General features: G+C 47.2%; 2 protein-coding genes across 4 annotated transcripts; both read left to right on the forward strand.

The window, feature by feature from the left end:
• Positions 1-843: 843 nt before the first annotated feature.
• On the forward strand, positions 844-55,010 carry fbxo31 (F-box protein 31). 3 transcript variants are annotated; one of them, XM_067998233.1, is made up of 10 exons: positions 844-1,166; positions 22,636-22,707; positions 25,001-25,087; positions 28,715-28,791; positions 38,401-38,568; positions 48,036-48,110; positions 49,012-49,121; positions 49,670-49,823; positions 50,639-51,036; positions 53,909-55,010. In XM_067998233.1, the coding sequence occupies exons 1-10, from the start codon at positions 860-862 to the stop codon at positions 54,129-54,131; spliced, it is 1,671 nt and encodes a 556-aa protein (XP_067854334.1). In that variant the 5' UTR covers positions 844-859; the 3' UTR covers positions 54,132-55,010. The 3 variants fall into 3 exon arrangements, with proteins under 3 accessions (XP_067854334.1, XP_067854335.1, XP_067854336.1); XM_067998234.1 differs by lacking the exon at positions 25,001-25,087 and having other exon boundaries at positions 846-1,166; XM_067998235.1 differs by lacking the exons at positions 25,001-25,087; positions 28,715-28,791 and having other exon boundaries at positions 1,076-1,166.
• Positions 55,011-77,582: 22,572 nt separating this feature from the next.
• tango6 (transport and golgi organization 6 homolog (Drosophila)) lies at positions 77,583-229,315 on the forward strand. The gene is made up of 18 exons (XM_067998237.1): positions 77,583-77,656; positions 85,782-86,452; positions 87,836-87,952; positions 88,671-88,818; positions 97,271-97,392; positions 111,348-111,522; positions 115,900-115,982; positions 129,110-129,222; positions 134,731-134,907; positions 142,937-143,063; positions 144,415-144,600; positions 145,899-146,033; positions 148,064-148,561; positions 149,288-149,345; positions 184,510-184,662; positions 187,865-188,016; positions 192,692-192,805; positions 227,118-229,315. Exons 1-18 carry the CDS (start codon positions 77,599-77,601, stop codon positions 227,292-227,294), a joined length of 3,264 nt encoding a protein of 1,087 aa, XP_067854338.1. The 5' UTR covers positions 77,583-77,598; the 3' UTR covers positions 227,295-229,315.
• The last annotated feature ends 59,043 nt before the right edge of the window (positions 229,316-288,358 follow it).

Here is a 288,358-nt window from a genome sequence, read left to right on the forward strand (position 1 = left end):
AGTTTTTGCAACTGCCCGTTGCCAAGGCAATCACCGTGTTCAGACAGAGAGGTGTTACCTACAGAACCCCCGAATACACATTCAACAAAAAAACCAAACAAACAGGAAAAAAAACAGAGAGAGAGGCAGAAACATCCGGAAGGCAGAGAAAGCCAGCAAATGACCCGTTATATTAAAAACAGATAACATTTGTTCGCTGGTGGGGTAACGTGTAGCGTGACATGAACCCAAGATCCCGGTTGAGGCCGTCCTCATGGGTGCGGAACTTGGCTATCAATTTCTGCTCGACGATTTTGCGTTGTCGTGTGTCTCGAAGGCCGCCTTGGAGTACGCTTACCCGAAGATCGGTGGCTGAATGTCCTTGACTGCTGAAGTGTTCCCCGACTGGGAGGGAACCCTCCTGTCTGGCGATTGTTGCGCGGTGTCCGTTCATCCGTTGTCGCAGTGTCTGCATGGTCTCGGCGATGGACCGTGTACAATGTACCACCTCTCTGTCTGAACACGGTGATTGCCGTGGCAACGGGCAGTTGCACAGACTGTCTGTAATCACCAGGTATTGTTCTGTGATTTATAAATGCGTCGGCTTCGAGGAGTTCCTGACATTTACCTGAGGAAGGAGGAAGCCTCCGAAAGCTTGTAAATTTCAAATAAAATCGTTGGACTATAACTTGACCTTGTCAAAAGGCAGAGCGGGCTCGAGGGGCCGAATGGCCTCCTCCTGATCTTAACCTGTACGGACGCTGGGGGCGCTGCTCCCCCGCCTGACGTGCTGCAGACGCGCGCGCGCGCACGCACCGATGATGTAATCGTGCGCGTCCCCGACGATGACGGTGATGTAATGGTGCTTCGCGCGCTCCCGATGAGGATGATTATGGGATGGTGCTGCGGACGCGCGTTCCCGCCAACAGAGCGAGCGATGGAGCGGAGAGTGGCGGCGGCGGGCCCGGGCGCCTCGACATCGGCTTGTGGTGAAAGTCGGCCCGCGGCTCTGGCCTCGGCCCCGAGCCCGAGCAGGCCCCGCAATGTCTTGGACCTGCCTCCCGAGCTGCTGGTTGAAATCTTCTGCTTCCTGCCCGGGGTGAGCCTGCCCGGCCTGGCCGCCGCCTGCAAGAAATTCCACCAAATCCTCAGCACCGACACCATCTGGAGGAGGCGCTGCCGCGTAGGTGAGCGGCCCGGGGGAGGGCCCAGCGGAGGGGGGAGAGGGGAGGGCCCAGCGGGAAGGGGTCCAAGGGGAGGGGGTCCGGGGGTGGAGGAGTGAGGGGCCCGGGGGAGGGCCCAGCGGAGGGGGGACAGGGGAGGGGGTCCGGGGGTGGAGGAGTGAGGGGCCCGGAGGGAGGGGCCCGGGGGCGGAGGGGATGAGGAGCCCGGGGGAAGGGGGGTGTGTGTCAGTGTGACGGGGTTGAGGAGCCCGGGGGTGGAGGGGTTGAGGAGCCCGGGGGTGGAGGGGTTGAGGAGCCCGGGGGTGGAGGGGTTGAGGAGCCCGGGGGTGGAGGGGGTGAGGAGCCCGGGGGTGGAGGGGTTGAGGAGCCCGGGGGTGGAGGGGGTGAGGAGCCCGGGGGAGGGGGGGGGTGTCAGTGTGACGGGGTTGAGGAGCCCGGGGGGAGGGGGGTGAGGAGCCCGGGGGATGAGGTGTGGGTCAGTGTGACGGGGATGAGGAGCCAGGGGGAGAGGAGCCCGAGGGAGGGTGGGTTGAGGAGCCCGGGGGGAGGGGGGTGAGGAGCCCGGGGGATGAGGTGTGGGTCAGTGTGACGGGGATGAGGGGTGCCTGGTGATGGGCTGAGGTTGTTTCCTGGTGTGGAGATGCCGGTGATGGACTGGGGTGGACAAATGTAAGGAGTTGCACAACATCAGGTTATAGTCCAACAGTTTTATTTGAAATCAATTTTAAATAAAGCTGTTGGACTATGACCTGGTGTTGTGCAACTCCTTACAGTTGTTTCCTGGAGGAGAGCAGGTTCTCGGTGACAGTGGATCTGAGACTGCACCATGGGAGAGACCTGGAGGGTAAACCTTGTGATATCATTGAGATGTTACATTGAAACTACAGCACAGAAACAGGCCATTCCCAAATGGTCCATGCCGGTGTTTATGCTCCACACAAGCATCTCCCTCCTTCATCTCACCCTATCAGCATATCCTTCTCTTCCTTTCTCCCTCATGTGTTTATCCAGCTTCCCCTTAAATACATCTCTGCTATTCGCCTCAACTACTCCTGTGGTAGTGAGTTCCACATTCTCACCACTCTCTGGGTAAAGAAGTTTCTCCTGAATTCCCTATTAGTGACTTTTATATTTATGACCTCTAGTTTTGGACTCCCCCACAAGTGGAAACATTTTCTCTACGTCTACGCTATCAAACCCTTTCATTACGTTAGAATCATAGAATGCCTTCTTCACCACCCTATCCACCTGTGATTCCACTTTCAAGGAGCTATGAACCTGTACTCCTTGATCTCTTTGTTCTATAACTCTCCCCACGCCCTACCATTAACGGAGTAGGTCCTGGTCTGATTCGATCTACCAAAATGCATCACCTCACATTTATCTAAATTAAACTCCGTCTGCCATTCATCGGCCCACTGGCCCAATTTATCAAGGTCCCGTTGCAATCCTAGATAACCTTCTTCACTGTCCACAATGCCACCAATCTTGGTGTCATCTGCAAACTTACTAACCATGCCTCCTAAATTCTCATCCAAATCATTAATATAAATAACAAATAACAGCGGACCCAGCACCGATCCCTGAGGCACACCGCTGGTCACAGGCCTCCAGTCTGAAAAACAACCCTCTACAACCACCCTCTGTCTTCTGTCGTCAAGCCAATTTTGTATCCAATTGGCTACCTCACCTTGGATCCCATGAGAGTTAACCTTACGTAACAGCCTACCATGCGGTACCTTGTCAAAGGCTTTGCTAAAGTCCATGTAGACCACGTCTACTGCACAGCCCTCATCTATCTTCTTGGTTACCCCTTCAAAAAACTCAATCAAATTCGTGAGACATGATTTTCCTTTCACAAAACCATGCTGACTGTTCCTAATCAGTCCCTGCCTCTCCAAATGCCCGTAGATCCTGTCTCTCAGAATACCCTCTAACAACTTACCCACTACAGATGTCAGGCTCACCGGTCTGTAGTTCCCAGGCTTTTCCCTGCCGCCCTTCTTAAACAAAGGCACAACATTTGCTACCCTCCAATCTTCAGGCGCCTCACCTGTAGCTGTCGATGATTGAAATATCTCTGCTAGGGGACCCGCAATTTCCTCCCTAACCTCCCATAACGTCCTGGGATACATTTCATCAGGTCCCGGAGATTTATCTACCTTGATGCGCGTTAAGACTTCCAGCACCTCCCTCTCTGTAATATGTACACTCCTCAAGACATCACTATTTATTTCCCCAAGTTCCCTAACATCCATGCCTTTCTCAACCGTAAATACCGATGTGAAATATTCATTCAGGATCTCACCCATCTCTTGTGGTTCCGCACATAGATGACCTTGTTGATCCTTAAGAGGCCCTACTCTCTCCCTAGTTACTCTTTTGCCCTTTATGTACTTGAAGAAGCTTAGAGAACTTTATCAGGTCACCCCTCAGCCTTCTCTTCTCTAGAGAAAAGAGCCCCCAGCCTGTTCAGCCTTTCCTGATAAGTATATCCTCTCAGTTCTGGTATCATCCTTATGAATCTTTTTTTGCACCTTCTCCAATGCCTCTATATCCTTTTTGTAATATGGAGACCAGAACTGTTCACAGTACTCCCAGTGTGGTCTAACCAAGGTTCTATACAAGTTTAACATAACTTCTCCACTTTTCAACTCTAGAAATGGACCCCAGTGCTTGGTTTGCTTTTTTTTTGGTCTTATTAACCTGTGGCACTACTTTTAGTGATTTATGTATCTGTACCCCCAGATCCCTCTGCTCCTCTACCCCATTTAGACTGTTATTATCCAAGCATTATGTGGCCTCCTTATTCTTCCTATCAAAATGCACCACCTCACACTTATCTATATTGAAATTAATTTGCCAATTACACGCCCATTCTGCAAGTTTATTAATGTCGTCTTGTATTTTGCCACATTCTTCCTTTGTATTATCTACACCCAATTTGGTGTCATCCGCAAATTTTAGAGTCATAGAGTTATACAGCACGGATAGAGGCCCTTCGGCCCATCGTGTCCGCGCCGGCCATCAGCCCTGTCTACTCTAATCCCATATTCCAGCATTTGGTCCGTAGCCTTGTATGCTATGGCATTTCAAGTGCTCATCCAAATGCTTCTTGAATGTTGTGAGGGTTCCTGCCTCCACAACCCTTTCAGACAGTGAGTTCCAGACTCCAACCACCCTCTGGGTGAAAAAGTTCTTTCTAAAATCCCCTCTAAACCTCCCGCCTTTTACCTTGAATCTATGTCCCCTTGTTATAGAACTCTCAACGAAGGGAAAAAGCTCCTTAGTATCCATCCTATCTGTGCCCCTCATAATTTTGTACACCTCAATCATGTCCCTCCTCAGCCTCCTCTGCTCCAAGGAAAACAAACCCAATCTTCCCAGTCTCTCTTCATAGCTGAAGCGCTCCAGCCCTGGTAACATCCTGGTGAATCTCCTCTGCACCCTCTCCAAAGCGATCACATCCTTCCTGTAGTGTGGCGACCAGAACTGCACACAGTACTCCAGCTGTGGCCTAACCAGTGTTTTATACAGCTCCATCATAACCTCCTTGCTCTTATATTCTATGCCTCGGCTAATAAAGGCAAGTATCCCATATGCCTTCTTTACCACCTTATCTACCTGTTCCGCCGCCTTCAGGGATCTGTGAACTTGCACACCAAGATCCCTCTGACCCTCTGTCTTGCCTGGGGTCCTCCCATTCATTGTGTATTCCCTTGCCTTGTTAGTCCCTCCAAAGTGCATCACCTCGCACTTTTCCGGGTTAAATTCCATTTGCCACTGTTCCGCCCATCTGACCAACCCATGTATATCGTCCTGCAGACTGAGGCTATCCTCCTCGCTATTTACCACCCTACCAATTTTTGTATCATCAGCGAACTTACTGATCATACCTTTTACATTCATATCCAAGTCATTAATGTAGACCACAAACAGCAAGGGACCCAGCACCGATCCCTGTGGTACCCCACTGGCCACAGGCTTCCAGTCACAAAAACAACCTTCGACCATCACCCTCTGCCTTCTGCCACTAAGCCAGTTTTGTATCCAAAGTGCCAAGGCACCCTGGATTCCATGGGCTCGTACCTTCTTGACCAGTCTCCTGTGGGGGACTTTATCGAAGGCCTTACTGAAATCCATGTATACCACATCCACTGCGTTACCCTCATCCACACGCCTGGTCACCCCCTCAAAAAATTCAATCAAATTAGTCAGACATGATCTTCCCTTGACAAAGCCATGTTGACTATCCCTGATTAATCCTTGCTTCTCCAAGTGGAGACTAATTTTGTCCTTCAGAATTTTTTCCAATAATTTTCCTACCACTGATGTTAGGCTCACTGGCCTGTAGTTCCCCGGTTTTTCCCTACTCCCCTTCTTGAATAATGGTATTACATTAGCGGTTCTCCAGTCCTCTGGCACATCCCCTGTGGCCAGAGAGGTTCTGAATATATGTGTTAGAGCCCCCGCAATCTCCTCCTTTGCCTCACACAGTAGCCTGGGATACATTTCGTCCGGGCCTGGGGATTTATCCATTTTTAGGCCTGCTAAAACCGCCAATACCTCCTCCCGCTCGATGTTAATATGTTCGAGTATATCACAGTCCCCCTGCCGTATTTCTATGTCTACATCGTCCTTCTCCATAGTGAAAACAGATGCAAAAAATTCATTTAGAACCCCTCCTACATTTGCTGGCTCCACACAGATTGCCATTTTTGTCCCTAATGGGCCCTATTTTTTCCCTAGTCATCCTCTTACCCTTAATATACTTATAAAACATCTTAGGATTTTCCTTTATTTTGCTCGCCAGTGTTATTTCATGGCCCCTCCTTGATCTCCTAATTTATTTTTTAAGTATCCCCCTGCACTTTTTGTACTCCTCTAGGGCTTCCTCCGTCTTTAGCCTTTTGTATCTGCCAAAAGCCCTCCTTTTTTTCCTAATCCATTCTCGTATATCCCCTGACATCCAAGGTTCCCTGGAGTTCTTGGAACCACCCTTGACCTTTACGGGAACATGTTGCCATTGTATGGTCTCAATCTCCCTTCTGAAAGACTCCCATTGCTCCGATGCGGATTTTCCTACAAGCAGCTGATCCCAGTCCATTTTGGCCAGATCCTGCCTTATCCTATTAAAATCGGCCTTCCCCCAATTTAGAACCTTTATTTCCGGCCCCTCCCTGTCCGTTTCCATGACCACCTTAAATCTCACCGAATTATGGTCACTGTCACCAAAGTGCTCACCTACTAGCACTTCTTCCACTTGGCCGGCCACATTCCCTAGAATTAGGTCCAGTACCGCCCCCTCTCTTGTAGGACTTTCTACATGCTGGCTCAAAAAGCTCTCCTGGATGCACGTTAAGAATTTTGTACCCTCTAAGCCTTTTACACTCTGAGTATCCCAGTTAATATTGGGGAAGTTGAAATCCCCCACTATTATTACCCTATTATTTGCACAATTTTCTGAGATTTGCCTACATATCTGTTCCTCTATCTCCCCCTGACTGTTTGGGGGCCTATAGTACACTCCCATCAAAGTGCTTGCCCCCTTTTTGTTTTTAAGCTCCACCCATATGGCCTCATTAGAGGAACCTGCTAATATATCATCCCTCCTTATGGCAGTAATTGATTCTTTAATTAATATTGCGACCCCCCCTCCTCTTATACCTCTGTCTCGCCTGAAGATTCTGTACCCCGGAATATTGAGCTGCCAGTCTTGCCCCTCCCTCAACCATGTCTCTGTGACAGCAACAATATCATACTCCCATGTGTTTATCAACACCTTCAGTTCATCCACCTTATTCGCAAGACTCCTTGCATTAAAATAGATGCCATCCAGCCTTGCCCTCACATATTTGCCCTGTCTTCCAAGCTGACTTGTTTTTTTCTCTATATTTGGCTGCACATCACCCCCTATTGTAGCTCCACTCTGTATCCCATCCCCCTGCCAAGTCAGAAATTGTATTTCTGATTCCCAAGTCCAAATCATTAATGTAAATGGTGAACAACAGTGGTCCCAGCACCGATCCCTGTGGAATACCAGTTCCCACCTTTTGCAGCCTGAGGTATCTAACCTTAACCCCGACTCTCTTTTCTGTTTTGTAGCCAGCTTGCTATCCATTCTGCTACTTGTCCTCTGACTCCATCTGCTCTGACCTTAGTCATATGTCTACAATGCAGTACCTTATCGAAGGCCTTTTGAAAATCTAAATATATTACATTTACTACATTACCCTTGTCTACTCTTTCTGTTACTTCTTCAAAGAATTCAATAAGGTTGGTCAAGCATGACCTTCCCTTCTGAAATCCGTGCTGACTATTCTCTATTATAATTTCGGTTTCTAGATGTTTTTCTGTTACATCTTTCAGTAAAGATTCCATTATCTTTCCTACCACCGACGTTAAGCTAACTGGTCTATAGTTCCCTGGACTTGTTCTCTCTCCCTTTTTAAATATAGGAATCACATTAGCTGTCCACCAGTCCTCTGGCACTATTCCCTTTTCTGATGATTTTTTATATATATGTAACAGTGTCTCTGCTACCTCTTCCCTAACTTCTTTTAATACATGTGGATGCAATCCATCCGGACCAGGGGTTTTATTCTCCCTAAGTTTGATTAGTTTATCAATTATCTCCCCCTTTCTAAAATGTCTTTATATCTTTTTTGATCTCTTCTAATGTCGTGCCCACCTTGTTAGTCTCCTTGGTAAATACTGAGGCAAAGTAACTATTCAATATTTCTGCCATTTCCCTGCATTACCAGTGAGTTTGTCTTATGCATTGCTTAATGGCCCTATCATAGGATGATAAAGCACAGAAGGAGGCCATTTGTCCCATTGTGCCCTGTGCCAGCTCTTTGTTGGAGCTATCCAATTAGTCCCACTCCGCTGCACTTTCCCCATAACCCTGTAAATTTATTCCTTTGAAGTTTTTATCCGATTCCCATTTGAAAGTTATTATTGAATCTGCTTCCACCGCCCTTTCAGGCAGTGCATTCCAGATCAGAACGTTTCACTGCGTTAAAAAAAATATTTCCTCATGTTGCCTCTAATTCTATGCTAACTATCCCTCTCCTGATTTTCCTTTTGTTATTTATGTGTGTAGAATACTTTGCAATTTCTTTTTATATTCCTTGATAATTTAATTCCGTAGTTCCTCTGCTTTCCTAATTGTTTTTTTGACTACTTTCCTAATCTCTCTGTATTCCCTTTTGTCATCCTCTCCTTTGTTGACTATGTACTTAATGTATGCCCTTTCCTTTAGTTTCAATTTTACCCTTATCTCTTTATTCATCCATTGTGTTTCATTACTGACTCGTTTGTTCTTGTTTTTTAGAGGAATATATTTCTCCTGAACTCTCGATCACTGTTTTAAATTTTTCCCACTGCTGGTTTATCTCTTTGTCATTTTTTTTCCACTTTACCTTTATTAGTTCCATTCTCATCCCCTCAAAATCAGCTTTTTTCCAATCCATTACTTTGATCTTTGCCTTACTTACGTCATTCTTAAACCTTATTATGTTATGATCACTATTGCCTAGATGTTCTCCTACGCTTACTTCTCTTATCATAGAATCGTAGAAAGTTTACAGCACAGAAGGAGGCCATTCGGCCCATCGTGACCACGTTGGCCAAAAATAAGCCACAAGCCTAATCCCACTTTCCAGCACTTGGTCCGTAGCCCTGTAGGTTACAGCACTTCAGGTGCACATCCAGGGACTTTTTTAAAAAGTTGAGGGTTTCTGCCTTTACCACCCTCTCAGGCCGTGAGTTCCAGACCCCACCACCCTCTGGGTGAAAAATCTTTTCCTCAGCTTCCCTCCAATCCTTCTACCAATCACTTTAAATCTATGCCCCCTGGTTATTGACCTCTCTGCTAAGGGAAATGGGTCCTTCTATCCATTCTATCTAGGCTGCTCATAATTTTGTACACCTCAATTAAATGACCCTCAGCCTCCTCTGTTCCAAGGAAAACAACCCCAGCCTATCCAATCTTTCCTCATAGCTAAAATTCTCCAGTCTTGGAAGCATCCTCGTAAATCTCCTCTGTACCCTTTCTAGTGCAATTACATCTTTCCTGTGATGTGGTGACCAGAACTGTACACAGTACTCAAGCTGTGGCCTAACTAGTGATTTATACAGTTCTAGCATAACCTCCCTGCTCTTATATTCTATGCCTCAGCTAATAAAGGAAAGCATTCCATTGGCCTTCTTAACCACCTTATCTACCTGTCCTGCTACCTTCAGGGATCTGTGGACATGCACTCCAAGGTCCCTCACTTCCTCTACACCTCTCAGTATCCTCCCATTTATTGTGTATTCCCTTGCCTTGTTTGCCCTCCCCAAATGCATTATCTCACACTTCTCTGGATTGAATTCCATTTGCCACTTTTCTGCCCACCTGACCAGTCATAAGAACATAAGAAATAGGAGCAGGAGTAGGCCAATCGGCCCCTCGAGCCTGCTCCGCCATTCAATAAGATCATGGCTGATCTGATCCTCACCTCAAATCTAAATTCATGTCCAATTTCCTGCCCGCTCCCCGTAACCCCTAATTCCCTTTACTTCGAGGAAACTGTCTATTTCTGTTTTAAATTAATTAATGATGTAGCTTCCACAGCTTCCTGGGGCAGCAAATTCCACAGACCGACTACCCTCTGAGTGAAGAAGTTTCTCCTCATCTCAGTTTTGAAAGAGCAGCCCCTTATTCTAAGATTATGCCCCCTAGTTCTAATTTCACCCATCCTTGGGAACATCCTTACCGCATCCACCCGATTAAGCCCCTTCACAATCTTATATGTTTCAATAAGATCGCCTCTCGTTCTTCTGAACTCCAATGAGTAGAGTTCCAATCTACTCAACCTCTCCTCATACGTCCGCCCCCTCATCCCCGGGATTAACCGAGTGAACCTTCTTTGTACTGCCTCGAGAGCAAGTATGTCTTTTCTTGGGTTTGGACACCAAAACTGTATGCAGTATTCCAAGTCCATTGATATCTTCCTGCAGTCTGCAGCTTTCCTCCTCATTATCAACCACATGGTTAATTTTTGTATCATCTGCAAACTTCTTAATGATGCCCCCTGCATTTAAGTCCATATCGTTAATATATACCACAAAAAGCAAGGGACCTGGTACTGAGCCCTGCGGGACCCCACCGGAAACATCCTTCCAGCCACAAAAACACCCATCGAACATTACCCTTTGCTTCCTGCCACTGAGCCAGTTTTGGATCCAACTTGCCGCTCTCCCTTGGATCCCATGGGCTTGGACTTTTTTGACCAGTCTGCTACGTAGGACCTTGTCAAAAGCCTTGCTAAAATCCATGTGCACTACATCAAACGTGCCACCCTCATCGAAACTCCTTGTTTCCTCCTCAAAAAATTAATCTGCTCTGGTTCATTTCCCATTACTGGATCCAGCAGTGATTCCACTCTTGTTGGGCTTCTCACACACTGGGTAAGGAAGGAGTTCAGTGCACACTTTAAAAAAAAAATCTCCCTTCCCCACCTCTTGCCAGTTTATTTGGGGGTAGTTGAAATCTCCCATGATTATCATTCAATGTTTTTTTTACTCATTTCTTAGATTTGTCTCCATATTTCTTCCCCCGCTTCCCTTCCACTATTAGGTGGTTTGTAGAATGTCCCTATTAACGTGATCAATCCTTTCTTATCCTTTGTCTCAATCCATATGGATTCTGTTTTTATCTTATTACTTATGTCCCTTTTTTTATTGCCATTATGTTGTCTCTAAATAGTACAGCTACCCCACCCCCCTTTCTCCCCTATCCTTTCGAAGTACGCCATATATCCTGTAATATTTAATGGCCAGTCCTGTTCTTTATATAGCCATGTTTCAGTTATAGGAACAGGAGTAGACCATTTAGCCCCTCGAGCCTGTTCCGCCATTCAATGAGATCATGGCTGATCTGTGACCTAACTCCATATACCCGCCTTAGCCCCATATCTCCTAAGATTTTTGTTAACCAAAGGTATATCAATCGCGAATTTGCGGAAGAGAGTTCCAAACTTCTACCACCCTTTGCGTGTAGAAGTGTCTCCGAACTTCACTCCTGAAAGTCCTGGCTCTAATTTTTAGACTGTGCCCCCTACTCCTAGAATCCCCAACCAGCGGAAATAGTTTCTCTCTATCCACCCTATCAGTTCCCCTTAATATCTTAAAAACTTCGATCAAATCACCCCTTAATTCCAGGGAATACAACCCTAATTTGTGTAATCTCTCCTTGTAAATTAACCCTTGGAGTCCAGGTATCATTCTAGTAAACCTACGCTGCACTCCCACCAAGGCCAATATATCTTTCCTAAGGTGCGGTGCCCAGAACTGCTCTCAGTACTCCAGGTGCGGTCTAACCAGGGCTTTTAATAACTGTAGTATAACTTCTACCCCCTGTATTCTAGTCCTCTAGATATAAAGGCCAGCATTCCATTAGCCTTTTTGACTATTTTCTATACTTGTCCATGACATTTTAATGATCTATGTTCATTGACCCCTAAGTTTCTTTGGACCTCCACTGTTTCGAGCTTTTCATCATTTAGAAAGTACCCTGTTCTATCCTTTTTAGGTCCAAAGTGGATGACCTCACACTTGCCTACATTGAAATCCATTTGCCACAGTTTTTCCCATTCACTTAATCTATTAATATCTCTGTAATTTTATGCTTCCATCTACACTGCTTACAATGCTGCCTATCTTTGTGTCATCGGCAAACTTGGATATGTGGCTCTCTATCCCGTCATCTAAGTCATTAATAAATACAGTGAATAGTTGAGGCCCCAACACAGATCCCTGTGGGACACCACTAGTCACATCCTGCCAATTTGAGTACCTGTCCATTATCCCGACTCTCTGTCTCCTGCCGCTCAGCCAATTTCCTAACCTGGTCAATAATTTGCCCTCAATTCCATGAGTTTCAACTTTAGCTAACAGTCTCTTATGAGGGACTTTATTGAATGTCTTCTGGAAGTCCATATAAATAACATCCATAGACATTCCCCTGTCCACTATTTTAGTCACATAGAATCATAGAAAGGTTACAGCATGGAAGGAGGCCGTTCGGCCCATCCAGTCTGTGCCAGCTCTATGCAAGAGCAAACCAGCTAGTCCCACTCCCCCACCCTATCCCCGTAGCCCTGCAAATTTTTTCCTTTCAAGTACTTATCCAGTTCCCTTTTGAAGGCCATGATTGAATCTGCCTCCATCACCCCCTCGGGCAGTGCATTCCAGATTCTAACCACTTGCTGTGTAAAATAGTTTTTCCTCATGTCACCTTTGGTTCTTTTGCCAATCACCTTAAATCTATGTCCTCTGGTCCTTGACCCTTCCGCCAATGGGAACAGTGTCTCTCTATCTACTCTGTCTAGACCCTTCGTGATTTTATATACCTCTATCAAATCTCCTCTCAACCGTCTCTGTTCCAAGGAGAACAACCCCAGCTTCTCCAGTCTATCCACATAACTAACGTCCCTCATCCCTTGAATCATTCTAGTAAATCTGTTCTGCACCCTTCACATCTTTCCTAAAGTGCGGTGCCCAGAACTGGATACAATACTCCAGTTGTGGTCGAATCAGTGTTTTATAAAGATTCATGATGTGGAGATGCCGGTGATGGACTGGGGTGGACAAATGTAAGGAGTCGCACAACACCAGGTTATAGTCCAACAGCTTTATTTGAAATCACAAGCTTTCGGAGCTTTGCTCCTTCATCAGGTGAAGTGAAGAGATGCATATAGGCACAGCGTATATAGTCAGAGAACAATGCCTGGTGATTACAGATAATCTTTCTAACTGCCCTTTATCACACCTCGGCAGAGAGATAATCACAGCAATCAAAGGAGTGAATGGTGTTCAGACAGGTTAGTCGGGGAAACATTACATCCAAGAATACTGAGGTGGGGTCACAAGGGGTCAAATCAGAGAGCGAGACACACACACACACACACACACACACAGACCGACCAACCAAAAAGACAGAGAGAGAGAGAATGACCAGTTGTATTAAAAACAGATAACTTTTTTCCCTGGAAATCGCAGCAGGTCCGGCCGCATCTGTGTATGGAGAACAAGCCAACTACGACTTGAGTCTGGATGACTCTACGTCAGGTGGGGTTACGTGTAGCGTGACATGAACCCAAGATCCCGGTTGAGGCCGTCCTCATGGGTGCGGAACTTGGCTATCGATTTCTGCTTTACAATTTTGCGTTGTCGTGTGTCTCGAAGGCCGCCTTGGAGAACGCTCATCTTGCTCTCAACCACTTCAGGATTCACCTGAAGGTTTTAGTAAAGACCGATGCAAAGTGCTTATTAAAAGCTTCCATCAGTTTTTGATCATGACCTATAAATTGAAAGTCCTCTCCTCTCGGGGCTCCCACCTCACTTTTAACAATTCTCTTTTCACTGATATATTTGTAAAACACTTCACTGTGCAAACCTGGAAAACTCTTCCCCCCAAAAAGCTGCTGAGGCTGGGAGTCAATTGAAAATTTCAAAACTGAGATTGACAGATTTCTGTTAGATAAGGGTATTAAGGGTTACGGAACCAAGACGGGTAAATGGAGTTAAGATACAGATCAGCCATGACGATGGCTCCTCCTTTGTCCGCTGGTTTGATGACGATGTTGCGGTTGGTCTTGAGAGCGTCGATGGCGTTGCGTTGTGCTTGGGTGACATTCTGGACTGTCTTGTGAGTGCGGCTGATGACTCTGGCGTTGACGCATCTCCTGACAGCTTGAGCATACATGTCAAGCTTAGGGCAGCGACCCTCCGGAGGAGTCCAATTTGACTCTTTCTTCTTTGGTTGCTGTACCGCGGATCCCTCTGTCTGCTGTTCCGGATCGTTGATTGTCTCATTGGGTTCGCTGCTGAAATCTTGGGGTTTGTGGAAGTATTCCCGGAGCCTCATTCTCCTGATGAATTCCTCTGTGTCCGCCGCGAGACCGATGGGGTCCATTTTGGTGGTGGGGCAGAAATTGAGCCCTTGGCTGAGAACTTCGATTTTGTCTGGTTGAAGGGTGTGGTCGGACAAATTGACGATGGACCTCCCTGTGGTTGCAACCGTGGTACCGGGGAAGGCTTGGTTGTTGCTGGTGGTGATGCCGAGTTTCTCAAGTTTCCTGCTCTTGGTTTTCATGTAGGCAGCGTAGCTCCGTTGCCTCGTCTGTTTGGCGGTGTCTCGTAGCTGGTCTGCTGTGTCCTGAGTACAGGTTGAGAGTATGGACTCTATCTTGGTTTCGAGGTTGCGGCGTCTGCTGTAGAGCTGGTGACGAGGAGGAACGCGATGGACACCTACAGACGCTGAAAGACGCACTTGTAAGAACGCGATATGACGCTCGACTCGTCGATCAACAGTTCCGACGGGCCACAGCGAAAAATCGCATAGACCTCAGAAGACAAACACGGGACACAACCAACAGAGTACCCTTCATCGTCCAGTACTTCCCCGGAGCGGAGAAACTACGCCATGTTCTTCGCAGCCTTCAATATGTCATCGATGTTGACGAACACCTCGCTAAGGCCATCCCCACGCCTCCACTACTCGCCTTCAAACAGCCACCTAACCTCAAACAGTCCATCGTTCGCAGCAAATTACCCAGCTTTCAGGAGAACAGCGTCCACGACACCACACAACCCTGCCACGGCAACCTCTGCACGACATGCCAGATCATCGACACAGATGCCACCATCACACGAGAGGACACCACCCACCAGGTACATACTCCTGTGACTCGGCCAACGTTGTCTACCTCATACGTTGCAGGAAAGGATGCCCCGGAGCATGGTACATCGCCAAGACCATGCAGACACTGTGACAACGGATGAACGGACACCGCACAACAATCGCCAGGCAGGAGGGTTCCCTCCCAGTTGGGGAACACTTCAGCAGTCAAGGACATTCAGCCTCCGATCTTCGGGTAAGCGTTCTCCAAGGCAGCCTTCGAGACACACGACAACGCAGAATCGTCGAGCAGAAATTGATAGCCAAGTTCCGCACCCATGAGGACGGCCTCAACTGGGATCTTGGGTTCATGTCACGCTACACGTAACCCCACCTGACGTAGAGTCATCCAGAGTCCAGTCGTAGTTGGCTTGTTCTCCATACACAGATGCGGCCGGACCTGCTGCGATTTCCAGCAAAAAAAAGTTATCTTTTTAATACAACTAGTCATTCTCTCTCTGTCTTTTTGGTCGGTCTCTCTCTGTCTCTCTCTCTCTCTGTCTCTCTCTGTGTCTCTCTCTGATTTGACCCCATGTGACCCCACCTCAGTATTCTTGGATGTAATGTTTCCCTGACTAACCTGTCTGAACACCATTCACTCCTTTGATTGCTGTGATTATCTCTCTGCCGAGGTGTGATAAAGGGCAGTTAGAAAGATTATCTGTAATCACCAGGCATTGTTCTCTGACTATATATGCTGTGCCTTTATGCAACTCTTCACTCACCTGACGAAGGAGCAAAGCTCCGAAAGCTTGTGATTTCAAATAAAGCTGTTGGACTATAACCTGGTGTTGTGCGACTCCTTACATTTATAAAGATTCATCATGACTTCCTTCCTTTTGTACTCTATGTCTCTATTTATAAAGCCCAGGATCCCGTATGCTTTTTTAATCACTTTCTCCACCTGCCCTGCCACCTTCAATGATTAGAACATAAGAACATAAGAAATTGGAGCAGGAGTAGGCCAATCGGCCCCTCGAGCCTGCTCCGCCATTCAATAAGATCATGGCTGATCTGATCCCAACCACAAATCTAAAGAACACAAGAAGTCGGAGCAGGACCCGGCCACATAGCCCCTGGGCCCTCTCCGCCACCCACAGGGCATTGACCGATCCGAACTCAGCTTCATGTCCAATTTCCTGCCCGCTCCCCATAACCCCTAATTCCCTTTACTTCGAGGAAACTGTCTATTTCTGTTTTAAATTTATCTAATGATGTAGCTTCCACAGCTTCCTGGGGCAGCAAATTCCACAGACCTACCACCCTCTGAGTGAAGAAGTTTCTCCTCATCTCAGTTTTGAAAGAGCAGCCCCTTATTCTAAGATTATGCCCCCTAGTTCTAGTTTCACCCATCTTTGGGAACATCCTTACTGCATCCACCCGATCAAGACCCTTCACAATCTTATATGTTTCAATAAGATCGCCTCTCATTCTTCTGAACTCCAATGAGTAGAGTCCCAATCTACTCAACCTCTCCTCATATGTCCGCCCCCTCATCCCCGGGATTAACCGAGTGAACCTTCTTTGTACTGCCTCGAGAGCAAGTATGTCTTTTCTTAAGTATGGAGACCAAAACTGTATGCAGTATTCCAGGTGCGGTCTCACCAATACCTTATATAACTGCAGCAATACCTCCTTGTTTTTATATTCTATCCCCCTAGCAATAAAAGCCAACATTCCGTTGGCTTTCTTGATCACCTGCTGCACCTGCATACCAACTTTTTGATTTTCTTGCACTAGGACCCCCAGATCCCTTTGTACTGCAGTACTTTCCAGTCTCTCGCCATTAAGAAAATAACTTGCTCTCTGATTTTTCCTGCCAAAGTGCATAACCTCACATTTTCCAATATTATATTGCATCTGCCAAATCTCCGCCCACTCACCCAGCCTGTCTATATCCCCTTGCAGGTTTTTTATGTCCTCCTCACTCTCTACTTTCCCTCCCATCTTTGTATCATCTGCAAATTTTGATATGTTGCACTCGGTCCCCTCCTCCAAATCGTTAATATAGATTGTAAAGAGTTGGGGACCCAGCACCGACCCCTGTGGAACACCACTGGTTACTGGTTGCCAGTCCGAAAATGAACCATTTATCCCAACTCTCTGCTTCCTGTTCGATAACCAATCCTCCACCCATGCCAGAATATTACCCCCAATCCCGTGATTTTTTATCTTAAGTAATAATCTTTTATGTGGCACCTTGTCGAACGCCTTCTGGAAGTCTAAATACACTATGTCCACTGGTTCCCCTTTATCCACCCTATACGTTATATCCTCGAAGAACTCAAGCAAATTTGTCAGACATGACTTCCCCTTCATAAAGCCATGCTGACTTTGTCCTATTAAATTATGCTTATCTAAATGTTCCGTTACTGTCTCCTTAATAATAGACTCCAAAATTTTACCCACCACAGATGTTAAGCTAACTGGCCTATAATTTCCAGCCTTCTGCCTACTACCCTTTTTAAATAACGGTGTTACATTAGCAGTTTTCCAATCTGCCGGGACCTCTCCTGAGTCCAGGGAATTTTGGAAAACTATCACCAAAGCATCCACAATCCCTACTGCCACTTCCCTCAAGACCCTAGGATGGAAGCCATCAGGTCCAGGGGATTTATCCGCCTTGAGTCCCATTATTTTACTGAGTACCATCTCCTGAGTGATTTTAATCGTATTTAGCTCCTCCCCCCCGAGAGTCCCCTGTTTGTCCAGTGTTGGGATATTCTTAGTGTCCTCTACTGTAAAGACTGAAACAAAATATTTGTTCAGCATTTTTGCCATCTCCATGTTTCCCACCATTAATTTCCCGGTCTCATCCTCTAAGGGACCTATGTTTGCCTTAGCCACCCTTTTTCTTTTTATATAACTATAGAAACTCTTGCTATCTGTTTTTATATTTTTTGCTAATTTCTTTTCATAATCTAACTTCCCTTTCTTAATCAATCCTTTCGTTACTTTTTGCTGTCTTTTGAAGAATTCCCAATCTTCTATCCTCCCACTAAGTTTGGCTACCTTATATGTCCTTGTTTTTAGTCGGATACTATCCTTGATTTCTTTACTTAGCCACGGATGGCTGTCATTTCTTTTACACCCTTTTTTCCTCAGTGGAATATATTTATTTTGAAAGTTGTAAAATAACTCCCTAAATGAACACCACTGCTCATGTACCGTCTTACCCTTTAATCTATTTTCCCAGTCCACTTTAATCAATTCCGCTCTCATACCATCATAGTCACATGTACCCCCAGATCTCTGTTCCTGTATCCCTTTTAGAGTTATGCCCTCTAGTTTATATTGCCTCTCCTTGTTCTTCCTACCGAAATGTATCACTTCACATTTTTTATGTTAAATTTCATCTGCCACGTGTCCGTCCATTCCACCAGCCTGTCTATATCCTCTTGAAGTCTATCACTATCCTCCTCACTGTTTACTACCCTTCCAAGTTTTGTGTCGTCTGCAAATTTTGAAATTGTGCCCTGTACACCCAAGTCCAAGTCATTAATATATATCAAGAAAAGCAGTGGTCCCAGCACGGACCCCTGGGGAACACCACTGTACACCTCCCTCCAGTCCGAAAAACAACCGTTCACCACTACTCTCTGTATCCATGTTGCTACTGCCCCCTTTATTCCATGGGCTGCAATCTTGATGATAAGCCTACCGTGCGGCACTTTATCAAACGCCTTTTGAAAGTCCATATACACCACATCAACTGCATTGCTGTCATCAACCCTCTCTGTTACCTCATCAAAAAACTCTATCAGGTTAGTTAAACATGATTTGCCTTTAACAAATCCGTGCTGGCTTTCCCTAATCCATCCTCACTCGTCCAAGTGACTGCTAATTCCGTCCCGGATTATCGTTTCTAAAAGTTTCCCCACCGCTGAGGTTAAACTGACTGGCCTATGGTTGCTGGGTTTATCCTTACACCCTTCTTTGAACAAGGGTGTAACATTTGCAATTCCCCAGTCCCCTGGCACCACCCCCGTATCTAAGGATGTTTGGAAGATTATGGCCAGTACCTCCGCAATTTTCACCCTTACTTCCCTCAACAACCGAGGATGCATCTCATCCGGACCAGGTGACTTATCTACTTTAATTACAGCCAGCCTTTCTAGTACCTCTTATTCATCAATTTTTAGCCCATCCAGTAGCTCAACTATATCTTCCTTTACTGAGACTCTGGCAGCATCTTCTTCTTTGGTAAAGACAGATGCAAAGTACTCATTTAGTACCTCAGCCATCCCCTCTGCCTCCATGAGTAGATCTCCTTTTTGGTCCCTGATCGGCCCCATCCCTCCTCTTACTACCCGTTTACTGTTTACATGCCTGTAGAAGACTTTTGGATTCCCTTTTATGTTGGCCGCCAGTCTATTCTCATACTCTCTCTTTGCCCCTCTTATTTCCTTTTTCACTTCCCCCCTGAACTTTCTATATTCTGCCTGGTTCTCACTTGTGTTATCAGCCTGATATCTGTCATACGCCCCTTTTTTTCAGTTTCATCTTACTCACTATCTCTTTTGTCATCCAGGGAGCTCTGGCTTTGTTTGCCCTACCTTTCTGCCTCATGGGAATGTGCCTAGACTGTACCCGAACCATCCATAAAGGCCACCCACTGTTCAATTACAGTTTTGCCTGCCAATCTTTGATTCCAATTCACCCGGGAAAGATCTGTTCTCATCCGATTGAAATTGGCCCTCCTCCAATTGAGTATTTTTACTCTTCAAAAAATTCAATCAGGTTCGTCAGGCATGACCTACCCTTTACAAATCCATGCTGGCTTATCCCTACTGCATCTGGCTCCTTGCTATGAATTGTTGCCTCCAGTTCCCTCGTTTTGTTTCTGATACAGTGCACATTGCTGTACAGGTAATTTAATTTGTTTTTAACAGTAATTTTGTCCTGCTGTTCTATATCTGTATTTGTTCCCTAACTGTTTACCTGACTATTGTTACTTACCTTGGTCTGCCCTTTACTCTCATCTCCTATTTCTTTTATCTTCAGACTTATGTTATTTTCACCAGATCACTCCCTCTGTTACCATCTGTTGTGACTGGCACTGTGTACAGGGAGAGGGATACACGAGAGAATAATGTACAATCTGATGCCCACACTGGGGCTCACTGCTGCTCCAGTGATCTGATACCCACACTGGGGCTCACTGCTGCTCCAGTGATCTGATACCCACACTGGGGCTCACTGCTGCTACAGGGCTCTGTGAAGTAAAATGTTCACTCACACCTTCCTTGCGTCGGTATCTTTGGTATGGATCCAGTGTTCTGGACGCTGTCACAAGGAAATGGGATCAGATTAGCTTAGCTGACGGGTAACTGTCATGTCCACATGAATTATAGCATCAGTTTGTGGCCCACGTTTATTTAACAGAGTGATGCTACTTGCTGCCTCGGTAACTCAAAATGTTACAGTATTGTAGAGGGAGCTTTAATGACCAGTTCTGCACTGAACCTGGGAGCGTTTGATGCACCAGCGGAGGGAGCTTTAAAGTGTGCCTGACCTGGGATCGTTCCATGCCCTGGATGTAGACTGAAAGGTGTTTCCATTCTCCTGCCCCAGTAGAAAGTAGGAACTTGCATTGATGTGGTGCCTCAGAACATCTCAGTGATTCACAGAGAATGAATTGTTGCTCAGCCAATAATACTGGCCTCTGATAGTCAGCTGTTAGTATATGTTGTAATTGGTTGGTTTATGACTGGTGTTAGTGTAGTGTGGCCTGACGGTTGTGCCGCACTGCTGACTGTTCATGCAGTGACAGATCTTGTGGTTTTACACTGTAGTGAGAATCGAGCCCGTGCCAGGCATGGGACGAGCCTGGCCACTGTTAGTGTGACTACAGCCAGCGCTGTGGAGTAGGTTATGTGTGAGTGCACGTTCTTTAAAAGAGCCATTACTGGGATGTTCTGGTGAATTAAGCTGTCCATTACCCCTGATAATATCCCACATATAGTTATCAATCTGTACATATGATGTCTGATTGTCATTTTGGTGCTTTGACCGTTGTTGAATTTAAAACCATTTTTGGATAATTAACTTATGATTTATGACTGACATTAATCGATCTATTGGGATCAGTCCTGATTGATCGATCACAGTGAGTAGTGATTGGTGACATTCTCGTGCCTGGCGTTGCCTGAGGATGTTCAGTTATAGTGTGCACCTGTTTGAGAATGAGGAGCGTGCTTTCCCACCTGTTTGTAGCCAGAGATTGGCAGATCTGTGATTCAGTACAGGCAGTGTCTCGGTGCTAGTGTTGGTTGAATACCTCAAATTCATGTTATCTCTGATTGTCGGGTTGCTCGGTGTTTGTGGGGCTTTGTATGTGTGAAACATATTGTGGGGGTAAAACAGCCAACCCACGCAGTGTCTAGGATGTGAGTTTGTTGGCGTGCCTTGGTTCAATCCAGTCTGTGACAGTGGGACTGAAGAAGGTTTTAATCTGCCTGTAACTCTGGGATGGGTGCAGCTTGATTGATTGTATCTTTGGTTGTCAGTGCCCTTGTCCTGGGGGGGCTGTTTATTCAGCAGGATGAATGTACCTTCTGTAATTGTATGAAGTGCCTTTATTCAGTTGGGCGAGCATTCCCACCCTAACCTATGAATTTACTGTTTATTCAGCAAAATAAGGATTATTCATATTTCTATTTAATGTTTGATAGACTTCCTGTCAATTAACAAGGTCAGAGTTACTTGCAATGTATCTGTACAGGGGCCTTTATTGGTTGATTTAAGGGTTACACACTGTGTAACTGTTTATTCAGAAGGGTAAGGGTTACTTTGTGTAACTGGAGTCCCCGTTTATTCAAGGTAAGGGTGGAGGCCATTTAGAAAATCACTAAAGTCAGCACATTTGTCCTCTACACTCACCTGGCAAGACATTCCAAACTTTCCTTCCATACGGTCGCAGTGCAATCAGCAGTAACCCAGTGGGATGGACCTCTCACTGGACCCAAGCAATAGTGAGGCAGAATCTAATATTGTGTTAGCATTGGTTGTGTAAAACAATATTTGAATAAATCTCTTCAAAGCAATGCAGCAGTTTCCATTTAAGTATTTATTCCACAATAAATATAATTATTTTAAATAATATTTAATAAATGTATATCTATCTGTATAATATATTAAATTTACATCTGTCCACACTTCCTGTCAACTTTGTCCATGATAAATTCCCATATCCCCATTTACAGTGGAAACTGCCTATGTAAACTTGTCACACTGTAATTACCCCTTCCCACCAGTAGAGGCGTTGCAGTGCCACCTTTGGCAGGAGGGTGTAATTACAGTTATTTATCAAGAATTTTAGACCATGGGTTTGTGGCCTCTGGCAGTAGGTGTATTTATATTTTCAGCTGTCCCCGATAGGTCAGTGGGTAATTGCCCTCCCTGGTGTGGCAGTAAACCTTTAAGGCCAAAAAATGCCAGGTTCCATCCCTGGACTGGTGCAGCAGACGGAGCAACTATAGAATGGAAACATTAGCCAGCTACTGATCACTATTGATGACTCCTGCTGAAAAATGCGGGTGTATGGACACTGGGTGAGGGTGGGATTGGGGTAGGCTGTGATGATCCCCATGGTTGACTATCCTGCTAATCCTTACTCTCTGAGGTCACTATGGACAAGTTACAGGAGGGCAGCCAGTCCCTATGGAGGATGAGGAGGTGAGGAAATAACTGGCCAGCTTTAGACAATTTTGACATCACTTAGTAAAATATTTTTTTTTGTAGAATATGGAGTTTCGGAAAACCTGCGGCGTTTGGAGACGGTGGGGATTGCGTGCCGCGATTTATACATCAAACGTGAGTAGGAATACCTCCGCTTCTTGCAATGATTTCTGTACAAACTCCTCCCGAGTTTGGAGATTCCTGTCCTATCCCACAGGCTGTACCTTTAGATCTGCTCTGAGGGTAGCACCCATGGTGATCTGCCTGTCTGACCCTCCAGAACTGCAGGCATTCTCCAGGGCATGTTGATCCATTCAGCTTAAGCCTGAACCTGCTCGTGCCAGAGATCGATCCAGTGCAGTGGTTTAGAGCAAGCTGCTTTTGGAGGCCAGATGATGAGCCTTTTAAAGTGCATTGAAGTGAGGGGCTGTGATTAGACCCTTCTTGGATCACTCAAGCCCCAGGAGATGGGATTGCCTCCCAGTTGTAACTCCTTTTTGACCAGAGTTTGGGGGCAATCATAATCCCAGTTACTTATGAACGTGATCCTGATGGTTGCTGGGAGCATAGTGAGAATTGTTGAAATTTTAAAAAATTTATTCATTCATGGGATGTGGATGTCACTGGAAAGGCCAGCATTTATTGCCCATCCCTAATTGCCCTTATCCTGGGTATAAACAGGCCAATTCCTAGCAAGGATCAGAAAATACCTAGAATGAAGCACAAAATGGTCAGACTTGCTCACAGAAGTCATAAGGATGGCTGGTGTGGGAAATGGAAAAATTTACACTATTCCATTCATCTGCCTTTTTCCGAGGTTGTGGCTAAGACACCTTGTTATGGTAGTGCAGCGGGAGCTTGAATCTCCATCTGAACCATGTTGTACCTGTAGAGAGATCTTTACTCTGTACCTGCCCTGGGAGTGTTTGATGGAACAGTGTAGAGGGAGCTTTACTCTGTATCTAACCCGTGCTGTACCTGCCCTGGGGGTGTTTGATGGGACAGTGTAGAGGGAGCTTTACTCTGTACCTAACCCGTGCTGTACCTGCCCTGGGAGTGTTTGATGGAACAGTGTTGAGGGAGCTTTACTCTGTATCTAACCCTGTACCTGCCCTGGAATTATTTGATGGGACAGTGTTGAGGGAGCTTTACTCTGTACCTAACCCATGCCGTACCTGCCCTGGGACTGAATGATGGGACAGTGTAGAGGGAGCTTCCCTCTATCTAACCCATGCTGTACCTGGTAGCACTCTCTCTGGGTCGCAGGGTAAAGGTTCTGGAATGTTACAGGTTAATCAGCACCAATAGCTTTGCACCAAGATTTTCTGCAGGCTCTTGACCCTGACCAGTTGGGAACACTATGAAGACTGAGCTGAATGGGTGGAACAGTGCAGGCAAATCCCAGGTCATTTCATCTCCTTTCCAGTCTTACATAGAATGTACAGCACGGAAACAGGCCATTTGGCCCATCTGATCTATGCCGGTGTTTATGCTCCACACGAGCCTCCTCCCTCCCTCCTTCATCTCACCCCATCAGTATACCTTTCTGTTCCTTTCTCTCTCGTGTTTATCCAGCTTCCCCTTAAATGCATCAATGCTATTCGCCTCAACTACTCCTTGTGGTAGCGAGTTCTACATTCTCACCACTCTCTGGGTAAAGAAGTTTCTCCTAAATTCCTTATTGGATTTATTAGTGACTATCTTATATTTATGTCCCCTAGATCTGGACTCCCCCATAAATTAAAACATCCTCTCTACGTCTACCCTATCAAACCCCTTCATAATCTTAAAGCCCTTTATCAGGTCAGCCCTCAGTCTTCACCTTCTCAGTCTTCTAGAGAAAAGAGCCCCAGCCTGTTCAATCTTTCCTGATACATATAACCTCTGGTTTGTGAGTTGACACAGTAACAGCTGTCGAATGGTAGGGGAGTCTATAACGAGGGGGCATAGATTTAAGGTGAGAGGGGAGAGATACAAAAGGGTCCAGAGGGGCAATTTTTTCACTCAAAGGGTGGTGAGTGTCTGGAACGAGCTGCCAGAGGCAGTAGTAGAGGCGGGTACAATTTTGTCTTTTAAAAAGCATTTGGACAGTTACATGGGTAAGATGGGTACAGAGGGATATGGGCCAAGTGCAGGCAATTGGGACTAGCTTAGTGGTATAAACTGGGCGACATGGACATGTTGGGCCGAAGGGCCTGTTTCCATGTTGTAACTTCTATGATTCTATGATTCTATGTGAATATTTGAACTGTGCAACAAACCATCGAGTCAGGGCACATGTTTATTCCCAGCACTTTGAACTGAATCTGTCAGGATGTCTGATGATTGTAATTGTGCTGAATTGATGGATTGCCAGCAGATTGAATGGGGATCTGGGAGCAATGGTGCAACAAACACCAGTCCTGGTCTCACTGACCTGTTTGTTTAGGTATTAATCCTCGGGTCAAATCAGGAAGGTTCGTCAAGTTGCTTCCCGACTATGAAAACATGGAGCACCGGGATGTGTACACGCGCCGTATGTATGACGCTGGTTTGATGTGATAACTAGAGCACTGCATGATGAGAATTAACGGCCCCATCTCTCTGCTCTGTTTACTGCTGCGGTCATAGAAGTTTTGTGTTAGAGACCCATTGAATATTAGGAGAGGATCGTACAATGAGATTCCGCTCCCCCGGAGGAGGTGTCGGCTATGGTGATGTGACGACCTCACGGCCCGCCAGGTTGGCTGTCTTGGTGATGATTGACTGTTTCAGTTGATTTTGGTCTCCTGGGTATTGTTCTTTTCTCCCCCACCCCACCCACCCTTTCCATGAAGGTACTTTCTTACGTAGGTTCACCCCCCACCCCCCACATATCTCTTCCAGTTGACCATTCTTGACATGTCAGGAGGCTGTGCTGCTGCATTAATGCAACAAGTTTGTCCTTTCCTCAACCAACAGCCACACACACAAACTTTCCAACAAGACTTGCTGGATATTGGTCAGGAAGGGGGGCCGTAGCTAATTTCCCCCCCACCCAGTTTGAGGAGGAGGGGGCTGAGGTGGCTTATAGTGACCCTCTCCAATTGAAATCCACTGATGTCGCTGGTCTTGTGTTCTTGATGCATTTGTTGGGGAGGAAGCAAAGATTAAGTTCCTTCCTTGAGGTTGCACGTCCTTTGCTGGATCTCCTGCAGCTGCGGGTGAATCAGGAAGGGTATCTTTCCATTGCATTGTTTTCTTTGTTCCATGATGCATGTACAGGGAATTGCAGTCGGTGAACATCACTGATTCCCGTTATCTCCCAGGATGAGCAGTGCTGCTGGGTGAAAGCTGAAACTCTGGGCTACATATACTGGTGGGGGGTGAGAGTCCAGGGTACATATACCGGTGGCGGGTGAGAGTCCAGGGTACATATACCGGTGTGGGTGAGAGTCCAGGGTACATATACCGGTGGCGGGTGAGAGTCCAGGGTACATATACCGGTGGCGGGTGAGAGTCCAGGGTACATATACCGGTGTGGGTGAGAGTCCGGGGTACATATACCGGTGGGGGTGAGAGTCTGGGGTACATATACCGGTGGGGGTGAGAGTCTGGGGTACATATACTGGTGGGGGGGTGAGAGTCTGGGGTGCATATACTGGTGGGGGGTGAGAGTCTGGTGTACATATACCGGTGGGGGGTGAGAGTCTGGGGTACATATACCGGTGGGGGGTGAGAGTCTGGGGTACATATACCGGTGGGGGGTGAGAGTCTGGGGTACATATACTGGGCGTGTAAGAAGGAAATTGGCCGGGAGCTCACTCAGGAAATTTAGTGAAGAGGCCGACAATCGTGAGTTGCCGGGTGCAGGTTGGAAATTATGGTGCTGAGGTCATTGTTGTCCCAGACAAGCACAGACTTCACCGAGCAGCTTCCACAGGGGGAAATGCAGTTCTGAGAGGAGTGGAAGAGGCAGATGGAGTGGGGAGCCACAGGCTGTACTGTACTGTGCTGCACCTGATTGATTTTGCTGAAAGGCTTTCTTAGGCTTTGTGGCTGGGTAATGGGTTCGTGATCTGTGGGAATCAAGTCCTGGTTATTGGAGAATCTGAGGCGATCTGATGCTCGTATTGGTGCGAAGGAACAGAGGAGTTTGTGTGAACCATGACCCTACAACCTGATGTTTTAAGTTTCACTCTTATTTTGTGGGAACTGTTTAAGCAAAACCTTAAACCCAGTCACAATGTGATTGCTATGTACTTAAACTCTGCTTGAGATTTTGCTCAATTATTAACCAATTGACAAAGATTAATAGCACTGAGATGCACGAGACTGGACTGAGCTGTCGAACTTGTGTACATTCAGCTTCCCTTTGAGCATGGAACGAGTGAACGGGACTAATCCCGCTTTATAGATGGTGTGATTTAAACATTTGCGCATGGTGCCTACAGATTTACTTGGCTGATACCAGTCCTGTAATCTGCCCATCCCACCCCCACTTCATCCCCCGGGCCTCATCTCCCATCCCCCTGGCCCCTCGCCTGGGCCTCATCTCCCATCCCCCCGGGCATCATCCCCCAGCACGTGAGTGCAAAAGACAAGGCTGAAGCATTTGCAACTATCTTCAGACAGAAGTGCCGAGTGGATGATCCATCTCGATCTCCTCCCGATATCCCCACCATCACAGAAGCCAGTCTTCAGCCAATTCGATTCACTCCACGTGATATCAAGAAAGGGCTGAGTGCACTGGATACAGCAAAGGCTATGGGCCCCAACAACATCCCAGCTGTAATGCTGAAGACTTGTGCTCCAGAACTAGCCGTGCCTCGAGCCAAGCTGTTCCAGTACAGCTACAACACTGGCATCTACCCGACAATGTGGAAAATTGCCCAGGTATGTCCTGTCCACAAAAAGCAGGACAAATCCAATCCGGCCAATTACCGCCCCATCAGTCTACTCTCAATCATCAGCAAAGTGATGGAAGGTGTTGTCGACAGTGCTATCAAGCGGCACTTACTCACCAATACCCTGCTCACTGATGCTCAGTTTGGGTTCCGCCAGGAGCACTCGGCTCCAGACCTCATTACAGCCTTGGTCCAAACATGGACAAAAGAGCTGAATTCCAGAGGTGAGGTGAGAGTGACTGCCCTTGACATCAAGGCAGCATTTGACCGAGTGTGGCACCAAGGAGCCCTAGTAAAATTGAAGTCAATGGGAATCAGGGGGAAAACTCTCCAGTGGCTGGAGTCATACCTAGCACAAAGGAAGATGGTAGTGGTTGTTGGAGGCCAATCATCTCAGCCCCAGGACATTGCTGCAGGAGTTCCTCAGGGCAGTGTCCTAGACCCAACCATCTTCAGCTGCTTCATCAATGACCTTCCCTCCATCATAAGGTCAGAAATGGGGATGTTCGCTGATGATTGCACAGTGTTCAGTTCCATTCGCAACCCCTCAGATAATGAAGCAGTCCGAGCCCACTGCAGATAGTTGCAAATGCTTCAGCCTTGTCTTTTGCACTCACGTGCTGGACTCCACCATCATTGAGGATGGGGATGTTTGCAGAGCCTCCTCCTCCCGTTAGTTGTTTAATTGTCCACCACCATTCACGACTGGATGTGGCAGGACTGCAGAGCTTTGATCTGATCTGTTGGTTGTGGAATCGCTTAGCTCTGTCAATAGCATGGAGCTTCCGCTGTTTAGCATGCATGTAGTCCTGTGTTGTAGCTTCATGTTCCCCTCCAAGTCACACACCATCCCGACTTGGAAATATATCGCCGTTCCTTCATCGTCGCTGGGTCAAAATCCTGGAACTCCCTTCCTAACAGCACTGTGGGAGAACCTTCACCACACGGACTGCAGCGGTTCAAGAAGGCGGCTCACCACCACCTTCTCAAGGGCAATTAGGGATGGGCAATAAATGCCGGCCTCGCCAGCGACGCCCACATCCCAAGAACAAATTTTTAAAAAATTCTCCCCCTCTCTCTTCCCCCCCCCCCCCCCCACCCCCAATCCGAGCCCAACTCCCTTCCATCCGCCCCCTCCTCCTCCCCCCCCCCTCCCCCATTTTCAGTTGAATGGACATTGACCTTTGACCTTTGACCTATTGGGGTCAGTGGCCCAGTCTGTTCCCAGTGTGAGGTATTGTCAGCGATTCTGAAAGTAGCTCTGATGTTTGTTACAGTGCTGCACCCTTACCGTAATATCCTGGGGCTGTGGCAGCCGGACATTGGACCCTATGGAGGACTGCTTAACGTGGTTGTAAGTAACACATTTTAAAGCTTGTGTTGCATTTCAAGTTTTGTTGTGAATCAAGTCCCCTCTTTATCCCACTCCCGCATCAATGCCCAACATTTTGCCTGAATCTGAGTGACACGAACGCAGATGTTGGAGTTTTTTGGTTCAGTTGCTGTGATTCCAAATGTTCCTTTAAAATCCTGTTCAATTGGTCCAGTCCGAACAAACTACTCTGAGCGGAGGTTACAGGCACTGTCTTCAATCCTGTGAGGAAACATAGAAAATAAGAGTAGGCCATTCGGCCCTTCGGGCCTGCTCCGCCATTCAAAATGATCATGGCTAATCGTCTAACTCAGTACCCTGTTCCTGCTTTTTCCCCATATCCCTTGATCCCTTTGGCATTGAAATATATCTGTCTCCTTGAATACATCTAATGACTTGGCCTCCACTGCCTTCTGTGGTAGAGAATTCCACAGGTTCACCACCCTCTGAGTGAAGAAATTTCTCCTCATCTCGGTTCTAAATGGCATACCCCGTATCCTGAGACTGTGATCCCTGGTTCTGGACTCCCCAGCCATCGGGAACATCCTCCCTGCATCTAGTCTGTCTAGTCCTGTTAGAATTTTATGTGTTTCGATGAGATCACCTCTCATTCTTCTAAACTCGAGTGAATATATGATGTGGAGATGCCGGTGATGGACTGGGGTTGACAATTGTAAACAATTTTACAACACCAAGTTATAGTCCAGCAATTTTATTTTAAATTCACAAGCTTTTGGAGGCTTCCTCCTTCGTCAGGTGAACGATGTGAAAATGAAATCCTCGAAATGAAATCGCATTTATAATTCACAGAACAATGCTTGGTGAGTACAGACAGTTTTTTCAACTGCCCATTGCCAAGGCAATCAGTGTGTAGACAGACAGGTGTTACCTGCCAGGTCTCAGAATATACAAATCACCAAAAAAAACAACAAACAAAAAAAAACAGAGATAGAGAGGTAGAAACATAGAAAAGACAGCAACTGACCCGTTATATTAAAAACAGATAACATTTGTTCGCTGGTGGGGTAACGTGTAGCGTGACATGAACCCAAGATCCCCGGTTGAGGCCGTCCTCATGGGTGCGGAACTTGGCTATCAATTTCTGCTCGACGATTTTGCGTTGTCGTGTGTCTCGAAGGCCGCCTTGGAGTACGCTTACCCGAAGGTCGGTGGATGAATGTCCATGACTGCTGAAGTGTTCCCCGACTGGGAGGGAACCCTCCTGTTTGGCGATTGTTGCGCGGTGTCCGTTCATCCGTTGTCGCAGCGTCTGCATGGTCTCGCCAATGTACCATGCTCTGGGGCATCCTTTCCTGCAACGTATGAGGTAGACAACGTTGGCCGAGTCACAGGAGTATGAACCATGCACCTGGTGGGTGGTGTCCTCTCGTGTGATGGTGGTATCTGTGTCGATGATCTGGCACGTCTTGCAGAGGTTACCGTGGCAGGGTTGTGTGGTGTCGTGGACGCTGTTCTCTTGAAAGCTAGGTAATTTGCTGCGAACGATGGTCTGTTTGAGGTTGGGTGGCTGTTTAAAGGCGAGTAGTGGAGGTGTGGGGATGGCCATAGCGAGGTGCTTGTCCTCATTGATGACATGTCGAAGGCTGCGGAGAACATGGCGTAGTTTCTCCGCTCCGGGGAAGTACTGGACGACAAAGGGTACTCTGTTGGTTGCGTCCCGTGTTAGTCTCCTGAGGAGGTCTATGCAATTTTTTGCTGTGGCCCGTCGGAACTGTCGATCGATGAGTCGAGCGTCATATCCCGTTCTTACTAGGGCGTCTTTCAGCGTCTGTAGGTGTCCATCGCGTTCCTCCTCGTCTGAGCAGACCCTGTGTATTCGCAGGGCCTGTCCATAGGGGATGGCCTCTTTGACGTGGTTAGGGTGGAAGCTGGAAAAGTGGAGCATCGTGAGGTTGTCCGTGGGCTTGCGGTAGAGTGAGGTGCTGAGGTGCCCGTCTTTGATGGAGATTCGTGTGTCCAAGAAAGAAACTGATTCTGAGGAGTAGTCCATGGTGAGCTTGATGGTGGGATGGAACTTGTTGATGTTATCGTGTAGTCTCTTTAGTGATTCCTTGCCGTGGGTCCATAGAAAGAAAATGTCGTCGATGTATCTGGTGTATAGTGTTGGTTGGAGGTCTTGTGCAGTGAAGAAGTCCTGCTCGAACTTGTGCATGAAAATGTTGGCGTATTGGGGTGCGAATTTGGTCCCCATGGCGAGCAGAAATTGATAGCCAAGTTCCGCACCCATGAGGACGGCCTCAACCGGGATCTTGGGTTCATGTCACGCTACACGTTACCCCACCAGTGACCAAATGTTATCTGTTTTTAATATAACGGGTCAGTTGCTGTCTTTTCTATGTTTCTACCTCTCTTTTTTTTGTTTGTTTTTTTTGGTGATTTGTATATTCTGAGACCTGGCAGGTAACACCTGTCTGTCTACACACTGATTGCCTTGGCAACGGGCAGTTGAAAAAACTGTCTGTAATCAACAAGCATTGTTCTGTGAATTATAAATGCGATTTCATTTCGAGGATTTCATTTTCACATCGTTCACCTGACGAAGGAGGAAGCCTCCGAAAGCTTGTGAATTTAAAATAAAATTGCTGGACTATAACTTGGTGTTGTAAAATTGTTTACGAGTGAATATAGGCCTAGTCGACCCAATCTCTCCTCATACGTCAGTCCTGCCATCCCAGGAATCAGTCTGGTAAACCTTTGTTGCACTCCCTCCATGGCAAGGATATCCTTCCTCAGATAAGGAGACCAAAACTGCACACAATACTCCAGATGTGGTCTCACCAAGGCCCTGTATAACTGCAGTAAGACATCCCTGCTCCTGTACTCAAATCCTCTTGCAATGAAGGCCAACATACCATTCGCCTTCCTAACTGCTTGCTGCACCTGAATGCTCGCTTTCAGCGACTGGTGTACAAGGACACCCAGGTCTCGTTGCACCTCCCCTTTTCCCAATCTATCACCATTCAGATAATAATCTGCCTTTCTGTTTTTACAACCAAAGCGGATAACCTCACATTTATCCACGTTATACTGCATCTGCCATGTTCTTGCCCACTCACCCAACTTGTCTAAATCACATTGGAGCCTCTATGCATCCTCCTCACAGCTCACATTCCACCCCAGCTTTGTGTCGTCTGCAAACTTGGAAATGTTACATTTAGTTCCCTCATCCAAATCATTGATATATATTGTGAATAGCTGGGGCCCAAGCACTGATCCCTGCGGTACCCCACTAGTCACTGCCTGCCACCTGGAAAAAGACCCGTTTGTTCCTACTCTCTGTTTCCTGTCTGTCAACCAATTCTCAATCCATGCCAGTATATTCCCCCCAATCCCATGTGCTTTAATTTTGCACACTAACCTCTTGTGTGGGACCTTATCAAAAGCCTTCTGAAAATCCAAATACACCACATCCACTGGTTCTCCCCTATCTATTCTACTAGTTACATCCTCAAAAAACTCCAGTAGATTTGTTAAGCATGATTTCCCTTTCATAAACCCATGCTGACTTTGTCCAATCCCGTTAATGCCCTCCAAGTGTTCTGTTATCACATCTTTTATAATAGACTCTAGCATTTTCCCCACTACTGATGTTAGGCTGATTGGTCTGTAATTCCCTGTTTTTTCTCTCCCTCCTTTTTTAAATAGTGGGGTTACATTTGCCTCCAATCTGTAGGAACTGTTCCAGAGTCTATAGAATTTTGGAAGATGATCACCAATGCATCCACTATTTCCAGGGCCACTTCCTTTAGTACTCTGGGATGTAGATTATCAGGCCCTGGGGATTTGTCAGCCTTTAGCCCCATTAATTTCCCTAGCACTATTTTTACTAATACTGGTTTCCTTCAGTTCCTCCCTCTCACTAGACCCTTGGTTCCCTAACATTTCCGGGAGGTTATTTGTGTCCTCCTTTGTGAAGACAGAACCAAAGTATGTGTTTAATTGTTCTGCCATTTCTTTGTTCCCCATTATAATTTCCCCCATTTCTGACTGTAAGGGACCTACTTTTGTCTTCACTAATCTTTTTCTCTTGACATATTTATAGAAGCTTTTACAGTCAGTGTTTATGTTCTCTGCTAGTTTACTCTCATACTCTATTTTTCCGCTCTTAATCAATCTCTTTGTCCTCCTTTGCTGAATTCTGAACAGCTCCCAATCCTCAGGCTTGCTGCTTTTTCTGGCAATTTTAAATGTCTCCTCTTTGGACCTAATACTATCCCTAATATCTTTTGTAAGCCACGGTTGAGCCACCTTTCCTGTTTTATTTTTGTGCCAGACAGGAATGAATAATTGTTGTAATTCCTGCACACGTTCTTTAAATATTAGCCATTGCCTATCCACTGTCATCCCTTTTAGTAAAGTTCCCCAATCTATCATAGCCAACTCACACCTCATACTTTCGTAATTTCCTTTATTTAGATTCAGGACCCTAGTTTCGGATTCAACTACTTCACTCTCCATCTTAATGAGGAATTCTATCATGTTATGGTCACTCTTCCCTAAGGGACCTCGCACAGCCAGATTGTTAATTAATCCTTTCTCATTGTACAATACCCAGTCTCGGATCGCCTGTTCTCCAGTTGGTTCCTCAACGTATTGGTCTAGAAAACCATCACGTACACACTCCAGGAATTCCTCCCCCACAGTATTATTGCTAATTTGGTTTGACCAATCTATATGTAGATTAAAGTCACCCATGATTATAGTTATATCCTTCTTGCATGCGTCTCTGATTTCCTGTTTAATGCCCTCCCCTACATCTTCACTACTGTTTGGGAGCCCATAGACAACCCCCACCAACGTTTTCTGCCCCTTGGTGTTTCTTAGCTCCACCCATACAGATTCCACACCGTGATTTTCCGAGCCAATATCCTTCCTCACTATTGCATTGATTTCCTCCTTTACTAACAACGCTACCCCACCTCCTTTCCCTTTTTGCCTGTCCTTCCTAAATATTGAATACCCCTGGATGTTCAGTTCCCATCTTTGGTCACCCTGCAGCCATGTCTCCGTAATCGCAACTATATCATAACCGTTAATATCTATCTGAGCTGTTAATTCATCTAGCTTATTGCGAATGCTCCATACATTAAGACACAATGCCATCAGGCTTGTCTTTTTAAGATTGCTAGTCATCTTAGTTTTATTTTGCACTATGGCCCTATTTGTTTTTCGCCCTTGTTTTCTCTGCCTTCCACTATTGTTTCTTCCCTTTCTGTCTTTTGTTTCTATCCTTGTTTCCCCCTCCTCTGTCTCCCTGCTCAGGTTCCCATCCCCCTGCCATTCTAGTTTAAACCTTCCCCAACAGCAGTAGCAAACACCCCCGCGAGGTCATCGGTCCCGGTTCTGTTCGGGTGTAACCTGTCCTGCTTGTACAGGTCCCACCTTCCCCAGAACCAGTCCCAATGTCCCAGGAATCTAAATCCCTCCCTCCTACACCATCCCTGCAGCCACGCATTCATCTGGTCTGTTCTCCTGTTCCTATACTCGCTCGCATGTGGCACTTTGAGGTCCTGCTTTTTAATTTATCTCCAAACTCCTGAAATTCACTTTGCAGGACCTCATCCCTTTTTTTTAACCTATGTCGTTGGTACCGATATGGACCACGACTACTGGCTGTTCACCCTCCCCCTCCAGAATGCCCTGCAGCCGTTCCGTGACATCCTTGACCCTAGCACCAGGGAGGCAACATACCATCCTGGAGTCACGTTTGCGGCCGCAGAAACGCCTGTCTGTTCCTCTTACAATTGAATCCCCTATCAATATAGCTCTGCCACTCTTCTTCCTCCCCTCCCCATGGTGTCACGAACTTGGCTCTTGCTGCTTTCCCTGATAAGCCATCTCGCCCAACAGTATCCAAAGCGGTATATCTGTTTGAGAGGGAGATGGCCCCAGGGGACTCCTGCTCTAACTGCCTAGTCCTTTTACTCTGTCTGGCGGTCACCCATTTCCTTTCTGCCTGTGTAATCTTTACCTGCGGTGTGACCACCTCACTGAACGTGCTATCCACTTTTATCTCAGCATCGCAGAAGCTCCACAGTGAATCCACCCGCAGCTCCAGCTTCGAAATGCGGTTAGCCAGTAGCTGCAGCTGGACACACTTCCTGCACACATGGTCGCCAGGGACACCTGTAGTGTCCATGACTTCCCACATAGTGCAGGAGGAGCATATCACAGATGCGAGCTCTGCTGCCATGACTTGCCTTAGATTTACATTGCGCTCACCTCTCGGTCTCTCCTTTTACACTGCGCTCACCTCTCGGACTCTCCTTTTACACTGCGCTCACCTCTCGGTCTCTCCTTTTACACTGCGCTCCCCTCTCGGACTCTCCTTTTACACTGCGCTCACCTCTCAGTCTCTCCTTTTACAGGAGGGGGTCATCACCCCTGTGCTTGATGACCTGCATTGGGTCCCAGTCTGGCAACTCCTCAATTTTTAAATTTTCATCCTCGTTTTCAAATCCCTCCATGGTCTCGTCCCTCCCTATCTCTGTAACCTCCTCCAGCCCTACAACCCTCCGAGATCTCAATGCTCCTCCAATTCTGGCCTCTTGCACATCCCTGATTTTAATCGCTCCACCATTGGCGGCCGTGCCTTCAGCTGCCTGGGCCCTAAGCTCTGGAATTCGCTCCCTAAACCTCTCCACCTCTCTCTCCTCCTTTTAAGGCGCTCCTTAAAACCTCCCTCTTTGACCAAGCTCTCTAGTCACCGGTCCTAATATCTCCTGATGTGGCTTGCTGTTAATTTTTGCCTGATAATCGCTCCTGTGAAGTGCCTTGGGGCGTTTTACTACATGAAAGGTACTATATAAATGCAAGTTGTTGTTGTTTTTATCATGTGATTACTGTCTCGGTCAGGCATTGATTCAGGCAAATTTCTAAAGTTAAACTTTAGGAATTAGATTAAGGAAATAGGCAAAACCCAGGACACTTCTTAAAAAGATTAATTCTGAAATTTTTCTTGGTGCTGAGATTTCCAGTTATAAGCCAACAGTTTGAACGTTGAGTGGTGCACGTTGAACAACAGAGGCCAGGTTTGATTTTCTGGTCTGTGCTGCGTTAGCTCTCGGTGGGTGGTGGACTAGAATTGGCATCAGTGCCATGCACTAGACCGTGGGAAAATCAGTCAAGGTTCCTGCGACTGACCCCTGTAACGTGGTCCCTGCTGGAAAGGGTGTATGTTGCTGTCGGGAGAAAGCGGGATCGGGCTTGGATTGGATCCGCCCTGTGGAGCAATGCCCTGCCCCACATTCACTCAGCTCACACATGAAGAATCGAGACGGAGAGGTTGTGGAGGGCGGCTGGTCTCTGTGGAACTTGAACCCAGCGAGAGTCGTCAGCTTCAGGAGGGGAGGGGATCGATTTAAAGTTGGAAGATATAAAATCATAGGTTACAGCACAGAAGGAGGCCATTCATAGAAACATAGAAAATAGGAGCAGCAGTAGGCCATTCGGCCCTTCGAGCCTGCTCCGCCATTCAATATGATCATGGCTGATCCTCTATCTCAATACCATATTCCCGCTCTCTCCCCATACCGCTTGATGCCATTTGTGTCTAGAAATCTATCTAGCTCCTTCTTAAATATATTCAGTGACTTGGCCTCCACAGCCTTCTGTGGTAGAGAATTCCACAGGTTCACCACCCTCTGAGTGAAGAAATTTCTCCTCATTTCAGTCCGAAATGTCCCACCCCATATCCTGAGACTGTGACCCCTCGTTCTGGACCCCCCCCAGCCAGGGAAAACATCCTCCCTGCATCCAGTCTGTCCAGCCCTGTCAGAATTTTATATGTTTCAATGAGATCCCCTCTCATTCTTCTGAACTCGAGTGAATACAGGCCTAGTCGACCCAATCTCTCCTCATACGACAGTCCTGCGATCCCAGGAATCAGTCTGGTGAACCTTCGCTGCACTCCCTCTATGGCAAGTATATCCTTTCTTAGGTAAGGAGACCAAAACTGCACAAAATACTCCAGATGTGGTCTCACCAAGGCCCTGTATAACTGCAGTAAGACATCCTTGCTCCTGTACTCAAATCCTCTTGCAATGAAGGCCAACATACCATTTGCCTTCCTAACTGCTTGCTGCACCTGCATGTTTGCTTTCAGTGTCTGGTGTACAAGGACGCCCAGGTCCCTTTGTACATCAATATTCCCCAATCTAACATCATTTAAATAATACTCTGCCTTTCTGTTTTTCCTTCCGAAGTGGATAACTTCACATTTATCCACGTTATACTGCATCTGACATGTATTTGCCCACTCACTCAACTTGTCTAAATCGCCTTGAAGCCTCTTTGCATCCTCCTTACAACTCTCAATCCCACCTAGTTTTGTGTCATCAGCAAACTTGGAAATATTACATCTGGCTCCCTCATCCATATCATTGATATATATTGTGAATAGCTGGGGCCCAAGCACTGATCCCTGCGGTACCCCACGAGTCACTGCCTGCCACCTGGAAAAAGTTACCCATTTATTCCTACTCTCTGTTTCCTGTCTGTTAACATTTGGCCATCAAGCCTGTGCTGGCTCTTTTTAAGAGCAATCCAGTTAGTCCCATTCCCCCACTCTTTCCCCGTAGCCCTGCAAATTTTTTCCCTTCAAATATTTATCCAATTCAGTTTTGAAAGCCACGAATGAATCTGCTTCTACCACCCTTTCAGGCAGTGCATTCCAAATCATAACCACTAGCTGAGTAAAAAAGTTTTTTGTCATGTCGCCTTTGATTCTTTTGCCAATCACCTTAAATCTGTGTCTTCTGGTTCTCGACTCTTCCGCCAATGAGAACAGTTTCTCTTTATTTACCTTATCTAAACCCTTCATGATTTTGAACACGTCCATAAAATCTCCTCTCATCCTTCTCTGCTCTGAGGAGAACAACCCCAGCTTCTCCAGCCTATCCATGTAACTGAAGTCCCTCATCCATGGAATCATTCTAGTAAATCTCCTCTGCACCCTCTCTAAGGCTTTCAGATCCTTCTGAAAGTGCGGTGCCCAGAACTGGACACAATACTCCAGTTGTGGTCGAACCAGTGTTTTATAAAGGATCTTCATAACTTTCTTGCTTTTATACTCTTATGTCTCTAAAATGACCATTGTGGGACAGGACACGATTACTGAGGCCATGCCTCTTCACGTGTGCAGCTGACCTAAAAGTATTGCATTAGCGAGTCCCCTGAGTGGTTATCTCTCCTCATTGGGTAGTGAATAGATATTAGTGTTATTAGAGAGGGGAGGGAAAAGTAGCTCTCTGTCACCATTGCTAATGTCGGGGCAGGGGGGGTCCCCCAGGAGCTAATGGAAGTTTGGCAGTAGCCTGTTGGCAGAGTAACACACTTCCTTCATACGTATACCAGGAAAATTCAGCCAGTTGGGTGAATGAGACGGGTCAGCACCGAGTTACTTTCTAATACATTCTGTCGCTTTAGCCCTTTGTATGGATTGAGAGATCTGTGGCTGGACTGAACTGTGCATCTTCAGTGAAGGTGCACGAAAGGATTTTTGTGCTTATGTTGTTTTCCATGTTGGACAGGTGATGGGCGCTCACTGGTGTTTGTGTTGTTGACTCACAGGTGGATGGATTGTTTATCATTGGCTGGATGTACCTGCCCCCTCACGACCCACAAGTCAATGACGCCATGCGCTGTAAACCTTTATTCCGGATTCATCTGTGGGAAAAGAGCAAGGCTGAAGTGGAATGTATGTATGGTCACAAAGGGTCTCACAAGGGAGATATACAGGTAGGAGGGGAAAGCCTGGTGGGATTTCTAACTGCTCTTCATTCATTCAACCTCTGTATAGAAATGAAAAGGTCGATCTAAAGAGTAGAATGCACAAGCAGCTGTTCCTTAAAGGCATTTACGGTGAAACCTGTATAAAGGGACACTCATTGACCGTCCCAAATAAATTACTGTACATACAATCACCATTTTGAAAGTACGGACACCTGAAAATAAAAGACACCCGATGCAAGTCATTTATGTGTCCCTAATTTACAGGTTTCACTGTACTTCCTCTAATTAGCCATGTGATCTCGCTGCGACGTGTAAAAGTTCTCATGAGAGGTGCATTCCTCCTTTCCCTGCTGTTGTGAGGCTAAAGAATCAGGAAAGCATCCCAGCTATCTCCACAAAATGTGCTCCCTGTAACCCAGTTTTTTTTTTATTCATTCATGGGATGTGGGCATCACTGGCAAGGCCAGCATTTATTGCCCATCCCTAATTGCCCTTGAGAAGGTGGTGGTGAGCTGCCTTCTTGAACCGCTGCAGTCTGTGTGGTGAAGGTTCTCCCACAGTGCTGTTAGGAAGGGAATTCCAGGATTTTGACCCAGCGACGATGAAGGAACGGTGATATATTTCCAGGTCGGGATGGTGTGTGACTTGGAAGGGAATGTGCGGGTGGTGTTGTTTCCATGTGCCTGCTGCCCTTGTCCTTCTACGTGGTAGAAGGAGTTTGGGAGGTGCTGTCGAAGAAGCCTTGGTGAGTTGCTGCAGTGCATGCTATGGACGGTACACACTGCAGCCACGGTGCGCTGATGGAGAAGGGAGTGAATGTTTAGGGTGGTGGATGGGATGCCAATCAAACGGGCTGCTTTGTCCTGGATGGTGTCGAGCTTCTTGAGTGTTATTGGAGCTGCCCTCATCCAGGCAAGTGGAGAGTATTCCATCACACTCCTGACTTGTGCCTTGTAGATCCCCAGGATGTTGATGGTGGGGGATTTGGCGATGGTAATGCCATTGAATGTCAAGGGGAGATGGTTAGACTGTCTCTTGTTGGAGATGGTCATTGCCTGGCACTTGTCTGGCACGAATGATACTTGCCACTTATGAGTCCAAGCCTGGATGTTGTCCAGGTCTTGCTGCATGTGGGCACGGACAGCTTCATTATCTGAGGGGTTGTGAATGGAACTGAACACTGTGCAATCATCAGCGAACATCCCCATTTCTGACCCTATGATGGAGGGAAGGTCATTGATGAAGCAGCTGAAGATGGTTGGGCCAAGGACACTGACCTGAGGAACACCTGCAGCAATGTCCTGGAGCTTAGATGATTGGCCTCCAACAACCACTACCATCTTCCTTTGTGACTCCACTGGAGAGTTTACCCCTGATTCCTATTGACTTCAATTTTACTGGGGCTCCTTGGTGCCACACTCTGTCAAATGCTGCCTTGATGTCAAGGGCAGTCACTCTCACCTCACCTCTGGAATTCAGCTCTTTTATCCAAGTTTGGACCAAGGCTGTAATGAGGTCTGGAGCCGAGTGGTCCTGGCGGAACCCAAACTGAGCATTGGTGAGTAAGTGCCGCTTGGTGGTACTGTCGACAACACCTTCCATCACTTTGCTGATGATTGAGAGTATACTGATTGGGAGGTGATTGGCCGGATTGGATTTGTCCTGCTTTTTGTGGACATGACATACCTGGGCAATTTTCCACATTGTCGGGTAGATGCCAATATTGTAGCTGTACTGCAAACTTGCAAACGCTTCAGCCTTGTCTTTTGCACTCGTGTGCTGGATTCTGCCATCATTGAGGATGGGGATGTTTACAGAGCCTCCTCCTCCCATTACTTGTTTAATTATCCACCACCATTCATGACTGGATGTGGCAGGACTGCAGAGCTTTGATCTGATCTGTTGGTTGTGGAATCGCTTAGCTCTTGTCCATAGCATGTTGCTTCTGCTGTTTAGCACGCATGTAATCCTGTGTTGTAGCTTCACCAGGTTGGCATCTCATTTTTAGGTACACCTGGTGCTGCTCCTGGCATGCTCGTCTACACTCCTTATTGAACCAGGTTTGATTCCCTGGCTTGTTGGTAATGGTAGAGTGAGGAACATGCCGGGCCATGAGGTTACAGATTGTGTTGGAATACAATTCTGCTGCTGCTGATGGCCCACATCGCCTCATGGATCCCCAGTTTTGAGCTGCGAGATCTGTTCTGAATCTATCCCATTTAGCACGGTGGTAGTGCCACACAACATGTTGGATGGTGTCCTCAGTGTGAAGACGGGACTTCGTCTCCACAAAGACTGTGCGGTGGTCACTCCAACCAATACAGATGCATCTGCGACAGGTAGATTGGTGAAGACGAGGTCAAGTAGGTTTTTCCCTCGTGTTGGTTCGCTCACCACCTGCCGCAGGCCCAGTCCGGCAGCGATGTGCTTCAGGACTCGGCCAGCTCGGTCAGTAGTGGTGCTACCGAGCCACTCTTGGTGATGGACATTGAAGTCCCCCACCCAGAGTACATTCTGTGCCCTTGCTACCCTCAGTGCTTCACCCAGTGATACATTCTCGCCCTCCCGCAGCAGGAAACTCGGTTGGCAAGTACCCAGTTTGATCCTCTTCCCTTTCGCGCCCCCCCCCTCTCCTCTTCCCTTTCGCGCCCCCCCCCTCTCCTCTTCCCTTTCGCGCCCCCCCCCTCCTCTTCCCTTTCGCGCCCCCCCCCCTCTCCTCTTCCCTTTCGCGCCCCCCCCTCTCCTCTTCCCTTTCGCGCCCCCCCCTCTCCTCTTCCCTTTCGCGCCCCCCCCCTCTCCTCTTCCCTTTCGCGCCCCCCCCTCTCCTCTTCCCTTTCGCGCCCCCCCTCTCCTCTTCCCTTTCGCGCCCCCCCCTCTCCTCTTCCCTTTCGCGCCCCCCCCCTCTCCTCTTCCCTTTCGCGCCCCCCCCTCTCCTCTTCCCTTTCGCGCCCCCCCCCCTCTTCTCTTCCCTTTCGCGCCCCCCCCCTCCTCTTCCCTTTCGCGCCCCCCCCTCTCCTCTTCCCTTTCGCGCCCCCCCCTCTCCTCTTCCCTTTCGCGCCCCCCCCTCTCCTCTTCCCTTTCGCGCCCCCCCCTCTCCTCTTCCCTTTCGCGCCCCCCCCTCTCCTCTTCCCTTTCGCGCCCCCCCCTCTCCTCTTCCCTTTCGCGCCCCCCCCTCTCCTCTTCCCTTTCGCGCCCCCCCCTCTCCTCTTCCCTTTCGCGCCCCCCCCTCTCCTCTTCCCTTTCGCGCCCCCCCCTCTCCTCTTCCCTTTCGCGCCCCCCCCCCTCTCCTCTTCCCTTTCGCGCCCCCCCCCTCTCCTCTTCCCTTTCGCGCCCCCCCCCTCTCCTCTTCCCTTTCGCGCCCCCCCCCCTCCTCTTCCCTTTCGCGCCCCCCCCTCTCCTCTTCCCTTTCGCGCCCCCCCCCTCTCCTCTTCCCTTTCGCGCCCCCCCTCTCCTCTTCCCTTTCGCGCCCCCCCCTCTCCTCTTCCCTTTCGCGCCCCCCCCTCTCCTCTTCCCTTTCGCCACAGAATGGGGGAGGGGATCAGAAGGACAGGAGGAGGCCATTCAGCCTCTCGAGCAGATTCCGCCATTCAATTAGATCGTATCTTAACTCCATTTACCCGTCTTGGTTCCGTAACCCTTAATACCTTCGCGTAACAAAAATCTGTCAATCTCAGTTTTGAAATTTTCAATTGACTCCCAGCCTCAGCAGCTTTTTGGGGGGAGAGTTTTCCAGGTTTGCACAGTGAAGTGTTTTACAAATATATCAGTGAAAAGAGAATTGTTAAAAGTGAGGTGGGAGCCCCGAGAGGAGAGGACTTTCAATTTATAGGTCATGATCAAAAACTGATGGAAGCTTTTAATAAGCACTTTGCATCGGTCTTTACTAAAACCTTCAGGTGAATCCTGAAGTGGTTGAGAGCAAGATGAGTGATGCTGTGTTGGATAAAAGGAGAGTTTTAGATAAATGAGTTGGGCTAAAGGAAGATAATCCTGAGAGTAGATATTTGCTCTGTGGAGTGTGGATGTGTGACTGACGGCTAGAGACTGATAAGGTTGATGAAGCTGTACAAAAGCTGATGGAATTCCAGGTCACAAGATGTATAGAATATAAAATCAAAGAGGTATGTATTCCCATGTATTTATATATGAACCTGTATAAAACCTCAGTGAGAGGACAGTGTATTTTATTGGGCTCCACACTATAGGAAGGATGTTGAGTTTTTTTTAAGGCTTAATTTATTTTTGTTAAGTTTAGTAAACAGTCAAATAAACTGAGGCACGACAGAGCAGCTCACACCCATCGAGTGCACATCTTGTGCCATGTGGAAACTCTAGGACGCTTCCCGTGTCCTGGACAACCACAGGTACAGGAAGTGTCGTCAGCTGGAGGAGCTCAAGCTCCGGATTTCAGAGTTTGAGCAGCGGCTGGTGTCACTGCAGTGCATCCGCGAGGTTGAGAACTACGTGGACAGCATGTTTCAGGAGGTGGTCTCCCCACAGCTTAAGAAAGTGCAGGCAGAGAGGGACTGGGTGACTGCCAGATAGACAAGGAGGACCAGGCAGGTAGTGCAGGAGTCCCCTGAGGGCATCTCACTCTCTAACCAGTAGTTCTGAGGTTGAAGGAGAGGGGTCCTCTGCGGAGTGCAGCCAGAGCCAAGTCCACAGCACCATGGGTGGCTCAGCTGTACGGGGGGGAGGAGAAAGGTCAGGAGAGCAATAGTGATAGGGGGTTCAATAGTTCGGGGAGCAGACAGGCATTTCTGCGGCCACAGACGTGATTACTGGATGGTATGTTGCCTCTCTGGTGCCAGGTTCAAGGATATCACTGAGAGGCTGCACAACGTTCTGGAGGGGGAGGGTGAACAGTCAGAGGTCGTGGTCCATATCGGTACCAATGACATAGGTAGAAAGAGGGATGAGGTCCTGCAGGCAGAGTTTAAGGAGTTAGGAAAGAGATTAACCAGCAGGACCTCAAAGGTAGTACCAGATTATTCCCGGTGCCACGTGCTAATGAGTATAGAATTAGGAGGATGGAGCAGATGAATTCGTGGCTGGAGAGATGGTGCAGGGGGAAGGGCTTTAGATTCCTGGGGAAGGTGGGACCTGTACAAGCCGGATGAGTTGCACCTCGACAGAGCTGGGACCAATGACCTTGCGGGAAGGTTCGCTGGTACTGTGGGGTGGGGGGTTTAAACTAATTTGGCAGAGGGATGGGCACCAGGATGTAGCATTGGAAAGGGGAAACAAGGAGCACAAAGGATTAGGAGAGAAGGATAGTCCTAGAGTAAAAAAATAGTACAGTATTAGGTGGGGTCAGACCGAGAGAGTACAAGAAAGTCTAAGACGGGTTTGTGGTGCATGTGTGTAAATGCACGAAGTGTGGTAAACAAGGTTGGTGAGCTGCAGGCGCAAATAGCCACATGGGAATATGATGCTGTGGTGATAACGGAGACCTGGCTCAAAAAAGGGCAGGATTGGGTACTAAATATTCCTGGATACAAAGTGTTCAGGAATGATAGGGAAGGAAAGAAAGGAGGAGGGTGGCAATATTGAGTAAAGCAAATATTGCAGTGCTGGAGAGGTCAAGGACAGAATCTATTTGGTTAGAGTTAAGGAACAATAGAGGTGCCATTACACTACTGGGTGTATTCTATAGGCCACCAACTAGTGGGAAGGATATAAAGGAGCAAATTTGCAAGGAAATTACAGAGAGGTGCAAAAGCCATAGAATAGTGATAACTGGTGACTTCATCTACCCTAATATAGACTGGGATAACAATAATATAAGGGGCAAAGAAGGAGAGGAATTTTTGAAATGAGTTCAGGACAACATTCTCGACCAGTACGTTTCCGGCCCAATGAGGAAGGAGGCATTGCTGGACTTGGTTCTAGGGAATGAGACGGGCCAAGTGGAGCAAGTGTCAGTGGGGGGAGCATTTAGGGAGCAGCGATCATAGTATCATAAGGTTTAGAATAGTTTTGGAAAAGGACATGGACCACTCTAAAGTAAAAATACTCAATTGGAGGAGGGCCAATTTCAGTGGGATGAGAACAGATCTGGCCCGGGAAAATTGGAATCAAAGATTGGCAAGCAAAACTGAAATTGAACAATGACGGCCTTTAAAGAAAGGAGGGAGAAAGGTAGGGCAACTAAAGCCAGAGCTCCCTGGATGATAAAGGAGATAGAGAATAAGATGAAACGGAAGAAGGGGGTGTGTGACAGATGTCAGGTTGATAACCAGGCTGAATATAGAAAGTTCAGAGTGGAAGTGAAAAAGGAAATAAGAGGGGCAAAGAGAGAGTATGAGAATAGACTGGCGACCAACATAAAAGGGAATCCAAAAGTCTTCTACAGACATGTAAACGGGTAGTAAGAGGAGGGGTGGGGCCGATTAGGGACCATAAAGGAGATCTGCTCATGGAGGTAGGGGGCATGGCTGAGGTACTAAATGAGTACTTTGCATCTGTCTTTACCAAGGAAGAAGATGCTGCCAGAGTCTTGGTAAAGGAAGATATAGTTAAGATACTGGATGGGCTAAAAATTGATAAAGAGGAGGTACTAGAAAGTCTGGCTGTACTTAAAGTAGATAAGTCACCTGGTCCGGATGGGATGCATCCTAGGTTGCTGAGGGAAGTAGGGGTGGAAATTGCGGAGGTACTGGCCATAATCTTCCAAACGTCGTTAGATAGGGGAGTGGTGCCAGAGGACTGGAGAATTGCAAATGTTATACCCTTGTTCAAAAAAGGGTGTAAGGATAAACCCAGCAACTATAGGCCAGTCAGTTTAACTTCAGTGCTGGGGAAACTTTTGGAAACGATAATCCAGGACAGAATTAACAGTCATTTGGACGAGTGTGGATTTGTTAACAGCAAATCATGTTTAACCAACTTGATGGAGTTTTTGATGAGGTATCAGAGTGGGTTGATGAGGGCAATGCGGTTGATGTGATGTGTATGGATTTTCAAAAAGCGTTTGATAAAGTGCCACATGGTAGCTTGCTATTAAGATTGCGGCCAATGGATTAAAGGGGTCAGTAGCAACACGGATACAGATATGTCTAAATGACAGGAAACAGTAGTGGTGAATGGTTGTTTTTCGGACTGGAGGGAGGTGTACAGTGGTGGTCCTCGGGCGGTGCTGGGACCACTGCTTTTCTTTAATGACTTGGACTTGGGTGTACAGGGCACAATTTCAAAATTTGCAGATGACCCAAAGCTTGGAAGTGTAGGAAACAGTGAGGAGGATAGTGATAGACTTCAAGAGGATATAGACACTCTGGTGGCATAGGCGGACACTTGACGGATGAAGTTTTATGTGGAAAAATGCGAGGTGATGCATTTCGGTAGGAAAAATGAGGAGAGGCAATATAGGGGGCACAATTCTAAAAGGGGTAGAGTAACAGAGGGATCTGGGGGTATATGTGCATAAATCGTTGAAGGTGGCAGGGGAGGTTAAAAAAGCATACGGGGCCCTGGGCTTTATAAATAGAGGCATAGAGTACAAAAGTATGGAAGTCATGATGAACCTTTATAAAACACTGGTTCGGCCACAACTGGAGTATTGTGTCCAGTTCTGGGCACCGCACTTTAGAAAAGATGTGAAGGCCTTAGAGAGGGTGCAGAAAAGATTTACTAGAATGATCCCAGAATAAGGGCCTTTAGTTATGTGGATAGATTGGAGAAGCTGGGATTGTTCTCCTTGGAACAAAGACGGTTGCGAGGAGATTTGATCGAGGTGTTCAAAATCATGAAGGGTCTGGACAGAGTAGATAGAGAGAAACTGTTCCCATTGGTGGAAGGGTCAAGAACCAGAGGACATAGATTTAAGGTGATTGGCAAAACAACCAAAGGTGACATGCTGTCTTAAAAGGTTTATCCTCAAGTGGTTAGAATCTGGATTGCACTGCCCGAGGGGGTGGTGGAGGCAGATTCAATCATGGCCTTCAAAAGGGAACTGGATAAATAATTGAAACGTAAAATGTGCAGGGCTATGGGGAAAGGGCGGGGAGTGGGACTTGCTGGATTGCTCTTGCAGAGAGCCGGTGCGGATGCGATGGGCCAAATGGCCTCCTTCCATGCTGTAACCTTTCTATGATTCTAGAAAATTGAGGCTTTAGAGCGGATACAAATATGAAAAAAGACTCGGAAAATGGGGTCTTTCTTTGTTAGAATAACACAGATTACAGGGACGATATGATAGAAGTGTTTAAAATAATAAAAGGATGGGACGGGATAGATAGAATCAGACTGTTCCCAGTAGTTGAGGGTCTCGAATGAGGGGCCATCGATACACGATTAAATGTAAGAGATTTAGAACAGAGGGGAAGAGAAACTTCTTCACAGAGTTGGGAGTCTGTGGAATTCACTTCCAGAGTTAGTGGTTGAGGCAGAAACTGTCAACATTGAGGATTAGATTTGGAGAGGTGGATGAAGGAAAAGGTGATAAAGGAATATGGGAACAGGGAGGGGGGTGGTAAATGTGACTGGGCCTATCTGGTCGTGTGGAGGGTAAACGCCGACACGGACTGGTTGGGCCGAATGGCCTGTTTATGTGTTGTAACCTGGATGTATTTTTGCTGCTTGTGTCTATCAATCCTGTGCTGTGAGCTCAGAATGTGGCCTATTGGCTGAGCAGGCTGGGAAGCTGTGTGAAGATAAAAGATTTGTCTGGCTCAGTGTGAAACTGCATCACTTGTTGCAGCGAGCAGGAAGGTGCAAAATTCTCTCCCGGGTCTGGACTGAGCTAATTCACCTCTCCAGATTGGTGGCAGGGATGCTACAACCGGCCAGTGACCCTGAAGCAGGGAGACCGGGTTCCTCTAACTCGTTGGATCCAGCGGCTATGAATGTGTGAACATCGGTGAGAACTGATCAAAATATTGCAACTGGCTGGATCCCAGTTCCTGTGTTACCCAATCAATCACATCCCAAACAGGAATCCAGCCTGAGAACAGCGATGGTTTACAGCCCCTGAGGCACTGATTGGCTGGCACGTGCTATCACTGGCTCTCTCTGATCCTGAGCCACTGATTGGCTGGTCCATGCTATCACTGGCTCTCTCTGATCCTGAGCCACTGATTGGCTGGTCCATGCTATCACTGGCTCTCTCAGATCCTGAGGCACTGATTGGCTGGTACGTGCTATCACTGGCTCTCTCTGATCCTGAGCCACTGATTGGCTGGTACATGTAAATACGAGGTGACTCACATCCTGAGGCACTGGTTCTTTTTTAGTTTATATTCGGGCTGTTATTTGCAATTTTGCAGAAATGAAGCAACATTAATGAGGTGCCAGGTTTGAATGAGACCACCGATCAAAGTTATCCTCAGATCATCAGCAGAGCACGACAGGCTCCTTGCAAACCGACACACTGTGCCATTTACTGCCTCAAGTTAAATAACTTGTGAACACATTTTATGTTCTTCTTAGCTGCAGAATCCTGCATCTAATTGAAAGAGTTTTTTTCTCTGCAGATTGTGAAGAAGGACGAGTTTTCAACCAAGTGCAATCAGACTGACTTCCACCGAATGGCTGGAGGGAGGCAGGAAGTAAGTGTCGCGGCTCGGGGTCCAATCAGTGACCTCCCGAGGGGAGGGGGAGTGTGTTGTGGGGCCTGACCTCCCGAGGGGAGGGGGAGTGTGTTGTGGGGCCTGACCTCCCGAGGGGAGGGGGAGTGTGTTGTGGGGCCTGACCTCCCGAGGGGAGGGGGAGTGTGTTGTGGGGCCTGATATCCTGGGGAGGGGGGGTGGGTGGGGAGTGTGTTGTGGGGGCTGATCTCCCGAGGGGAGGGGGAGTGTGTTGTGGGGCCTGATGTCCTGGGGAGGGGGGGTGGGGAGTGTGTTGTGGGGGCTGATCTCCTGAGGGTGGGGGAGCGTGTCCTCTGAGTGATTGTGATTTTCATCTCAGGTTATATGACTCCAGATTAAACCCTCCTTCAATAGTCCTTCCTTCCCTCCCCTCTCTTCGGGACCAGCTGGTGTTGATCTAGCAGGTTTCCACCCACTGTGTAAAGCCACAAAAGTGTAAATGTTTTTCTGGGTGGTTGAGGGGGAGGAGAGTCTAACAACGAAGCTTTCTGTTCTGAACCCCCCCCGCATCCCCTGAGTTCCCTGTCCTACTCACTGCTCCCAACATGTTAACCTGTCGATAGGCTTGCTTTGTATTTCCAATATTTGCTATTTTTATTTCAGGTTTCCAGTTTTTGTAGGTTTTTGTTTTGTGCTTCACTGTGAACAGTTGTTTGGCTCTTCCGACCTTCCCGGTGATGCCAGTTACAGGGAGGGGCTGCCAGTGTCCCAGAGCAGCTCCTTCCGTTCAGTGGGCACTGGCCACCTGGCCCTGGATAGGAACTGGGACCGGGTGCTGCTACATGCCCTCAGTGCATGGTTAGAATCATGAGCTCCTCTGCTACACTGGATTTCTTCGGCTAAACTGTGTTTGCTCCGACAGGAATTCCGGACATGGCTCGCGGAAGAGTGGGGCCGGACTTTGGAGGACATTTTCCACGAACACATGCAGGAGCTGATCCTCATGAAATTTATCTACACCAGTCAGTACGAGTGAGTGTCTGTCACTGGGGCTAACTCGCTTTGGCATTACCCAACTTCCAGATCAAGAATCTGCACTGCTTGTACTTAGGGTCAGCACCTGGGAGGGGGTGCGGGGCCTGGGAGGCCGGCGGAGGGGGTGCGGGGCCTGGGAGTCCTGTTGTTCCCCTGTGTTTAATGAGGTGATGGGGAGATCCCTTGTAGTAATCTTAATGCACTCGGGGTGGTTGGGAGTGGCTGATATCAGAGACTTGTGGTGCCTGGGTCCTTCTGGCTTCAAACAGAATGAGTTTCATAGATTCTTCCCCTGTACTTGTATCTGTGAGGCCTGTAATATTTAAGGGACAATTTGGCATATGGTCAGGGCACCCACACCGGGTGAGATGGGTACGCATGGTCCGTGGTGCACGGCCGGTGTCCAGGGGCGTACGGCGTGTGGCCCATGTCCCGGGGCGAGCGGCCCGTGCCCCCTGTCCAGGGCAATCAGGAATTGGGAAATGTGTCTGGCCTCTCTGGGCAGGAGTGGGGGTGATCTTGTGCCCTTTGTATTTGTATTTCAGTAACTGCCTGACGTACCGTAGGATCTATTTGCCGCCATGCAGTCCAGAGGATCTCATACCACCCGGCCTCTTTAAAGGAACGTACGGGAGCCACGGGCTGGAGATTGTTATGCTGAGCTTCCATGGAACCCACATCAAAGTAACAAAGATCACCGTAAGTGACCGTAAGCTTCATTCCTGAGAGACACGGCTCAGATCTGTGGAAATGGTAATGACTGAGAAAACGCTCTGATTAATTGTGGAAACCGTAGCCCAGAAGGAGACTCAGAGCCTTTAAGTGAGTGTTTGCTGGAGAGCATGAGTCTCGGTGTGGAGGGCTCTATCTTACTGGGGGGTCAAGTGGAATTGGTTAGATTTGATTTCCTAGGTTTATAAGTCATCCTGACAAAATCTTCCTGTTGTTGCTGAGAATTATTTGTAAATTGCCTAAGAGTGTGATGCCCATTGAGTGCCAGCTTGGCTCAGTTGATGGCAGCCTCTGAGCCCGATGGTTTTGGGTTCAAGTCCCACTGTAGACTTGAACACATGATCTAGGCCGGCACCAAGTGCTGTGTTGTTGGAGGTGCCGTCTTTCAGATGTGATATTAACCCATGCCTTTTGAAGAGGCCATAAAAGATCCCACAGCACTATTCAGAGAAGAGCAGGGAGTTCTTCTCGTGCCCTGGCAATGTTCATCCCTCAACTAGCATCATGAAAAACAGCTCATCTGGTCAATCGTTTGCTGCCCGTGACATCTTGCTGTGCACAAATTGGTTGCATTGTTTGCCGACATAACATGATATTGGGTAGTGTGGTTTTTACGGTGCATGTTACTACACACTGCTGAATTTCACTGATGTTGAAATTGAAGGGATCGAGAGGCAGATGTAATCTAGTATTCTATCCGAATCAAGCAGTGACCTGTGTATTGGACACCACTGGAAAAAGGATTTAAACTAACCATTAATCTTTTTTAACATCGTGTACAGGGAGACCCGAATGTGCCTGCAGGACAGCTGACTTTGCACATTGATGTGACGTGCTCTGTCCAGCTGCCTGATATTGAGCACCTGAGAAACTTTGATAAACTCTCTCGAATCGTGCTGGAAATTCACCAACGGGTGCAACGTGACCAACAGAACCAGGAGCACTGGCAGGAGAACACTCAGCACAATGTGGACAGCTCACAGTTCACATGTAATGGTGTGCAAGAACCAAACTGCCATGGGGCAAAAGCTGCAGGGATGAATATGAAGATTGAGACAGCGGGAGCAGAAGGAGGGACTGCAGAGGGACCGTCAGCACCACCTGTGGCTGGGCAGCCCTTTGTGCTACCTGTGGGAGTGATGGCTCGAAATGAAGTGTATCCAAGGATGTGCCGGGCCTGGTAAGGAATTGCCCAGTGTGCCTGACTAAATAACAGGGAGTTACTGGCCCTCCAAGGGTCAAAGGTAAATGTAGGCAGGTCAGTGGAGCACCAATACTGACACTGAAGCTCGAATGTATGTTCATGGCCGTGACTCCCATGAGTGGATTGTTGATCTTGGCTGGGCTCAGTTGGCAGGACTCTAACCTCTCAGTCAGAAGGCTGTGGGTTTGGGTTCGCTAAAGTATTCAACCACATAATCTACACTCCAGCGTAGTACTGAGGGAGTGGTGCATTATCTGAGATGTTAAACCGAGGTCCTGTATGTTCCGCTGGTTCAGGTGGGTATTAAATATCCCACGGCACTATTCAAAGCACAGCAGGGAGTTCTGGTGCCCCGGCCAATGTTCATCCCTCATCCAGTATCAACAAAAATAGATTCATTCATTGCTCACCTCATTCTGGTTTGCAGGATCTTACTGCGTGTAAATTGACTGCTCCAATTACCTACATAACTACAGTAATGGCTCCTGGGGCTAAAAGGCTTAAATTATGAGGACAGGTTGCATAGACTAGGCTTGTATTCCCTCGAATATTGAAGATTAAGGGGTGATCCAATCGAGGTGTTTAAGATGATTAAAGGATTTGATAGGGTAGATAGAGAGAAACTCTTTCCTCTGGTGGGGGAAGTTCAGAACAAGGGGGGAGAACCTTAAAATTAGAGCTGGGCCGTTCAGGGGTGATGTCAGGAAGCACTTCTTCACACAAAGGGGAGTGGGAATCTGGAACTCTCTCCCCCAAAAAGCTGTTGCGGCTGCGGGGTCAATTGGAAATTTCAAAACTGAGATTGATGGATTTTTGTTACGCAAGGGTAACGTAATCAAGACTGGTAAATGGAGTTAAGATACAGATCAGCCATGATCTAATTGAATGGTGGAACAGGCTTGAGGGGCTGAATGGCCTCCTCCTGTTCCTATGTTTATTCCTGGACCCACTGCTCTCAGCTGACTCCACACGCTCCACAACTGGACTTCCTCCCCATAGTGTCCTGGCTCTCGGACTTCAGCTTTGGATTGTCTCGATTGTCTCCTCCCTGCCCTCTGTTTACACCAGTGACATGCCTTGCCCAATCTCTGCCGTGCCCGGGTAACCCGAATCTGCTTTCTATCCTTGGCTGCTGTCTGGACCTGAGCCAATTTTGTGAATCTCTATGTTTTTGGCTCCTCTCGGACCTTTCTCTTTGCGGAGCAGGCTCGAAGGGCCGAATGGCCTATTCCTGCTCCTATTTTTTTTATGTTTATCTCAGCCCCTTCCCCCTCACCTGGCTATGCCACCCTTCATCTCTACCCCCTCACTTGGCCATACCACCTTTCACCTCTACCCCCTCACCTGGCCATACTTTCCACCACCTGTCTTGCTCAAACTGCCCGTGGTGCCAGTGTAGCTGTTATCACAATCACTTTTGATCATCTCGGCTTGTTCCACCCCTCTCACTCATCCTTTAAAATCCTCACGGTCTAGCACACCTCCCACCCCCACCCCATGTTCCTCTTTGAGAGATCTTCTTTCCTCTCTCTGCCTCTACACTGAGCAACTCCTCATCTTCAGCAATTTCAGTCTCCACCTCAGCTCCTCTTGTCCCCTCTCTGAATTCACTGCCCTCCTCTCCTCCCTAAACCGTTCCCTCTGTATAAACTCTCTCACCCATATCGTTGCCATCCCCTCAACCTTAACCTTGTTCATCGACAAGGCCATCTGCAGCCACTCCCTTTGGATCCCTCAGCACCCACATCCCACTTTTCTCTTTCAACCCCACTTCTTTCTACATCCACCCTGAAAACAACTCCATCCCAAGTTGCTTAAAGCTGCTGTTCCAAACTCCCAACAGGTCAGCCCGTGGCCCTCCATTCACCACACTACCTCTCCAGTCATCGATTTGTTCAACCACTCCCTCACCTCCACCGTCAATGCCCTTATCCCCAGCAAAACCTTCTCTTTCCTATCCAGTCGTTCTCCTGATGTGGCCCCCATCTTTTCTGATGCAAAGTTGAACGTACCTGGTGCACAACTGGCCTAGCCACCCACCCTCAGGTCTGGAGCACATGGAGCTCTGCCGCACCTCACTGTCCACTGCCAGAACCACCCACTACTCTAAGATGTCCTAAGGGTAAAGATAACCCCAGACTCCTTTTCTCTACCAACCATCTTCTTAAAACCCATCTCCCTGCCCCCTCCACCTTCATTTGTAACACAAGTGTGAAGAGCTGATGGATAGAGACCATTCATTCTGCTGCCTGTTCTTGTCCACAAATCCAGTCCCCCATCGGTGGCAGGGCATTCACTTCTCAGCACCGTTAAAAAAAAAACCTTCTCTAGTCCATCTTTTTGATCGAGCTTTTGGTCACCTTGTCGGAACTCACATCAGAGCTCAGGGTCTAGTCCTTCATTACTTTTATTTATATTTTTCCTTCTCTCTAAAGCACCATGGGACTTTTTCTACATTAAAGGCTCTATAAGAAGTGCAAATTGTTGTTCAGAGTTTTGAGACATATGTGAGAGATCTGATTTGGTGCTCTAAAAATGCAAGTCTGGCCTTTGCAAACCAGTCACAAAGATCGAATGGCAATTTTTACCCAGCCACACTCGTGCTCCTCTCACCAGCCGGTTACTGCCAGGTATTGATAAAAATTATAACTTTCAGAACGCATGAGAGGTCTGAAGGGTTCTGGAATAGTTTGTTTTAAATATCAGTTATTTCAGATTGGCCCTGTTTTACCAGTTTGTAATTGTAATGAATGCATGTAACTTTTAGGTGAAGGATTTTTCAGTGCAGTATTTTTTCCACTGTTTTTAGCGATTCTGAATGCTTGTTGTGTTTCTGCCTTGTTCCTAGTTTTTACGGCACTGGCCTGATCGCTGGGCACGGCTTCACCAGCCCTGAGAGAACCCCTGGGCTTTTCATCCTATTTGACGAGCAATGTTTTGGCTTCATCTGGTTGGACCTGAAATCCTTCAGCCTCTACAGCAGGATTGAAGACTCGCTGAAAAGCGCACAGGCCCCTTTCAGAGAAGCTTTCGAATTGATGCTCAAGAGCATGCAATCGTGGACATCCTGACTAATGTCAGCTCTCAAGGAATGAAGCGTTGCACCTGTGAGCAATCACAGCTGCTTGAAGCTGTCCCTCCCCACGTCCACTAAAGCATGCACTTTGGGAAGAAAGACTGGCGTTTGAAGTTGCCAGAACGACATATCGCTGCCTCCTCACCGTAGCCCCCCTCCCCCTCCTCCTCCCTCCCCCCCCCCCCCCCCAACACACACATCTGAGCTACTACCCGAAGGTAATATTGCTGCAAAGGTTTTGTAATAAAGTTTGTTCTCGTGTTACCTTCGTGGGCTGAGTGGAGATTCTCCCAACACTCGCCTGTGCGTTAGGTGAGGGTGAGCGATGATCGGCTGAAGCTTGCTGACTTTGGGCATTGAGAAACCTTCGATGGTTCAGTGAGCATTTCTGAGGGATCCATCTTTTAATTTTGTTACAAACTGTTGAACACATTTACCTTTATTGTGTTTGAAGAGGAATAGAATGAGGAGGAAGTGATGACTTTTGTATTTGATGTCAGAGAAACTAGATTATCTCTGGACTAAGTGTTTCACTCACACCTCCTCACATCTGAATCCTCTAAAACTAGATTATCTCCAGACTGTGTATCGCACAGATCCTCACATCTGAACCCTCTCACCATCTGGACTGAGGGTTTCTCACACACTCCTAACACCCGAACCCTCTAAACCTGCCAACTGAGACGTAGTGATGCAATATCAGGAAATAAAGTATAATTTAAATTTTAGTTTATAAAGTTATTATGCTTGAAAGATTTTAATATTTATGTTAAAAGATTTATAAAAGAGAAATTTTCAGTTTAATGTTTTTATGTTTGAAAAGATTTATTTAAGTTTTGTGATTTGAGACTTAATTAAAAGAAACTTTTGGAAATGGTGTGTGTTGTATACTGCTGACACTAAGGACAGGATGGGGTAGCAGCAACTCATTCCCATGTCTGGAGTCACTGGGCTTGTGACATACCTCATGTTGTAGTGCCACTTGCAGATGGCTGATGGAGTTGCTCGGGCAAGTGCTTATGTCTGATAGATACACTGGAGCATGTGGGTGCGTCTGGGATTCCTGCAGTGTGGGCACCGGACGGGGGTGCGGGGATGTGGGCACCGGACGGGGGTGCGGGGATGTGGGCACCGGACGGGGGTGCGGGGATGTGGGCACCGGACGGGGGTGCGGGGATGTGGGCACCGGACGGGGGTGCGGGGATGTGGGCACCGGACGGGGGTGCGGGGATGTGGGCACCGGACGGGGGTGCGGGGATGTGGGCACCGGACGGGGGTGCGGGGATGTGGGCACCGGACGGGGGTGCGGGGATCTCTGCACCTTTTTATTTGTTGAATTCAGCAAAAAAGGACCAAGAGATTGATTAAGAGGGGAAAAATAGAGTTTGAGAGTAAACTTGCAAGGAACATAAAAGTGGACTGTAAAAGCTTCTACAAGTATGTAAAAAGAAAAAGATTAGTGAAGACAAATGTAGGTCCCTTACAGTCAGAAACGGGAGAATTTATAATGGGGAACAAGGAAATGGCAGAGCAATTAAACAAATACTTTGGTTCTGTCTTTACAGAAGGGAAAATTAGAGCCAGACCTTTCAGGAGTGAGATTAGAAAACATTTCTACACACAAAGGGTTGTAGAAGTTTGGAACTCTCTTCCGTAAACGGCAATTGATACTAGCTCAACTGCTAAATTTAAATCTGAGATAGATAGCTTTTTGGCAACCAAAGGTATTAAGGGATGTGGGCCAAAGGCAGGTATATGGAGTTAGATCACAGATCAGCCATGACCTTATCAAATGGCGGAGCAGGCACGAGGGGCTGAATGGCCTTCTCCTGTTCCCATGTTCCTAGGACACAAATAACTTCCCAGAAATGCTAGGTAACCAAGGGACTAGTGAGAAGGAGGAATTAAAGGAAATCAGTATTAGTAAAATAAAAATAGTGCTGGAGAAATTAATGGGACTGAAAGCCGATAAATCCCCAGGGCCTGATAATCTGCATCCCAGAGTATTAAAAGAGGTAGCCATGGAAATAGTGGATGCATTAGTTGTCATCTTCCAAAATTCTATAGATTATGGAACAGTTCCTGCAGATTGGAGGGAAGCAAATGTAACCCCACTATTTAAATAAGGAGGGAGAGAGAAAACAGGGAACGACAGACCGGTTAGCCTAACATCAGTAGTGGGGAAAATGCTAGTGTCTATTATAAAAGATGTGATAACAGGACACTTAGAAAATATCAACGGGATTAGACAAAGTCAACGTGGATTTATGAAAGGGAAATCATGTTTGATAAACCTACTGGAGTTTTTTGAGGATGTAACTGGTAGAATAGATGAGGGAGAACCAGTGGATGTGGTTTATTTGGATTTTCAGAACGCCTTTGATAAAGTCCCACATAAGAGGTTAGTGTGCAAAATTAAAGCACATGGGATTGGGGGTAATATACTGGCATGGATTGAAAATTGGTTAACACAGGAAACAGAGAGTAGGAATAAATGGGTCTTTTTCAGGGTGGCAGGCAGTGACTAGTGGGGTACCGCAGGGATCAGTGCTTGAGCCCCAGCTATTCACAATATATATCAATGATTTGGATGAGGGAACTAAATGTAATATTTCCAAGTCTCAGGATACAGGGTAGGACATTTAGGACTGAGATGAGGAGAAATTTCTTCACTCAGAGGGTGGTGAACCTGTGGAATTCTCTACCACAGAAGGTTGTAGAGGCCAAGACACTGAATATATTTAAGGAGGAGATAGATAGATTTCTAGACACAAAGGCATCAAGAAGTATGGGGAGAGAGCGGGAATATGGTATTGAGATAGAGGATCAACCATGATCATATTGAATGGCGGAATAGGCTCGAAGGGCTGAATGGCCCTTGTCCTAGGTGGTAGAGGTCGCGGGTTTGGGAGGTGCTGTCGAAGAAGCCTTGGCGAGTTGCTGCAGTGCATCCTGTGGATGGTACACACTGCAGCCACGGTGTGCCGGTGGTGAAGGGAGTGAATGTTGAGTGGTGGATGGGGTGCCAATCAAGCGGGCTGCTTTGTCCTGGATGGTGTCGAGCTTCTTGAGTGTTGTTGGAGCTGCACTCATCCAGGCAAGTGGAGAGTATTCCATCACACTCCTGACTTGTGCCTTGCAGATGGTGAAAAGGCTTTGGGGTGTCAGGAGGTGAGTCACTCGCCGTAGAATATCCAGCCTCTGACCTGCTCTTGTAGCCACAGTATTTATGTGGCTGGTCCAGTTAAGTTTCTGGTCAATGGTGACTCCCAGGATGTCGATGGTGGGGGATTCAGCGATTGTAATGCTGTTGAATGTCAAGTGGAGGTGGTTAGACTCTTGTTGGAGATGGTCATTGCCTGGCAGGTGCCCACATCCCAGCACCCCCATGAGGTGCCTGGGATGGGGGTGCTGGGATGTCGGCACCTGATGGAGTTGCTGGGATGTCGGCACCTGATGGGGGTGCTGGGATCTCGGCACCTGATGGAGTTGCTGGGATGTCGGCACCTGATGGAGTTGCTGGGATCTCGGCACCTGATGGAGTTGCTGGGATGTCGGCACCTGATGGAGTTGCTGGGATGTCGGCACCTGATGGGGGTGCTGGGATCTCGGCACCTGATGGAGTTGCTGGGATCTCGGCACCTGATGGAGTTGCTGGGATGTCGGCACCTGATGGGGGTGCTGGGATCTCGGCACCTGATGGAGTTGCTGGGATCTCGGCACCTGATGGAGTTGCTGGGATCTCGGCACCTGATGGAGTTGCTGGGATCTCGGCACCTGATGGGGGTGCTGGGATCTCGGCACCTGATGGAGTTGCTGGGATCTCGGCACCTGATGGGGGTGCTGGGATGCGTGCATGTCAGATGGAGTTCCGGAACATGAGCTGGGACTTCTGGGAAGGAAGGGTAGTGTGAGTAGGTTCTGTGTTAGCATATCCTGTTGAAATTCCTGGCAGCAAATGAATGCTCAGAGCTTCATGTGTTCCATGTATAATAAATATATATTTGTTCTTGCAACATGCGTGATACTGACGGACAGGATTTATTGCCTATCCCTAGTTGCTGTGAGCCAACCATGTATCGTGTAGGGCTGGAATCACACGTCAGCCAGACTGGAGTTGATGGCTCCATTCCATGTAGGACGTCAGTGAACCAGTTGGCTTTCACAACAATCCAACAACTTTCGTGATCATTTTATCTGGTGTCAGCCCCGAAATTACCATTTATTGAATCCAATTTCACAACTTGCCCTGATGAAGTTTGAACTCTAAACAGCTGGGCTGGTCGTCCAATCCCTCAATCTCTAGACGAGCGTACCTATTTGTTAAGGGGTATGTGGTGTGGTGGCTGTGTTACTGGACTAGCACCTCAAGGGGTCAAGAGTTCAAATGCATTCCATGGTAAGCTGTGCATTAGAATTCAGTAATAAATTTGGCTGTATAATACTTGAAGCACAGGACGATACTGGGCTATGAACAGTGCACGGGGCAGTGGGATTAATTTTGGATTGCTCCAGCAACTGTCCAGCACAGATACAATGGGCTATTTGGCCTCAGTGCTGTAAACTTCTGATTCTTTAACAGAAATCAGCATTCAGACTTAAACATGGCTGCCCTGTGTTTCTGTTTTATTTCCACATAACACTGGTTTGGCAGGAAACCAAAACCAGATCATGTGGAAAGTCAAGCTGGGCATTCTCCGCTCCAGACACATCTCATCATCTACAGAGCTGTGTCTGTGGGTGTTGCAGACTGTTTGAAAACTCATTGAACTGATATCTAGAAGACAATTTTTACATTGAGAGGGCACTGTGAAATAGCAAAATGAATGGAGCTCGGTTTATTATAATGAGACAAACAATCAAGTTTTGGCTCCATTACCTGCAGGGTCAGAGTTCACTCTTGACTGTTTTCCCTGTGGTTTGTCACCTCTCTCGAGATTAAATCAGGGAGATTGTAAGTGGTTCACACAGCAACATTATTACATTAATCAGTGCTGTTTTGGGTAGTCTGCCTGTTAATGATTAGCATTGGAAACTAGACTCCAAACGTCTGGTAATTGCATAAGAACATATGAAATAAGAGCAGGAGTATATGTGCACAAATCTTTGAAGGTGCAGGACAGGTTGAGAAAGCGGTTAAAAAAAGCATATGGGATCCTGGGCTTTATAAATAGAGGCATAAAATACAAAAGCAAGGAAGTCATGATGAACTTTTATGAAACACTGGTTCGGCCACAGCTGGAGTATTGTGTCCAATTCTGGGCACTGCACTTTAGGAAGGATGTGAAGGCCTTAGAGAGGGTGCAGAAATGATTTACTAGAATGATTCCAGGGATGAGGGACTTCAGTTACGTGGATAGACTGGAGAAGCTGGGATTGTTCTCCTTAGAGCAGAGAAGGTCGAGAGGAGATTTGATAGAAGTGTTCAAAATTATGACTGGTTTAGATAAAGTAAATAAAGAGAAACTGTTCCAATTGGTGGAAGGGTTGAGAACCAGAGGAGACAGATTTAAGGTGATTGGCAAAAGAACCAAAGGTGACATGAGGAAAAACTTTTTTACGCAGTGAGTAATTATGATCTGGAATGCACTGCCTGAAAGGGCGTGTAAGCAGATTCAATCGTGGCTTTCAAAAAGGAATTGGATAAATACTTGAAGGGAAAAAATGTGCATGGCTACAGGGAAAGAGCAGGGGAATGGGACTAACTCTGGATTGCTCTTATGGGCCGAATGGTCTCCAGTGCTGTAACCATTCAATGATTTTCTGAGTAGGCCATACGAACCCTCGAGCTTGCTCCGATTGTCTGTGCTGCCTCTGCCCGTCCTCCCAATGTTTGATGTATCCATCAATATATAGGAACAGGAGGAGGCCATTTTGCCCCTCAAACCTGTTCCGCCATTCAATGAGATCATGGCTGATCTGTGACCTAACTCCAGAGACCCGCTTTAGCCCTATATCCCTTAATACCTTTGGTTAACAAAAATCTATCAATCTCAGGTTTAAAATTAACAATTCATAGAATGGTTACAGCACAGAAGCAGGCCATTCGGCCCATCGAGCCCATGCAGGCATTGAACTAGCATCGGCTGCCGTTTGCGGAAGAGGGGTCCAAATTTCTACCACCCTTTGCATGTAGAAGTGTTTCCTAACTTCACTCCTAAAAATCCTGGCTCTACTTTTTAGGCTGTGTCCCCTGGTCTAGACTCCCCAACCAGCGGAAATAGTTTCTCTCTATCGACCCTATCGGTTCCCCTTAATATCTTGAAAACTTTTCAAAATTTCAAGGAATAGAACCCGAGTTTGTGTAATCTTGCCTCGTAAATTAACCCTTGGAGTCCAGGTATGATTCTAATAAATCTACGCTGCACTCTCTCCAAGTGCCCAGAACTGCTCACAGTCGTCCAGGTGCGGTCTAACCAGGGCTTTGTATAGCTGTAGCATAACTTCTACCCCCTTGTATTCTAGTCTTTTAGATATAAAGGCCAGCTTTTTTGATTATTTTCTGTACCTGTCCATGACATTTTAATGATCTATGTACATGGACCCCTATGTTTCTTTGGACCTCCACTGTTTCGAGCTTTTCACCATTTAGAAAGTACTCTGATTGATCCTTTTTAGGTCCAAAGTGGATGACCTCACACTTACCTACGTTGAAATCCATTTGCCACAGTTTTGCCCAGTCACTTAATCTATTAGTATCTCTGTAATTTTATGCTTCCATCGACACTGCTTACAGTGCTGCCTATCTTGGTGTCTTCAGCAAACTTGGATATGTGGCTCGCTGTCCTGTCAACTAAGTTGTTAATAAATACAGTGAATAGTTGAGGCCCCAACATAGATCCCATGGGCACCCGTGATATGCTCCTCCTGCACTATGTGGGAAGTCATGGACACTACCAGTGTCCCTGGCGACCATGTGTGCAGGAAGTGTGTCCAGCTGCAGCTACTGGCTAACCGTCTTTCGGAGCTGGAGCTGCGGGTGAATTCACAGTGGAGCATCCGCGATGCTGAGACTATCGTGGATAGCACGTTCAGTGAGGTGGTCACACCGCAGGTAAAGGTTACGCAGGCAGAAAGAAAATGGGTGACCGCCAGGCAGAGTAAAAGGACTAGGCAGGTAGAGCAGGAGTCCCCTGGGGCCATCTCCCTCTCAAACAGATATTCTGCTTTAGATACTGTTGGGGGAGATGGCTTATCAGGGGAAAGCAGCAAGAGCCAGGTTCGGGGCACCACGGGTGGCTCTACTGCACAGGAGGGGAGGAAGAAGAGTGGCAGGGCTATAGTGATAGGGGATTCAATTGTAAGAGGAACAGACAGGCATTTCTGCGGCCGCAAACGTGACTCCAGGATGGTATGTTGCCTCCCTGGTGCTAGGGTCAAGGATGGCACGGAGCGGCTGCAGGGCATTCTGGAGGGGGAGGGTGAACAGCCAGTAGTAGTGGTCCATATTGGTACCAACGACATAGGTTAAAAAAAGGGATGAGGTCCTGCAAGGTGAATTTAAGGAGTTAGGAGATAAATTAAAAAGCAGGACTTCAAAGATAGTGATCTCAGGATTACTACCGGTGCCACGTGCTAGTGATATAGGAACAGGAGAATAGACAGGATGAATGCGTGGCTGCAGGGATGGTGTAGGAGGGAGGAATTTAGATTCCTGGGACATTGGGATCGGTTCTGGGAAAGGTGGGACCTGTACAAGTGTGACGGGTTACACCCGAGCAGGACCGGGACCAATGTCCTCGCGGGGGTGTTTGCTAGTGCTGTTGGGGAAGGTTTAAACTAGAGTGACAGGGGGATGGGAACCTGAGTGGGGAGTCAGAAGGGAATAAGAGAGGGGAAGACCCAGGGGAAATCTACAATACAAATAGTACAAACAGTTGTTCAAGAACAAGTGAAAGGGAAAAGTGTAGAGCAGCGGAAAGAAAGTGTACTTTAGGCACGACAGATAAAATAAAAACTAGAAGGCATAAGGTGATTAACCCAGCATCAAAGCTGTGGCAGGGGGTTGGGAACCTGAGCAGGGAGACAGAGGAAAGCGTGTCAGGAAGGGACAAGGTATGGAGTAAAAGGTAAAGTGTTAAAAAAGGAAAAAGCAGGAACTAAGTGTCACAAAACATATTTGAAAGTTCTTTATCTGAATGCACGTAGCATTCGTAACAAAATGGACGAGTTAACGGCACAAATAACTACGTATGGGTATGATCTTGTGGCCATTACAGAAACATGGCTGCAGGGTGACAACGACTGGGAATTAAATATGCCAGGGTATTTAACAATCAGGAAGGACAGGTAGGAAGGAAGGGGAGGTGGGGTGGCTATGTTAGTAAAGGAAGGAATCACTGTAATACAGAGAAATGATATTGGGACAACGGATCAGGATAATGAAACAGTTTGGGTAGAGATAAGGAATAATAAGGGGGGAAAAACACTCGTGGGCGTAGTATATAGGCCTCCTAATAGTTGCAACTCTGCTGGAAGAAGTATTAATCAGGAAATAGTCAGGGCATGTAATAAGGGAACAGCTATAATTATGGGGGATTTTAACTATCATATTAACTGGACAAATCAAATTGGGCAGGGCAGCCTTGAGGAAGAGTTTATTGAGTGTATTAGGGATGGATTTCTTGAGCAGTATGTAACTGATCCTACAAGGGGGCAGGCAACCTTGGACCTGGTCCTGTGTAATGAGCCAGGATTCATTAATAATGTCCCAGTTAAGGATCCCCTTGGAATGAGTGACCATAACATGGTTACATTCCATATCCAATTAGAGGGTGAGAAGGTTCGTTCTCAAACAAGCGTACTGAGCTTGAGAAAGGAGACTATGATGGTATGAGAATGGAATTGATTAAAGTGGACTCGGAAAATAGATTAAAGGGTAAGATGGTACATGAGCAGCGGTGTTCATTTAAGGAGTTATTTTACAACTTTCAAAAAAAATATATTCCACTGAGGAAAAAAGGGTGTAAAAGAAATGACAGCCATCCGTGGCTAAGGAAAGAAATTAAGGATAGTATCCGACTAAAAACAAGGACATATAAGGTAGCCAAACTTAGTGGGAGGATAGAAGATTGGGAAGTCTTCAAAAGACAGCAAAAAGTAACTAAAGGATTGATTAAGAAAGGGAAGATAGATTATGAAAATAAATTAGCAAAAAATATAAAAACGGATAGCAAGAGTTTCTACAGTTATATAAAAAGAAAAAGGGTGGCTAAGGCAAATGTAGGTCCCTTAGAGGATGAGACCGGGAAATTAAAGGTGGGAAACATGGAGATGGCAAAAATGCTGAACAAATATTTTGTTTCAGTCTTTATAGGACACTAAGAATATCCCAACACTGGACAAACAGGGGGCTCTAGGGGGGGGAGGAGCTTAATACGATTAAAATCACTAAGGAATTGGTACTCAGTAAATTAATGGGACTCAAGGCGGATAAATCCCCTGGACCTGATGGCTTACATCCAAGGGTCTTGAGGGAAGTGGCAGTCGGGATTGTGGATGCTTTGGTAATAATTTTCCAAAATTCTCTGGACTCGGCAAAGGTCCCGGCCGATTGGAAAACTGCTAATGTAACACCCTTATTTAAAAAGGGTAGTAGGCAGAAGGCTGGAAATTATAGACCAGTTAGCCTAACATCTGTGGTGGGTAAAATTTTGGAGTCTATTATTAAGGAGACGGTAGCGGAACATTTGGATAAACATAATTTAATAGGACAAAGTCAGCATGGCTTTACGAAGGGGAAGTCATGTCTGACAAATTTGCTTGAGTTCTTTGAGGACATAACGTACAGGGTGGATAAAGGGGAACCAGTGGACGTAGTGTATTTAGACTTCCAGAAGGCATTCGACAAGGTGCCACATAAAAGATTATTGCTCAAGATAAAGAATCACTGGATTGGGGGTAATATTCTGGCATGGGTGGAGGATTGGTTATCTAACAGGAAGCTGAGAGTTGGGATAAATGGTTCATTCTCGGACTGGCAACCAGTAGCCAGTGGTGTTCCGCAGGGGTCGGTGCTGGGTCCCCAACTCTTTACAATCTATATTAACGATTTGGAGGAGGGGACCGAGTGTAACATATCAAAGTTTGCAGATGATACAAAGATGGGAGGGAAAATAGAGTGAGGAGGACATAAAAAACCTACAAGGGGATATGGACAGGCTGGGTGAGTGGGCGGAGATTTGGCAGATGCAATACAATATTGGAAAAAGTGAGGTTATGCACTTTGGCAGGAAAAATCAGAGAGCAAGTTATTATCTTAATGGCGAAAATCAAAAAGTTAGTATGCAGGTGCAGCAGGTGATCAAGAAGGCCAACGGAATGTTGGCTTTTATTGCTCGGGGGGTAGAATATAAAAACAGGGAGGTATTGCTGCAGTTATATAAGGTATTGGTGAGACCGCACCTGGAATACTGCATACAGTTTTGGTGTCCATACTTAAGAAAAGACATACTTGCTCTCGAGGCAGTACAAAGAAGGTTCACTCAGTTAATCCCGGGGATGAGGGGGCGGACATATGAGGAGAGGTTGAGTAGATTGGGACTCTACTCATTGGAGTTCAGAAGAATGAGAGGCGATCTTATTGAAACATATAAGATTGTAAACAATTTTACAACACCAAGTTATAGTCCAACGATTTTATTTGAAATCTGCAAGCTTTCGGAGGCTTCCTCCTTCCTCAGGTAAATGTCAGGAATGTTACCTGAGGAAGGAGGAAGCCTCCGAAAGCTTGTAGATTTCAAATAAAATTGTTGGACTATAACTTGGTGTTGTAAAATTGTTTACAATTGTCAACCCCAGTCCATCACCGGCATCTCCACATCATATAAGATTGTGAAGGGGCTTGATCGGGTGGATGCGGTAAAGATGTTCCCAAGGATGGTTGAAACTAGAACGAGGGGGCATAATCTTAGAATAAGGGGCTGCTCTTTCAAAACTGAGATGAGGAGAAACTTCTTCACTCAGAGGGTAGTAGGTCTGTGGAATTTGCTGCCCCAGGAAGCTGTGGAAGCTACATCATTAAATAAATTTAAAACAGAAATAGACAGTTTCCTGGAAGTCAAGGGAATTAGGGGTTACGGGGAGCGGGCAGGAAATTGGACATGAATTTAGATTTGAGGTTAGGATCAGATCAGCCACAATCTTATTGAATGGCGGAGCAGGCTCAAGGGGCCAATTGGCCTACTCCTGCTCCTATTTCTTATGTTCTTATGTTCACCACTAGTCATATCCTGCCAATTTGAGTACCTGTCCGCTATCCCTACTCTCTGCCTCCTGCCACTCAGCCAATTTCCTAACCAGGTCAATAATTTGCCCTCAATTCCATGAGTTTCAACATTAGCTAACAGTCTCTTATAAGGGACTTTATCAAATGCCTTCTGGAAGTCTATATAAACAACATCCATAGACATTCCCCTGTCCATTACTTCAGTCAGCTCTTCAAAAAATTCAATCAGGTTCCTCAGGCATGACCTACCCTTTCACAAATCCATGCTGGCTCTCTCTGATCAGCTGAAAATTTTCAAGGTGTTCAGTCACTCTATCCTTAATTATAGACTCTAGTAATTTCCCGACAACAGATGTTAGGCTAACTGGTCTATAATTCCCTGGTTTCCCTCTCTCTCCTTTCTTAAATAGCGGAGTGACGTGCAATTTCCAATCCATAGGAACAGTTCATAAGAAACAGGAGCAGGAGTAGGCCATACGGCCCCTCAAACCTGCTCCACTATTGAATAAGATCATGGCTGATCAAAACAGTGCCCGAACAGGGACCTGAATCGAGAGAACTTTACAAGATTATAATTAGGGCATCTGCAATATTCTCACCTTTGAAAACTCTGGGATGGAAACCATCTGGTCCTGGGGATTTGTCACTCTTTAGTGCTATTATTTTCTTCATTACTGTTAATTTGCTTATGTTAATTATGGTGAATCCCTGTCCCTGATTCAAAATTAGTTTCCTTGGGGTTTCCGGCATGCTATCCTCTTCCTCTACTGTAAACACTGACGCAATGTAATTATTTAACATGTCCGCCATTTCCTTATTTTCATTTTCAGTATCACCATTATCAGTTTTTAAGGAGCCCACATTGCTCTTGACCACCCAGTGGAGGAGCTCGAGCTCAGGATTTCAGAGCTTGAGCGGCAGCTGGTGTCACTACAGTGCATCCATGAGGTTAATAGCGACATGGTCACCCCAGAGCTTAAGAGAGTGCAGGCAGAGAGGGACTGGATGACTGCCAGACAGACAAGGAGGACCAGGCAGGTCGTGCAGGAGTCCCCGGTGTGCATCTTGCTCTCTAACCAGTTTTCAATTCAGAAAATTAGTAAGTGACTTAGGAAGGCAGAGGAAACAAAGGTTAGAAAACAAACAGCAAGGGAGTTTGGCAGTGCTTAAAGATATATACCTCAATGTGAGGGGTACAGTGAATAAGGCAGATGAGCTGAGGGCATGTGGCAGTACGATATCTTCGCTATTACAGAAACATGGCTTAAATGGGCAGGAATGGCAGCTCAACGTTCCTGGTTACAGGGTTTTCAGACGAGATAGAGAAGGGATAAAAAAGGGAGTTGGCAATTTTGGTTAAAGAAACAATTATGGCTGGGAGGAGGGATGATATGTTAGAAGGATCATCAAATGAGCCCAAATGGGTTCAGCTAAGGAACAAAAAAGGGCAGTCACACTACTGGGAGTGTATTATAAATCCCCAAACAGTCAGAGGAGATAGAAGAGCAAATATGTAGGCATATTTCTGAGAAGTACAAAAACAGTAGGGCAGTAATGGGGAATTTCAACTACTCTAATATTAACTGGGACACAAATAGTGTGAAGGGTATAGAGGGTGCAAAATTCTTAAATTGCATTCAGGAGAACTTTTTTAGCCAGTACATAGCAAGCCCAACAAGAGAGGGGGCAGTTCTGGATCTAGATTTAGGAAATGAAGCTGGGCAGTTGGAAGGAGTAGCAGTGGGAGGGCATTTTGGTGGGAGTGATCATAATTCAGTTAGTTTTAGCATTGTTATGGAAAACGACAGAGATAGAACAGGAGTAAAAGTTCTCAATTGGGGAAAGGCCAATTTTACTAAGCTAAAAAGTGATTTAGCAAAAGTGGACTGGAAACAGCTACTTGAAGGTAAATCAATGTCCCAGCAGTGGGAGGCATTCAAGGGGTTCAGAGTTAACATGTTCCCACAAAGAAAAAAGGTGGGACTGCCAAATCTAGAATCCTCTGGATGTCAAGGAGCATACAGGGTAAGATAAGGCAGAAAAGGAAAGCTTATGTCAGACACCAAGAGCTCAATACTACAGAAAGCCTAGAGGAGTATAGAAAGTGTAGGGGTGAAATTAAAAAGGAAATTAGGAAAGCAAAGAGAGGGCATGAAAAAATACTGGCAATAAAATCAAAGAAAACCCAAAGATACATTAAGAGCAAGAGGATAACTAAGGAAAGAGTAGGGCCTATTAGAGACCAAAAAGGTAACCTGTATGTGGAGGCGGAAGATGTGGGTATGGTTCTTAATGAATACTTTGCGTCTGTCTTCACAAAAGAGAGGGATGAATCAGACATTGGAGTTGAGGAGGAGGAGTGTGAAATATTGGATGGGATAAACATAGTGAGAGAGGAAGTATTAAGGGGTTTAGCATCTTTGAAAATAGATAAATCACCAGGCCCGGATGAAATGTATCCCAGGCTATTAAGAGAAGCAAGGGAGGAAATAGCGGAGGCTCTGACCATCATTTTCCAATCCTCCCTGGATACAGATGTGGTGCTGGAGAATTGAAGTACCGTTGTTTAAAAAGGGAGCGAGGGATAGACCGAATGATTGGAATCAATTCTGAGGGACTGGATAAACCGTCACTTAGAAAGGGAGGGAGTAATCAAAGACAGTCAGCATGGATTTGTTATGGGAAGGTCGTGTCTGACGAACTTGATTGAATTTTTTGAGGAGGTAACAAGGAGGGTCGATGAGGGTAGTGCATTTGATGTAGTCTACATGGATTTTAGCAAGGCTTTTGACAAGGTCCCACATGGCAGACTGGTCAAAAGTCCAAGCCCATGGGATCCAAGGGAGAGTGGCGAGTTAGATCCAAAATTGGCTCAGTGGCAGGAAGCAAAGAGTAATGGTCGACGGGTGTTTTTGTGACTGGAAGGTTGTTTCCAGTGGGGTTCCACAGGGCTCAGTACTAGGTCCCTTGCTTTTTGTGGTATAAATTATTTTTTTTTATTAGTTCATGGGTTGTGGGCATTTATTGCCCATCCCTAATTGCCCTTGAGAAGGTGGTGGTGAGCCGCCTTCTTGAACCGTTGCAGTCTGTGTGGTGAAAGTTCTCCCACAGTGCTGTTAGGAGGGAGTTCCAGGATTTTGACCCAGCGACAATGAAAGAACGGCGATATATATTTCCAAGTCGGGATGGTGTGTGACTTGGAGGGGAACGTGCAGGTGGTGTTGTTCCCATGTGCCTGCTGCCCTCGTCCTTCTAGGTGGTAGAGGTCGCGGGTTTAGGAGGTGCTGTCGAAGAAGCCTTGGCGAGTTGCTGCAGTGCATCCTGTGGATGGTACACACTGCAGCCACGGTGCGCCGGTGGCGAAGGGAGTGAATGTTTAGGGTGGTGGATGGGGTGCCAATCAAGCGGGCTGCTTTGTCCTGGATGGTGTCAAGCTTCTTGAGCGTTGTTGGAGCTGCACTTATCCAGGCAAGTGGAGAGTATTCCATCACACTCCTGACTTGTGCCTTGTAGATGGTGGAAAGGCTTTGGGGAGTCAGGAGGTGAGTCACTCGCCACAGAATACCCAGCCTCTGACCTGCTCTTGTAGCCACAGTATTTATGTGGCTGGTCCAGTTAAGTTTCTGGTCAATGGTGACCCCCAGGATGTTGATGGTGGGGGATTCGGCGATGGTAATGCGGTTGAATGTCAAGGGGAGGTGGTTAGACTGTCTCTTGTTGGAGATGGTCATTGCCTGGCAAGTGTCTGGCATGAATGTTAGTTGCCACTTATCAACCCAAACCTGGATGTTGTTCAGGTCTTGCTGCACGCGGGCACGGACTGCTTCATTTGGACTTAAATGTAGGGGGCATGATTAAGAAGTTTGCAGATGATACAAAAATTGGCCATGTGGTTGATAGTGAGGAGGAAAGCTGTAGACTGCAGGAAGATATCAATGGACTGGAACTGGGCAGAAAAGTGGCAAATGGAATTCAATCCAGAGAAGTGTGAGGTAATACATTTGGGGAGGACAAACAAGGCAAGAGAATACACAATAAATGGGAGGAATCTGAAAGGTGTAGAGGAAGTGAAGGACCTTGGAGTGCATGTCCACAGATCCCTGAAGGTAGCAGGACAGGTAGATAAGGTGGTTAAGGCAGCATACGGAATACTTTCCTTTATTAGCCGAGGCACAGAATATAAGAGCAGGGAGGTTATGCTGGAACTGTATAAAATACTTGTTCGGCCACAGCGTGAGTACTGTGTACAGTTCTGGTCACCACATCACAGGAATGATGTAATTGCACTAGAGAGGGTACAGAGGAGATTTACAAGGATGTTTCTGGGACTGGAGAATTTTAGCTATGAGGAAAGATTGGATAGACTAGGGTTGTTCTATTTGGAACAGAGGAGGCTGAGGGGTGATTTAATTGAGGTGTACAAAATTATGAGGGGCCTAGATAGAGTGGATAGGAAGGACATATTTCCCTTAGAAGAGAGGTGAATAACCAGGGGGCATAGATTTAAAGTAATTGGTCGAAGGATTAGAGGGGAGCCCAGAGGGTGAACTCACTGCCTGAAAGGGTGGTGGAGGCAGAAACTCTCAACTCATTTAAAAAGTCCCTGGATGTGCACCTGAAGTGCCATAACCTACAGGGCTACGGACAAGTGCTGGAAAGTGGGATTAGGCTGGGTGGCTCATTTTCGGCCGGCGTGGACACGATGGGCCGAATGGCCTCCTTCTGTGCCATAAATTTTCTATGATTGTATAATTGTAAAAATGTTTGTGTTGATTTTGATATCCCTTCCAACTTTCTTTTCATACTCCCTTTTTGTAGCTCTTACCATCTGTTTTGTCCCCCTTTGCTGTTCTTTGTATCTCTCCCAGTCGCCAGGATCTGTGCTTTTTCTTTTAGTTTTATGATGTCCTTTACCTCTTTTGTTGTCCATGGCTATTTTTTTTGCCAAGTAGAGCTCTTGCTCCCCAGGGGTATAAACTGGTTCTGTATCACTTTAATTCTTTTTTGAAAATTTCCCACTGATCTTCTGTCGTTTTACCCATTAACAGCTTTGCCCAGTTTATTGTGATGTGGAGATGCCGGTGATGGACTGGGGTTGACAATTGTAAACAATTTTACAACACCAAGTTATAGTCCAACAATTTTATTTTAAATCCACAAGCTTTCGGTGGCTTCCTCCTTCCTCAGGTGAATGTGGAAATGAAATCCTCGAACCCTTTGCATTTATAAAACACAGAACAATGCCTGGTGATTACAGATCTTGGAGAATGCTTACCCGAAGATCGGTGGCTGAATGACCTTGACTGCTGAAGTGTTCCCCGACTGGGAGGGAACCCTCCTGTCTGGCGATTGTTGCGCGGTGTCCATTCATCCGTTGTCGCAGTGTCTGCATGGTCTTGCCAATGTACCATGCTCCGGGGCATCCTTTCCTGCAACGTATGAGGTAGACAACGTTGGCCGAGTCACAGGAGTATGAACCATGTACCTCGTGTGATGGTGGTATCTGTGTCGATGATCTGGCATGTCTTGCAGAGGTTGCCGTGGCAGGGTTGTGTGGTGTCGTGGACGCTGTTCTCCTGAAAGCTGAGTAATTTGCTGCGAACGATGGTCTGTTTGAGGTTGGGTGGCTGTTTGAAGGCGAGTAGTGGAGGCTTGGGGATGGCCTTAGCGAGGTGTTCATAGTCATCGATGACATGTTGAAGGCTGCGGAGAACATGGCGCAGTTTCTCCGCTCCGGGGAAGTACTGGACGACGAAGGGTACTCTGTTGGTTGCGTCCTGTGTTTGTCTTCTGAGGAGGTCTCTGCGATTATTCGCTGTGGCCCGTCGGAACTGTCGATCGACGAGTCGAGCGTCATATCCCGTTCTTACGAGGGCGTCTTTCAGCGTCTGTAGGTGTCCATCGCATTCCTCCTCGTCTGAGCAGATCCTGTGTATTTGCAGGGCCTGTCCATAGGGGATGGCCTCTTTGACGTGGTTAGGGTGGAAGCTGGAAAAGTGGAGCATCGTGAGGTTGTCCGTGGGCTTGCGGTAGAGTGAGGTGCTGAGGTGCCCGTCTTTGATGGAGATTCGCGTGTCCAAGAAAGAAACCGATTCTGAGGAGTAGTCCATGGTGAGTTTGATGGTGGGATGGAACTTGTTGATGTTATTGTGTAGTCTCTTCAGTGATTCTTCGCCGTGGGTCCATAGGAAGAAAATGTTGTCGATGTATCTGGTGTATAGTGTTGGTTGGAGGTCCTGTGCAGTGAAGGCCGCCTTGGAGATCTTCGGGTCAGCGTTCTCCAAGGCGGCCTTCGAGACACAAGACAACGCAAAATCGTTGAGCAGAAATTGGTAGCCAAGTTCCGCACCCATGAGGACGGCCTCAACCGGGATCTTGGGTTCATGTCGCGCTACACGTAACCCCACCAGCGGAAAAAAAAGTTATCTGTTTTTAATACAACTGGTCATTCTCTCTCTTTCTCTTCCTTTCGGATGTTTCTCTCCCTCTCTGTCTTTGGTTCTGGCCGTTTGTATATTCAGTAGTCTGGTATCTAATGTTTCTCTGTCTGAACACTATTCAATTCATTTGATGGCCTTGATAATGGGCAGTTGGAAAGATTATCTGTAATCACCAGGCATTGTTCTGTGACTATATATGCGGTAATTTTCAAGGAACCCGACACTCACCTGACGAAGGAGAAAGCCTCCGAAAGCTTGTGATTTTCAAATAAAACTGTTGGACTATAACCTGGTGTTGTAAGATTCCTTACATTTGAACACCCCAGTCCATCACCGGCATCTCCACATCATGGCTACTATCGACACCACAAACTGCCGGCTCACAGTGGAGAGGATCTCCAAGAAGATAGCGCATATCGACACAGACATCAAGTTTTTACAGAGCTGCAAGAAAGCAGACAAGATCCCGAAAGGACTACAGATCACGAACCCACTCAAGTCGACATACAACTCAGATTACGCTGAGAGACTCTGCCGTCGTACCTCTCGCACACTCCGCAACCATCTCGTACACCAACTCTACAGCAGACGCCGCAACCTCGAAACCAAGATAGAGTCCATACCCTCAACCTGTACTCAGGACACAACAGACCAGCTACGAGACACCGCCAAACAGACGAGGCAATGGAACTACGCTGCCTACATGAAAACCAAGAGCAGGAAGCTTGAGAAACTCGGCATCACCACCAGCATCAACCAAGCCTTCCCCGGTATCACGGTTGCAACCACAGGGAAGTCCATCGTCAATTTGTCCGACCACACCCTTCAACCAGACGAAATCGAAGTTCTCAGCCGAGGGCTCAATTTCTGCCCCACCATCAGAATGGACCCCATTGGTCTCGCGGCGGACACAGAGGAATTCATCAGGAGAATGAGGCTCTGGGAATTCTTCCACAAATCCCAAGATTTCAGCAGCGAACCCAATGAGACAATCAACGATCCAGAACAGCAGACAGAGGGATCCGCGGTACAGCAACCGAAGAAAGAGTCAAACTGGACTCCTCCGGAGGGTCGCTGCCCTAAGCTTGACATGTATGCTCAAGCTGTCAGGAGATGCGTCAATGCCAGATTCACCTGAGCACAACGCAACGCCATCGACGCTCTCAAGACCAACCGCAACATTGTCATCAAACCAGCGGACAAAGGAGGAGCCATCGTCATACAGAACAGAACGGACTATTGCAAAGAAGCATACCGACAACTGGACAACCAGGAACACTACAGACGGTTACCCGCAGATCCGACCAAAGAAATTGATCAAGACCTTCGACCCAGACCTTCAAAGCATCCTACGCGCTCTCATCCCACGTACTCCCCGCGTGGGAGACTTCTACTGCCTCCCAAAGATACACAAAGCCAACACACCCGGACGTCCTATCGTATCAGGCAACGGAATCCTGTGTGAGAACCTCTCTGGATACGTCGAGGGCATCCTGAAACCCATCGTACAGGGAACCCCCAGCTTCTGTCGCGACACTACAGACTTCCTACAAAAACTCAGCACCCACGGACCAGTTGAACCAGGAACACTTCTCACCACGATGGACATCTCGGCACTCTACACCAGTATCCCCCACGATGATGGCATCGCTGCAACAGCCTCAGTACTCAACACCAACAACAATCTCCAGACGCCATCCTACAACTCATCCGCTTCATCCTGGATCACAATGTCTTCACCTTCGACAACCAGTTCTTTACCCAAACACACGGAACAGCCATGGGGACCAAATTCGCACCCCAATACGCCAACATTTTCATGCACAGCTTCGAGCGGGACTTCTTCACTGCACAAGACCTCCAACCAACGCTATACACCAGATACATCGACGACGTTTTCTTCCTATGGACCCACGGCGAAGAATCACTGAAGAGACTACACAATAACATCAACAAGTTCCATCCCACCATCAAACTCACTATGGACTACTCCTCAGAATCGGTTTCTTTCTTGGACACACGAATCTCCATCAAAGATGGGCACCTCAGCACCTCACTCTACCGCAAGCCCACGGACAACCTCACGATGCTCCACTTCTCCAGCTTCCACCCGAACCACGTCAAAGAGGCCATCCCCTATGGACAGGCCCTGCAAATACACAGGATCTGCTCAGACGAGGAGGAACGCGATGGACACCTACAGACGCTGAAAGACGCCCTCGCAAGAACGGGATATGATGCTCGACTCGTCGATCGACAGTTCCGACGGGCCACAGCGAAAAATCGCATAGACCTCCTCAGAAGACAAACACGGGACGCAACCAACAAAGTACCCTTCGTCGTCCAGTACTTCCCCGGAGCGGAGAAACTTCGCCATGTTCTCCGCAGCCTTCAACATGTCATCGATGACGACGAACACCTCGCTAAGGCCATCCCCACACCTCCACTACTCGCCTTCAAACAGCCACCCAACCTCAAACAGTCCATCGTTCGCAGCAAATTACTCAGCTTTCAGGAGAACAGCGTCCATGACACCACACAACCCTGCCACGGCAACCTCTGCAAGACATGCCAGATCATCGACACAGATACCACCATCACACGAGAGGACACCACCCACCAGGTACATGGTTCATACTCCTGTGACTCGGCCAACGTTGTCTACCTCATACGTTGCAGGAAAGGATGCCCCGGAGCATGGTACATTGGCGAGACCATGCAGACACTGCGACAACAGATGAATGGACACCGCGCAACAATCGCCAGACAGGAGGGTTCCCTCCCAGTCGGGGAACACTTCAGCAGTCAAGGTCATTCAGCCACCGATCTTCGGGTAAGTGTTCTCCAAGGCGGCCTTCGAGACACAAGACAACGCAAAATCATCGAGCAGAAATTGGTAGCCAAGTTCCGCACCCATGAGGACGGCCTCAACCGGGATCTTGGGTTCATGTCGCGCTACACGTAACCCCACCAGCGGAAAAAAAAAGTTATCTGTTTTTAATACAACTGGTCATTCTCTCTCTTTCTCTTCCTTTCGGATGTTTCTCTCTCTCTCTCCCTCTCTGTCTTTGGTTCTGGCCGTTTGTATATTCAGTAGTCTGGCATCTAATGTTTCTCTGTCTGAACACTATTCAATTCATTTGATGGCCTTGATAACGGGCAGTTGGAAAGATTATCTATAATCACCAGGCATTGTTCTGTGACTATATATGCGGTAATTTTCAAGGAACCCGACACTCACCTGACGAAGGAGAAAGCCTCCGAAAGCTTGTGATTTTCAAATAAAACTGTTGGACTATGACCTGGTGTTGTAAGATTCCTTACATTATTAAATCTAATACAGCCTTCCCCCTTGTTGGTTCTAAAACAAATTGTTGCAGCAAGCTGTCCTGAACACACTCAAGAAATTCACTACCTTTCTGACATGAGCTCGTTTGCTTATCCCAATCAATATGAAAGTTAAAATTCCCCATTAAAACCACTCTGCCTTTGCTACATGCTTGCCTAATCTCTGCATTTATACATTCTGCCACTTCACAGCTGCTACCAGGGGGCCTATACACAACTCCCACTGGATAGAGAGAAACTATTTCCGCTGGTTGGGGATTTTAGGAGTAGGGGGCACAGTCCAAAAAATTAGAGCCAGACCTTTCAGGAGTGAGATTAGAAAACATTTCTGCACACAAAGGGTTGTAGAAGTTTGGAACTCTCTTCCGTAAATGGCAATTGATACTAGCTCAATTGCTAAATTTAAATCTGAGATAGATAACTTTTTGGCAACCAAAGGTATTAAGGGATATGGGCCAAAGGCAGGTATATGGAGTTAGATCACAGATCAGCCATGATCTTATCAAATGGCGGAGCAGGCACGAGGGGCTGAATGGCCTACTCCTGTTCCTATGTTTCATAAAGTCTCCACTGCCTGTTTACCTCTCGTTTTATCCTCTCTTATCATTGAAGTAATTTCATGCTTAATCACTAAGGCTACTCTTCCCCCTCTACCAGTTTCCCTATCCTTCCTGTAGACCTTATAACCTGGTATATTCAGTTCCCAGTCCTGACCATCTTGCAGCCATGTCTCAGTATTGGCTACCATGTCATACCCTCTAAGTTGAATTTGCATCTGCAATTCATTCAATTTGTTGCTTATACACTGTGTGTTTGTATAAAGAACGCTTATTTGGACCACACACCCTAACCTGTCCTTCTGCTCTAATGTTTTTCTCACATTTCTTATTTCTCTCTCCTGATGTAATTACTTTATATCTTTTATTTTTCCCTTTTAACTGCAGTGCCTAAAGCATAATTTCTGACTATTACTCTCCTTTCTTCCTTTTCGTTTGTTTTAGAATTATTATTTATTCTACCTTTTCCACCTGAGTCTCCCCATTTACTAGTTTAAAGTCCTTGCGACCGCCCTATTTATCCTTTCTGCTCGGACCCCGGTCCCAGCCCGGTTCGGGAGGAGCCCTTCCCAACGGTGCAGCTCCTTCCTGTCCCAGTACTAGCGTCAGTGTTCCATGAAATGGAACCCCCCTTTCCCACAACACAACCTTCTGTATAAAGTTCTTTTTCCTAATCTCTCCCTGCAAGTATTACTGACCATAGATAGCTTACTTGTCTTTGAACCTCCTATTTTAATGGTTACATTCAACAAGTTGAAACACAAAGAATAGTGTAATTTTACTCTGAATCATCAAGGACAAGTCTCTTGAACCACTTATGCCTCCTGGTCATTTTACTGCAATACGAGCAAACAAACTGCTGCTAAAAAGCAGTTAATTAAAGGTTTCTTATTGAGTACAATTATGCTACAAGCTTGCTGATGGCAAAGAACTCAATGCCATGCTTGTTCAGTCTTTGTCAGGCTTATTGTGAAGAGTGCACCGCACCCTGAGATTTGTGTTCGTAGAGCATTATGACAGCTGCCTGTACCAGAGTATTGCATTCAGTTCTGGCTATCGCACCTCAGGAAGGATATATTGGCCGTGGAGGAGGTGCAGCGCAGATTCACCAAAATGATACCAGGGATTAAAGGGTTAAATTACGACAACAGGTTGCAGCGACTAGGTTTGTGTTCCCTTGAGTGTAGATTAAGGGGTGATCCAATTGAGGTGTTTAAGATGATTAAATGAGTTGATAGTTTCTCTCTTTCTACCCTATTTCTTCCGGTGGGGGAGTCCAGAAGAAGGGGGCATAACCTTTAAATTAGAGCTAGGCTGTTCAGGGGTGATGTCAGAAAGCACTTCTTCACACAAAGGGGAGTGGAAATCTGGAACTCTCTCCCAAAAAAGCTGTTTGAGGCTGGGGTCAATTGAAAATTTCAAAACTGAGATTGATAAAGTTTTGTTAGGCAAGGGTATTACAGGCTACGGAATGAAGGCGGGTAAAGAGTTAAGATACAGGTCAGGCATGATCTAATTGAATGGTGGAACAGGCTCGAGGGGCTGAATGGCCTCCTCCAGTTCCTGGAGTTACCTGGATAACAACATCACCAGGTTCAGGTCCTTTCACTTGAGTGCAGATTTACCGAAGGTTTGCCTTGCTGAGGACCTTAGCTTTCCTGAGATCCTTCACGAAAGGTCATGCTGAAAGAGGCTCCTGCCACATGTTTGTTGCTGACCTTGTCCTGCTGTGAATGCTCCATTACTAAGATGGCGGCGGCTCCACTGACTTTACCAAAAACGGCAAAACGGTCTCGCGCGGATTCCCGCCCAGCCGCTAGCGCAGGCGCAGTGATGCGGGGGCCGGCCTGAGCGCGGCATCCGGTGTGCGCAGGCGCAGTAGTGCCGGTCATGGCGGTGAGTTTGAGGACGGTGACGGAGGCACTGAGGGAGCTGACAGCGCCGGCGGGTAAGGGCCGGGGGAGAAAGGTCCAGGGCCGGGGCGGGGGGATTGGGTAAGGTGCGGGCCCGGGGCGGAGGGGATTGGGTGAGGTGCGGGCCCGGGGCGGAGGGGATTGGGTGAGGTGCGGGCCCGGGGCGGGGGGATTGGGTAAGGTGCGGGCCCGGGGGGGGAGGGGGGATTGGGTAAGGTGCGGGCCCGGGGGGGGGGGGGGGATTGGGTGAGGTGCGGGCCCGGGGCGGGGGGATTGGGTGAGGTGCGGGCCCGGGGGGGGAGGGGGGATTGGGTGAGGTGCGGGCCCGGGGGGGGAGGGGGGATTGGGTAAGGTGCGGGCCCGGGGGGGGGCGGCGGAGGGGGGATTGGGTAAGGTGCGGGCCCGGGGGGGGCGGCGGAGGGGGGATTGGGTAAGGTGCGGGCGGGCAGAGCAGTTGGGGTTGGGTAAGGTGGATGAGCAAAAATTTTCTCCAACTAAGTTTGGGAAGACTGAAGCTACTGTCTTCAGTCCCTCGTCACCGACTCCGTCCCCTCGTCACCGACTCCGTCCCCTCGTCACCGACTCCGTCCCCTCGTCACCGACTCCGTCCCCTCGTCACCGACTCCGTCCCCTCGTCACCGACTCCGTCCCCTCGTCACCGACTCCGTCCCTCTCCCTGGCCACTGTCTGAGGCTGAACCAGACCGATATCTATCTTTTGTAAACAATTTTACAACACCAAGTTATAGTCCAGCAATTTTATTTTAAATTCACAAGCTTTCGGAGACTTCCTCCTTCCTCAGGTAAATGTTTCAGGAGCTCCTTGAAGCCTACGCATTTATACATATAGAACAATACATGGTGTTTACAGACTGCCCCTGCAACTGCCCGTTGCCAAGGCAATCACCGTGTTCAGACAGAGAGGTGTCACCTGCAGAACCCCCGAATACACATTCAACAAAAAAACAAACAGGGAAAAAAAAACAGAGAAAAAAAACAGAGAGAGGCAGAAACATCCGGAAGGCAGAGAGAGCCAGCAAATGACCCATTATATTAAAAACAGATAACATTTGTTCGCTGGTGGGGTAACGTGTAGCGTGACATGAACCCAAGATCCCGGTTGAGGCCGTCCTCATGGGTGCGGAACTTGGCTGTCAATTTCTGCTCGACGATTTTGCGTTGTCGTGTGTCTCGAAGGCCGCCTTGGAGTATGCTTACCCGAAGGTCGGTGGATGAATGTCCATGACTGCTGAAGTGTTCCCCGACTGGGAGGGAACCCTCCTGTTTGGCGATTGTTGCGCGGTGTCCGTTCATCCGTTGTCGCAGCGTCTGCATGGTCTCGCCAATGTACCATGCTCTGGGGCATCCTTTCCTGCAACGTATGAGGTAGACAACGTTGGCCGAGTCACAGGAGTATGAACCATGCACCTGGTGGGTGGTGTCCTCTCGTGTGATGGTGGTATCTGTGTCGATGATCTGGCATGTCTTGCAGAGGTTACCGTGGCAGGGTTGTGTGGCGTCGTGGACGCTGTTCTCTTGAAAGCTGGGTAATTTGCTGCGAACGATGGTCTGTTTGAGGTTGGGTGGCTGTTTAAAGGCGAGTTGTGGGGATGGCCATAGCGAGGTGTTTGTCCTCATTGATGACATGTTGAAGGCTGCGGAGAACATGGCGTAGTTTCTCCGCTCCGGGGAAGTACTGGACGACGAAGGGTACTCTGTTGGTTGCGTCCCGTGTTAGTCTCCTGAGGAGGTCTATGCGATTTTTTGCTGTGGCCCGTCGGAACTGTCGATCGATGAGTCGAGCGTCATATCCCGTTCTTACTAGGGCGTCTTTCAGCGTCTGTAGGTGTCCATCGCGTTCCTCCTCGTCTGAGCAGACCCTGTGTATTCGCAGGGCCTGTCCATAGGGGATGGCCTCTTTGACGTGGTTAGGGTGGAAGCTGGAAAAGTGGAGCATCGTGAGGTTGTCCGCGGGCTTGCGGTAGAGTGAGGTGCTGAGGTGCCCGTCTTTGATGGAGATTCGTGTGTCCAAGAAAGAAACTGATTCTGAGGAGTAGTCCATGGTGAGCTTGATGGTGGGATGGAACTTGTTGATGTTATCGTGTAGTCTCTTTAGTGATTCCTTGCCGTGGGTCCATAGAAAGAAAATGTCGTCGATGTATCTGGTGTATAGTGTTGGTTGGAGGTCTTGTGCAGTGAAGAAGTCCTGCTCGAACTTGTGCATGAAAATGTTGGCGTATTGGGGTGCGAATTTGGTCCCCATGGCTGTTCCGTGTGTTTGGGTAAAGAACTGGTTATCGAAGGTGAAGACATTGTGATCCAGGATGAAGCGGATGAGTTGTAGGATGGCTTCCGGAGATTGTCTGTTGTTGGTGTTGAGTATTGATGCTGTCGCAGCGATGCCGTCATCGTGGGGGATACTGGTGTATAGTGCCGAGACGTCCATCGTGGTGAGAAGTGTTCCTGGTTCAACTGGTCCGTGGGTACTGAGTTTTTGTAGGAAGTCTGTAGTGTCGCGACAGAAGCTGGGGGTTCCCTGTACGATGGGTTTCAGGATGCCCTCGATGTATCCAGAGAGGTTCTCACACAGGGTTCCGTTGCCTGATACGATGGGACGTCCGGGTGTGTTGGCTTTGTGTATCTTTGGGAGGCAGTAGAAGTCTCCCACGTGGGGATTACGTGGGATGAGAGTGCGTAGGATGCTTTGAAGGTCTGGATCGAAGGTCTTGATCAGTTTGTTGAGCTGGTGGGTGTGTTCTTTGGTCGGATCTGCGGGTAACCGTCTGTAGTGTTCCTGGTTGCCCAGTTGTCGGTATGCTTCTTTGCAATAGTCTGTTCTGTTCTGTATGACTATGGCTCCTCCTTTGTCCGCTGGTTTGATGACGATGTTGCGGTTGGTCTTGAGAGCGTTGATGGCGTTGCGTTGTGCTCGGGTGACATTCTGGACTGTCTTCTGAGTGCGGCTGATGAATCTGGCATTGACGCATTTCCTGACAGCTTGAGCATACATGTCCAGCTGAGGGCAGCGACCCTCCAAGAGCAGGAAGCTTGAGAAACTCGGCATCACCACCAGCAACGACCAAGCTTCCCCTGGTACCACGGTTGCAACCACAGGGAAGTCTATTGTCAATTTATCCGACCACACCCTTCAACCAGACGAAATCGAAGTTCTCAGCCGAGGGCTCAATTTCTGCCCCACTACCAAAATGGACCCCACTAGTCTCGCGACGGACACAGAGGAATTCATCAGGAGAATGAGGCTCCGGGAATTCTACCACAAACCCCAAGATTTCAGCAGCGAACCCAATGAGACAATCGACGATCCGGAACAGCAGACAGAGGGATCCGCGGTACAGCAACCGAAGAGGAAAGAGTCAAACTGGACTCCTCCGGAGGGTCGCTGCCCTCAGCTGGACATGTATGCTCAAGCTGTCAGGAAATGCGTCAATGCCAGATTCATCAGCCGCACTCAGAAGACAGTCCAGAATGTCACCCGAGCACAACGCAACGCCATCAACGCTCTCAAGACCAACCGCAACATCGTCATCAAACCAGCGGACAAAGGAGGAGCCATAGTCATACAGAACAGAACAGACTATTGCAAAGAAGCATACCGACAACTGGACAACCAGGAACACTACAGACGGTTACCCGCAGATCCGACCAAAGAACACACCCACCAGCTCAACAAACTGATCAAGACCTTCGATCCAGACCTTCAAAGCATCCTGCGCACTCTCATCCCACGTAATCCCCGCGTGGGAGACTTCTACTGCCTCCCAAAGATACACAAAGCCAACACACCCGGACGTCCTATCGTATCAGGCAACGGAACCCTGTGTGAGAACCTCTCTGGATACATCGAGGGCATCCTGAAACCCATCGTACAGGGAACCCCCAGCTTCTGTCGCGACACTACAGACTTCCTACAAAAACTCAGCACCCACGGACCAGTTGAACCAGGAACACTTCTCACCACGATGGACATCTCGGCACTCTACACCAGTATCCCCCACGATGACGGCATCGCTGCGACAGCATCAATACTCAACACCAACAACAGACAATCTCCGGAAGCCATCCTACAACTCATCCGCTTCATCCTGGATCACAATGTCTTCACCTTCGATAACCAGTTCTTTACCCAAACACACGGAACAGCCATGGGGACCAAATTCGCACCCCAATACGCCAACATTTTCATTCACAAGTTCGAGCAGGACTTCTTCACTGCACAAGACCTCCAACCAACACTATACACCAGATACATCGACGACATTTTCTTTCTATGGACCCACGGCAAGGAATCACTAAAGAGACTACACAATAACATCAACAAGTTCCATCCCACCATCAAGCTCACCATGGACTACTCCTCAGAATCAGTTTCTTTCTTGGACACACGAATCTCCATCAAAGACGGGCACCTCAGCACCTCACTCTACCGCAAGCCCACGGACAACCTCACGATGCTCTACTTTTCCAGCTTCCACCCTAACCACGTCAAAGAGGCCATCCCCTATGGACAGGCCCTGCGAATACACAGGGTCTGCTCAGACGAGGAGGAACGCGATGGACACCTACAGACGCTGAAAGACGCCCTAGTAAGAACGGGATATGACGCTCGACTCATCGATCGACAGTTCCGACGGGCCACAGCAAAAAATCGCATAGACCTCCTCAGGAGACTAACACGGGACGCAACCAACAGAGTACCCTTCGTCGTCCAGTACTTCCCCGGAGCGGAGAAACTACGCCATGTTCTCCGCAGCCTTCAACATGTCATCAATGAGGACAAACACCTCGCTATGGCCATCCCCACACCTCCACTACTCGCCTTTAAACAGCCACCCAACCTCAAACAGACCATCATTCGCAGCAAATTACCTAGCTTTCAAGAGAACAGCGTCCACGACGCCACACAACCCTGCCACGGTAACCTCTGCAAGACATGCCAGATCATCGACACAGATACCACCATCACACGAGAGGACACCACCCACCAGGTGCATGGTTCATACTCCTGTGACTCGGCCAACGTTGTCTACCTCATACGTTGCAGGAAAGGATGCCCCAGAGCATGGTACATTGGCGTGACCATGCAGACGCTGCGACAACGGATGAACGGACACCGCGCAACAATCACCAAACAGGAGGGTTCCCTCCCAGTCGGGGAACACTTCAGCAGTCATGGACATTCATCCACCGACCTTCAGGTAAGCGTACTCCAAGGCGGCCTTCGAGACACACGACAACGCAAAATCGTCGAGCAGAAATTGATAGCCAAGTTCCGCACCCATGAGGACGGCCTCAACCGGGATCTTGGGTTCATGTCACGCTACACGTTACCCCACCAGCGAACAAATGTTATCTGTTTTTAATATAATGGGTCATTTGCTGGCTCTCTCTGCCTTCCGGATGTTTCTGCCTCTCTCTGTTTTTTTTCTCTTTTTTTTTTTCCCTGTTTGTTTTTTTGTTGAATGTGTATTCGGGGGTTCTGCAGGTGACACCTCTCTGTCTGAACACGGTGATTGCCTTGGCAACGGGCAGTTGCAGGGGCAGTCTGTAAACACCATGTATTGTTCTATATGTATAAATGCGTAGGCTTCAAGGAGCTCCTGAAACATTTACCTGAGGAAGGAGGAAGTCTCCGAAAGCTTGTGAATTTAAAATAAAATTGCTGGACTATAACTTGGTGTTGTAAAATTGTTTACAATTGTCAACCCCAGTCCATCACCGGCATCTCCACATCATGATATCTATCTTGGTGACTCTGAGATGAGCTTCGGACCCGATATCCGCTCCATCACCAAGACCGCCTCCTTCCACCTCTGTAACATCGCCCGTCTCCGCCCTGCCTCAGCTCATCTGCTGCTGGAACCCTCATCCGTGCCTTTGTTACCTCCAGACTGGACTATTCCAATGCTCTCCTGGCCGGCCTCCCATCTTCCACCCTCCATAAACTTGAGCTCATCCAAAACCCTGCTGCCCGTATCCTAACTCGCACCAAGTCCCGTTCTCCCATCACCCCCTGTGCTCACTGACCTACATTGGCTCCCGGTCCGGGAACGCCTCGATTTAAAATTCTCATCCTTGTTTTCAAATCCTTCCATGGCCTCACCCCTCCCTACCTCTGTAACCTCCTCCAAGATCTCTGCACTCCTCCAATTCTGGCCTCTTGCACATCCCCGATTTTAATCGCTCCACCATTGGCGGCCGTGCCTTCAGCTGCCTCGGCCCTAAGCTCTGGAATTCCCTCCCTAAACCTCTCTGCCTCTCTCTCCTCCTTTAAGATGCTCCTTAAAACCTACCTCTTTGACCAAGCTTTTGGTCACCTGTCCTAATATCACCTTATGTGGCTCAGTGTCAAATTTTGTTTGATATTCACTCCTGTGAAGCGCCTTGGGACGTTTTACTATGTTAAAGTCGTTGTATAAATGCAAGTTGTTGTTGTACCTGGGGGGAGGGACGGTTATATATACCAGGTTGGGGGGCGGTTACATGGATCAGGGTGCGGTTATATAGTCTGAGGGGAGGGTGTGCGGGTATATGGACTGGGGGGGGTGCGGGTATATGGACTGGGGGGGGGGGGTGCGGGTATATGGACTGGGGGGGGGGGGGGCGCGGGTATATGGACTGGGGGGGGGTGCGGGTATATGGACTGGGGGGGGTGCGGGTATATGGACTGGGGGGGGGGTGCGGGTATATGGACTGGGGGGGGGTGCGGGTATATGGACTGGGGGGGGTGCGGGTATATGGACGGGGGGGGGTTGCGGGTATATGGACGGGGGGGTTGCGGGTATATGGACGGGGGGGTGCGGGTATATGGACTGGGGGGGGTGCGGGTATATGGACTGGGGGGGGTGCGGGTATATGGACTGGGGGGGGTGCGGGTATATGGACTGGGGGGGGTGCGGGTATATGGACTGGGGGGGGTGCGGGTATATGGACGGGGTGGGGTGCGGATATATGGACTGGGGGGGGTGCGGATATATGGACTGGGGGGGGGTGCGGATATATGGACTGGGGGGGTGCGGATATATGGACTGGGGGGGGTGCGGTTATGTAGATCGGGGGAATGGGTGATTATGTGGACTGGGGGGGTGCGGTTATATGGATTGGTGGTGCGGGTGTTATGTAGACTTGGGGCTGAGGCGGTCATGTGGATTTAAACCGAGGGCCCAAATGCCTGCTAAGGACCCTGTGGCACTATTGGAAGAAGAGGAGGGGAGTTCGGCCGATGTTTTGACCAACAGCAATAGGGTCAGTAACCAGAAGACTCAGATTTAAGGTGATTGGCAAAAGAGCCAGAGGTGACATGAGGAAACATTTTTTTACGACCTGGAATGCGCTGCCTGAAAGGGCGGTGGAAGCAGATTCAATAGTAACTTTCAAAAGGGAATTAGATAAATACTTGAATGGAAAAATTTGCAAGGCTACGAGGAAAGAGCAGGCGAATGGGAGTAACTGGATTGCTCTTTCAAAGAGCTGGCACAGACATGTTGGGCAGGATGGCCGCCTCCTGTGCTGCACCTACTATGAATAGCGATTACATTTCAAAAAAGTACTTAATTGATGCAGATAGCCCGGGTTGGAGATTGGGCAGTATTGCAGCCCTGATTCTCTGATCCAGTCTGCCTGGTAGTACATGGTTGCAGAATCACCCTTTTTTATTACTAGACACACATTAAACGCATAAATGAATTTAAGGGGAAGCCAGTGACACATGATGGGGAAAAGAATAGAAGGATATGCTGATAGGGTGAGATGAAGTAGGGAGGGAGGAGGCTCGTGTGGAGAATAAACACCGGCATGGACCTGTTGAGGCAAATGGCTGATTTCTTTGCTGTACATTCCATGTAATGTTTCTCCCTCGGCCAACATCACCAAAACAGAATATCTGGCCATTTATCTCACTGCTGTTTGTGGGAATTTGCTGTTCGCAAATAGGCTGCCGTCTTTGCCTGCAGTGAGTACACTTTACAATACTTCACTGACTGAAGGGCTTTAATAATGCTGTACGAATGCAAGCTTGCTCTTTCTTTGCATTGGACACGTGGCCATCTGTGGGGCAGAGCGATCCAGTTTCGAGCAAACACCAGCCCAGTAATTCAACTAGTCTAATCCTGCTGCTGATGCATTTTGTTTTTATTTTTTTCAGAAGTGTGCCTATTCTCGGCACAAACCAGCCGAGAGGATGTGCTGCTGCAGACGCTGTCTAGCAATCTCTCTCTCCTGCAGGAGAAGCTCAGGCAGGATCCTGGCTGGGTGGGTTTGAAGCAGCTGAGGGAGTGCGTGCTGTCGCGGTTGGCATGGCCGGTGAGGTGGGACGACGTCGTGTGGAGTTTTGTTTCCGAGGCCCTGGTGCTCCTCTTGTGTTTGAAGCAGGCAATGGTTGAGCTGTTAGCACAGTTCGTGCCCCCAACACCAAACCCAAAGACCCCTGAGTGTGCACCTGCACTACCTCCTGACACCCTCAGTATCTCGCAACAGAAAACGGTCCAGTGTGTGCTGCAGTTTATCGTCACTCTCGGGATCTGCCCATCCCTCCTGCCAGGGGTCGGAATTCCTCTCAGCCGTAGATCGGATTTTGCAGCGATGATTGAAAAGGTGGTTTGTCGCTTGGTGTCCCCCAGCAGAATGTTCCGGCTGCTCACCACCACCCTGGTGCTTCTCGACGTTGCTCAGCATCCTTCCTTAGAGAGCCTGGTGCTCACCACGTACCTTGGTGATCTGATTGCAGGCCTTTGCCAACTGGGGTATTCTCCAAACAAATGTCAGAGGAGATCGGTGTCAGAGAAGGGCTCACGAGGAGACATAGAGACGCAGAAGGTACAGTAACCAATACCAACTGAAAGGTAATCGGCACCTGCCTGGAGTTCTAGGTACAGAGCGTTTGTAGGACCTGAGCTTCATTTCTATAAACAAAACAATAGAACACAAACAGACCCCAGAGCCCCTGAGAGGCCTATCGGGGGTCCGAGGGGAAGATTATTATCCGGCTGCGAATCCTGTCAGTCAGCATTCATGGAGCGAGCAGGGGACTGAACAGCTCGACTGGCCCGAGACGTGATTTTATTTTTCATTCGTTCATGGGATGTGGGCGTCGCTGGCAAGGCCGGCATTTATTGCCCATCCCTAATTGCCCTTGAGAAGGTGGTGGTGAGCTGCCTTCTTGAACCGCTGCAGTCTGTGTGGTGAAGGTTCTCCCACAGTGCTGTTAGGAAGGGAGTTCCAGGATTTTGACCCAGTGACGATGAAGGAACGGCGATATATTTCCAAGTTGGGATGGTGTGTCACTTGGAGGGGAACGTGCAGGTGGTGTTGTTCCCATGTGCCAGCTACCCTTGTCCTTCTAGGTGGTAGAGGTTCTGAGCTTCTGCAGGAGAGAGAGATTGCTAGACAGCGTCTGCAGAAACACATCCTCTTGGCTGGTTTGTGCAGATCTGTACTCTCTCCCCAGATACTCAATCATTTCCTGTGTTTCCGGGATCTGCAGCTTTTAGTTTTCTATTCGAGGCTCTGTGGGTGAGGCCCTGGGGGTTGTACTGAGCTGTATAGAGCCATTCAATCCCCAATCTGTGCTCAGTGGGTGAGCTCAGCTGGGCTGGCAATTAGCTGCAGTGCCCAGGGCTGGGGTTCCAGCTGCTGATCACTGCTGTCTAGCGAGGGCAGGAGCAGGATCCGCTGTGACGCCTCTCGGGTGGAGCCGCATGTTGACACTCATTGTCCAGGCTCACACCTGGAGAATGGCCCTTGGGCGAGGTATCAGAAGCTGGTAACGCCCATATACCTGAATCCCAGGCACAGCTCGAGCCTTCACAAAGAGCAGTTGGGTGGGTTCTGACTTGCTGCTGCCTTATCCTGGAGCCCATCAGTCTGCATGAACTAACCAGCCAGTAAACCTCGCCACAGCCTCCTCCTTACAATGATTCATACATTCAAACTGCGGCCGGCTGGGTAGTGGACAGATCATCTCACTCTCCTAGCTTCCCTGCTCAAGGGAAGAGCAGACTGTATCCACACAATCCTGTTCCTCCCTCAATTTAAAGAGACAATTTAGGGATTGTTTTACTGACTCCAGAAAATTGAGCCCATTTACCAGGTGATTACTTTGAGGTTAGTTGCCTTTTCTCAAATGAGCTTCTCTGTGTCGAGTCTATCTGATCGAGGGGGACAGTCCGTCGTTTTGTGTAACGTGTGTGTCTCTGACAGGGTCTCACCAGTGAAGAGCAGCTGAGCTGTCGGGAGGCTCTGCGGAACCTGCTGGATCGAGTGTATCAGCCGATTGTCGTCAAGGAGTTGCTAATCCTGCAGGGAGGAGCGAAGCAGGTAATGTGTCTGCCCCTGTGTACCTGGCCCTAATGTGTAACTCCTTCCACAAGACAATGACTTCAGGCTCCCCGAAGTGTAACTGCAGGGAATTGCAGCCCATCTGGGACTGACAGCACAGAGGTAGGGACGGGTCGAGAGAGGTAGAGCTGGGTATCGATAGTGTACATGTGGAAACTGATGGTATGTCTGCAGATAATGTTGCCAAGGTGCGGCACATAGACGAGGAAGGAGGGGTGGGGGTCCAAGGATTGATCCTTGAGAGACGCTGGAGGTAATGGTATGGGGCGGGAGGAGTAGCCATTTGTCGAGATGCTCTGGCTGCAGTTTGACAGTCTCACCGTGCTGGACAAGAGGGAAGAGGTGTTGGAAAGGAGAGTGTCCAAGGCTGTAGAGACATCGAGCTGGGATAATTCATCACGGTCACACACAATGCCTTTTGTGACTTGGATTAGGATAGTTTCGGTTTGTAGCAGGAACGGAAACCTGATAGGAGAGATTCAGACAGGAGTAGTGACATGAGTCTGGGCGGCAGAGGGTCGCTGGGGTGGGGGCTGTCGGGAGGAGGGCCACGGGGGCCATTGGGGGGGAGGCGATGGGGGGTTTGGCGGGGGAGGCGGAGGGCCGTTAGCACCTCCCTGTGGAACCAGCTTGGTGGGTGCGATCTGACTGCTTGTCGTGTGTTTTTGGTACATTGATGAGCTTTCTTTGTTTGCAGGTGACCTCTGCCAGGGGCGGGAAAGCACAGACTCTCCCACAGGCCCCGCCATGGCTACGCCATCTGTGCGGTCAGCTGCTGTCGGAGAGACTGATGAAGCCTCATGGTGTCCAGGCGGTGGTCAGAGGAATAGTGGAAGGAGCTGGAGGTAAGCAATCAGGCTGAGGCTGTCCCTGCAGGCTCGATGCTGGGCGTGTGGTGAGGGAGGGTTTAACCTGCAGTGTTTGGGGCATCAGTCTCCAAGCTCAGGTTGTGGATTCGATATTCAACATCCTGTGGTTCTGTGGAACATAAAACATTAGGATGTAGGGCTGTCACTAAGTGTTTACAAAATTTTTATAAATCATAGATCTCTCTCTCTCATTCCCCCCCTCCCCCCACGCACACCCCTTTCAGTTTTAATCATGGCCTCCTTCTGTGCTGTAATGATTCTGAGATTCTAAGGCTGAGGGGTGACCTGACACAGGTCTTTAAGATAATGAAAGGGATTGATAGGGTAGATGTAGCGAAAATGTTTCCACTTGCGAGGGAGTCCAAAACTAGAGGTCGTAAATTTAAATAGTCGCTAATAAATCCAATAGCGAATTCAGGAGAAACTTCTTTACCCAAAGAGTGGTAAAAACGTTGAACTTGCAACCACAATGAGTAGTTGAAGCAAATAGCATTGATGCGTTAATGTTGAAGTTAGATAAGCACATGTCGGAGAAAGGAATAGAACAGTATCATAGAATGGTTACAGCATGGAAAGAGTCCGTGCCGGCTCTCTGCAAGAGCAATCCAGCTAGTCCCACTCCCCCGCCCTTTCCCCGTAGCCCTGCAAATTTTTTCCCTTCAAGTACTTATCTAATTCCCTTTTGAAAGCCATAATTGAATCTGCCTCCACCACCCCCATCAGGCAGTGCATTCCCGATCATAACCACTCACTGTGTAAAAAAAATTTTTCCTCATGTCGTCTTTGGTTCTTTTGCCAATCACATTAAATCTATGTCCTTTGGTTCTTGACCCTTCTGCCAATTTTTAAAAATTCGTTCATGGGATGTGCGTGCCGCTGGCGAGGCCGGCATTTATTGCCCATCCCTAATTGCCCTCGAGAAGGTGGTGGTGAGCCGCCTTCTTGATGCACTGCAGTCCGTGTGGTGAAGGTTCTCCCACAGTGCTGTTAGGCAGGAGTTCCAGGATTTTGACCCAGCGACGATGAAGGAACGGTGATATAGTTCCAAGTCAGGATGGTGTATGACTTGGAGGAGTACATGCAGGTGGTGTTGTTCCCATGTACCTGCTGCCCTTGTCCTTCTATGTGGTAGAGGTCGTGAGTTTGGGAGGTGCTGTCGAAGAAGCCTTAGCGAGTTGCTGCAGTGCATCCTGTGGATGGTACACACTGCAGCCACAGTGCGCCGGTGGTGAAGGGAGTGAATGTTTAGGGTGGTGGATGGGGTGCCAATCAAGCGGGCTGCTTTGTCCTGGATGGTGATGGGAACAGTTTCTATCTACTTTGTCTAGTCCCTTCATGATTTTGAATACCTCTATCAAATCTCCTCTCAACCTTCTCTGCTCTAGGGAGAACAACCCCAGCTTCTCCAGTCTATCCACTTAACTGAGGTCCTTCATCCCTGGAATCATTCTAGTAAATCTTTTCTGCACCCTCTCTAAGGCCTTCATATCCTTCCTAAAGTGCGGTGGCCAGAACTGGACACTGCTCCAGTTGTGGCCGAACTGGTGTTTTATGAAGATTCATCATAACCTCCATACTTTTGTACTCTATGCCTCTATTTATAAAGCCCAGGATCCCATATGCTTTTTTAACCGCTTTCTCAACCTGTCCTGCCACCTTCAAAGATTTGTGCACATGTACCCCCAGATTTCTCTGTTCCTGCACCCCTTTTGCAATTGTACGCTCTAGTTTATATTGCCTCTCCTCGTTCTTCCTACCTAAATGTATCACTGCACTTTTCTGAGTTAAATTTCATCTGCCACGTGTCCGCCCATTCCACCAGCCTGTTTATGTCCCCTTGAAATCTATCACTATCCTCCTCATTGTTCACTATACTTCCAAGTTTTGTGTCATCTGCAAATTTGGAAATTTTGCCATGTACACCCAAGTCCAAGTCATTAATGTATATCAAGAAAAGCAGTGGTCCTTATACCGACCCCTGTGGAAAGTAGATAAATTGCCAGGCCCAGGTAAAATGTATCCCAGGCTGCTAAGAGAAGCAAGGGAGGAAATAGCAGAGGCTCTGATCATCATTTTCCAATCCTCTGGCTACAGGCGTGGTGCCGGAGGATTGGAGGACTGATAACATTGTACCATTGTTTCCAAAGGGAGAAAGAGATAGACCAAGTAATTATAGGTCAGTCAGTCTAACCTCGGTGGTGAGCAAATTATTGGAATTGGTTCTGAGGAACAGCAGAAATCGTCATTTAGAAAGGCATGGGTTAATCAAGGACAGTCAGTGTGGATTTGTTAAGGGAAGGTCGTGTCTGACTAACTTAATTGAATTTTTTGAGGGGGTAACAAGGAGGGTCGATAAGGGTAATGCATTTGATATAGCCTACATGGAATTTAGCAAGGCTTTTGACAAGGTCCCACGTGGCAGACTGGTCAAAAAAGTAAAAGACTGAGGGATTCAAGGGAAAGTGGCTAGTTGGATCCAAAATTGGCTCAGTGGCAGCAAGCAAAGGGTAATGGTTGACGGGTGTTTTTGCGACTGGAAGGCTGTTTCCAGTGGGGTCCTACAAGGCTCAGTACTAGGTCCCTTGCATTTTGTGGTATATATTAATGATTTGGACTTGAATGTGGGGGGCTTGATCAAGATGTTTGCAGATGATACAAAATTTGGCCGTGTGGTTGATAGTGAGGAGGAAAGCTGTAGACTGCAGGAAGATATCAATGGACTGGTCAGGTGGGCAGAAAAGTGGCAAATGGAATTCAATCCTGAGAAGTGTGAGGTAATGCATTTGGGGAGGACAAACAAGGCAAGGGAGTACACAATAAATGGGAGGATGCAGAGAGGAGTAGAGGGACAAAGGGACCTTGGAGTGCATGTCCACAGATCCCTGAAGGTAGCAGGACAGGTAGATAAGGTGGTTAAAAAGGCATGCAGCATACTTTCTTTATTAGCCAAGGCATAGAATATAAGAGCAGGGATGTTATGCTGGAACTGTATAAAACACTGGTTAGGCCACAGCTTGAGTACTGTGTACAGTTCTGGTCACCACATTACAGGAAAGATGTGATTGCACTAGAGAGGGTACAGAGGAGATTCATGAGGATGTTGCCAGGGCTGGAGAATTTTAGCTATGAGGAAAAATTGGATAGGCTGAGGTTGTTTTCTTTGGAACAGAGGAAGCTGAGAGGAGATTTAATTGGAGGTGTATAACATAATGACGGGACTTGATAGAGTGGATAGGAAGGACCTATTTCCCTTAGCATTGGGGCCGTTGACCAGGGGGCATAAATTTAAAGTAATTGGTAGAAGGATTAGACGGGAGCTGAGGAGAAATTTTTTCATCCAGAGGGTGATGGGGGTCTGGAACTCTCTGCCTGAAAGGGTGGGAGAGGCAGAAACGCTCAACTCACTTAAATAGTACTTGTGTGAATCATCCACCGCTACAGGGGAGGTGCCTGAAGATTGGAGGGTAGCAAATGTTGTGCCTTTGTTTAAGAAGGGTGGCAGGGAAAAGCCTGGGAACTACAGACCGGTGAGCCTGACATCTATAGTGGGTAAGTTGTTAGAGGGTATTCTGAGGGACAGGATCTACAGGCATTTGGAGAGGCAGGGACTAATTAGGAATAGACAGCATGGTTTTGTGAGAGGAAAATCATGTCTCACGAATTTGATTGAGTTTTTTGAAGGGGTAACCAAGAAGATAGATGAGGGCTGTGCAGTAGACGTGGTCTACATGGACTTCAGCAAAGCCTTTGACAAGGTACCGCATGGTAGGTTGTTACATAAGGTTAAATCTCATGGGATCCAAGGTGAGGTAGCCAATTGGATACAAAATTGGCTTGACGACAGAAGACAGAGGGTGGTTGTAGAGGGTTGTTTTTCAAACTGGATGCCTGTGTCCAGCGGTGTGCCTCAGGGATCGGTGCTGGGTCCGCTGTTATTTGTTATTTATATTAATGATTTGGATGAGAATTTAGGAGGCATGGTTAGTAAGTTTGCAGATGACACCAAGATTGGTGGCATTGTGGACAGTGAAGAAGGTTATCTAGGATTGCAACGGGATCTTGATAAATTGGGCCAGTGGGCCGATGAATGGCAGATGGAGTTTAATTTAGATAAATGTGAGGTGATGCATTTTGGTAGATCAAATCGGGCCAGGACCTACTCCGTTAATGGTAGGGCGTTGGGGAGAGTTATAGAACAAAGAGATCTAGGAGTACAGGTTCATAGCTCCTTGAAAGTGGAGTCACAGGTGGATAGGGTGGTGAAGAAGGCATCCGGCATGCTTGGTTTCATTGGTCATAGATTTAAGGTGAGAGGGGAGAGATACAAAAGGGTCCAGAGGGGCAATTTTTTCACTCAAAGGGTGGTGAGTGTCTGGAACGAGCTGCCAGAGGCAGTAGTAGAGGCGGGTACAATTTTGTCTTTTAAAAAGCATTTGGACAGTTACATGGGTAAGATGGGTATAGAGGGGTATGGGCCAAGTGCAGGCAATTGGGACTAGCTTAGTGGTATAAACTGGGCGACATGGACATGTTGGGCCGAAGGGCCTGTTTCCATGTTGTAACTTCTATGATTCTATGATTGAATCCAGGAGTTGGGATGTCTTGTTGAAGTTGTACAGGGCATTGGTGAGGCCACACTTGGAATACTGTGTACAGTTCTGGTCACCCTATTATAGAAAGGATATTATTAAACTAGAAAGAGTGCAGAAAAGATTTACTAGGATGCTACCGGGACTTGATGGTTTGACTTATAGGGAGAGGTTAGACAGACTGGGACTTTTTTCCCTGGAGAGTAGGAGGTTTAGGGGTGATCTTATAGAAGTCTATAAAATAATGAGGGGCATAGATATGGTAAATAGTCAAAATCTTTTCCCAAAGGTAGGGGAGTCTATAACGAGGGGGCATAGATTTAAGGTGAGAGGGGAGAGATACAAAAGGGTCCAGAGGGGCAATTTTTTCACTCAAAGGGTGGTGAGTGTCTGGAACGAGCTGCCAGAGGCAGTAGTAGAGGCGGGTACAATTTTGTCTTTTAAAAAGCATTTGGACAGTTACATGGGTAAAATGGGTATAGAGGGATATGGGCCAAGTGCAGGAAATTGGGACTAGCTTAGTGGTATAAACTGGGCGACATGGACATGTTGGGCCGAAGGGCCTGTTTCCATGTTGTAACTTCTATGATTCTATGAAGTGCTGTAACCTACAAGACTACGGACCAAGTGCTGGAAAGTGGGATTAAGCTGGATGGCTCTTTTCCTGCCAGCATGGACGTGATGGGCTGAATGGCCTCCTTCTGTTCCGTAACTTTCTATGATTCTAACACCACTGTGTACCTCCCTCCAGTCCGAAAAACAACCATTCACCACTGCTCTCTGTTTCCTGTAACTTAGCCAATTTTGTATCCATACTGCCCCTTTTATTCCATGGGCTTCAACTTTGATGACAAACCTATTATGTGGCACTTTATTAAACACCTTCTCGAGGGCAATTAGGGATGGGCAATAAATGCTGGCCATGCCAGCGACACCCACATCCCTTGAACGAATTTAAAAAAACCTTTTGGAAGTCCATATACACCACATCAACCGCATTGCTCACATCAATCCTCTCTGTTATCGCATCAAAAAAACTCAATCAAGTTAGTTAAACATGATTTGCCTTTAACAAATCCATGCTGGCTTTCCCTAATCAATCTATGCTTGTCCAAGTGACTTAATTCTGTCCCGGATTATCAGATCTAAAAGCTTCCCCACCACTGTTGCTGGGTTTATCCTTACACCTTTTTTTGAACAAGGGTGTAACATTTGCAATTCTCCAGTCCTCTGGCACCAACCCCGTATCTACGGATGTTTGGAAGATTATGGCCAGTACCTCCGCAATTTCCACCTTACTTCCCTCAGCAACCTAGGATGCATCCCATCCGGACTGGGTGACTTATCTACTTTTTACCTACCTTGCCCTTTACACTGTTTATTTCCCCAGTCTGGGGAATTAAGTCCCCTACTGTTACTGCTCTATTGTTTTTACATTTCTCTGAAATTTGCCGACAGATTTGCTCCTCTATCTCCTTCTCAATATTCAGGGGTCTATAGTAAACACCCAGCAATGTAACAGCTCCTTTTCTGCCCCTTAACTCAATCAAATAGATTCTCTTTGAACTGTCTAGTGTATCGTCCCTCTGTAGAACTGTAATATTATCCTTGATCAATACTGCCATTCTCCCTCCTTTCTTTTTCCTTCCCTATTGTAGCTGAATGTTTAGTTCCCATTTTAGCCCATATTTAAGCCAGGTCTCTGTTACAGCCACTATATCATAACCCCATGTGGCAACTTGTGCCTGCAGCTCATCAACCTTATTTGTGACACTCCTGTCATTAACACACATGCATTCCAACACCACGTTAGTCTGCTTTTCTACACTATCCTTTATTTTGTTGCTGTTTGTCCCTCCTAGTTTTTTATGCATCTTGTCTCTCCTCTCTGCTGCTATGTTGTGGTTCCCCTCTAGAATGGAGCAGGCCTTTCCTCGTCCAGTTGCTGTTTTGAGCTACACTGCGTCCAGCAGTGAAGGGACTGTAATGTTATCTCACCTGCATCCTGAAGGTGGTCTGATGACGAGCAGGGCCGAACCTTCTCACTCAGCCTCTGGCTTTTCCAGCTACCTGATGTGTTTCCATGGTTCTCTGCTGGTTCAGCTATTGGGCTGTATCAAGCATTTTTTTAAGATGCTGCATGTTGGTTTTTATATATCATTCTTCAGGATGTGGGTGGTGTTGTTGGCAAGGCTGGCATTTATTGCCCGTCCTTAGTTTCCCCTTGAGTAGGTGGTGGTGAGCCGCCTTCTTGAACCGCTGCAGTCCGTGTGGTGAAGGTGCGGTTCGGGAGGGAGTTCCAGGATTTTGACCCACCGACGATGAAGGAACGGCCGATATATTTCCAAGTCAGGATGATGTGTGACTGGGAGGGGAACTTGCAGGTGAGGGTGTTCCCATGCACCTGCTGCCCTTGTCCTTCTAGGTGGTAGAGATCGGGGGTTTTGGAGATGATATCCAAGAATCCATGGCGAGTTGCTGCAGTGCATCCTGTAGATAGTGCAGCCATGATGCATCAGTGGTGGAGGTAGGGGGTGAGGAGGGAGGGAGTGAGGGCGGAGGAGGGAGAGTGAGGGGAGGAGGGAGGAAGGAGGCGCTGCGCTCATCACTCCTGCATCTGATCTTACCCTCCTGACGGTCACGCGCATGCACTTTGCTGAAGGGGTGATTGACTAGCAGTTAGGAGCAGGAGCCCAGACTTAACCCAGGTGTGCTGAGGGCAATGGACGTCTCCACTACTGCCCGAGGGTGTGTATGTCTGTTAAGTTCAATTGGTGGAGACATGGCTCTGTAAACTGGCTCTGGATCTGATGGTTAATGTACATCACAGGAATGTTCACCTTCAGGTAAATGCCAAAAGGCTTTCTTCTGAAGCTTCTGAGAAGCTTATTTGGGGCCTTATATCTTGTGCCAAGCTCAAGATTTTGCTAAAATTGTGTAGGAATTAACGGATAAACCAGTTTAATCGAAAGATTAAGAATGGAAGATCTTTTATCTGTGTGCTGTTTGATGTTCTGCTATGCACTGACTCTGTAATTACTTTGTAAATTGTTCAAACACCTGGTTTAACTTTCTCACTTTTCATTGCTGCTGGTGCCTTTACCATTCGTACTACAATTAAATTCTTGCTCCACTCTTCCTCTCCCCTCCCCCATTCCTCTCTCCATGGACAGAGGGTCCGGTCTCTGAACACTGTTATACACGATGACTTAGGATGCGCCTAAATGCCTGGGGCCCTCGACTATATTTAACGTAACACGTGGTTTTTATAACTAATCACTGTGACTGTAACAGGACCTCATACCTCAACTGTCCAATTTTAATCAGTGTCCTGACATTAAACAGGGCCTCTGAGGGATACAGCAGGACAAACATAGAAAATAGGAGCAGGAGTAGGCCATTCGGCCCTTCGAGCCTGCTGCGCCATTCATTATGGTCATGGCTGATCCTCTATCTCAATATCATATTCCTGCTCTCTCCCCATACCCCTTGATGCCCGAAACCCACAGCAGCAAATGCAGCAGTTTAGACAGTTTGACATAAAGCCCTACACCAGCCCAAGCAGTGCTCTGAAATCCACCTTTCAACATATTGCAAGTTCAGAGGTGTGTTGGTCCCCGCGCCGAGGGCCCGGCCCCCCGCGCCGAGGGCCCGGCCCCCCGCGCCGAGGGCCCGGCCCCCCGCGCCGAGGGCCCGGCCCCCCGCGCCGAGGGCCCGGCCCCCCGCGCCGAGGGCCCGGCCCCCCGCGCCGAGGGCCCGGCCCCCCGCGCCGAGGGCCCGGCCCCCCGCGCCGAGGGCCCCCTTTCATTTCTCTTTCTGTTTTCGTTATCTCTTCACAGCTGGAACTGCAGAAGCAGCGGCTGCTGATTGGAGGAAATGTGATACCGTTGCCAGGATTCTGACTTCCTGTCCTCAGCGATCTCTCTCTGTTGAAGATTATTACATGCAGGTGTGCCCTCAGGTAAAGCACAGAAATCCCTTTAATGGAAGTATTTGTTTATATATCAGAAGAATGGCTTTAATTTTCTTTTTTAAAAAAAAAAGTAAAGTGAGCAAGTATGCGTGCAGAGCAAGAGACGCTAGACATGTTTCCAATGCTCAGTGCATGCGGCCACCCGGCCGAGTTTAGCCCGGCCGCCCGGACTTGGTTCTGTCAGTTTTCGTGCGGGACCTTCTGATGGAAATATGGGTGCTGAGGGTTGGTGGAGCTGGTGCACAGTTAGTCCTGAGTGCCTTGTAGCACTGACACCTGTTCACAGTAGCATTTTAGCATGGGAGCAGTTACAGATGCATCTGCATTCTGCGAGAGCAGGAGGGCGGGGGTGAGGGGAATGGCTTTGCTTGGTGTGTTTGAGTGGACTTGGAGGGAGGCACATGTTGACTGGTTGCTGGGGAGGCTGAACGAGCGATGTAAACACTGACCGGTTGGAGCTGGAGCGTAAGGCGGTGGATTCCTTTATTAATCACTCATGGCTCACTGCTGATGGACTTTGTTCATCTTTGCTGCTGACTGTAGAATGTCCCTGAGGGCACATCGAAAATCCAAGGGTCTTAAATTACACTAGAGAAATGCTGGTATTAAGTTTACACTGGAAGAGAGGAGACTGAAGGCTTCAAGATCCCTCAGGCTATTGACAAGTTGAATCCTGAGAAACTATTCAGCCATGGCTTTTGGAATGACAATATGGGGACATGGGATGGGATGGAGCTCAGGAAAAGGATAGAGGATGAATGAAATACTGTACACAGAGGGGTGGAGAATGGACAGATGGAGCCAGTGCTGTGGGGGGGGGGTTAAACTAATTGGCAGGGGGATGGGCACCAGGATGTAGCATTAGAAAGGAGAAACAAGGTGCACAAAAGATTGGGAGAGAAAGATAGCACTAGAGTAAGAAATAATATGGTATTAGGTGAGATTAGACTGAGAGAGAGTACAAGAAAGTCTAAGACTGATTTGCAGTGCATGTGTGTAAACACACGAAGTGTGGTAAACAAGGTCGGTGAGCTACAGGCGCAAATAGCCACATGGGAATATGATGTTGTGGCGATAACGGAGACATGGCTCAAAAAAGGGTACTAAATATTCCTGGATACAAGGTGTTCAGGAAAGATAGGGAAGGAAAAAAAGGAGAGGGGGTGGCAGTATTGATTAAGGAGAATATTACAGTGCTGGAGAGAGAGGATGTCCTGGAGGGGTCAAGGACAGAATCTATTTGGTTAGAGATAAGAAACTATAGAGGTGCCATTACACTACTGGGTGTATTCTATAGGCCACCAACCAGTGGGAAGGAATGATGTGGAGATGCCGGTGATGGACTGGGGTGGACAAATCTAAGGAATCTTACAACACCAGGTTATAGTCCAACAGTTTTATTTGAAAATCACAAGCTTTCGGAGGCTTTCTCCTTCACCTGACGAAGGAGAAAGTCTCCGAAAGCTTGTGATTTTCAAATAAAACTGTTGGACTATAACCTGGTGTTGTAAGATTCCTTACATTAGTGGGAAGGATATAGAGGAGCAAATTTGCAGGGAAATTACAGAGAGGTGCAAGAACTATAGATTATGATAATGGGAGACTTCAACTATCCTAGTATAGACTGAGATAGTAATAGTGTAAAGGGCAGAGAGGCGGAGGAATTTTTGACCAGTACGTTTCCAGCCCAACGAGGAAGGAGGCATTGCTGGATCTGGTTCTGGGAAATGAGGTGGGCCAAGTGGAGCAAGAGTCAGTGGGGGAACATTCAGGGAACAGCGATCATAGTATCATCAGGTTTAGAATAGCCATGGAAAAGGACACTGAGCAATCTAGAGTAAAAATACTCAATTGGAGGAGGGCCAATTTCAGTGGGTTGAGAACGGATCTGGCCCGGGTAAACTGGAATCAAAGATTGGCAGGCAAAACTGTAATTGAACAATGGGCGGCCTTTAAAGAGGAGATGGTTCAGGTACAGTCTGGGTACATTCCCACCGGGGATAAAGTTAGGGCAAACAAAGCCAGAGCTTCCCGGATGATGAAAGAGATAGAGAGTAAGATGAAGCAGAAAAAAGGGGCGTATGACAGATGTCAGGTTGATAACACAAGTGAGAACCAGGCTGAATATAGAAAGTTCAGAGGGGAAGTGAAAAAGGAAATAAGAGGGGCAAAGAGAGAGTATGAGAATAGACTGGCGGCCAACATAAAAGGGAATCCAAAAGTCTTCGCCAGGCATTTAAACAGGTAGTAAGAGGAGGGGTGGGGCTGATTAGGGACCAAAAAGGAGATCTACTCGTGGAGGCAGTGGGGATGGCCGAGGTACTAAATAAGTACTTTGCATCTGTCTTTACCAAGGAAGAAGATGCTGCCACAGTCTCAATAAAGGAAGATATAGTTAAAATACTGGATGTGCTAAAACTTGATAAAGAAGAGGTACTTGAAAGGCTGGCTGTACTTAAAGTAGATAAGTCACCCAGTCCGAATGGGATGCATCCCAGGTTGCTGAGGGAAGTAAGGGTGGAAATTGCAGAGGTGCTGGCCATAATCTTCCAAACATTCTTAGATATGGGGGTGGTGCTGGAGGACTGGAGAATTGCACATGTTACACCCTTGTTCAAAAAAAGGTGTAAGGATAAACCCAGCAACTACAGGCCAGTCAGTTTAACCTCGATGGTGGGGAAACTTTTAAAAACGATAATCCGGGACAGAATTAAGAGTCACCTTGTACGAGTGTGGATTAATAAAGGAAAATCAGCACGGATTTGTTAAAGGCAAATCGTGTTTAACTAACTTGATAGAGTTTTTTGATGAGGCAACAGAGGGTTGATGAGGGCAATGCAGTTGATGTGGTGTATATGGACTTTCAAATGCCGTTTGCTAAAGTGTCGCATAATAGGCTTGTCAGCAAAATTGAAGCCCATGGAATAAAGGGGGCAGTGGCAGCATGGATACGAAATTGGCTAAGTAACAGGAAACAGAGTAGTGGTGAAGGTTGTTTTTAGGGTGGAGGGAGGTGTACAGTGGTGTTCCCCAGGGGTCGGTGCTGGGACCACAGCTTTTTTTGATATATATTAATGACTTGGACTTGGGTGTACAGGGCATAATTTCCAAATCTGCAGATGACACAAAACTTGGAAGTGTCGTGAACAGACAGGCTGGTGGGATGGGCGGACACGTGGCAGATGAAATTTAATGCAGAGAAGTGCGAAGTGATACATTTTGGCAGGAAGAATGAGGAGAGGCAATATAAACTGAAGGGTACAATTCTAAAGGGGGTGCCGGAAGAGAGAGATCTGGGGGTATATGTGCACAAATCTTTGCAAGTGGCAGGACAGGTTGAGAAAGCGGTTAAAAAAGCATACGGGACCCTGGGCTTTATAAATAGAGGCATAAAATACAAAAGCAAGGAAGTCATGATGAACTTTTATGAAACACTGGTTCGGCCACAACTGGAGTATTGTGTCCAGTTCTGGGCACTGCACTTTAGGAAGGATGTGAAGGCCTTAGAGAGGGTGCAGAAAGGATTTACTAGAATGGTTCCAGGGATGAGGGACTTCAGTTACGTGGATAGACTGGAGAAGCTGGGTTGTTGTTCTTAGAGCGGAGAAGATTGAGAGGAGATTTGATAGAAGTGTTTAAAATCATGATGGGTTTAGATAAAGTAAATAAAGAGAAACTGTTCCCCTTGGCGGAAGGGTCGACACAGGTTTAAGGTGATTGGCAAAAGAACGAAAGGTGACATGAGGAAAAACTTTCTTGCAAACGGCAATTGATACTAGCTCAATTGCTAAATTTAAATCTGAGATAGATAGCTTTTTGGCAACCAAAGGTATTAAGGGATATGGACCAAAGGCAGGTATATGGAGTTAGATCACAGATCAGCCATGATATTATCAAATGGCGGAGCAGGCTCAAGGGGCTGAATGGCCTACTCCTGTTCCTATGTTCCTATGTTATGCAGCGAGTAGTTATAATCTGGAATGCGCTGCCTGAAAGTGTGGTGTAAGCAGATTCAATCGTGGCTTTCAAAAAGGAATTGGATAAATATTTGAAGGGAAAGAATTTGCTGGGCTAAGGGGAATGAGACTAACTGGATTGCTCTTACAAAGAGCCGGTACCGGCTCGATGGGCTGAATGGGCTCCTTCTGTGCTGTAATGATTCCAGCTGCCCTACATAGAGCGGAGGGGAACTGTCAGATCAGGTAGAGAGCTATTGTACACAGGGGATGGCAGGTGTTTAGAATGGACAGCCCAGAAAGATGGTTGAGACGAACAACATCGGTAATTTTAAGAGAGAATTGGGCAGATATTTGGGAAAAAACTCAATAGAGTTATTAGCAGTGTACTGTGCATTCTGTGTCTGACCTGTGGAGTGGCCTGATGGACTGAAATGGTCTTTTCCGACACTGTCCATTCTCTGTTCCTGGTGACGGAAACCAGTTCACAGGAGCTCGCTTCACCAGCCCACAGTTCCTAAATGCTGAGTGTACAGAACACAGAGTGATGATGACCAGGTCACGGGGCTGGGAGAGTTCAATGTGGACATCTTTGCACTCGCATTCAGAGCCAAGTCGATCCTTCAAGCTGAGCTCGGTCAGTACCAGCTGCTCTCTGCCTCCAGACCCGTTGTGATTTAATTCAATAATCGGAACGCTAGCGCAGCCACTTGCTGCTCAGAGTGGCTGACTGCTATGTTTTATAAGATTGCACTGCTTGCCTCTCTGCTGTTTGAGGTGTGCTATAAATAGCACTTTATTACTTGGCTTTTTTGCCAACTGAGCAGATTTTGCTTTTACAAATCAATAAAGTGGGGGAGGGGATCTGGGAGCTGCAGTGAATTAGATCATTGATAGATCAGTATAACTGCCACTGTATACATTCCAGTATAGGTGCAGAATACTTGATGGAAGGCTGCAGAGTAAACAATTTATCTTGAGGGAGCGTGACGAACTCGAGTGCTACAGGCACGCACCAGCATGAGTGTGTACCCCTCGAGTCTGTTGCGCTTGAGTGTGTGCACTCTCCAGCATGCCTGCTCACAAGTGTGTGCACTATCCCGCGTGCCTGCTCACGAGTGCGTGTGCAGTCTTGATACAGGAAGAGGCCATTAAACCTCTAGAGCCTGTTCCGCCATTCAATTAGATCATGGCTGATCTGTATTTTAACTCCATTTACCCACCTTGGCTCTCTGGAGCTGTGACACTTGCGTATGTGACAGACAATTTTTCCGGGTCCAATGGATATTTGCATCTAACTTATATTGCACACAGAAAACCAACAGATGAGCGAGGTGCAGCGGGAGTGAAAGGTAAATCTATGGGATCCATGGTAAATCCATAGGTGTCGGCTGTGGCTCAGTGGGTAACACTCTCGCCTCCGAGTCAGAAGGTTGTGGGTTCCTCCTGTTCCTGTGTACCTATGTCTGTCACATTTGCATAGTTTCGATGGTAAAACTCCTGATTGGCTTAAATATCTATATCTGTAGCCCATAAAAGATAGTAAATGTGCTGTGTGTGTCGCACACTCCTTATTTGGGCATCACTAGTCTGTCGTGCCTCTAGGTGGCACCTCAATAGGATTTCCCATTATTAAGCGAGGAGCTGCCAATGTCACGCCTCCCCTCCCTGGTCCTACCTTCTCCCACAAGATGGAGCTTTAGAGCCGGTATCTGCACACAGTTCGCACAATGTTGCACAGCCTCAGCTCTCCACAGCTACATACATCGAGGTTACAACACGGAAACAGTCCATTCGGCCCAACCAGTCCTTGTCGGTGTTAACCCTCCACCTGTTCCCATATTCCTTTATCACCTTTTCCTTCATCCACCTCTCCAATCTAATCCTCAATGTTGACAGTTTCTGCCTCAACCACTAACGCTGGAAGTGAATTCCACAGACTCACAACTCTCTGTGAAGACGTTTCTCCTTCCCTCTGTTCTAAATCTTACATTTAATCGTGTATCGGTGGCCCCTTGTTCTAGACCCTCAACTGCTGGGAACAGCCTGATTCTATCGACCCTGTCCCGTCCTTTCATTATTTTAACCACTTCTATTATATCAACCATCATTACTAACTCCCGGCGTGGATCTCGACCCAGCTTTTTTTCAGGTACATGTAATAAATTGCAAATATTTGTCCTTATATATTCATCCAAAAGATGGCACCTCCAACAGTGCAGCACTCCCTCAGTACTGCACTGGGAGTGTCCGCCTAGGTTTTGTGCTCAAGTCTCTGGAGTGGGACTTGAACCCACGACCTTCTGACTCGGAGGCGAGAGTGTTACCCACTGAGCCATAGCCGACACCTATGGATTTACCATGGATCCCATAGATTTACATTTCACTCCTGCTGCACCTCGCTCATCTGTTGGTTTACTGGATCCATTTGTGTGCACTGCTAACACCTGAGGCCCCGGTGCACCTCTGCAGGTTCATGTTTGACTTTCTACTCCTCCTTACTCCTCTGTTTCCGCTGGATAATCTCCAGCAACTGATGCTCTACCTCTTGGATGGCTCCTGGATCCAATCTAATCTTCCCCCAATTAAACCTTGGGAAGACCAAAGGCATTGTCTTCGGCCCCCGCCACAAACTCCATTCCCTCGCCACCAATTCCATCCCCCTCACAATTACTTCTAATCAATGTACTGGAAATTGTTTAATCCTTTTTAATGTGAAGCTTTGCCCTCTGACCCTAAATCTCCAGATGTGAACAAACCCTGTCATTACAAAGTAATTTATTCTCCACTTCTTCTCCTTCAAAACCTCCATAGAAAGTTGTTTCATTGCTCTCACCATCGCATTTAATCTGAGTTCTTTCTGAATGCAGCTGTTGGGCAGGTTGCTGCTGGGTCACACTGAATGCCTTTACTTCTGTCAGCTCGGGTTAAAAGTAAAAAATGGACAGGTACCAAATGATTCAATCGTTTATCACCAAGCACGCTTAAATTCCTAGTGTTGTATCTTGGGGCTTGACATATCTTCAGGAGTATAAATAAATCTGACACAGGTGTCATCTCCAACTGCCAGTAAGGCCATGCTTCCCACTGGCTCACTGAACTGCCAACTTTAAAGTAATTTATCCTCATGGTGTCAGGGAGCAAGAGAGAAATGCAGTATTTGCTGAGTGTTATTTGATAGTCTGCATGCAAAGGTTGAGACCCAGCTCCTGCAATTGAGTAAATTGTGAAAATCTGAGAGCGTTAATAACAAAGTGCTTTGTGCCCACCCTGAGCGGGTGTTTGGGGCGGGCGCAGGTGTATTCTGTGAGAGGGGTGGGGTATATCGTTCATTCTGCAGCCTCTTGCAACCTGAATATACTTCACTGCAGGCCAATAAGTCCTGAGTTTGCATTAAGAATGACGCACATGCTTAGATTTTCACAGTGAAACTGTGTGAAAAGCCTTCCCACCAGGACAATTGGAGAACATGGGCGGGTATCCCTGGGCTGGACTGGGCTCCCCATCACGCACGCCGGGTGGGTATCCCTGGGCTGGACTGGGCTCCCCATCACGCACGCCGGGTGGGTATCCCTGGGCTGGACTGGGCTCCCCATCACGCACGCCGGGTGGGTATCCCTGGGCTGGACTCCCCATCACGCACGCCGGGCGGGTATCCCTGGGCTGGACTCCCCATCATGCACGCGGGCGGGTATCCCTGGGCTGGACTGGGCTCCCCATCACGCACGCTGGGCGGGTATCCCTGGGCTGGACTCCCCATCACGCACGCTGGGCGGGTATCCCTGGGCTGGACTCCCCATCACGCACGCCGGGCGGGTATCCCTGGGCTGGACTCCCCATCACGCACGCCGGGCGGGTATCCCTGGGCTGGACTCCCCATCACGCACGCCGGGCGGGTATCCCTGGGCTGGACTCCCCATCACGCTGGGCGGGTATCCCTGGGCTGGACTGGACTCCCCATCACGCCAGGCCGGTATCCCTGGGCTGGACTGGACTCCCCATCACGCCAGGCCGGTATCCCTGGGCTGGACTGGACTCCCCATCACGCCAGGCAGGTATCCCTGGGCTGGACTCCCCATCACGCACGCCGGGCGGGTATCCCTGGGCTGGGCTGGACTCCCCATCACGCACGCCGGGCGGGTATCCCTGGGCTGGACTCCCCATCACGCCAGGCGGGTATCCCTGGGCTGAGTTGGGCTCCTAGCAGGTATGTTGGCAGTTATTGTTGTATATACTGATTAACCGATGTATGGTATGAGATGTCTACGTACACCTACACCATAACAAACACAACTATTATGCATGAACCCAAGGGACTTGGAGTCCTGTCCTTCATTCTTTGGGTCCTGGATTCAAGTCAGGCCCAGACAGAAGTGATAAAGATTTCCCTTTCTGATAAAGAGCTGGGTGTTTACTGTTTCATGTCCAGGACTTGTCAGTTCAATTCCAGGCATATCCCAAATGCCAGCATCAGATTGTTAAATGAAATATGTCATTGAGAACGTTAGCCATGCTCAATTAGCCTTGTTTAAGCTCAGGAAACCGAGCACTTCCTACACAAAGTTTCAAAGCTAAAATGTGAATCAGTAAGTTCTCAAGGATTGAGATTGTGAAATTGTGGAGTGTTCAGAGAGACTGCAAGGTCCTGATGCACACATTCAAGGACTCGGCAGATTACGTAAGCAGTCCTTGATTTTTCTTTCTCTCTTCCCCAACCACGAAAGTGGTTTCATTCCTCTCAGTATTTCTGTTAACAGGAGTAAGTTGATTCCACGCCCTGCGTTGTTCTCTGCACCTTCTCTGTGCTGCCCGGTCTCTATACCGCGTTGTTATTTGCCCGTTCCATGCGCTATCATGGCACCTGCCCGTTCTCTGTGTGGAGCCAACACCTGCCCGTTCTGACAGTTCTGTTACATCCACAAGTGTTCAGAATCCTGAGGGGAGTGGTGGGTGGATGTGGGGAGGGTTTTCGCATTCCAGCAGCAGAGACTTAATAACTTACTCAGAACCTCGAACTGAATGTACTTAAGGGAGACAAGCAAAATACTGCAAATGCTTCAAATCTGAAACAAAACCAGGAAATGCTGGATACACTCAGCAGGTCAGACAGCATCTGTGGAGAGAGAAACAGAGTTAACGTTTCAGGCCAATGACCTTCAGAACTTGAGAGAACTGCTTTCTGTTTACAGCACAAGCACACATGAAATAAGAGTCGAGAAGTTCATCAGGCCCATCAGTATTTGCTCCAGCCATTAGATGGTGCAGCCTTGTACATCACCCTCCCAGTCACAGGTAACACTAACTCCTGTACATCACCCTCCCAATCACAGGTAACACTAACTCCTGTACATCACCCTCCCAACCACAGGTAACACTAACTCCTGTACATCACCCTCCCAACCACAGGTAACATTAACTCCTGTACATCACCCTCCCCAACCACAGGTAACACTAACTCCTGTACATCACCCTCCCAGTCACAGGTAACACTAACTCCTGTACATCACCCTCCCCAACCACAGGTAACACTAACTCCTGTACATCACCCTCCCAGTCACAGGTAACACTAACTCCTGTACATCACCCTCCCCAATCACAGGTAACACTAACTCCTGTACATCACCCTCCCCAATCACAGGTAACACTAACTCCTGTACATCACCCTCCCCAATCACAGGTAACACTAACTCCTGTACATCACCCTCCCAACCACAGGTAACACTAACTCCTGTACATCACCCTCCCCAACCACAGGTAACACTAACTCCTGTACATCACCCTCCCCAATCACAGGTAACACTAACTCCTGTAAATCACCCTCCCCAACCACAGGTAACACTAACTCCTGTACATCACCCTCCCCAACCACAGGTAACACTAACTCCTGTACATCACCCTCCCAACCACAGGTAACATTAACTCCTGTACATCACCCTCCCCAACCACAGGTAACACTAACTCCTGTACATCACCCTCCCAGTCACAGGTAACACTAACTCCTGTACATCACCCTCCCCAACCACAGGTAACACTAACTCCTGTACATCACCCTCCCAACCACAGGTAACATTAACTCCTGTACATCACCCTCCCCAACCACAGGTAACACTAACTCCTGTACATCACCCTCCCAATCACAGGTAACACTAACTCCTGTACATCACCCTCCCCAATCACAGGTAACACTAACTCCTGTACATCACCCTCCCCAATCACAGGTAACACTAACTCCTGTACATCACCCTCCCCAATCACAGGTAACACTAACTCCTGTACATCACCCTCCCAACCACAGGTAACACTAACTCCTGTACATCACCCTCCCAGTCACAGGTAACACTAACTCCTGTACATCACCCTCCCAGTCACAGGTAACACTAACTCCTGTACATCACCCTCCCAGTCACAGGTAACACTAACTCCTGTACATCACCCTCCCAGTCACAGGTAACACTAACTCCTGTACATCACCCTCCCAGTCACAGGTAACACTAACTCCTGTACATCACCCTCCCAGTCACAGGTAACACTAACTCCTGTACATCACCCTCCCAGTCACAGGTAACACTAACTCCTGTACATCACCCTCCCAGTCACAGGTAACACTAACTCCTGTACATCACCCTCCCAGTCACAGGTAACACTAACTCCTGTACATCACCCTCCCAACCACAGGTAACACTAACTCCTGTACATCACCCTCCCAACCACAGGTAACATTAACTCCTGTACATCACCCTCCCAATCACAGGTAAAACTAACTCCTGTACATCACCCTCCCAATCACAGGTAACACTAACTCCTGTACATCACCCTCCCAACCACAGGTAACATTAACTCCTGTACATCACCCTCCCAATCACAGGTAACACTAACTCCTGTACATCACCCTCCCAATCACAGGTAACACTAACTCCTGTACATCACCCTCCCAACCACAGGTAACATTAACTCCTGTACATCACCCTCCCAGTCACAGGTAACACTAACTCCTGTACATCACCCTCCCAATCACAGGTAACACTAACTCCTGTACATCACCCTCCCAGTCACAGGTAACACTAACTCCTGTACATCACCCTCCCAACCACAGGTAACATTAACTCCTGTACATCACCCTCCCAGTCACAGGTAACACTAACTCCTGTACATCACCCTCCCAACCACAGGTAACACTAACTCCTGTACATCACCCTCCCAGTCACAGGTAACACTAACTCCTGTACATCACCCTCCCAGTCACAGGTAACACTAACTCCTGTACATCACCCTCCCAACCACAGGTAACACTAACTCCTGTACATCACCCTCCCAGTCACAGGTAACACTAACTCCTGTACATCACCCTCCCAACCACAGGTAACACTAACTCCTGTACATCACCCTCCCAGTCACAGGTAACACTAACTCCTGTACATCACCCTCCCCAATCACAGGTAACACTAACTCCTGTACATCATCCTCCGCAATCACAGGTAACATTAACTCCTGTACATCACCCTCCCCAATCACAGGTAACACTAACTCCTGTACATCACCCTCCCAGTCACAGGTAACACTAACTCCTGTACATCACCCTCCCAACCACAGGTAACACTAACTCCTGTACATCACCCTCCCAATCACAGGTAACACTAACTCCTGTACATCACCCTCCCAACCACAGGTAACACTAACTCCTGTACATCACCCTCCCAGTCACAGGTAACACTAACTCCTGTACATCACCCTCCGCAATCACAGGTAACATTAACTCCTGTACATCACCCTCCGCAACCACAGGTAACACTAACTCCTGTACATCACCCTCCCAATCACAGGTAACACTAACTCCTGTACATCACCCTCCCAACCACAGGTAACACTAACTCCTGTACATCACCCTCCCAGTCACAGGTAACACTAACTCCTGTACATCACCCTCCGCAATCACAGGTAACATTAACTCCTGTACATCACCCTCCGCAACCACAGGTAACACTAACTCCTGTACATCACCCTCCGCAATCACAGGTAACACTAACTCCTGTACATCACCCTCCGCAATCACAGGTAACACTAACTCCTGTACATCACCCTCCCAGTCACAGGTAACACTAACTCCTGTACATCACCCTCCGCAATCACAGGTAACACTAACTCCTGTACATCACCCTCCCAGTCACAGGTAACACTAACTCCTGTACATCACCCTCCCCAATCACAGGTAACATTAACTCCTGTACATCACCCTCCCAATCACAGGTAACACTAACTCCTGTACATCACCCTCCCCAACCACAGGTAACACTAACTCCTGTACATCACCCTCCGCAATCACAGGTAACACTAACTCCTGTACATCACCCTCCCAGTCACAGGTAACACTAACTCCTGTACATCACCCTCCCAGTCACAGGTAACATTAACTCCTGTACATCACCCTCCCCAATCACAGGTAACACTAACTCCTGTACATCACCCTCCCCAATCACAGGTAACACTAACTCCTGTACATCACCCTCCCAACCACAGGTAACACTAACTCCTGTACATCACCCTCCCAGTCACAGGTAACACTAACTCCTGTACATCACCCTCCCAACCACAGGTAACACTAACTCCTGTACATCACCCTCCCAACCACAGGTAACACTAACTCCTGTACATCACCCTCCCAACCACAGGTAACACTAACTCCTGTACATCACCCTCCCAGTCACAGGTAACACTAACTCCTGTACATCACCCTCCCAACCACAGGTAACACTAACTCCTGTACATCACCCTCCCAGTCACAGGTAACACTAACTCCTGTACATCACCCTCCCAACCACAGGTAACACTAACTCCTGTACATCACCCTCCCAACCACAGGTAACACTAACTCCTGTACATCACCCTCCCCAATCACAGGTAACACTAACTCCTGTACATCACCCTCCCAACCACAGGTAACACTAACTCCTGTACATCACCCTCCCCAACCACAGGTAACACTAACTCCTGTACATCACCCTCCCAGTCACAGGTAACATTAACTCCTGTACATCACCCTCCCAGTCACAGGTAACACTAACTCCTGTACATCACCCTCCCAACCACAGGTAACACTAACTCCTGTACATCACCCTCCCAGTCACAGGTAACACTAACTCCTGTACATCACCCTCCCAGTCACAGGTAACACTAACTCCTGTACATCACCCTCCCAACCACAGGTAACACTAACTCCTGTACATCACCCTCCCAGTCACAGGTAACACTAACTCCTGTACATCACCCTCCCAGTCACAGGTAACACTAACTCCTGTACATCACCCTCCCAGTCACAGGTAACACTAACTCCTGTACATCACCCTCCCAGTCACAGGTAACACTAACTCCTGTACATCACCCTCCCCAATCACAGGTAACACTAACTCCTGTACATCACCCTCCCAATCACAGGTAACACTAACTCCTGTACATCACCCTCCCAGTCACAGGTAACACTAACTCCTGTACATCACCCTCCCAGTCACAGGTAACATTAACTCCTGTACATCACCCTCCCCAACCACAGGTAACACTAACTCCTGTACATCACCCTCCCAACCACAGGTAACACTAACTCCTGTACATCACCCTCCCAGTCACAGGTAACACTAACTCCTGTACATCACCCTCCCAGTCACAGGTAACACTAACTCCTGTACATCACCCTCCCAACCACAGGTAACACTAATTCCTGGGGATTTACCACTCGCTCACTGAAATAATGTTTCCACAGATTAATTTTGAATTTAACCCCCTTCGAGCACAGCCCGTGTCCTTTGCACCTACGGTTCTTGACAAGGAGAAACACACAAATATACGAAATTGATGGGCAGGAAGAGATCAGCTGATCCATTGAGCCTGCCGCATGGCTTGTCATGGTCAACATTTTCTAGTCACTTTAGAATGCTAAAGAGCAGCAATTAGTCCCTTGGTGTTTCTGACTCTGCTCTGTTTTCTGCTTCGTACCAGGTTCTCGAACTGTTTCACATCAGAGATAAGCTGACTGCTCATCAGTTTCAGAGAGTGGCCACAACAACTGTCCTCACTATGGTAAAGGAACAACCTGAGCTGGCGGACAGGTACCTGCTGAGGCCTCTACTCACTCCATTCATCATCTGCTCGGGTACTGGAGGTACAGAGATAGGTAAACACCAGACTTTTCAGGGGGTGGCCCTGTAGCTGCAACACTGGAGGTGGAGGGAGGGGCGAGGGCGTGGAGGTGGAGGGAGGGGCGAGGGCGTGCGAGGCGGAGGAGCGAGAGCTGGCGAGGCGGAGGTCTTTGGGAGGGGCAAGGCACGGGGTGGAGTGAGGATGGGTGAGGGGCGGGTGGTGTCTTAAAGGCGGAGAGAGAGATGGAGAGGTTTAGGGCCTCGGCAACTGAAAGCAAGCCCAGTCTCGTATATGGCTCCTGGGATAAAGAGCAAGAGAATCCTCTGACCCCTCCCTCAACACTGTGGGGAATTGACCTGCCGAATCAAAGTTATAAACCTGAGCAAAATTCTCTCCTTCCCCCCAACCCTTTAATGTAGAAGCTCGTGGCACCAGTGTGTCTGTTTAGCTAAGCCCCCTGCCAGGCACATTGAATGAAACCGTTCTATCACAATGGCAAGAAATGCTTAAAATTAAACCTAACAATGGCCCATTGTCTTAAAGCTACAGTTACATGCAAAAGGTTGCTCCTTAACACTTCAAGTCACCCTAATTTTATGTCTGGTTAATGTTAACACAAAAAAAAATGCAGCATTTCCCTGGGACTTATTCCCATATAAGTTGAATCCAACCTGAGTGATTTTGTAGCATACATTAAAGCACAATCCCTTACAGATCATACAAGTAAAAGTCCTGAAATATTACATGTGTTTGAGTGTTAGTGTGTATACGTGGAATATTGTGAAAACATTTGACCTATTGTAATCCCTTCAACCTGGGCAGGAAGGAAGGGAGTTACGGTGGGGGTGGGAGTGGATTGGGAGTGTTATTGTGCTGTCTGTCACATGCTGTGTTGTTCAAAATACCTACCTGGAGCCTATTCAGATTTCTACCTCCAGTGTGATTAAGTGGCTGTGACCCTTGATCTGTGACACTGCTGAATAAACACAAACTTCCGACATCTCCACCATCAGCTCCAAGAGTAACAGGAGACTGATTTTTACACTTTCCTTATTTTCTAATTGTAAAATGGAAATATACATCAACTGAGTTGGGGTATGCCCCCTAACCTGGCTGGTACATCGCTACAGTACCTGCTTCCCTTCAGTGTCCCAAACTCCGTAGGTGCCTGCCTGCCTGCCTCATGCACTCCTATCTCAGCTGGCACCTGCTTCCTGCCACATCAGCCATCCTTGTAGCCTCTCATTGAGATTCCCAATTATGCCAAGTTCAAAAAGATACTGCATAGTAGACTCGTGACTAAGATCAGCGCATGTGGAGTCAGGGGACAAGTAGCAGAATGGATAGCAAGCTGGCTACAAAACAGAAAACAGAGTAGGGGTTAAGAAATTAAAACAGAAAATGCTGGAAACACTCAGCAGGTCCAGCAGCATCTGTGGAGAGAGAAACTACTCTGTGTTCCTCTCTCCACAGATAGTGCCTGACCTCCTGAGAGTTTTCAGCATTTTCTGTTTCTATTTCAGAGTTCCAGCATCTGCAGTATTTTGCATTTTTGGTGTAGGGGTTAAGGGTATTTACTCAGACTGGCAAAGGATGGGAAGTGGGCTTCCATAAGGGTCGGTGCTGGGACCACTGTTGTTCACAATTTACATAAACGATTTGGACTCGGGAATCAGAAGTACAATTTCAAAATTTGCGGACGACACCAAATTGGGGAGGGGTGTAGTTAATATAAAAGAAGAATGCATCAAAATGCAAGAAGACATTAATAAACTTGCAGAATGGGCAAATGAATTTCAGAATAGATAAGTGTGAGGTGGTGCATTTTGGTAGGATGGATAAGGGGGCCACACACTGCTTGGATAATCGGAGTCTAAACAGGATAGAGGAGCAAAGGGATCTGGGGGTACCGATACACAAATCACCAAAAGTAGCAGCGCAGGTTAATAAGGCCGTAAAAAAGGCAAACAAAGAACTGGAGTTCTTTTCCAGCAGAATAGAATTGAAAAGCAGAGAAGTTATGTTAAACTTGTATAGGACCTTGGTTAGACCACACTTGGAGCACTGTGCACAGTTCTGGTCTCCATATTGCAAAAAGGATATAGAGGCATTGGAGAAGGCACAAAAAAGATTCACAAGGATGATACCAGAACTGAGAGGATGTCCTTATCAGGAAAGACTGAACAGGCTGGGGCTCTTTTCTGTATAAAAGAGAACAAACGAACATACGAATTAAGAGCAGGAGTAGACTCCTCGAGCCTGCTCTGCCACTTGATAAGATCATGGCTGATCTGATTGTGACCTCAACCCTACTTTCCCGACCACCTACTGTAACCTTTGACTCCCTTGTTAATCAGGAATCTATCTAACTCAGCCTTAAAAATATTCAAAGACCCTGCCTCCACCGCTGTCTGGGGAAGGGAGTTCCACAGTCTCACGACCCTCAGAGAAAAAAATTCTCCTCATCTCCGTCTTAAATGTGAGACCCCTTATTTTTAAACTGTGGCCCCACTTCTAGTCTCTCCCACAAGACGAAACATCCTCTCAGCATCTACCCCTTCAAGTCCCCTCAGGATCTTATGTTTCAATAAGATCACCTCTCATTCGTCTAAACTCCAGTGTATACAGACCCAACCTGTCCAACCTTTCCTCATAAGATAACCCCCTCATCCCAGGAATCCCATTTGACCGAGTGTGGCACCAAGAAGCCCTTGTAAAACTGAAGTCAGTGGGAATCAGGGGGAAAACTCTCCGGTGGCTGGAGTCATACCTAGCACAAAGGAAGATGGTAGTGGTTGTTGGAGGCCAATCATCTCAGCCCCAGGGCATTGCTGCAGGAGTTCCTCAGGGCAGTGTCCTAGGCCCAACCATCTTCAGCTGCTTCATCAATGACCTTCCCTCCATCATAAGGTCAGAAATGGGGATGTTCGCTGATGATTGCACAGTGTTCAGTTCCATTCGCAACCCCTCAAATAATGAAGCAGTCCGAGCCCGCATGCAGCAAGACCTGGACAACATCCAGGCTACGGCTCATAAGTGGCAAGTAACATTCGCGCCAGATAAGTGCCAGGCAATGACCATCTCCAACAAGAGAGTGTCTAACCACCTCCCCTTGACATTCAACGGCATTACCATCGCTGAATCCCCCACCATCAACATCCTGGGGGTCACCATTGACCGGAAACTTAACTGGACCAGCAATATAAATACTGTGGCTACAAGAGCAGGTCAGAGGCTGGGTATTCTGCGGCGAGTGACTCACCCCCTGACTCCCCAAAGCCTTTCCACCATCTACAAGGCACAAGTCAGGAGTGTGATGGAATACTCTCCACTTGCCTGGATGAGTGCAGCTCCAACAACACTCAAGAAGCTCGACACCATCCAGGACAAAGCAGCCCGCTTGATTGGCACCCCATCCACCACCCTAAACATTCACTCCCTTCACCACCAGCGCGTTACTGGACAGAGGTCGTGGAGGGGGAGGGGTCGCGGCGCGCGGAGGGGGATGGTTCGCGGCGCGCGGAGGGGGAGGGGTCGCGGCGCGCGGAGGGGGAGGGGTCGCGGCGCGCGGAGGGGGAGGGGTCGCGGCGCGCGGGGCGATTGTTGCCAGTCGGACAGTTCTGTGAATTGTGAAATCGGCCTGAAGGGCTGTTTCTGTTTTGTGATCTCAGGTTGGTGAAACAGTTCTAGATTAAATTAATTACTTTTGTTGTTGCCTGTTGACTTTCTCTGTCAAGGTATATTTGCCAGTTTCACTAGTCTGCTAATCTCAAGGGCGTCATTTATTTTAATGACCTGGTTTAGAAATGCTTATTACTTCCAATTCCCTGTGGGTGAGTTTGTTCAATAGGATTTCATCAGCCTTACCGGCAGAAGCCTGGCCAGTCAGCACTGCCACATCTTTCACCGAGAGCTCATTAACGAGGCCTTAACAAGTAACTGCAATTAAATATAAAAGGTTCAATCGTTCCCTGAAATTGAATTCTTTATTCTCTGATTTTTAATCAAAAAAACAACCGTACTATTTTCTCTCCCACTCTGCACAGAACGCAGGGGGGACGTGGGCAGGCAGGCCGCGGGACGTGGGGAGCAACGCGGGGCATGGGGGGGCTGCGCAGGACGTGGGTTGTAGCGCTGAAAAGGAAAACTAAACTGGAGTTTCGACGACTGGCCCCCCCCCACTATTTTCTGTCCATTTAATGCTGACTCTGCTGTTATTGCTGTTAAACAGCAGGAAGCTCAGAGTTGGTCCGTTTGGCAGGTCCTTCGTTTCTTACTCGTCGCCTCTCGTTATCTCTGTTTCTCTGTCTCTTCTCCGTCTTTGCTCAGTTTCCCCTGGGTTCCTCTGCTATTGTGGGCAGACCAGCAGCATCTGAGTACAATTCAGCTCTGTTCTCCCCCTTCCTTTCAGAGATGGCAGAGGGATCAGGACAAGTTGGAGCAGTGATTGTGGGAGAGCTGGAGCTGACCAGATGTGTCGAGGATGTACATAAGGTAAGACCAGGTGTGTTTGTTTCTTAGATCAGCCAGTACTGCTCAGGGCCCTGTACCTAGAGACTGAGAGTTCTCTCAGCTGGGGGCGTTGGTTTGGGATAGAGCTATTCAGCGTCCGTGCCAGCACAAGGCACCTACCAGCTGCTTGGCTTGAAGAGAGTTTGCATCTAATTCCATTTCCTGTTCTTTTGCCCTCAACTGCGGAAGATACACAGGCTCTGTGGTGTCCGTACTCATCAAGTTAAAAAGCAATGGATACAGCAGAGGAGATAGTGCCCACGAGCCATGTAGAGAGAATTACCTTTTCATTGAAGGCCAGACAATTCATGGAGACTTGATCCAAGTCTTCGAAGTGCTGAGGGGTGTGGATGATATAGATGTAAGGAGGCTATTTAATGTGGCTATGAGTGTGGATTTAGGGGGCACAAGTACCAAAGCGAACTCAACGTCGAGCTGTATTGCCAAATCAGTGGAGTAATAAATGAATACTTCGCATTGGTCTTCACTAGAGAAGAGGATGCTGCCAATGTACTAGTAAAGGAGGAGGTAGTTGCGATATTGGATAGGATAAAAATAGATAGAGGGGATACTTAAAAGGTTGGCAGTACTCAAAGTAGAAAAGTCTCCCGGTCCGGATGGGATGCATCCTGGGTTACTGAGGGAAGGGTGGAAATTGCGGAGGCTCTGGCCACAATCTTCCAATCCTCCTTAGATATGGGGGCGGCGGCAGCAGAGGACTGGAGGATTGCAAATGTACACCCCTGTTCAAAAAAGGGGAGAGGGATAAACCCGGCAATTACAGGCCGGTCAGCCTAACGTCGGTGGTGGGGAAACTTTTAGACACAATAATCCGGGTCAAAATTAATTGACACTTGGAAAGGTCTGGGCTAATAAATAAAAGTCAGCACGGATTTGGTAAAGGAAAATAGTGTCTGACTAACTTGATTGAAGTAACGGAGAGGGTTGACGAGGGTAGTGCAGTTGATGTTGTGTATATGGACTTTCAGAAGATATTTGATAATGTACCACATAAGAGACTTGTTAGCAAAATTAAAGCCCATGGGATTAAAGGGACAGCATGGATATAAAATTGTCTAAGGAACAGAAAGCAGAGAGTCGTGGTGAACGGTTGTTTTTCAGACTGGAGGGAAGTATACAGTGGTGTCCCCCAGGGATCGGTATTAGGACCACTGCTCTTTTTGATATATATTAATGACCTGGACTTGGGTAGAGAGTGTATAATTTCAAAGTTTGCAGATGACAGGAAACTTGGAAATATAGTAAACAATGTGGAGGATAATAACAGACTTCAGGAGGACAGAGACAGACTGGTGAAATGGGCAGACACCTGGCAGATGAAATTTAACGCAGAGGAGTGATACATTTTGGCAGGAAGAATGAGGAGAGGCAATATAAACTAAATGGTACAATTTTAAAGGGAGTTCAGTTACGTGGATAGACTGGAGAAGCCGGGGATGTTCTCCTTAGAGCAGAGAAGGTTATGATGTGGAGTTGCCGGTGATGGACTGGGGTGGACAAATGTAAGGAATCTTACAACACCAGGTTATAGTCCAACAGTTTTATTTGAAAATCACAAGCTTTCGGAGACTTTCTCCTTCGTCGGGTGAGTGTTCTCTGACTATATGCGGTAACCTTCAAGGAATCCCACACTCACCTGACGAAGGAGAAAGCCTCCAAAAGCTTGTGATTTTCAAATAAAACTGTTGGACTATAACCTGGTGTTGTAAGATTCCTTACAGAGAAGGTTAAGAGGAGATTTGAGAGAGGTGTTCAAAATCATGAAGGGTTTGGATAAAATAAATAGAAAAACTGTTACCATTGGCGGAGGGGTCGAGAACCAGAGGACACAGATTTAAGGTGATTGGCAAAAGAATCAAAGTCGACATGAGGAAAAACCTTTTTACGCAGCGAGTGGTTAAGATCTGGAATGTGCTGCCTGAAAGGGCGGTGGAAGCAGATTCAATCGTGACCTTCAAAAAGGATTTGGATAAATACTTGAAGTGAAAAAATTTGCAGGGCTACAGGGAAAGAGCAGGGGAATGGGACTAACTGGATTGCTCTTACAAAGAGCTGGCATGGGCTCGATGGGCCGAATGACTGCCTTCTGTGTTGTAAGGTTTCTATGAGTGCAGGAACAGAGAGATCTGGTGGTGTGTGTACACAAATCTTTGAAGGTGGCAGGGCAAGTTGAGAGGGCCGTTAAAGCCCAGGATCCCATATGCCTTTTTTATTAATAGAGGCATAGAATACAAAAGCAAGGAAGTTATGGTAAACCTTTATAAAACACTGTGTAGTCCTCAGCTGGAGTATTGTGTTCAATTCTGGGCACTGCACTTTAAGAAGCAAGTCAGGGCCTTAGAGAGGGTGCAGAGGAGATTTACTAGACTGGTTCCAGGGATGAGGAACTTCAGTTATGTGGAGAGACTGGAGAAGCTGGGATTGTCCTCCTTAGAACAGGGAAGGTTAAGGGGAGATTTGATAGAGGTGTTCAAAATCCTCAATGGTTATGATGGAGTAAATAAGGAGAAACTGTTTCCAGTGGGTCGGTAACCGGAGTACACGGATTTAAGGTGATTGGCAAAAGGACCGGAGACGACATGAGGAAACATGTTTTTACACTGAGTTGTTCTGATCTGGAATGCGCTGCCTGAAAGGGCGGTGGAAGCAGATTCAGTAGTAACTTTCAAAAGGGAATTGGATAAATAGTTGAAGGGGAAAGAGCAGGGGTTTGGGACTAATTAGATAGCTCTTTCAAAGAGCTGGCATGATGGGCCAAATGGCGGGCCAAATGGCGGCCTTCTGTGCTGTACAGATACTATAATATAATTCTGAGGCACTCATACTGAAGCTACACAGGGCTTTGTTCAGGCTGCAGTTTGAATACTGCGATCAGTGCTGGTCACTGAAGTGCAAGGGAAGGCTGCTCTTAGTGTCCGAGGACTGAGTTATGAGGAAAGGAGTCAAATGTGAGGTGTCCTGATGGCGGCTACAGGATACTATGTGAAATAGAGAAAGATAATCCTGTGCAGTATTTGACGTTAAGCCATGACTGCGGGACAAGGTACAAATCGGTAAAAGGACAGTGGTTTCCTATGGAAGAATGAGCTAGCGGCACCCAATGGTTTCCTGTATCTCACTTCCTTATGAAAACTAATGGGCTGGAAGGATATGGGGTCGGAGCGGGCTGGAAGGATATGGGGTCGGAGCGGGCTGGAAGGATATGGGGTCGGAGCGGGCTGGAAGGATATGGGGTCGGAGCGGGCTGGAAGGATATGGGGTCGGAGCGGGCTGGAAGGATATGGGGTCGGAGCGGGCTGGAAGGATATGGGGTCGGAGCGGGCTGGAAGGATATGGCTAAAAATTGATAAAGAAGAGGTACTAGAAAGGCTAGCTGTACTTAAAGTAGATAAGTCATCCGGTCCGGATAGGATGCATCCAAGGTTGCTGAAGGAAGTATAGGTGGAAATTGCAGAGGTATTGTCCCTAATATTCCAAAATTCATAGTCACTTGGACAAGTGTGGATTAATACAGGAAAGTCAGCACGGATTTGTTAAAGGCAAATCACGTTTAACGAACTTGATAGAGTTTTTTGATGAGGTAACAGAGAGGGTTGATGAGGGTAATGCAGTTGATGTTGTGTATATGGACTTTCAAAAGGCGTTTGATAAAGTGCCGCATAATAGGCTTGTCAGCAAAATTGAAGCCCATGGAATAAAAGGGGCAGTGGCAGCATGGATACGAAATTGGCTAAGTGACAGGAAAGAGAGAGTAGTGGTGAAGGTTGTTTTTCGGACTGGAGGGAGGTGTACAGTGGTGTTCCCCAGGGGTCCACTAGGTACTAGGACCACTGCTTTTCTTGATACATATTAATGAGTTGAACTTGGGTGTACATGGCACAATTTCAAAATTTGCAGATGACACAAAACTTAGAATTGTAGTGAACAGTAAGGAGGATAGTGATAGACTTCAAGAGAACGTAGAAAGGCTGCTGGAATGGGCGGACACAAGACAGATGAAATTTAATGCAGAGAAGTGTGAAATGATACATTTTGGCAGGAAGAATGAGGAGAGGCAATATAAACTAAAGGGCACAATTCTAAAGGGGGTGCAGGAACAGAGAGACTTGAGGGTATATGTGCACAGGTAGTTGAAGTTGGCAGGACAGGTTTCGAAAGTGGTTACAAAAGCATACGGGATCCTGGGCTTTATAAATAGAGGCATAGAGTACAAAAACAAGGAGGTTCAGTTACGTGGATAGACTGGAGAAGGTGGGGTTGTTCTCCTTGGAACAGTGACGGTTGCGAGGAAATTTGATAGAGGTATTCAAAATCACGAAGGGTCTATACAGAGTCGATAGAGAGAAACTGTTCCCATTGGCGGAAGGGTTGAGAACCAGATTTAAGGTGATTGGCAAAAGAACCAACGGCGACATTAGGAAAAACTTTTTTATGCAGCGAGTAATTATGATCTGGAATGCGCTGCCTGAAAGGGTGGTGTAAGCAGATTCAATCATGGCTTTCAAAATGGAGTTGGATAAATATTTGAAGGGGAAAAATTTACAGGGCTATGGGGAAAGAATGGGGGATTGGGACTAACTGGATTGCTCTTACAAAGAGCCGACATGGGCTCGATGGGCCAAATGGTGGCCTCCTGTGCTGTGTAATCATTCTGTGGGGACGGAATGGGGTGGAAGGATATGGGGTCGGAATGGGATGGAAGAATATGGAGTATACAATGGGTAATACTCGGAGTTGCCCTGCTGCTGGCACTGAGGTAACATCAGGTGTTGAGAGATTTGAGAATGAAAAGCAGGGGCAAACATTTCAAAAGATATTTTATGACTTGCAACAAAAATATATCCCTGTGAGGAGGAAAAACTCCACAAAAAGGGTGAACCAACCATGGCTAACTGAGGAAGTCAAGGATGGCATCAGGTTAAAAGAAAAAGCATACAACATGGCAAAGATTACTGGTAAGCCCGAAGATTGGGAAAACTTCAAAAACCAGCAAAGGATGACTAAAAGAATAATAAAGAGGGAGAAAATAAATTATGAGAGTAAACCCGCAAGAAATATAACAACTGACAGTAAAAGCTTCTACAAGTATATAAAAAGGAAGAGGGTAGCTAAAGTAAACATTGGTCCCTTAGAGGATGAGACTGGGGAAATAATAATGGAAAACAAGGAAATGGCAGAGGAATTGAACAGATATTTTGTATCTGTCTTCACAGTAGAAGACACTGATAACATACCAATAATAGTAGAAAATCAAGGGGCAAAGGGGAGGGAGGAACTAAAAACAATCACTATCACTAGAGGAAAAAGTACTTGGTAAACTAATGGGTCTAAAGGCTGACAAGTCCCCTGGACCTGATGGCTTGCATCCGAGGGTCTTAAAGGAAGTGGCTACATTGGATGCATTGGTTGTAATCTTCCAGAATTGACTAGATTCTGGAAAGGTCCCAGCGGATTGGCAAACCACAAACGTAACACCCCTATTCAAGAAGGGAGTGAGACAGAAAGCAGGCAACTATAGACCAGTTAGCCTAACATCTGTCATTGGGAAAATGAAAGAATCCATTATTAAGGAAGTAGTAGCAGGACATTTGGAGACTCATAATACAAACAAGGAGAGTCAACATGGTTTTATGAAGGGGAAATCATGTCTGACAAATTTATTAGAGTTCTTTGAGGAAGTAATGGGCAGGGTGGATAAAGGGGAACCAATGGATGCAGTATATTTGGATTTCCAAAAGGCATTCGATAAGGTGCCGCATAAAAGATTACTGCACAAGATAAGAGCTCATGGTGTTAGGGTAATGTACTGGCATGGATAGAGGATTGGCTAACTAACAGAAAACAAAGAGCCAGGATAAAAGGGTCATTTTCAAAATAGCAATCTGTAACTAGTGGGGTGCCACAGGGATCAGTGCTGGGGCCTCAACTATTTACAATATATATCAATGACTTGGATGAAGGAACAGAGTGTCTTGTGGCTAAATTTGCTGATGATACAAAGATAGGTGGAAAAGCAAGTTGTGATGAGGACACAAAGTGTCTGCAAAGGGATATTGACAGGTTAAGCGAATGGGCAGAAATTTGGCAGATGGAATATAATGTGGGAAAATGTGAAGTCATCCACTTTGAGAGGAAAAATAAAAAAGCAAAATATTATTTGAATGGAGAAATATTACAAAATGCTGCGGTACAGAGGGATCTAGGTGTCCTCGTAGATGAAACACAAATAGTCAACATACAGGTGCAGCAGGTAATCCAGAAGGCAAACGGAATATTGGCCTTTATTTCTAGGGGGATGGAGTATAAAAGCAGGGAAGTCATGCTACAACTGTACAGGGTGCTGGTGAGACCACACCTGGAGTACTGCATACAGTTCTGGTGCCCTTATTTAAGAAAGGACATACTTGCATTGGAGGCAGTTCAGAGAAGGTTCACTAGGTTGATTACGGGTATGGAAGGGTTGGGTCTATACACACTGGAGTTTAGAAGAATGAGAGGAGATCTTATTGAAACATACAAGATTCTGAGGGGACTCGATAGGGTGGATGCTGAGAGGATGTTACCCCTCATGGGGGAATCTAAAACTAGGGGGCATAGTCTCAGAATAAGGGGTCGCCCGTTTAAAACAGAAATGAGGAGGAATTTCTTCTCCCAGAGGGTCGTGAATCTTTGGAATTCTTTACCCCAAAAAGCTGTGGAGACTGAGTCATTGAATACATTCAAGGCTGAGTTAGACAAATTTTTGATCAGCGAGGGAGACAAAGGATATGGGAAAAGGGCGGGGAAGTGGAGTTGAGTTAAAAATCAGATCAGCCATGATCTCATTAAATGGTGGAGCAGGCTCGAGGGGCCGAATGGCCTGCTCCTGCTCCTATCCCTTATGGTCTTATGAATGAATATTTTGGAGTCTTGTTTGGTAGCTTTTGGATATTTCGGTGTATTTCCACAAAACAGTTTATAACAGTTCCTTGTATTATTGTATAAGTGATAGATGTCACTTTCCTTAGTGGGGTCTGGTTGTAGATGGAATGATTTCCAGTTATCCTGTGCGAATTAAGTATTGAGGTGATGGTTTGTGGTTTACTATCTTATCCTGACATGTACTTACACATCTGCCTCTGCATACATTGTGTCCTTTGAATATTTAATGTTAATGTATATCCGGTGTGTGAGGATAGGCTTGATGTGTAATTGCTCCTAATGTAGTGATTAAGAGTATGACTCAGGGACATTTAACAAGCTCAAGCAAGCTGATGGATGAAGAAAAGTAAAGTTTTTCTATCTGAAATGTTCACAGGAAATGGGGTGTGGAGAGTGTGTTTCTGGCTCCCTTCAGGCGGTGATTTAATGGTTTACAGGTGAGAGGCCGCAGGGAGCTGCAATTGGGTTGGTCCTTCAGACCCAGCTTTCCCACTATAGGTCCCACCAGGATGTAGCAATGGAAAGGAGAAACCAGGGGCACAAAGGATCGGGAGAGAAAGATAGCACGAGAGCAAGTAATAGTACAGTCAGACTAAGAGAGAGTACAAGAAAGTCTAGGACTGGTTGCGTGGTAAACAAGGTCGGTGAGCTGCAGGTGCAAATAGCCACATGGGAATATGATGCTGTGGCGATAACAGAGACCTGGCTCAAAAAAGGGCAGGATTGGGTTCTAAATGTTCCTGGATACAAGGTGTTCAGGAAAGATAGGGAGGGAAAAGAAAGGAGAGGGGGTGGCAGTATTGATTAAGGAGAATATTACAGTGCTGGAGAGAGAGGATGTCCTGCAGGGATCAAGGACAGAATCTATTTGGTTAGAGTTAAGAAATAAAAGAGGTGCTCTATAGGCCACCAACAAGTGGGAAGGATATAGAGGAACAAATTTGCAGGGAAATTACAGAGAGGTGCAAAAGCCATAGAGTAGTGATAACTATCCGAATATAGACTGGGATAACAATAATAATATAAGGGGCAAAGAGAGGGAGGAATTTTTGAAATGTGTTCAGGATAACTTTCTTAACTACTACGTTTCCGGCCCAACGAGGAACGTAGGCATTGCTGGACTTGGTTCTAGGGAATGAGGCGGGCCAAGTGGAGCAAGTGTCACTGGGGGAACATTTAGGGAACAGCGATCGTAGTATCATAAGGTTTAGAATAGCTGTGGAAAAGTAAAAATACTCAATTGGAGGAGGGCCAATTTCAGTGGGATGGGAACGGATCTGGCCTGGGTAGATTGGAATCAAAGATTGGCAGGCAAAACTGTAATTGAACAGTGGGCGGCCTTTAAAGAGGAGATGGTTCGGGTACAGTCTAGGCACATTCCCACGAGGCAGAAAAGTAGGGCAACTAAAGCCAGAGCTCCCTGGATGACAAAAGAGATAGTGAGTAAGATGAAACAGAAAAAAGGGGCTAATGACAGATATCAGGCTGATAACACAAGTGAGAACCAGGCAGAATATAGAAAGTTCAGAGGGGAAGTAAAAAATGAAATAAGAGGGACAAAGAGAGAGTATGAGAATAGACTGACGGCCAACATAAAAGGGAATCCAAAAATCTTCGCCAGGCATTTAAACAGTAAACCGGTAGTAAGAGGAGGAGTGGGACCAATTAGGGACCATAGAGGAGATCTACTCATGGAGGCAGAGGGCATGGCTGAGGTACTAAATGAGCACTTTGCATCTGTCTTTACCAAGGAAGAAGATGCTGTCACAGTCTTAGTAAAGGAAGATACAGTTGAGATACTGGATGGACTAAAAATTGATAAAGAGGAGGTATTTGAAAGGCTGGCTGTACTTAAAGTAGATAAGTCACCCGGTCCGGATGGGATGCATCCTAGGTTGCTGAGGGAAGTAAGGGTGGAAATTACAGAGGTATTGGCCATAATTTTCCAAACATCCTTAGATACGGGGGTGGTGCCAGAGGACTGGGGAATTGCAAATGTTACACCCTTGTTCAAAAAAGGGTGTAAGGATAAACCCAGCAACTACAGGCCAGTTAGTTTAACCTCAGCGGTGGGGAAACTTTTAGAAATGATAATCCGGGACAGAATTAACAGTCACTTGGACAAGACTGGATTGATTAGGGAAAGCCAGTACGGATTTGTTAAAGGCATATCGTGTTTAACTAACCTGATAGAGTTTTTTGATGAGGTAACAGAGAGGGTAGATGAGGGCGATGCAGTTGATGAGATGTATATGGACTTTCAAAAGGCGTTTGATGAAGTGCAGCACGGTAGGCTTATCATCAAGATTGTGGCCCATGGAACAAAGGGGGCAGTAGCAACATGGATACAGAATTGGCTAAGGGACAGGAAACAGAGAGTAGTGGTGAACAGTTTTTCGGACTGGAGAAAGGTATACTGTGGTGTTCCCCAGGGTCGGTGCTGGGACCACTGTTTTTCTTGATATATATTAATGACTTGGACTTGGGTGTACAGGTCACAATTTCCAAATTTGCAGATGACACAAAACTTGGAAGGGCAGTAAACAGTGAGGAGGATAGTGATAGACTTCAAAAGGATATAGACAGGCTTTTGGCATGGGCAAGCAGTTCCAGTACCAGTCAGCTACAACACTGGCATCTACCCGACAATGTGGAAAATTGCCCAGGTATGTCCTATCCACAAAAAGCAGGACAAATCCAGACCGGCCAGTTACCGCCCCATCAGTCTACTCTCAATCATCAGCAAAGTGATGGAAGGTGTCGTCGACAGTGCTATCAAGTACTCACCAATAACCTGCTCACTCGGCTCCATACCTCATTCCAGCCTTGGTCCAAACATGGACAGAAGAGCTGAATTCCAGAGGTGAGGTGAGAGTGACTGCCCTTGACATCAAGGCAGCATTTGACCGAGTGTGGCACCAAGAAGCCCTAGTAAAATTGAAGCCAATGGGAATCGGGGAAAACCCTCCAGTGGCTGGAGTCATACCTAGCACAAAGGAAGATGGTAGTGGTTGTTGGAGGCCAATCATTTCAGCCCCAGGGCATTGCTGCAGGAGTTCCTCAGGGCAGTGTCCTAGGCCCAACCATCTTCAGCTGCTTCGTCAATGACCCTTCCTCCATCATAAGGTCAGAAATGGGGATGCTCGCTGATGATTGCACAGTGTTCAGTTCCATTCGCAACCCCTCAAATAATGAAGCAGTCCGAGCTCGCATGCAACAAGACCTGGATAACATCCAGGGATGGGCTGATAAGTGGCAAGTAACATTCGCGCCAGACAAGTGCCAAGCAATGACCATCTCCAACAAGAGAGAGTCTAACCACCTCCCCATGACATTCAACGGCATTACCATCGCCGAATCCCCACCATCAACATCCTGGGGGTCACCATTGACCAGAAACTTAACTGGACCAGCCATATAAATACTGTGACCTGCTCTTGTAGCCAGAGGCTGGGTATTCTGCAGCGAGTGACTCACCTCCTGACTCTCCAAAGCCTTTCCACCATCTGCAAGGCTCAAATCAGGAGTGTGATGGAATACTCACCACTTGCCTGGATGAGTGCAGCTCCAACAACACTCAAAAAGCTCGACACCATCCAGGACAAAGCAGCCCGCTTGATTGGCACACCATCCACCACCCTAAACATTCACTCCCTTCACCACCGGCGCACTGTGGCTGCAGTGTGTACCATCCACTGGATGCACTGCAGCAACTCACCAAGGCTTCTTCGACAGCACCTCCCAAACCCGCGACCTCTACCACCTGGAAGGACAAGAGCAGCAGGTACATGGGAGCAACACCACCTGCACGTTCCCCTCCAAGTCACACACCATCCCGACTTGGAAATATATCGCCGTTCCTTCATCGTCGCTGGGTCAAAATCCTGGAACTCCCTTCCTAACAGCACTGTGGGAGAACCTTCACTCGACGGACTGCAGCGGTTCAAGAAGGCGGCTCACCACCACCTTCTCAAGGGCAATTAGGGATGGGCAATAAATGCTGGCCTTGCTAGCGACGCCCACATCCCATAAACGACTAAAAAAAAGACACGTGGCAGATGAAATTTTACGCAGAAAAATGCCGTGTTACATTTCGGTAGGAAGAACGAGGAGAGGCAATCTGAACTGGAGGGCACAATTCTAAAAGGGATACAGGACCAGAAAGATTTGGTGTTATGTATAAACAAATCGTTGAAGGTGGCAGGGCTGGTTGAGAAAGCGGTTTAAAAGCATACAGGATCCTGGGCTTTATAAATAGAGGCATAGAGTACAAAAGTATGGAAGTCATGATGAACCTTTATCAAACACTGGCTCAACCACAATTGGAGTATTGTGTCCAGTTCTGGGCACCGCACTTTAGGAAAGATGTGAAGGCCTTAGAGAGGGTGCAGAAGAGATTTACTAGAATGATTCCAGGGGTGAGGGGCTTTAGTTATGTGGATAGACTGGAGATGCTGGGGTTGTTCTCCTTAGCACAGAGACGGTTGCGAAGAGATTTGATAGAGGTATTCAAATGAAGGGTGTAGACAGAGTAGATAGAGAGAAACTGTTCCCATTGGCGGAAGGGTCAAGATCCAGAGTACATAGATTTAAGGTGAGTGGCAAAAGAACCAAAGGTGACATGACGAAAAACCTTTTCACACAGCGAGTGGTTAGGATCTGGAATGCACTGCCCGAGGGGGTGGTGGAGGCAGATTCAATCATACCTTCAGAAGAGAACCGGATAAGTACTTGAAAGGAAAAAATTTGCAGGGCTACGGGGATAGGGTAGGGGAGTGGGACTAGCTGGATTACTCTTGCATAGAGCTGTTGTGGACTCGATGGACCGAATGGTCTCCTTTCGTGCTGTAACCTTTCTATGATTCTAGGTGGGATGGACAAATAAGTTCAAGGGTCTGGAGTAGCAGTTTCAAATTGGCAGTTTGGCATCTCCTCAGAGCAGGTCCTGATGGCGATTGGCTGATGTTGTGCTGCCATCAAAACACAACACAGAGGAACCGCTTGGAGCACCACCTTTGCACAATCTACGTGTGTGCAGCTTCCCCTAATGGGGGACTTCGCACTGACATAACACTCAGATGCCGTGTCCCCGTGTAACGCTGCCGCGTCCCCGTGTAACGCTGCCGCGTCCCCGTGTAACGCTGCCGCGTCCCCGTGTAACGCTGCCGCGTCCCACTGTATCCTTGGGATGTTATTCCATATAATTGCAAGTTGTTGTTTAAGTGAAGAATCTCACTCAATTTTCATGCCTCAGTGTGAATTTGGTAGTGTACTTGTACACGGCACTGTGAGCCAACATGCGTGAGCTCCCCTTGATGTATATTAGTATGTGACAGTGTGACCCGGGTGTATATTAGTATGTGACAGTGTGACCCGGGTGTATATCAACATGTGACAGTGTGACCCGGGTGTATATTAGTATGTGACAGTGTGACCCGGGTGTATATTAGTATGTGACAGTGTGACCCGGGTGTATATCGACATGTGACAGTGTGACCCGGGTGTATATTAGTATGTGACAGTGTGACCCGGGTGTATATTGGTATGTGACAGTGTGACCCGGGTGTATATTGGTATGTGACAGTGTGACCCGGGTGTATATTGGTATGTGACAGTGTGACCCGGGTGTATATTGGTATGTGACAGTGTGACCCGGGTGTATATTAGTATGTGACAATGTGACCCGGGTGTATATTAGTATGTGACAGTGTGACCCGGGTGTATATCGACGTGACAGTGTGACCCAGGCGTATATTGGTATGTGACAGTGTGACCCGGGCGTATATCGACATGTGACAGTGTGACCCGGGCGTATATTAGTATGTGACAGTGTGACCCGGGTGTATATCGACATGTGACAGTGTGACCCGGGTGTATATTAGTATGTGACAGTGTGACCCGGGTGTATATTAGTATGTGACAGTGTGACCCGGGTGTATATCGACATGTGACAGTGTGACCCGGGTGTATATTAGTATGTGACAGTGTGACCCGGGTGTATATTAGTATGTGACAGTGTGACCCGGGTGTATATTAGTATGTGACAGTGTGACCCGGGTGTATATTAGTATGTAACAGTGTGACCCGGGTGTATATTAGTATGTGACAGTCTGACCCGGGTGTATATTCACAATAATGTTAATGTGTTTCTGTTCTTTCCCTCCTAGGTCTTTGTGGTTGGGAATGACCCGAGTTCCCGGCTGTTGGAATCTCTGCAGACAGTGATTCCAGCAATCTTCAGTCTTTACTGTTTCACAAAACAAGGAGTTTCACACCTGCGGTTTGTATTTACCCTCAAATTGTTCCGTGACACTCTTACATTCAGTTTATTGGAAAGGCTCGATTTCGACTGACTCTGGCGTGGTTAACCGTGTCAGTGGCAGACAGGTCAAGGAGGGATAATGCACCACAGGCACAGTCACATAGGATATCGTTGTGACTTTGATTACGGCCATTTCAGTGCTGTGCAGGGGTGGAGACCTGATTGGAGAGGTTCAAACATAGAGTTGTGGGAGAAATGGGCATGGATCTGGAAGCTGACAACGTGGTCAAGGACTTTGGAGAGGAAAGAGAGGCTGGAGTTGGGGCAATAGTTTGCAAGGACAGGGGTTGAAGATGAGTTTTTTTGAGGAGATGGGTGATGGCAGGTTTGAAAGAGAGGAGGACAGTACCTGAGGAGAGGGAACCGTTTACAATATCAGCTATCATAGAGGTCAAGGAAGAGAAGTTGTGTGGTCAGCAATTCAATGGGAGTGGGATGAAGGGAGCAGGAGGTGGTCTCATGCACAAGATGAGCTCAGCGAAGGCATGAGGAGAAATAGACTAGAAATTAGTGAGTTCTGGTTTCAGGGCTTGGGCAGGGGCAACATAGGAACAGGAGTAGGCCATTCAGCCCCTCAAGTCTGTTCCACCATTCAATCAGATATTGGGGAGCTTTGTGGGAGGTTTGGCTTGGTAGGTAAGGGAAAGTGGGGGGGTGAGGCAGAGGCATCTTAATGGATGGTCTCAGTCTTAGTGGAAAAGAATTCCCTGAGCTCCTTGCACTTGTTGGAGGTGAGGGTGGAAGGGGTGGCAGAGAGGGTTTAAGGAGACAGTTGGTAGTGGAGAAAAGATGCCGGGAATTATCTTGGCTTACCAGGATTGTCTTGGAGTAGTGGGTGAGTTTGGAAGAGGAGAGTGAAGCCCTTTAGTGCTTGATGTTCAGTCGTGTGCCAGATACACCCGTCTATGCCCCCTGGACTGGAAGGCCGTATTAGATGAATGGTCAGGGGCGGAGAGAGTAAGGGTTTTACTGGGGACAAGGGCATCAAAGGTGGAGGTAAGGGAGTGGTTGAGCAGATTGGTAGTTATAGAAGTATTGTGGCTTTTAAGTAGAAAGTTGGGAGTTTGAAAATGTAGTTGTAAGTTACTTGGGGGAGAGTTTATTCCAAGAGCAGACACAGAAAGAAGTGGTGTTGCAAGGATGAAGCAGATCTGGGTGGTGAGGAAGGCCATGAAGTGGTTTGAGATGGCCTTGTCTGTGATAGAGACCACGTGAGAAGCCAAGGTGGAGGGGTGGCCTGTATGTGGGTAGGAGAGTTTATATGGATGGAGAGGTTAAGGGAGAACAGGAGGGCAGTGAAAGAGGAGAGGGGGCAAGGGAAGCTGCGATGGAGGTTCAAATCACCGAGGATGAAGAATCGCTCAGTGCACAGGCTGAGGGAGGAAAGGAGTGAGGATATATGTGAGAAACATATATTCAGCATTCTCCGAAGGATCCATCGAGGCACTCGTCACAATCTCCTTTTTCAGTAGCACCACCAACCGCCCCATCCTACTCTCGGTTTTGGGTTGGGGGTTGAGAAGTGTAGAGAACAAAGATTTTAAGGGAGAGGTGATGGGGGTGGAACTAGATGAATGTGCTCAAAGGAAGAGAATGTGGCAGAGGAGTGGGGTTGGGGGTGGGGGGTGGTGAAACCAAGGTGTGATTTGGTGATAAGGGCCACACCCCACCACGAAGGTTTGGATGGGGTAGGTGGTGCCAAGTATCGCCAGGCAGGGGGCAAGGTGTCGCCACCCGGGAGCTAAGTTTCCGTCAAAGCCAGGATGGCAGCAATCATCCAAAGCAAAGTTGTGGATGACAGAGGCCTTGTTCGCGTATGAACGGACATTCTGGGGAGAATTGTGGAGAGGGCCAGTGATTGATCTGCTGTCAGAATCTCTAAGGGGCAGTGGTGGGTGGCATGAGTGGGGCAGAAAGTTGGAGAGATGAGCCCCTAGCAGGTACTCTGGGTGAAAAGGTCGGCGCGAGAGCGTAGGATGGGGCGGTTGGTGGTGCTGCTTATAAGGAGACTGCGATGAGTGTCTCGATGGACCCTTCGAAGAATGCCAGGAGAAGCACGGGGAGTGGCTGTGGGCTTATCCAAAGAGGAGTCGACAATAACTTGCATTTACATAGCACCTTTAATGTAGTAAAACGTCACAAGGCGCTTCACAGGAGCGATTATCAAACAAAACTTGACACCGAGCCACATAATGAAATATTAGGACAGGTGACCAAAAGCTTGTTCAAAGAGGTAGGTTTTAAGGAGCGTCTGAAAGGAGGAGAGAGAGGCGGAGGGGATTAGGGATGGAATTCCAGAGCTTAGGGCCTAGGCAGCTGAAGGCACGGCCGCCAATGGTGGAGTGATTAAAATCAAGGATGCACAAGAGGCAAGAATTGGAGGAGCGCACAGATCTCGGAGGGTTGTCGGGCTGGAGGAGGTTACAGAGATAGGGAGGGGCGAGGCCATGGAGGGATTTGAACACAAGGATGAGAATTTTAAAATGGAGGTGTTGCCGGACCGGGAGCCAATGTAGGTCACCGAGCACAGGGGGTGATGGGGATAATGGCATAGTAGGAAGACAGATAGGTTTGGATAGGGATTTGATGGGTAAAGTAACCAAGAGGGCAGAAATGAAAAGTGACATGACTGGGTGACAGGAAGGGGAGGAGACAGGAGAGGAGGGGTCAAGGAAAGGGAGATAGAAATAATGGGCTCAGGTCTGGAGTGGCAGCCAAAATGCAAACGCAAATAGACACAGGAATTCAGGTTACATAGGCACAACAAAGATTAGGAGAGACGCGTCCTGGTCATAGAGAGGACAGGGAGGAGACAATGTGAGAGTGTTCAAAGTTCCTGTCTGAGGTTTTGTGGTCGGATAAAGTTGACTTGTAGACAATATGGAGTCAGCTTGCAGCATTGACGTCAGGTTGATACGTACCTCAGGCAGATTCCCGTCCTCCATGAACTTGCCCACACTCTGTTTTACCTGTTGAGATAGTATTTTGTGGCTATAATCATTTGAATTTTTATTGTGGTGTTCTGAGTCATCTTCACTTGATTGAGAAACTGGTGCACAAATCCTGGAGCAGCCCACGCAGGTCACAACTAGATCTTCAACAGGCGGCAGTGATTTTGCTCCAACTGCTGATTCCCTTGCAGGTGAATGTGAGTTTGGGTCAGTTGGTAACTCACCTCTGGGTCAGAGGCTTGTGGGTTCAGGCCCCCATTCCAGCAATTGAGCACATATTCTAGGCTGGCACTTCAGTGCTGTACTGAGGGAGTGCTGCATCATCATAGGTGCATCTTTTGGCCCATCTGCCTGTTCAAGTGGATGTAAATGATCCCGTGAAGAGCAGGAGATGTCACCTAATAACCTGACCAGCATTTATCCATCGTCTAGCGCCACCAAAACGAGGGTACGGGAGCCTGATGGTTCTGGTACTGGGCTGACAACCCAAAGGCTCTGAGTTCAAATCCTACCATAGAAAGTTGTGAAAATACATTCAGTCAATTTGTGGGCTGGCACAAGAAAAAATGACCATCATGGATTGTCATGAAAACCGAACTGATTCACTGAAATCCTCGCGGGAAGGGAACCTGCCACCCTGCCTGGTCTGGCCGACATGTGACTCCAATCTCATTACCTCATTGATTCTTAATGTTTTCAGGGCAACTAAGGATGAGCAATAAATACTGACTTACCAGTGTCACTGGCGTCCCAAGAACAAATTTTAAAAAACGGATTAACTGCTCATTTATCTTGCTGCTCTCTGTGGGATCTTGCTGTGTGCAAATAGGCTACCTATTAGCCAACGTAGCAGTGACTGCATTTAAAAAAAAAGTAACGATTGAAACATCCCGAGAAGGTGAAAGGCGCTATATAAATGCAAGTTCTTTGCTAATAGCATGTTATTGCAGCTGCTGAATGCTAATAATGGTTCCTGCTGTAATCCCATCATTTTCCTTTGAGCAGCTGACACTGTCTTTCTGAAGTTGGAGCCAAGGGTCCACAATAGAGTATATCAGTATTTGTAGGGGCCCCTCCGCATTGGAACTTATGAGGACCCCAGACCTGCAGCAATGGTTTCGGCATTGGTAGTTAGCTGTGTTAAGGCTAGTGTGGATGCTTTCTGAATCCACTACATTGTCTAAAGTTCACATACCACATGACCCTGAGCTGGCTTTGGACCATTGAACCATTCGCATCAGTGAGAGGGGGCAGAGTGTGCACTGTATCACAACAAAATGGGTCTTCCCAACATGCTCGCATACACACACACACACACATACACGCACCCATAAGGAACATGAGAGATAGGAGCAGGAGTAGGCCATTCGCCTTTCGAGCCTGCTCCGCCATTCAATCAGATCATGGCTGATCATCGACCTCAACTCCACTTTCCCGCCCGATCCCCATATCCCTTGATTCCCCTAGAGTCTAAAAATCTATCAATGTCAGTCTTGAATATACTCAATGACTCAGCATCCACAGCCCTTTCGGGTAGAGAATTCCAAAGATTCACAACCCTCTGAGTGAAGAAATTCCTCCTCATCTCAGTCTTAAATGACAGCCGCCTTATCCTGAGACTATGTCCCCTAGTTCTAGACTCTCCAGCCAGGGGATACAGCCTCTCAGCATCTACCCTGTCAAGCCCCCTCAGAATCTCATATGTTTCAGTGAGATCACCTCTCGTTCTTCTAAACTCTAGAGAGTATAGGCCCATTCTACTCAATCTCTCCTCATAGGACAACCCTCTCATCCCAGGAATTAATCTGGTGAACCTTTGTTGCACCCCCTCTAAGGCAAGTATATCCTTCCTTAGATAAGGAGACCAAAACTGTACACAGTACTCCAGGTGAGGTCTCACTAAACTCCTGGAAACACACATGCGTGTGCACACACCCACGAGGACACCCATACACACTCACTCTCACTCTGCTGGAAGCTAATGTGGATACTCTCCCGATCCCTCCTGAATCCCTACAGCTGACCTTCATTTGCATGGATACAAATAAACCTTCTGAAGTGTCCTGATTCCAATTCCAGACTAACGCCGTAATCTGTGGGAAGTTCTCATTCATTCAGTGTTCTTCTGGGTGTTGTTCGGTTTGTTATTGCCGTACTGGTTGCTCGTTGTTGCTTTGAACCCTGTGCAATTCTGGTTTCTGCCCCACTTCCCCACTGCCTGCTTGGGCTGAATCGCAAAAGATTCTTTGAATTCTAATTCTTCAGCTATGCCCATGGCCCTGCTCTCCCTCCCCCCACTTGATCCCCTTGTATTTCATAGAGTTATACAGCGCGGATAGAGGCCCTTCGGCCCATCATGTCCGCGCCGGCCATCAGCCCTATTTCCTTCAGTTCGCTGCCTCCTGTGAAATGCAGCAAGGCGTTCTGTGCAATGGATATTTTATTAAGGTATCCTATTGATAATCAATTATTGCCTCTTCTTGCTATTAGCTAACAGTTGGGTTTTTTCTGCCAGCTCTGCTTGCCAAGAGATTCTTCTGTGGTTCCTGCAGAAATCGGAGCCTCCAGTAACTATACTGGTGTTGAAGCAGCTCGCAGGCCTGGTGCGATCGATTCCTGCCCTACACCCGCTGTACCACTTCACAGCAGGCAGCGAGGGCGGTGTGAGACTCAGTGTGAAGGCGGCGGTAAGGTAAGAGGGTGAGGGTTTCGCATTAGTGCTGTGTAAGATGAATTATAGCACCAATACAGGTTAGCAGAAAGGGATTGAGATCGGGAGACACTGAGGAGAATTTCTTGCTCTGTTTATTTTATTACATCAGGCACTGATGTTTGTAAAACCTATGAGGTTCCTTTAAATTGTTTAAAACAATATAAAGTGCGGGTTACTTGGATGGCTCAGATGGTTAAGCCAGTGACTAGCTGAGCCTTGCACACCAGGATAGAATCATAAAGTTTACGGCACAGAAGGAGGCCATTCGGCCCATCGTGTCCGCACCGGCTGAGGAACGAGCCACCCAGCCTAATCCCACTTTCCCGCATTTGGTCCGTAGCCCTGCAGGTCGCGGCTCTTCAGGTGCACATCCAGGTATTTTTTAAATGAGCTGAGGGTTTCTGCCTCTCCCACCCTCTCAGGCAGTGAGTTCCAGACCCCCACCACCCTCTGGATGAAAATTTTTTTCCTTATTTCCACTCTAATCCTTCTACCAATCACTTTAAATCTATGCCCCCTGGTTATTGATCCCTATGCTAAGGGAAATAGGTCCTCCCTATCCACTCTATCTGGGCCCCTCATAATTTTATACACCTCAATTAAATCACCCCTCAGCCTCCTTTGTTCCAAGGAAAACAACCCCAGCCTATCCAATCTGTCATCATAGCTAAAATTCTCCAGTCCTGGCAACATCCTCGTTAATCTCCTCTGCACCCTCTCTAGTGCAGTTACATCCTTCCTGTAATGTGACCAGAACTGTGCACAGTACTCAAGCTGTGGCCTAACTAGTATTTTACACAGTTCCAGCATAACCTCCCTGCTTTTATATTCTGTGCCTCGGCTAATAAAGGAAAATATTCCATATGCCTTAACCATCTTATCTGCCTGTCCTGCTACCTTCAGGGATCTGTGGCCATGCACTCCAAGGTTCCTCACTTCCTCTACACCTCTCAGTATCCTCCCATTTATTATGTATTCCCTTGACTTGTTTGCTCTCCCCAAATGCATTACCTCACACTTCTCCGGATTGAACTCCATTTGCCACTTTTCTGCCCATCTGACCAGTCCGTTGATATCTTCCTGCAGTCTACAACTTTCCTCCTCACTATCAACCACACGGCCTATCTTTGTGTCATCCACAAATTTCTTAATCATGCCTCCTACATTTAAGTCCAAATCGTTAATGTATACCACAAAAAGCAAAGGACCTCGTACCGAGCCCTGCGGCACCCCACTGGAAACAGCCTTCCAGTTGCAAAAACACCCGTCGACCATTACCCTTTGCTTCCTGCCACTGAGCCAATTTTGGATCCAATTTGCCACATTCCCTTGGATCCCATGGGCCTTTACTTTTTTGACCAATCTGCCATGTGGGACCTTGTCAAAAGCCTTGTTAAAATCCATGTGGACTACATCAATCGTGCTACTCTCATCGATCCTCCTTGTCACCTCCTCGAAAAATTCAATCAAGTTAGTCACTCACGACCTCCCCTTAACAAATCCGTGCTGACTGTCCTTGATTAGTCCGTGCCTTTCTAAATGACAGTTTATCCTGTCCCTCAGGATTGATTCCAATAATTTGCCCACCACTGAGGTTAGACTGACTGGCCTGTAATTACTCAGTCTATCCCTCGCTCCCTTTTTTAAAAAAAACAGTACAGCGTTAGCAGTCCTCCAATCCTCCGGCACTACGCCTGTATCCAGTGAAGTTTGGAAAATGATTGTTAAAGCCTCAGCTATTCAGCTTCTTTTAACAGCCTGGGATACATTTCATCCGGCCCTGGTGATTTATCCACTTTCAAAGATGCTAATCCCCTTAATACTTCCTCTCTCACTGTTTATCCCATCCAATATTTCACACTCCTCCTCCTTAACTTCAATCCCTGTATCATCCTCTCCCAGGTTCAATCCTGTGGCTGCACTGGCTTAGCTGATCCCAGCCTAGGACAGCAATAGGATGCTGCAATTGACCTCTGTGTCCTGGGCTAGGAAGGGGAAAAATCTACAACAACTGGCATTTATACAGTACATTTAACATAGTAAACCATCCCGTAGAACTTCACAGAGGCAGAAACTGAGGCTGAGCAGTGGTGGGAAGGAATTCAGAGAGATGACCAAATGCATTACCAAAGAGAGGTAGGTTCTCAGGAGGCCTTTGAAGGTGAGGAGAGAGGTAACAAGCTGAAGTTCTGCCACCCAAGGTGGAGCAGTGAGGGCTAATGCAAAGCAAGTGTGAAGGGTGTCTGTGGGACATAGTGCTAGAGGGATCCTAGAGGAAGAGAGGGTTCGGGAGCCAGGGTTAGGGTTGGGGTCCCAGAGGAAGGGAGGGGCAAGGACATGGTGGGATTTTTAAATCTGGATAATGATTTTCAATTCAGTACATTGGGGGTTAGGAGCAAATTGAGGTGAACAAGTACAAGTGTGACACGGGAGCAGCTTATGACCAAGCTGAAGGAATTTTGGACAATCTGTTTAATTAGGGGGAAGAAGGGAAGGTCGGTGAAGAGAGTGGTGGAGAATTCGAGCCTTGAGCCTTAACTTACCTTGCTCTCTCTCCTCTGAGTTCACTGCCCTGCTATCCTCCCTTAACGTCTCCCTCCATATTCATGGCCATCCCCTCCACCTTGCCATCCCACGTGGACTCTCTCTTCCCATCATTTCAATCATAGAACAGGCCATCTTTGATCACTTCCTTGTCTTTCTCACAACTCATCCCCCTGCCAACCCCACTTTCACTGTGGGGTTGGCAGGGGGATGAGAGTTGTGCCCTCACCTGGTTCCACTCTTATCTATCCAGTCGTAGCCAGAGAATCACCTGCAATGGCTTCTCTTCCTGTTCCCACACTGTTGCCTCTGGAGTCCCCCAAGGACCTATCCTTGGCCCCCTCCTATTTCACATCTACATGCTGCACCATGGCGACATCATTCGAAAACACAATGCCAGGTTCCACATTTATGCTGATGACACCCAGCTGTACCTCACCACCACCTCCCTTGGCCCCTCCATTGCCAGTTTGCTTGTCCGACATCCAGTCTTGGATGAGCCGCAATCTCCCCTAGTTAAACGTTGGGAAGACCGAAGCCATTGTCTTCGGCCCCCACCACAAACTCCATTCCCTAGCTGCTGATTCCATCCCTCTCCCTGGCCATTGTCTTCGGCCCCCACCACAAACTCCGTTCCCTAGCTGCTAATTCCATCCCTCTCCCTGGCCACTGTCTGAGGCTGAACCAGACCATTTGCAACCTAGGCATCCTATTTGACCCTGAGCTGAGCTTCTGACCCCAAATCCTCACCATCACCTAGACCGCCTACTTCCATCTCTGTAATATCGCTTGTCTCCGCCCCCGCCCCTGCCTCAGCTCAACTGCTCAAACCCTCATCCATGCCTTTGTTACCTCTAGATTCAACTATCTCAATGCTCTCTAGGTTGGCCTCCCATCTTCCACCCTCCATAAACTTGAGCTCATCCAAAACTCTGCCCGAATCCTAACCTGCACCAAGTCCCGTTCACCCATCACCCCTGTGCACATTGACCTACATTGGCTCCTGGTTCGGCAGTGCCTCGAATTTAAAATTCTCATCCTTGTTTTCAAGTCCCTCCATGGCCTCGCCCCTCCCTATCTATGTAACCTCCTCCAGCCCTACAACCCTCTGCGATCTCTGCGCTCCTCCAATTCTGTAGTCTTGTGCATGCCCCACCATTGGTGGCCGTGCTTTCAGCCATCTAGGCCCTAACCTCTGGAATTCCCTCCCTAAACTTCTCTGCCTCTCCACCTCCTTTAAAACGCTCCTTAAAACTTGCCTCTTTGACCAAGCTTTTAGTCACCCGACCTAATAGCTCCTATCTCCTCCTTTGGCTCGGTGACCATTTTTGTCTGATTATGGTCCTGTGCAGCACCTTGGGACATTTATCTACATTATAGGTGCTATATGAATGCAAATTGTTGCAGAAGTGACAACGGCATGGATGAGGATTTTCAGAGGCATTAAGAGTCAAAGCAAGTTATGTGGAGGTGGAAACTAGCAGTTTTATTGATGGATAGGAAATGGGGCTTGGAGCTGAGCTCAGGGTCATACTGAGGCTGTGCACTGTGGATAAGGGATGGGTGGAAATGGGGATGAGGTTGCAGAGGTTATGGTTATTACTAGTGTGAAATTGTGGGAGTCTCTGCCTCATTTGCGATTTGACGTTGGGCAACCAATTGAAAAGCCTGGTTGGGGAGTCGGTGGTGCTGGAGAACTAGAAACCTCATTAGCACATGTATGGAAGCCAAGCCTGAGCCTACAGACTGCATATAGACGAGGAATAGGAGAGGGCCAAGGAGAGAAGGTGAAGGCACAAGAGAAGAAACCATTGCAAGAGACGTGGTGGCTATTTTGGGAGAGGTGGGAATGGAACCGTGCAAATGTAGTGCTCCAGAGATGGACCACAGAGGCTCGACCATGTGGAAAAGCACAAAAAGTTTTGGGAGGAATAACGCCCTGTGGTTGCAGTGACAGAAGATGTTATTAGGTGGTTTGGAAACCAAACTGAGGAGATTTGAACAGAGAATGGAGGGAGAGGTGAGCACAGAGTCATAGTATCATAGTAGGTACAGCACAGGAGGAGGCCAGTCAGCCCATCGTGCCTGTGCCGGCTCTTTGAAAGAGTTATCCAATTAGTCCCACTCCCCTGCTCTTTCCCCATAGTCCTGTAAATGTTTTCCCTTCAAGTATTTATCCAATTCCCTTTTGAAAGTTATCTTTGAATCTGCTTCTACCACCCTTTCAGGCAGATCATAACAACTCACTGCGTTATATAAAAAAAATGTTTCATGTCTCCTCTGGTTCTTTTGCTGAACATCTTGCATCTGTGTCCTCTGGTTACCGACCCTCCTGCCACTGGAAACAGTTTTTCTTTATTTACTCTGTCAAAACCGTTCATGAGAACATAAGAAATAGGAGCAGGAGTCGGCCATCCGACCCCTCGAGCCTGCTCTGCCATTCAACAAGATCATGGCTGATCTTCTACCTCAACGCCATTTTCCTGCACTATCCCCATAACCCTTGATGTCTTTAATATCTAGAAATCTATCGATCTCTGTTTTGAATGTACTCAATGACTGAGTCTCCACAGCCCTCTGGGGGAGAGAATTTCAAAGATTCACCGCCCTCTGAAGAAATGACTTTTGAACATCTCTATCAAATCTCCCCTTAACGTTCTCTGTTCTAAGGAGAACAACCCCAGCTTCTCTGGTCTCTCCACATAACTGAAGTCCCTCATCTAGTAAATCACTTCTGCACCCTCTCTAAGGCCTTGACATCCTTCCTAAAGTGTGGTGCCCAGAATTGAACACACTATTCCAGCTGAGGCCGAACCAGTGATTTATAAAGGTTTAGCATAACGTCCTTGCTTTTGTACTCTGTGCCTCTGTTACTAAAGCCCAGGATCCCGTGTGCTTTTTTAACAGCCTTCTCCACTTGTCCTGCCACCTTCAAAGATTTGTGTACGTGCACCCCCAGGTCTCTCTGTTCCTGCATCCCCATTAAAATTGTACCATTTAGTTTATATTTTCTCTCCTCATTCTTCCTACCAAAATGAATCACTTCACACTTCTCTGTGTTAACTTTCAACTGCCAGGTGTCTGCCCATTTCTTCAGTCTGTCTCTGTCCTCCTGAAGTCTGTTACTATCCTATTAACATAAGAACATAAGAAATTGGAGCAGGAGTAGGCCAATCGGCCCCTCGAGCCTGCTCCGCCATTCAATAAGATCATGGCTGATCTGATCCCAACCACAAATCTAAAGAACACAAGAAGTCGGAGCAGGACCCGGCCACATAGCCCCTGGGCCCTCTCCGCCACCCACAGGGCATTGACCGATCCGAACTCAGCTTCATGTCCAATTTCCTGCCCGCTCCCCATAACCCCTAATTCCCTTTACTTCTAGGAAACTGTCTATTTCTGTTTTAAATTTATCTAATGATGTAGCTTCCACAGCTTCCTGGGGCAGCAAATTCCACAGACCTACCACCCTCTGAGTGAAGAAGTTTCTCCTCATCTCAGTTTTGAAAGAGCAGCCCCTTATTCTAAGATTATGCCCCCTAGTTCTAGTTTCACCCATCTTTGGGAACATCCTTACTGCATCCACCCGATCAAGACCCTTCACAATCTTATATGTTTCAATAAGATCGCCTCATTGTTTACTACATTTCCGAGTTTCGTGTCATCTGCAAATTTTGAAATTATACCCTCTATACCCAAGTCCAGGTCATTAATATATATCAAAAAGAGCAGTGGTCCTAATACTGACCCCTGGGGGACACCACTGTATACTTCCCTCCAGTCTGAAAAACAACCGTTCACCACTACTCTCTGCTTTCCGTTCCTTAGACAATTTTATATCCATGCTGCCCCTTTAATCCCATGGGCTTTAACTTTGCTAACAAGTCTATTATGTGGCACTTTATCAAATGTCTTTTGAAAGTCCATATACACAACATCAACCGCACTCCCCTCATCAACCCTCTCCGTTACTTCATCAAAGAACTCAATCAAGTTAGTCAAACATGATTTTCCTTTAACTAATTCATGCTGACTTTTATTTATTAGACCAGACCTTTCCAAGTCTGGTGGTGACAACACAGTCAAAAACCTAACAAAGGGGATGGTAGGTGGAGAGAACAGAAGGCTTGACAGTGGGCTTTTTATGGAACAGTTAATGATGTTGGGCTGCTTTAGGCCTAGGAAAGGTAATTAAGAGGTTAGGAGCTGGGTCGGGGACAAAGTGTGATTCTCGAGGGTGGAGATGAGTCTGATTGTGGAGATGAGGGAGAAGCTACAGAGCATTGTGGGGTCAAGGCTGGAGTTTGGGGCTGAATGATTGCTGGGCTAGAGGCTGAGGCAGCCCAGTGGATAGTTTCAATTTTGGAGAGATGATTTAAAAAATTCCATAAGAGGCATTGCAGACATTGCATGTTTGCAGCTTCTTCAGGGCTGGCAATGGGCTCACTCTCGTCATTCCCCTCCCCACTGCCCATACGTCCACTCCCTCCTCTATTTGTTCTTCAATGTCGGTCCCAGCTCTGACTCCTACCTGAAGCTGCCTTTTAGCTCCAGAACAGACTCTGCTACACATCGAAGATAGGAAATTCCTGCTCCAGTAAAACCAGGTCAGGAATTCCTGCCTGCATGCAGGTTGGGCAGGAGCTCGATCCAGGACTGGCAGTGAGGGGCACATCCAGTACTTACTGGTGGTGATTCACAGGGAGTGAGAGGGGGCTGAGTTGGGGCCACACAGCCCGAGGATGCTGCAGGCTAAGTGTACCTGAGCGTTTCTGACAGACCTGTCTTTGTTCTCGGGGTGTGGGTAACACAGGCAAGGCTGTATTTATTGCCCATCCCTAATTGCACCTCCAAGGCTGTGGTGGGCAGCACAGGATGGGAATTTATAATCTAAAGTATTGGCTGTATTAGCTGAAAAAGGAGAAGGGGAGAAAACAGTTTTTACACTTAAGGGAGGACTTTTGTGTTACACTGAACAAGTGGCTCTGGATTTAGGTTAAGTAGACAGAACTGAATGCTCCTGGGTCGAGATGTAAACAGCACAGTCACATGCAGAATTTATCATTAATATTTTAGAATTTGTCATCAGTTTGTGACTGAGGTTTTCCTACCTGTATTACAGACAAGCTTGGTACAAATGATGAGCTCCCACTGCTGCAGATAAACACACCCCATGTCACTGGGAAAGAGCTACACAGACATGTGTAGGTCTGGAGGTTTCTTGTTGCAACCCAGAAATGTCTACTGTCCCTCTGGATGACTGAAGGACAGATCCTGACCATGGGACACAAAAACCTGGCCTCAGACCTTTGATGTAGTGCAGACCCATAATCTTGTCACACGCCCCCTCCACACTGCCCCATTCCGCCACCCCCCCTCCCATATTACAGTGCATGTGATTTCCAGTTCAACCTCACCCCTGACCCCAGGAACTTTCTGATCAATCTGTGTTTGCTTTAATCAGTGACGAAGATGAGGCCTTGTATGAGAAAGTCTCCTCCGACCAGTGGCAGACAGAGTGCCTAACAGATTTACTGAGCGGCCTGCGGGAGGGCAGCATTGCAGGAGATTTCTTCATCGAGTGTTTGAAGGTAGGTCGGACAGTGGTGGTGACACAGTGCCTCGGGTCTGCCCTTCACAGTGTGTCTCCTGGGCACAGGCAACACTGACTGCTGCCCCTTGGCCGTGTGCCCCTGCTTGTTTGTATTATGCCATTACTTGAACAGATGTTGAGCTCTCCTCATAAAGCACTTATGCCACTGTTTATTGTAAGGTTACACCGAGTTCATTCTGATCAGAGTTTGCTTGGCTTTTGGCTGTGGGCCCTGGGAAAATGGGGTTAAAACTACAGCATACAGCTCTGAGGGGAGAGGAGGGACCAGACCTCCTGTGACATTGCTTCCTGCTCCAAAAAACACGTAAGAACAAACTGGATCCTGGAGCCTGGGAACAGAGAACAGCAAAGAGGCTGCTCTGGATATGTAATGGAGCCAAGTCCTGCAGCATAGGAAGGGTTAACAGGCCCACCGATCTTTGGGTCAGGCTGTTTTCGTGTCAGTATTTGCTGAAGACGCTGGCTCTTAGTGCAGGACAGTTCACTCAAGTGGCATGTTCCAGCAGGGGCCACTGAACAGCCCCGACAGGCAGGAGCCCTGTCTGACTTTCTCCCCTCCTTAGTCCAGTAGAGCCAAGGCCTATTGTAGCCCCTGATCTGGATGCTGGCCGGGATCAGCTAACAGCACAGCCCAGGGATGGTACCTGGGCCTAATTGCTCTATGTGACCCAGCTACTCACTAGCCATGGCTGAGCCCCGTTGGAGCTGGGTATTGGGTCAGCTGAATTCCTCGGGCCACAAACTGGGGGTACACCATGTGCCCCTCCCTTGGGTTGTGATGTTTCCCACAGTTTTTCAGAAATTTATTGAACCATGAATATCTGTTTAAAAATCGGAAAGTGGCCAGTGGGATCAGTGATCCTGGGATTCCGACAGACACTGTATGATGCTGCAGTTCACAGTGTGCTTGGTATCCACTCCGGGGGACTCTGACTGTGCTGTGACCTTTACAAGAAGGGTTGAATGGTGCAGTTGTATGAGGGGAATGTTAGGGCCCAGCATAATGGAGTGATATATCCCTGGGACAGGGAGTGGGACACCAGTTAAGGGTATGGGCACAGGAACTTGCTTGGGACCAAGTCTGTCTTACAGGCTGATGAAGGAGCAGCGCTGATAGTGGCAATAACCCTGCAGTGGGATGAGGAAGTGTAGTGGAATTCAGCAATAATGGCAGCTGATGTACTGGTGGAGCAACGAATGACGTAAACCGCTGAACTTTGGACAGAGTGTAGTTTGTGTGAGTGGCATTGGACACTGGTCTGACGGTGCTGGTACTTGAAGTGCAGTTTCACCGAGCGGTAATGCATGTGTGTGTCTGCTCGCTGCAGGGCCTTACAGGCGTGGCAGGAGAGGCCAATTGCAACCCTGCACCAGCCCTCGGTGATAGTCTTCGTGAGCTGGAGCAGTGTCGAACGCGGTGGGAGGAGCAGCAGGAACAGCAGCTGATCATTCTGCAGCTGGTGGCCATCCTTTGCGAAAGGTTCGGTCACTTTGTCCTCAGCAACACCTTGCAGGTGAGTTCCACAATCTGTCAACTACTATACGTCGAAACCCTGCAGCCCAGGCACTCCACACAGCGCTCTTGGGAGGGGGCATTGGTCCCATCAACTCCCCATCTATCAGTTAACACCCGTGGGCGGGTGATTAAAATGTTTCCTGAAGTTACTCATTATAAAGAACAGCAGGATCAGGCAGCCCCAGACTCAGGACCTCACTCAATGGATGAACGCAGTGAATACTGGCATTTCCGTGAGTTGACCATTGTCACAGTGCAGCCCTGGGCGAGTGTCACAAAGAGCGTTCAGTCCTCCAGCTCATCGGCTCCTTTGTTTGTGTTCAGTGTTGTGCATCGCTTCCTGGATTTTCAGCAGGTAAAGTTGGAGCACCCTGGGCCTCGGCCGCACCTGCCCCTGGGCCTCGGCCGCACCTGCCCCTGGGCCTCGGCCGCACCTGCCCCTGGGCCTCGGCCGCACCTGCCCCTGGGCCTCGGCCGCACCTGCCCCTGGGCCTCGGCCGCACCTGCCCCTGGGCCTCGGCCGCACCTGCCCCTGGGCCTCGGCCGCACCTGCCCCTGGGCCTCGGCCGCACCTGCCCCTGGGCCTCGGCCGCACCTGCCCCTGGGCCTCGGCCGCACCTGCCCCTGGGCCTCGGCCGCACCTGCCCCTAATACACTGCACGTTACGGGCTGTAATACACTGCGCGTTACATGGGCACTGCGGGCTACAGGCTGTAATACACTGCGCGTTACATGGGCACTGCGGGCTACAGGCTGTAATACACTGCGCGTTACATGGGCACTGCGGGCTACAGGCTGTAATACACTGCGCGTTACATGGGCACTGCGGGCTACAGGCTGTAATACACTGCGCGTTACATGGGCACTGCGGGCTACAGGCTGTAATACACTGCGGGCTACAGGCTGTAATACACTGCGGGCTACAGGCTGTAATACACTGCGCGTTACACGGGCACTGCGGGCTACAGGCTGTAATACACTGCGCGTTACACGGGCACTGCGGGCTACAGGCTGTAATACACTGCGCGTTACACGGGCACTGCGGGCTACAGGCTGTAATACACTGCATGTTACACTGTGTTACTCTCCTGTCATTATAAAACTGTTTATTCTCTAAGTTGCCATGAGCATTGCCATTGGAGATTTGCTGGAACTTTGAAAATATTGATAGGTTATCACCTTATTCAGGGAGGGGAGGGTTGTTCTCTTCAGTGTGGATGTCCAGAGTAGCAGACAGCAGAATCTGAAATAACCGGTTTTATTGCTGTAATTTCTGTAATAACGATTGTGCTGCAGGTCATTGAATTTGTCATCATCACACTGGAGCGTGCCTGCATCAGCCTGACGCACAGAACTGAGGAGATTGTGGAAGCACAGACACTGAGTATGGGAATGGGACTGATAGCGGCCATGCTGGGGGGAGCTGTCCAGGTGAGCGAGCAAGGAGGAGAGTTGGTGTGCAAGCAGTGTTTTACATAGGCTGACCTCAGCTTCGAGCCACGAGTTATGCAGAGGCAAGACGCCCTGTCCATACATCAGTGAACAGAGTTGCATCAAATTATAGGACTGTGCTTAATCCACAAAACATGGGGACGGTTCCATTTGGTGCTTTTCATGGTGCAAGTGCACAGGCCTGACGCTCTAGTAGAAACATAGAAAAATTTACAGCACAGAAGGAAACATAGAAAAATTTACAGCACAGAAGGAGGCCATTTGGCCCATCATGTCTGTGTTGGTCGAAAACGAGCTACCCAGCCTAATCCCACTTTCAAGCTCTTGGTCCGTAGCCCTGTAGGTTACGGCACTTCAGGTGCACATCCAGGTGCTTTTTAAATGAGTTGAGGGTTTCTGCCTCTCCCACCCTTTCAGGCAGTGAGTTCCAGAGCCCCACCACCCTCTGGATGAAAAAATTTCTCCTCAGCTCCTCTAATCCTTCTACCAATTCTTTAAATCTATGGTTATTGACCCCTCTGCTAAGGGAAATAGGTCCTTCCTATCCACTCTATCTATGCCCCTCATAATTTTGTACACCTCAATTAAATCTCCCCTCAGCCTCCTTTGTTCCAAAGAAAACAACTCCAGCCTATCCAATCCTTCCTCATAGCTAAAATTCTCCTGTAATCTCTCCCACTCTCCGTCCTCCTGTCCCTATTCATGCTGGCGGTGATTCCCCCGTTTCCCCCCCCCAGTTCCCTCCATCCCCCCCCCCCCCCCCCTCCCTCCATCCCTCCCCCTTCCCTGCAGCCAGGTGCTGGTGATGTTCCCCATGTTCTCTCCAACCCCCCTCCCTCAGTCTCGTCACTGGTGCTCCGGTCGTCAGGATGGGAAGCTATAGTTATGAGGAGAGACTCTAGATACTGAGACAAAAGCAAGGAAGTCATGATGAACCTTTATAAAACACTGGTTCGGCCACAACTGGAGTATTGTGTCCAGTGCTGGACACCGCACTTTAGGAAAGATGTGAAGGCCTTAGAGAGGGTGCAGAAAAGATTTACTAGAATGATTCCAGGGATGAGGGACTTCAGTTACGTGGATAGACTGGAGGAGCTGGGATTGTTCTCTTTGGAACAGAGATGGTTGCGAGGAGATTTGATAGACGTGTTCAAAATCATGAAGGGTCTAGACAGAGTAGATAGAGAGAAACTGATCCCATTGGCGGAAGGGTCAAGAACCAGAGGACATAGATTTAAGGTGATTGGCAAAAGAACCAAAGGTGACATGAGGAAAAACTTTTTTACACAGCGAGTGGTTAGGATCTGGAATGCACTGCCCGAGGGGGTGGTGGAGGCAGATTCAATCATGGCCTTCAAAAGGGAACTCGATAAGTACTTGAAAGGAAAAAATTTGCAGGGCTACGGGGATAGGGCGGGGGAATGGGACTAGCTGGATTGCTCTTGCATAGAGCCGGCACGGACTCGATGGGCTAAATGGCGGCCTCCTGTGCTGTAACCTTTCTATGATTCTATTCCCACTGGAGCAGAGAAGGCCAAGAGAAGATTTAATAGAGGTTTATAAAATTATGAAGGGTTTTGATAGTGAATTGGGAAAAACTGTTTCCTCTGGTGGTGGGGGAAGGGGGGGTGGTGAAGATCAGTGGGGGTCATCAAATTAAAATTGCTATTAAGAGAGTGAGGAGAGAGATTAGGAGAATTTTCTTTACACAGGGTTGTTGCCACAGGAAATGGTTGGGGCAGAGACCATTCCACCTTTTACGGGGAAATTGGACAAATATTTGAAGCAGAGAAAGGTGCAGGGCTATGAGGAGAAAGTGGGGCAGTGGGATTAGTTTGGGATTGATACATGTCTCTCTGAGCGTGCCGTCTGTCTCTCTGAGCGTGCCGTCTGTCTCTCTGAGCGTGCCGTCTGTCTCTCTGAGCGTGCCGTCTGTCTCTCTGAGCGTGCCGTCTGTCTCTCTGAGCGTGCCGTCTGTCTCTCTGAGCGTGCCGTCTGTCTCTCTGCAGCTCACCTCAGCAGATTTTGATGCCATGAAACCGATGTTACCCCGTCTTGAGCAGATCACAGCCTCACATCCTGACCCTGTTATGCAAGAGCTGGCATCAGACCTGCGCATTACTGTCGCTACCCATGGAGCATTCTCCACGGAAACGGTTGCCAAGGCTGCACAAAGCACCATGGGTAAGAAAAAGGTCACGGGCGCAGGCACCAAAAATAAATATGTGTCCTCAGAACATGATGAGAAATGGACAGAGCCCAGCCAACTCGAAGAGCCCGGGGCAGTGACTGAGCCCCAAAGACAGTTACCCGCCTCACGCAGGGAGGACAGGACAGCGCGCGGGAACGAACCTTCCTCTGGCAACTCCTCCAGCAACTTCCACACGATTCTTCAGGCAGCCTTTGATCCTGAGGTGCCGACGAGGGCAGCTGCTCTAAGGACAGTTACCCAGATGGTCCAACAGCGCAACCCTGATGCCCTCAGCAACCAGGAGAAGGTTCTGTCGGTGAGATGTCTCTTTGTTATACTGGGATTGTCGCAGGCAGTTGTTTAGCAGTGTTGCTCATGGTGTTGACTGCCTTCATTTTGTGAAATACTGTGCAGGGCGATACCTGTGGCAGCAACTCTTAAATTGCTGAACTGAAAGGATTTCCTTAACAATCAGCATGCGGCTCGGGGTCGTAGAAAGTTAGATTTCACCAGCTGTCAGTCTTGTTCCTAATTTTGGATTCTGGGAGCTGGACGCAGTATTTTCAACCTAAGAATGTCAGTCTGTTCAGTTTCTCTGGTTTTGGCTCCACACTTCAGACAATAAATAGCAAAGTGTTCAAGTGTTTTTATTGAGAAACTCAATGAAGCGACAAAGCTCACGCGGCAGGACACTGGCAGTAGGCAAGACGGTGAGATAAATCAGGAGGTAGTGCTGAGGTCACACCAAGCTAGGTTGTAAAAGCCTGTAGGTTACAGGAGGCAAGAAGTTCCACATTTCTGAGGTCTCAGGAAAGAGTGAGCTAGGGTAGGAGATGATGCGATGAGTCTTGCTTTCACAGCAAGCACGGGCAGATTGGTTTGAGAATGTTAGGTTAAAAGCTCCGTACAGTAGTTGAAGGGCACTTGTTCTGATGTAGATGTTATTGTAGATAGTCCAGCTGAACAGCTCCAGTCTGTAACTCAGCTGATGGGTAATATCTGCCTCGTGTTGCTCATCATTGAAGTCTTCTTATTGTTTTAGGTGTTTCTGGAGAATCTGAGCCATGAAGACTCATTTGTTTATTTGTCTGCGATTCAAGGTAAGAGGGGTTGCTGAACTTAATGGTTAAACCAAAGATCTACGAGTACAAGGCATACCATCGCCCTCGAGACAGCAGCCATAGTGCGTGTTATTCTCCGTATTAACAAAACACTGCTGTTCCATGTCTCACAGTCAATGTTTCACAGTCAGGTGCTTTGTCTGTCCAAGTCCAAATCTCACAGAGAACAAAGGCGGACCCAGCTTCTGGTCCATGGGGTGCATCACTTCCAACTTTCCTCCTATCCAAGCACTACACATTTGCCCTAACTCTCTGTGTCCTGACCATCAACGAACTCTCTGTCCATGATGCTACATTTCCGTTATACCATATGCCTGAATTTTTCTAAAGCCTCCTTTGGACACCTTCTGAAAGGCCATTTTCACTGCATCTACTACATTCCCTTTAAATTTGCCAAAGACGACTTGTCTTTAACAAACCTGTGCTTACCGACCTTGATAGAATCATAGAATCATAGAAGTTACAACATGGAAACAGGCCCTTCGGCCCAACATGTCCATGTCGCCCAGTTTATACCACTAAGCTAGTCCCAATTGCCTGCACTTGGCCCATATCCCTCTATACCCATCTTACCCATGTAACTGTCCAAATGCTTTTTAAAAGACAAAATTGTACCCGCCTCTACTACTGCCTCTGGCAGCTCGTTCCAGACACTCACCACCCTTTGAGTGAAAAAATTGCCCCTCTGGACCCTTTTGTATCTCTCCCCTCTCACCTTAAATCTATGCCCCCTCGTTATAGACTCCCCTACCTTTGGGAAAAGATTTTGACTATCGACCTTATCTATGCCCCTCATTATTTTATAGACTTCTATAAGATCACCCCTTAACCTCCTACTCTCCAGGGAAAAAAGTCCCAGTCTGTCTAACCTCTCCCTGTAAGTCAAACCATCAAGTCCCGGTAGCATCCTAGCAAATCTTTTCTGCACTCTTTCTAGTTTAATAATATCCTTTCTATAATAGGGTGACCAGAACTGTACACAGTACTCCAAGTGTGGCCTCACCAATGCCCTGTACAACTTCAACAAGACATCCCAACTCCTGCATTCAATGTTCTGACCAATGAAACCAAGCATGCTGAATGCCTTCTTCACCACCCTATCCACCTGTGACTCCACTTTCAAGGAGCTATGAATCTGTACTCCCAGATCTCTTTGTTCTATAACTCTCCCCAACGCCCTACCATTAACGGAGTAGGTCCTGGCCCGATTTGATCTACCAAAATGCATCACCTCACATTTATCTAAATTAAACTCCATCTGCCATTCATCGGCCCACTGGCCCAATTTATCAAGATCCCGTTGCAATCCTAGATAACCTTCTTCACTGTCCACAATGCCACCAATCTTGGTGTCATCTGCAAACTTACTAACCATGCCTCCTAAATTCTCATCCAAATCATTAATATAAATAACAAATAACAGCGGACCCAGCACCGATCCCTGAGGCACACCGCTGGACACAGGCATCCAGTTTGAAAAACAACCCTCTACAACCACCCTCTGTCTTCTGTCGTCAAGCCAATTTTGTATCCAATTGGCTACCTCACCTTGGATCCCATGAGATTTAACCTTATGTAACAACCTACCATGCGGTACCTTGTCAAATGCTTTGCTGAAGTCCATGTAGACCACGTCTACTGCACACCCCTCATCTATCTTCTTGGTTACCCCTTCAAAAAACTCAATCAAATTCGTGAGACATGATTTTCCTCTCACAAAACCATGCTGACTGTTCCTAATTAGTCCCTGCCTCTCCAAATGCCTGTAGATCCTGTCCCTCAGAATACCCTCTAACAACTTACCCACTACAGATGTCAGGCTCACTGGTCTGTAGTTCCCAGGCTTTTCCCTGCCGCCCTTCTTAAACAAAGGCACAACATTTGCTACCCTCCAATCTTCAGGCACCTCACCTGTAGCGGTGGATGATTCAAATATCTCTGCTAGGGGACCCGCAATTTCCTCCCTAACCTCCCATAACGTCCTGGGATACATTTCATCAGGTCCCGGAGATTTATCTACCTTGATGCGCGTTAAGACTTCCAGCACCTCCCTCTCTGTAATATGTACACTCCTCAAGACATCACTATTTATTTCCCCAAGTTCCCTAACATCCATGCCTTTCTCAAGCGTAAATACCGATGTGAAATATTCATTCAGGATCTCACCCATCTCTTGTGGTTCCGCACATAGATGACCTTGTTGATCCTTAAGAGGCCCTACTCTCTCCCTAGTTACCCTTTTGCCCTTTATGTATTTGTAGAAGCTCTTTGGATTCACCTTTGCCTGATCTGCCAAAGCAATCTCATGTCCCCTTTTTGCCCTCCTGATTTCTCTCTTAACTCTACTCCGGCAATCTCTATACTCTTCAAGGGATCCACTTGATCCCAGCTGCCTATGCATGTCATATGCCTCCTTCTTCTTTTTGACGAGTGCCTCAATCTCCCGAGTCATCCAAGGTTCCCCACTTCTACCAGCCTTGCCCTTCACTTTATAAGGAATGTGCTTACCCTGAACCCTGGTTAACACACTTTTGAAAGCCTCCCACTTACCAGACGTCCCTTTGCCTGCCAACAGACTCTCCCAATCAACTTCTGAAAGTTTCTGTCTAATACCATCAAAATTGGCCTTTCCCCAATTTAGAATTTTAACTTTTGGGCCAGACCTATCCTTCTCCATAGCTATCTTAAAACTAATGGAATTATGATCACTGGTCCCAAAGTGATCCCTCACTAACACTTCTGTCACCTGCCCTTCCTTATTTCCCAAGAGGAGGTCAAGTTTTGCCCCCTCTCTAGTCGGGCCATCCACATACTGAATGAGAAATTCCTCCTGAATACACTCAACAAATTTCTCTCCATCCAAGCCCCTAATGCTATGGCTGTCCCAGTCAATGTTGGGAAAGTTAAAGTCCCCTACTATTACCACCCTATTTTTCTTGCAGCTGTCTGTAATCTCCTTACATATTTGCTCCTCAATTTCCCGTTGACTATTTGGGGGTCTGTAGTACAATCCGATCAAAGTGATCTCTCCCTTCTTATTTTTCAGTTCTACCCATATAGACTCAGTGGGCGAACCCTCGGATATATCCCCTCTCACTACTGCCGTGATGTTCTCCCTAATCAAGAACGCAACTCCCCCTCCTCTCTTACCTCCTGCTCTATCTTTCCTATAGCATCTGTACCCTGGAACATTGAGCTGCCAGTCCTGCCCCTCCCTTAGCCATGTTTCAGTAATAGCTATAACATCCCAGTTCCATGTACCCATCCATGCCCTGAGTTCATCTGCCTTGCCCATCAGACTTCTTGCATTGAAATAAATGCAGTTTAATCTAGACTTCCCTTGGTCTTTGCCCTGCTTTCTCAGACCATCTGTCCGGTCATGTTCTGTACACTCTCCCTTACTGCCTTTTGTTTCTGTCACCACTTTATTTCCCACTGACTTCCTGCATCGGTTCCCATCCCCCTGCCACATTAGTAGATTGACTCGTATTTCTAAATGCTTACTAATTTTATCTCGAATTATGAATTCTAGGAGTTTGTCCACAACTGATGTCAGACTATATACTATGTTAGACTGCATTAACTTGGTTACTTGATTTATCATTCTTTTCCCTGCTTCATATTTCATTACCCAGTCTCCAGCCCCATAGCACAATTTGTAGATTTGAAGATTTAAAAATTGTGGCCAGAGCCTCTGCTGTCTCCTCTCTGACTTGTTTCAACAGCCTAACATGACATGAGGCTGATTACTGAATCACGTTGATTGTCTGCATCCATCGCAGTTCCTTTGTGGGTCCAGAGTCACTCCAGCTCCACGTTCGGACTGGTTTTGGATGAGATTTCCTGCCAGGAATGTCTAGTCTTTAGAAGCACTTTGATTAGAATCAATGTAAGGAATCTTACAACACCAGGTTATAGTCCAACAGTTTTATTTGAAAATCACAAGCTTTCGGAGGCTTTCTCCTTCGTCAGGTGAGTCTCCTTCGTCACTCACCTGACGAAGGAGAAAGCCTCCAAAAGCTTGTGATTTTCAAATAAAACTGTTGGACTATAACCTGGTGTTGTAAGATTCCTTACATTTGTCCACCCCAGTCCAACACCAGCATCTCCACATCATTAGAATCAAGATTGCATTGAAACTAGAATGTAAGTTGTCCTAGAAACTTAGTGAGAGAGATTTCCTGGGTGAATGGGCTGCCTCGTATCATGTCCCAGACCGAGGTGTGCTCTGTATGATTGAAATGCAGTGTGAAGTGTAAGAAATGCAAATGAGAGGAACTGTGTTAAATGGAAATGTGCTGAGGCATCTCCTGAGGCCTGACTGTAGCTGATGCCAGGAGCAGGCTCTGAGTTGGTCCCAGTCACTGCATCTCAGTGATTTGCTGACTTCTCATTAAATTCTGCTGCAGATTTCATCCTGCAGGAACATCAGGGGAGAGACCCCCACTGTGAGCAGTGTGTCAGTACTACAGCTCACTCCCTGTCGGGAGAGACTCCCACTGTGAGCAGTGTGTCAGTACTACAGCTCGCTCTCTGTCGGGAGAGACCCCCACTGTGAGCAGTGTGTCAGTACTACAGTACACTGCCTATCAGGGAGAGACCCCAACTGTGAGCAGTGTGTCAGTACTACAGCACACTCTGCACCAGGATCAAGCTCGGATTCCCACATGGTTGAACAGAGGAGCCATTAGCCTACACAGAATGACGGAGGTTTTTAAAAATGCACTTAGATTTATCAGACACGCGTGTTAATTAGTAAAATGGGGAGGGGCAGAGTCACAATGCAGGTAGAGAGCTCTGGGCTGAATGCAGTGTATTAATAAGGAGACGAGGGTAATGGTCAGACCAAGGTAAGGAATAACGGTAACATAAATGGTCAGGGAATAAATACAGTTATGGAACAAACGTACAAGATGACTGTAAAAAATAGTGATGGGAACAATTATTAAAAACAAATTCAACTGCCTGTACAGCAATGTGTACAGCATCCGAATCAAAATGAGGAGAACTGGAGGCAATAATTCGTAGTGAGGAGCCAGATGTAGAAGAGATAGCTGAAACATGGCGACATAAAGAAAAGGACAGGCTGTTAAATATTGCAGGATATAACATATTTAGAAAGGCTCGGGGAGGAAGAAGGGGGGTGGGGTAGCTGTACTAATTAGAGACAACACGAGGGGCTGAATGGCCTACTCCTGTTCCTATATTCCTATGTCCTATGTTCCTATAATGGCAATTGAAAAAATGGACATAAGTAATAAGATAAAAACAGAATCCATATGGATTGAGACAAAGGATAAGAAAGGATCGATCACGTTAATAGGGACATTCTACAAACCACCTAATAGTGGAAGGGAATTGGGGGAAGAAATATGGAGACAAATCTAAGAAATTAGTAAAAGAACATCAAATAATAATCATGGGCGATTTCAACTACCCCCAAATAAACTGGCAAGAAGGGGTAGGGAAAGGGGATGGAGTTTTCTCAATGTGTGCAGGGCTCCTTCCTTACCCAGTATGTGATAAGCCCAACAACAGAGGAATTACTGCTGGATCCAGTAATGGGAAATGAACCAGAACAGATAAGAGAAGTAAGCGTAGGGGAACATCTAGGCAATAGATCATAATATCATAACATAATAAAGTTTAAAATAATGATTGAGAAAGACATAAGTAAGACAGAGACCAAAGTAATAGATTGGAAAAAAAGCTGATTTTGAGGGGATGAGAACAGAACTAAGGAAGGTAAAGTGGAAAAAAAATTTGACAGAAATAGACCAGCAGTGGGAAATATTTAAAACAGTGATCGAAAGTTCAGAAGAAATATATTCCTCTTGTGTTTTTTTTTAAGAACAAACTAGCCAGTAATGAAACACCATGGATGAATAAAGAGATAAGGGTAAAATTGAAACTAAAGAGGCTCTTTTCTCTAGAAAAGAGAAGGTTGAGGGGTGACCTGATGGAGGTCTTTAAGATTATGAAAGGGTTTGATAGGGTAGACGGAGAGAAGATGTTTCCACTTGTGGGGAAGACCAGAACTAGAGGTCATAAATATAAAATAGTCACTAATAAATCCAGTAGGGAATTCAGAAGAAACTACTTTACCCAAAGAGTGTGGAACTCACTACCACAAGGAGTAGTTAAAACAAATAGCGTAGGTGCATTTAAGGAGAAGCTAGATAGGCACACGAGGAAGAAAGGAATAGGAGAGTATCCTGATAGGGTTAGATGAGGAGGGGAGGGAGGAGGCTCGTGTGGAGCATAAACACCAGCATAGACCAGTTGGGCCGAATGGCCTGTTTCTGTGCTGTGCACTCAATGTACATAAAAACATTGCATAATGGCACATCCTGTCCACAAAAGATACTTCCTGTTGTTACAATTTTTGCTAACACTTTTATGTGAACATTTTAAAGCTGAAACTGCCCATGTAAACATTTATAATGGGAATTTCTAATGTAAATAGTTGTCAAAGTTTATTGATGAACCAATCGAACAACTCAAAATGCTTTTTGGAAAAAATTTTGTCTGCCATTTTTTTTCTCAATTACTGAAATTTATAATGCCTGAAATAGTGCCTTTTAATGTCTTCCTTAATTTTATTTAACTTGATAGCCTCAGCTTCACTCCATCTTCAAAGCATGTGATCCGAAGGGAAATTTGTACCTCGAGAAAGCATCGAGCTTCCAACCAGATCTGTTCATTCTGAGCACCTGCAGTTTGCAGGATTTCCCAGTATACGTTAGTAGGTTCTGAGTTGAGGCAGAAAGGTGGGTAAGGGTATTAAGGGTTACAGAACCAAGGTGGGTAGATGGTACAGGTCAGCAATGATCTAATTGAATGACGCAACAGGCTCGAGGGGCTGAATGGCCTCCTCCTGTTCCTGTGTAACAGACTCGAGGGGCTGAATGGCTTCCTCCTGTTCATATGTGTCTCTTCATAGAAGAATCATAGAAGTTACAACATGGAAACAGGCCCTTCGGCCCAACATGTCCATGTCGCCCAGTTTATACCACTAAGCTAGTCCCAATTGCCTGCACTTGGCCCATATCCCTCGATACCCATCTTCCCCATGTAACTGTCCAAATGCTTTTTAAAAGACAAAATTGTACCCGCCTCTACTACTGCCTCTGGCAGCTCGTTCCAGACACTCACCACCCTTTGAGTGAAAAAATTGCCCCTCTGGATCCTTTTGTATCTCTCCCCTCTCACCTTAAATCTGTGCCCCCTCGTTATAGACTCCCCTACCTTTGGGAAAAGATTTTGACTATCGACCTTATCTATGCCCCTCATTATTTTATAGACTTCTATAAGATCACCCCTTAACCTCCTACTCTCCAGGGAATAAAGTCCCAGTCTGTCTAACCTCTCCCTGTAAGTCAAACCATCAAGTCCCGGTAGCATCCTAGTAAATCTTTTCTGCACTCTTTCTAGTTTAATAATATCCTTTCTATAATAGGGTGACCAGAACTGTACACAGTACTCCAAGTGTGGCCTCACCAATGCCCTGTACAACTTCAACAAGACATCCCAACTCCTGCATTCAATGTTCTGACCAATGAAACCAAGCATGCTGAATGCCTTCTTCACCACCCTATCCACCTGTGACTCCACTTTCAAGGAGCTATGAATCTGTACTCCCAGATCTCTTTGTTCTATAACTCTCCCCAACGCCCTACCATTAACGGAGTAGGTCCTGGCCCGATTCGATCTACCAAAATGCATCACCTCACATTTATCTAAATTAAACTCCATCTGCCATTCATCGGCCCACTGGCCCAATTTATCAAGATCCCGTTGCAATCCTAGATAACCTTCTTCACTGTCCACAATGCCACCAATCTTGGTGTCATCTGCAAACTTACTAACCATGCCTCCTAAATTCTCATCCAAATCATTAATATAAATAACAAATAACAGCGGACCCAGCACCGATCCCTGAGGCACACCGCTGGACACAGGCATCCAGTTTGAAAAACAACCCGCGACAACCACCCTCTGTCTTCTGTCGTCAAGCCAATTTTGTATCCAATTGGCTACCTCACCTTGGATCCCATGAGATTTAACCTTATGTAACAACCTACCATGCGGTACCTTGTCAAATGCTTTGCTGAAGTCCATGTAGACCACGTCTACTGCACAGCCCTCATCTATCTTCTTGGTTACCCCTTCAAAAAACTCAATCAAATTCGTGAGACATGATTTTCCTCTCACAAAACCATGCTGACTGTTCCTAATTAGTCCCTGCCTCTCCAAATGCCTGTAGATTCTGTCCCTCAGAATACCCTCTAACAACTTACCCACTACAGATGTCAGGCTCACTGGTCTGTAGTTCCCAGGCTTTTCCCTGCCGCCCTTCTTAAACAAAGGCACAACATTTGCTACCCTCCAATCTTCAGGCACCTCACCTGTAGCGGTGGATGATTCAAATATCTCTGCTAGGGGACCCGCAATTTCCTCCCTAACCTCCCATAACGTCCTGGGATACATTTCATCAGGTCCCGGAGATTTATCTACCTTGATGCGCGTTAAGACTTCCAGCACCTCCCTCTCTGTAATATGTACACTCCTCAAGACATCACTATTTATTTCCCCAAGTTCCCTAACATCCATGCCTTTCTCAACCGTAAATACCGATGTGAAATATTCATTCAGGATCTCACCCATCTCTTGTGGTTCCGCACATAGATGACCTTGTTGATCCTTAAGAGGCCCTACTCTCTCCCTAGTTACCCTTTTGCCCTTTATGTATTTGTAGAAGCTCTTTGGATTCACCTTTGCCTGATCTGCCAAAGCAATCTCATATCCCCTTTTTGCCCTCCTGATTTCTCTCTTAACTCTACTCCGGCAATCTCTATACTCTTCAAGGGATCCACTTGATCCCAGCTGCCTATGCATGTCATATGCCTCCTTCTTATTTTTGACTAGTGCCTCAATCTCCCGAGTCATCCAAGGTTCCCTACTTCTACCAGCCTTGCCCTTCACTTTATAAGGAATGTGCTTACACTGAACCCTGGTTAACACACTTTTGAAAGCCTCCCACTTACCAGACGTCCCTTTGCCTGCCAACAGACTCTCCCAATCAACTTCTGAAAGTTCCTGTCTAATACCATCAAAATTGGCCTTTCCCCAATTTCGAATTTTAACTTTTGGGCCAGACCTATCCTTCTCCATAGCTATCTTAAAACTAATGGAATTATGATCACTGGTCCCAAAGTGATCCCTCACTAACACTTCTGTCACCTGCCCTTCCTTATTTCCCAAGAGGAGGTCAAGTTTTGCCCCCTCTCTAGTCGGGCCATCCACATACTGAATGAAAAATTCCTCCTGAATACACTCAACAAATTTCTCTCCATCCAAGCCCCTAATGCTATGGCTGTCCCAGTCAATGTTGGGAAAGTTAAAGTCCCCTACTATTACCACCCTATTTTTCTTGCAGCTGTCTGTAATCTCCTTACATATTTGCTCCTCAATTTCCCGTTGACTATTTGGGGGTCTGTAGTACAATCCTATCAAAGTGATCTCTCCCTTCTTATTTTTCAGTTCTACCCATATGGACTCAGTGGGCGAACCCTCGGATATATCCCCTCTCACTACTGCCGTGATGTTCTCCCTAATCAAGAACGCAACTCCCCCTCCTCTCTTACCTCCTGCTCTATCTTTCCTATAGCATCTGTACCCTGGAACATTGAGCTGCCAGTCCTGCCCCTCCCTTAGCCATGTTTCAGTAATAGCTATAACATCCCAGTCCCATGTACCCATCCATGCCCTGAGTTCATCTGCCTTGCCCATCAGACTTCATCCTGGGACAATTTGTGAGTTTCTTTGGTTTTTCAAAAAAACTGGATATTAAATTCTCAGATTTACTTCAGGCAGGTCTCATTTTAAAAAGTTAACAACCTTTCTATTATGAAGTGCTCAGGTAGATAAGATCTGCGACTAGCAGCAGCTGGGGTTTCTTTATTTTCCTTGCTGTCAACATAGATTGTTTATCAAGCATGAAATTATTTTCCTTCAATCAAAATGTTGAAAATTCCGTTAAAGAAATTTTCACTTCTGAGCTATTCATGGAGGTTGTCGGAATTTTTTAAGATACTGAGGGACTGCAATGATGTATCCGGGGTATCTGTTATTCTGTATATAAACCACCTGAACCCCTCGAGTAGATTCCAGACTGTAACTCACGCCCGGTATCTGTTGTTCTACATATTAAACCCCCCCCCGCACCACTTGATTAGATTCCTGCCTGTAACTCACTCCCGGGTATCTGTTATTCTATATATAAACCCCCGAACCCCTCTCTGCTATCCACTCTATCTAGGCCCCTCATAATTTTATACACCTCAATTAAATCTCCCCTCAGCCATCTCTGTTCCAAAGAAAATAACCCCAGCCTATCCAATCCTTCCTCATAGCCAAAATTTAATCTGCCATATGTTCGCCCATTCCACCAGCCAGTTTATGTCCTCCTGAAGTCTATTACTGTCCTTCTCATTGTTTACTACACTTCCAATATCCTGTGCCTCAGCTAATAAAGGAAAGTGTCCTGTATGCCTCCTTAACCACCTTATCTACCTGTCCTGCTACCTTCAGGGATTTGTGGACATGCACTCCAAGGTCTCTCTGTTCCTCTACTCCTCTCAGTATCCTCCCATTTATTGTGTATTCCCTTGCCTTGTTTGCCCTCCTCAAATACATTACCTCACTTCTCAGGATTGAATTCCATTTGCCATTTTTCTGCCCACCTGACCAGTCCATTGATATCTTCCTGCAGTCTACAGCTTTCCTCCTCACTATCAACCACACGGCCAACTTTTGTATCATCTGCAAACTTCTTGATCATGCCCATTACATTTAAGTCTAAATCATTGATATATACCACAAAAAGCAAGGGACCGAGAACTGAGCCCTGCGGAACTCCACTGGAAACAGCCTTCCAGTCACAAAAGTACCCGTCGACCATTGCCCTTTGCTTCCTGCTGCTGAGCCAATTTTGTATCCAACTTGCCACTTTCCCTTGGATCCCATGGGCTTTTACTGTTTTGACCAGTCTGCCATGTGGGACCTTGTCAAAAGCCTTGCTGAAATCCATGTAGACAACATCAAACACGTCACCCTCATCGACCCTCTATTGTCTCCTCAAAAAATTCAATCAAGTTAGTCAGACACGACCTTCCCATAACAAATCCATGCTGACTGCCCTTGATTAACCCGTGCCTTTCTAAATGACGATCTATGCTGTTCCTCAGAATTTTTTCCAATAATTTGCCCACCAGTGAGGTTAGAGTGACTGGCCTGTAATTTCTCAGTCTATTTCTTTCTCCCTTTTTAAACAACAGTACAACATTAGCAGGCTTCCAGTCCTCCGGCACCACACCTGTAGCCAGGGAGGATTGGAAAATGATGGTCAGAGCCTCCGCTATTTCCTCCCTTGCTTCTCTTAACAGCCTGGGATACATTTCATCCAGGCCTGGCGATTTTATCTACTTTCAAAGATGCTAAAGCCCTTAATATTTCCTCTCTCACTATGTTTACCCCATCCAATATTTCACACTCCACCTCCTTAATGTCTTCATCGTCCCCCTCTTTTGTGACCAGTTATTCTATAGATAAACCTCCTGGACCCCACGATTAGATTCCAGCCTGTAACTCACTCCCGGGTATCTGTTATTCTATATATAAACCCCCCGAACCCCACGATTAGATTCCAGCCTATAACTCACTCCGGGGTATCTGTTATTCGATATATAAACCCCCCGAACCCCTCGATTAGATTCCAGCCTGTAACTCACTCCGGGCTATCTGTTATTCTATATATAAACCCCCCCCCCCGAACCTGGGTCGTGAAGCAGTCATGCATTACATTGACCAATCATGACTCTAAATCACTTGGGCTTTGCTAGTTTAAATTTGGTTGATTGAAGTCAACCATTAAAATAACTTTCTTGTTCTCACACACCCTTCTTATCTCTTTGTTGGGGCACAACTTTCTTTATTATACTGACCTAATGGTCAATAGCGTGCCCCTGGAGTTAATGTGGATATTTTTGTATTCAAGGTATCTAACCAAAATACTTAATTGTGTGGCTTTTTATCTCCCACAAGTTCAACCTCATTTACCTCCCAGGTATTCCTGAAGTATAGAATCACACAGCACAGAAGAAGGCCATTCAGCCTATTGTGCCTGTGCTGGCTCTTTGAAAGGGCTATACCATCTCCTTTTCTGTCTACTTCAAACTTTTTGAACACACTCTACCCCTGAATGTTACACCTATTACCATCTGGAGTTAGGTATGTTTCTGATATTCGAACTGCAACATATTTCCTCCTGCCACAACAGCCTCCAGTTCCAGTATCTTATTTCTAATGCTTCTGGCTTTCATGAATATTAATTTTAATTTTAATATAGATTTTCCTCCATTCATGCCCCCAGTGTCTGCTTTTTCCAGTCATACATATCTCAGTCTCTGTGACCACACCCACCTATTGGCTACCAGCTACTCTACGATAAGTCTGCCCTCTTCCCCAACCCCCCACCCCCACCCTCACCTATCTAGTTTAAATAATTCTCGATTGCTCAAAGTTACTTGCAAGTCTCTGCCCCAACGTGGTTTAGATGTGGCCCTTCTCTCCTGTACCAGTCGTCTTTGTTTGGAAAGTGTTCCCACTTAGAATCATAGAAAGGTTACAGCACGGAAGGAGGCCATTCAGCCCACCGAGTCCGCATCCGGCTCTATGCAAGAGCAATCCAGCTAGTCCCACTCCCCCACCCTATTCCCGTAGCCCTGCAAATTTTTCCTTTCAAGTATTTATCCAGTTCCCTTTTAAGGCCATGATTGAATCTGTCTCCACCATCCCCTCGGGCAGTGCATTCCAGATCCTAACCACTCTCTGTGTAAAAACGTTTTTCCTCATGTCACCTTTGATTCGTTTGCCAATCACTTTAAATCTATGTCGTCTGGTTCTTGACCCTTCCGCCAAGGGAACAGTTTCTCTCTATCTACTCTGTCTAGACCCTTCATGATTTTGAATACCTCTATCAAGTCTCCTCGCAACCATCCCTGTTCCAAGGAGAACAACTCCAGCTTCTCCAGTCTATCCACATAATAAAGTCCCTCATCCTTGGAATCATTCTAGTAAATCTCTTCTGCACCCTCTTTCAGGCCTTCACATCTTTCCTAAAGTGCGGTGCCCAGAACTGGACACAATACTCCAGTTGTGGCTGAACCAGTGTTTTATAAAGGTTCATCGTGACTTCCTTGCTTTTGTACTCTATGCCTCTATTTATAAAGCCCAGGGCCCCGTATGCTTTTTTAACCACTTTCTCAACCTGCCCTGCCACCTTCCACAATTTGTACACATAAACCCTCAGATCTCTCTGTTCCTGTACCCCTTTTAGAGTTATGCCCTCTAGTTTATATTGCCTCTCCTCGTTCTTCCTACCGAAATGTATCACTTTGAATTTTTCTGTGTTAAATTTCATCTGCCACATGTCCACTCATTCCACCAGCCTGTCTATATCCTCTTGAAGTCTATCATTATCCTCCTCACTGTTTGCTACCCTTCCAAGTTTTGTGTCATCTTCAAATTTTGAAATTGTACCCTGTACACCCAAGTCCAAGTCATTAATATATATCAAGAAAAGCAGTGACCCCTGGGGAACACCACTGTACACCTCCCTCCAGTCCGAAAAACAACCGTTCACCACTACTCTCTGTTTCCTGTCCCTTAGCCAGTTCTGTATCCATGTTGCTACTGCCCCCTTTATTCCATGGACCACAATCTTGATGATAAGCCTACCGTGTGGCACTTTATCAAATGCCTTTTGACAGTCCATATACACCACATCAACTGCATTGCCCTCATCTACCCTCTCTGTTACCTCATCAAAAAACTCTATCAGGTTAGTTTAAAAACAACTTGCCTTTCACAAATCAGTGCTGGCTTTTCCTAATCAGTCCACACTTGTCCAAGTAACTTAATTCTGTCCTGGATTATCGTTTCTAAAGTTTCCCCACCACCAAGGTTAAACTGACTGGCCTATAGTTGCTGGGTTTATCCTTACCCCCCTTTTTAACATTTGCAATTCTCCAGTCCTCTGGCACCACCCCCGTATCTAAGGATGTTTGGAAGATTATGGCCAGTACCTCCACAATTTCCACCCTTACTTCCTCAGCAACCTAGGATGCATCCAATCCGGACCAGGTGACTTATCTACTTTAAGTACAGCTAGCCTTTCAAGAACCTCTTCTTCATCAATTTTTAGCCCATCCAGTATCCCAACCATATTTTCCTTTACTGAGACTCTGGCATCATCTTCTCATTTGGTAAAGACAGATGCAAAGTACTCATTTGGTACCTCAGCCATCCTCTCTGCCTCCATGAGTTGATCTCCTTTATGGTCCCTAATTGGCCACACCCCTCCTCTTACTACCGGTTTACTGTTTACATGCCTGTAGAAGACTTTCGGATTCCCTTTTATGTTGGGCGCCAGTCTATTCTCATGCTCTCTCTTTGCCCCTTTTATTCCCTTTTTCACTTCCCCTCTGAACTTTCTATATTCAGCCTGGTTCTCACTGTCATACGCCCCTTTTTTCTATTTCATCTTACTCACTATCTCTCTTGTCATCCAGGGAGCTCTGACTTTAGTTGCCCTACCTTTCTGCTTCATGGGAATGTGCCTAGACTGTACCCGAACCATCTCCTCTTTAAAGGCCGCCCACTCGTCAATTACAGTTTTGCCTGCCAATTTTTGATTCCAATTTACCCGGGCCAGATCTGTTCTCGTCCCCAATTGAGTATTTTTACTTTAGAGTGCTCCGTGTCCTTTTCCATAGCTATTCTAAATCTTATGATATTTTATCGTTGTTCCCTAAATGCTCCCCCACTGACACTTGCTCCACTTGGCCCACCTCATTCCCTAGAACCAGGTCCAGCAATTTGGGCCAGAAACGTACTGGTTAAGAAAGTTCTCCTCAACACACTTCAAAAATTCCTCCCCATCTTTGCCCCTTAGATTATTATTATTATCCCAGTCTATATTAGGATAGTTTTAGTCCCCAGTTATCACTACTCTATAGCTTTTGCACCTCTCTGTAATTTCCCTGCAAATTTGCTTCTCTATATCCTTCCCACCAGTTGGTGGCTTATGGAATACACCCAGTAGTGTAATGGCACCTCTTTTATTTCTGATGAACTGAAGGAAGTAAGGGTGGAAATTGCAGAGCTATTTATGAAGGCAGCATTATTTTTACATCATATTGCGAGCCACTCATTCATGTTCTATTTTCTTGGTGAAATTCTCTCCTTTTCTAAGCACTGGGAGTGTCCCAGCGAACATTACTTTGCATCCCCTATTTTTGAGTTTTGAGTTGATCCTTGTGTAAGTGACTTTTTAGCCAATTGCATTGTCAATGGAATGTACATTAATGGTGCTTGATCACAATGTTGATGGAATGTGTATTAATGATGCCCAATTGTGGTGGTGATGGAAGTTATGATAATAGCGCTTGATCATAGTGTTCAAATCCTTTCATGGCCTCATTGCTCCCTTTCTCTGTAACCTCCTCCAGCCCTACAACCCTCCAAGAACTCTGTTCCTCCAATTCCCTTCCCCCCACTTGTGGCAGCCGTGCCTTCAGCCGTCTGACCCTAAGCTCTGGAATTCCCTCCCTAAACCCACGCTTCTACTCCTTTAAGGCAATCCTTAAAACCTACCTCCTTGACCAAGCTTTTAGTCACCTCTCTCCTAGTATCCCCTCCTTTGGTTTGGTGTCAATTTTTGTCTGATTACACTCCTGTGGAGCACTTTGGGTTGTTTTCCTATGTTAAAGGTGCTATATAAATGCAAGTTGCTGTTGATGGAATGTATGACACCTATTAGGCCTCCTAATAGTTGCAACTCTGCTGGAAGAAGTATTAATCAGGAAATAGTCGGGGCATGTAATAAGGGAACAGCTATAATTATGGGGGATTTTAACTATCATATTAACTGGATAAATCAAATTGGGCAGGGTAGCCTTGAGGAAGAGTTTATTGAGTGTATGTAACTGAACCGACAAGGGGGCAAGCAACCTTGGACCTGGTCCTGTGTAATGAGCCAGGATTAATTAATAATGTCCCAGTTAAGGATCCCCTTGGAATGAGTGACCATAACATGGTTACATTCCATATCCAATTAGAGGGTGAGAAGGTTCGTTCTCAAACAAGCGTACTGAGCTTGAATAAAGGAGACTATGATGGTATGAGAGCGGAATTGATTAAAGTGGACTGGGAAAATAGATTAAAGGGTAAGACGGTACATGAGCAGTGGTGTTCATTTAAGGAGTTATTTTACAACTTTCAAAAAATATATATTCCACTGAGGAAAAAAGGGTGCAAAAGAAATGACAGCCATCCGTGGCTAAGTAAAGAAATCAAGGATAGTATCCGACTAAAAACAAGGACATATAAGGTAGCCAAACTTAGTGGGAGGATAGAAGATTGGGAAGCCTTCAAAAGACAGCAAAAAGTAACGAAAGGATTGATTAAGAAAGGGAAGATAGATTATGAAAATAAATTAGCAAAAAATATAAAAATGGATAGCAAGAGTTTCTACAGTTATATAAAGAGAAAAAGGGTGGCTAAGGCAAACGTAGGTCCTTTAGAGGATGAGACCGGGAAATTAATGGTGGGAAACATGGAGATGGCAAAAATGCTGAACAAATATTTTGTTTCAGTCTTTACGGTAGAGGACACTAAGAATATCCCAACACTGGACAAACAGGGGGCTCTAGGGGGGGGGGAGGAGCTAAATACGATTAAAATCACTAAGGAATTGGTACTCAGTAAATTAATGGGACTCAAGGCGGATAAATCCCCTGGACCTGATGGCTTCCATCCTAGGGTCTTGAGGGAAGTGGCAGTAGGGATTGTGGATGCTTTGGTAATAATTTTCCAAAATTCTCTGGACTCGGCAAAGGCCCCGGCAGATTGGAAAACTGCTAATGTAACACCCTTATTTAAAAAGGGTAGTAGGCAGAAGGCTGGAAATTATAGACCAGTTAGCTTAACATCTGTGGTGGGTAAAATTTTGGAGTCTATTATTAAGGAGACAGTAGCAGAACATTTGGATAAACATAATTTAATAGGACAAAGTCAGCATGGCTTTCCAAAGGGGAAGTCATGTCTGACAAATTTGCTTGAGTTCTTTGAGGATATAACGTACAGGGTGGATAAAGGGGAACCAGTGGACGTAGTGTATTTGGACTTCCAGAAGGCATTCGACAAGGTGCCACATAAAAGATTATTGCTCAAGATAAAGATTCACTGGATTGGGGGTAATATTCTGGCATGGGTGGAGGATTTGTTATCTAACAGGAAGCAGAGAGTTGGGATAAATGGTACATTCTCGGACTGGCAACCTGTAGCCAGTGGTGTTCCGCAGGGGTCGGTGCTGGGTCCCCAACTCTTTACAATCTATATTAACGATTTGGAGGAGGGGACCGAGTGTAACATATCAAAGTTTGCAGATGATACAAAGATGGGAGGGAAAGTAGAGAGTGAGGAGGACATAAAAAACCTACAAGGGGATATGGACAGGCTGGGTGAGTGGGCGGAGATTTGGCAGATGCAATACAATATTGGAAAATGTGAGGTTATGCACTTTGGCAGGAAAAATCGGAGAGCAAGTTATTATCTTAATGGCGAGAAACTGGAAAGTACTGCAGTACAAAGGGATCTGGGGGTCATAGTGCAAGAAAATCAAAAAGTTAGTTTGCAGGTGCAGCAGGTGATCAAGAAGGCCAACGGAATGTTGGCTTTTATTGCTAGGGGGATAGAATATAAAAACAGGGAGGTATTGCTGCAGTTATATAAGGTATTGGTGAGACCGCACCTGGAATACTGCATACAGTTTTGGTGTCCATACTTAAGAAAAGACATACTTGCTCTCGAGGCAGTACAAAGAAGGTTCACTCGGTTAATCACAGGGATGAGGGGGTGGACATATGAGGAGAGGTTGAGTAGATTGGGACTCTACTCATTGGAGTTCAGAAGAATGAGAGGTGATCTGATTGAAACATATAAGATTGTGAAGGGGCTTGATCGGGTGGATGCGGTAAGGATGTTCCCAAGGATGGGTGAAACTAGAACTAGGGGGCATAATCTTAGAATAAGGGGCTGCTCTTTCAAAACTGAGATGAGGAGAAACTTCTTCACTCAGAGGGTGGTAGGTCTGTGGAATTTGCTGCCCCAGGAAGCTGTGGAAGCTACATCATTAAATAAATTTAAAACAGAAATAGACAGTTTCCTAGAAGTAAAGGGAATTAGGGGTTACGGGGAGCGGGCAGGAAATTGGACATGAATTTAGATTTGAGGTTAGGATCAGATCAGCCATGATCTTATTGAATGGCGGAGCAGGCTTGAGGGGCCGATTGGCCTACTCCTGCTCCTATTTCTTATGTTCTTATGTTATGTACTCACAGTATATATGGAATGTATGTTAGTCGTGCTTGATTGCAGTGTCGATGGAATTATATTGATGATGACCAATTGTGATCTCGATGGAAAATGTGTTAACGGCACTTGATGTGATAGCAATGCAATGCTTGCTAATGGTATTCGGTTACAGACTGTGCAGTGTCTGTTAATGGTGTCCAATTGCAGTGCTTTAATGCTTGTTAATGGCTTGCAATCATGATGTCAGTGGGATGAGTTCTAGCAGCATTTTCTGTTTTTATTCTGTTTCTCAGTAATAAAAACAGAAAATGCTAGAAAAGCTCAGCAAGTGAGGCAGCATCTGTGAAGAAAGAAACCGAGTTAGTAGTTCAGGTCGAAGACCTTTCGTCAGAATTGTTTCTCAGTGCAAGGCAGCCTAGCCTATTCTGCCTCACATTTTAACTGGTGCATTGAGTATCTCTGGGGACTGACAGGGACATGCCCTTTGTAAGATAATACATGGATGTGACGCAGAGCTTGATAGTTATGCTATATGTAAAGCCACTCAAACCTAAACTACCTGGGATGAGGTGCCTCTTTCCCAGGGACCCCTCACTCTCCACAAGCACCTGCTGGACTTTGAGACGTGAGCAAATGGTGGAATTATATCTCTGAACCAGGGTGAGGGACCGCGGGGATTTCCAGCTGTTTATAACCGCACAGGATTCCAGATGTGGGAAATCCTGGCAACTGTCAGTCAGCTGCCAATCCTGGCTCCTTCACTTTATTCTTAGCAGATTTCAAATGCTTTCTGAACACACAGCTCTGGGGAGACTGCTCCTGAGCAGGGCCTGGTGATGATTTGCTTTTTTTCCCCCCTCTGAATTGGTTTATTTAGATTACAGTAACAATTTCACAAAAGATACCTGGACAGGATTGAGCTGGCCTCACTGGAGAGCTCTTGCAGGCTACTGTCACTACAGCAGTGAGAGGACTGAGGATGGGAGAGACAGCAAGCTGGTGTAACCAGAGCCAAGAATGGGCAAGTGGCACCATGGAGGTTCCAAAGAGCAGGTCTTTGGGATGAATTGTTGGGAGGTGTGTGTGCTTGGGCAGGGGATGGTGTCAGGGGATCGGGAGCAAGAAGGTGTCTGTGTGTAGTGCCTCACCTTCTGAACTTGTGCCCATGTGAGTTGGCACTGACCGGTCAATGGTTATAGTTGCCCTGAATCCTGGACGCAGAGTGAGACTATCGTCGGGTGCATACCGTGTAATGTGGCCTCAACTGCCTCAAACATCACTCACTCTATAAGATGGGGTTCCTCCACAGCTCTGCTCACACTCTCCGTAAGCTGGAAATAATTGGTTGTAGCAATTAATCTAACATCAATGATTAATGACTAAAGCATTTCAATCTGATAGAACTGAACTAATCAGTTAACTCTGCCAGCAGCCCTGCTCCACTATACTGGATTAGTTCAGACTCGGAGCTGAGCCTCACTTTGTGACCAGCTTAAACTCTTGTGAATCTTTGTGCTTCTGCACTACATCCATGCCAGAATCATCACTTATAAAATGGATCGACCGAAACAGCCACATTATGAACCTCCCTTCACTCCCGCTCTACATTCCCTGCGTCCTGATATTGTGCAAGATATACTCCCAATGCCTAAAGAAAATAATGAGCACAACACACAGTGGCCCTAAGTACTGTCAGTGCTTGGATGGACAGTGAGTGAGCTGAGACTGTGAGCTGACGTCTGAGTTTGGAACCAGCTCTGTGCTGCTGTGGGAGCAAGTTATCTTCCTCTGAAAGTGTCGACAGGGGTTTCAGTAAAGCCTCCTTGATCCTCAGCATCGTTACTGCTGATAACCTTCTACACCAGACATAGGGAGAGCGGGGGGAGGGAGAGGGCGCAGCTGGGGGGGGGGGAGAGACAGGAGCGGGGGAGGGGGGAGACAGGTGTGGGTTAGCGCAGGGGGGGGAGGGAGGGAGGGAGAGGGCAGAGCTGGAGGGGAGACAGGAGTGGGAGAGCACGGGGTAGAAAGGGGAGGGGGGAACGAGAAGGAGGGGAGGGGAGAGTTCAGGGTGAGGAAGGAGGTGGAAGTGGGGACAGGAGGGAGAGGGCGTGGGTTGGGAATGGCAGATGGCAGCAAGTGACCCAGGAGAGTGTTACATTCCCACAATTTGGGAAAAGAACTCGTGGCATCAGGATCTGTTTAAGGGTTTCAGCTTCCGAGTGTGGTTACAACTTTGAGCATGCATCCCACCTCTCATCTACCCATTGCATGTAATGGAGGGTGCCCCAACTACCCAACCGTCCCTGTACAATACTGACTGGGTCTGGGCCAAGCATATTGCTCCTATTGGCTTGTGCACAGAGCAGATTATTATGTGAGGTGCAGATTCGCAATAACCAGTCAGTGGCAAGGCAGGGAGGTCAGTCAATTGGCTGATGTTGTTTTCTTGTTGCTTTGTTGGTGCATTTAAAACCAGCATTCTCTGTGTTTCCCACTGATTTCCTGTTCTCCAGACTGTAAGATGTACAATACCTGTTCTAACTCTGAAAAAAAGACTCGGATTAATTAATCAATCAAAAAAAACCCTTCGAAATGAGAGCAGCTTGTGTAGGAGTCGTGACCCCACAGTTCAGCGCAAGGACCATAGTAATTTTGTTGTATTTTATCAATAGTGCCTGTTGTTCAATCTCAGTGAGGCCTGAAGGAGTTTCCTATAGCCTGTGTATCACTGAGTTTGGGAGGATTGCATTTCAGTTTGAAGTAACGATTTAATTTAGAAAGTTCCTCCATGTGGATCACCTGAAAGACAAGCCTGTGTTTACTTTGGCAGTTCTCGGCTGTTTTGGAACTTTTTGTTTGGAAGCTGAAATGCTTCTGTTCCTGAACCTCTGCACACTTGGCTGTTTCAAACTACATTTCCCAGCAACTCTGCAAACTCCCAAAAGAAGGATGAGGAACTTGAGTTATCTGGAGAAAGTGGGATTGTTCTCCTTGGAGCAGAAAAGGTTACGGGGAGATTTAATACAGTTGTTATGATCTGGAATGCACTGCCTGAAAGGGTGGTGGAAGCAGATTCAGTAGTAACTTTCAAAAGGGGATTGGACGAAAACTTAGAATCACAGAATGATTACAGCACAGAAGTAGACCATTCGGCCCATCGAGCCCGTGCCAGCTCTTGGAAGAGTAATCCAGCTAGTCCCACTCCCCTTCCCTTTCCCCGTAGCCCTGCAAATTTTTTCACTTGAAGTACTTATCTAATTCCCTTTTGAAGGCCATGATTGAATCTGCCTCCACCACCCCCTCGGGCAGTGCATTCCAGATCCCAACCACTCGCTACGTAAAAAAGTTTTTCCTCATGTCACCTTTGGTTCTTTCGCCAATCACCTTAAATCTGTGTCCTCTGGTTCTCGACCCTTCCGCCAATGAGAACAGTTTCTCTCTATCTACTCTGTCGAGACCCTTCGTGATTTTGAATACCTCGATCAAATCTCCTCGCAACCTTATCTGTTCTAAGGAGAACAACCCCAGCTTTTCCTGTCTATCGGTGTAACTGAAGTCCCTCATCCCTGGAACCATTTTAGTAAATCTTTTCTGCACCCTCTCCTATGCCTTCACATCCTTCCTAAAGGTTAGTGCCCAGAATTGGACACAATACTCCAGTTGTGGCCAAATCAGTGTTTTATAAAGGTTCATCTTAACCTCCTTGCTTTTGTACCATATGCCTCTATTTATAAAGCCCAGGATCCCGTATGCTTTTTTAACCGCTTTCTCCACCTGCCCTGTCACCTTCAACGATTTGTGCACATATACCCCCAGATCTCTCTGTTCCTGTGCCCCTTTTAGAATTGTACCCTCTAGTTTATATTTTCTCTCCTCATTCTTCTACCAAAATGTATCACTTCGCACTTCTCTGCGTTAAATTTCATCTGCCACGTGTCTGCCCATGCCACCAGAGTGTCTATATCCTCTTGAAGTCTATCACTATCCTCCTTACTGTTCAGTATCCTTCCAAGTTTTGTGTCATCTGCAAATTTTGAAATTGTGCCCTGTACACCCAAGTCCAAGTCATTAATATATATCAAGAAAACCAGTGGTCCCAGCACTGACCCCTGGGGAACACCACTGTACACCTCCCTCCAGTCCGAAAAACAACCGTTCACCACTACTCTCTGTTCCCTGTCACTGAGCCAATTTCATATCCATGCTGCCACTGCCGCTTTTATTCCATGGGTTTCAACTTTGCTGACAATCCTGTTGTGCGGCACTTCATTAAACACCTCTTGGAAGTCCATATACACATCATCAACCACATTGCCCTCATCAACCCTCTCTGTTACCTCATCAAAAAACCCAATCAGGTTAGTTAAACACAATTTGCCTTTAACAAATCCGTGCTGGCTTTCCTTAATTAATCCACACTTGTCCAATTGACTGTTAATTTTGTCCCAGATTATCGTTTGTAAAAGCTTCCCCACCGCCGAGGTTAAACTGACTCCTGTAATTGCTGGGTTTATCATAGGAACATAGGAATATAGGAACAGGAGTAGACCATCCAGCCCCTCGAGCCTGCTCCGCCATTTGATAAGATCATGGCTGATCTGTGATCGAACTCCATATACCTGCCTTTGGCCCATATCCCTTAATACCTTTGATTGCCAAAAAGCTATCTATCTCAGATTTAAATTTAGCAATTGAGCTAGTATCAATTGCCGTTTGCGGAAGTGAGTTCCAAACTTCTACCACCCTTTGTGTGTAGAAATATCTTATAAACGTCGATCAGATCACCCCTTAACCTTCTAAACTCGAGAGAATGCCACCCCAATTTGTGTAATCTCTCCTCATAACATAACCCTTGAAGTCTGGGAATCATTCCAGTAAACCTACGCTGCACTCCCTCCAAGGCCAATATGTCCTTCCGAAGGTGCGGTGCCCAGAACTGCTCACAGTACTCCAGGTGTGGTCTAACCAGGGTTTTGTATAGCTGCAGCATAACTTCTGCCCTCTTGTACTCTAGTCCTCTAGATATAAAGGCCAGCATTCCATTAGCCTTACTGATTTATTTTCTGCACCTGTTCATGACACTTCAGTGATCTATGTACCTGAACCACTAGGTCCCTTTGGACATCCACTGTTTTTAACTTTTTACCATTTAGAAAGTACCCTGTTTTATCCTTTTTTGATCCAAAGTGGATGACCTCACATTTGCCTACATTGAATTCCATTTGCCACAGTTTTGCCCATTCACCTGATCCATCAATATTGCTTTGTAATTTTATGTTTTCATCTCCACTGCTTACAATGCCACCAATCTTTGTGTCATCGGCAAACTTAGATATGAGACTTTCTATGCCTTCATCTAAGTCGTTAATAAATATTGTGAATAATTGAGGCCCCAAGACAGATCCCTGCGGGACTCCACTAGTCACATCCTGCCAATGTGAGTACCTTCCCATTATCCCTACTCTCTGTCGCCTTTCACTCAGCCAACTTCCTAACCAAGTCCGTACTTTTCCCTCGATTCCATGGGCTTCTGTCTTAGCTAACAGTCTCTTATGTGGGACTTTATCAAATGCCTTCTGGGAGTCCACATAAATAACATCCATTGACATTCCCCTGTCCACTACTTTAGTCACCTCTTCAAAAAATTCAATCAGGTTTGTCCGGCACAACCTACCTTTCACAAATCCATGCTGGCTCTCTCTGATTAACTGAAAATTCTCGAGGTGTTCAGTCACCCTATCCTTAATTATAGACTCCAGCATTTTCCCCACAACAGATGTTAGGCTAACTGGTCTATAATTCCCTGGTTTCCCTCTCTTTCCTTTCTTAAAAAGCGGAGTGACATGCAGTTTTCCAATCTAGAGGGACAGTTCCTGAATCTGGAGAAGTTTGAAAGATTATAGTTAGGGCATCTGCAATGTGCTCACCAACTTCCTTTAAAACCCTGGGATGGAAACCATCTGGTCCTGGGGATTTGTCACTCTTTAGTGCTATTATTTTCTTCATAACTGTTGCTTTACTTATGTTAATTTTATTGAGTCCCTGTCCCCGATTCAATATGAGCTTTCTTGGGATTTCTGGCATGCTATCCTCTTTTTCTACTGTAAATACTGACGCAAAGTAATTATTCAACATGTCCGCCATTTCCCCATTGTCAATGACAATATCCCCACTTTCAGTTTTTAAGGGGCCAACACTGCTCCTGACCACCCTCTTTTTCCTAATATAACTATAAAAGTTCTTCCTATTGGTTTTGATATCCCTTGCAAGTTTCTTTTCATACTCTCTTTTTGTAGCTCTTACTATCTGTTTTGTAACCCTTTGTTGATCTTTGTTTCTTTCCCATTCGTCAGGATCTGTGCCATTTTTGCCTTTTTGTATGCCCTTTCTTTATGTCTTATACTGTCCCTTACCTCTTTAGTTGTCCATGGCTGTTTTTTTTGGCAAGTAGAGTTCTTGCTCCTCAGGGGTATAAACCGGTTCTGTATCTCGTTAAATGTTTCTTTAAACATTTCCCACTGATCATCAGTCGTTTTACCCATTAACAGATTTGCCCAGTTTACTGTGGACAGTCTCTGTCTCATCCCATTGAAGTCGCCCTTACCCAAGTCTAGAATCTTAGCAGCTGACTCACTTTTTTCCCTTTCAAACACTACATTGAACTCGATCATGTTATGATCGCTATTGGATAGATGTTCACGCACAGTTAAGCTGTTAACTAAATCTGGTTCATTACTCATTACTAAATCTAGTATGGCTCGCCCCCTTGTTGCCTCTAGGACATACTGCTGTAGAAAACTATCCCGGACACACTCAAGAAATTCACTACCTTTCTGACAGTTGCTAGTCTGCTTTTCCCAATCTATGTGAAGGTTAAAGTCCCCCATTAAGACCACTATGCCTTTGTTACACGCTTGTCTAATCTCTGCATTTATACAATCTAGCACTTCAGAGCTGCTGCCAGGGCTCCTATACACAACTCCCACTATAGTCTTAGATCCTTTCCTATTTCTCAATTCAACCCATAAGGTCTCTGTTGGCTGCTTACCTCTCGTTATATCCTGCTTTATCATTGAAGTGATTTCATCTCTAATCATTAAGGCTACTCCTCCCCTCTTCCATTTTCTCTATCTCTCCTGTAGACCTTATAACCCGGTATATTTAGTTCCCAATCCTGACCATCCTGCAGCCATGTCTCAGTAATAGCTATCATGTCATACCCTCCAATTTGAATTTGAACCTGTCGTTCATTTAATTTATTCCTTATACTCCGTGCGTTTGTATATGGAACTCTTAGTTGGGCCACACACCCTAGCCTGACCTTCAGCTTTGATGTTGGGTTAATTGCCTTACGCCTTCTAGTTTTCACTTTATCTGTAGTGCCTAAAGTACACTTTCTTTCTGCTTCTTTACGGTTTTCTCTCTCACTTATTCTTGAACAACTGTTTGTACTATTTGTATTGTAAATTTCCTCTGGGTCCTCCCCTCTCTTGCTGCTCTCAACTTTACTCTCTTCTGACTCCCCGCTCAGGTTCCCATCCCCCTGCCACTCTAGTTTAAACCCTCCCCGACAGCAGTAGCAAACCCCCGCGAGGATATTAGTCCCGAATCTGCTGAGGTGCAGCCCGTCCGGCTTCTACAGGTCCCACCTTCCCCAGAATTGGTCCCAATTCCTCAGGAATCTGAATCCCTCTCTCCAGTCACGCATTCATCTGATCTACTCTCCTATTCCTATACTCACTAGCACGTGGCACTGGGAGTAATCCTGAGATTACTACCCTTGAGGCCCTGCTTTTTAACTTATTTCCTAACTCCTTATATTCTGCTTGCAGGACCTCATCTCCCTTTTTACCTATGTCGTTGGTACCAATATGGACCACGACCTCTGGCTGTTCACCCTCCCCCTTCAGAATGTCCTGCAGCGGCTCAGTGACATCCATGACCCTGGCACCAGGGAGGCAACATACCATCCTGGAATCATGTTTGCGGCCGCAGAAACGCCTGTCTGCTCCCCTAACTATAGAATCCCCTATCACTATCGCTCTCCTGACCTTTCTCCTACCCCCTGTACAGCTGAGCCACCCATGGTGCTTTGGACTTGGCTCTGGCTTCACTCCCCAGAGGATCCCTCTCCCCCACCAGTACCCAGTACTGAATACTGGTTGGAGAGTGAGATGCCCTCAGGGGACTCCTGCACTACCTGCCTGGTCGTCCTTGTCTGTCTAACGGTCACCCAGTCCCTCTCTGCCTGCACTCTCTTAATCTGCGGGGTGACCACCTCCTGAAACGTGCTGTCCACGAAGCTCTCAGCCTCGCGGATGCCCTGCAGTGCACCATTTTTTGAACAAGGGTGTAACATTTGCAATTCTCCAGTCCTCTGGCACCACCCCATATCTAAGGTTGTTTGGAAGATTATGGCCAGCACCTCCGCAATTTCCATCCTTACTTCCCTCAGCAACCTAGGATGCATCCCATCCGGACCGGGTGATGTATCTACTTTAATTATAGCTAACCTTTCTAGTACCTTCTCTTTCTCAATTTTTAGCCCATCCAGTATCTCAACTACATCTGCCTTTACTGAGACTCTGGCAGCATCTTCTTCCTTGGTAAAGACAGTTGCAAAGTACTGATTTAGTACCTCGGCCATGGCCTCTGCCTCCATGAGTAGATCTCCTTTTTTGCCCCACTCCTTCTCTTACTACCAGTTTACTGTTTACATGCCTGTAGAAGACTTCTGGATTCCCGTTAGTTAGTTGCCAGTCTGTTCTCATACTCTCTCTTTGCCCCTCTTATTTCCTTTTTCACTTCCTCTCTGTACTTTCTATATTCAGCCTGGTTCTCACTTGTATTATCAATTTGACATCTGTCATATGCCCCCTTTTTCTGCTTCATTTTACTCTCTATCTCTTTCGTCATCCAGGGCGCTCTGACTTTTGTTGTCCTACCCTTCCCCCTCATGGTAATAGACCTAGAAAGGGAAGAAATTGCAGAGCTATGGTGAAAGGGCAGGGGAGTGGGACTAATTGGATAGCTCTTTCAAAGAGCTGGCACAGGCACGATGGACCGAATGGCCTCCTTCTGGCCTGTATGATTCTAAGAAAAATTGCAGGTTTCTACAACAGGCAGAGCTCGCAGTCTGACTCCCCATTACACAGGGTTAGGTACTGGGTCAGTCTGTATCAGGGAGAGCTCGCAGTCTGACTCCCCATTACACAGGGTTAGGTACTGGGTCAGTCTGTATCAGGGAGAGCTCGCAGTCCAACTCCCCATTACACAGGGTTAGTCTGTAACTGGCAGCAGGAAGCACTGAATCTGCTGGCTGCCGATATATCAGTTAAAGCTGAGAGTATCTGAGCCACACAGTCCCAGGTTCCGTCACTGGCCTGCACTGAATTAGCTGCTCTGAGCCAAGGCTTCAGCCCCTCAGCTGCTGTCCCAGCTGCCATGAGCTGGGTTATAGTGAAACTCAGCCTGGTAGTATTTGGAAATTGGACGAGGGCAGCATTCGGTCTAGTTGTGGTGTCCCCATGGATCAAATAGCCTGCCGACACTTACAGTCTGGGGTCAGTGGCAGGCCAATACCTGTAACACCGTGGGATGGGGGAGAAGGCCGTTTGACTGCCTGGAAAAGTAATCTGTCTTCAAATATGCTGCTGGATTGGTGTTGCAGCTGCAGATTTAACGCAGACAGGCCTTAACAGACCTCACTGAGGCAGGCTCTCTTCAAATGAGGTGTCACTTTGCACAGTGTTCCAGCAGCACCACCCACTTTTTTGTTAAATGTTAGTCAGCTACTGATGGCTGGCACTGAAGGTGCAGTGGATCCTACTGGGAGCAACTTGTTGCTAGGAGCACAAATTAAAAATGAGAAAGGTAAGACTAAGGTTAGTTGGGAAACATTCATGCAAAGGGGAACAGAAGTTGTGGAACAATGTGAAGTGGGCGGGTCGAAGGAGGTTATGACCACTCCCCCCCCCCCCCCAACCCCGGTCACCTTGAGGTTGGCCAAATTTGCATGTTAGGACTTGGTAGAAAACCGACTGCAAATGATTTACTTACAACGTTTAAATTTCCGATGGCAATCACCTTACGGTTTCGAATCTGACTCAAACGGCAGTCCGGCATTGGAGGGTGTCGTAGAAGCTGTGCCAAGTCGGCCAAATCTGGACCGCAACCCCCCCCCCCCCCCACCTTTGACCTTTGCTCCGCCCCTGCCCAGTAAGGATATTGAGGTGGAAAGTATAAGTAGGTTAAGGAGTAATTAGATGCCTTTATAGAGAGAGAAGGGATTGAAGTGATTTGGTGAGAGGTGGGCAGGTAGCTGGGATTCATCTGTGAGGCAGGAATAATTTTGTTGGGCCTGATTTTCTTTCTTATCCTATAAAATTCCTGTGGCCTTATGACACCACCAAGGACGTAAAGAGTAGGAGAGACGACAAACTAAAGGAAGCTGTGATCAGGTAATGTCATCTTTAGGTTTTAAAGAAGGGCAGACTGGGGATGGTCATGGGTTCCACGGTTTGAGATTCTGGGAAACAGGGTTGGAGTCGGAGAGGGTGCGATGAGTCCTGATTTCAACACAGTGAGGATTCAGGGAGGGCAAACTGTCTGCATTCCTTATCTAGATTTTCTCCTATCTCCCCTCATGCCCTCTCCAAACTCAGCTTGTCCATGAGACCCACCTATTGCTCTCTCAATCCCGTTCCCACTAACCTGCTGACCATCCAACTTCCTGGTCCCCATGCTATCTGAGATTGTAAACCGTTCCCTCTCCTCGGGTACGGTCCCCTTCCCTTTCAGAACCATTGTCATTACCTGCCCCCACCTTCAACCCCTCGGTCCTTGCAAACTAGAATCATAGGTTACAGCACGGAAGGAGGCCATTTGGCCCATCGAGTCTGCACCGGCTCTATGCAAGACCAATCCAGCTAGTCCCACTCCCCCGCCCTTTCCCCGTAGCCCTGCACATTTTTTCGTTTCAAGTACTTATCCAGTTCCCTTTTGAAGGCCGTGATTGAATCTACCTCCACCACCCCCTCGGGCAGTGCTTTCCAGATCCCAACCACTATCACCCCATCTCCAATCTCCCTTTCCTCTCAAGGCCATGCCATCTTTCCATGTTTGAATCTCCAATCAGATTTCTGCCCCTGCCACAGCACTGAAATGACGCTGAACAAAGTCACAAATGGCATCCTCTGTGACTGTGGAGAACTGTCCCTCTTCATTCTTCTTGACCTCACTGCAGCCTTTGACACAATTGATCACAACAGTTGAAGTCAACTATTTGCAACCTCTTCGTCCTATTTGACCTAGCTGGAATTGCCTCCCTAAACCTTTCCGTCTCTACAGCTCTCTCCTCCTTTTAAGATGCTCCTTAAAACCTACCTCATTGACCTAACTTTTAGTTACCTCTCCTAATATTTCCTTCTTTGGCTTGGTGTCAGTTTTTGTCTGATTACGCTCCTCTGAAGTGCCTTGGGATGTTTTTCTATGTTAAAGTTACTATATGAATGCAAGTTGTTGTTGTGTTGTAGTTAAGGGTATTTACGACTTAGGAGCGAGAGGCTAGTTCAGAGCAGCACTAACCTTGGCAGCAAATGGAGAGAAATCCAAATGTTTGTGACAGAGTCAGAGACTCTCCAGATTGGGAAGCAGGTTTCAAATCATGCAGATTTCGGCTTTGGAGGGAGTTAAGAGTTGGGGGAGAAGTGTTTGGTACAAAAGCAAACAACTTGTTGGAGCCAAAAGACCATAAGAACATAAGAAATAGGAGCAGGAGTAGGCCAATCGGCCCCTCGAGCCTGCTCCGCCATTCAATAAGATCATGGCTGATCTGATCCTAACCTCAAATCTAAATTCATGTCCAATTTCCTGCCCGCTCCCCGTAACCCCTAATTCCCTTTACTTCTAGGAAACTGTCTATTTCTGTTTTAAATTTATTTAATGATGTAGCTTCCACAGCTTCCTGGGGCAGCAAATTCCACAGACCTACTACCCTCTGAGTGAAGAAGTTTCTCCTCATCTCAGTTTTGAAAGAGCAGCCCCTTATTCTAAGATTATGCCCCCTCGTTCCAGTTTCACCCATCCTTGGGAACATCCTTACTGCATCCACCCGATCAAGCCCCTTCACAATCTTATATGTTTCAATAAGATCGCCTCTCATTCTTCTGAACTTCAATGAGTAGAGTCCCAATCTACTCAACCTCTCCTCATATGTCCGCCCCCTCATCCCCGGGATTAACCGAGTGAACCTTCTTTGTACTGTCTCGAGAGCAAGTATGTCTTTTAAGTATGGAGACCAAAACTGTATGCAGTATTCCAGGTGCGGTCTCACCAATACCTTATATAACTGCAGCAATACCTCCCTGTTTTTATATTCTATCCCCCGAGCAATAAAAGCCAACATTCCGTTGGCCTTCTTGATCACCTGCTGCACCTGCATACTAACCTTTTGATTTTCTTGCACTATGACCCCCAGATCCCTTTGTACTGCAGTACTTTCCAGTTTCCAGATAATAACTTGCTCTCTGATTTTTCCTGCCAAAGTGCATAACCTCACATTTTCCAATATTGTATTGCATCTGCCAAATCTCCGCCCACTCACCCAGCCTGTCCATATCCCCTTGTAAGTTTTTTATGTCCTCCTCACTCTCTACTTTCCCTCCCATCTTTGTATCATCTGCAAACTTTCATATGTTACACTCGGTCCCCTCCTCCAAATCGTTAATATAGATTGTAAAGAGTTGGGGACCCAGCACCGACCCCTGCGGAACACCACTGGCTACTGGTTGCCAGTCCGAAAATGAACCATTTATCCCAACTCTCAGCTTCCTGTTCGATAACCAATCCTCCACCCAGAATATTACCCCCAATCCAGTGATTCTTTATCTTGAGCAATAATCTTTTATGTGGCACCTTGTCAAATGCCTTCTGGAAGTCTAAATACACTACGTCCACTGGTTCCCCTTTATCCACCCTGTACGTTATGTCCTCAAAGAACTCAAGCAAATTTGTCAGACATGACTTCCCCTTCGTAAAGCCATGCTGACTTTGTCCTATTAAATTATGTTTGTCCAAATGTTCCGCTACTGTCTCCTTAATAATAGACTCCAAAATTTTACCCACCACAGATGTTAGGCTAACTGGTCTATAATTTCCAGCCTTCTGCCTACTACCCTTTTTAAATAAGGGTGTTACATTAGCAGTTTTCCAATCTGCCGGGACCTTTGCCGAGTCCAGAGAATTTTGGAAAATTATTACCAAAGCATCCACAATCCCCACTGCCACTTCCCTCAAGACCCTAGGATGTAAGCCATCAGGTCCAGGGGATTTATCCGCCTTGAGTCCCATTAATTTACTGAGTACCAATTCCTTAGTGATTTTAATCGTATTTAGCTCCTCCCCCCCCCCCCCCCCCTAGAGCCCCCTGTTTGTCCAGTGTTGGGATATTCTTAGTGTCCTCTACCGTAAAGACTGAAACAAAATATTTGTTCAGCATTTTTGCCATCTCCATGTTTCCCACCATTAATTTCCCGGTCTCATCGTCTAAGGGACCTACATTTGCCTTAGCAGTGGGGTCTCACTCAGAAACAAGGATTGAGAATTGTTCTACTAGCGATAGAGATGAAAATAATGTAGGTTAGACAAGTGGTTAAAGGAAAGGGGGATAAAGAGACATGGGAAAGAAGCAGGATCAGAACTGCTGCTCATATGCAGGATGAATATCAACATGGACTGGTTGGGCCGAAAGGCCTATTTCCATGTTGTAATTTATATGTAATTCCTTGCAAAATGTATGCTGGAAGGACTGACTCCAAAATGGTAGCTTGGCCTTCAAGCATTGACACTCTGATCAGTAAGGAACATAGGAACCAGGAGGAGGCCATTCAGCCCCTCAAGGCTGTTCCGCCATTCAGTTAGATCATGGGTACCTCAACTCCATTTACCCTCCTTTGATCCCTATCCCTGGACAGCTTTACCTAAAAAAAAATATATATATACACTACCCTTTGTGTGAAAAAGTGGTTCCTGATTTCACTCCTGAAAGGCCTAGCTCTAATTTTAAGATTGTGCCTCCTTGTTCTGGATTCCCCACCAGAGGAAACAATTTCTTTGTATCTACCTCATCGAATCCATTTATTATTTGAAACACCTCAATTAGATTACCCCTAAATCTCCTAAACTCAAGGGAATGAAAGCCTAGTGTATGCAACCTGTCGTCATAATATAACCTTTTAACCTCTTTTAGGTTAATTCCTGGAATGCTGAAATTTCCCTGCAACTATGAGTAATTTGATTAAATATCAGCCCAGCTTCCATCAAGTCTCAACAACATCTCCTCTTCCTCTTTTTTTCCAGACCCCTACGTGTACCTCCTAGAATCATAGAAAGGTTGCAACACGGAAGGTTATGGGGTGATCTGATCGAAGTTTATAAGATATTAAGGGGAACGGATAGGGTGGATAGAGAGAAACTATTTCCGCTGGTTGGAGATTCTAGGAGTAGGGGGCACAGTCTAAAAATTAGAGCCAGACCTTTCAGGAGTGAGATTAGAAAACATTTCTACACACAAAGGGTGGTAGAAGTTTGGAACTCTCTTCCGCAAACGGCAATTGATACTAGCTCAATTGCTAAATTTAAATCTGAGATAGATAGCTTTTTGGCAACCAAAGGTATTAAGGGATATGGGCCAAAGGCAGGTATATGGAGTTGGATCACAGATCAGTCATGATCTTATCAAATGGCGGAGCAGGCACGAGGGGCTGAATGGCCTACTCCTGTTCCTATGAAGGAGGCCATTCGGCCCGTCGAGACCGTGCCAGCTCTCTGCAAGAGCAATCCAGCTACTCCCACTCCTCGGCCCTATCCCTGTAGCCATGCAAATTTTTTCCCTTCAAGTACTTATCCAGTTCCCTTTTGAAGGCCACGATTGAATCTGCCTCCACCACCCCCTCGGGCAGTGCATTCCAGACCCTAACCACTCGCTGTGTAAAAAAGTTTTTCCTCATGTCACCTTTGGTTCTTTTGCCAATCACCTTAAATCTATGTCCTCTGGTTCATGACCCTTCCACCAATGGGAATCAGTTTCTCTCCATCTGCTCTGTCTAGCCCCTTCATGATTTTGAATACCTCCTCGCAACTGTCTCTGTTCCAAGGAGAACAACCCCAGCTTCCTGTTCTTTGTAATTAATTAAATGGATCAATTAAGGAACTGCCTCCATTTCACTGCTTACAGTCACTACTTAAATCTTGAGGTCACTTCTTCTGTATAATTTTTTATTTTTTTTAATTTATTCATTCATGGGATGTGGGCGTCGCTGGCGAGGCCGGCATTTATTGCCCATAATGATGTGGAGATGCCGGTGATGGACTGGGGTGGACAAATGTAAGGAGTCGTACAACACCAGGTTATAGTCCAACAGCTTTATTTGAAATCACAAGCTTTCGGAGCTTTGCTCCTTCGTCAGGTGCTCCTCACCTGACGAAGGAGCAAAGCTCCGAAAGCTTGTGATTTCAAATAAAGCTGTTGGACTATAACCTGATATTGTACGACTCCTTAATGTTGTATAATATTAGTTTACTGAGTATTTTTATGAATCTTGTGCTGATCAAGGTAAAGAATAAATCACCTTCCAATTCAGCAACTTAGTATCCTGTCCGCTACAGCACAGGTTAGATATAGAGTAAAGCTCCCTCTACACTGTCCCATCAAACACTCCCAGGACAGGTACAGCACGGGTTAGATACAGAGTAAAGCTCCCTCTACACTGTCCCATCAAACACTCCCAGGGCAGGTACAGCACGGGTTAGATACAGAGTAAAGCTCCCTCTACACTGTCCCATCAAACACTCCCAGGGCAGGTACAGCACGGGTTAGATACAGAGTAAAGCTCCCGCTACACTGTCCCATCAAACACTCCCAGGGCAGGTACAGCACGGGTTAGATACAGAGTAAAGCTCCCTCTACACTGTCCCATCAAACACTCCCAGGGCAGGTACAGCACGGGTTAGATACAGAGTAAAGCTCCCTCTACACTGTCCCATCAAACACTCCCAGGACAGGTACAGCACGGGTTAGATACAGAGTAAAGCTCCCTCTACACTGTCCCATCAAACACTCCCAGGGCAGGTACAGCACGGGTTAGATACAGAGTAAAGCTCCCTCTACACTGTCCCATCAAACACTCCCAGGGCAGGTACAGCACGGGTTAGATACAGAGTAAAGCTCCCTCTACACTGTCCCATCAAACACTCCCAGGACAGGTACAGCACGGGTTAGATACAGAGTAAAGCTCCCTCTACACTGTCCCATCAAACACTCCCAGGGCAGGTACAGCACGGGTTAGATACAGAGTAAAGCTCCCTCTACACTGTCCCATCAAACACTCCCAGGGCAGGTACAGCACGGGTTAGATACAGAGTAAAGCTCCCTCTACACTGTCCCATCAAACACTCCCAGGGCAGGTGCAGCACGGGTTAGATACAGAGTACAGCTCCTTCTACACTATACATCATTACAGCTATTAGAGTCTTTTATCCTTTCAGTCTGATCAGGATTTGAACCCTACTCCCACAAGCAAAGAGCCAGTGCCTCTACCACTCAGACCCACAATTGGTCCATTTTTTCCACTAGACTGAAATTAATTATTTAAACCAATCAAGTGTGAAATGAACCCTTAAACTCGTTAAAACTCTGGTGTCACAGGTCTGTCAGTGCTGTCGGACGTGTTTCCTGATCGAATCCTGCCGCGGTTACTGGACGAATATCGAACGTCACCGCAAGGAACTGAGAAAACAAGATCTGTGGAGACACGGATGAAGATGGGAGAGGTCCTGATGAGAAGTACAAGAGGGTTAGGTGAGTCCGCATGGCCCTTTACCTACGTGCGGCAACACTCCTCGAGTTTCTGTGGAGGAGTCAGAATGTGCAACCTTCCTACACTGAGCAGCTCGCTGGCAGGCGTGCAGAATAGGAGCTGGTGCTCCCCATGTCCCAGCAAATTCTTGTACATATCTCTCTGATTCCGCTCCATGTCACTGCTAACGCGTTCATTTCCTACCTTGACCATAGAAATAGCTTCTCTCCCGTCAGTGAGGGAAACGATTGACTAACCCCAGAGATAAGGCCGGTGTCAATGATTTTGGACATTGAGTGTCATGAGAGTGGAGTCAGAGGTCAGTGGAGTCAGAGGTCAGTGCAGCAAGGCCACACGGCTGATGAATGTGAGCCTAGGGTATCTGACTCTTTTACTTGTGTTTGTTGTAAGTGAGGAATTGTGGCCTAGGCTGCGAGTGGGTTGTACTTTCCCAGTCTGTCTGACAGTGTCCGGGGGAGCGGTTGACACTTTGACAAACTCCTTAAAAATATGTCTCTGACTCAAAGATTGAAGGTTAAAAGGATAAGGACAGGCACATGATGAAATACTGCACAGAACACAATGCTTCAGGAAATTGCTGGAACCGTGGCCGACTCACCTGTGGGACGGAACTGCCCAAAGTTCTAGGGGTGGAGTAGTTTTCTTGATTACTGCTGGGGGGGTGGGGATCTGAGAGAAATTTCACACTTTCTCTCTGTTTAATTGCATTCCTCTGGTGATTGAATGGATTGCAGTAAGGTCAGCAGTAGGACAAGTTGTAGATGGCTTGTGGAAGAGTTGAGCTTAATGGGTGCGATGGCCTTTTCATATTGTATGCTTTTGTTCTTGTCCTGCTGAATAAACAGAAACTCTGTACAGTTACAACAGTACGTAATTCTTACCCTGCTGAATAAATATCAGCTGTGGGGAAGTTATTGGAATCTATCAGGGACAGAGTGACTGAGCACTTGGACAAATATGAGCTGATCAAAGAGAGTCAGTGTGGATTTGTGACGGGTAGGCCACGTCTGACAAATCTAGTTGAAATTTTTGAAGAGGTCACTAGCATGGTGCGTAGGGGATTGTCTATGGATGTTGTCTATATGGACTTCCAGAGACATTTGATAAGGTTCCATACGAGAAATTGTTAGCCAAAATGAAAGCCCATGGAATTGGAGGTAACTTTGTGACATGGGGTGGGGGGGGGTAAAAATATCGGGATCGAGCAACCCGACCCTATTCCCGCCCACTTAAAATTTAACAAACTCAACTCAGGCCATCGACAAGGCTCCCGCAAACGGCAGGCTTAAACTTAACTGTGAGTGAGGGAAGGGCCGAGCTGTGGGATTCCTGGCAGCAGACCTGAGGTGGGAGACACTGACTTGGTAAGTGCTGAAAATCAGCTCCTTTCATCACTCCTTGTGGGCCAGAAGGAGCAGGAGTGCTTCCCCCCAGGCCTCACAAGGAAGCCTTTGGCCTCTCGCAGCCCGGATCATGGCCCAGATGTTCTCTTTCCCCCTCCATGACCCCTCGCTTCCCTCCCCACCTCCCCATTAATATCAGCAGGGCCCCCACGTCCCCTCGCTCCCTCCCCCTTAATATTGGCAGGGCCCCCACGTCCCCTCGCTCCCTCCCCATTAATATCAGCAGGGCCCCCACATCCCCTCGCTCCCTCCCCCTTAATATTGGCAGGGCCCCACGTCCCCTCGCTCCCTCCCCCTTAATATTGGCAGGGCCCCCACGTCCCCTCGCTCCCTCCCCCTTAATATCGGCAGGGCCCCCACGTCCCCTCGCTCCCTCCCCCTTAATATCGGCAGGGCCCCCACGTCCCCTCGCTCCCTCCCCCTTAATATTGGCAGGGCCCCCACGTCCCCTCGCTCCCTCCCCATTAATATCAGCAGGGCCCCCACATCCCCTCGCTCCCTCCCCCTTAATATTGGCAGGGCCCCCACGTCCCCTCGCTCCCTCCCCCTTAATATTGGCAGGGCCCCCACGTCCCCTCGCTCCCTCCCCCTTAATATCGGCAGGGCCCCCACGTCCCCTCGCTCCCTCCCCCTTAATATCGGCAGGGCCCCCACGTCCCCTCGCTCCCTCCCCCTTAATATTGGCAGGGCCCCCACGTCCCCTCGCTCCCTCCCCCTTAATATTGGCAGGGCCCCCACGTCCCCTCGCTCCCTCCCCCTTAATATTGGCAGGGCCCCCACGTCCCCTCGCTCCCTCCCCCTTAATATCGGCAGGGCCCCCACGTCCCCTCGCTCCCTCCCCCTTAATATCGGCAGGGCCCCACGTCCCCTCGCTCCCTCCCCCTTAATATTGGCAGGGCCCCACGTCCCCTCGCTCCCTCCCCCTTGATATCAGGGCTGAAGTGTAGAGATAAAGGGATCGTTCTCTGATTGGTGAGATGTAACAAGTGGTGTTTAAAATGATAAAGGGAATTGGTACGGTACATACAGAGATACTATTTCCTCTGGTGTGGGAATCCCGCCAAGGCTTCTTCGACAGCACCTCCCAAACCCGCGAGAGCAGCAGCTACATGGGAACAACACCACCTGCACGTTCCCCTCCAAGTCACACACCATCCCAACTTGGAAATATATCGGCCGTTCCTTCATCGTCGCTGGGTCAAAATCCTGGAACTCCCTTCCTAACAGCACTGTGGGAGAACCTTCACCACACGGACTGCAGCGGTTCAAGAAGGCGGCTCACCACCACCTTCTCAAGGGATGGGCAATAAATGCCGGCCTCGCCAGCGACGCCCACATCCCAAGAACGGATTTTTAAAATATGGAGAAAAGGTGGATAAATGGAGGGGGGGCGCGGGGGGGGAAGAGATGGGGGGAGAGAGAGAGAAAGAGATGGTGAGAGTAAGATCCAGATCAACCATGAGTGAAATGTGTGGCCTACTCCTGTTCCTATGTTCCTAAACAGAAGCTCTATACAGTTACACAGTGACTAACCTTTCTGGCTTCTGTACTGTGATACAGACTGCTGATGTTGGCATATTGAACTTCACCTATTGTGACCCCTTCTCTAGCTGTGGATAGTGTAACTAATTCATCTCTCTGCTCTCTCTCCCCTCCCCCTCGTCTCTCTCTCTCCTTCCCCTCTCTCTCTCCCCCGTCGCCCCCTGCCTGTCTGTCTGTCTCTCTTTCTCTCTCCCTCTCCCGTCGTCCCCGCCTCTCTCTCCTGTTTCCCTTCCCCCAGGTGAGATAGCGTCATGTTATCGTGACCCATTGATCCATGCCTTTTTGATTGGGACGAGAGACTCTGATGTTACAATGCGGGCCAGTAGCCTGTCAAACCTGGGGGAGCTGTGTCAGTGTCTGGACTTCGCTCTGGGATCAGTTATTCACGAGGTAAGCACTGCCCTGAGGATGTGAAAGTGAAAGACACATCTTGCACCTTAAAACCTGTTCTTTTATTTGTGACTGGGCAGGGCAGCAATTCATCCCTGAAATGGCTCCTTTTGCCTGTACATCTGATGTACACACGTAGCCAGCAGCTGTAGCAGGTCAGGACCAGTGTGTATTTGTGAGACTCCTCGCACCATCTCCAAATTACTCTTTTCAAAGACCTCAAAACTGTGGAACTTGCTCTGTGCTCCCCGAGCCTGTAGATTGTGGGAGGATATAATGTGCAGACTTTTAAACCCAAACTCAGGGTCCCTAACCACTGCTGCTCTATTTCACTTGTCTTTTCTCTTCCTCTTTGTAACCTGCATTAACGCAAACTGGAGGGAGCAAATGGCCAAAAATCATTGAATGGATACAGCACAGGAGGCCATTCAGCCCATCGAGCTTGGGCCAGCTCTTTGTAAGAGCAATCCAATTAGTCTCACACTCCTGCTCTTTTTCCGTAGCCCTACAAATATTTTCCCTTCAAGTATTTATCGAATTCCTTTTTGAAAGCCACGATTGAATCTGAATCCACCGCCCTTTCAGGCAGCGCGTTCCAGATCATAACTGCTCACTGTATTTTAAAAAAAAGCTTTTCCTCATGTCGCCTTTGGTTCTTTTACCAATCACCTTAAATCATTGTCCTCTGGTTCTTGATCCTTCCACCAATGGGAACAGCTTTACTTTCTTTATTTTATCTAAACCCTTCTTGATTTTGAACACTTCTCTCAAATCTCCTGTTAACCTTCTCTGCTGTAAGAACATCCCAAGCTTCTCCAGTCTATCCATGTAACTGAAGTCCCTCATCCATGGAACCATTCTAGTAAATCTCTTCTGTACCCTCTCTAAGGCCTTCACATCCTTCCTAAAGTGCAGTGCCCAGAATTGGACACAATACACCAGTTGTGGCCGAACCAGTGTTTTATAAAGGTTCAACATGACTTCTTTGCGTTTGTACTCTATGCCTCTATTTATAAAGCCCAGGATCCTGTATGCTTTTTTAACCGCTTCCTCAACCTGTCCAGAAATTTCAAAGATTTGTGCACATATACGCCCAGATCTCTCTGTTCCTGCACCCCCTTTAGAATTGTACCATATAGTTTATATTGCCCCTCCTAATATATATCAAAAAAAGCAGTGGTCCCAGCACCGACCCCTGGGGAACACCAGTGTACACCTCCCTCCAGTCCGAAAAACAACCGTTCACCACTACTCTCTGTTTCCTGTCAATTTCGTATCCATGCTGCCACTGCCCCTTTTATTCCATGGGCTTCAATTTTGCTGACAAGCCTATTATGCGGCACTTTATCAAACGCCTTTTGAAAGTCCATATACACCACATCAACTGCATTACCCTCATCGACCCTCTCTGTTACCTCATCAAAAAACTCTATCAAGTTAGTTAAACACGATTTGCCTTTAAAAAATCCGTGCTGGCTTTCCTTTATTAATCCTTTATTAATGCCATAAATATTTAAATAATTCAGCTAAGGGGCTGCCGTGCCTCAGGAGCAACGCACTCACCTCAGAGTCCATCAGTTATGAGTTCCAGAGACTGGAGCACATAAACCAGGCTGGCACCAGTGCAGTAGTGAGGGACTGGGGAGCCAGTGTAGGTCAGTGAGGACTGTATAATAGGGGCACTGGTGCTTTCAATATATTGGAGTTGGTGCAGGATAGAGCCCATAAGGAGGTCAGTGAATAGTGCTCACCTCCTTCTAAATAATCGATGTGCCCCAAAGGCCCTGTACTGACATCGCCTGCAGGCTGTTCTGGGCTGAATGTTACCCGTCTCTGTGATTCTACAGCTTGTGGATTTAGTGGGAACTGCTACTCTCTGTTCCCACTGACCCTTCCGATCTTAAGCCAACCTGCATTATTCGTCCGTGACATCTCCTCGATCAAATGATTAACCCACGAATGCCTGGCGGAAGTAGCCTTATGCCCGTGTGTGCTGCCATTTTAGCCAGATCTGACTTGATGCTCGTTGCTCCCCATTATCCGTGTTACACCAGCCCGAATATACACAGACAGCCCAATTCCACTGCCAGGCCTGTTCTACATCGGTGATGAGTTAAGGAGTCTCCTTGTACTTCTTGTTCAATCTCTGCTGCACCACTTGTCCTCGATCAGTTGGCACATAGCAGCTTGACAGGAGGCCAGTGAGCTTTTTATAGATTCGTCAAGGGAAGCAATCCCAGACTGGGCCAGATGGAGTGTAATGGTGTGGGTTCTGTATTTACGCAGTGCAACACCTGTACAATAATTGGGATGTGATAGTGGGTCACATGCAGCAGTAACTGGGACACAGCATTCCTGTAATAGATGGTGTTGTCAGAAGCTCTGGTGCAGTTGCTGTGTTAGGGATATTTATTACTGAGGCTGCATCTTTCGCCTTGTCCTCCGGAACCAGACTATACTTCACCCTGGCTTATTCCATCCTTGTAACAGAGAGCCAGGCTTCTGTTAGAGGTCACTCCATTGCCATACTTCAGGATGTAACTGGCAGCCTGGAGTTGGGATATTGGCTAGAACAGAGGCCAGAGCTTTCCCTGCAGGTCGAGAGGAGAGTTAGAGGGAGACTGCCCCTCGGGCACTGTCACACACCACACCATGGCTGCATTGTCAGAGATATCATGTGGGATCTGGCATAACCAGAGCCTCAGGGAATATACATTTGGAGCTGGTGTGGAATCTCTTCAGTACCCATTTTATGTTGGAAGTGGTTCTTTAATTGTTCCAGACACTAGTTATTTCTGTGTCCCTTGTGAGTTTTTCAGTCAGACACAGACCTCCCCTGATGAGGTCTGTACCGGTCAGAGACTGGGGTGGAGGGGGGGGGGTGCAGAGTACAGTGACCAGGTTTTTGTGGGGGGGGGGGGGGGAGTGCTGTGGGAGAACAGCGATAGGGGTGGGGGGAGAGAATAGTGACTGCGGGGGTGGGGGGCAGGTGGAGATAACATAAGAAATAGGAGCAGGAGTAGGTCACATGGTCCCTTGAGCCTGCTCCGCCATTCAGTCAAGTCATGGCTGATCTTTAACCTCAACTCCACTTTCCCGCCAGATCCCCATATCCCTCGATTCCCCTAGAGTCCAAAAATCTATTCATCTCAGCTTTGAATATACTCAACGACTCAGCGTCCTCAGCCCTCTGGGGTAGAGAATTCCAAAGATTCACAACCCGCTGAGTGAAGAAATTCCTTCCCATCTCTGTTTTAAATGGTCGACCCCTTATCCTGCGACTATGCTCCCTAGTTCGAGACTCTCCAGCCGTGGGAAACAATCTCTCAGCATCTACCCTTGGGTTACGGGGAGCGGGCAGGAAATTGGACATGAATTTAGATTTGAGGTTAGGATCAGATCAGCCATGATCTTATTGAATGGCGGAGCAGACTCAAGGGGCCGATTGGCCTACTCCTGCTCCTATTTCTTATGTTCTTATGTACCATGTCAAGCCTCTTCATAATCTTACATGTTTCAATTAGACCACCTCTCATTCTTCCAAATTCCATAGAGTATAGTCACATTCTACTCAACCTCTCCTCATAGGACAACCCTCTCATCCCAGGAATTAATCTAGTGAACCTTCACTACACCGCCTCCAAGGCAAGTATATCCTTCCTTAGGTAAGGAGACCAAAGCTGTACACAATACTCCAGGTGAGGTCTCACCAAAGCCCTGTACAATTGTAGCCATGATGTGGAGATGCCGGTGATGGACTGGGGTTGACAAATGTAAGGAATCTTATAACACCAGGTTATAGTCCAACTGTTTTATTTGAAAATCACAAGCTTTCGGAGGCTTTCTCCTTCGTCAGGTGAGTGTGGGATTCGGATTCCATGGAAGGTTACCGCATTTATAGTCAGAGAACAATACCTGGTGATTACAGATAATCTTTCCAATTGCCCGTTGTCAAGGCAATCAAAGTGTTCAGACAGAGAGATGTTACCTACAGGACCACCGAATACACAAACGGCCAGAACAAAAGACAGAGAGAGAGAAACATCTGAAAGGAAGAGAAAGACAGAGAATGACCCGTTGTATTAAAAACAGATAACTTTTTTTCGCTGGTGGGGTTACGTGTAGCGTGACATGAACCCAAGATCCCGGTTGAGGCTGTCCTCATGGGTGCGGAACTTGGCTATCAATTTCTGCTCGACGATTTTGCGTTGTCGTGTGTCTCGAAGGCCGCCTTGGAGAACGCTTACCCGAAGATCAGTGGCTGAATGTCCTTGACTGCTGAAGTGTTCCCCGACTGGGAGGGAACCCTCCTGTCTGGCGATTGTTGCGCGGTGTCCGTTCATCCGTTGTCGCTGTGTCTGCATGGTCTCGCCAATGTACCATGCTCCGGGGCATTCTCTGTCTTTCTCTTCCTGAAATACGAGATGTCTCTGTGTCAATGTGTGGTGTCTGCTGCAGCGAACAGTAACCCATCTCGGAGATTATGGGTTCTAGGGACCTGTCTGCTGTCCCCTGCAGAAGGTGGAATTTCAATTTCGTAATGAGCCTGAGTTAGATGTTATAGTTAACACCACAAACGGCCCGGGATGGGGAGACGGGGGCTCCTCGAGCACTAATACCAGACCCGTGCTACCTGCACTGAGTCATGCTGGCTTTCTCTCCGGATTCCCTCCAGGTAACTGCGTGCCTTGTTGCCATTGTGAAGACAGAGCAGGAAGCAGAAGTGCGTCGAGCTGCAGTACATGTGATAACCCTTCTACTCCGGGGACTCGGTGAGAAGGCCGTTCAGGTAAGAGAGTCATTTTGCACTTGAGGTCTTTTTTGCAGGACAGGGGACGATCAGTTCCCTGGCCTTAACTTCTCCAAAGAGTGACCCCACTTGGTACTGAGGGAGCTCTGCACTGTCGGAGGGTCCGTACTGAAGGAGCTCTGCACTGTCGGAGGGTCCGTACTGAGGGAGCGCCGCACTGTCGGAGGGTCAGTACTGAGGGAGCGCCGCGCTGTCGGAGGGTCAGTACTGAGGGAGCGCCGCGCTGTCGGAGGGTCAGTACTGAGGGAGCGCCGCACTGTCGGAGGGTCAGTACTGAGGGAGCGCCGTGCTGTCGGAGGGTCAGTACTGAGGGAGCGCCGTGCTGTCGGAGGGTCAGTACGGAGGGAGCGCCGCACTGTCGGAGGGTCCGTACGGAGGGAGCGCCGCACTGTCGGAGGGTCAGTACGGAGGGAGCGCTGCGCTGTCGGAGGGTCAGTACTGAGGGTGCGCTGTCGGAGGGTCCGTACTGAGGGAGCGCTGCGCTGTCGGAGGGTCCGTACAGAGGGAGCGCTGCGCTGTCGGAGGGTCAGTACTGAGGGAGCGCTGCGCTGTCGGAGGGTCCGTACAGAAGGAGCGCTGCGCTGTCGGAGGGTCCGTACAGAGGGAGCGCTGCGCTGTCGGAGGGTCAGTACTGAGGGAGCACTGCGCTGTCGGAGGGTCAGTACGGAGGGAGCGCTGCACTGTCGGAGGCACTGAGCCTAAAGTTGAATGATGTGTCGGGGTTCTGTGTAGCTGGGGTCAGGGCAGCAATAGTGTGGTGTGGTTCACACTCTGGGACGCAGGTCCCTGGCAAAGGCTAGGGCTTCGGAAACAAAACTCAATCAACTCATTCCCAACAGGAGCTCAGTAGTTTTATAGGTAAGAAAAATTTTTTTGGTGGATTATATTTTTGTGTAGGTGCAGTCAGCAAGCTAAAGCTGGACAATGGCAGACTAAAAATCTCTCGTGTTTTGAGAGATTTATTTTTTTAATTGGTAGGTTTTGCTTAGCCCGATACAGCTACGGACTTATGAAAACAACCAATCCTGAATAGCCAGTCAGAACAACCTATGAATTAATGACAGACGGTAAACCAACCAAATCCACAGTGACCAAACTTTGTGATCTTAAAATGAAAGAACGAACTTGCATTTAAATAGCGCCTTTCACATCCTCAAGATGTCCCAAAGTCCTTCACAGACAATGAGATTTTGAACAAAATATAACATCAAAGAATAAGTATTTCTCAAATACATGATTTCGTTTACTTGTAGAATCTTTTAATACTTTCATTAAAGTCTTTATTTCAAGCCCTCGGGTCATTTCTAAAGCTTGGCATCCGATTGGGTATTTATCCCAAAAGGCAGTCACCAATCATACCTGTGCAATCTGAGCATGTGCAGTTTGCACAATCGCCAAACATAAATCAGTAGGTTTCTGTCAGGTTTCCAAGTGCCTGCTTTATCAACTCAGTCATTTCTGTTGCTTTGTGTTGGAAAACGAGCTGGAGAATTTTTAAACATTACATTCAGGTAATCTTTCTCATTCCAGTCATTACCAAATGCTTCTTTTTTTGCTCGAGTGTATAAGTTAGAGATGAACAGGGAGGGGCAGGAGGGGGCTGCGGACGGGGGAGAGGGCGGATGAATACGAACATATGAATTAAGAGCAGGAGTAGGCCATTCGGCCCCTCGAGCCTGCTCTGCCATTTGATAAGATCATGGCTGATCTGATTGTGACCTCAACCCTACTTTCCCGTCTACCTACAATGACCTTTGACTCCCTTGTTAATCAGGAATCTATCTAACTCGGTCTTAAAAATATCCAATGACCCTGCCTCCACCGCTCTCTGGGGAAGGGAGTTTCCACAGACTCACCACCCTCTGAGAGAAAAAAATTCTCCTCATCTCTGTCTTAAATAGGAGACCCCTTATTATTAAACTGTGTCCCCGAGTTCTAGTCTCGCCCACAAGGGGAAACATCCGGACTAATAATCCGGAGTCATGAGTTCAAATCCCACCACGGCAGCTGGGGAATTTAAATTCAATTAATTAAATAAAAATCTGGAATTAAAATACCAATATCAGTAATGGTGGCCATGAAACTACCGGATTATCGTAAAAACCCATCTGGTTTACTAATGTCCTTTAGGGAAGGATACCTGCTGTCCTTACCCGGTCTGGCCTATATGTGACTCCAGACCCAAGGTAATGTGGTTGATTCTTAATTGCCCTCTGAAATGGCCTAGCAAGCCACTCAGTTGTAAAATCTCGCTTTAAAAAAAATCATAATAAGAATAAAACCGGACGGACCACCCGGCATCGGACCACTAGGCACCGGACACGACAACGGCAAACCAAGCCCAGTCGACCCTGCAAAGACCCTGCAAAGATTGGGTTTGTTTTCCTTGGAGCAGAGGAGGCTGAGGGGGGACATGATTGAGATGTACAAAATTATGAGGGGCACAGATAGGATGGATACTAAGGAGCTTTTTCCCTTTGTTGAGGGTTCTATAACAAGGGGACATAGATTCAAGGTAAAAGGCGGGAGGTTTAGAGGGGATTTGAGAAAGAACTTTTTCACCCAGAGGGTGGTTGGAGTCTGGAACTCACTGCCTGAAAGGGTTGTGGAGGCAGGAACCCTCACAACATTCAAGAAGCATTTGGATGAGCACTTGAAATGCCATAGCATACAAGAACATAAGAACATAAGAAATTGGAGCAGGAGTAGGCCAATCGGCCCCTCGAGCCTGCTCCGCCATTCAATAAGATCATGGCTGATCTGATCCCAACCACAAATCTAAAGAACACAAGAAGTCAGAGCAGGACCCGGCCACATAGCCCCTGGGCCCTCTCCCCCACCCACAGGGCATTGACCGATCCGAACTCAGCTTCATGTCCAATTTCCTGCCCGCTCCCCATAACCCCTAATTCCCTTTACTTCTAGGAAACTGTCTATTTCTGTTTTAAATTTATCTAATGATGTAGCTTCCACAGCTTCCTGGGGCAGCAAATTCCACAGACCTACCACCCTCTGAGTGAAGAAGTTTCTCCTCATCTCAGTTTTGAAAGAGCAGCCCCTTATTCTAAGATTATGCCCCCTAGTTCTAGTTTCACCCATCTTTGGGAACATCCTTACTGCATCCACCCGATCAAGACCCTTCACAATCTTATATGTTTCAATAAGATCGCCTCTCATTCTTCTGAACTCCAATGAGTAGAGTCCCAATCTACTCAACCTCTCCTCATATGTCCGCCCCCTCATCCCCGGGATTAACCGAGTGAACCTTCTTTGTACTGCCTCGAGGCTACGGACCAAATGCTGGAACAGGGCTGATGGCCGGCGCGGACACGATGGGCCGAAGGGCCTCTATCCGTGCTGTATGACTCTATGACTCTGGGGATTTGTGCCAAAATTGGGAGAGCTGTCCCACAGCCTGACATCGCCATACTCACAGAATCATGCCTTTCAGCCAGCGTCCCAGACTCTTCCATCACCATCCCTGGGTATGTCCTGTCCCACCGGCAGGACAGACCCACCAGAGGTGGCGGTACAGTGATATACAGTCAGGAGGGAGTGGCCCTGGGAGTCCTCAACATTGACTCTGGACCCCATGAATCTCATGGCATCAGGTCAAACATGGGCAAGGAAACCTCCTGCTGATTACCACCTACCGTCCTCCCTCAGCTGATGAATCAGTCCTCCTCCATGTTGACCACCACTTGGAGGAAGCACTGAGGGTAGCAAGGGCACAAAATGTACTCTGGGTGGGGGACTTCAATGTCCATCACCAAGAGTGGCTCAGTAGCACCACTACTGGTCGAGTCCTGAAGGACATAGCTGCCAGACTGGGCCTGCGGCAGGTGGTGAGCGAACCAACACTAGGGGAAAACTTACTTGACCTCATCCTCACCAATCCACCTGTCGCAAATGCATCTGTCCATGACAGTATTGGTAGGAGTGACCACCGCACGGTCCTTGTGGAGACGAAGTCCCGTCTTCGCACTGAGGACACCATCCAACGTGTTGTGTGGCACTACCACCGTGCTGAATGGGTAGATTCAGAACAGATCTAGCAGCTCAAAACTGGGCATCCATGAGGCGCTGTGGGCCATCAGCAGCAGCAGAATTGTATTCTAGCACAATCTGTAACCTCATGGCCCAGCATGTTCCTCACTCTGCCATTACCAACAAGCCAGGGGATCAACCCTGGTTCAATGAGGAATGTAGAAGAGCATGCCAGGAGCAGCACCAGGCGTACCTAAAAATTAGGTGTCAACCTGGTGAAGCTACAACTCAGGACTACATGCATGCTAAACAGCGGAAGCAACTTGCTATAGACAGAGCTAAGCGATTCCACAACCAACGGATCAGATCAAAGCTCTGCAGTCCTGCCACATCCAGTTGGGAATGGTGGTGGACAATTAAACAACTAACGGGAGGAGGAGGCTCTGCAAACATCCCCATCCTTAATGATGGTGGAGTCCAGCACGTGAGTCCACAAAGGGTTGTAGAAGTTTGGAACTCTCTTCCGCAAACGGCAATTGATACTAGCTCAATTGCTGAATTTAAATCTGAGATAGATAGCTTTTTGGCAACCAAAGGTATTAAGGGATATGAGCCAAAGGCAGGTATATGGAGTTAGATCACAGATCAGCCATGATCTTATCAAATGGCAGAGCAGGCATGAGTGGCTGAATGGCCTACTCCTGTTCCTATGAGTGCAAAAGACAAGGCTGAAGCGTTTGCAACCATCTTCAGCCAGAAGTGTCGAGTGGATGATCCATCTCTGCCTCCTCCCGATATCCCCACCATCACAGAAGCCAGTCTTCAGCCAATTTGATTCACTCCAGACCTCATTACAGCCTTGGTCCAAACATGGACAAAAGAGCTGAATTCCAGAGGTGAGGTGGGAGTGACTGCCCTTGACATCAAGGCAGCATTTGACCGAGTGTGGCACCAAGGAACCCTAGTAAAATTGAAGTCAGTGTGAATCAGGGGGAAAACTCCAGTGGCTGGAGTCATACCGAGCACAAAGGAAGATGGTAGTGGTTGTTGGAGGCCAATCATTTCAGCCCCAGGACATTGCTGCAGGAGTTCCTCAGGGCAGTGTCGTAGGCCCAACTATCTTTAACTGCTTCATCAATGACCTTCCCTCCATCATAAGGTCAGAAATGGGGATGTTCGCTGATGATTGCACAGTGTTCAGTTCCATTCGCAACCCCTCAAATAATGAATCAGTCCGAGCCCACATGCAGCAAGACCTGGACAACATCCAGGCTTGGGCTCATAAGTGGCAAGTAACATTCGCGCCAGACAAGTGCCAGGCAATGACCATCTCCAACAAGAGAGTGTCTAACCACCTCCCCTTGTCATTCAACGGCATTACCATCGCGGAATCCCCCACCATCAACATCCTGGGGGTCGCCATTGACCAGAAACTTAACTGGACCAGCCACATAAATACTGTGGCTACAAGAGCAGGTCAGAGGCTGGGTATTCTATGGCGAGTGACTCACCTCCTGACTCCCCAAAGCCTTTCCACCATCTACAAGGCACAAGTCAGGAGTGTGATGAAATACTCTCCACTTGCTTGGATTAGTGCAGCTCCAACAACACTCAAGAAGCTCGACACCATCCAGGACAAAGCAGCCCGCTTGATTGGCACCCCATCCACCACCCTAAACATTCACTCCCTTCACCACCGGCGCACAGTGGTTGCAGTGTGTACCATCCACAGGATGCAATGCAGCAACTTGCCAAGGCTTCTTCGACAGCACCTCCCAAACCCGCGACCTCTACCACCTAGAAGCACAAGGGCAGCAGGCACATGGGAACAACACCACCTGCACGTTCCCCTCCAAGTCACACACCATCCCGACTTGGAAATATATCGCCGTTCCTTCATCGTCGCTGGGTCAAAATCCTGGAACTCCCTTCCTAACAGCACTGTGTGAGAACCTTCACCACATGGACTGCAGCGTTTCAAGGCAGCGGCTCACCATCACTTTCTCAAGGGCAATTAGGGATGGGCAATAAATGCCGGCCTCGCCAGCGACGCCCACATCCCATGAACGAATAAAAAAAATCTAAGGAGGAGGCAGAGATGGATCATCCACTCGGCACTTCTGGCTGAAGATGGTTGCAAACGCTTCCGCCTTGTCTTTTGCACTCACGGGCTCTGCTGTCATTGAGAATGGGGATGTTCACGGAGCCTCCTTCTCCCGTAAGGAGACATGTGTAGTAGGGATAATGGGAATTTACTCCAATTGGCAGGATGTGACTGGTGGTGTCCCCCAGGGGTCTGTACTGGGGCCTCAGCTTTTCTCTATGTTTATCAATGACTTGGATGAAGGAATCGAGAGCCGCATATCCAAGTTTACTGATGACACTAAGTTAGGTGGCACAGAAAACAGTGTAGATGGGAGCAGAAAGTTGGAAAGGGAAATTGAGAGATTAAGTGAGTGGGTAAAACTGGAAGATGGAGTTCAATGTGGGAAAGTGTGAGGTCATCCACTTGGACCTAAGAAAGACAGATCAGAGTATTTTATAAATGGTGAAGAGCTCAAAACTGTGGAGGAGCAGAGAGATTTAGGGGTCCAAGTACAGAAATCACAGCTAGTGGAAAGGTACAAAAAATCATTTAAAAGGCTAATGGAATGTTGGCCTTTAACTCAAGGGGGGTGGAAGATATGTTGCAGTTATACAGAGCTCTGGTTAGACCCCATTTAGAGTATTGCGTTCAGTTCTGGGAACCGCACCTCAGGAAGGATATATTGGCCTTGGAGGGGGTGCAGCGCAGATTCACCAGAATTATACTGGGGCTAAAAGGGTTAAATTATAAGGACAGGTTGCATAGACTCGGCTTGTATTCCCTTGAGGTGGAGATGCCGGTGATGGACTGGGGTTGACAATTGTAAACAATTTTACAACACCAAGTTATAGTCCAGCAATTTTATTTTAAATTCACAAGCTTTCGGAGGCTTCCTCCTTCGTCAGGTTTCACATCGTTCACCTGACGAAGGAGGAAGCCTCCGAAAGCTTGTGAATTTAAAATAAAATTGCTGGACTATAACTTGGTGTTGTAAAATTGTTTACAATTGTATTCCCTTGAGTTTAGGAGATTAATTGGTGATCTAATTGAGGTGTTTAAGATGTTTGAATGATTTGATAGGGTGGATAGAGAGAAACTATTTCCTCTGGTGGGGGGAGTCCAGAACAAGGGGGCAGAACCTTAAAGTTAGAGCCAGGCCGTTCAGGGGTGATGTCATGAAGCACTTCTTCACACAAAGGGGAGTGGAAATCTGGAACTCTCTCCCCAAAAAGTTGTTAAGGGTGGGGGTCAACTGGAAATTTCAAAACTGAGGTTGGTAGGTTTTTGTTAGGTAAGGGTATTAAGGGTTATGGAACCAAGACTGTAGATGGCATTAAGATACAGATCAGCCATGGCGGAACAGGCTTGTGGGGCTGAATGGCCTCCTCCTGTTTCTATGTTCCGATTTAAGCAATTTGCTATCAGGTAATTTGGAAGTGTTGCTGTGCCTGGGGGCTGTATCGGGGGCTCCTGGCAGTGAATGGGTTAGTGCTGTGCTCAGTTGCTACAGATCCCTGAATGAGTTAGTACTTGTCCTGATCCCACAAGCTCTAGGTTTGGCACAGAATGGGGTTTTAACAGTCTGTAAGGGTTGGACTCGTACCATTGACAGGATTACATGAGAGTGTTAGCCACAGACCACCAGGACACTCCCCCGATTCACTGTGTGTGTTGTATCTGTGCCAAGTTGGAGAAAAGTTATTGTGGTGATTCTGATCCCTCATGACTAATCCTTGAAAACCACAGGTCTGAGCTGCTTTATGTTGTAGACTTTACTGCAAGATTGCAGTGCAGGACTATGAGATGGCAATGGCGTCATGGGGAAGCATGGAGGTGATGAACTTCAGCATAAGTTTTAACCGTCAAAGTGTTTCTGTCGCATCAACATTGTATTTGCTACTAGCCCTGATTGTCTGTCTGTCAGTTGGGCTGACGGATTAAAGTACAGAGAGTGTGAGACTCTGATCGTTCTCAGGATCCCAGCACCATATGTTTGCTGATCTTGCCTCGTCAGGGATGGAGGAATGGAAGGCTAGTCACCCCTAGCTACTCTTGTGCTTAACCAGGAGTCACTGCCATAGAGTGCAACATATTATGGAGAGGATAATGTAAAAGGAGCTATAAAACCCAATGAATGATTTGGCAGAGTAACACATCAGAATGCAGTTGCTGAGTCACAGCCAGTGCTGTGCAGTTAATTAATGGTGAAAGGGGGTAAATGAGCAAGTTGCCTAAAGGCAAGGGACTGGTACAGCACGGCTACACCAATACTGCCCGACCCAGCCAGGGCAGTCTGCAGCATCATTCAAACCATCCCTCCAGTGGAATACTGCACCTGATTTTTGATGCTTGCACTGGTTCAGCAGTGACTGCTGTTTAAATGCTTCAGTACTTAGTGTTTCTCAGGAGGTTGCAACTGCCCTTTTGCAATTGTAATGCAGAAGTATGCAACAAGAGCAGAGGTTACTGCACCACATGGAGCAGCTGAAGCAGATGGTAAGGGCTAGAATGGGAAAGAGGGAGGTGGGTATTGTGAAAAGTGAGAGAGTTAGCCAAACCAGATAAAACTAAACATTGAGGCAGAAAATCTGAGACATGTTAGTTTTTACCTTGACAATAAATAATACTTCCATTTATTTCATGCCTAATCATGGTGGAGGTGGAGAAGGAGAGCCAATGATGATGAAACATCTTAAATTGCTTCACATACAATTAGTTACTTTGAGTTGCAATGGTGTTGTGTAAATGCAGCAGCCATTCTGCATCAGCAGCCTCTCAAACAGCAATGAGATGAGTGATAGCTTAATCTGCTTTTGATGGTGTTGTTTGAGGGAGGAATGTTGGCCAGGACTGGAAGAAGTATCTGCTGTTCTGCGATTAGTGCCAAGGGGGAAATGAGAATTTTTCAATGCAGCGAGTTGTTATGATCTGGAACCACTGCCTGAAAAGGTGGTGGAAGCAGATTCAATAGAACCTTTCAAAGGGGAATTAGATAAATACTTGAAAAGGGGAAATTTGCAGAGTTATGGGGAAAGAGCCAGGAAGTGGGATTAATTGGATAGCTCTTTCCAAGAGCCGGCACAGGCACAATGGGCCAAATGGCCTCTTTCTGTGCTGTATGATTCTAATAGGTGGAGGTAAGGGAGGAGAGCCAATGATAGAATAATATATGGTCAACTCGCTGCATTAAAAAATCTCAATGGTGTCAGCCAATTTGCAGTAACTCAATGGGACCTGGACGGGAAGGTCAATGGATGGAGAGGTGGTAGATAAAGCCCAACACTGATTACTGTAAAACTGAGAGAATGTGGAGCGACATATTAAATGACAACATACTTGATGGTTTTGTGTACGTGATGATTTTCTAAACCAATACGTTGAGGAACCAACTAGAGAACAGGCGATTCTCGACTGGGTATTGTGCAATGAGAGAGGATTAATTAACAATCTTGTTGTGCGGGGTCCCTTAGGGAACAGCGACCATAACATGGTAGAATTCCTCATTAAGATGGAGAGTGAAGTAGTTGAATCCAAAACTAGGGTCCTGAATCTAAATAAAGGAAATTACGAAAGTATGAGGTGCGAGTTGCCTATGATAGATTGGGGAACTTTACTAAAAGGGATGACGGTGGATAGGCAATGGCTAATATTTAAAGAACGTGTGCAGGAATTACAACAATTATTCATTCCTGTCTGGTGCAAAAACAAAACAGGAAAGGTGGCTCAACCGTGGCTTACAAATGAAATTAGGGATAGTATTAGATCCAAAGAGGAGACATATAAAATTGCCAGAAAAAGCGGCAAGCCTGAGGATTGGGAGCAGTTCAGAATTCAGCAAAGGAGGACAAAGAGATTGATTAAGAGGGGAAAAATAGAGTATGAGAGTAAACTAGCAGGGAACATAAAAACTGACTGTAAAAGCTTCTATAAATATGTCAAGAGAAAAAGATTAGTGAAGGCAAAAGTAGGTCCCTTACAGTCAGAAATGGGGGAAATTATAATGGGGAACAAAGAAATGGCAGAACAATTAAACACATACTTTGGTTCTGTCTGCACAAAGGAGGACACAAATAACCTGCGAGAAATGTTAGGGAACCAAGGGTCTAGTGAGAGGCAGGAACTGAAGGAAACCAGTATTAGAAAAAAAAATAGTGCTGGGGAAATTAATGGGGCTAAAGGCTGACAAATCCCCAGGGCCTGATAATCTACATCCCAGAGTACTAAAGGAAGTGGCCCTGGAAATAGTGGATGCATTGGTGATCATCTTCCAAAATTCTATAGACTCTGGAACAGTTCCTACAGATTAGAGGGTGGCAAATGTAACCCCATTATTTAAAAAAGGAGGGAGAGAAAAAATGGAATTATAGACCAGTTAGCCTAACATCAGTAGTGGGGAAAATGCTAGAGTCTATTATAAAAGATGTGATAACAGAACACTTGGAGGGCATTAATGGGATTGGACAAAATCAGCATGGATTTATGAAAGGGAAATCATGCTTAACAAATCTACTGGAGTTTTGAGGATATAACTAGTAGAATAGATAGGGGAGAACCAGTGGATTTTCAGAAGGCTTTTGATAATGTCCCACACAAGAGGTTAGTGTGCAAAATTAAAGCACATGGGATTGGGGGGAATATACTGGCATGGATTGAGAATTGGTTGACGGACACAGCTCGCACCCGTGATATGCTCCTCCTGCACTATGTGGGAAGTCATGGACACTACCAGTGTCCCTGGTGACCATGTGTGCAGGAAATGTGTACAGCTGCAGCTACTGGCTCACCGCATTTCGGAGCTGGAGCTGCGGGTGGATTCGCTGTGGAGTATCCGTGATGCTGAGACTATCGTGGATAGCATGTTCAGTGAGGTGGTCACACCACAGGTAAAGATTACACAGGCAGAAAGGAAATGGGTGACCGCCAGGCAGAGTAAAAGGACTAGGCAGGTAGAGCAGGAGTCCCCTGGGGCCATCTCCCTCTCAAACAGATATTCCGCTTTGGATACTGTTGGGGGAGATGGCTTATCAGGGGAAAGCATCAAGAGCCAAGTGCGTGGCACCACGGGTGGCTCTGCTGCACAGGAGAGGAGGAAGAAGAGTGGCAGAGCTATAGTGACGGGATTCAATTGTAAGGGGAACAGATGGGCATTTCTGTGGCCGCAAACGTGACTCCAGGATGGTATGTTGCCTCCCTGGTGCTCGGGTCGAGGATGTTGCAGAGCGGCTGCGGGACATTCTGGAGGGGGAGGGTGAACAGCCAGCAGTCGTGGTCCATATCGGTACCAACGACATAGGTAAAAAAAAAAGGGATGAGGTCCTGCAAGGTGAATTTAAGGAGTCAGGAGATAAATTAAAAAGCAGGACTTCAAAGGTAGTGATCTCAGGATTACTACCAGTGCCACGTGCTAGTGATATAGGAACAGGAGAATAGACCGGAGGAATGCGTGGCTGCAGGGATGGTGTAGGAGGGAGGGATTTAGATTCCTGGGACATTGGGACCGGTTCTGGGGAAGGTGGGACCTGTACAAGCGGGACGGGTTACACCCGAGCAGGACCGGGACCGATGTCCTCGCGGGGGTGTTTGCTAGTGCTGTTGGGGAAGGTTTAAACTGGAGTGGCAGGGGAATGGGAACCTGAGCGGGGAGTCAGAAGGGAGTAAAGTTGAGAGCAGCAAGAGAGGGGAAGACCCAGGGGAAATTTACAATACAAATAGTACAAACAGTTGTTCAAGAACAAGCAAAAGGGAAAAGCATAGAGCAGCAGAAAGAAAGTGTACTTTAGGCACTACAGATAAAGTGAAAACTAGAAGGCGTAAGGCGATTAACCCAGCATCAAAGCTGCAGGTCAGGCTAGGGTGTGTGGCCCAACGAAGAGTTCTATATACAAATGCACGGAGAATAAGGAATAAATTAAATGAACTACAGGTTCAAATTCAAATTGGAGGGTATGACATGATAGCTATTACTGAGACATGGCTGCAGGATGGTCAGGATTGGGAACTAAATATACCAGGTTATAAGGTCTACAGGAGAGATGGGGAAAATGGAAGAGGGGGAGGAGTAGCCTTAATGATTAGAGATGAAATCACTTCAGTGATAGAGGAGGATATAACGAGAGGTAAGCAGCCAACAGAGACCTTATGGGTTGAGTTGAGAAATAGGAAAGGATCTGAGACTATAGTGGGAGTTGTGTATAGGAGCCCTGGCAGCAACTCTGAAGTGCTAGATTGTATAAATGCAGAGATTAGACAAGCGTGTAACAAAGGCATAGTGGTCTTAATGGGGGACTTTAACCTTCACATAGATTGGGAAAAGCAGACGAGCAACTGTCAGAAAGGTAGTGAATTTCTTGAGTGTGTCCAGGATAGTTTTCTACAGCAGTATGTCCTAGAGGCAACAAGGGGGCAAGCCATACTAGATTTAGTAATGAGTAATGAACCAGATTTAGTTAACGGCTTAACTGTACGTAAACATCTATCCAATAGCGATCATAACATGATCGAGTTCAATGTAGTGTTTGAAAGGGAAAAAAGTGAATCAGCTGCTAAGATTCTAGACTGGGGTGAGGCCGACTTCAATGGGATGAGACAGAGACTGTCCACAGTAAACTGGGCAAATCTGTTAATGGGTAAAACGACTGATGATCAGTGGGAAATGTTTAAAGAAACGTTTAACGTTATACAGAACCGGTTTATACCCCTGAGGAGCAAGAACTCTACTTGCCAAAAAAACCAGCCATGGACAACTAAAGAGGTAAGGGACAGTATAAGACATAAGGAAAGGGCATACAAAAAGGCAAAAAATGGCACAGATCCTGGCGAATGGGAAAGATACAAAGATCAACAAAGGATCACAAAACAGATTCAAAAAGAGAGTATGAAAAGAAACTTGCAAGGGACATCAAAACCAATACGAAGAACGTTTATAGTTATATTAGGAAAAAGAGGGTGGTCAGGAGCAGTGTTGGCCCCTTAAAAACTGAAAGTGGGGATATTGTCATTGACAATGGGGAAATGGCGGACATGTTGAATAATTACTTTGCGTCAGTATTTACAGTAGAAAAAGAGGATAGCATGCCGGAAATCTCAAGAAAACTAATATTGAATCGGGGACAGGAACTCAATAAAATTAACATCAGTAAAGCAACAGTTATGAAGAAAATAATAGCACTAAAGAGTGACAAATCCCCAGGCCCCAGATGGTTTCCATCCCAGGGTTTTAAAGGAAGTAGGTGAGTACATTGCAGACGCCCTATAATCTTTCAAAGTTCTCTGGATTCAGGAACTGTCCCTCCTGATTGGAAAATTACACATGTCACTCTGCTTTTTAAGAAAGGAGAGAGAGGGAAACCAGGGTATCGACCAGTTAGCCTAAATCTGTTGTGGGGAAAATGCTGGAGTCTATAATTAAGGATGGGGTGACTGAACACCTCGAGAATTTTCAGTTAATCAGAGAGAGCCAGCATGGATTTGTGAAAGGTAGGTCGTGCCTGACAAACCTGATTGAATTTTTTGAGGAGGTGACTAAAGTAGTGGACAGGGGAATGTCAATGGATGTTATTTATATGGACTTACAGAAGGCATTTGATAAGGTCCCACATAAGAGACTGTTAGCTAAGATAGAAGCCCATGGAATCGAGGGAAAAGTACGGACTTGGTTGGGAAGTTGGCTGAGTGAAAGGCAACAGAGAGTCGGGATAATGGGAAGGTACTCACATTGGCAGGATGTGACTCGTGGAGTCCCGCAGGGATCTGTCTTGGGGCCTCAATTATTCACAATATTTATTCACGACTTAGATGAAGGCATAGAAAGTCTCATATCTAAGTTTGCCGATGACACAAAGATTGGTGGCATTGTAAGCAGTGGAGATGAAAACATAAAATTACAAAGCGATATTGGTAGATTAGGTGAATGGGCAAAACTGTGGCAAATGGAATTCAATGTCGACAAATGTGAGGTCATCCACTTTGGACCAAAAAAGGATAGAATAGGGTAATTTCTAAATGGTAAAAAGTTAAAAACAGTGGATGTCCAAAGGGACCGAGGTGTTCAGGTACATAGATCATTGAAGTGTCATGAACAGGTGCAGAAAATAATCAAGAAGGCTAATCGAATGCTGGCCTTTATATCTTGAGGACTGGAGTACAAGGGGGCAGAAGTTATGCTGCAGCTATACAAAACCCTGGTTAGACCGCACCTGAAGTACTGTGAGCAGTTCTGGGCACCGCACCTTCGGAAGGATATATTGGCCTTGGAGGGAGTGCAGCGTAGGTTTACTAGAATGATACCCGGACTTCAAGGATTAAGTTACGAGGCGACATTACACAAATTGGGGTTGTATTCTCTGGAGTTTCAAAGGTTAAGGGGTGATCTGATCGAAGTTTATAAGATATTATTTGAAACACCTCAATTAGATTACCCCTAAATCTCCTAAACTCAAGGGAATGAAAGCCTAGTGTATGCAACCTGTCCCCATAATATAACCTTTTAACCTCTTTTAGGTTAATTCCTGGAATGCTGAAATTTCCCTGCAACTATGAGTAATTTGATTAAATATCAGCCCAGCTTCCATCAAGTCTCAACAACATCTCCTCTTCCTCTTTTTTTCCAGACCCCTACGTGTACCTCCTGGAATCATAGAAAGGTTGCAACACGGAAGGTTATGGGGTGATCTGATCGAAGTTTATAAGATATTAAGGGGAACGGATAGGGTGGATAGAGAGAAACTATTTCCGCTGGTTGGGGATTCTAGGAGTAGGGGGCACAGTCTAAAAATTAGAGCCAGACCTTTCAGGAGTGAGATTAGAAAACATTTCTACACACAAAGGGTGGTAGAAGTTTGGAACTCTCTTCCGCAAACGGCAATTGATACTAGCTCAATTGCTAAATTTAAATCTGAGATAGATAGCTTTTTGGCAACCAAAGGTATTAAGGGATATGGGCCAAAGGCAGGTATATGGAGTTGGATCACAGATCAGCCATGACCTTATCAAATGGCGGAGCAGGCACGAGGGGCTGAATGGCCTACTCCTGTTCCTATATTCCTAGACAGGAAACAGAGAGTAGGAATAAACGGGTCTTTTTCCAGGTGGCAGGCAGTGACTAGTGGGGTACCGCAGGGATCAGTGCTTGGGCCCCAGCTATTCACAATATATATCATTGATTTGGATTAGGGAACTAAATGTAACATTTCCAAGTTTGCAGACGACACAAAGCTGGGGTGGAATGTGAGCTGTGAGGAGGATGCAAAGAGGCTCCAATGTAGACAAGTTGGGTGAGTGGGCAAGAACATGGCAGATGCAGTATAACGTGGATAAATGTGAGGTTATCCACTTTGGTTGTAAAAACAGAAAGGCAGATTATTATCTGAATGATGATAGATTGGGAAAAGGGGAGGTGCAACGAGACCTGGGTGTCCTTGTACACCAGTCGCTGAAAGCGAGCATTCAGGTGCAGCAAGCAGTTCGGAAGGCGAATGGTATGTTGGCCTTCATTGCAAGAGGATTTGAGTACAGGAGCAGGGATGTCTTACTGCAGTTATACAGGGCCTTGGTGAGACCACATCTGGAGTATTGTGTGCAGTTTTGGTCTCCTTATCTGAGGAAGGATGTCCTTGCCATGGAGGGAGTGCAACAAAGGTTTACCAGACTGATTCCTGGGATGGCAGGACTGATGTATGAGGAGAGATTGGGTCGACTAGGCCTATATTCCCTAGAGTTTAGAAGAATGAGAGGTGATCTCATCGAAACATATAAAATTCTAACAGGACTAGACAGACTAGATGCAGGGAGGATGTTCCCGATGGCTGGGGAGTCCAGAATGAGGGGTCACAGTCTCAGGATACGGGGTATGCCATTTAGAACCGAGATGAGGAGAAATTTCTTCACTCAGAGGGTGGTGAACCTGTGGAATTCTCTACCACAGAAGGCAGTGGAAGCCAAGTCATTAGATGTATTCAAGAAGGAGAAAGATATATTTCTTAATGCTAATGGGATCAAGGGATATGGGGAAAAAGCGGGAACAGGGTACTGAGTTAGACGATCAGCCATGATTATTTTGAATGGTGGAGCAGGCCCGAAGGGCCGAATGACCTACTCTTGCTCCTATTGTCTATGTTTCTATGTTGAGTTAACAGAACTGTAAAAAGATCTGGGGATTTGGTGGGTTGGTGATTGAAATGGTCGGTTCAGTGTTCACAGATGGTGAGGAAAGCCCATGAACATAAGAACATAAGAAATAGGAGCAGGAGTAGGCCAATCGGCCCCTCAAGCCTGCTCCGCCATTCAATAAGATCATGACTGATCTGATCCTCACCTCAAATCTAAATTCATGTCCAATTTCCTGCCCGCTCCCCGTAACCCCTAATTCCCTTTACTTCTAGGAAACTGTCTATTTCTGTTTCAAATTTATTTAATGATGTAGCTTCCACAGCTTCCTGGGGCAGCAAATTCCACAGACCGACTACCCTCTGAGTGAAGAAGTTTCTCCTCATCTCAGTTTTGAAAGAGCAGCCCCTTATTCTAAGATTATGCCCCCTCGTTCTAGTTTCACCCATCCTTGGGAACATCCTTACCGCATCCACCCGATCAAGCCCCTTCACAATCTTATATGTTTCAATCAGATCACCTCTCATTCTTCTGAACTCCAATGAGTAGAGTCCCAATCTACTCAACCTCTCCTCATATGTCCGCCCCCTCATCCCCGGGATTAACCGAGTGAACCTTCTTTGTACTGCCTCGAGAGCAAGTGTGTCTTTTCTTAAGTGTGGACACCAAACCTGTAAGCAGTATTCCAGGTGCGGTCTCACCAATACCTTATATAACTGCAGCAATACCTCCCTGTTTTTATATTCTATCCCCCGAGCAATAAAAGCCAACATTCCGTTGGCCTTCTTGATCACCTGCTGCACCTGCATACTAACCTATTGATTTTCTTGCACTATGACCCCCAGATCCCTTTGTACTGCAGTACTTTCCAGTTTCTCGCCATTAAAATAATAACTTGCTCTCTTGAAGTGAAGAGATGTGTAGCTGGGAGTGTGATGTTGTCTAAGGAGGTGATGTTGAGTTGTATCTGGTCTTGGTGAGACTGTATCCTCAGCACTGTCTTTCATTTTATTATCGGGAAGCTGTAGAATTATTCCAGAGAGTCCTGACTGGAGGAGGCTACCAGACTGATTCCTGAATTTAAGAGGACTGAGTTATGGGGAAAGATTTTCCACCTTGGCACTTCACTCTGTGTGAGGGGCCTTCAATCAAGATTCTCATGGGTGTGGAGGATTTGGATCCGGGACAGGTCTGTGGGCACAGGATTGGAGGACTGGAGATACAGCTAAAGTTGTCAAAAGAAAATAGGAAATTTAGGCAACCTTTTCTTTTTAGAAAGATGGTGTTAGGACTGTGGATCAGATTACCATTGGGGATGGGGGAAATCAGAAATCCCTGGCAGGGTTTATGGGGCATTGGATGGCTTCCTATTACGAAAGGGAAACGGGGCTGTTAGTACCGACATAAACAGACTGGTGAAATGGGCAGACTCATGGCAGATGAAATTTAACGCAGAGAAGCGTGAAGTGATGCATTTTGATAGGAAGAATGAGGAGAGGCAATGGTACAATTTTAAAGGGGGTGCAGGAACAGAGACACCTGGGGGTGTATGTACACAAATCTTTGAAGATGGCAGGACAAGTTGAGAGGGCTGTTAAAAAGCATATGGGATCTTTGGCTTTATAAATAGAGGCATAGAGTGCAAAAGCAAGGAAGTTATGCTAAACCTGTATAAAACACTGGTTCGGCCTCAGCTGGAGTATTCTGTTCAATTCTGGGCACCGCACTTTAAGAAGGATATCAAGGCCTTAGAGAGGGTGCAGAGGAGATTTACTAGAATGGTTCCAGGGATGAGGGACTTCAGTTATGTGGAGAGACTGGAGAAGCTGGGATTGTTCGCCTTAGAACAGAGACGGTTCAGGGGAGATTTGATCGAGGTGTTCAAAATCATGAACAATTTTGATAGAGTAAATAAGGAGAAACTGTTTTCAGTGGCAGAAGGGTCGGTAACCAGAGGGGAGAGATTTAAGGTGATCGGCAAAAGAGCCAGAGGGGACAAGAGGAAACTTTTTTTTACTCAGCGAGTTGTTCTGATCTGGAATGCGCTGCCTGAAAGGGCGGTGGAAGCAGATTCAATAATAACTTTCAAAAGGGAATTGGGTAAATACTTGAAGGGAAAAAATTTACAGGACTATGGGAAAGAGGGAGGGAATGGGACTAAGTGGATAGCTTTTCAAAGAGCCATCACAGGCACGATGGGCCGAATGGCCTCCTCCTGTGCAGTACCCACTATGATACCAGAATCACAATAAGGAAACTGATGGATGGGTTAGGTGGGTCAATGGTCAACAACAAGGACTGATTCAAATTCACCACAGTGACCCATCACACAGAGAGATCAGGGGCAGAGACTGACCCACACTGATCCATCACACACACGGAGCAGGGGCAGAGACTGACCCACACTGACCCATCACACACAGGGAGCAGGGGCAGAGACTGACCCACACTGACCCATCACACACAGGGAGCAGGGGCAGAGACTGACCCACACTGACCCATCACACACAGGGAGCAGGGGCAGAGACTGACCCACACTGACCCATCACACACAGGGAGCAGGGGCAGAGACTGACCCACAGTGACCCATCACACACAGGGAGCAGGGGCAGAGACTGACCCACACTGACCCATCACACACAGGGAGCAGGGGCAGAGACTGACCCACAGTGACCCGTCACACACAGGGGGAGCAGGGACAGAGACTGACCCACAGTGACCCATCACACACAGGGAGCAGGGACAGAGACTGACCCACAGTGACCCATCACACACAGGGAGCAGGGGCAGAGACTGACCCACACTGACCCATCACACACAGGGAGCAGGGGCAGAGACTGACCCACAGTGACCCATCACACACAGGGAGCAAGGGCAGAGACTGACCCACACTGACCCATCACACAGAGGGAGCAGGGGCAGAGACTGACCCACAGTGACCCATCACACACGGGGAGCAGGGACAGAGACTGACCCACAGTGACCCCTCACACAGAGAGAGCAGGGGCAGAGACTGACCCACAGTGACCCGTCACACAGAGAGAGAGCAGGGGCAGAGACTGACCCACAGTGACCCGTCACACACAGGGAGCAGGGGCAGAGACTGACCCACAGTGACCCGTCACACACAGGGAGCAGGGGCAGAGACTGATCCACAGTGACCTGTCACACACAGGGAGCAGGGGCAGAGACTGACCCACAGTGACCCATCACACACAGGGAGCAGGGGCAGAGACTGACCCACAGTGACCCGTCACACAGAGAGAGAGCAGGGGCAGAGACTGACCCACAGTGACCCATCACACACAGGGAGCAGGGGCAGAGACTGACCCATCACACAGAGAGAGAGCAGGGGCAGAGACTGACCCACAGTGACCCATCACACAGAGGGAGCAGGGGCAGAGACTGACCCACAGTGACCCATCACACAGAGGGAGCAGGGGCAGAGACTGACCCACAGTGACCCATCACACAGAGAGAGCAGGGGCAGTCCAATGTTCCATTGAGAGGCAGGAATCATGCTGCATTGCATGGAGTTAAAGTTGAGGATCTCTGGCCTGGGGCTGTAAGTGGGTTTTGGCTGCTGCAGACACCTGGCCCTAACTCTCAACTGTGTTGCAGGTTCTCAGTCAGTCTGAAGTGATTAACTGGATAAATCCATCAACTGAGTTGATGTTTCTCACAGTCTCTGTTATTTCTAAGTGGTCCCGGCTGTAACTATAGTAACCAGCTTCTGGCACGGTGAGTGTTTGGGAATTTGGCTCGTGGGCCAGGCTGGTCATAAGAAATAGGAGCAGGAGTAGACCATACGACCCCTCGAGCCTGCTCCGCCATTCAATAAGATCATGGCTGATCTTCGACCTCAACTCCACTTTCCCACCCGATCCCCATATCCCTTGATTCCTGTGGAGTCCAAAAATCCATCTCAGCCTTGAATATACTCAACGACTCAGCATCCTCCGCCCTCTGGAGTAGAGAATCCCAAAGATTCACAACCCTCTGAGTGAAGAAATTCCTCCTCTTCTCAGTCCTAAATGGCCGACCCCTTATCCTGAGATTATGCCCCCTAGTTCGAGACTCCAGCCAGGGAAAACAACCTCTCAGCATCTACCCTGTCAAGCCCCCTCATAATCTTATATGTTTCAATGAAATCACCTCTCCTTCTTCTAAACTCCAGAGAGTACAGGCCCATTCTACTCAATCTCTCCTCCTAGGACAATCCAGGAATCAATCTAGTGAACCTTTGATGCAAGTGTATCCTTCCTTAAAGGGTGGTGAGTGTCTGGAACGAGCTGCCAGAGGCAGTAGTAGAGGCGGGTACAATTTTGTCTTTTAAAAAGCATTTGGACAGTTACATGGGTAAGATGGGTATAGAGGGATATGGGCCAAGTGCAGACAATTGGGACTAGCTTAGTGGTATAAACTGGGCGACATGGACATGTTGGGCCGAAGGGCCTGTTTCCATGTTGTAAACTTCTATGATTCTAGGTAAGGAGAACAAAACTGTACACAGTACTCCAAGTGTGATCTCACCAAAGCCCTGTACAATTGCAGCAAGACTTCCTTACTCTTGTACTCCAGCCCCCTTGCAGTAAAGGCCAACGTGCCATTTGCCTTCCTAATTGCTCGCTGTACCTGCATACTAACTTTCTGTGTTTTTTGTACGAGGACACCCAAATTTCTCTGAACATCAACATTTAATAGTTTCTCACCATTTAAAAAATGTTGTGTTTTTCTATTCTTCCTACCAAAGTGAATAACCTCACATTTCCCCACATTATACTCCATCTGCCACCTTCTTGCCCACTCGCTTAACCTGTCTCTATCCCTTTACAGACTCTTTGTGTCCTCCTCACAGCTTACTTTCCCACCTAGCTTTGTATCATCAGCAAACTTGGATACATTACACTCGGTCCCTTCATCTGAGTCATTAATATAGATTGTAAATAGCTGAGGCCCAAGCACCGATCCTTGCGGCACCCCACTAGTTACAGCCTGCCAACCTGAGAATGACCCGTCGGGATGCTTCCACTGAAGAGTGTAGTCAGGAAAACCAGTTACAGAACGCTCCGCAGGCCCAATCCTGAGGCCAGATTGGACTCCTGGGATCAGCCTAAACAAGGTGCTAATCCCACACGGAAGGCAGATTCTCAGAGCACTACTGAGGCACTAGTCGCTAATCAATGGCTGCAACGTCACAGAGTTAATAATAGGCTGGGTGGGAACAGGGAACACTCAACTCATCAAAGAAGCAGATGTTAACAAATGGCTGTTCTCCGTGGTTTGCCTGCTGCACAGTGACTGCATCCAAGTGAGCTGGATGAGATAACACACAGGCAGCTGCAGGAATACACAGAGAGGATCACTGCATGAGTGTGTCTGGCCAGGGTGGGAGGAGTATGTTCGATTGCAGTTTACAGTAACGCAGGTTATATGGTTTTATGGGGTGCACACGTGTGTCTGCACGTGTTGGAGTGGCCCCTGTGTTTGGTTGAACCTGTGAGTGAGGATAGTCTGGAGATATAGTTCCATTCTGAAGTTACCTTAAGGTTAATGCAGCTCCCAGCACCCAGAGTTCAACCTGGAGCCTTTTGGTTAAACCTGCTGGTATCTTTGTCGCCAGCCAGCTCCGCCATCTGTGGCCCTGAGCTCTGCACTTGGTGACTGTGAACAGTACAGGTCTGTGCCAGTGTCTCGGGAACTCATTTGTTATCTTTGTGCTCAATTGGATCTTGTGCTTTGGAATTAATCAAATAATTGGCTGCCCCTGAGCACATAGTGGAAAGGATTACTGGTGGGGGGGAGGGTGGTCAGTTCGCACCGGGGTGGGGGGAGGGTGGTCAGTTTGCACCGGGGGTGGGGGGGCGGGGGGAGGGTGGTCAGTTCGCACCGGGGGTGGGGGGTGGGGGGCGGGGGAGGGTGGTCAGTTCGCACCGGGGTGGGGGGTGGGTGGGGGAGGGTGGTCAGTTCGCACTGGGGTGGGGGGTGGGTGGGGGAGGGTGGTCAGTTCGCACTGGGGTGGGGGGGGGTGGTGTTCCTGATCCAGGGCTATGGAGCAGTCAGATTGCTGGGAGTGAGAGTGAAGAGCTGGCTGCACAGGGTACAGGTCCCAGGGTGGGAGTTATGGATCTATTATTGTCTCAAATCATTCTAAATACATTAAATAACAAAACAATCCCCTCGAGAAATGATGCTGTGATTTTTGTTAAACAGAAATTGTTCTCCGGTTCCTGTTTCTAGTGTCAAAGTGATGCAGCATTTCCTGGATAGTTACACGGTGTTCTCCCTCACACTACTGTTCCCAGGACGGTCCCCCCCTCCCCTCCCCCCACCCTCGGTCCCCCCTCCCCCTCCCCCACCTCGGTCCCCCCTCCCCCTCCCCCACCTCGGTCCCCCCTCCCCCTCCCCCACCTCGGTCCCCCCCTCCCCCTCCCCCACCTCGGTCCCCCCCTCCCCCACCTCGGTCCCCCCCTCCCCCACCTCGGTCCCCCCTCCCCCTCCCCCACCTCGGTCCCCCCCTCCCCCTCCCCCACCTCGGTCCCCCCTCATGCCCCCCGCCCCCGCTCTCCAACTCTCACAAGCAAACCTTCAGGTCTTTTGGCTTGTGTGTGTCTGTTAATAACAGGTGTCCGTGTGTTGTTTTCTTAAAACGTCTAATAACAGGTCTCAACTCTGCGGTTACGTACTGATTACAGAAAGCCTTTGTTCAGTTGAGTAGAATTCTCAGGTATTTCCAGCCCCAGCCCCAGCAGCAGCCTCTTCACTGACACTTTCATCACTGTCATCTGTGTTTCTCTACTGGTGGAAATATAACCCAGATTACATCTCAGTAATGGCCCCCGAGAAACAGCATGTCCCGGGGGGGGAGGGAGGTAGATGGAGGAGGGTCCCTCGGTGGGGGAGGGAGGTAGATGGAGGAGGGTCCCTCGGGGGGGGGGGGGGGGGGTAGACGGAGGAGGGTCCCTCGGGGGGGGGGGGGGGGGGGGGGTAGACGGAGGAGGGTCCTTCGGGGGGGGTAGACGGAGGAGGGTCCTTCGGGGGGGGGTAGACGGAGGAGCGTCCCTCGGGGGGGGAGGGGTAGACGGAGGAGGGTCCCTGGAAGGGGGAGGGGGGAGATGGAGGAGGGTCCCTCGGGGGAGGGGGGGAGGGGGAGATGGAGGAGGGTCCCTGGAGGGGGGAGGGGGAGATGGAGGAGGGTCCCTCGGTGGGGGGGGGGGGGGGGGCGGAGGTAGATGGAGGAGGGTCTCTTGGGAGCTATAAGAGATAGGAGCAGGAGTAGGCCATTCGGCCCCTCGAGCCTGCTCCGCCATTTAATGAGATCATGGCTGATCTGATTTTTACCTCAACTCCACTTTCCCGCCCTTTCCCCATATCCTTTGACTCCCTCGCTGATCAAAAATTTGTCTAACTCAGCCTTGAATGTATTCAATGACTCAGCCTCCACTGCTTTTTGGGGTAAAGAATTCCAAGATTCACGACCCTCTGGGAGAAGAAATTCCTCCTCATTTCCGTCTTAAACGGGCGACCCCTTATTCTGAGACTATGCCCCCTAGTTTTAGATTCCCCCATGAGGGGTAACATCCTCTCAGCATCCACCCTCAGAATCTTGTATGTTTCAATAAGATCTCCTCTCATCCTTCTAAACTCCAATGAGTATAGACCCAACCTGTTCAACCTTTCCTCATAAGACAACCCTTCCATACCCGGAATCAACCTAGTGAACCTCCAATGCAATTATGTCCTTCCTTAAATAAGGGCACCAGAACTGTACGGAGTACAGGTGAAGGTGGGCCTCTCGGGAGCCATAAGAGATAGGAGCAGGAGTCGGGCATTCGGCCCCTCGAGCCTGCTGCGCCATTCAATGAGATTATGGAGGGTCCCTCGGGGTGGGGGGGGGTAGATGGAGGAGGGTCCCTCGGGGAGGGGGTAGATGAAGGAGGGTCCCTCGGGGAGGGGGTTAGATGGAAGAGGGTCTCTCGGGAGGAGCAGATTCTGTCCTCAGGGAAACGGAGTGTTTCCTCGGAGGGCAGGGGGAGCCGAGTGTGCCCTCAGCAGTAGAGAGTTCACTGCATTCTTACATTTTTCTTTTATTCACTTCTCTTTTCAAATGTATTATGGATTCTGTTCCTGGTAAAGGATTCCATAGTCTGCATAAAATAATTCTCTTAACTGTCCGTTCTTTTGTTAATAGAACCATAGAAGCACTGGAAGAGGCCATTTGTGGCCTGTTCCAGCTCTTAGCTACATCAATCCCCGACTATTCTCACCACCCCACTCTCTCCCCATAGTCCTGAATTAATCCAGATTGGTGGCATTGTGGACAGTGAAGAAAGTTATCTAGGATTGCAACGGGATCTTGATAAATTGGGCCAGTGGGCCGATGAATGGCAGATGGAGTTTAATTTAGATAAATGTGAGGTGATGCATTTTGGTAGATCGAATCGGGCCAGGACCTACTCCGTTAATGGTAGGGCGTTGGGGAGAGTTATAGAACAAAGAGATCTAGGAGTACAGGTTCATATCTCCTTGAAAGTGGAGTCACAGGTGGATAGGGTGGTGAAGAAGGCATTCAGCATGCTTGGTTTCATTGGTCAGAACATTGAATACAGGAGTTGGGATGTCTTATTGAAGTTGTACAAGACATTAGTAAGGCCACACTTGGAATACTGTGTACAGTTCTGGTCACCCTATTATAGAAAGGATATTATTAAACTAGAAAGAGTGCAGAAAAGATTTACTAGGATGCTACCGGGACTTGATGGTTTGACTTACAGGAGAGGTTGGATAGACTGAGACTTTTTTCCCTGGAGAGTAGGAGGTTTAGGGGTGATCTTATAGAAGTCTATAAAATAATGAGGGGCATAGATAGTCAAAATCTTTTCCCAAAGGTAGGGGAGTCTATAACGAGGGGGCATAGATTTAAGGTGAGAGGGGAGAGATACAAAAGGGTCCAGAGGGGCAATTTTTTCACTCAAAGGGTGGTGAGTGTCTGGAACGAGCTGCCAGAGGCAGTAGTAGAGGCGGGTACAATTTTGTCTTTTAAAAAGCATTTGGACAGTTACAAGGGTAAGATGGGTATCGAGGGATATGGGCCAAGTGCAGGCAATTGGGACTAGCTTAGTGGTATAAACTGGGCGACATGGACATGTTGGGCCGAAGGGCCTGTTTCCATGTTGTAAACTTCTATGATTCTAATCCCACTGCCCTGCTCTCGCCCCATAGCTCTGTGTCTTCTTTAAAATATTTATCTAATTTCCCCTTAAATAATGCAATAGTCTCTCCCTCTCTCAACCGCTCCCTGTGGCAAAGCATTCCATGCTGCAACAACCCTCTACAAAGAATGTACAGCACAGAAACAGGCCATTCGGCCCAACAGGTCCATGTCTGTGTTTGTGCTCCACGTGAGCCTCCTCCCACCTCTAAAGAAATTCCATCTAACTCTCCTTACTTTCAGTGATTATTTTAAATTCATGAATCCTCATCATTGATGTACACTTCCTTTCTGGGTGGGGTGGGGGGTATCTCAGTGGGTGCTCTCTGTCCCAGTTTCCTGGGTGGGGGTAACTCAGTGCGTGCTCTCTGTCCCAGTTTCTTGGGTGGGGGTAACTCAGTGGGTGCTCTCTGTCCCAGTTTCCTGGGTGGGGGTATCTCAGTGGGTGCTCTCTGTCCCAGTTTTTTTGGGTGGGGGTAACTCAGTGCGTGCTCTCTGTCCCAGTTTCTTGGGTGGGGGTAACTCAGTGGGTGCTCTCTGTCCCAATTTCTTGGGTGGGGGTATCTCAGTGGGTGCTCTCTGTCCCAGTTTCCTGGGTGGGGGTAACTCAGTGGGTGCTCTCTGTCCCAGTTTCTTGGGTGGGGGTAACTCAGTGGGTGCTCTCTGTCCCAGTTTCCTGGGTGGGGGTATCTCAGTGGGTGCTCTCTGTCCCAGTTTCTTGGGTGGGGGTAACTCAGTGCGTGCTCTCTGTCCCAGTTTCTTGGGTGGGGGTAACTCAGTGGGTGCTCTCTGTCCCAATTTCTTGGGTGGGGGTATCTCAGTGGGTGCTCTCTGTCCCAGTTTCTTGGGTGGGGGTATCTCAGTGGGTGCTCTCTGTCCCAGTTTCCTGGGTGGGGGTAACTCAGTGGGTGCTCTCTGTCCCAGTTTCCTGGGTGGGGGTAACTCAGTGGGTGCTCTCTGTCCCAGTTTCTTGGGTGGGGGTAACTCAGTGGGTGCTCTCTGTCCCAGTTTCCTGGGTGGGGGTATCTCAGTGGGTGCTCTCTGTCCCAGTTTCCTGGGTGGGGGTAATTCAGTGGGTGCTCTCTGTCCCAGTTTCCTGGGTGGGGGTATCTCAGTGGGTGCTCTCTGTCCCAGTTTCCTGGGTGGGGGTAATTCAGTGGGTGCTCTCTGTCCCAGTTTCTTGGGTGGGGGTAACTCAGTGGGTGCTCTCTGTCCCAGCTTCCTGGGTGGGGATAACTCAGTGGGTGCTCTCTGTCCCAGCTTCCTTCCCCAGTGAGCTTCTGTCTCCTATTCCTGTTGCCCTCTCTGAGTGGGATGCCCCAATGACTGGGAAGCCTGGTGTTGGAGTTTAAGTGTCAGTGTACTTGGCTGCCGTATGTAACTGATGAGGGTGCTGCTTGATTTTCATTAGATTGAGTAGAGAATCATATTCAGCACCAGAGTGTGACATGAAATGTAACTTTAGGACATGCAGACACAGGCAGGGAGCTGGTGGAATTAAAATGCCAGCACTGTCGTGTATGAAACGAGAATAAAAACAAAACCCCTCTGCATCATTTTCATTTAAAAGGCAGGTCCTTATGGTGCTGGAAATGTCAGTCAGCAGAGTCCTGAGCTCAGGCTGGTCAGGGACAGTGCTGGCCAGCAACAGGCAGCTGTGTCACTGGGTCAACCCTGGACTTGTTGCACTGGTTCATCAGGTTCAGTTTATGCTCCACACTGGAGGGAAAAACTCCTGATTAGGGAAATGTGATCAGGCAGGACAGTGTCGTAAACCCCCTCTCTCTCCCTGCCCCGCTGTGTCAGTGGCCTTTCCCATCCCTCTATATCCCCCTCTCTCTCTCTCTCTCTCTCTCTATAGTCTGCACTCAGCTGCACAGACTTTGAACGAAATCTTGAACCATATTCTAGAGTAACAGGCAGACTGATCCAGGGGATTAACTCCATTAATGGCTGCATTATCTTCAGTCTATCAACTGTCCCTGGGTAGGAACTTGCTGTAAACTGTTGGGAACTTCCCCATCGCATCAATAACGTGTATAGAATCATAGAATGGTTACAGCATAGAAGGAGGCCATTGGCCCGTCGAGCCTGTGCCGGCTCTCTGCAAGAGCAATCCAGCTAGTCCCACTCCCCCATCATTTCCCTGTAGCCCTGCAAATTTTTTCCCTTCAAGTATTTATCCAATTCCCTTTTGAAAGCCACAATTGAATCTGCCTCCACCACCCCCTCGGGCAGTGCATTCCAGATCATAACCATTCGCTGTGTAAAAAAGTTTTTCCCCATGTCACCTTTGGTTCTTTTGCCAATCACCTTAAATCTATGTCCTCTGGTTCTTGACCCTTCCGCCAATGGGAACAGTTTCTGCCTATCTACTCTGTCTAGACCCTTCATGATTTTGAACACCTCGATCAAATCTCCTCACAACCGTCTCTGTTCTAAGGAGAACAATCCCAGCTTCTCCAGTCTATCCACGTAACTAAAGTCCCTCATCCCTGGAATCATTCCAGTAAATCTTTTCTGCACCTTCTCTAAGTCCTTCACATCTTTCCTAAAGTGCGGTGCCCAGAATTGGACACACTACTCCAGTTGTGGCCGAACCAGTGTTTTATAAAGGTTCAACATAACTTCCTTGCTTTTGTACTCTGTGCCTCTATTTATAAAGCCTAGGATCCTGTATGCCTTTTTAACTGCTTTCTCAAACTGCCCTGCCACCTTCAATGATTTGTGCACATATACCCCAGGTCTCTCTGTTCCTGCACCCTCTTTAGAATTGTACCCTTTAGTTTATAATTACTTTCCTCGTTCTTGCTACCAAAATGCATCACTTCACACTTCTCTGTGTTAAATTTTATCTGCCACGTGTCCGTCCATTCACCAGCCTGTCTATAATCCCTTTTATGTTGTCCGCCAGTCTATTCTCATACTCTCTCTCTGCCCCTCTTATTTCCTTTTTCACTTCCCCTCTGAACTTTCTATATTCAGCCTGGTTCTCACTTGTGTTATCATCTGTCATATGCCCCCTTTTTCTGCTTCATCTTGCTCTCTATCTCTTTCGTCATCCAGGGAGCTCTGGCTATAGTTGCCCTCCCTTTCTGCCTCATGGGAATGTGCCTAGACTGTGCCTGAACCATCTCCTCTTTAAAGGCCGCCTGTTGCTCGATTACAGTTTTGCCTGCCAATCTTTGATTCCAATTTACCCGGGCCAGATCTGTTCTCAACCCACTTAAATTGGCCCTCCTGCAATTAAGTATTGTTATTCTAGATTGCTCCTTGTCCTTTTCCATAGCTAATCTAAACCTGATGATACTATGATCACTGTTCCCTAAATGTTCCCCCACTGACATTTGCTTCACTTGACCCACCTCATTCCCCAGAACCAGGTCCAGCAATGCCTCCTTCCTCGTTGGGCCGGAAACGTACTGGTCAAGGAAGTTCTCCTGAACACACTTCAAAAATTCCTCCCCCTCTCTGCCCTTTACACTATTACGATCCCAGTCTATATTAGGGTAGATGAAGTCCCCCACTATTCTATGGCTCTTGCACCTCTCCGTAATTTCCTTGCAGATTTGCTCCTCTATATCCTTCCCACTAGTTGGTGGCCTATAGAATACACCCAGTAGTGTAATGGCACCTCTATTGTTTCTTAACTCTAACCAAATAGATTCAGTCCTTGACCCCTCCAGGACATCCTCTCTCTCCAGCACTGTAATATTCTCTGTAATCAATAATGTCAGCCTCCTCCTTTCTTTCCTTCTCTATCTTTCCTGAACACTTTGTATCCAGGAATATTTAGTACCCAATCCTGCCCTTTTTTGAGCCAGGTCTCCATTATCGCCATGACATCATATTCCCATGTGGCTATTTGCGTCTGCAGCTCACCCACCTTGTTTACCACACTTCATGCGTTTACACACATGCACTGCAAACCAATCTTAGACCTTGTACTCTCTCTTAGTCTGATCCCACCTCATACTGTACTATTTCTTGCTCTAGTGCTATCTGTCTCTCCCAATCCTTTGTACACCTTGTTTCTCCTTTCCAATGCTACATCCTGGTGCCCATCCCCCTGTTAAATTAGTTTAAACCCTCCCCCACAACACTAGTGAACCTCCCCGCGAGGACATTGCTCCCAGCTCTGTTGAGGTGCAACTCGTCTGGCTTGTACAGGTCCCACCTCCCCCAGAACTGATCGCAATGCCTCAGGAATCTAAAGCCCTCCCTCCTGCACCATCTTTCCAGCCACCCATACATCTGTTCTATCCTCCTATTTCTATACTCGCTAGCACATGGCACCGGGAGTAATCCGGAGATTACTGCCTTTGAGATCCTGCTTATTCATTTCTTTCCTAGCTCCCTAAAATCTGCCTGCATGACCTCATCTCTCTCCCTATGACGTTGGTACCGATATGGACCACGACCTCTGGCTGTCCACCCTCCCCTTCAGAGTGTTCTGCAACCGCTCAGTGACATCCTTGACCCTGGCACCAGGGAGGCAACATACCATCCTGGACTCACGTCTGCAGCCGCAGAAACGCCTGTCTGTTCTCCGAACTATTGAATCCCCTAACACTATTGCTTTCCCGATCTTCCTTCTCTCCCCCCACCCCCCACCCCTGTACAGCTGAGCTACCTGTGGTGCCGTGGATTTGGCTCTGGCTGTCCTCCCTAGAGGAACCATCGCCCTCACCACTGGTTAGAGAGCAAGATGCCCTCAGGGGGCTCCTGCACTACCTGCCTCGGCCAGCCAGTCCCTCCCTTCCTGCACTCTCTTAGGCTGCGGGGTGAGAGATTCTTACAACTCATCAATCCTTTTAAACAAGTCTACAGTTACACAATTTCTTTGTGTACACTCAATGCCTGGTAATCCGTGTGTACATTGGGAGCTTGTTAATCCATTGGTAAGCTCAATACTTGGAAATCCATATGCAGACTGGGTGCACTGGATACTCTGTGCTTGCGCTGGGTGCCTGGTATTCGTGCGCAGACTGGGGTGTAGTGTGTTTGAGCTGGGTGCCTGGTATTCGTGCGCAGACTGGGTGTGCTGTGTTTGAGCTGGGTGCCTGGTATTCGTGCGCAGACTGGGTGTGCTGTGTTTGAGCTGGGTGCCTGGTATTCCATGTGTGCACCGGGAGATCCATGCACACACCGGGAACCTGATATTCTATATGTGCCTTGGGAGTTCGGTATTCCATGTGTACGCTGAATTCCTGGTAATCCGTGCATTATAGAATCATAGAATGGTTACAGCACGAAAGGAGGCTATTCGACCCATCGAGTCCGTGCCGGCTCTATGCAAGAGCAATCCAGCTAGTCCCACTGCCCTCGCAGCCCTGCAAATCTTTTCCCTTCAAGTACTTATCTAATTCCCTTTTGAAGGCCATGATTGAATCTGCCTCCACCATCCCCACGGGCAGTGCATTCCAGATCCTAACCACTCGCTGCGGAAAAAAGTTTTTCCTCATGTCACCTTTTGGTTCTTTTGCCATTCACCTTAAATCTATTTCCTCTAGTTCATGACCCTTCTGCCAATGGGAACAGTGTCTCTCTATCTACTCTGTCTAGACCCTTCATGATTTTGAATACCTCTATCAAATCTCCTCGCAACCTTCTCTGTTCCAAGGAGAACAACCCCAGCTTCTCCAGTCTATCCACGTAGCTAAATCCCTCATCCCTGGAATCATTCTAGTAAATCTCTTCTGCACCTTCTCTAAGGCCTTCATAAGAAATAAGAGTAGGCCATCCGGCCCCTCAAGCCTACTCCGCCATTCGACAAGATCATGGCTGATCTTCTACCTCAATGCCATTTTCCTGCACCATCCCCATATCCCTTGATGCCTTTAATATCTAGAAATCTATCGATCTCTGTTTGAATGTTCTCAATGACTGAGCTTCCGCAGCCCTCTGGGGGACAGAATTCCAAAGATTCACCGCCCTCTGAGTGAAGAAATTTCTCCTCATCTCAGTCCTAAATGGCCGACCCCTTATTCTGAGACTGTGACCCCTGGGTCTAGACTCCCCAGCCAGGGGAAACATCCTCCCTGCATCTACCCTGTCGAGCCCTGTAAGAATTTTGTATGTTTCAATGAGATCACCTCTCATTCTTCTAAACTCGAGAGAATACAGGCCTAGTCTACTCAATCTCTCCTCATACGACAATCCCACCATCCCAGGAATCAGTCTGGTGAACCTTCGTTGCACTCCCTCTATGGCAAGTATATCCTTTCTCAGGTAAGGAAACCAAAATTGTACACAATATTCCAGGTGCGGTCTCACCAAGGCCCTGTATAATTGCAGTAAGACATCTTTACTCCTGTACTCAAATCCTTTTGTAATAAAGGTCAACATACCATTTGCCTTCCTAATTGCCTCCTGCACCTGCATGTTTGCTTTCAGTGACTCATGTACAAGGACACCCAGGTCCCTTTGTACATCGACATTTCCCAATCTCTCATCATTTAAATACCTTCATTCTTTCCTAAAGTCCGGTGCCCAGAACTGGACACAATACTCCAGTTGTGGTTGAACCAGTGTTTTATAAAGGTTCAACGTGAATTCCTTGTGTTTGTACTCTATGCCTCTATTTCTAAAGCCCAGGATTCCGTATGCTTTTTTAATCGCTTTCTCAACCTGCCCTGCCACCTTCACTGATTTGTGCACCGATACTCCCAGATCTCTCTGTTCCTGAACCCCTTTTAGAATTGTGCCCTCTATATTGCCTCTCCTCATTCTTCCAACCAAAATGTATCAGTTCGCATTTTTCTGCATTAAATTTCATCTTCCACGTGTCCGCCCATTCCACCGGCCTGTCTATATCCTCTTGAAGTCTATCACTATCCTCCTCACTGTTCACTACACTTCCAAGTTTTGTCATCTGCAAATTTTGAAATTGTATTGTGTGTATATGTGTATATATACATATAAAGAAAAGCAGTGGTCCCCTGGGGAACACCACTGTACACCTCCCTCCAGTCCGAAAAACAACCGTTCACCACTACTCTCTCTTTCCTGTCATTTAGCCAATTCTGTATCCATGTTGCTACTGCCCCCTTTATTCCATGGGCTGCAATCTTGATAGCAAGCTACCATGTGGCACTTTAACAAATGCTTTTTAAAGTCCATCAACCGCATTGCCCTCATCAACCCACTCTGTTACCTGATCAAAAAACTCTTATCAAGTTAGTTAAACATGATTTGCCTTTAACAAATCCGTGCTGCCTTTCCCTAATCAATCCACACTTGTCCAAGTGACTGTTAATTCTGTCCCGGATTATCGTTTCTAAAAGTTTCCCCACCACTGAGGATAAACTGACTGGCCTGTAGTTGCTGGGTTTATCCTTACACCCTTTTTGAACAAGATTGTAATGTTTACAATTCTCCAGTCCTCTGGCACCACCCCCGTATCTAAGGGTGTTTGGAAGATTATGGCCAGTACCTCCGCAATTTCCACCCTTCCCTCAGCAACCTGGGATGCATCCCATCCAGACTGGGTGACTTATCTACTTTAAGTACAGCCAGCCTTTCTAGTACCATCTCTTTATCAATTATCAGCCCATCCAGTATCTCAACGACATCTTCCTCTACTGAGACTGTGACAGCATCTTCTTCCTTGGTAAAGACAGATGCAAAGTACTCATTTAGTACCTCAGCCATGCCCTCTGCCTCCATGAGTAGATCTCCTTTTTGGTCCCTGCTGGGCCCCACCCCTCCTCTTACTACCCATTTACTGTTTACATGCATGTAGAAGACTTTTGGAATCCCTTTTATGTTGGCCACCAGTCTATTCTCATACTCTCTCTTTGCACCTCTTATTTCCATTTTCACTTCCCCTCTGAACTTTCTATATTCTGCCTGGTTCTCACTTGTGTTATCAACCTGACATTAGTCATACGCCCCTTTTTTCCATTTCATCTTACTCTTTATCTCTTTTATCATCCAGGGAGATCTGGCTTTAGTTGCCCTACTTTCCCCCTCGTGGGAATGTACCTAGACTGTACCCGAACCATCTCCTCTTTAAAGGTCGCCCACTGTTCAATTACAGTTCTGCCTGCCAATCTTTGATTCCAATTTACCCGGGCCAGATCTGTTCTCATCCCACTGAAATTGGCCCTCCTCCAATTGAGTATTTTTACTCTAGATTGCTCCTTGTCCTTTTCCATAGCTAATCTAAACCTTATGATACTATGATCGCTATTCCCTAAATGCTCCCCCACTGACACTTGCTCCACTTGGCCCGCCTCATTCCCCAGAACCAGATCCAGCAATGTCTCCTTCCTCATTGGGCCGGAAACGTACTGGTCAAGAAAGTTCTCCTGAACACACTTCAAAAATTCCTCCCCCTCTTTGCCCCTTATATTATTACTATCTCAGTCTATATTAGGATAGTTGAAGTCTCCAGTTATCACTATATGGCTTTTTCACCTCTCTGTAATTTCCCTGCAGATTTGCTCCTCTATATCCTTCCCGCTAGTTGGTGGCCTATAGAATACACCCATAGTGTAATGGCACCTCTGTTGTTTCTTAACTCTAACAATTAATCAACAATGTGTAAAAGCCCATTATCCAGGAATAACATTGCAAATTGTGGTATGTCTGATAATAGTGTCTTAGAGTATAGGGTAATATATCAATGTCCTTTACTGCTTAAATCTCTCAAAGCGGAACGTGGCCACTTTATTTTGGGGGTCTTGCAGAGCCTGCAGTGGCCAGGGAGGATGGGGGGGTCAGGCAACCCAGGTGGGGTCAAGAGTTTTACAGCAGGCACGGAGGGGGTACTGCAACATCTGCAGATGTTTGTTGGCTTTTGAGCTAATTTTAACTCTAGAATCTGAGGGGAGCAACTTCACTTCTGTCTGGGACCTTTTCATTTACTGTAGAGTTGACTCTCTTGCCTTCTGCTGCAGGTTCTCGGTGACGTTCTGCGAGACCTCTATCGTTTGCTGAAATACGTGATCCAGACAGATAAGGATGAGATGGTTGTGGTCCATGCACAGCTCACACTGCAGGAATTGGACCATGTTGTCAGGCCGTTTCTGTTCCCAGAAGAAAAACTGCAGAAAAAAATTGTGATCCTTCCTTAACGGGAGGCCCCAGAATCCCTTCAGGCTGAACTTTGGGACCGACTGGATCAACACAGCTTGGGACTGTGACCGAATTCAGCAATACTGTGCGCCGTTTAATCTGTGTCTTTCTGCAACTCGAACACTGCCCAAACTGCATTTGGGATGATCAGGGATGGAGGCAAACATGTGATTAGTTCCCTCAATGGTTGTAAGTTATTTCAAAGGTTCCGTGTTAATCGAGCTTCCTCTGCGAGATTGTGACGAGCAGCTCAGAGGCTTCGTTGTTGAGGAGGAGGAGGAGGAGGGGGGTGATGGTTAAAGTCCATTCACTGCCGCTATCTTTGCTGAATTGACTGCTGTTTGGAGGGGGAGGGAGGGTTTAGCCTCCCTGAAATATTGGGGAGGGGGCAGATTTTGTGCTGTTATAAATCCTAAATACGAATTAAGAGCAGGAGTAGGCCATTCGGCCCCTCGAGCCTGCTCTGCCATTTGATAAGATCACGGCTGATCTGATTGTGACCTCAACCCTACTTTCCCGTCTACCTACGATGACCTTTGACTCCCTTGTTAATCAGGAATCTATCTAACTCAGCCTTAAAAATATTCAATGACCCTGCCTCCACCGCTCTCTGGGGAAGGGAGTTTCCACAGACTCACCACCCTCTGAGAGAAAAAAAATGTCCTCATCTCCGTCTTAAATGGGAGACCCCTTATTATTAAACTGTGTTCCCCTCGATCTAGTCTCGCCCACAAGGGGAAACATCCTCTCAACCTGATGTGGGTTGGGCCACCAAATGTGAGGTGGTTTTGTGACTGGCAGTCAGCCCCCGAATCAGGATCTTCCATTTGGAAAGTATAAATAAGTGAGATGATGTTATACCCTCGCTGTCTGTCAGGACAGTTTTTCTGGTCCCAGCAGCGCCAAGTTTGCTCAGACGGAGCAGCCCGCAGAGTTTCTGCCTCCTGACACATTTTGAAGGTACAGGTGGATTGTGGGAAGGGAGACGGCAGCAATTAAATCAGTGAAACACCAGAGGCTTGATCCCCACAGACTGAATAATCTGCTCATTCTTCAACAAATCCAGCTTTGTTGCTCTGATCTCTCTCCGACATTAGAATCAGGTGTACAGTTTTAAAAGAAATCTTTGCTCTCTTGGCATCCTCTGCACTGGCCCCTCCCCCCCCCCCCCCCCCCCCCCCTGAGGGCACTGACCCCCCTCCCCCCCCCCCCAAGGGCACTGGCCTCTCTCTCTCCCCTCCCCCCAGGGCACTGGCCTCTCTCTCTCCCCTCCCCCCAGGGCACTGGCCTCTCTCTCTCCCCTCCCCCCAGGGCACTGGCCTCTCTCTCTCCCCTCCCCCCAGGGCACTGGCCTCTCTCTCTCCCCTCCCCCCAGGGCACTGGCCTCTCTCTCTCCCCTCCCCCCAGGGCACTGGCCTCTCTCTCTCCCCTCCCCCCAGGGCACTGGCCTCTCTCTCTCCCCTCCCCCCAGGGCACTGGCCTCTCTCTCTCCCCTCCCCCCAGGGCACTGGCCTCTCTCTCTCCCCTCCCCCCAGGGCACTGGCCTCTCTCTCTCCCCTCCCCCCAGGGCACTGGCCTCTCTCTCTCCCCCCCCCCCCGAGGGCACTGACCCCTCCTCTTTCTCCCCCCCCCCCCCCCCCCCGAGGGCACTGACCCCTCCTCTTCCCCCCACCCCCCCCCGAGGGCACTGACCCCTCCTCTTCCCCCCCCCCTCCCCCCGAGGGCACTGACCCCTCCTCTTCCCCCCCCGAGGGTACTGGCCCCTCCTCCCCCCCTCCCCCCCCCCGACTGATATAGACCAGGAGGTTAAACATCGGGTATATACTGAGAGTTGTGGCATGTTCTCTGTTTCACTTTTGCACAATAGCCAGGAGTGCAGGCAGAGTCCAGATGTGCTGGTAAACTGGGGCCAGTGTGAGTTCTAAGGGCACAAAACCTCTGCGAGAGCAGATATCCGAGTGGAGTTTCTGGATCACTGGACGGGACAGCAGTTCGTTAATAAACTCTCAGCCCAATTAAACCTTCCAAAGACCATTTTAATTCAGGATCTAAACCATCCTTTTTCTCAGCCACTTTTATTTGTTTGAAGTATCCTTGATTTGCCCATCTTGCTCTGCCGGTTTATGCAAAGTCCCAGTTCCTAATTTCACCATTTCATAAGGGAACTGGATAAGTACTTGAAGGGGAAAATTTTGGAAATCTACGGGGAAAGAGCAGGGGAGAAGGACGAATTGGATAGCTCTTTCAAGGAGCCAGCACAGGCACGATGGGCTGAATGGCCTCCTCCTGTGCTGTATGAACATAAGAACATAAGAAATTGGAGCAGGAGTAGGCCAATCGGCCCCTCGAGCCTGCTCCGCCATTCAATAAGATCATGGCTGATCTGATCCCAACCACAAATCTAAAGAACACAAGAAGTCGGAGCAGGACCCGGCCACATAGCCCCTGGGCCCTCTCCGCCACCCACAGGGCATTGACCGATCCGAACTCAGCTTCATGTCCAATTTCCTGCCTGCTCCCCATAACCCCTAATTCCCTTTACTTCTAGGAAACTGTCTATTTCTGTTTTAAATTTATCTAATGATGTAGCTTCCACAGCTTCCTGGGGCAGCAAATTCCACAGACCTACCACCCTCTGAGTGAAGAAGTTTCTCCTCATCTCAGTTTTGAAAGAGCAGCCCCTTATTCTAAGATTATGCCCCCGAGTTCTAGTTTCACCCATCTTTGGGAACATCCTTACTGCATCCACCCGATCAAGACCCTTCACAATCTTATATGTTTCAATAAGATCGCCTCTCATTCTTCTGAACTCCAATGAGTAGAGTCCCAATCTACTCAACCTCTCCTCATATGTCCGCCCCCTCATCCCCGGGATTAACCGAGTGAACCTTCTTTGTACTGCCTCGAGAGCAAGTATGTCTTTTCTTAAGTATGGAGACCAAAACTGTATGCAGTATTCCAGGTGCGGTCTCACCAATACCTTATATAACTGCAGCAATACCTCCTTGTTTTTATATTCTATCCCCCTAGCAATAAAAGCCAACATTCCGTTGGCTTTCTTGATCACCTGCTGCACCTGCATACCAACTTTTTGATTTTCTTGCACTAGGACCCCCAGATCCCTTTGTACTGCAGTACTTTCCAGTCTCTCGCCATTAAGAAAATAACTTGCTCTCTGATTTTTCCTGCCAAAGTGCATAACCTCACATTTTCCAATATTATATTGCATCTGCCAAATCTCCGCCCACTCACCCAGCCTGTCTATATCCCCTTGCAGGTTTTTTATATCCTCCTCACTCTCTACTTTCCCTCCCATCTTTGTATCATCTGCAAATTTTGATATGTTGCACTCGGTCCCCTCCTCCAAATCGTTAATATAGATTGTAAAGAGTTGGGGACCCAGCACCGACCCCTGTGGAACACCACTGGTTACTGGTTGCCAGTCCGAAAATGAACCATTTATCCCAACTCTCTGCTTCCTGTTCGATAACCAATCCTCCACCCATGCCAGAATATTACCCCCAATCCCGTGATTTTTTATCTTAAGTAATAATCTTTTATGTGGCACCTTGTCGAATGCCTTCTGGAAGTCTAAATACACTATGTCCACTGGTTCCCCTTTATCCACCCTATACGTTATATCCTCGAAGAACTCAAGCAAATTTGTCAGACATGACTTCCCCTTCATAAAGCCATGCTGACTTTGTCCTATTAAATTATGCTTATCTAAATGTTCCGTTACTGTCTCCTTAATAATAGACTCAAATTTTACCCACCACAGATGTTAAGCTAACTGGCCTATAATTTCCAGCCTTCTGCCTACTACCCTTTTTAAATAACGGTGTTACATTAGCAGTTTTCCAATCTGCCGGGACCTCTCCTGAGTCCAGGGAATTTTGGAAAACTATCACCAAAGCATCCACAATCCCTACTGCCACTTCCCTCAAGACCCTAGGATGGAAGCCATCAGGTCCAGGGGATTTATCCGCCTTGAGTCCCATTATTTTACTGAGTACCATCTCCTGAGTGATTTTAATCGTATTTAGCTCCTCCTCCCCGAGAGTCCCCTGTTTGTCCAGTGTTGGGATATTCTTAGTGTCCTCTACTGTAAAGACTGAAACAAAATATTTGTTCAGCATTTTTGCCATCTCCATGTTTCCCACCATTAATTTCCCGGTCTCATCCTCTAAGGGACCTATGTTTGCCTTAGCCACCCTTTTTCTTTTTATATAACTATAGAAACTCTTGCTATCTGTTTTTATATTTTTTGCTAATTTCTTTTCATAATCTAACTTCCCTTTCTTAATCAATCCTTTAGTTACTTTTTGCTGTCTTTTGAAGAATTCCCAATCTTCTATCCTCCCACTAAGTTTGGCTACCTTATATGTCCTTGTTTTTAGTCGGATACTATCCTTGATTTCTTTACTTAGCCACGGATGGCTGTCATTTCTTTTACACCCTTTTTTCCTCAGTGGAATATATTTATTTTGAAAGTTGTAAAATAACTCCCTAAATGAACACCACTGCTCATGTACCGTCTTACCCTTTAATCTATTTTCCCAGTCCACTTTAATCAATTCCGCTCTCATACCATCATAGTCTCCTTTATTCAAGCTCAGTACGCTTGTTTGAGAATCAACCTTCTCACCCTCTAATTGGATATGGAATTCAACCATGTTGTGGTCGCTCGTTCCAAGGGGATCCTTAACTAGGACATTATTAATTAATCCTGACTCATTACACAGGAGCAGGTCCAAGGTTGCCTGCCCCCTTGTAGGATCAGTTACATACTGCTCAAGAAATCCATCCCTGATGCACTCAATGAACTCGTCCTCAAGGCTGCTCTGCCCAATTTGATTTGTCCAGTTAATATGATAATTAAAATCCCCCATAATTATGGCTGTTCCCTTATTACATGCCCCGACTATCTCCTGATTAATACTTCTTCCAGCAGAGTTGCAACTATTAGGAGGCCTATATACTACGCCCACTAATGTTTTTTTTCCCTTATTATTCCTTATCTCCACCCAAACTGTTTCATTATCTTGATGCTTTGTCCCAATATCATTTCTCTGTATTACAGTGATTCCTTCCTTTATTAACATAGCCACCCCACCTCCCCTTCCTTCCTGCCTGTCCTTCCTGATTGTTAAATACCCTGGCATATTTAATTCCCAGTCGTTGTCACCCTGCAGCCATGTTTCTGTAATGGCCACAAGATCATACCCATACGTAGTTATTTGTGCCGTTAACTCGTCCATTTTATTACGAATGCTACGTGCATTCAGATAAAGAACTTTCAAATCTGTTTTGTGACGCTTAGTTCCTGCTTTTTCCTTTTTTAACACTTTACCTATTACTCCATACCTTCTGTCCCTTCCTGTTACGCTTTCCTCTCTCTCCCTGCTCAGGTTCCCAACCCCCTGCCACTTTAGTTTAAACCCTCCCCAACAGCACTAGCAAACACTCCTCCTAGGACAGCGGTCCCGGCCCTGCCCAGGTGCAGACCGTCCGGTTTGTACTGGTCCCACCTCCCCCAGAACCGTTTCCAGTGTCCCAGGAATTTGAATCCCTCCCCCTTGCACCATTCCTCTAGCCACGTATTCATTTGAAATATCCTCCTATTTCTACTCTGACTAGCACGTGGCACTGGCAGCAATCCTGAGATTACTACCTTTGAGGTCCTATTTTTTAATTTACCTCCTAACTCCCTATATTCTGCTTTTAGGACCTCATCCCCTTTTTTACCTATATCGTTGGTGCCTATGTGCACCACGACAGCTGGCTGTTCGCCCTCCCCCTCCAAAATGTTCTGTAGCCGCTCCGAGACATCCTTGATCCTTGCACCAGGGAGGCAACACACCATCCTGGAGTCTCGGTTGCGGCCGCAGAAACGCCTGTCTATTCCCCTTACAATTGAGTCCCCTATCACTATAGCTCTGCCACTCTTTTTCCTCCCAGCCTGTGCAGCAGAGCTACCCGTGGTGCCAGGAAGTTGGCTGCTGCTGCCTTCCCCTGATAAGTCATCCCCCCCCAACAGCATCCAAAGTGGCATATCTGTTTGAGAGGGGGATGGCCACAGGGGACCCCTGCACTACCTGCCTGCATCTCTTACTCTTCCTGGTGGTCACCCATTCACTTCCTGCCTGTATACCCTTTACCTGCGGTGTGACCAACTCGCTAAACGTGCTATCCACGAGTTTCTCTGCATCGCGGATGCTCCACAGTGAGTCCACCCGCAGCTCCAGCTCCGAGATACGATCGGTCAGTAGCTGCAGGTGGACACACTTCCCGCACACATGGTCGGCAGGGACACTGGTAGTGTCCATGACTTCCCACATCTTGCAGGAGGAGCATATCACGGGTGCGAGGTCTGCTGCCATGACTTGCCTTAGCTGAGTTACCCCTTTTAAATTACGTTGAAATTAGAAAATGTTAACTATACTAGGGACCTAGGTTCACTAAAAAAAAAACACTACCTGCTATAAAACCTGCAGATCTTCCCTTTCTTATTACTTTACTTACAGTAAAATGGTAGAAATACTCACCTGAACCTACTCACCAATCAGCTGCCTCCCCTGTGCCGCGTCACTTTCTGACTGGTGACGTCACCCCGAACTGCCGCTGGTCTCAGAGTCTCGCTCTCAGAGTAAGCTCTGGTCTCGCTCTCTCCGCGCTGTTTATATCTCCGCTCTGGTCTCGCTCTCTCCCGCCGCTCACCGACTGGACTCTCGCTCTCTCCGCGCTGTTTATATCTCCGCTCTGGTCTCGCTCTCTCCCGCTGCTCACCGACTGAACTCTCGCTCTCTCCGCGCTGTTTTTATCCCCGCTCTGGTCTCGCTCTTTACCGCCGCTCACCGACTGGACTCTCGCTCTCTCCGCGCTGTTTTTATCCCCGCTCTGGTCTCGCTCTATCCCGCCGCTCACCGCTCTCAGGTCCACTACTGCTCTGCAGGAAAAGCAAGGCAAAGCAGCACCTCCTTCCCCCACTTCACCAAACTCCCACACGTACCGAACTCTCAGCACACTGTGTTGATTTTACCCAATAATTTCACTTTTTGACTGATTTTACTAATTTCACTTTATTACTGATTTTACTCAGTAATTTCACTATTACTGATTTCACTCTTTGTAAATTTACCATTACTGATTTCACCCATCCACAATCCTAGCCAAATATCTGCTGGGCCAATTGTATCCCCAAGCCCCAGTGCCGTGTTTCTTACACTCCTTGCACCACTGTTACTAAGTGTAATGATCCCTGTAATTACTTGTTTCAATAGGTTTGTAACTCATCTCTTAACCTGAGCATTTGCTCCTTCCTATCACTTATGAAATAATTGCTTGTCTGTTTATACAAATATGTTTGCACCTCCCTTGCTTGATTCCCAGTATTTATCCTCTGGTTCTGACATCATTTAGTCATTCTCCATACTTTAGTTAGAATCACTGAAAGGTTACTGCATGGAAGGAGGCCATTCGGCCCATCGAGTCCGTGCCAGCTCTATGCAAGAGCAATCCAGCTCGTCCCACTACCCCGCCCTATCCCCGAACCCTGAAATTTTTTTCCTTTCAAGCACTTATCCAGTTCCCTTTTTGAAGGCCATGATTGAATCTGCCTCCACCACCCCCTCGGGCAGTGCATTCCAGATCCTAACCACTCGCTGTGTATAAAAAAAATGGTTTTCCTCATGTCACCTTTGGTTCTTTTGCCAATCACCTTAAATCTATGTCCTCTGGTTCTTGACCCTTCTGCCAATGGGAACAGTTTCCCTCTATCTACTCTGTCCAGACCCTTCATGATTTTGAATACCTCTATCAAATCTCCTCGCAACCGTCTCTGTTCCAAGGAGAACAACCCCAGCTTCTCCAGTCTATCCACATAACTAAAGTCCCTCATCCCTGGAATCATTGTAGTAAATCTTTTTTGCACCCTCTCTAAGGCCTTCACATGTTTCCTAAAGTGCGGTGCCCAGAACTGGACACAATATTCCAGTTGTGGCCGAATCAGTGTTTTATAACGGTTCATCATAACTTCCTTGCTTTTGTACTCTATGCCTCTATTTATAAAGCCCAGGATCCCATATGCTTTTTTAACCACTTTCTCAACCTGTCCTGCCACCGTCAACGATTTGTGCACATATACCCCCAGATCCCTCTGTTCCTCTAGTTTATATTACCTCTTCTCATTCTTCCTACCGAAATGTATCACTTCGAATTTCATCTGCCATGTGTCCGCCCATTCCACCAGCCTGTCTGTATCCTCTTGAAGTCTATCACTATCCTCCTCACTGTTGACTACACTTCCAAGTTTTTGTGTCATCTGAAAATTTTGAAATTGTGCCCTGTACATCCAAGTCCAAGACATTAATACATATATAGAAAAGCAGTGGTCCCAGCACCGACCCCTGGGGAACACCACTGTACACCTCCCTCCAGTCCGAAAAACAACCTTCACCATTACTCTCTGTTACCTGTCCCTCAGCCAATTCTGTATCCATGATGCTACTGCCCTTTTTATTCCATGGGCTTCAATCTTGATGACAAGCCTATTATACGGCACTTTATCAAAGGCCTTTTGAAACTCCATATACACCACATCAACAGCATTGCCCTCATCTACCCTCTCCGTTACCTCATCAAAAAACTCTTATCAAGTTAGTTAAACACGATTTGCCTTCAACAAATCTGTGCTGGCTTTCCCTAATCAATCCACATTTGTCCAAGTGACTGCTAATTCTGTCCCGGATTACTGTTTCTAAAAGTTTCCCCACCACCAAGGTTAAACTGACTGGCCTATAGTTGCTGGGTTTATCCTTACACCCTTTTTTGAACAAGGGTGTAACATTTGCAATTCTCCAGTCCTCTGGCACCACCCCCGTATCTAAGGATGATTGGAAGATTATGGCCAGCACCTCCGCAATTTCCACCCTTACTTCCCTCAACAACCTAGGATGCAGCCTATCCGGACAAGGTGACTTATCTACTTTAAGTACAGCCAGCCTTTCAAATACCTCCTCTTAATCAATTATTAGCCCATCCAGTATCTCAACTACAGCTTCCTTTACTGAGTCATTTAATACCTCGGCCATCCCCTCTGTCTCCATGAGTAGATCTCCTTTTTGGTCCCTGAAACGCCCCACCCCTCCTCTTACTACCCGTTTACTGTTTACATGCCTATAGAAGACTCTTGGATTCCCTTTTATGTTGGCTGCCACTCTATTCTCATACTCTGTTTGCCCCTCTTATTTCCTTTTTCACTTCCCCTCTGAGCTTTCTATATTCAGCATGGTTCTCACTTGTAATATCAACCTGACATCTGTTGTATGCCCCTTTTCTCTGCTTCATCTTACTCTCTACCTAGACTGTACCTGAACCATCTCCTCCATAAAGGCCGCCCATTGTTCAATTACAGTTTTGCCTGCCAATCTTTGATTCCAATTTACCCGGGCCAGATCTGTTCCTATTCCACTGAAATTGTACCTCCTCCAATTGAGTATTTTTAACTTGAGAGTGGTCCATGTCCTTTTCCACAGCTATTCTAAACCTTATGACACTATGATCGCTGCTGCCTAAATGCTCCCCCACAGATACTTGCTTCACTTGGCCCGTCTCATTCCCTAGAACCAAGTCCAGCAATGCCTCCTTCCTCATTGGGCTGGAAATGTACTGGTCAAGAAAGTTATCCTGGACATACTTCAAAAATTCTTCCCCCTCTTTGCCCCTTATATTATTATTGTTATCCCAGTCTATATTAGGATAGTTGAAATCCCCCATTATCACTACTCTATGCCTTTTTCACCTCTCTGTAATTTCCCTGCAAATTTGATCCTCTATCTCCTTCCCATTAGTTGGTGGGAATACCCCCAGTAGTGTAATGGCACCTCTACTCTTTCTTAACTCTAACCAAATAGATTCTGTCCTTGACCTCTCCAGGACATCCTCTCTCTCTCCAGCACTGCAATATCCTCCTTAATCAATACTGCCACCACCCCCCCGCCACCCCCTCTGGGACCAGTGTTCTGGCAAACCGAATAACTGGGGCAGTAGAGAAGGCTTCAAACTAAATAGAGGGGGGGCGAGGGCTCTGGTGGGGCGAAGTTTAGATTGATAAAGAGAAAAGACAAGGAAGTAGTACAGGAAAGTGATGATAAACAGAGTGTATCAGGAAGGGACAGAGCGAACAAACATAAGAGTGCACCAGCAAATGGGACCGGGGTAGGAAAGAATGGTAAAAAGACAAAATTAAAGGTTCTTTATCTGAATGCGTGCAGCATTCGTAATAAGATAGATGAATTGACGGCACAAATAGAAACAAATGGGTATGATCTCGTGGCCATTACAGAGACGTGGTTGCAAGGTGACCAAGGTTGGGAGCGAAATATTCAGAGTTATTTAACATTTCGGAAGGATAGGAAAAAAGGTAAAGGTGGTGGGGTAGCTCTGTTAATAAAGGATGAAATTGGTATAATAGTGAGAAATGATCTTGGCTCAGAAGATCAAGATGTCGAATCAATTTGGGTGGAGGTAAGAAATAGCAAGGGAAAGAAATCACTGGTGGGAGTAATATATAGGCCCCCTAACAGTAGCTACACTGTAGGGCAAAATATTAATCAGGAAATAAGGGGGGCTTGTAAAAAAAGTAATGCAATAATCATGGGCGATTTTAACTTTCACATAGATTGGACAAATCAAATTGGCAAAAATAGCCCTGAGGAGGAGTTCATAGAGTGTATTAGGGACTGTTTCTTAGACCAATACATCGGGGAACCAACCAGGGAACAGGCCATTTTGGATCTGGTAATGGGTAATGAAATAGGATTAATTAATGATCTCAAAGTAAAGGATCCCTTGGGAAGCAGTGATCATAACATGATAGAATTTCACATCCAGTTTGAGAGCGAGGATCTTGGGTCTGAAACTATTGTATTAAACTTAAATAAGGGCAATTATAAAGGAATGAGGGTGGAATTGGCTAAAGTGGACTGGGTAAACAGATTAGATGGTATGATGGTGGATAAGCAGTGGCAAACATTTAAAAAGATATTTTATGACTCGCAACAAAAATATATCCCCGTGAGGAGGAAAGACTCCACAATAAGGGTGAACCAACCATGGCTAACGAAGGAAGTCAAGGATGGTATCAGGTTAAAAGAAAAAGCATACAACATGTCACAGATTACTGGTAAGCCCGAAGATTGGGAAAACTTTAAAAACCAGCAAAGGATGACTAAAAGAATAATAAAGAAGGAGAAAATAAATTATGAGAGTAAACTAGCAAGAAATATAACAACTGACAGTAAAAGCTTCTACAAGTATATAAAAAGGAAGAGGGTAGCTAAAGTAAACATTGGTCCCTTAGAGGATGAGACTGGGGAAATAATAATGGAAAACAAGGAAATGGCAGAGGAATTGAACAGATATTTTGTATCTGTCTTCACAGTAGAAGACACTGATAACATACCAATAATAGAAAATCAAGGGGCAAAGGGGAGGGAGGAACTAAAAACAATCACTATCACTAGAGAAAAAGTACTTGGTAAACAAATGGGTCTAAAGGCTGACAAGTCCCCTGGACCTGATGGCTTGCATCCAAGGGTCTTAAAGGAAGTGGCTACAGAGATAGTGGATGCATTGGTTGTAATCTTCCAGAATTCACTAGATTCTGGAAAGGTCCCAGCAGATTGGAAAACCGCAAACGTAAGACCCCTATTCAAGAAGGGAGTGAGACAGAAAGCAGGTAACTGTAGACCAGTTAGCCTAACATCTGTCATTGGGAACATGCTAGAATCCATTATTAAGGAAGTAGTAGCAGGACATTTGGAGACTCATAATACAAACAAGGAGAGTCAACATGGTTTTATGAAGGGGAAATCATGTCTGACAAATTTATTAAGAGTTCTTTGAGGAAGTAATGGGCAGGGTGGATAAAGGGGAACCAATGGATGCAGTATATTTGGATTTCCAAAAGGCATTCGATAAGGTACCACATAAAAGATTACTGCACAAGATAAGAACTCATGGTGTTGGGGTAATGTACTGGCATGGATACAAAATTGGATTGACGACAGAAGACAGAGGGTGGTTGTAGAGGGTTGTTTTTCAAACTGGATGCCTGTGTCCAGCGGTGTGCCTCAGGGATCGGTGCTGGGTCTGCTGTTGTTTGTTATTTATATTAATGATTTGGATGAGAATTTAGGAGGCATGGTTAGTAAGTTTGCAGATGACACCAAGATTGGTGGCATTGTGGACAGTGAAGAAGGTTATCTAGGATTGCAACGGGATCTTGATAAATTGGGCCAGTGGGCCGATGAATGGCAGACGGAGTTTAATTTAGATAAATGTGAGGTGATGCATTTTGGTAGATCAAATCGGGCCAGGACCTACTCCGTTAATGGTAGGGCGTTGGGGAGAGTTATAGAACAAAGAGATCTAGGAGTACAGGTTCATAGCTCCTTGAAAGTGGAGTCACAGGTGGATAGGGTGGTGAAGAAGGCATTCGGCATGCTTGGTTTCATTGGTCAGAACATTGAATGCAGGAGTTGGGATGTCTTGTTGAAGTTGTACAGGGCATTGGTGAGGCCACACTTGGAGTACTGTGTACAGTTCTGGTCACCCTATTATAGAAAGGATATTATTAAACTAGAAAGAGTGCAGAAAAGATTTACTAGGATGCTACCGGGACTTGATGGTTTGACTTATAGGGAGAGGTTAGACAGACTGGGACTTTTTTCCCTGGAGAGTAGGAGGTTTAGGGGTGATCTTATAGAAGTCTATAAAATAATGAGGGGCATTGATAAGGTAGATAGTCAAAATCTTTTCCCAAAGGTAGGGGAGTCTATAACGAGGGGGCATAGATTTAAGGTGAGAGGGCAGAGATACAAAAGGGTCCAGAGGGGCAATTTTTTCACTCAAAGGGTGGTGAGTGTCTGGAATGAGCTGCCAGAGGCAGTAGTAGAGGCGGGTACAATTTTGTCTTTTAAAAAGCATTTGGACAGTTACATGGGTAAGATGGGTATAGAGGGATATGGGCCAAGTGCAGGAAATTGGGACTAGCTTAGTGGTATAAACTGGGCGACATGGACATGTTGGGCCGAAGGGCCTGTTTCCATGTTGTAACTTCTATGATTCTATGAAAGAGTCAGGATAAAAGGGTCATTTTCAAAATGGCAATCTGTAACTAGTGGGGTGTCACAGGGATCAGTGCTGGGGCCTCAACTATTTACAATATATATCAATGACTTGGATGAAGGAACAGAGTGTCTTGTGGCTAAATTTGCTGATGATACAAAGATAGGTGGAAAAGCAAGTTGTGATGAGGACACAAAGTGTCTGCAAAGGGATATTGACAGGTTAAGCGAATGGGCAGAAATTTGGCAGATGGAATATAATGTGGGAAAATGTGAAGTCATTCACTTTGGGAGGAAAAATAAAAAAGCAAAATATTATTTGAATGGAGAAATACTACAAAATGCTGCGGTACAGAGGGATCTGGGTGTCCTCGTACATGAAACACAAAAAGTCAACATACAGGTGCAGCAGGTAATCCAGAAGGCAAACGGAATATTGGCCTTTATTTCTAGGGGGATGGAGTATAACAGCAGGGAAGTCATGCTACAACTGTACAGGGTGCTGGTGAGACCACACCTGGAGTACTGTGTACAGTTCTGGGGCCCTTATTTAAGGAAGGACATACTTGCATTGGAGGCAGTTCAGAGAAGGTTCACTAAGTTGATTCCGGGTATGGAAGGGTTGTCTTATGAGGAAAGATTGAACAGGTTGGGTCTTTACTCATTGGAATTTAGAAGAATGAGAGGCGATCTTATTGAAACGTACAAGATTCTGAGGGGACTCGATAGGGTGGATGCTGAGAGGATGTTACCCCTCATGGGGGAATCTAAAACTAGGGGGCATAGTCTCAGAATAAGGGGTCGCCCGTTTAAGACAGAAATGAGGAAGAATTTCTTCTCCCAGAGGGTTGTGAATCTTTGGAATTCTTTACCCCAAAAAGCTGTGGAGGCTGAGTCATTGAATACATTCAAGGCTGAGTTAGACAAATTTTTGATCAGCAAGGGAGTCAAAGGATATGGGGAAAGGGCGGGAAAGTGGAGTTGAGGTAAAAATCAGATCATCCATGATCTCATTGAATGGTGGAGCAGGCTCGAGGGGCCGAATGGTCTACTCCTGCTCCTATCTCTTATGGTCTTATGGTTGTGGTTCTCCTTTCTTCCCTTCTCTATCTTTCCTGAACATCTTGTATCCAGGAATATTTAGTACCCAATCCTGCCCTTTTTTGAGCCAGGTCTCCGTTACCGCCACGGCATCGTATTCCCATGTGGCTATTTGTGCCTGTAGCTCACCAACCTTGTTTAACACGCTTTGTGTGTTTACACTCATGCACTGTAAACCAATCTAAGACATTCTTGTACTCTCTCTTAGTCTGGTCCCATCTACTACTGTACTATTACTTGCTCTCGTGCTATCTTTCTCTCCCAATCCTTTGTGCACCTTGTTTCTCCTTTCCCATGCTACATCCAGGTGCCCATCCCCCCTTCGCTGGATTGCTCTTGCATAGAGCCGGCATGGACTCGATGGGCCAAACAGCGGCCTTCTGTGCTGTAACCTTTCTATGATTCCATGCTAATAACATAAAGCTCTATGGGCAGGTAATGAGTAGATAGCAGATTGGCCAGAGAAACTTGGACCAATTTTGCAAATGGACTGAGATATGGCTGATGCATTTTAACTCGATATATATTTTATATATATCAGGTTCACTAATGTCCTTTAGAGAAGGCAATCTGCCGTCCTTACCCGGTCTGGCCTGTATGTGAATCCAGACCCACAGCAATGTGGTTGGTCCTTAATCACCCTCTGGAATAGCCAAGCAAGACACTCAATTGCACAATCTTGCTTCAGAAAGTCACAATAAGAAGAAAACCGGACGGACCACCCGCCATCGGACCGCTAGGCACCGGACACGACAACGGCAAACCAAGTCCAGTCGACCCTGCAAGGTCCTCCTTACTAACATCTGGGGACTTATGCCAAAATTGGGAGAGCTGTCCCACAGACGAGTCAAGCAACAGCCTGACATAGCCACACTCAGAATCATACCTCTCAACCAACGTCCCAGACTCTGCCATCACCATCCCTGGGTATGTCCTGCTGGTGGGACAGGACAGACCCACCCAGAGGTGGCGGGACAGTGATATACAGTCAGGAGGGAGTGGCCCTGGGAGTCCTCAACATTGACTCTGGACCCCATGAAATCTCATGGCATCAGGTCAAACATGGGCAAGGAAACCTCCTGCTGATTACCACCTACCGTCCTCCCTCAGCTGATGAATCAGTCCTCCTCCATGTTGAACACCACTTGGAGGAAGCACTGAGGGTAGCAAGGGCACAAAATGTACTCTGGGTGGGGGACTTCAATGTCCATCACCAAGAGTGGCTCGGTAGCACCACTACTGACCGAGCTGGCCGAGTCCTGAAGGACATAGCTGCCAGACTGGGCCTGCGGCAGGTGGTGAGCGAACCAACACGAGGGAAAAACTTACTTGACCTCGTCCTCACCAATCTACCTGTCGCAAATGCATCTGTCCATGACAGTATTGGTAGGAGTGACCACCGCACAGTCCTCGTGGAGATGAAATCCCGTCTTCGCACTGAGGACACCATCCAACGTGTTGTGTGGCACTACCACCGTGCTAAATGGGATAGATTCAGAACAGATCTAGCAGCTCAAAACTGGGCATCCATGAGGCGCTGTGGGCCATCAGCAGCAGCAGAATTGTATTCCAGCACAATCTGTAACCTCATGGCCCGGCATATTCCTCACTCTACCATTACCAACAAGCCAGGGGATCAACCCTGGTTCAATGAGGAGTGTAGAAGAGCATGCCAGGAGCAGCACCAGGCGTACCTAAAAATGAGGTGCCAACCTGGTGAAGCTACAACTCAGGACTACATGCATGCTAAACAGCGGAAGCAACATGCTATAGACAGAGCTAAGCGATTCCACAACCAACGGATCAGATCAAAGCTCTGCAGTCCTGCCACATCCAGTCGTGAATGGTGGTGGACAATTAAACAACTAACGGGAGGAGGAGGCTCTGCAAACATCCCCACTCTCAATGATGGCGGAGTCCAGCACGTGAGTGCAAAAGACAAGGCTGAAGCGTTTGCAACCATCTTCAGCCAGAAGTGCCGAGTGGATAATCCATCTCAGCCTCCTCCCGATATCCCCACCATCACGGAAGCCAGTTTTCGGCCAATTCGATTCACTCCACGTGATATCAAGAAACGGCTGAGTGCACTGGATACAGCAAAGGCTATGGGCCCCGACAACATCCCAGCTGTAGTGCTGAAGACTTGTGCTCCAGAACCAGCTGCGCCTCCAGCCAAGCTGTTCCAGTACAGGGCATTGGTGAGGCCACACTTGGAGTACTGTGTACAGTTCTGGTCACCCTATTATAGAAAGGATATTATTAAACTAGAAAGAGTGCAGAAAAGATTTACTAGGATGCTACCGGGACTTGATGGTTTGACTTACAGGGAGAGGTTAGACAGACTGGGACTTTTTTCCCTGGAGAGCAGGAGGTTAAGGGGTGATCTTATCGAAGTCTATAAAATAATGAGGGGCATAGATAAGGTCGATAGTCAAAATCTTTTCCCAAAGGTAGGGGAGTCTATAACGAGGGGGCATAGATTTAAGGTGAGAGGGGAGAGATACAAAAGGGTCCAGAGGGGCAATTTTTTCACTCAAAGGGTGGTGAGTGTCTGGAACGAGCTGCCAGAGGCAGTAGTAGAGGCGGGTACAATTTTGTCTTTTAAAAAGCATTTGGACAGTTACATGGGTAAGATGGGTATGGAGGGATATGGGCCAAGTGCAGGCAATTGGGACTAGCTTAGTGGTATAAACTGGGTGACATGGACATGTTGGGCCGAAGGGCCTGTTTCCATGTTGTAACTTCTATGATTCTATTCTATGATCCACCCGACAAGGTGGAAAATTGCCCAGGTATGTCCTGTCCACAAAAAGCAGGACAAATCCAATCCGGCCAATTACCGCCCCATCAGTCTACTCTCAATCATCAGCAAAGTGATGGAAGGTGTCGTCGACAGTGCTATCAAGTGGCACTTACTCACCAATAACCTGCTCACCGATGCTCAGTTTGGGTTCCGCCAGGACCACTCGGCTCCAGACCTCATTACAGCCTTGGTCCAAACATGGACAAAAGAGCTGAATTCCAGAGGTGAGGTGAGAGTGACTGCCCTTGACATCAAGGCAGCATTTGACCGAGTGTGGCACCAAGGAGCCCTTGTAAAATTGAAGTCAATGGGAATCAGGGGGAAAACTCTCCAGTGGCTGGAGTCATACCTAGCACAAAGGAAGATGGTAGTGGTTGTTGGAGGCCAATCATCTCAGCCCCAGGGCGTTGCTGCAGGAGTTTCTCAGGGCAGTGTCCTTGGCCCAACCATCTTCAGCTGCTTCATCAATGACCTTCCCTCCATCATAAGGTCAGAAATGGGGATGTTCGCTGATGACTGCACAGTGTTCAGTTCCATTCGCAACCCCTCAGATAATGAAGCAGTCCGAGCCCGCATGCAGCAAGACCTGGACAACATCCAGGCTTGGGCTGATAAGTGGCAAGTAACATTCGCGCCAGATAAGTGCCAGGCAATGACCATCTCCAACAAGAGAGAGTCCAACCACCTCCCCTTGACATTCAACGGCATTACCATCACCGAATCCCCAACCATCAACATCCTGGGGGTCACCATTGACCAGAAACTTAACTGGACCAGCCATATAAATACTGTGGCTACGAGAGCAGGTCAGAGGCTGGGTATTCTGCGGCGAGTGACTCACCTCTGAACTCCCCAAAGCCTTTCCACCATCTACAAGGCACAAGTCAGGAGTTTGATGGAATACTCTCCACTTGCCTGGATGAGTGCAGCTCCAACAACACTAAAGAAGCTCGACACCATCCAAGATAAAGCAGCCCGCTTGATTGGCACCCCATCCACCACCCTAAACATTCACTCCCTTCACCACCGGCGCACTGTGGCTGCAGTGTGCACCATCCACAGGATGCACTGCAGCAACTCGCCAAGGCTTCTTCGACAGCACCTCCCAAACCCGCGACCTCTACCACCTAGAAGGATAAGGGCAGCAGGCGCATGGGAACAACACCACCTGCACGTTCCCCTCCAAGTCACACACCATCCCGACTTGGAAATATATCGCCGTTCCTTCATTGTCGCTGGGTCAAAATCCTGGAACTCCCTAACAGCACTGTGGGAGAACCGTCACCACACGGACTGCAGCGGTTCAAGAAGGCGGCTCACCACCACCTTCTCGAGGGCAATTTGGGATGGGCAATAAATGCCGGCCTTGCCAGCGACGCCCACATCCCGTGAACGAATAAAAAAAAAGGAGGGAGTGACCCTCGGAGTCCTCAACATTGACTTCGGGCCCCATGAAATCTCATGGCATCAGGTCAAACATGGGCAAAGAAACTTCCTGCTGATTACCACCTATCGCCCTCCCTCAGCTGATGAATCAGTCCTCCTCCATGTTGAGCACCACTTGGAGGAGGCACTGAGGGTAGCAAGGGTACAGAGTGTACTCGGGGTGGGGGACTTCAATGTCCATCACCAAGAGTGGCTCGGTAGCACCAGAGCTGGCCGAGTCCTGAAGGACATAGCTGCCAGACTGGGCCTGCAGCAGGTGGTGAGAGAATGAACACAAGGGAAAAACCTACTTGACCTCATCCTCACCAATCTACCTGTCGCAGATGCATCTGTCCATGACAGCAGTGGTAGGAGTGACCACCGTACAGTCCTTGTGGAGACGAAGTCCCGTCTTCACACTAAGGACACCATCCAACATGTTGTGTGGCACGACCACCGTGCTAAATGGGATAGATTCAGAACAGATCTAGCAGCTCAAAACTGGACATCCGTGAGGCGCTGTGGGCCATCCGCAGCAGCAGAATTGTATCCCAGCACAATCTGTAATCTCATGGCCCGGCATATTCCTCACTCTACCATTACCAACAAGCCAGGGCATCAACCCTGGTTCAATGAGGAGTGTAGAAGAGCATGCCAGGAGCAGCACGAGGTGTACCTAAAATGAGGTGCCGACCTGGTGAAGCTACAACACAGGACAACAAACATGCTGAACAGCGGAAGCAGCATGCTATAGACAGAGCTAAACGACTCCACAACCAACGGATCAGATCGAAGCTCTGCAGTCCTGCCACATCCAGTCGTGAATGGTAGTGGACAATTAAACAACTAACGGGAAGAGGAGGCTCTGTGAACATCCCCATCCTCAATGATGGCGGAGTCCAGCACGTGAGTGCAAAAGATAAGAACATAAGAAATAGGAGCAGGCGTAGGCCAATCGGCCCCTCGAGCCTGCTCCGCCATTCAATAAGATCATGGCTGATCTGATCCTAACCTCAAATCTAAATTCATGTCCAATTTCCTGCCCGCTCCCCGTAACCCCTAATTCCCTTTACTTCTAGGAAACTGTCTATTTCAGGAGTATTCTATCACACTCCTGACTCCCCAAAGCCTTTCCACTATCTGTAAGGCACAAGTCAGGAGTGTGATGGAATACACTCCACTTGTGAGTGCAAAAGACAAGGTTGAAGCGTTTGCAACCATCTTGAGCCAGAAGTGCCGAGTGGCGAGGCCGGCATTTATTGCCCATCCCTAATTGCCCTTGAGAAGGTGGTGGTGAGCCGCCTTCTTGAACCGCTGCAGTCCATGTGGTGAAGGTTCTCCCACTCTGCACCATACAATTGCCAGGCAATGACCATCTCCAACAAGAGAGAGTCTAACCACCTCCCCTTGATATTCAACGGCATTACATTGTCGAATCCCCACCATCAACATCCTGGGGGTCACCAGTGACCAGAAACTGAACTGGACCATATAAATACTGTGGCTACAAGAGCAGGTCAGAAGCTGGGTATTCTGCGGTGAGTGACTCACTCCTGACTCCCCAAAGCCTTTCCAACATCTATAAGGCACAAGTCAGGAGTGTGATGGAATACTCTCCACTTGTGAGTGCAAAAGACAAGGCTGAAGCGTTTGCAACCATCTTCAGCCAGAAGTGCCGAGTGGATGATCCATCTCGGCCTCCTCCCGAAATCCCCACCAACACAGAAGCCAGTCTTCAGCCAATTCGATTCACTGCACGTGATATCAAGAAACGGCTGAGTGCCCTGGATACAGCAAAGGCTATGGGCCCCGACAACATCCCAGCTGTGGTGCTGAAGACTTGTGCTCCAGAACGAGCTGCCCCTCTAGCCAAGCTGTTCCAGTACAGCTACAACACTGGCATCTACCCGACAATGTGGAAAATTGCCCAGGTATGTCCTGTCCACAAAAAGCAGGACAAATCCAATCCGGCCAATTACCGCCCCATCAGTCTACTCTCAATCATCAGCAAAGTGATGGAAGGTGTCGTCGACAGTACCACCAAGCAGCACTTACTCACCAATAACCTGCTCACCGATGCTCAGTTTGGGTTCCGCCAGGACCACTCAGCTCCAGACCTCATTACAGCCTTGGTCCAAACATGGACAAAAGAGCTGAATTCCAGAGGTGAGGTGAGAGTGACTGCCCTTGACATCAAGGCAGCATTTGACCGAGTGTGGCACCAAGGAGCCCTTGTAAAATTGAAGTCAATGGGAATCAGGGGGAAAACTCTCCGGTGGCTGGAGTCATACCTAGCACAAAGGAAGATGGTAGTGGTTGTTGGAGGCCAATCATCTCAGCCCCAGGGCATTGCTGCAGGAGTTCCTCAGGGCAGTGTCCTAGGCCCAACCATCTTCAGCTGCTTCATCAATGACCTTCCCTCCATCATAAGGTCAGAAATGGGGATGTTTGCTGATGATTGCACAGTGTTCAATTCCATTCGCAACCCCTCAGATAATGAAGCAGTCCGAGCCCGCATGCAGCAAGACTTGGACAACATCCAGGCTTGGGCTCATAAGTGGCAAGTAACATTCGCGCCAGATAAGTGCCAGGCAATGACCATCTCCAACAAGAGAGAGTCTAACCACCTCCCCTTGACATTCAATGGCATTACCATTGCTGAATCCCCCACCATCAACATCCTGGGGGTCACCATTGACCAGAAACTTAACTGGACCAGCCATATAAATACTGTGGCTACGAGAGCAGGTCAGAGGCTGGGTATTCTGCGGCGAGTGACTCACCTCGTGACTCCCCAAAGCCTTTCCACCATCTGCAAGGCACAAGTCAGGAGTGGGATGGAATACTCTCCACTTGCCTGGATGAGTGCAGCTCCAACAACACTCAAGAAGCTCGACACCATCCAAGATAAAGCAGCCCGCTTGATTGGCACCCCATCCACCACCCTAAACATTCACTCCCTTCACCACTGGCGCACAGTGGCTGCAGTGTGTACCATCCACAGGATGCACTGCAGCATCTCGCCAAGGCTTCTTCGACAGCACCTCCCAAACCCGCGACCTCTACCACCTAGAAGGACAAGAGCAGCAGGTACGTGGGAAAAACACCACCTGCACGTTCCCCTCCCAAGTCACAAACCATCTCGACTTGGAAATATATCGCCGTTCCTTCATCGTCGCTGGGTCAAAATCCCGGAACTCCCTTCCTAACAGCACTGTGGGAGAACCTTCACCACACGGACTGCAGCGGTTCAAGAAGGCGGCTCACCACCACCTTCTCAAGGTCAATTAGGGATGGGCAATAAATGCCGGCCTCGCCAGCGACGCCCACATCCCATGAACGAATTTTTAAAAAGTTCCTCAGGGCAGTGTCTTTGGCCCAACCATCTTCAGCTGCTTCATCAATGATCTTCCCTCCATCATAAGGTCAGAAATGGGGATGTTCACTGATGATTGCTCAGTGTTCAGTTCCATTCACAACTCCTCAGATAATGAAGCATTCCGTGCCAGCATGCAGCAATACCTGGACAACATCTAGGCTTGGACTGATAAATGGCAAATAACATTCGCGCCAGACAAGTACCAGGTAATGACCATCTCCAACAAGAGAGAGTCTAACCACCTCCCATCAACATTCAATGGCATTACCATCGCAGAATCCCCCACCGTCAACATCCTGGGGGTCACTATTAACCCGAAACTTAACTGGACCAGCCACAAAAATACTGTGGCTACAAGAGCAGGTCAGAGACTGGGTATTCTGTGGCAAGTGACTCACCTCCGGACTCCCCAAAGCCTTTCCACCATCTACAAGGCACAACTCAGGAGTGTGATGGAATATTCTCCACTTGCCTGGATGAGTGCAGCTCCAACAACACGCGAGAATCTCGACACCATCCAGGACAAAGCAGCCCGCTTGATTGGTACCCCATCCACCACCCTAAACATTCACTCCCTTCACCACCGGCGCACAGTGGCTGCAGTGTGTACCATCCACAGGATGCACTGCAGCAACTCGCCAAGGCTTCTTCGACAGCGCTTCCCAAACCCGCGACCTCTACCACCTAGAAGGACAAGGGCAGCAGGTACATGGGAACAACACCACCTGCACGTTCCCCATCCTGACTTGGAAATATATCGCCGTTCCTTCATCGTCGCTGGGTCTAAATCCTGGAACTCCCTTCCTAACAGCACTGTGGGAGAACCTTCACCACACGGACTGCAGCGGTTCAAGAAGGCAGCTCACCACCACCTTCTCAAGGGCAATTAGGGATGGGCAATAAATGCCGGCCTCGCCAGCAACGCCCACATCCCATGAACGAATGAAAAAATATATATCTAGAAAGATGTAACAATAAATGTGTGTATAACATGAAAGGGTGTCCACTGAAAGAGGGAAGGAATTGTAATTGAACATATGTTGAAGTGTCTCACCTTTTGATCTATCAAAACCTCTGACACCATCTACAAGGCCGAAGTCGGAAATGTGATGGAATCCTCACCATTCACCTGGTTTGGCACAGCTGCAGCAACACTCGAGAAGCTCGACACCATCCAGGACCTTAAAAAAACAGAAAATGCTGGAAATACTCAGCACATCACTCAGCCTCTGGAAAAAGGAAAATATTAACATTTAAGTCAAAGTCCTTCATTCGATTCTGAAGATAATACAGATGAGCAGCTTATAGGAACAGAGTGAGGGAAAAGGGGAAAGAAAAAGAAACATGCACAAGAAAAAAGAATAAGCTGTAACGCGGTTGGGTGAAGAACAGGAGATGGTTAACGGACAATAGCGTGAGACAAAAGGAGGCAGGACGAGAGAAATAAAAGACATGTGCAAGACCCAGAGAATGCATGAATAGTTAATACAGTTTTGTTAAGTTGGAGAGAGGGAGCATGAAAACCTGGCAAAGCGGAGCCGGCGACTGCGGTCCAGGAGTCTGGTCGATGAAAAGGGCAGGTCAGCACCAGGGAAATCCCCATCCCACGGGGAGCGTACCGATGGGGGAATCCCCATCCCAAGCACCAACCCTTCGCTCCTCCCCCACTACCCCCCCCCCCCCCAGGCGGTGTACCATTGGTGGAATACCGATCAGGGAATCCCCATCCCATGGGAGTGTACCAATGGGGGAATCCCCATTACAAAAGCAGTTTCATTGATTGGTTCCCTGCCACTGAACTTAATATCCATTTGTGCATCAGTGCTGCACTGTGGCTGTAGCATGTACAGTCGACAGGATGCATTGCAGCAACTCACCAAGGTTACTTTGACTGTACGCACCAGCCCTGTGACCTCTACCCCAAGAAGAACCAGAGCAACACTACTGTGGAAACAACATCACCTCCAAATTCCCCTCCTAGTCGCACACTATCCTAACTTAGATGTTTATCACTGGGTCAGAATCCTGGAATTTCCTACCTAACACCATCATGGGAGCGCCATCGCCGCGAGGGCCGGGAGCGCCATCGCCGCGAGGGCCGGGAGCGCCATCGCCGCGAGGACTGGGAGTGTAAGGAGAAGGCCCACACCATCTTCTCGGGGCAACTAGGGATGGGCAACAAATGTTGATCTTGCTAACAACACCAAATCCCAAGAACAAATATAAAAAGGAAGCAGTTTGGCAGAGTGAGGTGGTTGTTAATAAGGCAAATGGAGCATAGGTGCAGCTGAAGGGCATTGGATTACAAGTCAGAATGAGTTATACTGATATTGTACAGATGAATGGTGAGGCCAGTCCTGGAGTATGCAGCAATTTTGGTCATCCTGCCTCATAAAGGATATAGATTTATCAGAAAGGGTCAGAGAAGAGTGACCGGTGGTTCCTGGCGCAAGAGGACTGAGTAATGGAGAAAAGCAGCTGCCTCGATGGAGAATAAACTGAGGGGGGGGGGACATGATCTTGCTCTTCAAAATAATGGAAGCTTTGGGTAAGGTTTGTGTAAGCAAGCTATTCAACTTGGACAATGAGCACAAGACTAGGGCAAAAGTACAAAATTTACCACCTCGAGCAAGGATGGCGATCAGAGAAAAAGCCTTTCTCTCACAGGATAGTGGGTGTGGAACAGACTCCCAGAGGAGGGACTTGACTTGTCAGTTGGCACATTTAAAAGGAGTGAGATCAATATCTGCTGGAAAGGGAGATTAAGGGCTGGAGAGAGATTAACAGTACTGCTGGATTTCTCCATGGGGAATGTTCCTTAAAGTCAGGGATCAACATGGGAAAATGGTGGTGGGAGAGAAGAGTTTATAATGAAATAATGATTTAAAAACAAAAATTGCAGAATGTTAGTCCATGTCGGTAGAAAGAAAAAGACAGGTTAACGTTTCAGACCAGGCCCTTCCTCAGACTGAAAACTGAAAGATGAACAAGTATTTCAATAGAGTTGAAAAAGAGGAAAACAAACAACAGATAAAACAATCACAGATCGGGGACTTAATGGGTCAGCAGTCTGTAACTTGCTGGAAATAAAAGCAGGAGATTGTTAGATAATGTAAGGGATCCTCTCAGTCAGACAATAGGCTGATGTTAAAGAAACAATATAATGTGCAAATAGTTAGGTTAGTGAGAGGCCCATCCTGGGAAAAGTTGAGAAAATAGTAGAAAATTGAAAGAGGAGAGAGCTCTCTCCGGATGCAGGTTTGAAACATAGAAAATAGGAGCAGGAGTAGGCCATTCGGCCCTTCGAGCCTGCTCCGCCATTCAATATGATCATGGCTGATCCTATGTCTCAATACCATATTCCCGCTCTCTCCCCATACCCCTTGATGCCTTTTGTGTCTAGATATCTATCTAGCTCCTGCTTAAATATATTCAGTGACTTGGCCTCCACAGCCTTCTGTGGTAGAGAATTCCACAGGTTCACCACCCTCTGAGTGAAGAAATTTCTTCTCATCTCAGTCCTAATTGTCCTATCCCGTATCCTGAGACTGTGACCCTTCGTTCTGGACCCCCCCCCAGTCAGAGGAAACATCCTCCCTGCATCCAGTCTGTCCAGCCCTGTCAAAATTTTATGTGTTTCAATGAAATTAAAACTCAAATGCTAGAAAATGGAGGATGTAGCTACGGTCTGGTTAGTGAAGTCAATGTTCAGACCAGACAGTCAAGGAGAAAGATGAGATCATGTCCCTGATATTTGCATTGATCTTAACCCTAATATAGAGGTTGGAGAAGGAATGGGTGGGAGAAGGTTAAAGGGGTGACCACAGTGAATGAAAAGGAGGTGTGGAGCAAAACATTGCCCCACTCGGTGTGGGTCTCCCCAATTTAGTGGAGACAGCTCTCTGAGTAGCAACTATAGTGCACTGGACTGAAGGAAGTACAGTGTATTAGACGGGAGGTACAGTACTGACTGAAGGAGATACAGTGTACTAGACTAGAGCAGGTATAGTGTACTAGATGGGTAAGTATAGTATACTAGACTGGGGGAAGTACAGAGTATCAGAGTGGAGTAAGTACAGTGTACTGGATAGGAGGAAGAACAGTGTACTAGACTGGAGAATGTACAGTGTACTAGACTGGAGGATCCACGGTGTACTGGACTGGGGGAAGTACAGTGTACTAGGCTGGAGAAAGTACAGTGTACTAGAGTGGAGGAGGTACAGTGCGCTACACTGGAGGAGGTACAGTGGGCTAGACTGGAGGTACAATGCGCTAGACTGGAGGAGGTACAGTGGGCTAGACTGGAGGTACAATGCGCTAGACTGGAGGAGGTACAGTGCGCTACACTGGAGGAGGTACAGTGCGCTAGACTGGAGGAGGTACAGTGCGCTAGACTGGAGGAGGTACAGTGGGCTACACTGGAGGAGGTACAGTGGGCTACACTGGAGGAGGTACAGTGCGCTAGACTGGTGGAGGTACAGTGCGCTAGACTGGTGGAGGTACAGTGCGCTAGACTGGTGGAGGTACAGTGCGCTAGACTGGTGGAGGTACAGTGCGCTAGACTGGAGGAGGTACGGTGCGCTAGACTGGAGGAGGTACAGTGCGCTAGACTGGAGGAGGTACAGTGGGCTACACTGGAGGAGGTACAGTGCGCTAGACTGGTGGAGGTACAGTGCGCTAGACTGGAGGAGGTACAGTGCGCTAGACTGGAGGAGGTACAGTGCGCTAGACTGGAGGAAGTTGTAAGGTCAGAGCATGTGGAGTTAGGGACAACTAGCAGAATGGATAGCAAGCTGACTACAAAACAGAAAGTATGGGTTAAAGGTAATTGCTCAGACTGGCAAAAGATGGGAAGTGGTGTTCCACAAGGATCGGTGCTGGGACCACTGTTGTTCACCATTTAAATGATTTGGACTCCGGAATCGGAAGTACAATTTCAAAATTTTTGCACGACACCAAATTGGGGGGTATAGTTAATACTGAGGAAGATTGCGACAAAATACAGGAAGACATTAATAAACTTGCAGAATGGGCGTGTAATTAGCAAATGAATTTCAATATAGATAAGTGTGAGGTATTACGTTTTGGTAGGAAGAATAGGGAGGCCACATACTGCTTTGATAATAAGAGTCTAAATGGAGTACAGGAGCAGAGGGATCTGGGGTACAGATACATAAATCACTAAAAGTAGCATTGCAGATTAATAACAACAACTTGTATTTATATCGTGCCTTTAGTAAAATGTCCCAAGACGCTTCACAGGAGCGATTATCAACAAAATTTCACTCCGAGCCACGAGATGTTAGGACAAGTGACCAAAAGCTTGAACAAAGAGGTAGGTTTTAAGGAGCGTCTTAAAGGAGGAGAGAGAGGCGGAGAGGTTTAGGGTGGGAATTCCAGAGCTTAGGGCCGAGGCAGCTGAAGGTACGGCCGCCAATGGTGGAGCAATATGCAAGTCAGAGATATGCAAGAGTCCAGAGTTCTGGGAGGGCTGGAGGAGGTTGCAGAGTTAGGGAGGGGCGAGACCATGGAGGAATTTGAAAACAAGAATGAGAATTTTAAAATCGAGGCGTTGCCAGACCGGGAGCCGATGTAGGTCAGCGAGCACAGGGGGTGATTGGTGAATGGGTTAAGATACAGACAGCAGAGTTTTGGATGAGCTCAAGTTTATGGAGGGTGGAAGATGGGAGGCCGGCCAGGAGAGATTGGAATAGTCAAGGTAACAAAGGCAGGGATGAGGGTTTCAGCAGCAGATGAGCTGAGGCAGTCCTAAATGGCCGACCCCTTACCCTGAGACTGTGACCCCTTGGTCTAGACTCCCCAGCCAGGGGAAACATCCTCCCTGCATCTACCCTGTCGAGCCCTGTAAGAATTTTGTATGTTTCAATGAGATCACCTCTCATTCTTCTAAACTCTAGAGAATACAGGCCTAGTCTACTCAATCTCTCCTCATATGACAATCCCGCCATCCCAGGAATCAGTTTGGTGAACCTTCGTTGCACTCCCTCTATGGCAAGTAGATCCTTTCTTAGGTAAGGAGACCAAAACTGCACACAATACTCCAGGTGCGGTCTCACCAAGGCCCTGTATAATTGCAGTAAGACATCTTCACTCCTGTACTCAAATCCTCTTGCCTTCCTAATTGCCTCTTGCACCTGCATGTTTGCTTTCAGTGACTCATGTACAAGGACACCCAGGTCCCTTTGAACATCAACATTTCCCAATCTCTCACCATTTAAAAAATACTCTGCATTTCTGTTTTTCCTACCAAAGTGGATAACTTCACATTTTTCCACATAATATTCCATCTGCCATGTTCTTGCCCACTCACTTAGCCTGTCTATATCCCCTTGAAGCCTCTTTGCATCCTCCTCACAACTCAATAAATAGTGGGGTTACATTTGCTCCCCTCCAATCTGCAGGAACCATTCCAGAATCTGTAATCCTGTTGCAGTATTGATCTGTGCAGTAGTGCTGTTGCAGTATTGATCTGTACAGTAGTGCTGTTGCAGTATTGATCTGTGCAGTAGTGCTGTTGCAGTATTGATCTGTGCAGTAGTGCTGTGCAGTATTGATCTCAGTGTCGGCTGGTCTATGGTCCCAGATCTTGTGGTGAGCACCACCTACTGCCCGCGGGAATAGCGTTTGGTTTCTGGAGACAGCGAGGTTGCGACAGTGGATCGCTCTCCGTGTCCGGTACTGGTGGATCTTAAACATTTGAACTTCAGTCGCCCGTCGATGTTTGTCCAATGATCAAAGTTCTGCCAATGTTCGGGGTATCGCCTGTGTCGAAAACACATCTGGAAGCCACAATTAAAAGTACAGAACTCCATCTTTAAACCGATTACTCGATAGTCACGCGGGGCATTTGGTCTCATTCTGTTCATCCTCGCGGATAGCGGACAGAGTTGGAAGAGAATCACTTTGTTTCTATTCATTACCAACATCACCTATTTTTAACTTAGAACCAAAGCACGTTTTAACCATCTGTGCCGACTGTTTACTGTATCAATCCCCAAACTAATCCCACTGCCCCACTCTCTCCCCATAGACCTGTATCAATCCCAAACTAATCCCACTGCCCCGCTCTCTCCCCATAGCCCTGTATCAATCCCCAAACTAATCCCACTGCCCCGCTCTCTCCCCATAGCCCTGTATCAATCCCCAAACTAATCCCACTGTCCCGCTCTCTCCCCATAGCCCTGTATCAATCCCCAAACTAATCCCACTGTCCCGCTCTCTCCCCATAGCCCTGTATCAATCCCCAAACTAATCCCACTGTCCCACTCTCTCCCCATAGCCCTGTATCGATCCCAAACTAATCCCACTGTCCCACTCTCTCCCCATAGCCCTGTATCAATCCCAAACTACTCCCACAGCCCCACTCTCTCCCCATAGCCCTGTATCAATCCCAAACTACTCCCACTGTCCCACTCTCTCCCCATAGCCCTGTATCAATCCCAAACTAATCCCACTGTCCCGCTCCCTCCCCATTGCCCTGTATCAATCCCAAACTAATCCCACTGTCCCACTCTCTCCCCATTGCCCTGTATCAATCCCAATCTAATCCCACTGTCCCACTCTCTCCCTATTGCCCTGTATCAATCCCAAACTAATCCCACTGTCTCACTCTCTCCCCATTGCCCTGTATCAATCCCAAACTAATCCCACTGCCCCGCTCTCCCCCCAAAACCCTGTATCAATCCCAAACTAATCCCACTGCTCCACTCTCTCCCCATAGCCCTGTATCAATCCCAAACTAATCCCACTGCCACACTCTCTCCCCATTGCCCTGTATCAATCCCAAACTAATCCCACTGCCCTGCTCACTCCCCAAAACCCTGTATCAATCCCAAACTAATCCCACTGCCACACTCTCTCCCCATTGCCCTGTATCAATCCCAAACTAATCCCACTGCCCTGCTCACTCCCCAAAACCCTGTATCAATCCCAAACTAATCCCACTGCCCCACTCTCTCCCCATTGCCCTGTATCAATCCTAAACTAATCCCACTGCCCCCCTCTCTCCCTATTGCCCTGTATCAATCCCAAACTAATCCCACTGTCCCCCTCTCTCCCCCAAACCCTGTATCAATCCCAAACTAATCCCACTGCCCCACTCTCTCCCCATAGCCCTGTATCAATCCCAAACTAATCCCACTGCCCCGCTCTCTCCCCATTGCCCTGTATCAATCATAGAATCATAGATGGTTACAGCACAGAAGGAAGCCATTCGGCCCATCGAGTCCATACCGGCTCTATGAAAGATCAATCCAGCTAGTCCCACTCCCCCGCTGTATCCCCGTAGCCCTGCACGTTTTTTCATTTTTCATTTCAAGTACTTATCCAGTTCCCTTTTGAAGACCATGATTGAATCTGCCTCCACCACCTCCTCAGGCAGTGCATTCCAGGTCCTAACCACTCGCTGTGTAAAAAAAAGTTTTTCCTCATGTCACCTTTGGTTCTTTCTTAAATCTATGCCCTCTGGTTCTTGACCCTCCATTGGGAATAGTTTCTCTCTATCTACTCTGTCTACTTCATGATTTTGAATACCTCTATCAAATCTCCTCTCAACCTTCTCTGTTCCAAGGAGAACAACCCCAGCTTCTCCAGTCTCTCCACATAACTAAAGTTCCTCATCCCTGGAATTATTCTAGTAAATCTCTTCTGCACCCTCTCTAAGGCCTTCACATCTTTTCTAAAGTGTGGTGCCCAGAACTGGACACAATACTCCAGTTGTGGCCGAACCAGTGTTTTATGACTTCCTTGCTTTTGTACTCTATGCCTCTATTTATAAAGCCCAGGATCCCGTATGCTTTTTTAACTGCTTCCTCAACCTGCCCTGCCACCTTCAACGATTTATGCACATATACCCCCAGATCCCTCTGTTCCTCCTGCCCTTTTATAGTTGTGCCCTCTAGTTTATATTGCCTCTCCTCATTTTTCCTACTGAAATGCATCACCTTGCATTTTCCACGTTAAACTTCATCTGCCACGTGTCCGCCCATTCCACCAGCCTGTCTATATCCTCTTGAAGTCTATCACTATCCTCCTCACTGTTCACTACCCTTCCAAGTTTTGTGTCATCCGCAGATTTTGAAATTGTGCCCTGTACTCCCAAGTCCAAGTCATTAATATATATCAAGAAAAGCAGTGGTCCCAGCACCGACCCCTGGGGAACACCACTGTACACCTCCCTCCAGTCCGAAAAACAACCATTCACCACTACTCCGTTTCCTGTCATTTAGCCAATTCTGTATCCATGTTGCTACTGCCCCCTTTATTCCATGGGCCACAATCTTAATAGCAAGCCTACCATGTGGCACTTTATCAAACGCCTTTTGAAAATCCATATACACCACATCAAACACATTGCCCTCATCGACCCTCTCTGTTACCTCTTCAAAAAACTCCATCAAGTTGGTTAAACACGATTTGCCTTCAACAAATCCGTGCTGGCTTTCCCTAATCAATCCACACTCGTCCAAGTGACACTTAATTCTGTCCCGGATTATTGTTTCAAATGTTTCCCCACCACCAAGGTTAAACTGACTGGCCTGTAGTTGCTGGGTTTATCCTTACACCCTTTTTTGAACAAGGGTGTAACATCCCAAACTAATCCCTCTGCCCCGCTCTCTCCCCATAGCCCTGCATCAATCCCAAACTAATCCCACTGCCCCGCTCTCTCCCCATAGCCCTGCATCAATCCAAAACTAATCCCTCTGCCCCGCTCTCTCCCCATAGCCCTGCATCAATCCAAAACTAATCCCTCTGCCCCGCTCTCTCCCCATAGCCCTGCATCAATCCAAAACTAATCCCTCTGCCCCGCTCTCTCCCCATTGCCCTGCATCAATCCAAAACTGCTGGATTTGAGCACACAATCTAGATTGACATCCCACTGCAGTACTTAAAGAACGCTGTATTGCTCAAAGTGCTCTCTCCCCTCCCCTCCCCTCCCCTCCATACCTCTTTCACCCCTCTCTCTCCTTCCTTCCTCTCTCTCTGCTCTCATGCTTTCTTTCTCTTTCTCTGTCCCTCCCCTCTCTCAATCCGTCCCTCTCCCCCTTCTTCCCTCTCTGCCCACCCTCTCTCCTCTTTCCTTCCTCTCTCTTTCCTCCTCTCTCCCTCCTTTCCCCTCCCCCTCTTTCCCCTTCATCCTTCTCTATCCCACTCTCCTTTCCCTCTTCATCTCTCTATCTCCCTCTCTCTCTCCTGCTCTCTCTTTCCCCTCTCTCTCCCTTCACCCCTCTCCTACTATCTCCCTCTTCCCCCTTTCTCCCTCTCTCCCTCTTCCGCCTCTCTCTATCCAGCTGTCTCTCCCTCTTCCCCTTCCTCCCCCTCTATCTCCCTCTCTTTATCCCCGTCTCTCTTCCCCTTCTCCCCTTCTCTCTTCCCCTTCTCCCCTTCTCTCTATCCCCCTTTTCCCCCTTTCTCCCTCTATGCCCATCTCTCCCTCATCCCCCTTTCTCCCTTCTCTCTATCCCCTCTCTCTTCCCCTTTCTCTCTCTCCCCTCTCTTTAGTGCTCTGTATCTGCTGCTTCCCCCTTTCTCCCCTCTCTATGATACTGAGAGGTGTAGAGGAACAGAGGGACCTTGGAGTGCATGTCCACAGATCCCTGAAGGTAGCAGGACAGGTAGATAAGGTGGTTAAAAAGGCATACGGGATACTTCCCTTTATTACCAAGGCATAGAATATAAGAGCAGGGAGGTTATGCTGGAACTGTAAAAAAACATTGGTTAGGCCACAGCTTGAGTACTGCGTACAGTTCTGGTCACCACATTACAGGAAAGATGTGATTGCACTAGAGAGGGTACAGAGGAGATTTACGAGGATGTTGCCAGGACTGGAGGATTTTAGCCATGAGGAAAGATTGGAAAGGCTGGGTTGTTTTCTTTGGAACAAAGGAGGCTGAGGGGTGATTTAATTGAGGTGTACAAAATTATGAGGGACCCAGATAGAGTGGATAGGAAGGACCTATTTCCCTTAGCATAGGGATCAATAACCAGGGGGCATAGATTTAAAATAATTGGTAGAAGGATTAGAGGGGAGCTGAGGAAATTTTTTTTCACCCATAGTGTGGTGGGGGTCTGGAACTCACTGCTGAAAGGGTGGTAGAGGCAGAAACCCTCAACTCATTTAAAAAGTACTTGGATGTGCACTTGAAATGCCGTAACCTACAGGGCTACAGACCAAGAGCTGGAAAGTGGGATTAAGCTGGATAGCTCCTTTTCAGCCCGCACAAACACGATGGGCTGAATGGCCTCCTTCTGTGCTGTAAATTTCAATGATTGTATCCCCCATCTCTCTCTTCCCGTTTCTCCTCCACCCTCTGTCCATCCTTTTCCTTTCTCCCTGTCTCTATCCCTCCTTTCTCTCTCCATGTCTCTACCCCCTTTTCCCCCTCTCCTCTCTCCTCTCTCTATCTTCCCACTATCTCTCCCTTCTGTATCTCCCCTCTCTCTAATCTCCCCTCCCTCTATCTCCCCTCTCTATCTCCCCTCCATCTGCCCTCTCTCTCTATCTCCCCTCTCTCTCCATTTCCTCTCTATCTCTCCCTATCTCCCCTGTCTCTATCTCTATCTCCTCTCCCTCTATCTCCTCTCTCTATCTCCCCTCCATCTGCCCTCTCTCTCTATCTCCCCTCTCTCTCCATTTCCTCTCTATCTCTCCCTATCTCCCCTGTCTCTATCTCTATCTCCTCTCTCTATCTCCCCCCCCCCCCCCCCGCTCTCTCCCCCCTCCCTGTGCCGGTGGCGCTGTCTGCTGTTCTCGGTGGGTTGCGGGAGGAGGATCTTTTCACTGATTCGAGTTTTGATCCTCCCCGCTCGGCACTGCTGGTTTAAGAGAAAAGTTCCAGCCCCTCAGCGCATTCGGAGGAGGGGAAAGGAGCGAGTCAGTGTGAGCGGAGCCGAGAGCCGCAAAGGTGAGTGTGGGGAAAGCGGACCGGGATTGGACCGGGACCGGGATGGGATGGGATGGGACCAGGATTGGACCTGGACTGGGACCGGGACCAGGATTGGACTGGGACTGGGATGGGACCAGGATTGGACCAGGATGGGACCGGGACCAGGATTGGACCGGGATGGGACCGGGACCAGGATTGGACCGGGATGGGACCGGGACCAGGATTGGACCGGGACCAGGATTGGACCTGGACTGGGACCGGGATGGGACCAGGATTGGACCGGGACACGGCTCCCAGCGCCGGTCACTGCGGTTTCTGATGAAGTTTGTGTGAATGGAGCGGGATCTCCGGCTGATTGGTCCAGGTCCAGGTCCGGTTTAAGTTTAATCCGGATTCGGTCCGGCTTCCAGCAGCTCGGACCCGGGGCTTTTCTCCCAACTGATCGGGAGAATGAGCCCGATCTCCGGGAGAGGCAGGACCCAGAGCCGGGGCGGCGAGGCTGCGATTCTCCCTTTGTCCCTGATTGAACCGCGGCTCCGGGGAGCTGGACCGATAGAGAGCGGCCAGAGAGCGGCTTTAACCGGGACCCAGTGTCCGGTCAGAGAGCGGCTTTAACCGGGACCCAGTGTCCGGCCAGAGAGCGGCTTTAACCGGGACCCAGTGTCCGGTCAGAGAGCGGCTTTAACCGGGACCCAGTGTCCGGCCAGAGAGCGGCTTTAACCGGGACCCAGTGTCCGGCCAGAGAGCGGCTTTAACCGGGACCCAGTGTCCGGCCAGAGAGCGGCTTTAACCGGGACCCAGTGTCCGGCCAGAGAGCGGCTTTAACCGGGACCCAGTGTCCGGCCAGAGAGCGGCTTTAACCGGGACCCAGTGTCCGGCCAGAGAAATCTCAGCTGTTCTGGGCAAAACCTGGAAATATTGTCAGTGACATTAATGTGGAGACAGAGACAGTGAAAGAGAGAAAGAGATCGTACAACAACCTGCATTTATATAGCGCCTTTAACATAGTAAAATGTCCCAAGGGGCTTCACAGGATCGATTATCAAACAAAATTTGACACAGAGCCACATAAAGAGATATTGAAAGAGGGAGGTTTTAAGGGGCGTCTTAAAGGAGGAGAGAGAGGCGGGGAGGTTTAGGGAGGGAATTCCAGAGCTCAGGGCCCAGGCAGCTGAAGGCACGGCCGCCAATGGTGGAACAAATAAAATCGGGGATGCGCAAGAGGCCAGAATTGGAGGAGCGCAGAGATCTCGGAGGGTTGTAGGGCTGGAGGAGGTTACAGGGATAGGGAGGGGCGAGGGCCATGGAGGGATTTGAAAACAAGGATGAGAATTTTAAAATCGAGGCGTTCCCAGACCGGGCGGGAGCCAATGTAGGTCAGCGAGCACAGGGGGTGATGGGTTAACGGGACTTAGTGTGAGTTAGGATACGGGCAGCAGAGTTTTGAATGAGCTCAAGTTTATGGAGGGTGGAAGATGGGAGGCCGTCCAGGAGAGCATTGGAATAGTCCAGTCTGGAGGTAACAAAGGCACGGATGAGGGTTTCAGCAGCAGATGAGCTGAGGCAGGGCGGAGACGGGCGATGTTACAGAGGTGGAAGGAGGCGGTCTTGGTGATGGAGCGGATATCGGGTCCGAAGCTCATCTCAGGGTCAAATAGGAGGCCAAGGTTACGAACGGTCTGGTTCAGCCTCAGACAGTGGCCGGGGAGAGGGATGGAGTCGGTGATGAGGGAATGGAGTTTGTGGTGGAGACTGAAGACAATGGCTTCGGTCTTCCCAATATTTAGTTGGAGGAAATTTTTGTTCATCCAGTACTGGATGTCGGACAAGCAATGTGACAAATGAGAGACAGTGAAGGGGTCGAGAGATGTGGTGGTGAGGTAGAGCTGCGTGTCGTCAGTGTACATGTGGAACCTGACGTGTTTTCAGATGATATCACCGAGGGGCAGCCTGTAGATGAAAAATAGGAGGGGGCCGAGGATAGATCCTTGGGGGACTCCAGAGGTAACGGTGCGGGAGTGGGAAGTGAAGGAGATTCTCTGGTTGGGACCAGATAGATAAGAATGGGACAGCAACAGAGAGAGAGAGAGATAGTATAGTAAGAGAGAGGAAGAGATAGTACAGTGACAGATATAGTAGAGTAACAGAAAGACCGTACAGTAATAGAGAGTACAGTAACAGAGCAAGAGATATAGTACAGTAATAGAGAATGAGATAGTACAGTAATAGTTATATTACAGTAATGGAGAGTTAAAGTACAGTAATAGATCACACAGTAAGAGAAAGAGAGTACAGTAATAAAGGGGATAGTACAGTAATAGAGAGAGAATACAGTAAGATAGACAGTACAGTAACAGCAATAGTACAGTAAGAGAGAGTACAGTAACAGAGAAAGTGACAGTACAGTAATAGAGTGCTAGTACAGTAGAGATATAATACAGTAATAGAGAGAAAGATAGTACTGTAATAGTGTTAGTACAGTAATAGGAGAAAAATTGTACAGTAATAGAGTACAGTAATAGATAGTATAGTAATAGAGCAATAAAGTGCAGTAAGAGATAGTACAGTAATAGGGAGAGATATAGCACAGTAATGGAAAGCTTGAGATAGTACAGTACCAGAAAGATAGTACAGTACGACATATGGTGCATTTACAAAGTACAGTAAGAGAGATAACAGAGATACAACAGTAATAGATAGTAAAGTAATACAGAGCAATAGTATAGTAAAAAAGCAATAGTGCAGTAAAAGAGAGTACAGTAATAGGGAGAGAGATAGTACAGTAATAGGGAGAGAGTACAGTAATAGGGAGAGAGATAGTACAGTAATAGGGAGAGAGATAGTACAGTAATAGGGAGAGAGATAGTACAGTGATAGGGAGCGAGTACAGTGATATTTAGAAAAAGATCGTACAGTAATAGAGATGATACAGTAATAGTGCAGTAACAGAGTGAGACATGTGGCACAGTAATAAAGATGTGGTACAATAATAGAGAACGAGAGTGCAGTAATAGATAGAGTACAGTAATAGAGAATGAGCTAGTAAAGTAATAGACAGTACAGTAACAAAGCAAGATGTGGTTCAGTAATAGATACAGTACAGTAATAGAGATGAGGTACAGAAATAGAGGTTGTATAGTAATAGAGATAGTAGTCATAGTACAGTAATAGAGAGAAAGGGATAGTACAGTAGTAGATAGAAAGTCAGTCATAGGTAGTACAGTAATAGAGAAATAGTACCGTAAGAGAGTGCGATAGTACGGTATAATTTGAAAGAGATTGCACAGTAATAGAAAGAGATAATAGGGTAAGAAAGAGAGATGGTACAGTAACAGTTGGTACAGTAGAGAATGCTGGTACAGTAATAGAGATAATACAGTAATAGAGAGGGTACAGCAACAGAGTATAGTAATGGAGAGATAGAGCACAGTGATAGAGAGATATGGTGCAGTAATAGAAAGATAGTACAGTATTAGGCAGAGATATAGTATAGTAATAGAGGGAGAGAGTACAGTAATTAGAGAAAGATAGTAAGTAATAGAGTACAGTAACATAGTGAGAGATAAGTGCAGTAATAGAGAGATTGCACAGTAATAGAGATAGTAGTCATAGTACAGTAATTCCCCTTGAGAAGGTGGTGGTGAGCCGCCTTCTTGAACCACTGCAGTCCGTGTGGTGAAGGTTCTCCCACAGTGCTGTTAGGAAGGGAGTTCCAGGATTTTGACCCAGCAACAATGAAGGAATGGCGATATATTTCTAAGTCGGGATGGTGTGTGACTTGGAGGGGAACGTGCAGGTGGATGAGTGCAGCTCCAACAACACTCAAGAAGCTCAACACCATCCAGGACAAAGCAGCCCGCTTGATTGGTACCCCATCCACCACCCTAAACATTCACTCCCTTCACCACTGGCGCACCGTGGCTGCAGTGTGTACCATCCACAGGATGCACTGCAGCAACTCGCCAAGGCTTCTTCGACAGCACCTCCCAAACCCACGACCTCTACCACCAGCAAAGGATGACTAAAAGAATAATAAAGAGGGAGAAAATAAATTATGAGAGTAAACTAGCAAGAAATATAAACACTGACAGTAAAAGCTTCTACAAGTATATAAAAAGGAAGAGGGTAGCTAAAGTAAACATTGGTCCCTTAGAGGATGAGACTGGGGAAATAATAATGGAAAACAAGGAAATGGCAGAGGAATTGAACAGATATTTTGTATCTGTCTTCACAGTAGAAGACATTAATAACATACCAATAATAGTAGAAAATCAAGGGGCAAAGGGGAGGGAGGAACTAAAAACAATCACTATCACTAGAGGAAAAAGTACTTGGTAAACTAATGGGTCTAAAGGCTGACAAGTCCCCTGGACCTGATGGCTTGCATCCGAGGGTCTTAAAGGAAGTGGCTACAGAGATAGTGGATGCATTGGTTGTAATCTTCCAGAATTCACTCGATTCTGGAAAGGTCCCAGCGGATTGGAAAACCGCAAACATAACACCCCTATTCAAGAAGGGAGTGAGACAGAAAGCAGGTAACTATAGACCAGTTAGCCTAACATCTGTCATTGGGAAAATGCTAGAATCCATTATTAAGGAAGTAGTAGCAGGACATTTGGAGACTCATAATACAAACAAGGAGAGTCAACATGGTTTTATGAAGGGGAAATCATGTCTGACAAATTTATTAGAGTTCTTTGAGGAAGTAATGGGCAGGGTGGATAAAGGGGAACCAATGGATGCAGTATATTTGGATTTCCAAAAGGCATTCGATAAGGTGCCGCATGAAAGATTACTGCACAAGATAAGAGCTCATGGTGTTGGGGTAATATACTGGCATGGATAGAGGATTGGCTAACTAACAGAAAACAAAGAGTCGGGATAAAAGGGTCATTTTCAAAATGGCAATCTGTAACTAGTGGGGTGCCACAGGGATCAGTGCTGGGGCCTCAACTATTTACAATATATATCAATGACTTGGATGAAGGAACAGAGTGTCTTGTGGACAAATTTGCTGATGATACAAAGATAGGTGGAAAAGCAAGTTGTGATGAGGACACAAAGTGTCTGCAAAGGGATATTGACAGGTTAAGCGAATGGGCAAAAATTTGGCAGATGGAATATAATGTGGGAAAATGTGAAGTCATCCACTTTGGGAGGAAAAATAAAAAAGCAAAATATTATTTGAATGGAGAAATATTACAAAATGCTGCGGTACAGAGGGATCTGGGTGTCCTCGTACATGAAACACAAATAGTCAACATACAGGTGCAGCAGGTAATCCGGAAGGCAAACGGAATATTGGCCTTAATTTCTAGGGGAATGGAGTATAACAGCAGGGAAGTCATGCTACAACTGTACAGGGTGCTGGTGAGACCACACCTGGAGTACTGCGTACAGTTCTGGTGCCCTTATTTAAGAAAGGACATACTTGGATTGGAGGCAGTTCAGAGAAGGTTCACTAGGTTGATTATGGGTATGGAAGGGTTGTCTTATGAGGAAAGATTGAACAGGTTGGGTCTCTACTCATTGGAGTTTAGAAGAATGAGAGGAGATCTTATTGAAACATACAAGATTCTGAGGGGACTCGATAGGGTAGATGCTGAGAGGATGTTACCCCTCATGGGGGAATCTAAAACTAGGGGGCATAGTCTCAGAATAAGAGGTTGTCCATTTAAGACGGAAATGAGAAGGAATTTCTTCTCCCAGAGGGTCGTGAATCTTTGGAATTCTTTACCCCAAAAAGCTGCGGAGGCTGAGTCATTGAATACATTCAAGGCTGAGTTAGACAAATTTTTGATCAGCGAGGGAGTCAAAGGATATGGGGAAAGGGCGGGAAAGTGGAGTTGAGGTAAAAATCAGATCAGCAATGATCTCATTAAATGGCGGAGCAGGCTTGAAGAGCCAAATGGCCCATTCCTGCTCCTATCTCTTATGGTCTTATAGAATTGTAAACAATTTTACAACACCAAGTTATAGTCCAGCAATTTTATTTTAAATTCACAAGCTTTCGGAGATTTTCTCCTTCCTCAGGCAAATGTTTCAAGATCTCCTTGAAGCCTACGCATTTATACATATTGAACAATAATACATGGTGTTTACAGACTGCCCCTGCAACTGCCCGTTGCCAAGGCAATCACCGTGTTCAGACAGAGAGGTGTTACCTGCAGAACCTCCGAATACACATTCAACAAAAAAACAAACAGGGAAAAAAAACAGAGAAAAAAAAACACAGAGAGAGGCAGAAACATCCGGAAGGCAGAGAGAGCCAGCAAATGACCCATTATATTAAAAACAGATAACATTTGTTCGCTGGTGGGGTAACGTGTAGCGTGACATGAACCCAAGATCCCGGTTGAGGCCGTCCTCATGGGTGCGGAACTTGGCTATCAATTTCTGCTCGACGATTTTGCGTTGTCGTGTGTCTCGAAGGCCGCCTTGGAGTATGCTTACCCGAAGGTCGGTGGATGAATGTCCATGACTGCTGAAGTGTTCCCCGACTGGGAGGGAACCCTCCTGTTTGGCGATTGTTGCGCGGTGTCCGTTCATCCGTTGTCGCAGCGTCTGCATGGTCTCGCCAATGTACCATGCTCTGGGGCATCCTTTCCTGCAACGTATGAGGTAGACAACGTTGGCTGAGTCACAGGAGTATGAACCATGCACCTGGTGGGTGGTGTCATCTCGTGTGATGGTGGTATCTGTGTCGATGATCTGGCATGTCTTGCAGAGGTTACCGTGGCAGGGTTGTGTGGCGTCGTGGACGCTGTTCTCTTGAAAGCTAGGTAGTTTGCTGCGAACGATGGTCTGTTTGAGGTTGGGTGGCTGTTTAAAGGCGAGTAGTGGAGGTGTGGGGATGGCCATAGCGAGGTGTTTGTCCTCATTGATGACATGTTGAAGGCTGCGGAGAACATGGCGTAGTTTCTCCGCTCCAGGGAAGTACTGGACGACAAAGGGTACTCTGTTGGTTGCGTCCCGTGTTAGTCTCCTGAGGAGGTCTATGCGATTTTTTGCTGTGGCCCGTCGGAACTGTCGATCGATGAGTCGAGCGTCATATCCCGTTCTTACTAGGGCGTCTTTCAGCGTCTGTAGGTGTCCATCGCGTTCCTCCTCGTCTGAGCAGACCCTGTGTATTCGCAGGGCCTGTCCATAGGGGATGGCCTCTTTGACGTGGTTAGGGTGGAAGCTGGAAAAGTGGAGCATCGTGAGGTTGTCCGTGGGCTTGCGGTAGAGTGAGGTGCTGAGGTGCCCGTCTTTGATGGAGATTCGTGTGTCCAAGAAAGAAACTGATTCTGAGGAGTAGTCCATGGTGAGCTTGATGGTGGGATGGAACTTGTTGATGTTATCGTGTAGTCTCTTTAGTGATTCCTTGCCGTGGGTCCATAGAAAGAAAATGTCGTCGATGTATCTGGTGTATAGTGTTGGTTGGAGGTCTTGTGCAGTGAAGAAGTCCTGCTTGAACTTGTGCATGAAAATGTTGGCGTATTGGGGTGCGAATTTGGTCCCCATGGCTGTTCCGTGTGTTTGGGTAAAGAACTGGTTATCGAAGGTGAAGACATTGTGATCCAGGATGAAGCGGATGAGTTGTAGGATGGCTTCCGGAGATTGGCTGTTGTTGGTGTTGAGTATTGATGCTGTCGCAGCGATGCCGTCATCGTGGGGGATACTGGTGTATAGTGCCGAGACGTCCATCGTGGTGAGAAGTGTTCCTGGTTCAACTGGTCCGTGGGTACTGAGTTTTTGTAGGAAGTCTGTAGTGTCACGACAGAAGCTGGGGGTTCCCTGTACGATGGGTTTCAGGATGCCCTCGATGTATCCAGAGAGGTTCTCACACAGGGTTCCGTTGCCTGATACGATGGGACGTCCGGGTGTGTTGGCTTTGTGTATCTTTGGGAGGCAGTAGAAGTCTCCCACGCGGGGATTACGTGGGATGAGAATGCGTAGGATGCTTTGAAGGTCTGGATCGAAGGTCTTGATCAGTTTGTTGAGCTGGTGGGTGTGTTCTTTGGTCGGATCTGCGGGTAACCGTCTGTAGTGTTCCTGGTTGTCCAGTTGTCGGTATGCTTCTTTGCAATAGTCTGTTCTGTTCTGTATGACTATGGCTCCTCCTTTGTCCGCTGGTTTGATGACGATGTTGCGGTTGGTCTTGAGAGCGTTGATGGCGTTGCGTTGTGCTCGGGTGACATTCTGGACTGTCTTCTGAGTGCGGCTGATGAATCTGGCATTGACGCATTTCCTGACAGCTTGAGCATACATGTCCAGCTGAGGGCAGCGACCCTCCGGAGGAGTCCAGTTTGACTCTTTCCTCTTCGGTTGCTGTACCGCGGATCCCTCTGTCTGCTGTTCCGGATCGTCGATTGTCTCATTGGGTTCGCTGCTGAAATCTTGGGGTTTGTGGTAGAATTCCCGGAGCCTCATTCTCCTGATGAATTCCTCTGTGTCCGCCGCGAGACTAGTGGGGTCCATTTTGGTAGTGGGGCAGAAATTGAGCCCTCGGCTGAGAACTTCGATTTCGTCTGGTTGAAGGGTGTGGTCGGATAAATTGACAATAGACTTCCCTGTGGTTGCAACCGTGGTACCAGGGGAAGCTTGGTCGTTGCTGGTGGTGATGCCGAGTTTCTCAAGCTTCCTGCTCTTGGTTTTCATGTAGGCAGCGTAGTTCCGTTGCCTCGTCTGTTTGGCGGTATAACGTAGCTGGTCTGCTGTGTCCTGAGTACAGGTTGAGAGTATGGACTCTATCTTGGTTTCGAGGTTGTGGCGTCTGCTGTAGAGTTGGTGTATGAGATGGTTGCGGAGTGTGCGAGAGGTACGGCGGCAGAGTCTCTCAGCGTAATCCGAGTTGTATGTGGACTTGAGTGGGTTCGTGATCTGGAGTCCTTTCGGGATCTTGTCTGCTTTCTTGCAGCTCTGTAAAAACTTGATGTCTGTGTCTAAATGCGCGATCTTCTTGGATATCCTTTCCACTGTGAGCCGGCAGTTTGTGGTGTCGATGGTAGTCATGATGTGGAGATGCCGGTGATGGACTGGGGTTGACAATTGTAAACAATTTTACAACACCAAGTTATAGTCCAGCAATTTTATTTTAAATTCACAAGCTTTCGGAGATTTTCTCCTTCCTCAGGCAAATGTTTCAAGATCTCCTTGAAGCCTACGCATTTATACATATTGAACAATAATACATGGTGTTTACAGACTGCCCCTGCAACTGCCCGTTGCCAAGGCAATCACCGTGTTCAGACAGAGAGGTGTTACCTGCAGAACCTCCGAATACACATTCAACAAAAAAACAAACAGGGAAAAAAAACAGAGAAAAAAAAACACAGAGAGAGGCAGAAACATCCGGAAGGCAGAGAGAGCCAGCAAATGACCCATTATATTAAAAACAGATAACATTTGTTCGCTGGTGGGGTAACGTGTAGCGTGACATGAACCCAAGATCCCGGTTGAGGCCGTCCTCATGGGTGCGGAACTTGGCTATCAATTTCTGCTCGACGATTTTGCGTTGTCGTGTGTCTCGAAGGCCGCCTTGGAGTATGCTTACCCGAAGGTCGGTGGATGAATGTCCATGACTGCTGAAGTGTTCCCCGACTGGGAGGGAACCCTCCTGTTTGGCGATTGTTGCGCGGTGTCCGTTCATCCGTTGTCGCAGCGTCTGCATGGTCTCGCCAATGTACCATGCTCTGGGGCATCCTTTCCTGCAACGTATGAGGTAGACAACGTTGGCTGAGTCACAGGAGTATGAACCATGCACCTGGTGGGTGGTGTCATCTCGTGTGATGGTGGTATCTGTGTCGATGATCTGGCATGTCTTGCAGAGGTTACCGTGGCAGGGTTGTGTGGCGTCGTGGACGCTGTTCTCTTGAAAGCTAGGTAGTTTGCTGCGAACGATGGTCTGTTTGAGGTTGGGTGGCTGTTTAAAGGCGAGTAGTGGAGGTGTGGGGATGGCCATAGCGAGGTGTTTGTCCTCATTGATGACATGTTGAAGGCTGCGGAGAACATGGCGTAGTTTCTCCGCTCCGGGGAAGTACTGGACGACAAAGGGTACTCTGTTGGTTGCGTCCCGTGTTAGTCTCCTGAGGAGGTCTATGCGATTTTTTGCTGTGGCCCGTCGGAACTGTCGATCGATGAGTCGAGCGTCATATCCCGTTCTTACTAGGGCGTCTTTCAGCGTCTGTAGGTGTCCATCGCGTTCCTCCTCGTCTGAGCAGACCCTGTGTATTCGCAGGGCCTGTCCATAGGGGATGGCCTCTTTGACGTGGTTAGGGTGGAAGCTGGAAAAGTGGAGCATCGTGAGGTTGTCCGTGGGCTTGCGGTAGAGTGAGGTGCTGAGGTGCCCGTCTTTGATGGAGATTCGTGTGTCCAAGAAAGAAACTGATTCTGAGGAGTAGTCCATGGTGAGCTTGATGGTGGGATGGAACTTGTTGATGTTATCGTGTAGTCTCTTTAGTGATTCCTTGCCGTGGGTCCATAGAAAGAAAATGTCGTCGATGTATCTGGTGTATAGTGTTGGTTGGAGGTCTTGTGCAGTGAAGAAGTCCTGCTCGAACTTGTGCATGAAAATGTTGGTGTATTGGGGTGCGAATTTGGTCCCCATGGCTGTTCCGTGTGTTTGGGTAAAGAACTGGTTATCGAAGGTGAAGACATTGTGATCCAGGATGAAGCGGATGAGTTGTAGGATGGCTTCCGGAGATTGGCTGTTCTTATAGAAGGACAAGGTCAGCAGGCACATGAGAACAACACCACCTGCACGTTCCCCTCCAAGTCACACACATCCTGACTTGGAAATATATCGGAGTTCCTTCATCGTTGTTGGGTCAAAATCTTGGAACTCCCTTCCCAACAGCACTGTGGGAGAACCTTCACCACACAGACTGCAGCGGTTCAAGAAGGCGGCTCACCACCACCTTCTCAAGGGCAATTAGGAATGGGCAATAAATGCTGGCCTCGCCAGCGACGCCCACATCCCATGAACGAATAAAAAAATAGATAATGAGAGAGATGGTGTAGTCTTAGAGATAGTAGAGTAACAGTACAGTAATAGAGAGTGATACTACAGTAATAGAGCTAATACAGTGATAGAGACAGTACAGTAATAGAGAGAGTTAGCACAGTAACAGTACAGTAACAAAGAAATAGTACAAAGAGAGTTAGTGTAGTAACAGAGAAAGCAATGGTATAGTAAGAGATATCATGTAGTAACAGAGAGAAAGATAATAGAATAACAGATAGTACAGTAAGATAGATAATACAGTAATAGAGAGGTAGTACAGTAATAGAAAGAAATAGCACAGTAATAGAGATATAGCACAGTAAAAGAGAGAAAGGGATAGTACAGTAAGAGATAGAAAGAGATAGTAACAGAGAGAAAGATAATACAATAACAGAGTACAGAAAGAGATAATACAGTAACAGTATAGTAATTGAGAGATGGTACAGTATTGGATAGAGTACAGTAATAGAGACAAATAACACAGTAATAGAGAGAGTGCAGTAAAAGAGAGAAAGAGATAGTACAGTAATAGAGGGAGAGAGCTAGTATAGTAATATTTTGAGAAAGATAGCACATTAATAGAGAGAGAGTACAGTAATAACAAAAGCTAGTACAGTAATAGAGAGAAATAGTACAGTAATAGAGAGTGCAGAAAAAGAGAGACAGATAATACAGTAATAGAGATATTGTACAGTAATAGAGGGAGAAAGATAATACAGTAATAGGGTACAGTAATAGCAAGAGCTAGTACAATAATAGTACAGTAATAGCAAGAGCTAGTATGGTAATAGAACTGTAAAAGAGAGAAATAGTACAGTAATAGAGAGATAGTGCAATAAAAGAGAGTACAGTAATAGGAAGAGATATAGTACAGTGATAGCGGGAGAGATAATACAGTAATATTTAGAGAAAGATAGTACAGTAATAGAGAACACGATAGTACAGTAATAGAGAATGAAATAGTACAGTAATAGAGGACAAGAGATATAGTACAGTAATAGAGATATATTACAGTAATAGAGCAGTCATAGTACAGTAATAGAAATATAGTACAGTAATAGAGAGAAAGTCAGTCATAGTACAGTAATAAATAGTATAGTAAGAGAGAGATTGTACAGTAAGAAAGAGAGATGGTATAGTCATAGATGTTACAGTAACAGAGATGGTACAGTAATAGAGTTAGTACGGTAATAGTACAGTATGGGAGATAGTACAGTAACGGAGATAGTACAGTAACAGGGAGATATAGTACAGTAATAGAGAGAAATAGCACAGTAATAGAGAGATATAGTGCAGCAATAGAAAGAAGATAGTACAGTACTAGGCAGAGATATGGTACAGTAATAGAGGGAGAGTACAGTAATATTTAGAGAAAGATAGTACAGTAATAGAGAAATACAGTAACAGAAAGAAATAGTACAGTAATGGAGAGATTGAGTTTGTATAGTACCAGAAAGAGAGAGTACAGGAGCAGAGAAAGAGAGTACAATAATAGAGATAGTACAGTATTAGAGATAATACAGTAACAGATAGTAAAGTAATGGAGAGAGATAGCAAAGAAATAGAGATAATACAGTAATAGAGAGAGATATAGTACAGTGATAGAGAGAGATATAGTACAGTACTAGGCAGAGATATAGTACAGTACTAGGCAGAGATATGGTACAGTGATAGAGGGAGAGCAAGTACAGTAATTAGAGTAAGATAGTACAATAATAGAGTAAGATAGTACAATAATAGAGATAGTACAGTAACAGAGAGAGAGCTATAGTACAGTAATAGAGAGAAATTGCACAGTAATAGAGAGTACAGTAAGAGAGAGAGCTGGTGTAGTCAGAGATAGTAGAGTAGGAGATAGTTCAGTAATAGAGATACTACAATAATAGAGAGCCAGTATAGTAATAGAGATACGACAATAATAGAGAGCTAGTACAGTAATAGAGATACTACAATAATAGAGAGCCAGTACAGTAAGAGAGATAGTACTGTAAGAGAGAGATAGTACAGTAACAGAGATAGTACTGTAAGAGAGATGATGTGGAGATGCCGGTGATGGACTGGGGTGGACAAATGTAAGGAATCTTACAACACCAGGTTATAGTCCAACAATTTTATTTTAAAATCACAAGCTTTCGGAGATTATCTCCTTCGTCAGGTGAGTAGTCCTTCGTCAGGAGATAATCTCCGAAAGCTTGTGATTTTAAAATAAAATTGTTGGACTATAACCTGGTGTTGTAAGAGAGAGATAGTACAGTAACAGAGATAGTACAGTAACAGAGATAGTACAGTAACAGAGATAGTACTGTAAGAGAGAGATAGTACAGTAACAGAGATAGTACTGTAAGAGAGAGATAGTACAGTAACAGAGATAGTACTGTAAGAGAGAGATAGTACAGTAAAAGAGATAGTACTGTAAGAGAGAGATAGTACAGTAACAGAGATAGTACTGTAAGAGAGAGATAGTACAGTAACAGAGATAGTACTGTAAGAGATAGTACAGTAACAGAGATAGTACAGTAATGGAGAGAAAGAGATAGTATAGTAACAGAGAAAGATAATACAATAACAGAGTACAGTGAGAGATAATACAGTAACAGGGACAATACAGGAACAAAGAAATAGTACAGTAATGGAGAGAAAGAGATAGTACAGTAACAGCGATATAGTACTGTAATAGAGAGTACTGTAACAGAGAGTACAGTAAGAGAGATAGTACAGTAATGGAGAGAAAGGGATAGCACAGTAACAGAGGAAGAGTACAGTAAGAGATATAGTGCAGTTACAGAGAAAGCACAGTACTAGAGAGATAATACAGTAAGAGAGAATACAGTAACAGTACAGTAATAGAGGTAGTACAGTAATAGAGAGAGATAGTACAGTAATACAGATAGTATAGTAAGAGAGAGTACAGTAAGAGAGAGATGATATAGTCATAGAGACAGTACAGTAACAGAGAGAACAGTAATAGAGAGATAGCACAGTAAGAGAGCAAGAGATATAGGAGCGTAATAGAGATATAGTACAGTAATAGAGAGAGATTGAATAGTTATAGAGAGATATTACAGTAATAGAGAGCTAGTACAGTAACAGAGAGAGCTAGTATAGTAAGAGAGATCGTGCAGTAATAGAGCAGGGTCGTACAGTAATAGAGGATGATAATAAAGGATGACATAAGGACAGTGGTAAGAAAGGATCTTGGCTCGGAAGAACAGGAAGTAGAATCAGACTGGGTGGAGATAAGAAAAAACAAGGGGCAGAAAACACTGGTGGGAGTAGTTTATAGGCCCCCTAATAGCAATACTGTTGGACAGAGTATTAATTATTAATCATCTATTATAAAGGATGTGATAACAGAACACTTAGAAAATAGTAATAGCATTTCATAGAGTCAACATGGATTTATGAAAGGGATATCATGTTTGACAAACCTATTGGAGTTCTTTGAGGATGTAACTAGTAGAATAGATAAGGGGGAACCAGTGGATGTGGTGCATTTGGATTTTCAGAAGGCTTTTGATAAGGTTCCACACAGGAGGTTGGTGAACAAATGGCAATGACCATCTCCAACAAGAGAGAATCTAACCACCTCCCCTTGACATTCAATGGCATTACCATCGCCGAATCCCCCACCATCAACATCCTGGGGGTCACCATTGACCAGAAACTTAACTGGACCAACCACATAAATACTGTGGCTACAAGAGCAGGTCAAAGGCTGGGCATTCTGCAGCGAGTGACTCACCTCCTGACTCGCCAAAGCCTTTCCACCATCTACAAGGCACAAGTCAGGAGTGTGATGGAATACTCTCCACTTGCCTGGATGAGTGCAGCTCCAACAATACTCAAGAAGCTCGACACCATTCAGGACAAAGCAGCCCGCTTGATTGGCACCCCATCCACCACTTTAAACGTTCATTCTCTTCACCACTGGCGCACAGTGGCTGCATCCGCAGGATGCACTGCAGCAACTCGCCAAGGCTTCTTCGACATCACCTCCCAAACCCGCGACCTCTACCACCTAGAAGGACAAGGGCAGCAGGTACATGGGAACAACACCACCGGCACGTTCCCCTCCAAGTCACACACCATCCCGACTTGGAAATATATCGCCGTTCCTTCATCGTTGCTGGGTCAAAATCCTGGAACTCCCTACCTAAGAGCACTGTGGGAGAACCTTTACCACATGGACTGCAGCGGTTCAAGAAGGCGGCTCACCACCACCTTCTCAAGGGCAATTAGGGATGGGCAATAAATGCTGGCCTTGCCAGCAATGCCCACATCCCATGAACGAATAAAAAAAAAGTTAGAGCACATGGAATTGGCAGTAATATACTGGCATGGATTGAGAATTGGTTAACAGACAGAAGACAGAGAGTAGGAATAAACGGGTCTTTTTCAGGTTGGCAGACTGTGACTAGTGGGGTACCGCAGCGATCAGTGCTTGGGCCCCATGTATTCACAATCTATATCAATGATTTGGATGAGGGGACCAAGTGTAATATTTCCAAGTTTGCTGATGACACAAAACTAGGTGGGAATGTGAGTTGTGAGGAGGATGCAAAGAGGCTTCAAGGGGATATAGACAGGCTAAGTGATTGGGGAAGAACATGGCAGATGGAATATAACGTGGAAAAATGTGAAGTTATCCACTTTGTTAGGAAAAACAGAAATGCAGAGTATTTTTTAAATGGTGAGAGATTGGGAAATGTTGATGTTCAAAGGGACCTGGGTGACCTTGTACATGAGTCACTGAAAGCTAACATGCAGGTGCAGCAAGCAATTAGGAAGGCAAATGGTATGTTGGCCTTTATTACAAGAGGATTTGAGGACAGGAGTAAAGATGTCTTATTGCAATTATATAGGGCCTTGGTGAGACCGCACCTGGAGTATTGTGTACAATTTTGGTCTCCTTACCTAAGAAAGGATATACTTGCCATAGAGGGAGTGCAACAAAGGTTCACCAGACTGATTCCTGGGATGGCGGGAATGTCGTATGAGGAAAGATTGAGTAGACGAGCCCTGTATTCTCTCAAGTTTAGAAGAATGAGAGGTGATCTCATTGAAACATACAAAATATTACAGGGTAGATTCAGGGAGGATGTTTCCCCTGGCTGGGGAGTCTAGAACCAGGGGTCACAGTCTCAGGATACGGGGTAAGCCATTTAGGACTGAGATGAGGTGAAATTTCTTCACTCAGAGGGTGGTGAATCTTTGGAATTCTCTCCCCCAGAGGGCTGTGGAGCCTCAGTCATTGAGAACATTCAAAACAGAGATTGATCGATTTCTAGATATTAAAGGCATCAAGGGATATGGGGATGGTGCAGGAAAATGGCGTTGAGGTAGGAGATCAGCCATGATCTTGTTGAATGGCGGAGCAGGCTCAAGGGGCAGGATGGCCTAATCCTGCTCCTATTTCTTATATTCCTATGTTCTGATGAAATTATGGGAGCTTGTAACAAAGGAAATGCAGTCATCATGGGGATATTAATCTTCATATAGACTGGGCAAATCAAATTGACAACGGTAGTTTGGAGAACGAGTTCATGGAATGCATTCGAGACGGTTTCCTAGAGCAATACATCATGGAACCAACCAGGGAACAGGCGATTTTAGATCTTGTATTATGTAATGAGGTAGGGTTAATTAGTAATCTCATAGTAAAGGATCCTCTGGGGAAGAGTGATCATAATATGATAGAATTTCACATTGAGTTTGAAAGTAACTTCCTTAAGTCAGAAGCTAGAGTCTGAACCTTAAATAAAGCCAATTACATAGGTATGAGGGGGGAGTTGTCAAAGGCAGATTGGGAAATTAAATTAAAGGTTTTGACAGATGAAAAGCAATGGTAAACATTTAAAGGAATATTTTAATATTCTCAACAAATATACATTCCATTGAGAAATAAAAACTCCACAGGAAAAGTGATCTATCCGTGGCTAACTAAAGAAGTTATGGAGAGAATTAGATTAAAAGAGGCTTGTAATGTTACCACGAAGAGTAGTAAGCCTGAGGATTGGGAGAGTTTTAGAAACCAACAAAGGAAGACCAAAAAAATTGATAAAAAGGGAGAAAATAGAATGAGAGTAAACTAGCAAGAAATATAAAAACAGATTGTAAGAGCTTCTACAAGTATGTAAAAAGGAAGAGAGTAGCAAAAGTAAACGTTGGTCCCTTAGAGGCTGAGACAGGAGAAATTATAATGGGGAATCAGGACATGGCAATTGCCTTAACCAAATATTTTGTATCTGTCTTCACAGTAGAACACACAAAAAGCAAACCAGAAATAGTGGGGAACCAAGGGTCTATTGAGAATGAGGAACTTAAAGTAATTAATATCAGTAGAGAAAAAGTACTGGAGAAACTAATGGGACTAAAAGCCAATAAATCCCCTGGACCTCATGGCCTACATCCTAGGGTTCTAAAAGAGGTGGCTGCAGAGATAGTGGATGCATTGGTTGTGATCTTCCAAAATTCCCTGGATTCTGGAATGGTCCCAGTGGACTGGAAGGTAGCAAATGGAATTGAGTATAATGTAAACAAGTTTACTGACGATACAAAGCTAGGTGGGAAAGTAAGCGATGAGGAGGACACAAAGAGTCTGCAAAGGGATATGGACAGATTAAGTGAGTGGGCAAGAAGGTGGCAGATGGGAGTGTAATGTGGGGAAATGTGAGGTTATTCACTTTAGTAGGAAGAATAGAAAAACAGAATATTTTTTAAATGGTGAGAAACTATTAAATGTTGGTGTTCAGAGAGACTTGGGTGTCCTCGCACAAAAAACACAAAAAGTTAGTATGCAGGTACAGCAGACAATTAGGAATGCAAATGGCATGTTGGCCTTCATTGCGAGGGGATTGGAGTACAAGAGTAAGGAAGTCTTACTACAGTTGTACAGGGCTTTGGTGAGATCACACCTGGAGCACCGTGCACAGTTTTGGTCTCCTTAGCTAAGGAAGGTTGTGGGGAAATTACTGGAGTCTATAATTAAGGATAGGGTGACTGAACACCTCGAGAATTTTCAGTAAATTATGGATAGCCAGCATGGATTTGTGAAAGGTAGGTCATGCCTGACAAACCTGATTGAATTTTTTGAAGAGGTGACTAAAGTAGTGGACAGGGGAATGTCAATGGATGTTATTTATATGGACTTCCAGAAGGCATTTGATAAGGTCACTAGTAGGTGTATATAGGCCTCCTAATAGTTGCAACTCTGCTGGAAGAAGTATTAATCAGGAAATAGTCGGGGCATGTAATAAGGGAACAGCTATAATTATGGGGGATTTTAACTATCATATTAACTGGACAAATCAAATTGGGCAGGGCAGCCTTGAGGAAGAGTTTATTGAGTGTATTAGGGATGGATTTCTTGAGCAGTATGTAACTGATCCTACAAGGGGGCAGGCAACCTTGGACCTGGTCCTGTGTAATGAGCCAGGATTAATTAATAATGTCCCAGTTAAGGATCCCCTTGGAATGAGTGACCATAACATGGTTACATTCCATATCCAATTAGAGGGTGAGAAGGTTCGTTCTCAAACAAGCGTACTGAGCTTGAGAAAGGAGACTATGATGGTATGAGAATGGAATTGATTAAAGTGGACTCGGAAAATAGATTAAAGGGTAAGACGGTACATGAGCAGCGGTGTTCATTTCAGGAGTTATTTTACAACTTTCAAAAAATATATATTCCACTGAGGAAAAAAGGGTGTAAAAGAAATGACAGCCATCCGTGGCTAAGTAAAGAAATTAAGGATAGTATCCGACTAAAAACAAGGACATATAAGGTAGCCAAACTTAGTGGGAGGATAGAAGATTGGGAAGTCTTCAAAAGACAGCAAAAAGTAACGAAAGGATTGATTAAGAAAGGGAAGATAGATTATGAAAATAAATTAGCAAAAAATATAAAAATGGATAGCAAGAGTTTCTACAGTTATATAAAAAGAAAAAGGGCAGCTAAGGCAAACGTAGGTCCCTTAGAGGATGAGACCGGGAAATTAATGGTGGGAAACATGGAGATGGCAAAAATGCTGAACAAATATTTTGTTTCAGTCTTTACGGTATAGGACACTAAGAATATCCCAACACTGGACAAACAGGGGGCTCTAGAGGGGGAGGAGCTAAATATGATTAAAATCACTAAGGAATTGGTACTCAGTAAATTAATGGGACTCAAGGCGGATAAATCCCCTGGACCTGATGGCTTACATCCTAGGGTCTTGAGGGAAGTGGCAGTAGGGATTGTGGATGCTTTGGTAATAATTTTCCAAAATTCTCTGGACTCGGCAAAGGTCCCGACAGATTGGAAAACTGCTAATGTAACACCCTTATTTAAAAAGGGTAGTAGGCAGAAGGCTGGAAATTATAGACCAGTTAGCCTAACATCTGTGGTGGGTAAAATTTTGGAGTCTATTATTAAGGAGACAGTAGCGGAACATTTGGATAAACATAATTTAATAGGACAAAGTCAGCATGGCTTTACGAAGGGGAAGTCATGTCTGACAAATTTGCTTGAGTTCTTTGAGGACATAACGTACAGAGTGGATAAAGGGGAACCAGTGGACGTAGTGTATTTGGACTTCCAGAAGGCATTCGACAAGGTGCCACATAAAAGATTATTGCTCAAGATAAAGAATCACTGGATTGGGGGTAATATTCTGGCATGGGTGGAGGATTGGTTATCTAACAGGAAGCAGACAGTTGGGATAAATGGTTCATTCTCGGACAGGCAACCAGTAGCCAGTGGTGTTCCGCAGGGGTCGGTGCTGGGTCCCCAACTCTTTACAATCTATATTAACGATTTGGAGGAGGGGACCAAGTGTAACATATCAAAGTTTGCAGATGATACAAAGATGGGAGGGAAAGTAGAGAGTGAGGAGGACATAAAAAACCTACAAGGGGATATAGACAGGCTGGGTGAGTGGGCGGAAACTTGGCAGATGCAATACAATATTGGAAAATGTGAGGTTATGCACTTTGGCAGGAAAAATCAGAGAGCAAGTTATTATCTTAATGGCGAGAAACTAGAAAGTACTGCAGTACAAAGGGATCTGGGGGTCCTAGTGATAGAAAATCAAAAAGTTAGTATGCAGGTGCAGCAGGTGATCAAGAAGGCCAATGGAATGTTGGCTTTTATTGCTCGGGGGATAGAATATAAAAACAGGGAGGTATTGCTGCAGTTATATAAGGTATTGGTGAGACCGCACCTGGAATACTGCATACAGTTTTGGTGTCCATACTTAAGAAAAGACATACTTGCTCTCGAGGCAGTACAAAGAAGGTTCACTCGGTTAATCCCGGGGATGAGGGGGTGGACATATGAGGAGAGGTTGAGTAGATTGGGACTCTACTCATTGGAGTTCAGAAGAATGAGAGGCGATCTTATTGAAACATATAAGATTGTGAAGGGGCTTGATCGGGTGGATGCAGTAAGGATGTTCCCAAGGATGGGTGAAACTAGAACTAGGGGGCATAATCTTAGAATCAATTAGGCTAATGGAATGCTGGCCTTTATATCTCGAGGACAGGAGTACAGGGGGCAGAAGTTATGCTGCAGCTATACAAAACCCTGGTTAGACCGCACCTGGAGTACTGTGAGCAGTTCTGGGCACCGCACCTTCAGAAGGACATATTGGCCTTGGAGGGAGTGCAGCGTAGGTTTACTAGAATGACACCTGGACTTCAAGGATTAAATTACGAGGAGAGATTACACAAATTGGGGTTGTATTCTCTGGAGTTTTGAAGGTTAAGGGGTGATCTGATCGAAGTTTATAAGATCTCAATCATCAGCAAAGTGATGGAAGGTGTCGTCGACAGTACCACCAAGCGGCACTTACTCTCCAATAACCTGCTCAGCGATGCTCAGTTTGGGTTCCGCCAGGACCACTCGGCTCCAGACCTCATTACAGCCTTGTTCCAAACATGGACAAAAGAGCTGATTTCCAGTGGTGAGGTGAGAGTGACTGCCCTTGACATCAAGGCAGCATTTGACCGAGTGTGGCACCAAGGAGCCCTAGTAAAATTGAAGTCAATGGGAATCAGGGGGAAAACTCTCCAGTGGCTGGAGTCATACCTAGCACAAAGGAAGATGGTAGTGGTTGTTGGAGGCCAATCATCTCAGCCCCAGGACATTGCTGCAGGAGTTCCTCAGGGCAGTGTCCTAGGCCCAACCTTCTTTGGCTGCTTCATCAATGACCTTCCCTCCATGATAAGGTCAGAAATGGGGATGTTTGCTGATGATTGCACAGTGTTCAGTTCCATTTGCAACCCCTCAGATAATGAAGCAAACCGTGCCCGCATGCAGCAAGACCTGGACAACATCCAGGCTTGGGCTTATAAGTGACAAGTAACATTCGTGCCAGACAAGTGCCAGGCAATGGCCATCTCCAACAAGAGATCGTCTAAACACCTCCCCTTGACATTCAATGGCATTACCATTGCCGAATCCCCCACCATCAACATCCTGGGGGTCACCATTGACCAGAAACTTAACTGGACCAGCCATATAAATACTGTGGCTACGAGAGCAGGTCAGAGGCTGGGTATTCTGTGGTGAGTGACGCACCTCCTGACTCATCAAAGCCTTTCCACCATCTACAAGGCACAAGTCAGGAGTGTGATGGAATACTCTCCACTTGCTTGGATGAGTGCAGCTCCAACAACACTCAAGAAGCTCGACACCATCCAGGACAAAGCAGCCCGCTTGATTGGCACCCCATCCACCAACCTAAACATTCACTCCCTTCACCACCGGTGCAGTGTGTACCATCCACAGGATGCACTGCAGCAACTCGCCAAGGCTTCTTCGACGGCACCTCCCAAACCCGCGACCTCTACCACCTAGAAGGACAAGGGCAGCAGGCACATGGGAACAACACCACCCGCACATTCCCCTCCAAGTCACACACCATCCCGATTTGTAAATATATCACCGTTCCTTCATCGTCGTTGGGCTAAAATCCTGGAACTCCCTTCCGAACAGCACTGTGGGAGAACCGTCACCACATGGACTGCAGTGGTTCAAGAAGGCGGCTCACCACCACCTTCTCAAGGGCAATTAGGGATGGGCAACAAATGTCGGCCTTGCCAGCGACGCCCACATCCCATGAACGAATGAAAGAAAATATTCAAGAATAATAGTCGGGGACTTCAACTACCCTAACATCAACTGGGATTCAAACAGTGTGAGGGGCACAGAGGGCGCAAAATTCTTGATTGGTGTCCAGGAGAACCTTTTTAGCCAGTACGTGACAGCCCAACAAGAGGGGATGCAATTCTAGATTTAGTCCTGGGAAATGAAGAGGGGCAAGTGGGTGAAGTGACAGTGGGTGACCATATTGGGGATAGTGACCACAATTCAGTTAGTTTTAGCATTATTATCGAAAAGGACAGAGTTAAATCAGGAGTAAACATTTTAAATTGGGGGAAGGCAAATTTTACAGAACTAAGAGGTGATTTGGCAGAAGTGGACTGGACACAACTACTTGAGGAGAAATCAGTGGCAAGCCAGTGGGAGGCACTAAAAAGTGAAATTCTATGGGTACAATACAGACACGTCCCCTCAAAGAAAAAGGGTGGCACTGCCAAAGCTAGAGCCCCCAGGTTGTCTAGAAGTATACGGGGCAAGATAAAGCAGAAAAAGAAAGCTTATGACTGTCACAGAAAACTAAATACTGCAGAAAGCCTAGAGGAGTATAGAAAGTACAGGGATGACGTAAAAAAGGAAATAAAGCAAATAGAGGGCATGAAAAAATATTAGCTGGTAAGATTAAAGAAAACCCAAAGATGTTTTATCAATACAATAAGAACAAGAGGATAGCTAAGGAAAAGGTGGGGCCTATCAGGGATGATAAGGGTAACTGGTGTGTAGAAGCAGAGGATGTGGGTAGGGTTTTAAATTAATATTTTGTCTCTGTATTCACAAAGGAAAGGGATGATCCGGTCATAGGAACAGGAGTAGGCCATTCAGCCCCTCGTGCCTGCTCCATCATTTGATAAGATCGTGGCTGATCTGTGTTCTAACTCCATATACCTGCCTTTGGCCCATATCCCTTAATACCTTTGGTTGCCAAAAAGTTATCTATCTCAGATTTAAATTTAGCAATTGAGCTAGTATCAATTGCCGTTTGCGGAAGAAAGTTCCAAACTTCTACCACCCTCTGTGTGTCGAAATGTTTTCTAATCTCACTCCTGAAAGGTCTGGCTCTAATTTTTAGACTGTGCCCCCCAGGTCGTAGTAGTTAAAGAGGAGAGGTGTGAAATATTGGATAAGGTAAACATAATGATGGAGGAAGTACTAGAGGGACTGGAATCCTTGAAAGTTGATAAGTCACCAGGGCCGGATGGATTGTTTCCTAGGCTATTGAAGGAAGCCAGGGAGGAAATAGCGGATGCTCTGAGGATCATTTTCCAATCCTCACTAGATACAGGAGAGGTACTGAAGGATTGGAAGACTGCAAACATAGTACCATTGTTTATAAAGGGTACGAGGGAAAGGCCGAACAATTATAGGCCGGTCAGTCTTACCTCGGTGGTGGACAAACTGTTAGAATCAATACTGAGAGATAGGATAAACTGTCACTTGAAAAGACATGGTTTAATCAGGGATAGTCAGCATAGTTCAGGGAAGGTCATGCCTTACAAATCTGATTGAATTCTTTGAGGAAGTGACAAGGAGGATTGATGAGGGTAGTGCAGTGGATGTTGTCTACATGGATTTTAGTAATTGTAAACAATTTTACAACACCAAGTTATAGTCCAACAATTTTATTTGAAATTCACAAGCTTTCGGAAGCTTCCTCCTTCCTCAGGGGAATGTTGTGGAAATGAAATCCTCGAACCCTTCGCATTTATAAATCACAGAACAATACCTGCGACAACGGATGAACGGACACCGTGCAACAATCGCCAGACAGGAGGGTTCCCTCCCAGTCGGGGAACACTTCAGCAGTCAAGGACATTCAGCCACCGACCTTCGGGTAAGCGTACTCCAAGGCGGCCTTCGAGACACACGACAACGCAAAATCGTCGAGCAGAAATTGATAGCCAAGTTCCGCACCCATGAGGACGGCCTCAACCGGGATCTTGGGTTCATGTCACGCTACACGTAACCCCACCAGCGAACAAATGTTATCTGTTTTTAATATAACGGGTCATTTGCTGTCTTTCTCTTCCTTCCGGATGTTTCTATGTTTCTGCCTCTCTCTGTTTTTCTTTTTTTTTGGTGGTTTGTATATTCGGTGGCCTTGTAGGTAACACCTCTCTGTCTGTACACTGTGATTGCCTTGGCAACGGGCAGTTGGAAAGACTGTCTGTAATCACCAGGTATTGTTCTGTGATTTATAAATGCGAAGGGTTCGAGGATTTCATTTCCACAACATTCACCTGAGGAAGGAGGAAGCCTCCGAAAGCTTGTGAATTTCAAATAAAATTGTTGGACTATAACTTGGTGTTGTAAAATTGTTTACAATTGTCAACCCCAGTCCATCACCGGCATCTCCACATCATGGATTTTAGTAAGGCATTTGACAAGGTCCCATGTGGCAGACTGGTCAGAAAGGTAAAAGCCCATGGGATACAGGAAATGTGGTGAATTGGATCCAAAATTGGCTCAGTAACAGGAAACAAAGGGTAAAAGTCGATGGATGTCTTTGCGAATGGAAATCCGTTTCCAGTGGTGTGCCACAGGGCTCAGTGTTGGGTCCTTTGCTGTTTGTGGTATATATTAATGATTTGGACTTGAATGTAGGGGGTACAACACAAAAATTGGCCTTGTAGTTGCTAGTGAAGAGGATAGCTGTAGACTCCAAGAAGATATCAATGGGTTGGTGGAGTGGGCGGAAAAGTGGCAAATGGAGTTCAACCAGGAGAAGTGTGAGGTAATGCACTTAGGGAGGGGCAAACAGTAAAAGGGAATACGCAGTAAACGGGAATATATTGAGAGGGGTAGAGGAAGTGAGAGACCTTGGAGTGCATGTGCACAGGTCCCTGAAGGTGACAGTACAGGTAGATAAGGTTGTGAAGAAGGCATACGGAATGCTCTCCGTTATTAGCCGAGTTATAGAATACAAAAGCAGGGATTTAATGATGGAACTGGATAAAACGCTGGTAAGGCCACAGCTGGAGTATTGTGCGCAGTTCTGGTCACCATATTACAGGAAGGACGTAATTGCTCTGGAGAAAGTGCAGAGAAGATTTACAAAGAATGTTGCCAGGGCTTGAGAGATTGGATAGGCTGGGGTTGTTTTCCTTGGAGCAGAGGAGGCTGAGAGGAAACTTGATTGAGGTGTACAAAATTATGAGGGGCCCAGATAGAATAGACAGGAAGTACCTGTTTCCCCTAGCGGAAAGTTCAAGAACTAGAGGACATAGATTTAAGCTGATTGGCGGAAGGATTAGAGGGGACAGGAGGATAAACTTTTTTACCCAGAGGGTGGTGGGTGTATGGAATTCACTGCCCGAATTGGTGGTAGGGGCAGGGACCCTCAACTCTTTTAAAAAGTACCTGGACCTGCACCTAAAGTGCTGTAAGCTGCAGAGCTACGGACCGGGTGCTGGAAGGTGGGATTAGAATGGGCACCTGGTTGTTCTTCGAGCCGGCGTGGACACGATGGGCCAAATGGCCCCCTTCTGATCTGTATCTTTTCTATGGTTCGACTGAGATCGATAGATTTTTGGGCTCTTGGGGAATCAAGGGATTTGGGGATCGGGCGGGAAAGTGGAGTTGAGGTTGAAGATCAGCCATGATCTGATTGAATGGCGGAGCAGGCGCGAGGGGCCAAATGGCCTACTCCTGCTCCTATTTCTTATGTTCTAATAGAGAGAGATAGTACAGTAATAGAGAGATAAATAAGAGATGTATCTGAGATCCGAAAGATGTGAGGGTAGACCCCATGAGTGCAGCCCACCCCCCATGCAGTGTAGCGATGGGGGAATCTCATCCTGAGCACTGACTCTCCCCTCCCCCACACACCAAGCCCTGTCCCCAGAAACGCTGATGCACCCATCCAACATTTCCAGCATCTGGAGAGAAAATGCAAGCAGTGGTTAAGGTCTGAAGTTGCTGAGGAAGGAAGGTTGTAAAGTGCATCATGGAAGGATGAGGTGCTGTTCCTTCAGCTTTCGTTGAGCTGCATTGGAACAGTGTAGGAGGCCGAGGACAGAGAGGTCAGAGTGGCTGCGGGATGGGGAATTAATGTGACAAGCGATCGGAAACGCAGAGTCACACTTGTGGACCGAACGGAAATGTGCAGCAATCACCCAACATGCATTTGCTCTTGTCAATGCAGAGGAGACAACATCGTGAGTGGTGAACACAGTGTAATGGGGTGGAGCACAGAGACATAAATTGCTGTCTTACCCGGAAGGAGTGTTTGGGGTTCTGGATGGTGGGATGTGCATCTCCTGCGCTCACACAGGAAAGTGCCGTGGGAAGCAGAGCAGATATTAGGGGTGATGGAAGAGTGAACCAGGGTATCACGGAGGGAATGGTCCCTTCGGAGTGCTCAGAGGGGAGGGAAGGGGAAGATGTTTTTGGTGTTGGCATCACACTGGAGATGGCGGAAATGGTGGAGGATGATCCTTTGAATATGGAGGCTGGTGGGGTGGAAGATGAGGACAAAGGGGACCCTATCACGGTTCTGGGAGGGTGGAGAAGGGATGAGGGCAGAAGGACAGGAAATGAGATGAACTAATTTCCCGTACGAGTTGGAAAGGTCCTGGTGTGGGATGGAGGTGTAGAGGGACTGAATGTCCTGGTGGGGGATGGAGGTGTAGAGGGACTGAATTTTTTTTTTATTCGGTCATGGGATGTGGGCGTAGCTGGCGAGGCCGGCATTTATTGCCCATCCCTAATTGCCCTTGAGAAGGTGGTGGTGAGCCGCCTTCTTGAACCGCTGCAGTCCGTGTGGTGACGGTTCTCACACAGTGTTGTTAGGAAGGGAGTTCCAGGATTTTGACCCAGCGATGATGAAGGAACGGCGATATATATTTCCAAGTCGGGATGGTGTGTGACTTGGAGGGGAACGTGCAGGTGGTGTTGTCCCCATGTGCCTGCTGCTCTTGTCCTTCTAGGTGGTAGAGGTCGCGGGTTTGGGAGGTGCTGTCGAAGAAGCCTTGGCGAGTTGCTGCAGTGCATCCTGTGGATGGTACACACTGCAGCCACTGTGCGCCGGTGGTGAAGGGAGTGAATGTTTAGGGTGGTGGGTGAGGTGCCAATCAAGCGGGCTGCTTTGTCCTGGATGGTGTCGAGCTTCTTGAGTGTTGTTGGAGCTGCACTCATCCAGGCAAGTGGAGAGTATTCCATCACACTCCTGACTTGTGCCTTGTGGATGGTGG

This window comes from Heptranchias perlo, chromosome 16 (assembly GCF_035084215.1).
Source record: "Heptranchias perlo isolate sHepPer1 chromosome 16, sHepPer1.hap1, whole genome shotgun sequence".
Classification (NCBI taxonomy): domain Eukaryota; kingdom Metazoa; phylum Chordata; class Chondrichthyes; order Hexanchiformes; family Hexanchidae; genus Heptranchias; species Heptranchias perlo.

Excerpts from the sequence above, each read along its gene's own strand:
- tango6 (XM_067998237.1), top strand. The coding sequence starts at position 77,599 with ATGGCGGTGAGTTTGAGGACGGTGACGGAGGCACTGAGGGAGCTGACA. Across the intron at positions 77,657-85,781 it reads GGAGCTGACAGCGCCGGCGG|AAGTGTGCCTATTCTCGGCA; the intron begins GTAAGGGCCGGG and ends TATTTTTTTCAG. Across the intron at positions 148,562-149,287 it reads ACCAGGAGAAGGTTCTGTCG|GTGTTTCTGGAGAATCTGAG; the intron begins GTGAGATGTCTC and ends TTATTGTTTTAG.
- fbxo31 (XM_067998233.1), top strand. The coding sequence starts at position 860 with ATGAGGATGATTATGGGATGGTGCTGCGGACGCGCGTTCCCGCCAACA. Across the intron at positions 28,792-38,400 it reads GAGGACTGCTTAACGTGGTT|GTGGATGGATTGTTTATCAT; the intron begins GTAAGTAACACA and ends GTTGACTCACAG. Across the intron at positions 38,569-48,035 it reads CTCACAAGGGAGATATACAG|ATTGTGAAGAAGGACGAGTT; the intron begins GTAGGAGGGGAA and ends TTTTCTCTGCAG.